Below are 280,895 nucleotides of genomic sequence, written 5' to 3' on the forward strand. Positions count from 1 at the left end.
AAGAAAATAAAAATTTTATACTTCGAGGGTAGATATAGAGAAAATACTAATTATTGTTTGATTATTTAGTGTCCGTATGACTAAATAATTCAAAACATCGAAACCGGTTATTAAATCTTACCAAATGATACCTGGTCGGCCATCTTTGTCTACAGCTAGTGTGAAAGACCTTGTCGAAAGTTATTACAGATACGAGTTTTACTTTAGTTTAAAGTGTATCTATTTGAAGGGAAAAAAAGAAGAACGTGATTACGTTTGAATTGTTATATCAATACCCCACCCCACCCCCTCTCTCATAATTATAGTTAAGAAAGCTATGCGAGTTTTCATTAGACGACCAAAAATAATAACTAATCATAAACATTTGGGAATTCCCATTGTATTTTTCATCCTATGTTGGAAAAATCAAATGTTATATTCATCTCGAAGGTACACAGACGTGAATATTTCTTTACATCAGATTTCTCTCTAGTTTGTTGGATCTCAACCGATCAGAAAGCTCGGAATTATTCAATCATTCAAATGATAACGCACGAATTTTTTTTCTCGGAAGATGGACATCTATGATTATAAGATACATTTAAATATTTGGCAATCTGTCGTTGAAAGTTAAGGAAAACAAAATACATATGCATCTGACGAATACTACTATATTGGCAAATAATTTTTTTTCTATATCTGACATGATACTTCCAAATTTTGTTCTTAGATGATATTGCTAGAAATATTTTTAATCCAACGTACATATAATCTTTATTACTTGATTTTTCATTTTTAAAAATGTTAGAAACTTTTCGACCTCTTGTACTAATACTTTGACTAGAAATATTACTTTTTCAGTTTTTGAGAATTTCGCTGGGATCTAAACAAAATAATTGCATTAGTCAAATTTTGCTAGAAATCATTTATCAACTACACAAAGCCGTACAGGTGAGCAGAAATCAGAGGGTTTTCATACTATGAATGATCGAGTTTGCTTGTATTACACTGCATTAAATCGGTCGTCAGTCGTAATATTTACATATCATTTCTCAGTCAAGATTAAAGCAAATATCACGCTGTGTGTTCAGAATTTGAATTCTCCCATTCGGGAAATAACTATATTAGGTGCGTACATCTATCAGAAAATCCCAACCAGCACTTCAAATTATTTTAGAATACTTAGCTTGAGGGAAATGTAGCGATGATGTGAATTTTAAGTATGGATTAAATTGATTGTAGCTATCTTTTTTTAAAAATAAATAAACCAGCAAAGTCAATGGAGAGTAATTTATCAACTCGGATGTCACTTACAACCCACTATTTGCTCCTTTTAGTGAGGACATGGCAGAAGAAACTGTAACTGTTTAGGAGATGTGGGTTTGCTAATTAGGTACTAGCAATTACACATCGAAATGTTTTGTACGATTGTCGTGGGGAAGTATGAATCTCTGTATGATTACCGCAAGACAATGAATCCGTAACATGACAATCCCCGGATGTTTGGTTATCTGAGGCCTCGTGGTGACACAAACTGTCTAAATTCACAGGTCTGTTGTCTGTTGGTCTGTCGTACCTGTGAGAATTACACGCGACGCTGAAATAAAAATGTGAACATGTTCAAATTCCTACGAAGGTCTACCACTGCGCTTTTAGTCATAAGGCACACCATCAACGACGGGGGGTGGGGGGTGGGGGGGGGGGGGTTACACCTGTTGCGAGATGTATATGGCACGGGCTTTAGCGAGAGAAAACAACACAAAATTATATGCTATGATAGGTATTCAAAGAAAAAGATATACACAAAATGCCGATATTTCCATGGGAAGGGGATTTCAAGATATTTACCATCACTTCCGCCCCACCCGTGGTTGAAATATAGGCATACGGAACCAAATCTGCTAGCAGTGCGTAACCAGCGCGCTAGACCAGTCCCCAAAAATGCTTTTGGGACGCTTTCACACAACTCATGTTCAGTTCAGGTAAGTTCGCTCAAACCACAAAAAAGTACATGAGGTACACAACATGATACAAACAAATAATAAAAATACAAACAAATAATAAATAATAAAAATACAAACAAATAATTAAAATACAAACAAATAATTAAAATACAAACAAATAATTAAAATACAAACAAATAATAAAAATACAAACAAATAATAAAATACAAACAAATAATCAAGATGCAAACAAATATTAGAAATACAAACAAATAATCAAGATGCAAACAAATAATCGAAATACATAGTACACGAGAAAATTCATCAGAGAAATGCAAGTTAACAAGGAGGACATGTTCGTTTATTTAGTGAATTCAGTGGAGTCAGCAGCTGACAATAACACGGAAGTAAAAATAATATTTGTCACATAACATTTATGCAAATACCTACATTTGGTAAAACTCAAACACAGTGATATTCATCAGCTAAATATGAAAGCTAGTAACAACATTGTCTTTGTAATGCTCATTATTACAACTGTATTTTAAACGAACTTGGCATTAATTCCACTTGTGGTAATCATACTTATACTCCAACTGCCCTTTCAAAAGATGAAATTCTTCAAAACCATGCTTCAGTTTTAGACACATTTAATATCCCAGTCAATGGGTCGAATGAATATGAGTTACTGTACCTATACTGGATTCCTAAACTACATGTACATATAAACCCTTACAAACAAAAATACATTGCTGGATCCAGTAAGTGCTCTACCAAGCCCCTATCTTTGCTCCTCACGAAAATATTAACAGATGTGAAGGAGAAACTTCAAACTTACTGCGCGACTACATATGTCAGAAGTGGTGTTAATCAAATGTGGATTCTAAAACTTTTTAAAGAACTTTTAGTAAACTTGAAATCGCAGAATTTTTCCCAAATCAATAACATTAAAACCTATGACTTTTCAACACTATACACGACCATTCCTCACGATAAATTAAAGACTAGACTTTTTGACATCATAGACAGTTGCTTCTTCAACAAAAACGGAAAACGGAAATATTCATATCTAGTGATCAGTCATTCAAAAACTTACTTTGTTAAACACCACTCAGATTCCACGCACAAGTACTCTGAAGTTGAAATAAAAAATATGCTAGAGTTCCTCATTGACAATATCTTCGTGGTCTTTGGTGATCAGGTCTTCCAACAGTCTGTTGGAATTCCCATGGGCACGAATTGTGCTCCTTTGTTAGTTGACTTGTGTCTATATTCATGTGAAGCAGAATTTATTCAAAAACTTCTACGCGAGAAGAAAAAATCTCTCGCTGTGGCCTTCAATTCGACATTTAGATATATCGATGACGTTTTGTCTATTAACAATAATAGCTTTCATTCATATGTCGATTTGATATATCCCTGTGAGCTCGAAATAAAGGACACCACAGAGTCGTCCACTTCTGCTTCATACTTAGATATTTTATTGAAAGTAGACATTAACGGCAAACTGACAACTCAACTGAATGACAAACGGGATGATTTCAGCTTCTCCATCGTCAACTTCCCATATTTATGTAGCAATATTCCATTATCACTTGCATATGGTGTTTATATATTTTAACTGATTCGATATGCAAGAGCTTGTTCTGCGTATAGTCAGTTTTTAAATCGAAGTAAGCTACTGACGAACAAGTTGATGGTACAGGGGTTTCAACAAACTCGATTGAAGTCAGCATTTTGCAAATTATATGGTCGTTATAACGATCTAGTTCGTCAATACAACCTCCCATTGGGTCAAATGCTGTCTGACCTGTTTCATACTGATTGTTAAGCCGTTCTTGGCACACTGATTTTGACTGCGGATAACTCCGTTTACCTGATCAAGATATAGGGCTCACGGCGGGTGTGACCGGTCAACAGGGGATGCTTACTCTTCCTAGGCACCTGATCCCACCTCTGGAGTGTCCAGGGGTCCGTGTTTGCCCAACTATCTATTTTGTATTGCTTATAGGAGTTATGAGATTGATCACTGTTCGTTATCTTCACCTTTCACAGGTTCGTTATGATAACAAAAGCACGTATGAAAATTTATTAAATCATTCAAAATTACCATCATTAAAAACCAGGAAAATGCGAACAATAGCTCTGTAGTTGAACCTTAGTATAGAGACACGTGTGACAAGTTCTCTAATTTGTTTCAGAATCGGAACATTACTCGGCCGAGTGATGTTCCGATTGATTTGTTTGGAGTGCCATACTATCTTTTAATCTCGACTGGGAGACGCTGATTTACAGTTCTAAGTTTTATAAATATTGTTTTCGCATATTTAGGAAATACTTATAGGTTATAGACTTTGTATGGGAAAATATGACGACCGAGGTTTTTGGCGCGTAGACGGACCGAGCTTGCGAGGTCCGTTCGCGACAAAAAACGAGGTCGTCATATTTCCCATACAAAGTCTATAACTTTTCATCATATACTTTCAATTTCATTTAGAAACTAACAATAATTTTATTTTCAACAATAACTTTATCGGTTTAAGTGAGTAAAAGATGAAAAACACGAAAAATTTGAAAATTAACGGCGTAGAAATTTAATTGTGACGTAATGTTTGGGGGCCAGAATGTTTCCGGGCATATATCGTGTGATATATGCCCGCAAACTTTTAAAGAAAAATGAAGAGATGGAATTGAAAGTATATAATAAAGTTAAATATTTTTCAAGTCTATGTTAAACCGGTGTGGCACGCTAAAGAACCCTCACTGCTCAATGGTCGTAAGCGCCGAGCAAAGGCCTAAATTTGAAGCCCGGTGTGAAAAACGTACGTCCGTAAGCAACAGATACAAATATGATATTGTTAATATCACAGTGGAATATCATCACGTGTTACATATGATTAGATTAACAATATAGAGAAATTGTCTCGCCATATTTCAGAATCATGTATTCTGTATTTGATGCATGTTCTCAATTCATATTTTTAAAAAAACCATATTCTTTGGAGATCTTAGTATTCCGTTGTGTGGAATTATATTCGATCAAAACTTCGTTTTATATTAATTTTTTCGTCTCTTCTTGATTAGAGTCTATCATTCCATCGAAATTCCCAGCACTTCTGAAATCTTCTCTCGGTGTTCTTAGATTAATGATAAATTGACAAAATGCAAAAGTGAACACGCGGAGGAATTTTTGATAATAATTTCCGTAAAGGACACATCTTTTTTTTCTTCTTTTTTTTAATACATGTAACGACCCGCAAAATATTTGAGCACTTCGAGTACTGAGCGAAATATTCTACTGGATATTCCAGATGCATTTTTAGAGGAATATCGAGAGCTCAAAGACCACAATGATGGAAGTTGCCTCCACGCTCTTGCGTGATACAGCTCTATATCTTCCTCCGATAAGGGAATAACACACAATGTGCGGTTCACCTGTGTTATCTAGATTAAGTCCTATTCAAAGCAAGATACACATCTACTCTATTTATTGTTTATCTCATCGACATAATAAAAACTCCAGCAAATTGACATTTGTCAAACGTTCTTGATTGCATCTTTATTAAATAGTAATAACAGTTGATTGTTCTGAACATTCTGGGAATGTAATTCAGATTATATAACATGATAAAAGAAACCTGCATCAGTCTTCATTTTCAGACATATAGATTGCAGAAATAAAATGTTTTATAAAATACAGATATATATGTAGTTGGTTCCATTTCAACAAGGTAATTTTTTTTACTAGTTTTCGAGGCCAATTGCCTTTTTAGTTTTTCACATTCAATTTATATTTCATCATTCTCATGGCAAAATATAACGTTTTCTAATGTTAAAGATATTATCACTGGGTGACATTCTTTTAATATTTTTAATATCATATTTGGTTTCCAAGTTAAAATGCTTTAAAAATAACTTTCGTCTCTGTAATGAATTATATGCATTATGGAATTGGTCTGATTTCTGCTGGAACCGATAGGAGCCATTTTGTCAAAAGTGAATAATGGCCTCTGAGGTCTCGCTGGGTAACCAAGCTATTTTGAATGAACTTCACGTCCTTTACTAATTTCAAGTTGGAAAATTCGATATCTCTACATGACAACTCCGGAGTTCTCGTATACATGAACTTTGTACAAATTTTTAATTTTCGGATTCTTAATTAATCATTTAAAAGAACACTAACTACCTTAAAAACAAAAATAGGAACACGTCAAATTAGTCAGTGAATAATATAATGTAAGACTATTCCTATCACGCGAGTGATGCTGGTTTTTGTTTTTTGGTTTTTTTTTCTTCATTTCTTACATTTATTTCATAATTAATCGATGAAAACAATTGCTGTATAAAACACTCTGTATCATGTATATTGCAAGTTAATTTTATCTAAATCAACGTCATATTCGGTTTCTTAAATAAGTGTTTCAACGCGGAACCAGTTTTAAGTAATGTTGTGATACAATACAACTTGTAGGGGATTTCTTTCGTTTGAGGTACGAATTTTAAAACAAAAACAAATTTCTACTTTATCCTATAATGAATTACATATTCGAAATTACAAGGTTTTCATTTCAATATGTATTTATATTTCCAATGCGTTTGCCTTTGATATCTTAACAAATTTTAATGATAGTAAAGTAATTTCTTCATGAATGTGTTGCAGTTGTGAACAATGTGCGTATTAATCTTTATATATATATATATATATATATATATATATATATATATATATATACACACACACACACAGTATAGTACATCTATATGTATCACAACGCCTGAGAATTCTAATAGAAATAAAGTAGAATGTATCTATAGAAAATAAATATCAGTTTTTAAAATATATGAGGGTATAATCATGAACTGCGACGCTCCACGGTGGAATACTTCCGGTTCCACGGCTGAATACTTCCGGTTCCACGGCGGCATACTTACGGTGCGAATCGTCGCAGTTTATACCCTCATGTATTTTTCAAAACTTTATTTCTTGAATTTATAGCGAGCGCAGGCTCGTACTGCGATCTCTAATGACTAGAGCGCGGGAAATAATCCGAGCTAAATCTCAACCTCTAACAAGAATTTTTTTTTGACGCCAATCCCAAAATTCCCTCGTACAAAATGGCCGATGGTTCGATTCGTAAAATAATAATTAAAAAAATATTTGAAGTATTACAAACCTTTCTTATTTGAAAGGAAAGGATGACAATCATATTCTTCACCCTTTCTTTTTAAAATATTGTCTAAAGAAATGTAAACAGTCACGTCACCAAACTCCCCGTCTAGGCCTCATTACGTCACTTACGAATAGTGAGCAAACGAACTCTGGTGGAAGTTTGTCACGTCACAACTACCAGGCTACGTCACAACAGGCTCGTTGCATTTCCCGCTAAACTGGTTCCTACATTGGCGAGAAGAGCAAGACAGTAATCCTACGTATTGACAGTGAACCAGATCAGTTTTCCTTGTTTTCAACATAATTTTTTTGAAAATGTATTCAGATATGCTGCGCTCGCCCCAACGGTCACACCGTAATCATATTATTTGCACGTTTTATTGCATGGTTCTAAAGAACCGGTTTCGGTAGCAGTGCTACATGTATATAAAGTCAGGATGGCACATAGAGCGCTCAAGTTAAATTTTCAGTTAAAAATATTCAGTTGGTCCAATTTCATGCTATGCAATTAATATGGTGTACGGTGTGACCGTTGAGACGAGCGAAGCCCATTAACATCTTGCAACACGACTTTTATCCGCCTCTTTATTTAACGCGGGAAATATAACGCGCTTGGTGTAAACAGTTACAAATTGTGACGTCATATTAGCTGCAATGTTTTTTCTTTTCTCAAACCAAGCAAAAACAAAACGTTTGAAGCTATGAGAAAGCTTGTCTGGAATTTAAAAACATTAATTGTACTTTCTAAACAAACCACGTGACTCAATTGCGTAATCATTGGAGCGAGCTCGTCGCGTCGCTTCGCGACGCGAGCTTCGCTCTCTATAATTATTTGGCATGCACTGGTAATTAAGTTGCTGTGTATCGTTGTTAATTCTTATTAGTGTTTTATTTAAAACTAATATTTTCCACGTTTTTGTCCCTAAGTATACCCATTTTCATCACTTGCCGTTTCAAAAAGAATTGGATTTTTTTTATAGTAGAGAGTAGAAAAATTCCACGTCAAAGTACTCGAAAAAAATAAAATAAACAACAAAAAACGAACATATATTCAATGCATTTTTCGACTGTAAACAAAAACTTGATAGCGTCATATCTTTATATCTGATTGTCATGGGTCTTTCGATATATTGTTTAGCAATGTCAATTTTGATAAAAATGGTTGTACTTTGGGACAAAAACGTGGGGAATGTCAGTTGTTTTGCGAGAGTTATTGAGAAGTCATACATGTTGAGAGTTATTGAGAAGTCATACATGTTGCGCTTCGACCTAATAAGCACCATATGCAATATACACTGTGAGGAAATTAGAAGCAAAGCAAATGACGCTCAACCGTAAATTTCCTTCAGACTTGAAAATTGAAAATAAAAAAGCCTATATATGTATCCACTTTCGAATATATACATGAAATATCCAATAAGATGTGCTATATATGCATACCCAATTTCCTCTAATCGTCTCGTATCCAATTGCGAAAACAGACATGGTACTTCACAGGGAAATTGGTACATAAACGTTTGGCATTATAGATAATGGCCTCTACAGTGTTTCACACCAGAATTAATTGTGCTTTTTAATATTTCTTGTTGAAAAGTGCTACCATACATGTATAAATCCTCTTTGTGTTAAATATCGAAATGCATTTTATTTTCTTGCCAATGCTAACTATTCGCATTGAATATGTGTCCTAGTTATTCAACAAGTTGCATTAAAGGAATTTTACTAAGTGGAACAATAAAAGAAATTGAATTGGTTTGCTGTGTGATTACGGCTAACTATATCGAGGTGCCGTAAAGCTAGAATAAATAGTGGGGGTGGCAGAAACAATAAAATGGAAACAAGACCTCAGTATTTAAAGCCAGTTGCCAAATAACCGTCTCCATTTCCACTCTATTGTAGCATGTTACAGTACATTTTACATTTGCCTTTCAATTGAAGCCATTTCTCAAAACAATTATAAGATAATAATTGTGAGCAATGCCTAGCTTTAAAAATACAATTTAAGTAGTCTGAGCTTTTCAGTGGAAAGCATGCGATCAATTTAATTGTCCAATCACAATACCCGAACTCAACCATTAACATACCGTATACTTTTTTCTGGTTCTTGGTTGGAAGGTATCGATATTGACACTGGGAGCAATAAAGAAAAGCAATTCGAAACAATCTGATACCGATCATTTAACCAAACGACCAAAGCAAAACTTTAGGAAAGCATAAATCATTATTTATTATAGAAACGCAAGTAGATCGATTCCGACCACTTATAATAACGCATATTTGTCTTGACAAATTACCAAATAATTATTTCGAGTGGAGTCGTAAAAACAAGAGAAATAGAGGGATCAAAGGCCGCCACCTCGGTTAAGTATGTGTCTCGCCAGCTATAATAAAGCCGGGAAAGTGGACACTACCGTAATACCGCAATTATGACGTCATCGCATTAGCGAGTTGCGCTGGCGGAGTTACATCTGATAGGGTGGCCATTTCAAATTGCTGCCGATCATTTCTGATGGCGCACTTTAAAACTGATACCTCCCGTGCACACTATGTAAACAATATTTTGAACGACTAGGATGATTCTATCGAGAATTACCTTTCGATATCAATAACCAATAAGAAATTAATAGGTTCTACACCCCACATAAACCGTCACGTGTCATCAAGCGACATGTCCAAAACAGATTATATCATCAAGTGAGAATTAAATGGTGTCTTTTAGAATTACACAATTATTTCCGGTTACACTCCCTAACATTTTTATAAGAAAATACAGCGGCTCGTAACTATCAAAACATTACTTTATTTCTTTTTTTGGTACAGATATTAATTTTGTGGAAAGAATATTCTAAAAAGACTGGGCGCGACAACAGCCAGGTTTGGCTCACCAATTTAAACATCACTCGGTTTTTATTATATTTTGAGATATATATAAACGAACATTAGGAAAAATAAGAAGACCAAAATAAGACTTGTTCCTATTTTCATATATGATGTAGAAAACGATGAAAGTTTACACTCTCCTTCAACATTGTCAACGAGAGTACTGCAAACGGTACGTCATGTATGCCCGTCGGACAGTGATGACAGAATTTCAGGGCAATATATCTATAGTAAGATACGATGTACATCCAAATTTACGATGCATCAATGAAGCTGAAATGCAAAATAAATCTGTATTTCTCTAAGAGAAAGGTTTTAACTACATTTCAGGGCAATACCTGTATGCATAACAAAAAAATCTGGAAAACTGTTTGACCTACTTTTAGCTCTAAAGTAGGTCACGGTGCACCAATCCAGCTGAAATGCAAACTGAACTAAGTCTGTTATTCCTCCAAGAGGAAATTTATGACTAAATTCCAGGGCAATATCTGTATCCGTAACGCAAAAAGTCCGAAAAACTGTTTGACCTACTTTTAACCCTAAAGGAGGTTGCGCTGCACCAACTGAGCTGAAATGCAATTTAAATCCGTATTTTTGAGAGGAAGGTTGTGATTACAATTCAGACAAGAAATGTAATCCAACTGATATGCTGGACAACTCGCCCCCAAGACAACTCGCCCTCAAGACAACTCGCCCCCTCTCAGGACAACTCGCCCCCTCTCTTGAGACAACTCGTCCCCAATATCATATATAAATATATTATCGCACTTTAATCCTATTTTGTGTGTGTGCACGTGAGTGTGTGTGTGTGTAATTGTATTTTTTTTTTAAACTTTCAATCTCTACAGATACGTCTTTTTATTTTATACTTTAACACTAATGGTGAAATTCAAGTAAAATTAAACGCAAATTAGTGCAATTGACTAGGAATTATATTTACTGATCTTTGGTGGTGGTGGTGGGGGGGGGGGGGTATCAATACGATATGCATACTACATAAGTGTAAATTTTATCTACAATTTTATCTATTTTCGTTAATACATCTCTTGGATTTAGACCAAAAATAATTATTGTAAACATGTATGGTATGAGGGGGCGAGTTGTCCTGAGAGAGGGAGAATTGTCTTGAGAGGGGGCGAGTTGTCCCGAAGAGGGGGCGAGTTGCCTTGAGGGCGAGTTGTGTTGGGGCCAGTTGTCCTGATACCTAATTTTCTTTTACGCTTCTTGAGAGAGAAATTGTGACAAAATTCCAACGCTGTACCTGCATTCGTTACGGTAAAAAGTACGGAAAACATGATTTCGGATGGACACATGGACGGATTGTCGCACGGACAGCGCCATGTAACATAATACGCCCCATCTGACGACGGGTGTATGAAAATGGCAATATTAAGGGAGTTTTCTGAATAGAACTCATAGGCATAAGCCATGTCAACCCATACGACATTTGTAATATCAGCATTGATACACGCGCTTATACTTTCCTAAGTCAAACTCCCATCTTCAATCCGTTGAAATAAAAGGGCGGAAAATTCAAATTCTCGTGACGTCATACATGGTAAAAACTCATTAGTTTTATATAGATCACCTGTCTAACAATAAATTCTTACAAATACATATGCCACAACATATACCAGAAAAGGTGTAAATCAAATATGGATTCTAAAACAATCTAAAGAACTTTCGTAAATTTGAAATTGCAAAACTTTTCTCAAATCAACAACATCAAAACATGTCACTTTTCAACACTTTACACGACCATTCCTCACGATAAATTAAAGACTAGACTTTTTGGACATCATATACAATTGCTTCTTCAACAAAAATGGAAAACGGAAATATACAAATGTACATATCTACTGATCAGTCATCCAAATATTACGTTTTTAAACACCACTCTGATTCCATGCACAAGTACTCTGAAATTAAAAAGATGATCAGATGGAATTACTCATTGACAACATCTTCGTAGTCTTTGATAATCAGGTCTTCCAATGGTATGTTGTCCCATGGGTACGAATTGTGCTCCTTTGTTAGCTGACCTGTTTTTACATTCTTATGAGGCAGAATTTATTCAAAAGCTTATCTTCTACATGTATATGAGAAGAAGACATTTTTGCTGTGGCCTCCAACTCGACATTTAGATTTATCAACGGCGTTTACATGAATCATTTTCATTCATATGTCGATTCGATATATCCCAGTGAACTAGAAATAAAAGACATCAAAGAGTCTGCTTCGTACTTCGATAGATGTTAACGGCAAACTAACAACTCAACTTTATGACAAGCGGGATGATTTCAGCTTCCCCATCGTCAACGTCTTATATTCATGTAGCAATAATCCATTATCACCTGCATCTGGTGTTTATATCAACTGAATCGATACACAAGAGCTTGTTCTGCGTATGATCGGTTTTCAAATCGAGGCAGGCTACTGACAAACAAGTTGATGTTACAGCGGTTTCAGCAGTCTCGTTTAAAGTCAGCATTTCGTAAATTATATGGTCGTTATGAAGATCTAGTTTGCCAATACAACCTGTTATTGGGTCAAATGCTGTCTGGCGTGTTTCATACTAATTGTTAGACCGTTCTTGGCACATTGATTCTGGCTACGGATTACTACCTTTACCTGATCAGAATATAGGGCTCACGATAGGTATAAACGGTCTACAAGGAATGCTTACTCCTCCTAGGGTCCTGTATATCCAGGGGTTCGTGTTTGCCCAACTCTTTATTTTCTATTCCTTTCGGGGGTTACGATATTGATCACTATTCGTTATGTTAACCTTTTCATACGTGCGTTATTCGTGTAGTGTTTATCAAAGTTAGAATTTGTGGACTTTGTAATTATTATAAGATTATTATCATGGTAATACTTATTTAATTGTTGAAAATATTATTTCAGATGTTTGAATGAAGGTCCATTCTGTGCTGTATTACCATTATCGTAATACAGAAGAACCGTGCTGTCATTACATAGGCCACATTTTCAATTAGAGGGGGGTAGCGGTCTTATAGGCCTAAATATTTTTGCGAATTCATATTGTTCAATGAATTCAATTGTGTTTCGGGGAAATGTTCCACAATCTGAACTGATAATCTTAAGATTTTATACATTATTGTTACAGTAAGGGTTTTTTCTGCTACGCAAAGGCTCTCTCCCGGCGAATAGAGATAATCTATTGATTTGACATTTTTAAACCAGCAACTACATGTATTCCTCTATCTGTATTGTTTATATTTTCTATTCTTTTGGTATTTGGGTTTTTTTTTTTAGTAACTTCGAGATTTTTTCACTCATATTGAGACGTCATCAGTCGTAGGTGACGTACCACAGATAGACCTATGCTGAGCGTTCAGACCCGTAGCAATGAGAGTTCTTTAAGTACTACTGCCTGCCGCGGCACGGGAACTCAGTTTTAAAAGTCGTACCCGAAAGACCCGTGATTCTCACTTTTAAATACTGAGTGTTTGGTGAAGAAGCAATTACGTAGTAAGTTTGACACGGCAATGACACGAGCGGAGCTAGAACTCATGAACTCGCGGTCATGAAGCGAACGCTCTACCATTGAGCTACTGCGACAAAGCAACAAAGAACACATTGGGATCTCTCTCTCTCTCTCTCTCTCTCTCTCTCTCTCTGACTTAATTTCGAAGTCCACTAAAATGTGAAAACCAGAGGTTCCTTAGCAATGCAACATGCGGAACCTGGAAGCAGATGTTCACAAGTTTATCACCAAGCTAGTCCTTGGAATATTGTACAGAGTTGGTTGTTACACAGTTCAAAGAGCATCACTAGTAAGCCAATAACCGCTGTATTAAAACATACACACTTCTTATCGAATTGTTGGAAACATTATTTCCAATTATCTCCATGTAAATAGTATCAACCTGGCATTTTATCTTACCTGGTATTGTCCATCCATTAACTGGAACAAGAGCTAGTTTTCAACGAGATTTGAATGGAGACAGAAGCTGTATGAACTTTCAAAAGATATGACCATTTGGGCCACAATTGGCTTATTTGAACTGATAACATATTCAGACATTATAATAATACAAGGGACTCGGTGTTTGCAATAACAGTGAATTCCTTGGGCACCTTAAGGCTTTGTTCAGTCTGTTAATGATGTCGATGAAACGTCAACTTTTTACAAATCACATGCTAACCGTAAGGAAAATTCTTTTGAAACCCTTTCTGATTATGTGAAACATATGGAAAGTAAATTAATTAGGATCCCCAATCCCTTAATCCCTCTGAAAAAAGAGGAAATTCTTTTATCAAAAGAAATTTCAATTATCTTTTATTTTAAGAATTTCCAAGTAAGTAGATTAGAATTGTATTCCCATCGTCTTCACCTTTAACAAGGGTTTACTAAAACTTAAAAAGTCAGCCGCAAGGCATTAATTGTCTTCTGTGTATACGTATATTGGTTTTTTGAAGTTCGAATTGACGTCAAACACATCTCCCAATCATCGGCGGATTTAAGGGGGAAGGGCGCACCCTCCCTAAAATTTTCAAATTTAAGGTAAATCGTGGTATCTTGTTTAAAAAAATGTATTATACGATATAAGAAGCAATAATTTCTTCCACTCCCGGAGAAATAAATGACAAAATCTTTTGATTTCTTGAATTACTTTGATGGGATAACTTAATTTTTTCCAAAACTTTTGCGTCATTTTATTAATTTCACCTTATAAAATATGATAGAAAATGGTACAAATGACTAAATAGGAGACATATTTCAAGCCCTATAAAATCTGTAAAATCCAGGAGCTTCCGGGGGCTTCGCCCCCTGGGGCCCCACTGGGAGCCTAAAGGCGGCCCCCATACCCCCTGCCTCATAAAGTGCCCCCCCCCCCGTAACCGCAATTCCTGGTTTCGCCCCCTGCCAATGTGTTCGTTGTTAGCTCCAGACGAAAATGGTGGAAACTGTAAAAAAAAAAAAAAAATACACGTTAGAATCTAACATATCTATAAGACCGATTTTTGTTCTATATAAAGACAGTACGATCCATTTATTTCTATATCCCGCATTCTGACATAAAGCAGTGGTGAACACTATTTCGATATTAGCAACTTTATAGACCCTAATTTTTTCCTATGGAAATTCGGAGACGTTTTTAACCCGGGACAATTAAATGTATTTAGTAATGCAGAAAATAATTTTTTTTCCTCTCACTTTAACATGAAGTCTAGACAATTTTGTTACTGACAATTATGCAAATTTTCTGATCTAATAATGTAAATTTGCTCTAATTGTTGTATCATTTCTAAAAGTGTCCATGTTTGTAATGCAATTAATATATTTCATTTGACATTTATTTATTTATTATATCTGCAGTTGTACATACATATGTATCTAACAAATGTACTATTTCATGATTTGTGTCAAAACGTTGGGAGAGTCATTACTGTTTAAGATAGAATTTCAAGTAAGAATGACAATAACACCCCCCCCCCCTTTCGTGCTTTCTACTTTAGTATTACAGAGAATAATTCAAAACGGTGAATTCTTTATACTACATGGAACGACATCGATCGTAAATCTTTCAACTTCTGTTCGTGTAATAAACATTTGTTCAACATCCTACGGAATATCATGTCGAATTCTGTCTTCATTTGTTAATTGCTCAGTTTACAAGATTTTAACAATAATGTGCAGGAATTAGTATGAAAATATGTCTGCCACGTATTGAACTGTGTAGTGTATCCTCTGTATCCTTTGACAAATTATATCAGTTTAAAAAGCAGATATAGGAATTAATCACCAATGATTTGTTACCAATAGTTATTAATCTTTACACCGTTATTTTGCCTAAAGCACTTTGGTCGATCAAAGGATAAAAGAGAAAACCGATATCAGAAATCTTCCGGATTCGTAAGCACACAAAGCTTCACGGCGATTACGAGAAAGAGGACACTTGAAACTTCTGGATTCCAATATTTGAAATTACTTTTGTTTCTGTTACTTAGAAATATCGAGTTAATACCTCTTCTACATTTTGTTAAGAACCCCTTAGATATATGAAGTACCCAATGTAATAGATCTATATCATGGGATTCAGAGCAATGAATTGATTGCTGTACTAGTATCATCTAAGATTATGATCCTCGGTAACACGAGGCTGCGGGGACACTCGAGTAAATATTTATGGTCTCTTATATTGTTACAAATCAGTTTTGCAGTTGTCGATGAAAAATCGCTGGAGAGTCAAAGCATCACATCAGTACCGCTAGAAGGCCCATTTTCCCACCACGTCTTGGATATTACTACCTTTTCTATCTTCTATATGGTATCGTGGTATTTTCTCGGTACTTGTTAAATCAAAATAGAAAATCCTATTTGAACATTTCAGGACCTCAATTCAGCAAGACTTTCTTATATATGAATGCATTGGAAGCACTTTATTTACATGTCCTTTGTTTACCAAGGCATTTTTATTTAAATTCAATTGTACCTTTGCTCTACATCACTGTTGCATTCTTCATATCGTTTCGTGATAACAAAAGAGATAGTTTCCAAACAGTAAATTTGTATGTAGGTGGACCTTTGGTAGAACAGGAAGTTAAACAAATAGTAGAGATCTCATTGGAACGTCCTACAATTTCATAAATATTCCCTGTCTCTGACATGATACGTCAATTACTCATCTTCTGTTTGATTGGACAATTACACGGAGAAAGTGGTCAAAGTACCAATCTTTTGAGATATTTGAGCCCCCTTTTACCTGAGCAGGTCCAAATATAGAAATAGTTTCGACTGGAAATGTTCGATTATTGGTCCTGTCTAATTTATGTTTAAATTATTCAAAGGTTCCGTGATTTTCCTGTAGTTACATTGTTACCTTTTTGTTTTCAGAGTCCTGACTATCAGAGAAAGCAGTGAGTGACGTCACAGACCAACGTGGGAGCGAGAAGTTGTGAATAGTATAAACTTTGGCGTGCATTGATACCAAGCATTCTGACAAACATAGGGGACTTGGGATTTTGGGATGGTTTAAACGCTATAAATAGACATTCAAATTCTTGTGCAACAGTTTGAAAAACCAGCGGAAAAGTACTTGTGTTCAACTTTTTTTTATTTCACTTACGGAAACTCTAACTCGATAGAAGACTACCTCAAAGTTCATAAAAGGTAAGCATGGATACGAAGTACAATAGAAGTACAATAGTATACTGATACTGAATGTCTATAGCATACTGATGCCTTTATTAACCAAAACCAATATTATGAATATCTGTGTTATCTGTGTTAAGGATTGTAGTCGCATGCCATTCATAAAACGATGGCTTCCTTAATGAGACTGTTGGATGTTTCTATGATACATATTATGAACATGAGCATTAGTTAAAGACACATGTTCAAATGTTTAGATAGACGATTACAGGTTTTAAACTACAAAATACAATTTCGTATACAATACATGTACACAGTTGTTGGGTTGGGTTTTTGGGGGGTTTTCTGTTGTTTTTTGTTTTTTGGTAATTATTGGACTACCTATAGGTCTACCCGACGCTACGGATCTTTTCTATTAATAACATTCTGTTAAGTATTTTAGGCACGAAATGCACCAGTCATGCACATGCCTAATACTTAAAATGTAAACAAAATGAGTGGTAATATTATACAATTGGGTATTTATCACTTATTCCAAACATTTATAGTTGGGCACTTCAATAACATGCACGTGCGGTACCTAAGGCAAATCAATCTGATGGACACAATGCTTATATATTATTATATATAATTCACACATACAGGCTTGATAAAAAAAAAAAAAAGTATCGTCCACAGAAAAATACATGTCTTATATTTGTTATTGATTACTAGTGTCAAGAATATATATTGTGGAAAGAATGCATTCACTGACATTTGTTAAAACAACGATCATCCACCAATATTCGAAATTCAATCCAGGGATATTTGGAAGCCGCAAGTGAATATAATGATTAGCCAGAAAGTACCATTTTAAAATAAATCAAAGAAAGAGCCCAACACTTCTGTTATATTATGCTAAAATTTCATTTGCAGTTGATCTTTTTTGCGGCGGTAGTTTCTACGTTGTAATTAATGAAAGATTTCGATAATCTTCTATAATCATAGTCTAGGTTCAAACGTGAAATGAAGATATGTATATAAATAATTCATGATAATATGGGTTGTATTGGTGACATTCGGCCACAATCACGTGTACAGTGAACATGTCGATTTCCCAGGAAAGCTAACACCTTTTACATAAAATACAATCTCTTCAGTTGTGTTCTTTTACATCGTTGATGGCTGTATTGACGAGGTTTCATGTTTTATTGCGTAATTAATCATCCATTATCTGTTCATCATACTGCTTCCTCTAAAATCGAAGAGTCAAATGTCTCGTCGGGTTACGAACACGAATTAGCATCTGTATGCGTGTGAGTGTTCAGGATAGGTTGAAATGCCTGATCTGAGATTTGAATTATAATTATGCACATTGCATCGGTATGAATTAGAGTCTTGTAAAGCTGTATTGGACAGACGACCGTTTCTAATGATTTATGGTCATTTAATCTAGTTTGTCAATACCCAATCTCAATAAATTGCAATTATTTGAATTCATCGGATCATCCAATAACCTTTAATTAAATTAAAGTCTTTTTCTTTAAATTGCATCCATTTGAAAACAATAAGCGCATAGAAAGAAATCAAATTTCATCCAATTAATGCATTCTTCTTTCAGTATTTGCAACACATGCCCAGTAAAATCGACAACTGTAATTGCAAAGACCCCCCAAAAATTCATTTTTGGTGCTAATTTTAGGATAATAGATACATTCAGATTATTAATCAAATCCAGTCTCATGCAGATACCTTGATAATGAATCTTCATAACGATGAAATCCAGTCTCATGCAGATACCTTGATAATGAATCTTCATAACGATGAAATCCAGTCTCATGCAGATACCTTGATAATGAATCTTCATAACGATGAAATTGATGATTAATTTCTCTACCAATAGCGAGAATTCCAAGTGCAGCAGAAGACTGGTACTTTTATTAAGAATCAATCACAGCAGTTAATCTAATACACTATGTGTAGGTACTAGATCTAACATTGTACCACTGATTGTCAGAATATTAAGCATTTCATATTCTAAAAACCACGTTATAACTAAATCTTTGAGAAATTACCAAAACTATCAAATTTACATAAAATCTAAGCATAGTTTCATTAAATGCCAAGAGTATTACTGAGGGATTATTTGAGCTTTTACATGGAAATGAAGTAGAGTCAATTTTATGTCTTAAAGAAACAGAATGTTCAATAACTTTCCCCCACATTTTCATGTAATGTCTTGCTTATTTTGAAACATGTAGTTTGAAAAAGATAAAGTTTGCTTAGTATAATATCAGCACATTCAGAATGACAAAGAATTCTACTCCTTTCAGATATAATGCAGATAGTTAAAGTAGTGATGGTCACGGTTTTACTGTCGTTGTGTGTGATAGCAGAGTCCTTACCCCACAGTCTCAGTAAGATGCGACAGAAGAGAGGCTTCCGACAGAGTATCGTGGACAGAATGGGGCACGGATTTGGAAAGAGGGCCAACTCGAATTTTTATGACACCTATCTCACAAAAACACAGTGAGTATTCAACCATTAACCCGTCATATGCCTGCCCTACACGTGATAAATCCTTTCACTTTACTGTACTAATATCCGGGGAAAAGTAATAAAACTATTGATGTATTCTGATTTTCTATGCTAAATTGAAGTATCATTTAAGTCCTGGTGAATGCTATTGGAAGAATTTCGTTAATTGGGAATTTATTGAATTAGCCATATCGAGTTTTAAATTGCAAAGAAAAACAAGAGGATTCGTCACAAAAGTGGCACGGGGAGATGGGACCTTTGCGCCCGATGTCGAGTAAAGACCATTGATTTCAAATACATAAAATTGTCATATTAAAGTTCATAACATTTTAAAAAATCAATTATTCATCCGTCGTGATTTTACAAGAGCATTAATATTTTCCACCCAAGATGAAAGCATGAAACAATGAACCGATTCTAGTAACAAAGAAACAATTTTCTCGTTATCAAGAAAATTGTTTCCGATCTATATGCTTCAACCAGACCACGCCATCCGAAACTTTAAGCAATACTTTTAATCACCATTTTAAAGAGCCACTGAGATAAGGTTTAATATACACTGTATGTCGCCATAATTGGGAGAGGAAAATTCTATGTATCGTGTAAAAACTCGTCTCGTTGTGCTGACGAATGGCCTACATTTTGATCATCTCTTTTTATTCTAGCATATTTGATTTCATTATTGAGTTGTTTGTACGCTGCGAGAATTGGGTTTCTAATAAAAAATCAAACTTGGGTCTTTTGATGTTTCCTTGTCGGAATTTCCTTTCTAGAAATATCTAGAGCATACTTTAATATTCTTAATATAGAGAAGAGTCTGATTTCCTAACAGATGAGTGTAACTTGATGTTCAATAAAAGTGACATATTGGCATACATGTATCATTTTGACATCATGGTGTTGCACAACAGTTTTCTACATTGAGTATTCAAATTTACACAATTCTGAAGATAATTCGATTTTAGTTTTAAAAGATATAACTTGAAAAACTATCTGATTTAAGGCCCATAATTGTGCACATTTGAAACTAAGAATTAGAATTTTCAATACTGGTCCGGGATTTTGTTTCATTCTTCGTATTGTCATGTAGAAGAAAGACATCTTCAAAATATTGTTCATTAAGACATTTTCGTATTCCTTCTCGGAAAATCTCAACTAACTCACTTCCTACTATCGGAATACAATGGAGAACGATCCCGAAGAATATACTTGTAGTACATACATGTATGTAATTATTCTGGGACGGTAGCTTGGGGGTGAATAAACTTGGAGGTAATCTAAGAAATAAATTTTGAGGGTTTGAACTGCGACGCTTCACGTCTACATACAGCATGAGAGGCTGCAGTTCATACTTGAAAACGTATTATAAAATATGTCGGAATTTTTGGTCGTTAGAATAGAGGCACTATTTTTATCAAGATTCATACGCTCATAACTACAGCAAGACATGGTTATTATCACATCTGTGAAGATATCAAAGGCAAAAACCTTGGAAATGTAAATATTTGATTATGTCTATATCTCAATATTATCACGTGCCTGGTCATCTTTAACGGACGCATTTTTCTAGCAATAGGATTTTTGATCATTATTGAATTGTCCCGAAGGAATCCGGGTTAGAATAGGTCCTCAGTACCCCTTGCTTGTCGTAAGAGGCGATTAAATGGGGCGGTCCTTCGATTGAGATAACAAAAAACGAGACCCTGTGTTACAGCAGGTGTGGCACGATGACGAACCTCTCTACTCAAAGGCCGTGTAATATTCCGATTTCGTTGAAAACGTTCACTTCTGCAGGTGCAAGCTGTAGTTAAACCGTTAATTGTTTCCGTTAAACCTTGCTGATATAGTTTCTGCGCGGACTTCAGGGTCAAAGCAATAAGGCATATTTCATAAATTTTAGTTTTTTATGACAAATGAGTACCTTTAAATTTCAGATTAATTCAATTTTGTTGCTTTTGTAATTCAAGTAATCAAACGCAGGAAACCAACTGTCCCACACATGATTTCTCTGTTCCTCGATCCAGACTCGTAGCGATGAATTTTTGCGTGGGTTTCTCCGCTAAATATACACGATCAAGTTATGTAGACGCCTCTTCCTAGCTACCTTTAATCTCTCACTAAATTAATAGATTCCCCAATGAGTTCTTGTTAAATACCCAATTTTAAGTTGACACCCCCAAATTGTAAGCTGCCTGCCAATCAAACATTTAACAATAGATCTCAGGTGGAGTGACATCTGCAGACACTGTGGTCTGGGGCTACCCCAGAGAGATGTTTTGATAACAATAACAGCCAGTATCTACAGGCATTCTTTAGATCTTGAGGAAGCCCAGTATACCTGAGTTTTGATAGCAATGACCTGTCCACAACTGCTATTTTCTTGTAATTCAATTGTTTTTAAAAAGGCCCCTGAACAATGCAATTTCATTATAATTGTAATTTTCCCCTTCTATATACCTGTACATGTATTATAAATTACTCAATCAGAAATCAAACAATAATTTGCACAATAATTTCTAAAACTTGTAACCTATTGAAATAATTTATGTCATCAATTTATGATACCTCTATATTTATAACAGAAATTATTCATTGAGTCAATGACAGAGAGAGAGAGAAAGAGGGGTGGGTGTAGAATGTTTGTCAGCTACCCTTAGGAATACAACCATTATTCAAACACTATGACCACAGAAACTCTGCAGAGGTCCCTGAGACAGGTCCTGTGTATATCAAAACTATAAAAAAGCATGGACAGGTAGATTTCTACTATGTTCTGTCTCAGTGTATTTCTTTGAGTGCCATGGGATTTAGCAGTTAACACCTTGGTAGACCCTGGCCACTCCAGGTAAATAACATCTGTTTAGATTAGGCTCCGCCTACATTTTCACTGACCGTACGGTCATGAGATGGGTCTAAGATCGTACAACAAATCGGTGTCGATGATTGTCAAAGGAAATCCCACGATGGTAACCGACTAAGTTTCCGAGTCTTCGAGTTCCTATCTGCGTTGACATCACCTTTGTTGCAATTAACAGTGGCGGATTTAAGGGGGGAGGAGCAGCCGGCGCACGCCCCCCTAAAATTTTCAAATTTAAGGTAAATCGTGGTATCTTGTTTAGAAAAATGCACTAAACGATAAAAGAAGCAACAATTTCTTCAACTCCCGGAGAAATAAATGACAAAATGTTTTCATTTCTTGAATAACTGTATTGGAAGAACTTATTTTTTTCAAACCCTCAAAATTTACGTCATTTTATTAATTTCACCTTATAAAACAATATAGAAAATAGTACAAATGACTAAATAGGAGACATATTTCAAGCCCGATTAAATACTCACTGGGCCTCAAGCGTCCCCCAGACCTCCTGCCTCATAAAGTGCCCCCCCCCCCCCGTAACCGCATTTCCTGGATCCGCCCCTGATCAACTCGTTTGCTGGCACCTCCATTGTTAATCTAGTTGGAGCTTTCAAATTTGTGGTACCTTCTTAATTTTTGAATATAACTGATCCGAATTCTCTCATATTTTATGTAAGCATCACACTTACTGCCTCTCCGTCATAATTCGGTTATTGAAATGTTTCAGTGTTCAGTTCTTTAAAAATGTTCCTTATACCAACAATAAAGATTTTCCGATAGAAAACAGTGGCGACACCCCCTCCCCCCTAAAATTTTCAAATTTAAGGTAAATCGCGGTATCTTGTTTCGGAAAATGTACTAAACGATAAAAGAAGCAATAATTTCATCCACTCCCGGAAAAATAAATGACAAAATTCTTTGATTTATTGAATTACTTTATTGGGAGAACTTCATTTTTTCCAAACACCCATTAAACTTTGGGTCATTTTATTAATTTCACCTTATTAAAATGATAGAAAATAGTACAAATAGGAGAAATATTTCGAGCCCCATAAAATCTGTAAAATCCAGGAACTTCCGGGGGCTTCGCACCCTGGACCCCCACTGCTTCATAAAGTGGCGCCCCCCGTAACCACAATTCTTGAATCCGCCCCGGAAAAGTTTTTCGTGAAGAACCAGCTAAAACCGGTATGGGACAGCGTATTTTGCGGTTACGCATACGCGCACGGATGAAATGTGTAATTTTTGTAAGTGAAATAATCAAATTTATCGCTTTAAGATAAATACAGTTATTGAGAATGACGATTTTGACATGCTTGAATATTCTGAAGTGCAATTCAATTTTTCCGGAATTTTGCGGTCCTTTCTTGACACCAGACTTAGTCCATAAGATAGTCCTAACGCGAGCATGCGCTCTCGGCCTTTTCATTTTCATCCTCGGGCAAGTGCAGACGAATTCTTCGAAATAACTGATTGTCAATAATTATTATACAGTAATTTAACTGTCAAAAGTATATTGGCATTCACTGTCGAAGTTTTGACATTTATTCTGTTATATTAAAGGGCGCGCAGGGAAATAATATTCAGTGGCGGAATTAGAGGCCCCCCCCCCCTCCCCTAAAATTTTCAAATTTAAGGTAAATCGCGGTATCTTGTTTCGAAAAATGTACTACTAAACGATAAAAGAAGCAATAATTTCTTCCACTACCGGAGAAATAAATGACAAAATCCTTTGATTTCGTGAATTACTTTATTGGGAGAACCTAATTTTTTCAAAAAAAACCTTAAAATCTGGGTCATTTTATTAATTTCACCTTATTAAAATGATAGAAAATAGTACAAATGACTTAATAGGAGAAATATTGCAAGCCCCATAAAATCTGTAAAATCCAAAAGATTCCGGGGGCTTCGCCCCCTGGACCCCCACCAGGGCTTCGTCCTGGACCCACTGCCTCATAAAGTGGCGCCCCCGTAACCACAATTCCTGGATCCGCCCCTGATTTTCATGTATCAATTTCATGTTCCTAACACAATCAGAATAATTTTCTTTTTTAAAAAAAAATAATGATGATTTAATGTTTCTTCTTTCAAAAGTTCTTGTGAAATCTAATGAAAAATCATACTTCAACCGAAAGTTCCTTCAAACTTCAAAACACAAAGCAGTGGTTAGCATAAATGTCGAGCTCTAAGTCTTCAATCGTTCGATTGGATTAAGTATGGCGGTCTATACAATTCTATACGTATTATATTGAGATAAATACAGTTGATATCACGCTCGCCATGCTTCAGGTGTCTGTCTCCCTATTGTTATGCAAATCTTTGATTTCCATCTATCCTACACATCAAAGGTAATGTAACAAGTTTTTTTTTAAAAGTTTTACTATTGGACGAGGACGCCGATTCAATCGGTATTTGAATTGCAAGACTGATAAAACCTTGCTCTTTCTGAGATTCAATCTGTTTAAGCTTCATATTCATTCTTTCAAGAGAAAAAGATTAAGGTTGATGAAGTACACATTTCCTTGAACTCTTTTTATCCTCTCTTTCGAAAAATTAATCCACATTTCATCGTCACGCAATGCAAGTGATTTTTGTGATTCGGCAATACGTTGAATGCTTTACTTTATACATAAACACCAATTACATGTATAATTATACATGATATAATTTGTGTCGCAAACTAATTTTATATTTACTACCACCCAAGGATTCAAAATTAGCAACATGACACTCAAAATTACGAAAGCCTATTTTAAAGGAGAAAAAATGTAGACGAGACAATGAATAAGTGAAGATAACGAAAAGTGATCAATCTCACAAACCCTATAAAGAATACAAAATTAAGAGAAGGGCGAACACGAATCCCTGGACATACCAGAGGTGGGATCAGGTGACTAGGAGGAGTAATCATCCCCTGTTGATCGGTTACACCAGTCGTGAGCCCTATATCATGATCAACCTGCTTTGATTTAAGAAATTATCATACGTATGCTTTCACTTATTGAATCAGTTGAGAGACATAAACACCAAATGCAGGTGATGATGGAATATAGTTACACAAATATGGGAAGTTGACGATGAAGAAGGTGAAGTCATCTCGTTTGTCAAAGTTGAATAGTTAATTCGCCGTTGACTTTTTTGTTTGATAAAATATCACATTATGAAGCAGATATGGAAGACTGTTGTGGGTTTTTTTTTATTTCGAGTTCACTGGGGTAAATCGAATCGACAACTGAATGAAAATGAGTATTTTTGATAGATAAAACGCCTTCGGTATATCTATATGTCGAGTTGAAGACCAAAGCAAAATATTTTTTCTCCTGTACAAGCTTTTGAATAAATTCTGCCTCATAAGAATACAAAAACAGGTCAGCTAATAATGGGACACAATATGTACCCATGAGAATCCAATGGAGGAATACTGTGAATCAAAGCCGTTATAACACGAATCAAAGACGTAATAACGGGAGTAATAGGCGGTAATAATGTGAAACAAAGGTGTCATAATGCGGAGTTATATAAGGCATCGGAACGCGAAACGGGCATAATAACTCGAAATTAAAAAGCATAATAACGCGAATGAAGGCGTAATGATGCGAAGAGAGCTAATAACATCACTACGTATCACTACAACCATAATTAGGAATTTATATATTATACTCTTTCATATTTAGAACTCGTAATGATATATTGTTCATATCAAATAAGGTGCAAATGCGCTTCATGAAGTATGACTGCTATAAGCGATGCAGTTCATACCCTCTGTATTTTCAAAAAATTTTTTTTTTTTCTTCTTAAGGCATTCAACGTATAACGATCATATTTCATAGGTAACAAATAGATGGTAAGATTTTTGTAAATATAGTATCGTTTTGAAAAGTATATTAAACAAAAATAATCCACCATAGGAATTTACTAATTTTGATGACTGCTTGATTTATTTCACTTAGAATTTTACATGTACATTTCTTTGGGAAGAGCATATCTTATTTTTAAAAGTATTTAAAAAAGAAATTGTATTTTCATACAAATATCATAGCAAAAAGTTATATAAACTTTTTTATGACAATATCAATTTAAAAAATAATCATTTATTGCACAAATTTTTAGAAAATTATGTTTTTCATAATTTTACCAAGGGTGGATAACTCTTCCCAAAAGTCTGGAGTGTAAAAAAGATCGGTTTCTAATCATTTACCAGCAATGCATCGTCTCAAGCCATGGTCCAGAGTCCGCATATAGCTGGGAGAGGATCGTACATATTGGCCGTGGTTTGCGACGATGCCAGCCATGTAAATTTGATGTACTTCAATTTAATCGTTATTTAACAAGAAACATTTATTTTTATTTAAATCATTCAAAAGTTTCCTCTCGTAAATTAAACCAAGTTGCTGTGAGCTTCTTAGATTCGCATTTCATGGGAAGGAAATGTAAATTTGTGCATTAATTGAAAATTAAAATACATGTTGTAATTATTTCTCTGCCAGACGCATATATCTGTCTGCTACCTGGATTATATTTATGAATGATTACATCATTTATTGGTGGATTGACATTAAGTAGTATGAATATCGATTTAGCTATAAAATTTTGACAAACCTTTGTTGTACAATTCCACTGGTTATGAAAACGATAAAATAAAACTTGTATTAATTATTGACAACAGAAATCTTAATCTTTTTGTCGAATTCAGAAAATATATCGAAACATATTCATTTGTTCAGAGTGAGAAATGAACATTTTCTCGTCATCTGTACGACGACTAACTGCCATACATAAGTCATCGTAAAATAATCGTCTATAAGCCAGTGACTTCATTTTTGACGATTTAGACAATTTCTAATCGTTCTGTTGAGTGTTTAGAAAGAACAGGTTCTTTAACGTGTCCATAGATACTAACCCGTTATAACGACATAATTAACTCCTTATAACGAGATAATTAATTCGTTTTACTGAGATAAATATAACTAATTTGAGTTAACGAGATACTAACTCGTTATAATGAGAAAACGAATTCGTTTTACTGAGATAACTAATTTGTGTTAACGGAAACTAACTCCTTATAACGAGATAACTAACTCGTTATAACGACATAACTAACTCGCTATAACGACATAACTAACTCGTTTTACTGAGATAACTAATTTGTTTTACTGAGATAACTAATTTGTTTTACTGAGATACTAACTCGTTATAACGACATAACTAACTCGCTATAACGACATAACTTACTCGTTTTACTGAGATAACTAATTCGTTTTACTGAGATAACTAATTTGTTTTACTGAGATACTGACTCGTTATAACGATATACCAATTCGGTATAAGGAGATTATGATCTCGTTATAACAATCAATTCTTATTTCATTTTCTCAAAAATGAGCCCATCCGGCTTCGTGTAAACTTCAGTAACATTGATAAAGAAATTGAATGCCTTTTTGGGTACAAGTAGCACTAAATCTGGACGAGCAGTAATGGGTAATAGGTGTTAATTATTTTGGTTAAAAGAATCCTTTTAGAATATGGCTACATTTTCCTATGTATATATTCGAAATCTTTTAACATACCATGAAAACACTTATTCTTATATCGGAAGGTGACCGCCCGTCAGTCATTCTGTCTCTCTTCGTTTTCCGTCCTTCTTTCTTTCTGTGTACAACTTCTTTACGAACAACTACAGATCAAGTTTGATTCTTGCAGCCCTTTCAAACAATAACTAGATTAACGGTTCTGTGATTACTTTTCTAATTGTTGCACAAACTCATTTTAATTGATAGTCCGATCACAAGATTTATACAACATTAAACCATCTCTTCTCCGCTAGGTCAGATACTTTACTGATCACTCAGCATTAGAAGGGAACCAATTTAGCTTTCATTTTCTAAAATGCAAAATACCTTTTATTCATGAAGGGTGTGCGCATAACATCCTTATTATAATGTGTTTAGGAACATTGTTGATATATAAGATAGAACGTATAACACGCTTAACTTTGTTCGTATTTCTGGAATCTTAAGGAAAAGAGCACATTCCGTATCTTTTTCATCTTCTCAAACCATTTTTTCACTACTGTGCATGTGTATTTTTCCATTGTTACATCGGTTGTGCTATCAATTTTGTTATAGAAGGAAACTATAGCACATGTCGAATGAAAGAGCATCAAAACTGCAACGGAAATGACGTTTTAGGTGGAAAAAAAATCTCGATGACATACATCATTTATGATGTCAAATGATAAGAAATGGCGCGGAAATGGAAGTAAATATCATTATGCTTTTGTCATGTAGGAAAATAAAAATCAAACTTCTTACTTCACTCAAATTTTCACGTTTTTGAAAAACCATGTAAATTTGATACTGCGGGTACCATACGTGTAGCTTTTATTCTCTGGTTCTAATCGGTGGAAGGTGAAACATTCCGAAAGCTTAGTGTTCAAACTTGCTTTCATCGTTTCAAAACTTAATTTATCTTTATATGTTTTACATGCTTTCTACCTTTAATTATTTTGTTAAGAATATGTTTGGCTCTAATGGTGGCGCTTAACAAGAACATTATATTGATATTGAAATTAATATTCCTACGGATGCGGTGTATACTGCGCTACGCTCAGCGTATAACAATTTTAGAAAACCTCAAAGTCGCCAGCAATTCAGTACAATTAGGATTCTTTATGTCTTTAGACATACACAAGTACTGACATTTTGGAAGTTAACATGAAACTATTTTCAATTTTATTACTCTCTCTGTGCCTAATTAGAAGACAATTTTCAAAGATTTACAAATGAAAACCATCCTTAGAATGGTATTCTAGATTTATGTGGATTTTGGTCATTTACAAGAATAGTAATAAAATGACTGAATATCCCTGCAAATAATTGTATGAATGGGATTTTGTATTTCAGTTTTATCATGAGATATTCTTAAACAATTCATAATCCAACAAATAGGCCCTCAAGAACGTTCTGAAGTTTCTAAATTCACAAAATGGACATTTTACGAGTGAGATTTCCCCTTACATGTGTGTGAAACGATATAAACTGAAATCATGGCTAATATTTGTCGCCCTATTTCTGGAAACACCAGTTCATTCATTCATTCAAAGAATACAAATGAGTTTGGGAAGTAGCAATTTACTCGCCAGTTCTCATTACAGGCATTTAAACATCATAAATCTTCTGGATGTTAATTTTAGAAATATATCCGCGTTTAGTGCTTTGGTAATAAAAAACAAGGAAACATAAATTCACCTTTTGGAAAGTGAAATAATTTGTTTCATCAATAAGGCTTTGTAATTTGGGTATGTTTGTTAAACGTTCATAACCTGCCATGTTGTGCATTTCAAATTTACTGGGTAGATGGGTAGATGTGAATACAGAGTTTACAACATGACATAACTTTTTATTTTTAGAAGAACAATCAGGTAAAAAAAAAACCCACATAAAGTCATACCACTGTCTTGTGTAAAATGTGTTTACGTTAAATTAACCAATTGTCCCCATGATAAATATGACGTGACCAAAATAATGAAATTTTTTTATGTCATTTTAAAATCAAATGATTAAGATCAAATAATTTGATGCAATTTATGGAGGACTTATATGGGACCACATGCAAAAACCAAAACTAAGTAGAAGCATATTAATGCTAGTATTTTACATTAGTCCGTCTGCCACGATTATTTGTCATTGGCATTCTTCTCACAATTTCTTTTTAATAAGGTTTTGGAATTTCGATGTATTCATATCAGTGTTTGTCACCAGAACCCCTCTGGATTTTAGGGATTAGAAGTGGGTGGTGCCTGCAGATGTGTAATAGGTATTCGAATGCATCAGTTAGTCTATATTTTATTGTTGAGTGACCAAGTAAAAGTTTCAGAGTCAGGGTGGGTCAATCTCAGTTAATTACTAACATATGTCCCCAAATCATGAAACTTACAAAAATGATACCTGTTACCCGATATTTCCAAATGAATGGCAAACTATACCAGTAAAATCTTAAGGCTGTATATTCTAGAATAATCAGACTTGCAAGACGATTCTTATTCAAAGATAAATATACATCAAATTTGCTTCAAAAACTGCAAATAAGGTATATTTTTTAGGTACTCAAGGTAATTTTTCAAGAGTAGGGTCGATCTTAAGTAATTAATTAAGTGTAATATTGCAGTTGAATTAGTTAATGCAATCTAGTCATAAATGTTAGATAGCATGGACATGAAAACAATAATTTAAAAATTACGTTATCGCGGGATTAATCAAGAAGCCATGAAAATCATCATGATGAATTTAAAGATGTATATAGTAACATAATGTTGAATTTGATTACATGTATCTGGTAACCTAGAACAGTAGTGTATCGCTCACTTGCAATTTATTTGATTTAAATAGTATTTTATCATAATAATTCATAATAGGATTGGACAGCATGCACTGCCTATATAATTCCTCTCCGCAATTTATTTCTAATAAGTAAGGAAGTACTTTGATTTGGTACTCAATGACATATTTGTTAGTATATATATATATATATATCACAAAGAAAGGTTGAACTCACAACACGCCTGGGGTCCCAATCTTCCATCTACGCAAGTTAGTTAAACCTTGCTTTCGACATGCTAAATCTTAATACATATATAAATTTGTTCTTATCTTAATTGTCACATGAATACGATTTGAAATTTTGAAAATATTGTTTATAATCGATGTGTTTCTTGAACTTATTAGTAAAACTAATATCAAAAACATAAATTTTGTAAGAGAGAAAAAAATCGTTTGAACTGCCTACCGACTGTGATACGATCAGAGAGACATGACATTGCAAATCATTGCGTTGTTGTTGTGTTTCTTTTTGGATTTATTATTTCATTTATAACTAGCACATCATTTTTCTTCGTAGCAATCTTTACTAGGAGGAGAATTTCTTTCATCCTTAAGGTCTAGTAATCATTTTAGAATTTGGTGCGCAAGGAATGTCTTTGTAATAGGTATAATTACCTTCAACGACTTGATTGTTTTTCCACGCCATCAAAAGATCATTAAAACTGGTCAGGTACAAACATCAGTTTGGAGTTGATGACAATAAAGATTATAGGGTGGATCAACTGATCTTTGAAGAGAGAATAGTGAGTTCTAAAATCGAGGAATTGATATTGACAAATGCATAACCTTGTCAGTTCACTTCCGTTTGATTTTGGAGACCCCGTGACGTCACTGAGATCTTTAGCTGTTATTATTTGCTTGTGCAGTATGTCTTGGAGTCTCGTTTTCGTTGTTTGTTCACTTGATTGCCATCACCGTTTGGACTTTGAGAAGAATTACATTCACAGTATCTGACGTCTGGAGTCTTTACTTTCGCTGAAAATAGATAAATTATTGTAAATCAATCTAATGCAATAAAAGGAAAAGGGGCATTATATTGTGTTACATACACGTAAGAAACAAATATCTGTCCTTTCGTAAGAAAGTGGGGAAAAAAACCTCTTGATCATTTCCTTAAAACATTTAAACCAATTGATTATAAAAATAATTCTCTATTACCAATCGTTAAATTAAATTATCAGTTTGTGAAGATATATGAATCACATACTTTTCTCTACGAAAAGACCAAGAAAATCATATATATTTATAAATTCTGCCATATCGCTTTTCGTCTGCCTGAGAACACAATACAATGTAGGCGATACAGTAAGAATATGACTGATCAAACTGACATAAAGAACCGAAGACGATATGCAAGATATTTCTTGTACTTCATTATCATACATTATGTCCAAAGTACACCCGTACATGTGTTTAGGACATGAAGTATCCACCTGGTTTGTTTTGTAATTAGCATTTAATGACATTTCTACCCATTGTTTGCAGGGATCTGATGACAGTCGAAGAATTAACGACCAATATACTACACAGTGAAGATTTAGCAGAGGCCATAGTCAGGAAATTTATAGACCTTAATGGTAAACCTTCTCTCTCTCTCTCTCTCTCTCTCTCTCTCTCTCTCTCTCTCTCTCTCCCTCTCGTTCTCTCCCTCCCTCCCCCTCCTCTCTCGCTAAATGATTTGAGAAGGCTTCCATAAGTACCATGATGCATTTTTCTTTCATTCAGGTGACGGGATAATTTCTACGGCTGAGTTACTACGAGCCACCAGCTAACGGTAAAACCTGACCATCAACCGAGGTTGCACAGCAGTAACCGGCGTAAGCAATATAGTGCAGCTAGACATTATCAGCTGACAGCAGAAACAATGCAACATGGGAAAACACATATCGAAAAAGGATTCAAATATTGAATAAGTTAACAATGGATTTAGAACTTTTTCTATGTAGTAAAACGATTGTAAATTTGATAACTTCAGTATTGTGTAATGTTTAGTTAGTACATGTAAGATATTTAGACTTCTACTAATCAGAGATGTCACCTTAGCATTTTTAAAACGATGTACATTAATTCAAAATTGTGTTGCTTTCTCTACCTTAACTATTAGATCTAGCATTTTTAAAGCAATGTGATATATATCAATTCAAAATAGTGTTGTTTTCTCTCTCTCAACTGTTAGATATGTGGTAAATTTGGTCATTTTGGTGTTTTTAAATGCACAGCTTCATATTATTGAGGTATTATCAAAGAGAGCTTCCCTTTTATTGCGATTAAACGGTCCCATGATTCACTTCGCATATCAGGGAGGGTTTCAAAAAGTTCGATTTAAATCATTATTTACTTCATTTACATTGATTAATCTCTGTTGGCTATAATGTGTAATAAAACTGCATATAAATGTACGATAGCCTTGCTTGTCATTTGTTGCGTTTAAACCTCTGAAAAAATAATTTCAAATGAATAATTTAAAGAAGCTTGTGAAAATTACGTGAAGAGTTAGTCAAATTCGAGTAAGTTTTGAACATTCTGATCTATGACCTTATGCAAATAACAAAAATTACCACAGCTACATCGTTCGAAAGTTTCTTGTCGTTTAAATGTGAGTAGGTTTTGAGTTTACTCCTAAATTAAATTGAAACAAGCATTCTGAGAGTATTGCATGAAAATACATAGTCCCCTACCGGTTGCAAAAATTACTGTGCCACAACAAAGACAAATTTATAAACAAGTCAATAAACTGTGATATGTAGGTGATCATGAATAATTTAGTTATATTGTTATATTACTATGCTAGAAGTTTTAATGAGTGTAGTTCTCTTTTATCTACAGAGATGAGAAACTTGGATGTAAACTAACAATTCATGCGATTTTTCAAAGTCCAAGGGCCATAACTTAATGAAAAATCAACCGACCGAGATGAAATTCCAACTTGATCTGTAATTTGTTATGGCAAAGCAATGTACCAAATATCAAATGAATATCTGCAAACACAACCAAACAAGTCCGGAAAATATCTGCAAGAACAGAGGGGAAAAGTGGGGGAAACTGGACCGACGGACAGACGGAGCGCAAACCTAAAGCTTCCTTCGACTTCGTCGGTAGGGGACTAAAATATGTCCTAGTAAAGTAATAAAATTAATGTATTCATAATTATTACTCATGGAAGAAGAGAAATTGTCAATACACTTGTATGAAGACTAGTGTAAGTAATGACCTTACCTTGTATATCAACCCCAAACAATAAATTCGTTAGGTTTGTGGATACAGATGGAGGTAGAATATGGCCTTGGTGCTCTTTGAACTTTGCACTAATTGTCAAGAAGAAGTGTACACTTTCACTCCTATTTTACACCCATATACAGATGATAATAAAATATTGCAACGGATAACTCCGTTTACCCGATCAAGATCTAGGGGTCACGGTGGGTGTGAATGTTCGACAGGAGATGCTTACTCCCCCTAGTCACCTGATCCCACCGTTGATATATCCAGGGGTCCATGTTTGCCCACTCTTTATTTTCTATTCCTTAAAGGACTTGTGAGATTGATCACTGTTCATTATCTTCACCTTTCATTCTCAGCATTAGTAAAACTTACAGTTTTCATTTGTCAAATTATATTACTTTAACGAAAATATTAGCAGCTGTGACGGAGAAACTTCAAACGTACTGTTCGACTACATATGCCAGAAGTGGTGTAAATCAAATGTGGATTCTAAAAAAAATTCTAAACAACTTTTAGTAAATTTGAAATCGCAAAACTTTTCTCAGATCAACAACATCAAAACGTATGACTTTTCAACACTTTACACGACCATTCCTGACGAAGAATTAAATACTAAACTTTTTGACATCATGGGCAGTTGCTTTTTCAACAAAAATGGAAAACGTAAATATTCCTACCATGTGAGCAGTCATCCAAATAATCATTTTGTTAAACGCCACTCTGATTCCACATGCAAGTACTCTGAAGTTGAAATAAAAAGTATGCTGGAGTTCCTCATTGACATTAAAACATTTCTGTTACGCAATCCTTTGTGGTTTTAGGCTTTTATATAGCAGAAAGTTCACTTGTAGTGAAAAGGTTACCTGTAGGTGACCAATGAAAGGTGAAGATAACGAACAGTGATCAATCTCATAACTCCTACAAGCAATACAAAATAGATAGTCGGGCAAACACGGACCCCTGGACACACCAGAGGTGGGATCAGGTGCCTAGGAGGAGTAAGCATCCCCTGTCAACAATTTGACAATTGCTGTCCATCATTTTTAAGAATGGACAGATACTGTCCGTTCTTAAAAATAATGGGCAGTAATTGTCAACTTATTGGACAGTGCCAGGTAACCCCAATAACTTATTAGACGTCTACAGGTAGGCTGAAAATAAGAGAAAGACAATATGTTTGTCAAAGAGATACAAATTTAATTTTAAATTCCCTACAAGTAAGAATCAACACAGATATCAGAAAAATCACTGAAATACTTAAAACGATATTTCCCCTTGGTAGAATTCTCTGCTTCACTTTTAAGATTCACATTTTTTAAAAATTCCATTGGCCATTATTATATCGCATCAAAACTTGAATTTGAAAGACGTATTTTCATACCGTATTTAAATTTCGCTGGATTCAGAGACACGTTCCGAAACTTCTTCACAACGCTTTTTTATATTTTCTTTATTAGCATAACCTAATTCTGATATATTATTTTCGCTTTCATGAATAATTTCATTTCACGAGATGGGCGTAATGGGTTCTTTTGGCTGGCGTTAACTATTTCCTCATCCAAATATTCGAAAACAATGTTTTTCAGATCAAAATTTGGCTCCATAACTTTCTCACCCCCCATATCCAGAATATAACACTCATTAAGATAATATTCGCAGTACTTTCATTAAAATCCTTAAATTTTGATTGTGATATGAAAATGCTCTCCCCATCAGAGGAGGACATGTTGATCAATATGGGTCAGTAATATAGAGCGAGTGAATATAAAACCTGCAGTACAAGACTGCTTACCTGACACTGTCCAATGAGTGAACAAAAGAAACAGATTTCTACACAAGACTGGTTATATTGTCAGACTATTCAAAACTAGCTTTATTCATAATCATCATTGTCAATGGGTTTACCTGAGCCTGTCCATTCTGCAAGAATAAATATATTTTTAATACATACATTTGAATACGATTTTTCTGCAATGTATTGATATGTATACTATTCAAAATTTGATAAGTATCACTAGGTTATATGTGTGCAATTTACCACTAACATAACAAAAGACATAAATTTGACTCAGAAACGTGTTTACTCAGGTTATGAATGAAAATCCATGAACGGCATGAACTTTTATCAATACGGAATGCTTGAAATCTGATAACAACACCAAAAGGCATTTCATTACAAAAAAGTTAACAGCAAACCAGAGAAAGAATTACACAGTTTTGGGGGATAGTCAATCATTACACTTAGTCGATAAAGTGTCAATACCGGGTATGGCCTCCCCTTGCATCAATGACGGCTTGACAACGTCGAGCCATGCTGTCAATAAGCACCCGGATGTTTCCAATGGGAAGGTTGTTCCACTCTTCCACGAGGGTGTTTCCGAGCTCTGCCAAAGTCGTGGGCTGTGCTCTACGGCGTGAAAGGGCAACCTGCAGCATGTTCCATACATGCTCAATCGGGTTCAAGTCCGGCGAGCGCGCTAGCCAGTCCATATGGACAATTGTCTCCTGCTGGAGGTACTGCTCCACCACCCTGGCGCGATGAGGACGGGCGTTACCATCCATCAGGATGAACTCAGAGCCAACAGCACCAGCGTAGGGTCTGTCGTAAACATCGAGGATCTCATCCCAGTACCGCACGCCCGTCATTGTTCCTCTCTCCAGGACATGAAGATCTGTTCTTCCATCCCTGTTGATTCCACCCCAGACCATGATGGAACCACCACCATAACGGCCATGTTCACTGATGTTGGCATCATGGAAACGTTCACGTTGTCGTCGCCACACTCAGTGCCTCCTGTCTGTAAAGTCCAAACAATACCTGGACTCATCGGTGAACAGAACTTGAACCCAATCGTTCTGTGTCCAAGTGACATGATCTTCAGCCCAGTCCAATCGCTCCCGCCGGTGTCGAACAGTCAGAGGGACTCGAACACATGCCCTTCTCGAGTTGAGACCTGCATTGTGAAGCCGATTCCGTATCGTCTGAGTGGACACATTCACCCCCGAGGCGTTCAGGAGGTCGTTACGTAGGCTGGTTGCTGTCCAGAAGGGATGGCGTCGTGCCTGAAGAGCCACAGAATGGTCTTGGCGTTGGGTGTCGACCTCTGACGACCACCCCCATGTCGGTGTACTGCTGTACCAAAAGTTTGCTGTCGGTTCCAGGCCCTGTTTACGACGCTCTGGCTGACGTTTAGTGCATTTACAACGTCACGTTGTGAATAGCCAGCGTCAAGCATTCCAATACATCTGCCCAGTTCTTCTGTCGTCAGGCGACGCCTTACACGTTGAGGGGGCATTGTGTTGATAAACATAGTGTAAACACTCAAGTGAGTTTGAAATTTTAGAAAGAATCAGACACCGATGCCTGAGTGAAAATCGTGCAATGGTAGCAAAAGGATAAAATGTGATGAGAAACGCATTTCCCATGGAATGAAATGCACGTGCAAGTTTGTTGAAGACGTTTTTGATTTCACTTGGACACAATATTGCCAGTTATGCATTTATTAAATTTTTAAACAGAAAAATATCTATGATCCTTATCAAATTTTGAGTAGTATATTTAAAGCCCGTTTCACTGAGATATATAAATTTTCACTGTTACAAGAGGTTTCAGTTAGTCTACATTTCATTTTATATTGATAAATCTTCAGTGCAATGAAAGAAATAAAAATATTAAGAGCCTCTGATAGATTTGTTTCATTATAAAAGCCTATGACGATATGTTTCCAAGAAATATCAAGATTTAGTACATTATTAATCCTTTTCCATATTCTTTTAGACGATCTGTAGGCATATATAAGGTGTTCTATGTTTTCAATTTCACCGCAGTTTTCACAATATTTTGTATATTTGGATTCCATTTGCTAACATTATGATTATTATTCAAAAGTTTATGTAACAATTTATAGTTAAACTCTGATATTTGTTTATCTGAAATTTTTGCGACTTTTAAGAGATAAATTTTCTTCCATAAAGATTTCGGAATGTCAAACTTTTCCGTCCAAAAGTTTTCTGTGATTGGTTTAATGAACTTGTTATCAACTAATATGTTATAGAAGAAAGATGATTTGATATTCAATATATTTACAAAGTTATTTCCTTTAAATAATACATGCATGTTGTCTTTAATATTAATATAGGGAGCTTTTTTGCAGTCAAATATACGAGTAAAGCGGTTGAACATTGTTTTTAAAATATAGTATTCACAGATAATATTGTTTCTATGAGAGATTAAATCTTGAAAATATTTTAAATACAAGTACTCTGAAGTTGATATTTAAAAGACCCTGGAGTTCCTCATTGACAATATCTACATACTACATCTAATAGAAAAATACGTCTTTAAACAGTTTGTTGGAATTCCCATGGGCACGAATTGTGCTCCTTTATTAGCCGACCCGTTTTATATTCTTACAATGCAAAATGTATTCAAAAGCTTCTGATCGAGAACAAAAAATATCTTGCTGTGGCCTTCAACTCGACATGTAGATATATCAACGATGTTTTATATATGTATTACCAATAATCATTTTCATTCATATGTCGATTCGATATACTCCAGTGAACTTGAAATAAAAGACACCACAGAATCATTTACATTTGCTTCGTAATTAGATATTTTATTGAAAGTAGATATTAACGGCAAACTAACAACTCAACTTTATGACAAACAGAATGATTTCAGCTTCTCCATCGTCAACTTCCCATATCTACTGTAGTAATATTCCATTATTACCTGCATATGGTGTTTATGTCTCTCAACTGATTCGATACACAAGAGCTTGTTCTGCGTAGGATCCATTTTTAAATCCAGGCAGACTACTGACAAACAAGTTGATGTCACAGAGTTTCAATAATCTCGTTTAAAGTCAGCATTTAGCAAATTCTATGATCGTTATAACGATCTAGTTTGTCAGTATAACCTATCATTGAGGTAAATGCTATCTGACGTGTTTCATACCAATTATGACCAGTTGACAGGGGATGATTACTTCTCCTAGGCACCTGATCCTATCTCTGGTATGTCCAGGTGTCTGTGTTTGCCCAACTCTTGATTTTGTATTCTTTATGAAAAGTGAAGATAACGAACAGTGATGAAAGGTGATGATAACGAACAATGGTCAATCTCATTACTCCTATAAGCAATACAAAACAGAGTTTGGAAAACACGGACCCCTGGACATACCAGAGGTGGGATCAGGTGCCTAGGAGGAGTAACCATCCCCTGTCGAGTTATGCGAGTAGTTACTGTTCGTTATCTTCACCTTTTTCATGTTCTGCACACGATTCAGGTGTGATGTCTACGTACATCGCCGCTTCAAGACCCTTATTAACAAAATATATTACGACTAAGCTGAAAAAAATAATTCTATCTGATAATCAAATTCCGACCACAAGGTCAGAAGTATGTATTCAAGTTTTATAAACCATGGATGAACTTTACATATTAATTAAGAAAGTCTACAAGAGATGAAAAGTACGAAAAATACAATGTTTGTAAATTTTGATCTTAGTCGTAAGGTATGTAAATCTGTATTAGTACCTTTGTAATAGAGCAGGCCCACGAAAATATTTCACCCTTGATATATATGGTAGAAAAAGACCTGTAACTGCTCTTACATGGTACCCAATTTCGACGATTAAGAATATCTGAAAAGACATTTTATATTGTATTATGCGACTAATATCTAAATTGTCACTAAATTTTAAAAAACAATATACAAAGCATTTTCTGAGATATTTGAAAATCAATTTAAAACTTTGATGTAAATGATAAATATTTTTACTTGAAAATTTCATACTGCGCTCTCCATTATCTCACGTGTATATAGACCGCATATTCTCATAGCATAAAAACAATCCACTTCTGGATATTGTAAGTTCTTTCCAGACTCCACCCAACGAAGGAAGTGCTTTAACGATAAATTACGACTCCAAATAAAGACCATAACATTTTGAAGTAAACATAATTCTCAACTTCATATTTAAGTAAACAAGAAATTAATCATAGGTGATATCGTTTGCTATTGATAAGCTTTCCTAAGAAATTGGCTGCTTTAAATGTTCGCACACAAAGATCTATCAGTCGCGTGCTCTATAGAATTTCAGTTAATGGTAATATTCTGTTTACTTTGTTGATTATCAATAGTTATAAAGATCATGTTAATTGCACCTTCATGTGCTGCGCAGTTTGTGAGAAAAATCTTAAGAATGAAAAGATTTTCCTTTGACCAACCAAATTTTACACAGCTTAGGAAATAGTCATATAACTATGCTGTAAGTTTTCATTTATTTCCTCCCTAAGATTAATTATGTAGACAATAATTAAGTCTCTATGTACTGTCATTGGTGTACGTTAAACATCACCGACAAGAAGAGAATAAAAGTAACTAGAAACAAGAGACAGTTAAGGTTATGTCAGGTGCGCTGGCAGTTTCACGAAGTTTTGGTATTGTACACTTCTACGAATAATGCATGTTGAGTTCAATTTGCAAATCCCACTCTTCCGAATAATAAAAAGAAGTATATTATAGTGAAACAGTGACGTGTTTTATAGACTTTCACAACTTTTTCTTCAACAATTCTAAACTATGGTATGTATAACATCAATGAAAGAAGCATAGTTTTGAATTTGATACACGGGTTTTATAGAATGTAATCCATGGTAATCAGCGTATGGTCATGTTTTAAATCAAGGTGGGCTACTGACTAATAAGTTGATGTTACAAGTGTTCAGCAGCATCGTTTAAAGTCAGCATTTCGCAAATTCTATAGTTGTTATAATGATCTAGTCTGCCCATATAACCTATCAATGGGTCAAATGCTGTCTGACTGTACGGTCGTGATAACGATCTAATTTACCAATACAACCTGTCATTGGGTAAAATGCTGTCTGACATGTTTCATACCACTTGAGGCCTGATTTTTACTACAGGTTACTCCGTTTACCCAATCGAAAGATAAGACTCACGATGGATGTGGCCGGTCAACAGGGGGTACTTACTCCTCCTAGACACCTGATCAGTGTTTGACTCTTTCTCTTATTTTTTTTCTTGGTAGAAGTTACGATATTGACCACTGTTCGTCATTCTCACCTATCCATGGTATACAAGATGTAAAATATCTTTTAAGTTAATTATCATACTACTTACTTTAAGAATAAAAGGCAAAGATAACGAACAGTGATCAATCTCATAACTCCCACAATGTAAAACTTATACGGTACCAATTTTGATGCACCAGATGCGCATTTCGACAAATTATGTCTCATCAGTGATGCTCAACCGAAATGTTTGAAATCCGAAATAACAATGAAGTTTTAGAGCTATTATAGGCAAAAACAATGTGCCAAAAAGGTGGAGTCAAATTCGTTTAAGGATAAGAGCTATGCGTGAGGGAGATAATCCTTAATTTTGAAATGAATTTCTAAATTTTATAACAGCAACTAAATATACATCCGTATTTTCAAGCTAGTAACGAAGTACTTAGCTGCTGGGCTGTAGAGACACAAGGAATACAAAATAAAGAGTAGGACTGAAGAGTAACCATCCCCTGACGACCGCAATTTAATTAAAATTAGATCCTATCATCCACTTATTTACTATCACTACACATATGCGTAGCGATAGATGGGCGGATCATAGCAAATCAAGCTCTTGCATATCGAATAAGTTGAGAGATATGAACACCATATAAAGGTAATAATGGAATATTGCACCATAGATATGGGAATTTGACGATGAAGAAGCTGAAATCATCCCATTTGTCATAAAGCTGAGTTGTTAGTTTGCTGTCAACATCGTTTTTCAATAAAATATCTAAGTAGGAAGCAAATATGGAGGACTCCGTGGTGTCTTTTATTTCGAATTGACATGGATATAGCGAATTGACATATGAATGAAAATCATTATTATTAATAGATAAACCGTAGTCGATATATTAAATTTCGAGTAGAACTGGCCGCAAGAATTTTTTTCTTCTCATGCAAAAGCTTTTGAATAAACTCTGCTTCATACGAATATAAAAAACAGGTCAGTGAACAAAGGAGCACAATTCGTCCCCATAGGAATTACAACAGACTGTTGGAAGACCTGATCACCAAAGACCACGAAGATATTGTCAATGAGGAACTCTAGCATATTTTTTATTTCAACCTCAGAGTATTTATGCGTGGAATCAGAGTGGTGTTTAACAAAGTAAGTTTTTGGATGTATAAACACATGGATAAACACCAAAAAAAATTATTTTCGTTTAACATGTTTTGTGATGACACAGATATTGAAAGTAAGTAATAAGTCAAAAAATGTCCAATATGTGAGATATCGAATGGTTCGGGTCTGTTCTGTGAAGTTTGCGACTCAAAATATTTTACCGAAATTGGTTTGTACAGTATCTGACAGTGTCAAAGAAATCAGGCCACTGTTTATAATATAGCAGGGTTTTTTTCTGTTTGTCATTCATATAGTGCATTTTGTTTTCGATTATTGCGTTTGACGAGAAGCTAGAAACGACGTGTATTCATAATTTTACCCTTGAATTGTCGTACTCGACAAAAACCACTATTACATGTATAAACACATTCGCAATACTGAGTTTCCAATTTTGAAATTAAGAACGACTGTCTTTGGTCAACTATTCGGCATGACGGAATACAATTGCATTCGTAAAATTACTACATGTATCTAATTTTCAATACGGAGAGAGATCATTTATGTTACATAATGAACATTTAATTTTGAGTTCCAAGTGAATTCCTAATAATCAAGTTTTATTTACTGTATATGATAATGCACGCAATTCTTCAAAAATTGTATTAATTTGAATTAAAGTAATCGTTCATTCGTGCGCAACAATTCAAACGCATTATAAAAAGTCCTTCCTCTATGCAGATTGCTCTGCAATTATTTAATTGTGATTTCCCGCGCTGGCGCGGGGTTTCATCTAGTATTTTTAAAAGAAATCATATTTTCCTACCAATCTCTTAGTAAAAAGTTATATACACTTTCTCTTTATGAAAATACGAAATAAAATTAATAATTTACCGCACACATTTTTTTACAAACTAGATTTTTCTTATTTTTACAAAGGGCAGATAACTCTTTAAAAAGTCTCTAGTACAAAAAGCTCAGCTTCTAATCATTTACCAGTCGTGTGAATTTGATCTACTTCACTTTATCATTACTTAACAATAAACATTTATTTTGATCTAAATCATTCAAAATTGTGCATTATCCTTTCGTTATACATTGAATATCTACTTAATAAATAAGTTACCGGTAATACACACAAGAAATTATATCACTAGTATCCTCCAACACACAATGAAAATGAGAAAACGAGCAGTGGTCCGCTTCGTAGATACCATAAAGGATACAAAAGAGGGTAGGGTAAACACAGATCAGGTGTCTAGGAGAAGTAAGCATCCCTTGTCAACCGGTCACATTCACCGTGAGTCCTATATCTTATTCAGGTAAATGGAGTAATCCGTAGTCAAAATCAGTATGTAAAGAATGGCCTAATAATTGATATAAAACACGTTGTACAGCATTCGATGTAATGCTAGGTTTTATCTGCATATTAGATCTTTATAACGAACATAGAACATTAAAAATGTTAATTAAAACGAGACTGTTTAAACCCCTCTATTGTAAGATGACTTTATTTGCCAGTAGGCTGTCTCGATTAAAAAATTGTTCATACGCAGAACATGCTGTCGCATATCGAATCGGTTGAGAAACATGTAAATACCATATTCGCTAAATCTACATATTTTTACGTTTTATATTAATTTTCTTTGTCTTCAAAGAATGAATCAATTTACTCCCAGGGCCTCTTGGAGGCCAAGCTGCTTTATGACATAGATCGTACCGACAGATGGTTTTCCTTTTCTTATTGTAATAGTACATGTATCCCTCATTGAATTACATAAATCATGTTGGTAATTCAATTTTTATATGAAATAGGGTAATTCAACAAGGTATTGGTATAGATGTAAGTATTAACTTTATAAGCACTACAATGAGATAAAATCAAGGTTTTAAGCCTTCTTCTTCTTCTTCTTCAATTCACTACACATAATTATGAAACGGGAAAAGGTGTAAATGTCTCTTCTTTTATTTTATGTATTATTACATTACACAGATCATTCGATGACTAATATTTGCAAATGAAAGATGACTTAATAGAGCAAGAGGCGTCATGCCAGCCACCGATGTAGTAAACAGCGCAATGTTCGTGATTCTTTTGTGGTTGACCTCTCGCCCAGTTTGTAAACTTCATGGTTCTCCCTGAAGAAAACCACTTCCACTCACCATGTTTAGCTAAATCAGTACCAGAGATCCATACATGTTTTTCCTTAAATCCCTTAATCCAGGCATCCTCATTGGTATTCTCAATGTTCACCAATGATGACTGTTGTGTACGACAGAACATTTCCGCCTCGAAGAAGTTTAGTTTAGTAGTTATGAGTTTGTAGCAATGTTCGTTAAACTTTTTCCACCCATCCCTACATTTGTGTTCATCTTTTTGTTTCCCTCCTCTGCAATCATCGAAAGAACACCCATTATTCGAACACCGAGTCTCAAATGTCGCGCTCTTGACCAAATTGGCTTTTCTCTGGATCGACTTGAAGAGTTGAAAATGAAGTTTTCCAATTTTTGATATCAAGATTTCGTCTTGTTTTTCTCCCAGTGTTGTACAGAGTACTAGTGTGAAGACAGCAAACCAACACAAACCCATTTCATCCATCTAACAGGTAGCAACTTTAGAATTGTTTTGTGTTGAATGTAGCAACCAAACTGTACTAAGCATATATATACTGCTACAGATGCTACCCGAGTTGCTCTAATGTTTTGTTTGCGTGATGTTCTAGATTGAAATTTTGCACGCTTGATACCTGATACATGCAATTAGTAGGATTGTGTATAATGGTGAAAACAACTATATCACTGGGATGTGATTTTGCGGAATGTACTTACCCCCCGTGTGTCTTTTATGATAATTATAATAACAATTAAATTTATATAGCGCCTTATATAAAACAAATTACTCTAATGCGATTTACACGGGTAAGATTGATTGATTGATTGAATGTTGTTTAACGTCACTCTTGAGAATATTTCACTCATATGGAGACGTCAACACTGCCGATGAAGGACTGCAAAATTTAGGACTACTCTCGATGCTTATGGCCTTTGAGCAGGGAGGGATCTTCATCGTGCCATACCTGCTGTGACACGGGACCTCAGTTTTTGCGGTCTCAGTCGAAAGGCCGCACCATTTAGTCGTCTCTTACGACAAGCAAGGGGGTACTGAGGACCTATTCTAACCTGGATTCACAAGGGAATGGAAGGGTAAGAAGAGGATTAAAACAATAAAACACAATAAAGTGTACCCGGTAATCAAAGGACATTGTAGCATAAGATTTTATATCTGTAAAATTACCAAAATAAAACACTATATAAAAAAGATTAATAACTAAAGGTGGTTTTGGTGGGGTTTTTTTTTATGTCAATCACTATGCAATAGTATTAGAAATCAACGACATAAAACATTATGAAAATTTAGAAATTTGCATTAAAACGGTCATTGACAAAGACTTGTACTGTGTAAGAAGCTTAGAAGTCAGGAAAAGCAATTTTTTTTTTTAAAAAGTGGGTTTTTAGCAGGGTTTTTTTTTTAAAATGCTAATGTTTTTGGCAGCTTTAACATGTTATGGAAGGTCATTCTACAAACTGGCTGCAGCCCAACTAAACGTGCGATCTCCAAAAGACTTTGCAAGAATTTTTGGCACAGTGAGTCTCAGTGATGTTTTTTCAGCCCTTTGTGGTCGAGATGGGGAATGCACGTAAATGAGTTCTTGTAGATATTCGGAAACGCGCAGAAAGTAAACACCAACATTTTGTATTGTGGACAATGCAGCTGCGCTAAGACTGGGGAAATATGATTCCGTGTCGTTGTCCTCGACACAAGCCTGGCTGCGGTGTTCTGTACCTTTTGTAAGCGGTCCAAGGTGGTCTTGTTGATTACAAATAGAAGATAGTTCGCATAATCAAGTTTTGATGTAACGAGTGCATTGACAACAGTCTTACACGCTTCTGTAGTTATGAAATGGCGAATTCGACCAATATTGTCAATATGAAAGTTGCATAATTTTACCATAGATGACGCATGGTTCTCAAAAGTGAGATAGGGATCGAAATGCACACAATGATTTTCGACACACGATGCAGCAGATATGTTGTTTTCTTCAACTTTAAGGTGGTGTAATCAAATTTTTGCTGCATTATGTTTTGAAGAGAAAATGATCGCCAAGCATAGGCCTACATTTTTCAGCCCTTCACCGGTAATGAGTGACAGATTCTCGAGAGGGACGTTAAACAATATATAATCAATCAATTAGACACCGTGAAGGTGCAACAAGGTACACAATCTGAGAACTGGATGTTATCGGTTTCAAACGATCAAATTGATAATAACTGCTTCTCGTGGTTCTCTATTACAAAATTATGGCCTTGAGAACTACTATACAGCTATTGCTATTTCTAATTTTTGATGGAATGAAAAATATTTTCCCAAATGACCTTCATTCAGGGTCATCACACATTACATTGTCATATAAGCGACCTAAACATGAGCTCGATTACATTGTTATAAGATATATGAGGGCTGTTCGATATGTAATGTGTTTTGTACCACAGCGCGATAACGCTTTGCACGATTTCATAGATGATGATACTCGTGAATAGCTCTATTCAATACCTTTCCAACGTTATAAACACAAGCATTCAACTCCACATAGTTTTAAAGATATAGTCATTTCAATAGAGCCAGTCGTTGACCACTGTTGTAAAAATGGTTGGGAAACGGGTTGAGAATATTCAACAAATTAGAGCTTATATAAAAGTTCGCACAAAACTCGGTCATTCGGTAATGCTGATTTTTTACTGAATTAGGGGAAGTTTATGGGTCCGATAAGGTACATGTGCATCTTATGAGACAGTTCGTAGGTGGAGAAAGAAATTTCTGACTGGCACAGAGTCCGTCAAAGATGCAGCAAACTCTGGCGTAGTTTGAAGTGTATTTTAAAAGTACGAAAGATTTTTGCCAGATGGACAGATATTGACAGATGGCCAAAATGGGTACGAGTACAAACCGCTAAGCAATTGCTCAAAATGTTTCCTAAATTCAATTAAAGACAATTTGCAAACATTGTTACTGGTGACGAAACATAGGTTCACTATTTCGAACCAGTAAGAAAATTGGAAACAAAATATGGCTACTTAAACACAGTACAAGGTCTGTAGTTGCCAAAAGAACTATAAGCACAAATAAGGTTCTTTATTGCAAATTCTTCTTATATGATGGTATTACCGTGCAAATTTCGGTGACGAAGGGCAAAAGTGTTACAGGTCGGTATTACCGAGATGTTGTACTAAAAAAGCTCAAGAAATATTATCATAAACGACGCCCTGTGTCAGGATTTAGGCATGAAAATTGTTTGTCTACTTCATGATAATACTACATCACATACATCTGAGCTTGTGAACACCCACCATACACTCCAGATCTAGCCCCATGCGACTTTTTCCTTTTTCCAAAACTTAAAAAGTTCTTATCTGGTCGTCGTTACAAGTCCCGACAAACCCTTGGCTCAGCCATCAGTCAGTCCCTCAGAGGTCTACCTAAATCAGCGTACCGTGACGAAATGGATTCAGAGATTAAAATCATGTTTCAAACCGCGAAGAATACTTTAAAGGGATGTGATGTTCATTTTACTATTTGAGTCGAACGTTTTTTAGATATCGTACAATATACATTACATATCGAACCACCCTCGTATAACCGCTTAACATCTTTTTAAAGCGCAAAGCATAGTTTCAGCACTTTCTTGTCACCAATTGGACTTCTGCTTTTGTTTCCAATTTGCGGATAACCTCCACTTATGAGTTAACTCTGAAAAGCAAGTCTACCTGTCCGCTATCTGCCGACGAGATATTAGATCGGGAACAAATCTAGCCTAATGTCTTACTGGATTAAAAGTCAATTCAGACTTAAATCTGTTGCCGTTTGCGTGTGTGTGGAACGAACTATATCCAATCTTATAGAAACCCGGACTCAAAGGAACCCCTGTGTCCGCATAAACGTACCTAATCTAGTACGTATCTCTCCTTTTCATTAAGACTGTAATGGATTGCACATTTATAACAGCTGGTAAAAAAAAAACCCCACATGTAATAGCATTGTACCTTGTTAATGTTGCCAAAATAAAGTCATATATTTCAAGTCACTGCCAGAATTCACATTCTTAGAGCTATTCGGTTGGTTTACCATTGGCCTTGGTTTATATTAGTTAGTTATTTTAACTACGGGTAATAATCTTTGTTCAAGATTATGACACAGTATCTAAGCAAGTCAACTTCGTGCCTTGTACGTGATACTAAGTTTATCACAGTGGGCTCTACTAAACATTTCATCATCGAATTTCTTTCGTCCTTGACATCATTTGATAGCTATAAAAGTTTTACTTTTATGTCTTTAATCTATTTGACGATCTGAGTGATATCGGCCCTGTTCTACTTTGTGATGATTTTGATATGGATATCAAAATAACCTAGCAGCTCAAAGACAAAACGTTTCATTGATTATTCTATATAGAGAATTTTTAGATGTTTTTAAACCGAAGGTATATTCGAATTCCACAGTAAAGACACTAAAAATCAAAATTTTGCAGGATTAAACCATTGTTTCCGATGAAAGGTTTACATTTGAAGTCAAGCATAAAATATCAAAGGCTTCGACCACGATGTATTTGATCATTTCCAGTTATTCTTAAAACTCAATGTAACGAAATGTTTAACTTTCTTCTACCCAATGCATCAATAAACGTCTCAAAATGGACGATTACAGATTCAAAGAACTTACAAGTATACGAATATCATCAGCACATATCGAAGTGAGACTGGTCCCGTTTTATGACATTGGCCAACACTTTATGCATACTGTGGAATCATTAGGATTCGTGGTGGCTCAATTTTCGTGGAATTCGTGGGTACCCTTCACCCACGAATTTACATCCTCAACGAATAAAGAAAACTTTTTTTTTTTGGCTTGAGTTATCTTTCTTACAAATATATAAATCCACGAAATTACGTCCCCACGAACCCGTATAAATTCAGCAATCCACGAAAATTGGCCCCCACGAATTTAAATTATTCTTCAGTATACTAGGAACACCATTATCTGCTCCATACGGAAATGTTCAACAATTCCTTAATAAACGCAACTGGAAAGCATAAACGATCATCATCACGCTCACTCTACAACATGGGATGCACACGGGGTGAAATCAAGTACCTAAGAGGAGTAAGTTTACTGGTCATACCTGTCGTGAGCCCTATATCTTGATCAGGTTAACGGAGTAATCTGTAATTAAAATCCAATTGTCAAAATGGCCTAACAATTGAAATGAATAACCTTAGACAGCGTTCAACCTAATGACAGGTTGTATTTGTAAATTAGATCATTATAACGACCATAGAATTAGCGAAATGCTAGCTTTAAACGAGACTATTGAAACCCCTTTAACATCACCTTAATTGTCTATAGCCTACCTCGATTTTTTTTTAAAAGCTTATCATACGCAAAGCATGCTGGTGCGTATCGAAACATCGTATGCAGGTGACATAGATGTAGGAAGTTGACGATGGAGAAGCTGAAATCTGTCATAAAGTTGAGTTGTTAGTTTGTCGTTAACACCTATTCTCAATAAAATATTCAGGTATAAAGCGATGTGGAAGACTATATGGTGTCTTTAATTTCGAGTTCATTGGGATATCGAATCGACATATAAGTAAAAATGAATAGTATTAATAGAGAAAAAGTCATTAATATATTCATTTTCATATATATTGAGTTGAAGCCACAGCAATATATCTATTTTTTCCTCATGTAGAAACTTTTGAATAAAGTCTGCCTCGCAAGAATACAGTTCAGCTAATAAAGTAGCACAATTTGTGTCCATGGGAATTCAAATAGACTGTTAGAAGACCAAATCACCAAAGACTATATTTCGTAAGTTTTCATTTCAATAAGTATCTTTTGTGACTTCAAAATTCAATTACGGGGATTAATAGTAAATAAGGGAGACCAAAGGAAACATGGCGGCGATCAGTAGAGAAAGAGATGAAGGAGTGTGGATGGACTTGGGGCCGGATTCAGAACATGGCAGCAGACAGACAGAGATGGCGATCCTCAGTGAAGGTCTTATGTGCTTCCTAGCACGAAGAGGATTAAGTAAGTAAGTAATAGTATATGATAAAATATAACCATATCATTTATGTGGTTAATCAGTGAATCCAACCGAAATATTGGACGAAGAACTTACGCGCATTGATACAGTTAAAAGTCCAGTTCTTCGATGTACACCGCAATGATAAATACGAGATATATTTTAGATGACATAACCTAAAAGCATCATGACCTGCGATTTTCAATGCCTAAGTGTGCCATGATAACTTGCAAGAAGGAAACATATAGGCTATATGTACATGTACTACTCCATACTGATCGAACAAGTACTCGTATATCAAACCACATTCTACTTTCGGTTTAGCTATGTAAATATTTGTGAAACTTGTCTAAACCTTGGCGTGTCGCAAATTTGTTTTCTTTGTTTTGTTTTTCTCACACACCTTGCATCACATGAAGGTGTGATTCACAGGATCGTTATAACTTCTGATAAGGAAGAAAGTAAACCGTTAACTTGATAATGCTCGCGACCGACAGATCATTAATATTTCTTAGAAAAGCTTATCAATGACAAACGACATTGATGAAATTCTTGTTTACTTGAATATCAAGTTAAAATTTATGTGCTATATTCTTGTTTACTTCAAAATGCTAATAGATGCACTTTATTTGGAGTCGTAATTAATCGTTAAAGCACTTCCGTCATTGGGTGGAGTCTGGAAAGGACATTCAATAGTTAGGTTAGAGTACCCAGACCTCGACTATCAGAATTTCAGTTACAACTGCAAACCTATTCCGTGTATTTCTTGCAGACCTTTTTCGATTTAAAGATAATATTATCAGATAATGGTTGTAAGATGAATTTGTACACTGTATTGCAAATTATATGATTCGCGTACACGTGAAATAACAGAGTGCTCAGTGTCTCCAGGCTACAGGAGATTTCGAGAAAAATATTTATTGCACAGGTCAAACTTTCAAATTTTTCTTGGATGTCTCAGGAATTACTTAAAATTTATTGAAACAAAAATGGTGACAATTTAGATGAGTTATATGCAAATCGAAGACTGCAGAATATAGTTTTCTTCCTCTCATCATTTACTGGGTTTGGGTATAATTATTTATCGTACACGTACGTATTTAGTTGGCGAGGAGGTATTTTCATATCAGAATATGCTTTGAAATTCCAAACCCCGTGCTTGATTTTGCCAGCTACTTCAACTTTGCAATATAAAATAGACATAAACTTTCATCCTTTTAAGTAGGTGGTTATTTAACCAGGTTGAAGCTAGCTACCACTATCCAACAGCCAATAAGCACGTAGAAGGTAGCAGCCACTAAGGAAAATCATCAAAGGACTGTCCTTTGATGATTTTCCTTAGTGGCTGCTAGCTTCTACGTGCTTATTGGCTGCTGGTTAGTGGCTGCTAGCTTCAGCCTGATGGTTATTTACTACATGTATATAGGAATATTCAATTCAAGATAGAATACATGTAAACCTGACAATGAGTTTGTACGTTCTTTTGGAGAAAACTGATAACATACGCTTATTGTTTTCAAAAAAGAACTTCGGGTTTACATTAACGAAATAATTATCAAGGGTAATATAGGAATAGGAGTATATAACAAGGAAGGATTTGAGTATCTCAATATTCAATAAATTTTTACGCTTAACGAAAGTCAGCTACTTATACGGACCTGTGGAAGGTACATTGAAATTTCAAGTTTTTCGTAAAAATGTTAAGGAGCTGTGTATTTCTATTCGATATATGATAAATTCAGGTCTATATATATGATAAATTCATACCTATACATAATAATTTAAAATTAAATTATAACAAAGAGTGATTTGGGTATATTTGTGTGCAATCAATTTTCAGATCGTTTTAAAGGAAGGTACCCTAAAATATCAAGTTTTTAGTGAAAACTTTAAAAGGAGCTGGGTATTTTAATTGAATATGTGATCGATTTACGCATATGAAAAGGGGGGCTTTGGGTATCTCAATATGCAATAAAGTTTTAGATATCATGCTTAAGCAGGTCGGCTTCTTTTACATTCCAATGAAAGGTATCCTGTATTTTCTAATTTCTCGTCAAAACTTTAAGGATCTGCGTTCTTATGACTAAATCTTTCCTCCACATGAAAATATTAACAGTTGCGACGGAGGAACGTCAAACGTACTGTGCCATAAAACATGCCAGAAGATGTGTATACATATCAAATGTGGATTCTCAAAACCTTTTAGTAAATTTGAAATCGCAAACCTGTTCTCAAATCAACATCAAAACGTATGACCTTTCAACACTTTTTGACACCATAGACAGTTGCTGTTATCCAAAGAATTACTTAAAATTTGCTAAACACCATTCTGATTCCACGCACAAACACTCTGAAGTTGAAATAAAAAACATGCAAGAGTTCCTCATTGACAATATCTTCATAGTCTTTGGTGATCAAGTCTTCCAACGGTCTGTTGGAATTACCATTGGGACGAATTGTGCTTCTTCGTTAGCTGACCTGTGTTTATATTCTTATGAAGCAAGGTTTATTCAAAAGCTTCTACATGAGAAGAAAAAATGTCGTTGCTGTGGCTTTCAACTCGACATTTAGATACATCGACGAAATTTTGTCTGTTGACAATAATCATTTCATTCACATGTCGAATCGATATATTCCTGTGATCTTCAACTACAAGACACCACAGAGTCCTATGAACTTGAACTACAAGACACCACAGAGTACTCCAAATCTGTACTTAAATATTTTATTGAAAATGGATATTAACGGCAAACTAATATCTCAATTTTATGACAAACGGGATGATTTCAGCTTCTACATCGTCAATTTCCCATATTCATGTAGTAATATTCCATTATCACCCGCATATGGTGTTTAAATCTCTCAATTGATTCGATACGCAAGAGCTTGCTCTGCGTATGATCAGTTTTTAAATCGAAGCAATCTACTGACCTACAAGTTGATGGTGCAGAGGTTTCAACAGTCTCGTTTAAAGTAAGCATTTCGCAAATTCTATGGTCGTTATAACGATCTAGTTTGCCAATAAAACCTATCATAGTGTCAAATGCTGTCTGGCGTGTTTGATACCGATTGTTAGGTCATTCTTGGCACACTGATTTAGACTACGGATAACTTCGTTTACCTGATCAAGATATAGGGCTCACGGCGGGTGTGACAGGGGATGCTTACACCTCCTAGACACCTGATCCCACTTCTGGTGTGTCCAGGGGTCCGTGTTTGCCCAACTCTCTATTTTGTATTGCTTATAGGAGTTATGAGATTGATCACTGTTCGTTATCTTCACCTTTCATCTTATACAAATACGCAGCTTCTTAAGGTTTCAAGAGAAACTTGAAATTTCAGGATACCTTCCATCGAATGGTATAAGTAGCTGATTTTCTCAAGAGTCATATCCGAAATGTGGAGAGAGAGATACAAAATGTACCCTAGTCACTCTTTCATGCGTATAGCCCTTAATGATATATATAATACATACACGCAGCTCCTTAAAGGGATTGTTTCACAATTTCCCATAAAACCTTGTTTTTCACTTTTAATGATCAAAATCCACTGTCTAATGTGATTCACAAAACATTGAGGTTATGCATTTTCACAGAAGCTCAATTTAGAGAATTTATTATTTGTTTTTTAAACAACGATTGCGGTATATTATTGTTTACGAAGTTTTCAAAATAAATGAATATCGATCTCCGTTTATTATATCTATCACATTTCAAGTATTCTTTTATAGGTAAAATGTGTCATCTAAAGGTCAAATTTCTGACTGTGCAAAATTAAGATGCTTTATATCACAAAGTTAACATCTCACTAGTTTATTTGTAAACATGAAAAGACTCGAGTCTTTGTATACATAACAAAGAGTTGAGGCTAAACTATTACTTTTGTTTTTGCATTCAGGAGGTCAAACTTTGGCTGTCAACATTAAATGAGTGATACTTTTAATGTTTAACGTCAAAAATGAAAAATATTTTTTTCAAAACTCGTGAACCAGTCCATTTAAGGTTTTCACGAAAGGCTTGACATTTAAGGGTACATTCCTTGCAATGGTATAAGTTGCTGATCTCCTTAATTGTGATATCTAAAAATTTATTTCATTTTGAGATACACAAATCATTCGTCATGTGTATTGCCCTGGATCAATGATATATCTAATACAAACACGCATCGTCTTAAGGTTTTCATGCCAACTTGAAATTTCACTGTGCTTTCATTCAAACAGTATTAAAATTACTCCTTGTCATGAAAAGGTGAAGATAACAAACACTGGTGATCAATTCCATAACTCCCACAAGGAATACAAAATCAAGAATTCGACAAACTCGGACCCCCTGGATATACGAGGTGAGATCAGGCCTGGAGGTTATAATTTTTTTTTATCGTACTCATACTCAAACTCAGCCATTTTTGTTTTGGGTATAACTCTGAGCAAGCTTCGAAACATACTCGAAAAATCTTGAGCATGTACTCCATTTGAGTGTGAGAATGATTTCATAAAATCTTTATAACCTTCACTTTTGAGTATGAGTACGATTCAGAGAACATAGTTTGAGTCTGAGTGAGAATGTGCTCAAAAAGTTTTATAACCTCCAGGCCAGGTGTTTAGGGAGAGTAAGCATCCCCTGTAGATCGGTCACACCTGCCGTGCAGCCCTATATCTTAATCAGGTAAACGGAGTAATCCGTAGTCAAAATCGGTGTATTAAGAACAGCCTAATAATTGGTATGAAACACGTCAGACAGCATTTTACCCAACCACAGGTTGTAACGACCATAGAATTTGCAAAATGCTGAATTCAAACGAAACTATTGAAACTTCTGTAACATTAAATCATTTGTCAGTATCCTGTTTCTATTTACAAATTGATCAAACGCAGAACATGCTCTCGCGTATCGAATCAGTTGAGAGAGATAAACGCCATATGCAGGTGACAATGGAATAATGCTACATAATTATGGGAAATTGACGATGGGGAAGCTAAAGTAATCCCATTTGGCCTACAGATGAGTTGTCTGTTTGCCGTTCACATCTATGTTCAATAGAATATCCAATATGAAGCAGATATGGAAGAGTCTGTGGTGTCTTTTATTTCGAGTTCACTAGGATATATCGAATCAACGTATGAATGAAAATGATTTTTTTTTTTTTTTTGATAAATAAAACGTCGTCGATGTATTTAAATGCCGAAATGAAGGCCACAGCAAGAGATTGTTTTCTCATGTAGAAGCTTTTCAATAAATTTTGCGTAATAGAATATAAAAACAAGAGGTCGGCTAATAAAAAGGAGCAAAATTCGTGCCCAAGGGAATTCCAATGGACTGTTGGAAGATTTCATCAACAAAGACCACGTAGATATTGTCAATGAGGGACTCTAGCATCTTTCTAATATCAACTCCAGAGTACTTGTGCGTAGAATAAAAGTAGTGTTTAACAAAGTATTTCAATATTTCTGTGTTCCATTTTAATAATAAAAAAAGCGCTGTCTATGATGCCAAAAATCGAAGTATTTAATTTCTCCTAAGGAATGGTCTTATAAAGTATTTTTAAAAAGTTATACGTTTTGATGCCGTAGAGTTTGGGAAAGTTTTGTGATTTCAAATGTATTAAAAGTTTGAAATTTTTAGAATCCACATTTTATTCACACCACTTCTCGCATATGTTGTGGTACAGTACGTCTGAAGTTTCTCCTTCAAAGTAGTTAATGAAGTTGAGGAACAAAGACAGTGTCTACGCAAAACATTTACTGCAGTGATCCAGAAATGTATCTCAAGGGTTTTTTTTTGGGGGGTGGGGGGGGGGGTGGAATTCAGTATATGGCAACTCATATTCACTTGTCCCATTGACAGGTATATTGAATATGTTTAAAACTGAATCATGATTTTGAAGAAATTCGTATTCTGAAAGGGAATTTGGAGTATAAGTTGGATTACCAGATGTGAAATTAATGCCAAGTTCGTTTAATAAAATACATTTGTAATAATGAGCCTTAAAAACCAAGACAATGTTGCAAGCAAGCTTTTACAGCTGGAACCAATATTTATTCCTCGTGTAACCAAATCTAATTTTTTTATCACTTCTGGTTTGCTAACACAGAAGGATAGTAAATTTTATTTAAAGTCGGCACTATGTACATTCAACATCAGGGCCGTAAAATAACCTTCAATTTGGAGGAGGCAGGAAATTAGGCGGGGGTCTGGGGGCCGCCCAGGCCCCCAGACGCTGAGCACATTTTGTGCACACTGAACACGTTTCGTGCAAAATCCTTGATTCTAGGGCCTTCTAAGATGTTACTTGACTAACTCATTCTAAAAGAAAGATTTGGAATGCTTTTTAAGGGAGGTATCATGTTCTTAGTTATTGGAAACAACATAAATTCTAATGAACTTTAAATTTTAATTTTTTTTGGCTCAAAAGTTGGAGGAGGCAGCTGCCTCCTCCGCCTCCATGTAATTTACGGCCCTGAACATAATCAAAACACAAGCTCTGTAGAGCTTTTTAACCGACTATAATAGATAGATGGTTAAGCACTTTTGTTTTAATGTGTCAAAATACTTCTCATCTTCTTTTTTTTTTTACCATTGGCCTCGGTCCGTATTAGTTAGTGATCTTGACTTTGGCTTATGACCTTGGTACAGGATGATGACAAATTATCTAAGGAATTCAACTTCGTACCTTGTATGTGATCAATTAAGTTCATCACATTTGGTTCTAATAAAAATTTCATTATCGAATTTATTTGTCCTAGACATCGTTTGAGAGATAAAGAAGTCTCGTGTTTTATGTCTTTGATCTATTTGACGAACTAAATGGCGTTGATCCTACTCTACTTTGTGGTGATCTTAATTATTACAGATATCAAAAATTACCTAGCAGTCCAAAGTCCAATGTTGATTATTGATGATTCTACAGGAGAAAAACACGTTTTTAAGGACACAATCAGGACACCAAAAAAAATCTAAACTTTGTTAGATTATACCATTGCTTAACGTTAGAAGTCCTCAACTATGATTTATCTAACATTTTTAATTAATCTTTTTCGACCTAATACACTTAAGAATATTCCAAAATGGACTATTGCAGATTCAAAGAACTTACAAGCCTACAAAACACATGTGTTAATACATGTATCATCAGCACCAATCAAGAATCCCGTGTGGATCCGGATTAGAATAGGTCCTCGGTAGGCGTAGGCCTTACTTGTAGAAGGCGACTAAATGGGGTGGTCTTTCGGATGTGTCCGCAAAAACTAAGGCCCCGTGTCGCAGCATATATGGTACGATAAAGATCCCTCCCTGCTTAAAGGCCGTAAGCGCCGAGCATAGGCCAAAATTTTGCAGTCCTTCACCGGCAATGATGACTTCTCCATATGAGTGAAATATTTTTTGACATTGACTAACATTTTATGTATATATTACCAACACCATTACCTGCCTCTGACCAACAAATTCCATACCTCGATTTTCGACAATATTCTTGAAACCCTACTAGAAATCTTAAACGATCTTCTTTACACTTGCATCGACACGAGATGCGCACGACGCCTTTGGATTAAAGGTCATATGAAACAGATTTTATAGGGCTTGAAATATGTCTCCCATGTTGTCATTTGTACTATTTTCTATCATTTTTAATAAGGTGAAATTAATAAAATGACACAAATTTTAAGGGTTTTTGGAAAAAAAATTAAGTTTTCCCAAAAAATTAATTCAAGAAATCAAAAGATTTTGTCATTTATTTTTCCGGGAGTGGAAGAAATTGCTTCTTTAATCATTTAGTACATTTTTCTAAACAAGATACATGTACCACGATTTACCCAAAATTGAAAATTTTAGGGGGGGGGGGGGCGCAACCGGCGCCCCCCCCCCCTTACACCCGCCACTGCTAAGGGCTGATCCAGATGGGGGGGGGGGGGGGGGGGGGGTCCGAACCCTGCTGGTCCCCCCCCCCCCATTTTTTTTTGCAGACCAAAAAATGAAGTTATCAATTTTAACGAGACTTTTTGAGTCAAAATGATATGAAAGGTGGATACTTACATGTAAAATTGCATCATTCAAATTATTAACCCCAGAATATCATTTAATTCTAGGATAAATAAGATGAAATACTGATATACATTTACGATACTTTCATCAGTATATGCAACTTGAAAGTTTTGTTTAAGAAGCAGACAATTAAAAAGTGAAAAAGAAGTGCCAGGAAATGCTCATAATGCAGGATTTTGTACCATCTACCCAAGAGCCTCTGAGGGCCTAAGACACCCCTCCCCCCCTCCGGCCTATTGAAAGTACATTATGTATTAGTAACTGACAGGTGAAAAGCAATATGCCCCTCTTCTTTGAAGGGGGGCATAATAAGTATGAGTGGTAAAATGAAATTGATAGATGTTTTTTCTGCTTTTAGGAGTAGGCCATTACTTTATGATGGAGAGACATTTGGCAGACAAAACATGATGATGACCAATTGGTACAAGTATCCAAAGCTAAATATCAAAACTTGAGGAGAAAAATTCTTCACTAATTGTCTACAGACAGTACTACCACAAACATCCCACCTAAAGACCAACATAAATTAAAAAACCCATAAAACTTTTTGTATACATGTATAATTCAGAACGGTAATGGCAGTCAAAATAAGGAAACCAAAATTATTTTCAGCATCATTTATATACATTTTTTTTTTTTACAATAAAATGCAATAACTCAAGTACATTTTAACAGCATATAGACTAGTTATTAGTTTGGTGGCCATGTCCATTGATTTTTAGGTGCCTCTCCCACCAAAGGTTCCCACGCTTTCCATTGTAACATGTTCCTTGTCAAAAACAGCTCCCTCTCAGCTGATTCTAACGATTCTTCAATATGCTGGTCCCCCAGCTGCTGTTCCAGCTTTTTAACATCTTCCACTGATGTAACTAAGGCGAGCTTTTGACGATACATTGGCTCTGAATGCTGACGGTACACACTCTCTGATGGAATCACAGCAAGTGTCTTTAAAATTTTCTCATATAAAAGTTTTAATCTCCTGTGAGGGTGCTCCTCTTTCAGCATTCCAGTGAGGCCTGTGCCTACTTTTCTCATATGAGGGTATGACATTTTTCTATGCAAGTCAGGCACCTGCTTCTGGTACCCTAAATACAAAAAGACACATCTTAATTTACATAGAATATACAATGTACTGTTAAATCAATTTTCCTTACCATGTTTATAATAGAGTACTAATACCGTACAATAATTTATTGCCAACTAATGGTCTTCTGTGCATAAAGAACACTTATCACAAATCTTTGTTGATTTATATATATATAAACAAGCCTGTGTCGACGCCTTGTACCAGACATAATGGGGGGGGGGGGGGGGGGGGGGGGGGGTGTAATAAACATGCATTAGTCAGAGTACAAGTGCAAACATTTAGAATTCTGGGATTTGAAGTATCAATTCAACTGTTGTAACCTATGAAAGTTGCTACATTCTTCATTTACTAATTCTTGTCTTTCAACATTAAACTTGTCCCAGCACAGCTGAAAATGCACTGTCTCACCCAGTGACACCTCCTGAGCTAGTGTACACATATCATAAGATGAACAGTTTTATTTCTGTCTACGTTTTTCAGGGATGTGGCTGAATTCCTCAGAAATCAGAGGAAAACCAGTCAAAAAGGGAGGAAAACCCTTCACCTTACTTGGAAAAATATAATTTTCTGTCACTTTAGATCAAACCTAGAGTGTTTCATTTTTTCGAAAATTGAGCCAATCAGGATTTCCTCTGAAATGAGGAAAAATCACACCCCTGAATTTTCAATACTGAACTTCTGGCAAGAAATTCTAAACCTGGTGAAACTTATCAGACTATAAGTATGAATGAATTTAGATACTTGATAGATAATTTTTTGAAAATATTTGCAGATGTTGATTGATTTTTCACAATTAATACCGAGTGAAGCAAGGCTCTAACAGTAACACGGATGTGAAAGAAAAAAAAGCCAAAATCAGCAAAAGAATAAAGAAAATTTCTACATATACGTTCACTGAAAATTTTGTGATCCACATGGGCACTGCCATTTTTTTGTTCAATAGTCGCTACAACAGTTATTCGTGTTTTAATTTTGAATGCCAAAAATACAAGACCCCAACATTCAATTTGTAATTCAAACACTAAATTTCATTAAAATAAATGGTATAATCATTATTGTAATAGTTTGTAGCAGATCATTGAATAGAAAAATAGTATTAATACCTCAGTATGAGAATTCTATGCAACGCGTAATCTGATTGGTCTAGACAGTCACGTGCTAGGGAAGACAAAACTTCATATCTCCCTCTCAAACATCATATCTCCCTATCAAATTTTCCCTTGGGCAGTTTCATGCATTTTCCATAAATTTAACGTCAAAGTAGACGAAGTGTATTATGACGTCACAATAAGTCCAAGTCATTCTACTTTCATAGTTCGTAAGGCACAAAATATGCGGGTCGTTTTAAAATCGTCTGATTTTGGTTGATATAAAATCATGCAAGTAAATCAGCATTCAAGGAAAATGGAAAAACAAAAACTGGTTATCACATCACTGTGTTTCGCTGTTTGTACCTTCTATATATACGTTGACGGCGCGATGTTACTGTTAGGGCGATCTCAGCTACATACATGTACGATGTATAGATGAGTAAACTCCAATCTCAAATACAATTTTGTGGTCTTGCTTTCTTTCGGTATAATAAACAATCTATTGCATGAATGTTCGGGAGATATGAAGATTTATTCACCCAAGAAAAATCATATTCCCCGAGGGCGTTGCCCTCGGGGAATATGATTTTTCTTGAGTGAATAAATCTTCATGTCTCCCTCACTATCATGCAATAAATGTATAATATGACTAAATAGATGAACGAGTTCATGAGTTTCTTTAAATAAAAATATAGTAACGAAATATTTACTCAAGATCACTTTTTTACATTTGTTTGTTAATTTTTATAGTTTTAGCTGTCTTTTAAATTGTTAAAGGGATGTATTTGTTGTTGTTTATAATTGCTTGATTTGAAAGAAGAAGAAAAACGGCAAGGCTAAATGTGACGTTACAATGCATGATTTATGTCATTTGGCATTATAATCCCCGCATAAAATGAATAGGCCAATCCTGTACTTATTCTCTGCTCATATATCCCCCCTTTAATATTTAGATGTTACTGGGCATTTAGCACAAGGGAATTTCAAAAATAATATATATTTTTTAATAAATTATAAATTACCATACTTAAATGAATTATGATTATCACTTGGGACATGCCAATGACCATTTCATACTTCGCTCGGTCCAACGGTCACACCATATATATACCTAATATCCCAGAAATATGCGAGAATGGCATTTTGAAAAGAGATAAACCAAGAATGATTATCAGAGGTTGGATATAAGCAACACATAGGAATCTGTAATTTGGTCTGTAATTCAGAGAGTATACCAAATTCATTTGGGTATGAATTTATTTTCTGATATTTTACTGTTATTTGTTAAGAAAATGGTTGATAAATAGTCCAATATCACAGGTAGTGTTGAAAAATCGGTAAGATTTCATAATCGATAATCAGTCATATTATCGGAAGAACTGTTTCGATCAATGATCAATATAATCGGTATTTACATGTAGTTAATAAACGTTTATTATTTTTGGGGTTATTTCTATTTAGTTTTATGGATATGTGCAGCATACACACGTCTCGATATAAAAGCAGGATTAACAGTCAGATGAATCTCGGATAAGATATTAATTAGTGTACATACAACAATCGATTATGAAAAATAGAATCGATGACAATCATTTCATCACTAATCACAGATAAATGGCAAATATAGATACTAGTATTTACATATATGTAAATGAACTGTTAGTATTTAGTTTATTGTCCATATATCTCATATTGTGTAACATGATTGTAGGCCAACATGGCCAGGTGAGTCAATAAATAAATTGAAATTGAAAAATTATTCAGTGTCACAAAATTTTGAATTTTGAATTCAATGGAAAAATTTCACTGGCATTATCATGTAATTTAGTAACAATTTAACCCTTTACTGTGACTGTGACTTTAACACAAGTTACACAGACTGTTACAGACTAAATTACAGATTTCTTGTGATGAGTTTGCTAACTAGTAAAATTCCTACACCTCGACACAAATGATTGGATGCTGTTTGCAACATATATTTTATTTCAAATGGTGTATGAGGCACTGAATACAAACTCCGACACAAACACTACTTGTTAATTTGATGCGTTAGTCTAGATTGAACTTACTTTTCGTGAAAGTCAGAACTTGGCTCAGGTATCAAGGTCAGTAATCTGAGTTATCGTTCCTGATACTAGTCTCAATGTTAGACGGAAAATGATTGGTTGTAAGGCCTATATCATCCAATCGACGAAAGCAACAAAATCGAAGGCACTGGGAAGACTAAATGTGGTTTCCTTATAAAGAAGAGCTTTACACCTTATGAAATATCGAAAGATCATATTCATACAAAATGTCCAGGAATTTATTTTCAATGGTAATATAAGAATAATAATTATGTTAATATTGTTTGTTTTACAACTTAGAAAAATGATTTGCATGATTTTCTTAAATCTTCCAGAATTTCCTCTATCCGGAGACAACTGGGTACTTATAAAATGCGAAACGAACCGAAATACAACGAAACAGAAAAAAAAAAAAAAATTACGAAGGAGGTCCATTTTATCTAATAGTAATTCAAAGTTGAAGTTCTGTCAATTCAGTTGGCTATATGTACATTATCAATGAGACTTAGGCCCCTAATCAAATATTTTCATTATGATTAAGTGATAACTTGAACCTGTAGACTAGAGGAATTAAATTTCTTTATTGATACTCCCATAAATAAATTACAGAAACCGACATAAAGCATTAATGTAGGCCATTCACTATAAGCTGAATAACTTGTTTGTAATCGTCGTTAAATTAATTAAGGTCATTGATTAGGAAACTACTGATTTTATGCCACTGAAGTTATATTTTTGTTGTTTTTTTTTTTTGTTTTTTTCTGGAGAATGATCACAATCAACAAGATGGCATTGCACCAAATATAATACAAAATATATGTAAAAACATACATTTATTTGTTCAAACATCTGCATGTCTGCTCTGAGGCAATGTTTTGACAGACATGGGCTAGTTGTTTTGGAGTTTTTCTCTCTCTCTTCTAAATAATGTACTATTCATGTGTTGGGAATAACAAATTTGAAAGGATTTTGACAATGGATTATAATAAAGTATATATTTGAAAGCAATGATATAGCTCATATCAACATATTTTGTGTATGCCAAAATCAAATGTTTTTGTTTTCCCTTGAATTAAATGTGTAATGTGCATGTTAGAGTACACACTTTGAAAATGTAAAATGATTTATCTTTGCTAGCCAAGGATACACAGGATATTATTGATGAACATTAGAGAATATCAATATTCTTGGGTTATGGCTAGTGACCTGTGGAATTCATTATGAGTATTAAGTTTTGCTTTAATATTATTTTGTGTACTATATAGGGCTTTTCTCCACATTGCCATCAATGCTGTAAAGGATGGAACAGCAGATTAGAAATAATTTTTAACCGTGTTAAATGTCAAATGAAAATTCCAAGGAGGCAGATGGCAACTCGATCTCAAATGTCCTCAAAGAAGTCACCCCCCATCAAATTCAAAACAATGTCCACACCGGAGGTCAAAACAGATGAACTTGGCACAATTTCCAAATTTATCTTGGCAGTAAGTAAAAATATAGAGCAAATTCTTCATATTGAACCTTTTCATGGTTTTAATTCAGAAGTGATAACTGGTGTAATATGTGTCTTTAGCAGTTTACCAGAATGCCAAAATATCATTGATATCAGTAAACATGTTAATTAAAAGATAAATGTCATAGAGATATTGCAAGCACACCTGTTATTGTTTGGTGAAGAACAAATGAATAAAGCATTTATTAGTCAATATTTTTTTTATAGATGTTTCCCATAACAGCTTATGGACTGGCATATTGGCAGTACGAGAGAAGAAAGTGGAAGCTGAATCTTTTAAGCATCATTGATGAGAGAGCAGGTGCAGAGCCAGTGCCCCTTGCAGATCTGTATGTTAGTTATCTTAAAGTACATGATTTAACAATTTACATCTTCAGTCTGCAAGCATATTACATATATTAATTTCTGTAGATCAGGTTTTACGAGAGTACAAACTCATGAGATAATGTTCTTTTAATATTTTCTGTTGCTTATGATATTAGTACAATGTGAAAGTGTCTTCATGCATATCAATTTACAACAATGCACCATATAGCAGAGTCTTGCAAAATTTCCGATACACCGTTTGCAGTACCTGCTTACACAAATCTTACTACTATAATTCTGACACTTTATTCTACATCTTTAGTTAATGAGTTTGAATACCGAAAGTAAAACAGAAAGATGTACAACTCATCATGTATACTTATTCTAAATGTATGTCAGATTTAGAGCAACCAGAATTTATACACAATTGAAATGAATTAGCACTTATGTCATGTACAGTAATGCATGAATAGAGAATTCCATAATGAATAGAAAATTATATATTAGCACCCTTGCTTCAACACAAAAAGCGATGAAATTTGAACCCTGCTGAAATACATGCTCATATGATATTAGTCTTATTCATGCATTTTTCACTGTCTAATATATAAAAGATTAGACACTCAATATTTTTGCAAAATAGAATGCCTTCAAAAAATTTGAAAGATTTGGAATATACCCCAGTATGGTTAGAAGGAGAATTTGACCACAAACGAGAGTCGATGGTTGGGTTTCGGCCAAATTTCCAGCCTGAACTGACTCCCGAGGGATTCAAAGCCAACCATGGTGTGTTAATTGTCACTCCATTTAAAATGAAGGACACTGGGTATGTATAGTATTATATAGTTTTATCTGACAAGCATACATTAATACCAAATGTGATAGCAAGTTAATAAGGAATAAGTACATGTATGTCCAAATGAGTATCATTGTTTGTATTATCTCATTAATAATGGTGTGATGCCTGTGATGTATTTTATTTTTTTTGTAGCCGTGAAGTATTAGTAAATCGAGGATGGGTACCAAGGGCATGGATGGATCCAGATACAAGAAAAGAAGGGCAGATAACTGGAAATGTCAGAATATCTGGGATGCTGAGAAACAAAGAAAATGTTAGTGAAGACGTATATTTTTTAATTCTTATTAAATGAGGAAAAGTTCAAGCATATTTGTTGCATTGTCTAATACATTTTATCACATGAGAGCTGAAACTCGTTAAAAGATCTTTGTACGTTTCCCATCCCAAAATCAAAGTTTAAAATAGAAATCTGATATGATTTTCTAAAATATTTGGATTCTATAGACTTCATGTATCACTGAATAAAAGAGTTTAAGGTAGTACTCTACATCGTCATAATGGCTGACTTCCTTTAAAAACATGGATGAAAAAATCTATATCAGCAATATTTGACTTTTCCTTTTCCATTTAAATACCTAGCAGAGTAGCTCAGTAGGTTAGAATACCGACTGCTGACCTGCAGGTCTCAGGTTCGAGTGCAGCAGGGGTTTTAAATTTTTTTCAGATTACCTTCTACTAAAACTGTATTTTTTGACAAAATAAAGTAAATTTGAAAACTTCAAAATATTTTTGTACATATCCTCCACTTTTCATCTACATCAAATTTCTCTGGTGTAGCACACCTCCTTGATGAAGATGTAAGAATTTAAATAAGACATTGAAATGACAAAAATTTGCAAATTTTAGGATTTGAAAAGAAAATGTAATTTTGTTGTTTTTTTATTTTAGAGAAATCCTATGGATGTAAACCCCATTCAGGATCCACACAACTCTAGATTCTTCAGTTCCAGAGATATACAAGTGATTTCCAGCTTTTTGGGAACTGATCCAGTATTTATAGATTGTGATCTAAGTAAGAAGCACCATTTTACACACTGTTTAGTTATGCAATAGAAAGTTTAGGACAAATTTTGGACAAAAACACGTCATCATTTGAATATTCTAAAATTTGTAATAAACTTTGTTAATTCTTTTTCTGCAGTATGTAGATACATTTTTATAACTTTACTTAATGTATTAGAGGCTCTCTGTTAGTTGAAACTCATGTGTGATTGTCAACATTTTACAATATACATAGACATTGTATTGTAAAACAATTGGGAACCAAGCCTTTAGGCTAATATATTAATCATGCCCCCTAGGCAGTTCAAAAGGCAAAAAGTTAGTTCCACAGGCCCTCCGAACATCTGGGTACCCTTGATATGTATGATATATACATGTACATATTAAAGGTACTCAGACTTTTGGAGAACCTGTGGTTGGCATGGTAAATAAAATGTTAAAAACATTGATCAATATAAACAATGATACTGGAATTGGATGAAAAAACAATATCATCAAACTCAGTATCGCCAAGAGGACTGAAAATTTAGGAAGCTGAAACTCGGTATATATTGATGTGTGTTGAAGTTGTTGATTTATTTTTCATCACTAGAAAGCAGTGTAGATGGTGGACCTCTGGGAGGACAGACTAATCTAAGGTTCAATAACAGACATATGGAGTACATACTTACATGGTAAGTGAATGTGGTCAATTACAATGCTGGGGACAAGAGAGTATTTAAGGAATGCATGTTCATGTTGTTTGGAGGTATAAAAAAAACGATGGAGGCAGGTGATTTGCATAATCAGTAAAGCGGATAATGCAGATACTATCTGACAGGTTCTCTGAATGTCTGGGTACACTTAATCTGGAGAGCTTTATCGTACTCAGACATTCGGAGGATGGGCCCTGAACAACCTTATGTTATCATCTGTTTTATCTCCCCCATAATAACAATCAAACTAGTCATGTATTCCTTACAAATTTAACTGTTTTATTTTTGTAGATGTAAATACAGGTTTTTATGTCTACTTACAAGGGTATCGGTCCGTGCTTTTACTAAGAAATAAAATATAAAGAAAACTGTGTAGATTTATTACCGACAAAACATTTGTGAATGTAAATATTAAAAATTGAAAACATGTCTCAAGTTTTCAGTGAATGATAAATATATTAATACATATTAATGTTACATAACAAAGCTATTGATAGAAGACATTATCTTGCCTCAACATATGGATGGACATCTGTCCATCTGATCGCTTTTTGACTTATTCTCCAGAAACATGAGACTAATTTTAAGCACTTTGATAGCACAGTGCAATTCTTTGGAGTAGGGGTTTCAAAGTTTTGCATTCACCCTCATCAAATTTGGGTTCTGTTCCTGTCATGGTGTTTAACTCAGTGTGGTACCACAAATAAGTGATTTCATATCTGATTTCTCTTTTATCAAGTCTCAATCTTAAAGCACAAGGTGACAGGGATGTTAAAGGGGCATGGACACGATTTGAGCTAAAAACAATTCAAATTTTATTGTTTACACTGCTTAACTTAAGTATTTCTAATGGTCAACCAATATTCGAACATCAGTTTTTGAGTTGCAAGTGAGATACAGCACTCACAGTTATTTGTTATGTAAAGAAGGCTTATACCATGTTTTTGTTTACATATAGAATACTTAATAGAAAATAGCATGTTTAAAACAAAATGAGATGTGCTAAACACTAGAAAGTATTTAATTGTATTACGAATTAAATATAAATTGAAAAATCTGTTTTTTTTAAACTTTTACTGGTATATTTAACCTTGTTTCATAACAAAGAATTGTGAGCTCTGTATCTCCCATTTACCTTGGCAACTAACCTTCAAATTTTTGCTGACCATTACAAATATCCTAGTTAAGCATTCTAAACATTAAAAATGGAAAAATAAAATTTATTTAAAAAATTTCAGCTCAAATCGTGTCCATGCCCCTTTAAAATTGTGACTCACGGACCTCTTGTTTTTGTGATAATTGTAGAATGTACAAAACTTTTCTTATATCTTTGCAGGCTGGCCCTGGCAATTGGTATGTCTTTCCTGTGGTACAACAGAGTTTTCCCTAGGACAATGGGGACAAGATATACTAGGAAGCGTTCCTGATGAATTGTTATATTGTGATTTATTAAATTTCATTCTGAATATCAATCCTCTTATATTCTTCCTCTTAGTGTGTACAAAGTACGTGGAACGTTTTTCAAATCCTGTCTATTTGTTAGACTCGTAATGGTAAATCTTCACATTGAAATATATATTGATATGCAGAATCTGATCTTCAATACCCACTGAAATAATAAGTGAATTCCTTGCAAGTTATTTATCACTTTTTACCGCTTTTTTTCCAAATAGCTTATAGCATTTATTGCAGTTTATGAAAGACACAAACAGTCCTGACATTAGAATAAAATACGAGAAGTTTGATAAAATTATCACTATAGTATACAGTTATAAAATGGGTAATATGGAAAGTAGCAAATTTACCCCCCCCCCCCCCCCCACCCCCCCCCCCCCCCAACCCTCACCCCCCCTACAAAAAAAGCTATCTCTCAAGTCTGCGACCTCTTTCATATGTGCATTTGTGAACAGGCAGAGGTATGAAAGGAACGATGGCAAACATAAATGTTACAACCTACTTAATGTTTTTGAAGTTTCTTTTTAACAAGGATATTTTTCCAAAAATATTATCAATTTAATATTCAACATTTCAGCGGATATACATAATGTGATTACATGCAGGCTGGTGTTGAATTTGACCGAAAGTACCAGTGTAATATTAAAGTTTTCTTAGAGTGTTGATATCCTTTTTCAAAAATGGATTTGGACTCGTATTTGCTCGACAACAATATTTTAACGTCGAGATACCAATGATTACAGCTCTATATGGGTAATACATAAAAGATTTGATTGAATATTGTTTAACGTCCCTCTCGAGAATATTCCACTCATATGGAGACGTCACCACTGCCGGTGAAGGGCTGCAAAATTTATAGGCCTATGCTTGGCGCTTGTGGCCATTGAGCAGGGAGGGATCTTTATCTTGCCACACCTGCTGTGACATGGGACCTCGGTTTTTGTGGTCTCATCAGAAGGACCGCCCTATTTAGTCGCCTCTTACGACAAGCAAGGGGGTACTGAGGACCTATTCTAACCCGGATCCCCACGGGATCATATAAGATTTGATAAATAATAATTAAATATATAGAATCTATAAATAGATATATGTTTTGGGGATTCAGAGTTTCCTATATTTCTTTTCCATAACATTTCTAAAGTTTGGTGACAACTGACATTATCCTTGATGTCAATGCACAGAAGAAATAAATTATTCAGAAGATTACTACTTCACACTCTGAAATGGAGATTTAAGGATGAATGACACACCAGAGAAATATGGTGTGGAGGATATGTACAATAATATTTTGAAATTGTGAAGTTTCAAATTTATACCACATTATTAAAGAAATTGCTGTTTTAGTGGAAAGTAATTTTTAAAAAAATAAATTAAAATCCCTGCTAGACTCGAACGCATGAACAACAGATCAGCAGCTGACACATAAACCTACTGGGCTACCCAACCTGGCCATTAAAATGGAACATGCATGTATTGCTAATAAGGAAGTTAGCCATGTGACAAAGTAGTATTCCTCCTTAATATCTTAATTTTGTTATCTCTCTTCTAAAATACATGTACTACATTCTTGCATTACTGATTTGATGTAAGATGGAGTACATGGCAGCAATAAAATTCCATAAAAGCCTGACATGAAATCTTTTATAACAAACCAATTTAAACAATCCCTCGGATACATTACAGAATACAAATGAAAAATTTAACATTACAAACGGAAAATATACAAGTGGAAAATTATACAATGTAAACACAGGCACTAGTTTCTGCAAATAACTTATGATTTCTGTACTACTAATAATTACATGATATGGAAGGTCATATATGTATAATAAAAATAAAAGAGGACCTAAAATAGAACCTTGAGGAACTCCTGCTGTGACTGATAAGATATCAAATTCATATGGAATTCAATACAAAAATACAAATAGTTATTAGCACAAACACAATTACAATAAATGGCAAAGGCCCATTGAACATCATTAAATAATATTTATATACTTTTTATGTAGTCATAAGTAATTGACTTCTGTATTCAAAACAGTCTTTAATAAATTTCATAGTAATTTTAAAGACTTTATGTATATCCCTGTTAGAATGTATTTGTAACATCAATCTTTCATTGTCCAGAGTAATATTTTTCTGTGTTATATTATAAATGTTTCTAAGGTAGGTGTTTCTTAGCTTGGAATAAGAATTACATTGAAAAAGAAAATGAATTTCATCCTCAATCACACCAGTATTGCAAGCATTACAACATCTTTCATTCATTGATGTGGAATTATATCTACCACTTTCTATTGCAAGTTTATGTGCACTCAATCTAATTCTATTAAGAGAGGATCTCTCAGATCTTTTTCTGGGGAAATCAACATATGGACTTCTTTTTCTTGTGTATAATTTTTTTTTTATATAAAATTCAAGATTTTTTACCAAAGATTTTTGATGATTGCTCCTGAGTGCACTGGTCAATGATTCTTTGTATTATGTTTGGTTAAAGGTGTTGAATTGAATCTTTATATTTTGTAATGTTTGAAAATCGCATATTATCTAGAATAGAAAATATTTTCCTAGTCCAAGTATTGTAATCACTTGTGAATTGGTAAAGTTTAAAAGCCAAACAATCAGACGTTATCAGATGATTCCAATATTTAATACTTGAGAATGAAATTTTGGACCAAAGTGGTAGTCTATTGAGTTCTGCTAGACAACCAGCATTGAATGTTTTGCAGTGCACTCCGGGGATATCTTTAATAAATTATAGGTGACATTTTTCTATATTTGAAATATCTTTGAATGAGAGAGATACTTCCCATATTTCACTACAATAAAGAAGAACTGAAAGTACAATAGCATCAACAAGTTTTTCTAAAAGTTTACATGGGTTATCAATACCAATAATTCTTTTCATTTTAAAACATGTTTTTCTGACTTTTTCAATAAGCAAAGCTGTTGCTAGGTTAAACCTCCCATTACATTTCATCATAACACCTAGATAGCAGTATTTTTGGTACAATTTGTATTGTATTGCCATTAATAGTAAATACATTCCCTTGAGGTTTGCCATTTGAGTTAAATATCAAAACTTTTGATTTATCTACATTAACTTGCAGTTTCCAGTTTGAACAATAGTTACTGAGAATATCAAGGCTGTTTTGTAAACCACCTTTGCTTTCAGAATCACATTCTCCATTTTTCAAGTCATTGACAATACTATCAATAAATACATTTAAGAGAATGGGGCTTAAGACATCCCCTTGTTTGACACCACATTCAGAATTGAATACATCACTTAAACCATCAGAAAATTTGATTCTACTCATTGTGTTGCTATACATGAAAAATAGAATATTAAACAATTTTTGGAAAATATTAGATTAATCTCTATACAGTGTCAAGTGCTTTTCTAAGATCAATAAAAGCCGCGCATATACTTTTTAGTTTTTGTAATGGTCAAATATATATATAGAGAACAAGTAGTCTGATGTTCTACAATTTTCTTTGAAACCAATTTGATGTTCGCTTATCAGTGACATAGAGTTTACAAATTCAAGTAGCCTAGTATGGATTATTCTATTGAAAAGTTTTCCTAGATTTGAGGTAATTGATATACCTCTGTAGTTGCTAGGATCAAGCCTATTACCAGATTTATAGAGCAATACTAAATAGCTCTCATTCCAGCTTCTTGGGAATACACCAGAATTAAGTATAAAGTTAAACAATTTTTCCAGAGGTTTAAACATTACAGATCCCCCATTTTTAAATTGGGATTATGTTGACAGATCCCACCTCTGGTGTGTCTAGGGGTCCGTGTTTGCCCAACTATCTATTTTATATTGCTTATGGGAGTTATGAGATTGATCACTGTTCGTTGTCCTTACCTTTCATCAAAAACTGTAGTAAAATTTCATATAAGTTTCTATCAATTTTGATAGAGTTTGTAAAATAGAAATTGGAAGATAATTATTCGGATCTGCCTTGTCACCTTTCTTATAAATATGTGTTACTTCATCGTCGGATATCCACAGCTGATCTCGTCTTCTGCTCGTTACTGATGGGACACGAGATCAGACGTGGGAATCCGACGATACTCTGATGAGTAAAAGACGAGATCAGCCGTGGGTATCCGACGATACTCTGATGAGTTAAAAGACGAGATCAGCCGTGGGTATCCGACGATACTCTGATGAGTTAAAAGACGAGATCAGCCGTGGGTATCCGACGATACTCTGATGAGTTAAAAGACGAGATCAGCCGTGGGTATCCGACGATACTCTGATGAGTTAAAAGACGAGATCAGCCGTGGGTATCCGACGATGGTGTTACTTTGGTTTGTTTTAGAACTGTTCAGGGCCGTAAATTACATGGAGGCGGAGGAGGCAGCTGCCTACTCCAACTTTTGAGCCAAAAAAAATTAAAATTTAAAGTTCATTAGAATTTATGTTGTTTCCAATAACTAAGAACATGATACCTCCCTTAAAAAGCATTCCAAATCTTTCTTTTAGAATGAGTTAGTCAAGTAACATCTTAGAAGGCCCTAGAATCAAGGATTTTGCACGAAACGTGTTCAGTGTGCACAAAATGTGCTCAGCGTCTGGGGGCCTGGGCGGCCCCCAGACCCCCGCCTAATTTCCTGCCTCCTCCAAATTGAAGGTTAATTTACGGCCCTGACTGTTGGAAACACACCGCTTAGGATGCTAGTACATATATATATATATGTAGAGACGAGATTTTCAAGAGGAAGAGAATTTAACACACTGAGAATTTCACTTTCATCAATCTGTTGAATACCCCCCCAAAAAAGCTTTCACCATCCTCAAGCTTTGACCCAATAATGTGGACCATATTGATGTTTCGGCAAATCTTGTAAAAGCTTACTTGTACATATCCACAAATTGAGAAGTAAAAGTATTCACTATGTACATTGAACGCGTGAAAGCACGGGTGAAGGAGTTATGCTGTTAGAATTTGATGACTGATTTAAATATTTCCACATTTCTTTGGGATTAGAACTTTCTTCAATTGCAGTTTTGTATTATATGATGATTTTGCGTTGTCTATAAGGTACGTTTACTTTGTTCCGATACAGAGTATAATTTTCCATATCTCCTTTTTTTTTGTGGTAAGAGTCGCTTAAGCGTCTAGTAACATTAATTTCCTGTGTTAGCTATTTTGGTCGGATTTTGCTCTTTGCCCGCTTAGTTTCAATATTTGCATGTTTGTCAAGTATTCTATTGAACAATTCATAAAATTCAGTTTTAAAAGTGTCATTTGGATCATGCATGTGGAGGAGGTTGTTAAATTCTACATGTTGTAAGTCTTGTAGAAAGTTACTTTTATTCCATTTTTTTAAAAGTTGCGATATTGAATTGCTATGATTTCCTTTTTTCTGCGTGCTGTTAGTTTTTCTAGTGGCACAGAGAGGATAAAATTAAAATCAAATGTTAGATCCGCTCACATAAACAAATAATCTAATTAAAATTAAATGTTAGATCCGCCCGCATACTCGCTACACAAACAATCTACTTAAAATTAGATGTTAGATCCGCTCTCATACTCGCTACACAAACAATCTACTTAAAATTATATGTTAGATCCGCTTGCATACTCGCCACACAAACAATCTAATTAAAATTAGATGTTAGATCCGCTCGCATACTTGCTACACAAACAATCTAATTAAAATTAGATGTTTGATCCGCTCGCATACTTGCTACACAAACTGTTTGTGTAGCGAGTATGTGAGCGGATCTAACATCTAATTTTAATTAGATTATTTGTTTATGTGAGCGGATCTAACATCTAATTTTAATTAGATTGAGATAGGGTAGTTGTCAGAGATAGCAATATAGGGTATGTTAATTTCACACATTAGTATAGAAGTTATCAATAGGGGTACTTGAGGTGCTCGTTACTCTGTTTGAGGGTTGTTGTTATTTGTGAAAAACCAAAGTCTTCTAGAGCATATGTCTACATTTATTTGGAGGGTTGGGGGGTTGTCTCTTTGAGCAAGTCAACAGTGAAATCACCAGTAATGATGATTTTTGCATCGTCAAAGTAAGGGACACCGTTTATCTCCCAAGCCAGTTCTTCTGCCCAGCAGGGGGGGGGGGGGGGGGGGGTATGCGGAACAGTAATAAATTGGTAAGGAATTTTTGATCTTTAACTCAAGCCAGATTGTTTCAATATCACTTATTTCAGAATCACTTCTACGCTTATTGCTTATATTATTAGAAATATATATAAACCACAATGCCACCACTTGTCCTTAAAGCGCGATCTTTTCTTTCAAAATCAAAACCATCAATATGCATTATTCATTCAAAAAGTTCATTCCCTCTGTTTAAAAAATGAAAGGCAAAGTAAATATTTTTCAAGTCCAGGTTTCGTTTTGAGCATAGGTACATGTATCTAGTTTACCATTTTGTGACAATCGAATAAGATTCCACTTTTGCAAGTAATATACATATACATGTATACTAGCTAATTTATTACAGTGTAACTTGTTTTACTATAAAAATACCACTATCAACATATATCATTTCTGTAATTTTCCTGAATGTTCCATACCAGGACGGTATATTGTTACTGAAATAAGTTTTACTTTGTAACTATACTGCTTTCATTAGTGGAGATGAATTGTCTAGGTTTTCTAATCTACGTGCATAATTAGAAATACTTTTAATAACTATGTGGAAAAATTGGCACTCTTTCTGTGCAATCCTAAATTATTTCTACGAAATCCCATGTGTAAATCCTCACATTAAAACTCAAAAAGTATAAAATAAAATAGGCTTTATTGTATGATCAAACACGAAGAGATGTTTTAACATTTGATTGTATTGACCAAAAAGTCTTTCTGCAGTTTAAAAATGCTTTCAAGGCTCTTTCATATAAGGTCTCCCTGCATTTATGAAAAAGTACCAGAGGCACAAAAGAAAACACCCAGACATACCTATACGTAGATGCACATTCTAACGCATAGTCAAATCATTTAATTTTTTGTTTTGTTTAAAACGACACACTTTATTAGATATGAGAACTTTGGTTTTAGCTATATTCACTTCCCTCCCAGACACCAATCATTGCAGAAGGAATATAGTTTATCTTTTAGACTGAAGACCTGCCGCTGTTTGGGATAACATTAGCAGTTTACTACCTTATCGTTCAGTATAATAAGATTAGGGATGTCTTCAAGATACTTTGACAAGCCATTGATAAATAATTTAAATAAGATGGGATTTAGATTATCGCCCTGTTTTACACCGAGTTTAATGTAAAAGTATTCAGTATGTGACTTTAAAAAAAAAAAAAAATTACCACAAGATTTGCTTTGACCGGTACTTTTGATAAGATTGTAAATCTTGGTTCCGACACATAACTTTAAAAGTTTGTAATTTAAGCCAGAGTGACGCTTTACGGGAGTTAACAAAGCAAGCAAATATAGTTCCTTCTGTTATGACAATAGGTTTCCATAATATTTCTTAATATAAACATATGATGTGAAGGTCTTTCAGACAGTCACTTATCATATTATGTTTAGAGAGAAATACATGTATATCTAACCCAGAGTTCAAAATACATGTACTATTGAAGACTTTACCCATTGTATTTGGTATTGTTATCATAAAGACACATTCACAATTTTAAAACATTTCATATTTTGTTCATGTACATGCACAATTTCGAAATTTTTAGATAAAGAGAAGAGAAAAAAACAAAACAAAAAACAATAATCCGAATAATTGAAACAACAACAATAATCCAAATTATTGAAACTATAACAATATCCGAATAATTGAAACAACAATAACCCGAATAATTGAAACAACAACATAAATCCGAATAATCGAAAACTCTGTGTTCCTTTTCGTGTTAAATTGTATAAGTAAAATCCCAAAGTAAACTGCGCTTTTTGATGTCAATTTTCACTCCCTTCATCGACAAGATTGACCCAATGTCTGGAGAGGGGACGTTATCTCGAATCGTCCAGTCACTTTCATCCGGACGTCAGGCAATAAAGGCATTATCTGTCTCCTGTCCTGTTTTCAGTTCTCAGAAAGTCACCGTGTTAAAGTTATATAACACGTCCATAGGTTCCCTGACTGGAACATATTTTCCTGCAGCATATAAATAATGTCTTTAAACTAATCATTAGTGAAATTTGGCCAAATTTTAGCATATGGTTTGTAAGATTCTGTCCATACCTGATGATTTATTACAAATTCATGAGTCCACTGATTGCATTTGATATTTATAAACAACGATATTACCCCTTATCATCTCAACGAAACAGTGTAACTGGCTATGTACAGTACTAACGGACATTTCAAACCGGCACATTTGGAGGCATTTTACTCAAGTTGTATTGAAATCAGACAGGTTCAAAATCAAAGTTATTAACATTTGCAGTCTCTAAATAACAAAACAGCATTGGATTATATAAGATTTTATCAATTTATGCATGATTTTAAACTTTTACACTAACGACAACATTTGTATCCGTTTATCAATGTAAGCTACGTTGATTTTTAAAGTCGTACAGCAGAGAGAGAGAGAGAGAGAGAGAGAGAGAGAGAGAGAGAGAATTTATAAACACTTTCAGGGCGAAACGTCCCGTTACCCTTTAAAGAGGGCACTTTCCAGAAAAATGATAGTGAAATTTGGAGATTGGGTCGATTCTGGCCAGTCTGATTAAAACCAGTCTGACTACGATAGAAGAAAGGGGACTGGTTTTACTCAGTTCTTTATTGAGATCGGGGTCGTAAATCGAACAGGATATGACGCACATTATAGTGTGAAGTAAATAAACCGAAGATTTCACGATAATTTTCTTTTGTTTAGACAATAATTATGTGTCTGTTTGTGACATTTTGAATCTGCAGCGCTAAAATCGAGTACATATTATGAGTAACTTGCGAAATTCCCCACAGAATGATTCAGACATTCGAAATAACAATGAAGAACTGGAAGACCTGATCAACAAATGCGAGAATGGAGACGGATCAGGACCCCACGCTCTCAGTTCTGCCGTCAGCTCCACTGTAGCGGCTGTCACTAGTATATTTAGATGGTCCCCCCAACAGTAAGTATGTAGAAGCGAATTTTACCGTGGTCTCCACCAGTTGTGACAAAAATGTTTTTCGGTGAACTGTGCAATGTTTTTATTTACAATTGAAGTAAAATTTCGCAATATTTAGTTTTAGTGTTTATCGTAGTTTTGGTTACTATACTCTTAGAGTACACATCAAAATAATGAGCTTTACATATATGTTTGTGTGACACTATCTAATTTATATCATTGGGTTTGACTTTGAAGTACAGTATTTGTAGAAAGGTAAGGTCTCAGGTCTGTGCTGTCTCTTCAGTTACTCTCTTTAGAGAAGTCAAGAGGCATAGCCTTCATCGACTTCTCTTCGCAAGCATTCATATTTTGATTCTGAAAAACATGTAAATGCCGGAGTTGGTGATGGTTTATGCTTCGACCGACGTTTCGACTCAGATTTGCCTGGATTTACGCAATAAACAAGTTGTTTTCAAACATTTAACAGTAATGCACAAAACCGTAAATCCTGGCACATCTGAGTCAAAATGTCGGTCAAAGCATAAACCGTCACCGACTCCGGCATTTACACGTTTTCCAGAATCAAAACATGAATGCTTGCGAAGAGAAATCGATGAAGTCGATGAAGGCTATGCCTCTCGACTTCTCTAAAGAGAATATCTTTTCAGTGTCTTCACATCACAAACTTAGGGGTTTCCTAGTTCCTATCCTTATAAGGACTTTATTGACTTATCTCGCTTAACTTAGTTTATCAATCTGAGTAATGCACCAAATGATCTATAGAAAATGATATGCATGTCTGGCAATGTCTGCACCATTTGTAAGCGGTATGGGTACTTGGCAAAGTAAAGAATACATGTTATAATATACATGCATGGCCATGAAACAGGACTGGATGCTCATTGTATTATTGCTTGAGGTTGCTGATCTGTATATCGTAGATTGAATCTAGTTGTGTTTTTTTTTTAAAGTTCGTCCTGGCAATGTCTAAGTGATTTTCAACTAAAATTACATTTTTCCACAAAGAAAGGTACATTTAGTTAATTCCATTCAAAAATATTTATATTGTTCATATCCACCAATTCCCATCCATGAATTTAAGATTTTTCTGGTTTGTTAATGCTCCTTAATGGATTAAACACACATACATATATCAACGCAAACTTATGTTTTCTCATTAAGATCAGCTCTGTTTTATTTTCCTTTCTTTTTCTTTAATATGACAATCTTATTTCATATTTAGAAGCCATATGATTTATTTGGAAAGTCTGAAACTTAAAAATTCAATCATTTACCAGGACACTCATTTCATGTTATCCTTTAATGGATTGGATATACTGATATTTTATAGAATAGGTACAACATTTATGTGTTTTAACTTTATATCCTAGACTCCTAGTCAGTCACTTAAGAAAGCTATGAAGTCATTTTTATTGGTTTCACACTGGTTTTTTCAAATTAAATGATGCTCTAGCTCTCAGTTGTAATGATTTTGTGTTGTAACAGCTGTTGTAAAGATTTGATACATGCAGTCATCATTATCACAAATGATTAAAAGCTTTCTGGGCTTGTATGAATGAGGGGGAAAACAGCTGTTGTTTAGGGGTATAGCACTGGTTAAAATTACAGGTGAATTGGTTGGCACTATAAGACACACTAGTGGTGAAAGTTGCTGGAAAAGAATATATATACAGACATTATATTCATGTTTACTGTAATCTTCTGAATGAATCTCAGCACGAAAGCTTAATATGAAAATTACAAAATGTAAGTAATGAGATCTGAAAGATAATTGCAATGAAATTATTGCAAAAAAATGACATGTTCTGTGTAATTACTATATTTATGATGTGTCATTTACTTGATAGTATGCTGTCACTACTAGTGGTATTTTTACTCTTTATAGCCCTTACACAACAGATAATTGTGTGCTAAATCACAAATACACTGTAGATTCATTTCAACATATTGTCACCTAATCTTCACCTTATAAATCAATACATGTATTGTTTATTTCAGCATCAGTAGAAAACGATCAGCTGAATCAGATCAGGACTCTTTCAGCTCAGAAAGCATGAATTCTGATTCACCAAGGTAGGTTACACGTTTACATGTAGTTAATAAAAACATTGTGGCTTGCATTTTTAATCTGAAAGTTAAATATCACAAACTTTGATGATAAATGCAGCCCTACATAGCAGATCAAGGCAAAATATATATAGATTGCAAGATCATTTGGTATCTTAAGTAAATTTAGAAATGGCAAATTTGTGAGGAGGCTGAGACATATGTGTAAAAATACTGTGAATGCATTAAATTTTGGGTGACGTTTTTAAGAAAGAAATAGTTTGATACTGAAGATAAGTCATCAAGTATTTTATCACTCATGCAGTCGAGAAGGCAAATGACGACAGGTGTATACATTGTGTAACTGTTAAAATCAAATCACAGATTTGTGCAGATTTTAGTTTCACAAATACTGTATAACAGAGGCACAATAATGAATAATAGTGTGTGTAAGAAATAAGTTCAGCTTTAAAAATAATTTCAGCAACCGATGCAGCTGTTGACAATAAATTTTTCATAGAATGCAGATCATATACTCAATTATATGCAAATATCAATTTTAGTATGCAGGCAGACCCATCCCCACCAACTGCCAAATGCAAGCTCACTCATCAGCTCCCAAAGGCAAACACATCCCCACCCAGCTCCCAAAGACAGAGCCATCCCTACCAACTCACAAAGGCAAAATCTTTCATGTGATATGGACAGATGTACACAAAATTCATGCCTTTTCAACCCCATTTATGCTGTCACACCTGTACATTAAAATTCACAAAAGGACAAAAATTGTATAGATTTTCAGGTCTAGCCATATATATATTCACTGATTCAGTCTAACAGCTGATTCACTCTAATTAAAGCCCATTGTTTTGATTTCATAACATGTCAATTTTCTCCCAGCTGGACTTCCACACTCTTGGCAGATCTCAGACAAAACTGCTGTACTGTGGTCAGAAATAGGTCAAACAGGTGTTTTGTTTAAAAAGAGTCAAAGTCATATTTGTCATTGATAATTGACGTCTTTGAATTTGATAATGGCAGTCTGTAATATATTTTGTAACTGCATGTAGGCTATGGACTTTGTAATTATGAGGATAAAAAGGTAGATTTCCAAGAAAGCATCTTTTATGACTTTGAAAATGTTTTTAAAATCTAATTTTTCAAATGTTATGTTGGAATAATTGATGAAAAATCTATGATGATTTCAACTGTAAGTTGATTGCGTTACCAAATATGATCACCCAAATTTTCTCAGTTCTTGCAAATTAAGGTCACAACAACTATCAAATAGGTAATGTTAGATACTACATGTACATGTATAATCATGAGATATTTCTGTTTTATCACCACTTATGTAATTAGTTATTCCCCAGCATAATTATGTTTAAATTTATTTATTATAGGCATATAAAACCATTTTATGATCTGATATTCTGAATACAGATATTTTCTAGTTTACATATTTTTCACTCAAAAAATCACACTTTTTAAAGCCATTGTACAGATTTTCAGCTGAAAAATTATCACATGTATTCAAAACAACCCCCACCAACTCTCTAAGACACCCCCCATTCCCACCAACCAGTTCCCAAAGGCAGACCCACCCATCAACTCCCAAAGGCAGACCCTCTCTCATCAACTGCCAAAGGCAGACCATCCCCATCAGCTCTAAAAGGCAGACACCCACCCCCCAGCTCCCAAAGCACAGCAATCCCCACCCCACAAACTCCCTAAGACACACACTCCCACCAGCTACCAAAGGCAGAGCAACCCCCACCAACTTCCTAAGAACCCCCACTAGTTCCCAAAAGTATACCCACCCATCAGCTCCCAAAGGCAAATCCACCTCCACCAGTTCTCAATTTTATCTTTGTTATAGATCAAGAATTATTATTTGATTTGTACGTGAATGTAGAATGATTATATGGACAAAATTCTAACCCTAAGGAATTTTAGGCAGTCTGGAATTCAATCTTGATACCTTTTTCAGCAAACCAGGTCTTTCCAAGTTCTCGTCTGCTCCTTATGCCCAGGCTAGCAATGAAGAGAAGAAAGGGGACACAGAGGGATCCACTGACTCACATCTGAGCACCAAAAACAGCTTCTCTAATGGCCCGGAGGTCAGGCAGCGTCACAGCTTCAACAGTAGTTATGATGCACACAGACAGCACACAGACCCCAGTACAAAAGAGGGGGAACAGAGATCAAGTAGTGACATTGTATCCTGGGGTAGAACATCTGGGGTCAGTATTGACAAGGGAGATAACAAATCGTCTAAGTCCCAAGCCCTAAGTGGAACCATGTCCAGGGGCAAGTCATTGTCTTTCAGGGAAACATCAAGTCACAACAGAACACCCACCAAATTGATTGAGAAGTCCGACTCGGGCAGCAGGAGCAGTTCTGAGTTTGTCCGTGCTCATTCAAGAGAGCGCTCCTTTGAGAAGTCGTTAGAAAACATTATGGACAAGTGCTCAGAGAAATCTGTGGATTTGAATATCAGTCTGGAATCTAAGAATGGCATGGTTAGTGATAGCAGTCGAGTGGAGGACAATGGCCTGTTATCAGCGAAGAAAAGTAGTGAGAAGAGCGACAAAAAAAAGAAAAATACTCCATGGTACACAGTAAGTATTGTTTGGGACTACTGTGACAAATCATGAAAGCTTAAACACCAACTACATCTAGGAGAGCATGCTGCGCATTTATTGATTCAAACATGAAATATGATATTTAATGCTAAAAAAAACTTCAACAGTGAATAGGAACATTTATTTACAACTTTTTTTTTATATTACAGGCATCACAAGTAATTATGATTAATCAACATTTGTTGATCATGTATCAAAGTCAAACTGATATCTTATATTTAGGCTATTATCAGTTACTCTTCATTGATTAGGGTCCCCCTGTATGGCGGGTGCCCTTTAGGAATCACTCTGTCTGTCCATCCGTTTGTCTATCCATTAGTCAGTACTTTCTATGGCACATGATAACTTAAGTTTCCTTGGAGTGATTTTCATAGATTTTATACCTAATACTTGCATTTGGCAGAGGAAGATCGACCCTTTTCATTTTTCAGAATTATCAGCTATGTTGTTACAGAGTTATGGGACTTCGAATTTTTTACTATGAAAAACATGATAGCAATCTCAATGGCACACAATAACTTGAGAGATGGTTTTCATAGAATATAAAGGTAATGCTCAGATTTAGAAGAGGGCCCTTTTGATTTTCAGATTTATGAATTTGTTGTGAAATAATGAGACCTAAAATTAAAGTTCAACAGGAAATTGACATTAAGTCTTTCTATCCTGCAGGCTTTGTGGGACTTATTGTGTTTTGCTAGACCCTAAAAAGCTATTCTAAAGATACATTCTCCCAAACGAGTATGAAAGTGTTTAGAAAATTTCGCAAAGTATTATAGTTACTATCTTCATATATGACAATATACAAATCAGAAAGAAACAAATGGAGGGTTTATGTGCAAGATTGCATTGATATTTTGACTTTTTTGCACTTGAAATTCAATATTATGTAGCTGTTCAAATATACATCTGTTAATTACCATGATTAAATCTCCATAATTATAATGTACTCTGAAATAAAGGAAAATAATCTTTTGATTTTCAGATTAATTGACATTGTCTTTACAGAGTTTTAAGACCTAGAATTTTTAAATATTTATAATGATAATAGTTTGTTCTATGGCACACGATATCTTGATAAATGATTTTCATAGAATATAAAGGTAATGCTCAGATTTGGAAGAGAAAGTCTCCTTTCGATTTTCTGATTTACGAGTTTGTTGTTACGTCGTAATGGGACCTAGGATGTTCTGTATTAAAAAAAATTCATTGTGGGACCCTTTCTGACTTGCTAGATTTAAACCATAATGATTTCATGAAAATACATGTGTTATATTCAATACCCGTGTCTAAGTTTTTATAGAGAAATATTGAAGACAAAGTTTGCATTAAACTAACCTAGTAATGTTCATAAACTCTAGGGACAATTACGTTTAATACACACAAGTACTGAATTCAGGTGACATGTCCCCTTAATGTAGAAAGATAGTTAATGAGGAATGGATCTCACATCCTGAGGACAATGATACCACTCATCTTAATCAAGGGAAAGATTTTATATAGCTGTTACTATTGTAGCATATGAGGTAGCTGAAATCCATAGATCTTCCTGCACTTTGTCATGTTAATATCATGTGATCTATAAATAGACGACAAATAACAAGACACCGACATTAAAGTGAAACTTTTGTGAAATAAAAAAATTGTGTTGGATTTAATTTCGTTGTTTTCTTCTAGTTATGAAAATGATGAAATTTAATAAGGCACAAAATTAAATACATCTAAAATATATATGAGTTGTCTTCCTTTGCCAAACAGATTTATTGATCATGGTTTATTGAACTACAAAAATTGCAAACTAAACAGCATGGTACATTTATTGTATATTAGGTCATTACACATTAGGACTATAGATATTCTTTACCATGATCCAGTATTGCAATCATTCATTGAAAGTGTTTTCTGTGAATGTGAAAGTATGTGCATCAATCATAACCATCAGTAAATTTTTTTTTAGATCAATCAGATATCAGTCCAGTTAAAACCATGTATCATGAATTTCAATACTTGTTTTATCACATGTTTTCTCCTTTATCCACTGGATATCACCCATTAATTACACTATGTTTTCCTACACCGTTTGTGACATCACAAACAAACATCAATTTTTTGTACTTTGTTTACAAGATGTCAGGAAGCAAAATTTCCTACAACACACTAACATAAAGTAAATGAATAATGGTGGTGGGGTGTTAACATGTGATAAAAAGAATCTGCCATGATTTGTGGTTTGATATGATTTATATCCAACTCATTATGTGTTTTCTATCCCCTTGCCAGGGCTCGGGGATAGAAAACACAACTCGTTGAATATAAATCATATCAAACCACAAAGCATGGGATATCCTATATATCATGAATCAGTATTAGAGGAGGATGTAACATAGTTGTTTAGATTTACTGTTTACATGTAGCACTATGAGTATAGTATTGAGGACCAGAGACATTTATATTGTGTAGAGTCTACTCATATTAACCCTTGGAGTTCTAATTCCTCCTCACATTTTGTGTATTTCTTCAAAAAGATTTTGGAAATTCTTGGAGAGATGAAGTTTAGTTGCATTTTCATGTGTATGTCTTCTTTCATGATGTCGCAAGTATTTTTGGTGTAAATTTAAATATTATTAATGTGTGGTTAGAATTTCTCTCAATTTGGAGATCTACAGTTCAGGGATAAGCAAGGCTATGAAGTAGATATATTTGGAGATCTACAGTTCAGGGATAAGCAAGGCTATGAAGTAGATATATTTGCAAATTGTAAGTTTTAGATCGAATAAAACAAACTGTGATTCTGACAAATTACGTGGATGAATAAAAAATGTATAGGTTTATATAATTATACTATAAATGAAAATTCAGAACATACTTATGTGTTTAGCAGACTGGACTCTGTGTATATGAGTACTTTTATATGTCCAATTGCTTTGTGGACATAACAATATGAAGTTGTTTTTCTTTAACAGATTGTATCTGATGTAGGTAACTTTTTGTGTTTGATAAGTCCCCCTCCCCCTAACTGTCTGTATTAGATTCTGTAGCACTTTCTTACACATTGCCAAATTGTTCTTTTCAGTACTTTATATATACTATACATGTATATCTACATATTTTACTGTGGTGGAACTTTGAGTAGGAAAACCATGGCCTATCCCATGATTAGTGCTTTGTAGTAGACCTTTTTTTCTTTGTAATTAGGAAATACATTTTAATATTGAAGTAATTTTGTGCCATTTATATAGAAATTATACATTTTAAAGAACTTGATATTTAAAAATCTTGTTTATGACTTAATGAAGTCAGGGAGAGCTTACGATCTACCCTTAGAAATGATGTTTCATGGAAAAATATGGAAAAACCTTATATATAATGCCATTTTGGAATATGACATAACAAAGTTGATGCATTATGACATTCTCACTGAAAATTGTCAGAACAATAATTGTTAAGGCAGTTTGTGTAGATAAAAATATTTTCATGTATTTGCAACATCAAAATATAAGAATAGAAAAATGTATTTCAATTTAACTTTGAAGTATCCATGCATCTTCTCTAACCAATGGCAATGCACTTCTCTTCCCTTTTCACACGGAAAGGGATAAAAGCAGATTGTCATCCTTGGCTAATGGGGTTGATGTATATGTACATGTATGCTGCAAACATTTTCTGACCAGTTTTTGGTCAGTTACAAAAATGACAAGAGATTCCTGTTTGTAACCTAGAACATATACATGTAGTAAAATCATGACACAAATATTTCAGTCTGTGGTTTATGATCATTATGGTCAGAATTCAGGCCAAATTATACTATTTTAGTGACGTAGTTCTTTATACCTTATTATGCCATTGGCCTATTGATAAATGTGATTTCTTTTCGATATAGATCACAAGTTATATGATTATGATACCTGCAATAGACAAAATCAATAAGCTACATGGAATCATATCATCTACGTGAATATTCCGCATTTTCAGGTCACCTGGGTGACTCAGGTGACCTACTGTGATATTTTGCCCATCGTTGTAAGTTAATATTTGAACATTTTTCACATCTTCTCAGATGCTACAGGGCCAATTTTTATACCAAAATTGAAAAGTGTCATGTAACATCAGGGGTCAGAGGTTGTTGTGCTGGGGGGGGGGGGGGGGGGGGGGGGGGGGACTCTTATGTATCATGTATTGAAAATGCATTTATAAAAAGAAAATCTTCTCAATTCCTGAATACCAAACTACCAAAATGAATGCATGATAAAGTCTGAGAACAGAAATATCTGCCAAATTTGTAAAATTCAAGATTCCAGGGTCAGGGTTTCCGGTGCCAGGGTGCAGCTCTACTGAGTCGTTATAGTGAAAATGTATTTTTTTTTTAGTCCTGTTCGTCACTCCTGGACATCAAACAACCATGTCTGCATAGGTCATATATTTAAAAGAAATTAAATCCTCTGCATTCTTCTCTGTACTCCTGAACGTCTAGCATATTTTTTTTAACCATCAGCATACAGTTGTTATACAATGTACTGAGTTGGAGGTCTCTACCAAAACTAAAGTTTATGGTCCCTGGGTCACAAGTTTGGTCCCCAGGTTGAGGCTGTAAGGATTGTATGGCAATGGAAAAATAGATTAAATCATGAAAAATCTTCTTATGTCTAATGTCATGTGTAAATTAAATTCAAAGTGATGGCCCCTGCAAACATAGTTTAGAAGGAATACAGGAATTCAAATGTCAATGTGTCTGTAAACCTGGCCACCTTTGATCTGTTCTTTTGTCGTATTTTGTATCTGGGTCATAACTTGTCAGCTGAAGCTCAGAGAATAACACAAACTCGAATTTACATCAGGGTCATGGATAGCTGTCAGATTTCTAGTTATACCATTATTTAGTGAATATCTAAAAATGATTTAAATCTGTAGGGGTAGTCATAAGCATTTGTTCATTTTTTTTTACTTCATGCTTTCATAAAATACACTGAATATATCTGTGATGGTGTGTACATTACTAATCATACAGAGCTGTAGATTGAGACTTCTCAATGTGGGTGAAAAAGTTTGGTAATTCTTCATGTGGGCTTTATTGGGTGACCTCCCACCCTCTAGGGATTACCTGTGTATTTGTTTTCATAGATGCACACTTTCTTACTTGCAAATCATTATGGCTTTAGTGTAGACTGGCCATTTGATAATTGCTTGTATTGCTTTTGACAATAAAATTATTTGCATATATATATTACATGCCTACCAGAAGCACACTTTTTTTAATTGCTACCGCAAATTAGAGGACAGTGCATTTAATATCATTCATTATCATATATCATTCCATGTGACAAAATGAAATCACTGACAATATACATTTATACTAAACAGTAAATATATCAAATGTAAACTGTGCTTCTCGTTCAGTCTCTTTCTTAAAAATAATATTACAATTGTAAATAAAGATTATGTGCTAAGTAATTTCCAGATAGTAGTTAGATCTGAAGTAGAACTTGTGTATGATAATAATGCAATAAGTTTCTTGTTGATATTCTAGATGTGGAATACCTCATATAAAACGAAGAGTGAAGACTTCAGGAAGATTTTTAAGGATGTCAATCGTGAGGACAGGCTCCTTGTTGGTAAGAAAGGATTAGAAAATTACTTTAAAAAGTACATTAGTAACACTGTAAATGTGAAATTTGATAATTGACTTTAAATAAAGAGGGTCTGGATTGAGTAAAAATGGAACACATTCAATTTGTTTATTCAGAATTCAGGCCTGGTACTCATGAATGTTGAATCAGCGTAATTTTGGCAGATTTTGCAAGTCACTATAAATTACCTCCCTTAAAAACGTTTGATTAATACATTGTAAATTACTGTTGAAATATTAATATAAAGTATGAACATTTTTCATTGTAGACTATTCTTGTGCCTTGCAAAAAGAGATTTTGGTTCAGGGGAGGATGTACATAACACAGAACTGGGTCTGTTTCTATGCCAACATATTCACCTGGGAAACACTGGTGAGTATTGTTACTAGGCAGTTATCAGGTTACACGGATACTGAATCAGAAATATTTACAGAGGATTTAATTTCATTGGCATCGTTTACAGTGGAGCCTTACGTATCTGGACACTTTGGTTCCCATGCAGTCAAAATTGTCTGAATACGTGAATTTTCTGTATATCTGAATTGCCTTGATTTCTGCTATAATATGTATAAAGCTTTTCATAAGTCGAATTAAGCATTATATTGATATGTTTTATTGTATTAAATACATAACACATGTTCAAATAAAATAAACGCTACTAAAACCAGAGACATAATTGTCTCTACTTGAATACTGAGGTAGAGCATATATGATGATTGACAGTGGATGCAGTGCTGTTTATAATGCCATATTAATAATTGCCCAAGCTAACACGTAAACAATCACATCTCATACTACAGTACTTTGAATTTACCTAAGTGATCTGTCAGTAGAGTATCATTTTAACATATGTACATTTTCAGTGTTTTTGCCTTCGATATCTTTACCAGTTGTAATGATCGCCATTTTTGCATTAATGCAATGCAGATGTGAACATGACTTTTGATATATACTGTAAAACAACTTTTATTCACGTGCAAGTAAATTTCGCAAGATTCACAAGAACTTCATTGTCGCAAATTTTTTTCATTGCGAACCAGTCCTTGAATATCTGTCATACTAAGGCTAAAAAAAGGCTCAATTGCAAAAATTACTTTCCATTAACCAGTTTACCACAGGTGAATCGCGAAATAAAGTAGCTGGGAATAAAAGTTGGTTTACAGTATACTATGTCTATTTTAACAGCTGGGAATTCTGAAGGAAATGAAAGTAGATTGTAAAATATAAAAAATAAGTTTCATATTTGAAAATACATTAGGGTATGAACTACAATGTTTCACACCAGCATATTTTTCATGAAGTGCTAACACACATCATGAAGTATGCTTGCATAAAGTGTTGCAGTTCATGCCCTCATGTATTTTCAAAAATGAAATTGATTTATTAATTGAATACTCATCCACACTAAATCTTGCATTAACTGCATATGCGCTAATCATTCTAATCGGATTCAGTGTAATTGCTTAAATTTGAATGTGGTTTTATAATGTCATTGAAGTACAGATTCAAGTTGATAAAATACTGATTTCTATATGAAATACTGTGCAAAGAGAACAACCGTTATATAACTCAGGATTCAAACAAACAAAAAATAAATCCCAATGAAATTATATTTTGTACTAAAACAATGAAATTTAACCCCATGAAAATATGTGCTTCTGCGGTGTATTTTAAATGTCTTATTATTCAGAAAAGAACATTTACATTGTCTTTCTTTACATTTTAAACCCCATGTGAAATTAGTTAGAGTAGGTCCTCAGTACCCCTTTTTTGTTGTAAAAGGCGACTAAATGGGGTGGTCCTTCGGATGAGAATGCAAAAACCAAGGCCCCCTGTCACAGTAGATGTGGCACAATAAAGAACCCTCCCTGTTCAATTTAGGCCTAAATTTTGCAGCCCTTCACCAGCAATGGTGATGTCTCCATATGAGCGATAAATTCTCGAGAGGGACGTTAAAGAATATATAATCAATTTACATATCGGTAAACAAAAGTTCAATACTGTAACAGAGTTTACAGCTACACAAGCTGTAACTGAGGGTAATATTTTGCTGTACTATATAAGTATTCATGAGCACCTACCCATAAAACTCAGATGATGATAAAGTTCTGATAAGAAACAAAGTAAGGCTGCTAAATTGTATTCATGCTGTCCTTTGAAATGGCCATTCCCTAATGATCTCTCTGACACAATAAAAGACACAGTAACAAGGATTTCCAAACTTAGACAGAATGCTGATAATGAAGTTATACAAAGATAGATTCAGATGTGAGTGGCTGTACATTTCCTTTGCTCATTCATGAATTTCATGTTAATAAGGTGTTAGAATGTGAATTTGTGTCTTTATCTTGAAGAATCATTTAGCATAACATGATTAGAAATGGGACATACAGTCAGAAAGAAGTAATTCAGAAATCTGCATTTTTTTTTTTATTGATTTGACAGATTAATTGCTTCAGGCTAATTCTAATTCATTGAAGTAAAAGATAAACAAACAATCACTAACTAGGTGCAGAACTGTAGATCTCCTAACAAATTGATGTGAACAGACTGCCCTGCAGCTAATCACTAACATGTTATTTTACAGATTATTTTACTCCTCGATTTTTTTTACCGTCTGTTATAGCTTGCATTGCTTTACAACTAAACTGTAGTCACTATGGAAGATGTAAAATCCACTAAAAGTGTACCCGTTTTCTGATGTGTAAATATTTACATTTGTTTTCTTTTTATATATGAAATTGAGCCTTATTGATAAAAATCCTCTATAATTTTCAGCTTGCCATTCCATGTCGTGACATCACTTCCGTCACTAAGGAGAAGACAGCCCGCGTCATCCCGAACGCTATACAAGTCACCACCGAGCGGGAGAAGTACTTCTTCACCAGTCTGGCCAACAGGGACAAAACATACATGATGCTGTTCCGAGTCTGGCAGAATGCTCTCCTCGGTCAGGTAAGAATTGAAAGAGACAGACTCTACATACAGTTGAACCTTGGTATCTCGAACACTGATATCTCGAATATCATGGATACATCGAAGTGAATAGGAAGTCCCAACCACTCATTCTTTAAGTAATTTACCCTCGATATCTGGAATCTTTGGATATCTCGAAATTTTATCCTGGTCCCATCGAGTTGCAGATAAAGGGGTTTGATTGTATCTTGACAAGTCTTAAAAATGGGCATTTTTTGCAAAAATCTTGTGACCAAGATGAAAATTTAGAATCACTGTAATTTATATCTCATCACTTGCAGATTTTCTGAATTAGTGTATAAAGTATATTTATAGTTGATGAAACTTGTATACACTGTACTTTTGACTTTGTGATGTGTATTTAATGGAAAGGCAAAAAGAAAATGTTTATCTTAGTCATACAATATTTTATGAAAAGGGCCACAGGTCATGATAATGATAGTTCATTTTAAGAGATTAACAGGAATGAAAAATCAGGATTAATAGTTTAGTAATAGTAATGAGTATGAAACTGTGGGATGAATTTTTAAACCCCTTTTAATCATGAAAATATGTTGATTTGAAACCCTTAATCCTTTTTGGATTTGAAAGATGGTAATTGCATTGGTTTTTGAATGGGTTTTCTATTGTGAAATTACAATATATAAATTGGATGACTACTGTAAATTCCTTGATATATGCAAGGAATTTATTATCGGGTAATTTCTTAAGAAGCATCATTCGCAAATTAGAATTACTAGCTTTTATTTTCATATTGCTAACACACATGTAAAAACCCTTGATCAACAGAGCACTCGCGAATTTATGTTCTCGCAATTTGACGTATTCGAGTCATTTCGCGATATTAAGTTCTCGCGTAAATTAAGGAATCTACAGTATAACGTAAGACAACTTTTCATATAGCTGTAAGTTCATAAGTTCCTAGACATCTGCCTTGTTATACGATTTTACATTGATACTATTTGTTTTATTGCCAGCCAATGCCTGCTAAGGAGATGTGGCAGTGGATTCATTGTAACTATGGGGAGGAGCTGTGTCTAGACTCCAGTGATGATGACTACGTGGCTCCCCCGTCTCTCATCGAAGAACCAGGCAGAGATGATTGTGTTTCTCTAAGTACACTCAATCAAGTAAGTTTGGATTCAACATAGGCAGTCTTACGAATATAACATACAGGTTTATATTTATTCTACAAGCATTGAAGGGATTCTATAAAGATCTTTAAAGGATTGGTTTTACATTTAGCTCATCTGAGCCAAAAGGACAAGTGAACTTTTCTGTTCAAAATTTACCCATTGTTTCATCTGTCTGTCTGTCATCTGTAAAGTTTACTTATTTGACTTCTCAAGAGCACAAGGCATTCCTGTTTCATGTAGTTTAGATTCAAGTTTAGTTTATAGATACTCAATTCAATGTAGAAAATGATTGGCCAGCAGGCTACAAGCCTATAAACATCCTCTCCAAGTTTGTTTGCACCATGGCCCATAAGACACAGGCTGGAACACAGTAGAAGATTGAAGCTTTGTGTAAGAATATGTAGAGAAATTCTTTGAAAATCTTCTCAACCACAAGGGTACCCCATGGCCCCTTGGGTTTAGGGCAGGGTCACAAAAAATCTGGGTTTAATGTTTTACATAGGAATACTGTAGAATCATTTAAATTCGTGGGGGCCAATTTTCGTGGATTGCTGAATTTTTACAGGTTCGTGGGGACGTAATTTCGTGAATTTATATATTTGTAAGAAAGATAACTTTGGAATGATTGCTTTTGTCTTTATTCGTTGAGGATGTAAATTCGTGGGTGAGGGGTACCCTCGAATTCCACGAAAATTGAGCCACCATGAATTCTAATGATTCCTAAGTAGATGGTAAACTTTGAAAAACTTTTCAAAGAACCTCGAGACTACAATATTTCAAATGAATATGCAAGAGTGCCTGCTTGTATGTAGTGTAGGTTCTATTTTGTCCACGCTATGCTCTATGTGACAATATTAGGACCATAATTGTAATTTGATGTTTTACATGAGAAAATCCTATTGCTGAAAAGAACAATGTGGCCCAAGGGCCTCTTATTAAATCTGATAAAAAAATCAACTGTTTCAAAGTTTTTTAATCATTAGAATTTTAGATATTTGTTGAATTTTAAAAAAATTCCTTTTTAAAACAATCATGCTGAAGTTTTCCGTAGAAGGTGTTGATTTTACTTGTACCATATTAACAGGCAGAAAACACAGACTCGGATTTCATCCCATCACAAAGGCTGCCTGAGGATGACCACAATGTGGACATAAGCCAAGACCAAGAGATATTTAGCCCAGCAGTGATTGATGACAATCAGTGCGAGAACGTCGCGACTGATCAGAGCGACACCACAGAGAATAGTGAAGGTAAAGTCTGATAAGGGAGGCTACTCTGGCATGAATTTTAAAAATCTGGAAGAACAATGAGACTAATTTACAGCACATGAAGTAAAAGAACTCTCTATTGCCTGAAATGCATTGATTTAACCATGGGTGTACTAAATACTAAATTGCTTGTTTCAATGGCCATCCGGATGAGCTGAAATATTTGATGAGTTGACTAGTAATCAGGATGGCATTTACACTGATATTAAAATCCAAATCACTCTATCATTTAAGGATGAATTCTTGTCATTATTCAACAAATTAGATGACATGCACCATATGTGTGTGTATTTTCTTGACATTACTCTTTCATATTTACAGTTGTAACTTTTAAGTATTATAGGGGACTATATTTTTCGTGGGATCAGTGTTGTAACATATCACTCTGTTCCCTCAATTAAAAATTTTTAAAGTTTCGATTTTTTTTTCTCAAATTGAACAAAATCACAATGAAAAAGATTTTCAGAACTCTGAAACTAAAGTCATAAATGACAAAAGTAACAGACTATAGTAAGTTGGCATCTTGAACTTGTTACCCCTCTTTGGGGCCTTTTAAATGCTCTACCTTATATTCTCTCCAAAGGAAAACTTGAAAAAATCTGTTCTCTTTCTGATATGATCTGATACCCTACTGCATGTCATTATGTACCTTATTATACCAGTGTTATTGCAGGAAAATATCAGAAAATCCAAGCAGTATAACAGAAATAACGATCAAAGTGCAGAAATCTAAATTTATTGCAAGAAATAGACATGTACCTTTCATATCTTGTTGATTTGCAAATTTTTGTCAGAACTGACAACTTTTGCATGTCAAGTTAAACTTATCATGAGTTTCTAAGACTGCTAATTACTGTGACAGAATAGTAGGAAAGGAAAGGTTAATCTTGTTAAGGAGAGATATTTTTATCCACGTGTTGTTATATTCATCTCCACCACTTCGGTTCCACCACTTCGGTTACAAAGTGTAACAAATTAACAGAATTTCGAGTCATTTGGTATACCGTATAAGTGGAATTTTTAGCGAGACACAAATTTAGCCAGTTTTCTAGCGAGACACAAATTTAGCCAGTTTTCCATATTTAGCAAGAGCTAATTTTAGCGACTTTATAATTCCAGGAAAGATAACTATTACCTCCGATATGTAATAAATTGTTAGCGATATTCAATTTAAGCAGTCTCATCACTCTTGCTAATAATGCCAAAATCAAATCCTCACTTAAAATTCTGCTTATACGGTATTTCAGGTGTTCCTCATCATACTTACATGTAATGAACTGAACTGAAATTGGCTATAACATTGAACAGGTTAAAAACTGAACAAAATTGAAACTAGTGGTGTACTGTTTAAATGTGTAAAGGGAGGTGACTCTGGATCAATGAGTCAATATACATATTGAGATCACATTGATAGAAAACAAGTGATTTAAAGAGAGTATGTTTGTAGTTGAAGTGATGCTGTGTGCTGAACACTCCCACTTTGAGAGGTCCATGTTGGATGAGGTTTTTCACATTCCCGTGGAAAAGATGTTTGAGATGTTGTTCACAGAATCAGCTTTCTACAATGAGTTTCAAACAAGAAGGGGCTCTAAAGGTTAGCCCATTTATTAAAATGTTTAGTTTCTACAGTTAATGGCAATATGTACATTGTACAATGAATATGTTTAGTGCTAAGCTTCAAACAAAACTGAAGACTTCACAAATAAATCTGAATTTCCTAATTATGCTGATACAAAGATATTGCAGTCAATTTTAATGAACCTGTTTGTACACACCAAGATATTCTTCTTTCCATCTCTTTCTCACCATGTGCAGACATTGCACACATTAAGACATTGATCGATCATCTGTCCCTCTCTTTCAGACTTTACTTTCTCACCGTGGAAGGACATTGGACATGGCAAACAAACCCGGACGGTCAGTTACATCATACCCCTCAATTACTCCATTGGGCCAAAGTCTTCTCAGGCAGTTGAGCTACAGACCTGTCACAAGAACTCCAACCCCGGTACCTACTTCACAGTGGACACGGAGTGTTCATGTCTCGGAATTCCTTACGGAAACACTTTCATTGTGAGTGTACTAACTTTGATGTTAATAGTATTTCATGATGTGCTTCTCTGTATTTTACTGTAAATTCCTTAGTTCACAAATAATTGATATTCTCATTGATAGGTGAGAAGTCTCTCTGATGAAATTAAAAACTCTCACCATTACTTATTTATCACTGTTTTGCATAGAGTAAAGTTCTTTGAAGTATAGCACTCACTAATTTACCTTCTCACAAATTGATGCTAAATAGTGTTTTTGTCAAAAAACAGAACGTGGTTAAGGTACTTCATCTCCTAGGTGACAAAAAATGAAAATAGATTTTTCCCATTGTGCAGTTTTTCTGTAGTATACCGTATAATAGGCTTTTTCGTGAAAATTCAATTTTCTCTTTGTTTGCAAGCATCTTAAGATTGCAAAGAAATAAATGCGCATAAAATTGTTGCCAATTGTCTACGGTAACTTTAAGATATGAGTATCTCCGTGAGTAGAAACTCACTACCACAGGTGTATATTTCTGATATGATGGCAAGATGTAATCACTCTGTGTTCTGAAGACCATGAGACTCAGACATGTCGATCTTGCGATACTTTTACAAGTAAAAAAGTTATGAAGAAGTATTTGGTCCAGAATATGATGTGGCCAGAGAAAGAGTGGCAAAAATCAGCGATTCACCACCCACAACACCTAACAAAAAGTGGGGATTACATGTATATGTACTGCCCTAAACAGTGCTTTGAAATTGGAAAATATGCTAAATTTAGTTCCATCCTCAACAGAAAAGATAACGAGAGTTCTGTAAGAAGTTTTAAGACAGTGTACGTCAAAGAAATTGACTCTAGAAAAAGGAAACTTGATTATTCTGGTCATGATGATTTTATAGAATTGCACTCACATAAATGTGTCAGGAAAGTTCAGCTCAGAACTGAATAAGACAATAAGCATCAAACTTTTGCTAAATTGATCCAACATCCTGGTGGAGTTATCAACACGACTATTGTGATGGCTTCGGCTGAATGAATTGTACTGGCACATCATTACAGATCATTACTTTTTGAAAATGGTGGGCATCTCAGCATTATGAAAACTTGTGCCATATCACTACTTAAGTATATGGGCATGATGAAACAGAGGACACTACTTAAAAAAAAATCATAAGGGTTGAACATTTTGAAAATGCAAAAAAAAAAAAAAAAAAAAAAAATTACGCAAATTGAAAATGATAGTGTTTTGAAATATTTTTTCAGAAATTATGATATGCAAAAAATTGAAAAATCTATTATACAGTATGTTATTGTAATAAAGAATGGATCGTTTTATACCATTGTAGCCAGCTAATCTTGATTTGATTGATCATAATCTAAACAGTGAATAATAGAAAACGAATAAGAAGTCGCCAAGATTCATCAGTTTATATTTCATACAGTGTTTGTTGACATGTTTGCTGCATAACAAAATATTCATATGTTGTTGAAAGTTTTTATTAGATCATCCAAACTACAAGCTCTAGTGAGCTTTTCTGATCACCTGTCGTCCTGCATCCATCTGTCTGTCTGTTTATCTATAAACTTTACACATTTTCAACTTCTTCTCGAGAACTACAGGGACAGTCTCAACCAAATTTGTTAACGTTATTTTATGTCATCACCTCTAACTTCACGCCACGTGCACCACAGATTTTCGCTGGTGCACCAAGACAAAAACAAATGTTTTATTTAAAACCTTGCTTAATCTAGGAAAAGTATTCAAAGTCTTGGGAAAAGTTTCATCCGAAAATGTAAATAAGACCTCGTAATAAGATGTAAAATTCTACTAAGCTCCGTCTGCTTCATGCCGCCATTAACAATATTTTTCAAATAACGTGTTTGCGTTTATGCCTCTGACTGAAGAGGCAGGGCCACACTACCATAAATCGTAACAATATACAAATGTTCTGAATTAATGTTTTATGTCATGGACCATGGGGTAAGGATGGGGTTAAAATAATGGATCAAATTTTACATATTACATGAAAACAGGGGGGAAATATTCTCCAGAACTGCAAGGTCATGTTAGTCAATAGTCATATTGATTTTGAGGCATCCCCATGTTACTTGGATTCAAGTTCAGCTAAGTCACAACCCCATGCAGATGGGTTTGGGTAAAAATGTGTCATGGGATTAAAGAAGAAAAAGATCTATTAAAAATCTTCTGATGAAGAACAGTAATGCCAAGGCGACTCAGATGAGTCTCTTGTTAAAAATTGCATTGTATTCAGTAATGGCGTAAGAGCATACAAATTTGTAGTGTATCCAGTAATATATCAAAGATATTGTATCTAAACTTCAATATCATGAGTTATTTTTCATCCAAAAATTTGGAGAAAGCAGTTATAATTGATGTTCTTTGTAATCCTTGGCTTGCCCTGAAAAGCCTCTATAAATAGATCAGATACATGTACCATCTGAACCCCATCTCTGATGTGCCAGCTGTAGGTCTTGAAGATAATATCTTCTTACACATGCTTTCAGCAAATTTTAATACTATTGTCAAGTGAAGGCATAAGAGCAAAGAAATTTTTTTTTGGAATTTAGATTTGTTTTACTACATCTAGACTGCTTTTCAAAGTAAAAGTGTATATAATATAAGATTATTGTGATGTTCAGGAAGTTTGTGAAGATATCTGTAGTCTTCTACAGCATCATGGGCACTGAAACTGCACCCAAGACTATCCTTCAATAAAATTTCTAATGAGAAGAATCCCTCCAAATTATAAAATTTATGATATGAATAGCTATTTCCAGATGCAGCATGAGTTAATGAACGTTGTTGAGGATCGGAGTCCCTTAAAACACTGTCATGTATTTACTGCATTTCCACACTACATAGCATTAACTTCCTGTACAATCGTCTATGTAAATAGGAGGTAAAAAGAATGTTAGGTGTGGACTGTCAAGTAGGTAGAGTTGTTTTTAGCAATAGCAACAAATATATATATCAGGTAATAAAGTACAGTAGAGGATGGCAGACTGGGGGGGGGGGGGGGGAGGGGGGGGGGGTACTCAGAGACTGATCAGGATTTTCTCACCATGGCAGACTGGGGGGGGGGATACTCAGAAACTGATCAGGATTTTCTCACCATGCAATCTATTCTTTATAGTTATAAAGGAAAAATTCAACTTTAGCTCATCTTTAATATGTATTGAAAAATTGTAACAATACATGTGCATGTGTAAATGCAAGAGTACAAACTCAGAAATATGTATATTAGTTCTAAAGGTGATGATGGAGAGATAATGTACGTATATTAGTTCTAAAGGTGATGATAGGGAGATAATGTACGTATATTAGTTCTAAAGGTGATGATGGGGAGATAATGTACGTATATTAGTTCTAAAGGTGATGATGGGGAGATAATGTAAGGGGAAGTTAAAAGATAAGATAATCTTTATTCAAAGTCAGGTTTTACAAACAGTTAGAATTGTAATGCTGCTTTGCGATCAAGTTGTCATTCATATTATCAGATCCTTAGTAATTTACCAAAGGATAGGTATAAATGCCCACCATTAAATGGACATGGAATAATTTTAATGAAAGGAGGAAGACATTCTGGTTTTGGTGAGATTTCCTGTCAGTATGTCTCAAATCATATCCCTGTGTAGGTTTGCAATGTCCATACACAAAAGGTGTGTCATGATCTTTGTCAAGGTCAAGATCACCTGCTAGTGAGATGTTGAAATTATGTCCAAGTTATTACTTTGCACCCACTTGCTGGAATGACTTCAAATTAAGTGAGTTGTTGTCCATGACATTGAATTGTGCCACAATCTTGAATCAAACTTTGGTATGCAAAGTCAAGGTTATAGGGAGATTTTAAAATTTATGCATGAGCAATAACTTAAATTTGCTTCTATTGCATGGTGTTATTAGAATTGTAGAGATATTGTCCAAGATCTAAGGTGCTAAAATCTTGAAGTAAGGTCATCACTATAATGTCAAGGTCACTTGGCATTGAGATGTTGAAATTGTGTCCTGGCTAATCCTTGTAAAATGTATCCAAAACTTAAATGAGTTGAAGGTATATCATGATTTAAGTCAATGTTTTGCTTTGGAGAGAATTCTTAAAATATCAAAATCTAGTGCATTTGAGGAAGGTGAGTTTGTTAGTTTCCCTCAGTTTGGAAAGTCTTTGAAAATCGTAATAAGAATGATCTACAAAATTTATTTTAACATCGACTGTAGGATTGGAAGTGTTAGCACATGTTGATGTTACTGGGAAAAAAATTGATTATCATTTACCCGTGTAATCATTGATTTTGCAAAAATGTCAGTTCTGAGTCGGTGTTCCATGTTCCACTAAACCATGTGTTATCAGTATTTTATGAGCTTTGAATAAGTTAGTTGTAAAACAAATTCCAAGATTCATAGATTCACATCTAAGATAAACATGCATGTATATACACTTTAGGCTTTCCCTTGGGTGTATGAAAAGAGAAGATGCATTTGTTTTAACTTGTTGAAATGTCAAACAGATGTTTTTGAGAAAAACTCATCATGCCTGAGTGACTTTTATAGATCAGTTGCATTGATGCACAACTTGAATAGACCCCCCCTACATCTCATTATCATAATTATGACATATTGTGTATGATATGAGGGACATGCAAATTTTACCCAGCATTCTGAATGGAAAAATAACTCAATCTATATAAAATGACTGTTCGCTTAGTAGTCTCCTTAACCACAACCACATATCTGCTGTTTTCTAGTTGCTAGTTGATAAAAACACTTCATATACAATCAGGGAAGTTGTTTGATATCGGAAGAGAGGTATAACACTGTAAGATATACATGTATATATAAGGTATGTGATTATTTTGTTTTAATCTTATCAAGTGAAAAAAGTTTCTTGTTGTTTATACAATTATGGATAGATTCTTGTTATTGTATGACATATCCATCATTTCTATGACAGAAACATTTAGATTATTTTAAAAAATTATATATTCTTACGATAGCTTTGGTAATATGAAAGTTTACTATATACCGGTAGGTATACATCTTTTTATTTGGTACAAATTTCATCTTTAGTTTTCTTTTTCCATGCTTATCTTAGAAAGGTAGATAAAATGACAGTTGTTGGTTATTTACTGGTTATTGCTCTTTTGGTTGACAGCAAAGATCTCTCTCTCTCTCTCTCTCTCTCTCTCTGAGGAATCCTGTTATGTTTGAGAGAAAATATCAGCAAGGACATGTCCCCTCACCACTTTTCCACACTAATCTAAAGTCCTGTATGTATAATAAACTTTTCACATTCTATGGGTCACATTCATGGGGACATATGTGTAAGGACTGAAATTTTGTCTTCACAGTGTATGTCTATCCTTGCAGCACATGTCAAATGGTTTAATATTGTCCTCACATTAGATATTTTATCAGCCCCCCTCCCCCTCTCTGTTTGAAAAAGAGAAAATATTCAGCAGTATAATCACAACACTTAATCCATGTCATATCCATTGTCATACTATAACTATGTGATAGAAAGGAAGTGTGGTTACAAAAATACTTCTCTTTCTGGTCTGTCCCATAATAATTAAGTGAAAATCTAGAAATGTTAGTTTGTGCAATTAGCAAAGAAATACAAATCTGTTTTTTTTTATGAATAATGGTATGTTTTGAAATATCGGAAATTCAGGAAGTATTGGTACATGTATTGGTCTACCAACTGTTCTACTAATTTTTGGGAATAGTTGATTCTTAAAATGTGGAATATGCCAACCCTGTGATAATCTACATTGGGTAATGATTTTGAACTGCCCTACATTTTTGTCTGTCAAAGATACCCAACAGAATATATGGCATATGTATGCTGTTATAAACAATAAAACAATAACCATCATAGTGGTACATGTATTTCAATGATGTTGTATCAAGTTAGCAACAATTTGATGAACTTTGTTTATGTTTTCTTGCAATTATTTCAGTTTCTGAAGTGATCCTGGACCCTTATTTTATTGTATTCTACATCAGTCCACAGCCACTTTGCCTCGATCAATGTCCAATATGATGGAGTCTTATTTCTCTGTCAAGTGGCATCAAGATTGGGCATAATGATATGTGCATATGGAACACAAAAACATGTTTATCATTCGACATTTAAAAAAAAAAAGAAGAGATAATTCCAAAACTTATATAAAAATATTGATATGCTTGAATAACTCATTATGAAATGTTTACATCACATAATCACCAGTGTGAGATCAACTTAACCCATGTGAGATTTTTCTGTCTTACACTGCTGTGACGTCATACATGTATATTTTCTATGATGTAAGTTACACGGTGAAATAAAATATTTTGCATTGTTTTCATAAAATTTCAATTTGACAATTAACTTTCTGATGAGCAACCTTGGGTTTATTTAGTTTACATTTAATGTGTAAACCATTTTCGGATATGCTCTTTCTGTCTCTCTAAGAAGTTTTTGCATTTAAGTTTAAATGAGGATTTTGATGATTTCGAATTTTCTCAAAGCGCTTGGATTTATGCACTAAACTGTGGGGTAAAATGTGAGAAAAATGATCCTTCATTATTTACTTCTTTGGGATAGGGAAATTTTACCAAGGGGAAAGGATTCGCAGTCTAGGATGAGGCTTTGTATAGAATTGTAGCCTTCGGGAGGAAATATGGGACATACCAAATTTTCTCATAGAGAAATACAGTTCTTCTACTAATCTATTTACAGAGATTTTAATTTCAAAAAGTAATCGATTGTATCTTTTGCACTGAGTGATTGCTTCCTATTATTTAGAATTGAATGAATTGCTACTTGAGCAATTTTCATTATGTTAACAATGATTCTACAAAGAATGACCTGGGTTGGCTATATTGTGCTTTTGATATTCATATTGAACAGGATCTGAGAAGATATATAACACCAGTTAATATACACCTGTTAAAGTACAAATAGAAAGTACACATGGAAAGATATATTTAAAAGTTGTACAGGATTGTTTTATTTTTCTATATACTTCAGGTTGTCAACAGATACTGCATTTCCAAGGTCAACAAGCACAAGTCCCGACTACAGGTCACGTCGGAGGTTCGCTACAAGAAGTCGGTGTGGGGGCTCGTTAAGAGTATGTAGAAATGGAACAGTTGTCAGTATCATGTGCATTTTGTTGTCAAGAACACTGGTGAAAAGAAGACTAGCTTAGTCTCAAGTTTTAGGGTGTTAGAAAAAAGTAATGGAAAGTTTTATCTTAAAATGAAGTTATGGCATGATAAACTCTGCTCCGTAAATATTCAAAATTGAAATGGCAGATGCACAGTATTAGTTTTGATGATTGAAAGACTTGAGTATTTGAAACTTTTTGAATTGGTTAGACTACCCTGTTCCTTGATACCAATGAGAAGCTGACGTGAGATGTGTGAGTCATGAATTATTTGAATGGGACTTTAGAACTTGTAATGCTGCAATGTCAAAGTGCTGGGTAATACCAGTGCAGTCACTGTTTGGGTGTGACACATAAATTTAAATCAAATCAATCATGGATTGCAAAGATTTATTGATTTTTTATTTGAATTTTGATAAAGGAAAAGTAGGTACATGTAATTGAAATTCAATTAGTTAGATGTATGGTACAATGGGTTATAAAGTGAGAAAGATAAATGACTGAATGGCAGAATATGCATGCATTGTTGGTACTGTTACTATAGATAAAGGTGTGTAGGATAGAGAGAGGACAAGATTGTGAAGTGGGAGATGAGTGGGTAATGTTTGGAAATATGGTGCCTGTCAATAATGAATCTGAAAAGTTTAACATGTCTTGCCTCTGTGGGTTATATTGATTGTATTATAAGCAAGTTTTCTACATCTGTGTAGATGATATACTTAGAGAACTTGTTAACTACCTAGAAGAAAATTACCATTGAAATATATTCATATGAATATGACACTTTACAGTATTTATGAATATTCAAGAGCTGGGTTATGATAATCTGAAAATAAAGCTATATTTAACTGCAACATTGTACATGCACATTTATATTCAAAATGACATTGATTCTACCGAGGTTAAGAATGATGATGTATATTTGATGACAGTTTTGTCTGATTTACAGGTATGATAGAAAAGAATAGTGTACAAGGTTGTATAGATCACTTCAATACCCTCAGTGTTCATCTGAAGCAGGAGTCGGACAAGTGTGAATCCACCGCACAGCAAACTCAGGCTAGCGTAAAAAGAAAAATTCGAAAGAAGAGGGTTCGAACCCAGCACTCAACTGTCCCTGATATCCACAAATTGAAACCCACCAGGCACCTGTCACTGATAGATAAACAGACAAGACAAGCTGTCGGCAGTCTAACTCCTCCCACCCCTGTCAGAAGTAGTAAGTCACTGCATTGTTAAAGATGTACATCTTTCTATTGTATTTCAAACAACCAGTCTAAACCATGCTACTCTTGCTAGAAGTAAACTAGGTCATATATTTCTACTTTATATCAATTTCTTGCAGACGAAGTCTGAGACATTACTTGTTTTATCTGTACTTTTTTACAATGTAGAACTGAATGGCAAGGTAAGGTCTACAACATTCACAAGGGTGAATTTGTATTGTCTTATCTGTAAACCATGGCCCAAATTTAAGGCCTCTTGATTTAGATTACCTTGAAGCCATGAGCAGAGGTTCAGAATCATAAAAAACATTGTTTTCAATACCCTGTGATTTTTAGCTCATCTGAGCTGAAAGTTCAAGTGATCTTTCCTGATCACCTTTTGTCTGGCATCCATCTGTCTGTTCATTTAGAAACATTCAACAGTTTCGACTTCTTCTCCAGAACCACTGGTTCAATTTCAACCAAACTTGCCATAAAGCATCCTTGGGTAAAGGGGATTAAAAATTATTCAAATGAAGGGACACACCTTTTTTAAAGGGGAGATAATTAAGATATAGTAAAAATATGGTGGCATCTTTTAAAAATCTTCTTCAGAACTTCTGGGCCAATTTCAATCAAACTTGGCACAAATACTTTTGGGGTACATGGGATTCAAATTTGTTCAAATGAAGGACCATTCTTTTTTCAAAGGGGAGATAATCAATAAAAGGCAATAATAGAGTGGAGTCATTTAAAAATCTCCTTCTCAAGAGCTAATGAGCCAGAAAAGTTGAAATCTACATGAAAGATTCATGACACAGTGTAGAATCAATTCTTTCAAATCATGTTGTGATCCTTTGGGGCTAGGTTGGAACCCAATGCAGGGTTTTAATTATTCATAGGAATAAAGATTGAAAAAAATCTTTTAAAAATCACAAAAGCTGAACAACAGCAGGGCCAAGGTAACTCAGGTGAGTGATGTGATCCATTGGCCTCTTGTATTATCTTGTTCCATAAATGACAAGGACTTGCATGTATACAAGGCTGCCTGATTCTGTTTCATGTCTGATATCTTAAAAAGTTTACTTGTATTGATTGATAGGATGACAGTAATGTTGTAGACATTATCATATACCCTGGTTATTGATAAATTTAATTTTTATGTTAACAGATGTTGCAATACATAAAGAGGATATATCCAAATTAAATGCAGATACACTGGTTAGAGTCATACTGGTTGTGTAAGTATTGGAGTATTCAGTATTGTGAATTTGTTTAAGTGTTGCTCTTGAATCCTATTGACTCTTAAGGATTACTTCTATCTGATGATCTGTCTGTCTATCATACCCTAGACCTCTGTAACTGGAAAAGATAGGCCTTTGATATATGACATGAATATGTACCATAACTGGAAATGTCATGATAGGTGAGGGCTAAAATAGACTGTGCCTGCTGCCCAATATCATTCACTTTCACTTATTTGTGAATAAGATATTGTTTAAATGAAGTCTATCTCCTCCAGCCCTCCTTTTTCTGTTCAGTTTCCATGTCCCTTCCCTCACTCTTTCTCCCTCCTTTTGTCCCCTTCTTCCCCTCCTTCCTACCTCTTTCTCTCCCTTCATGGATAGCTTGCTTCTTAATCAATTGACAGAAATTTTGTTTTGGCAAGTTACTCCTACCATTAAAAACTGTGTAATGTCCCCACACTGAACCTTTTGGTGACTGAAATAGATCTAGAATGGCAAAAAAGTTGACTGGGATTGAAGGACTTCAAAATGCATCCATTACACTACATGCATCTGCCCAGTATTTACGTGCTTCCATAACACTATCTGCCCTATAGTAAAATATGCTAACAGCAAACATGCTATAATGAATTGACATTTACAGTGAAGGGATTTTCATTCCTTATAGTTTCAAAACATTATGAACTCACTAGATATAATGAATTACATTTATAACAAATCAAAATTGTTTGTCCCCAGCACTTCACTATAAGCATGCTTTAGTGTATTCCGTTAATGTGGTGAGGGGATGCTCTGGACTGGGTTGCTCAAAGCCTTGGTTAAGTCTAACAAGTGGTCAAGTCTAACCAGTGGTCAAATTTAAACAAATTTTTGAGCAACCCAGTCCTGCTCTTCAGTGTTCCTGCTTTTCTTTCAAATCTGGAAATGCATATACTGTAATGTTTCCATTGAAAAGGCTTAAAGAAATATGAGGAATAGTGACTTGTTTAAAAGCTGATGAATTACATGCAGCATAGATTGTACATGTAATACTATGTTTTTGACTGCAATATATTCCATGTTCAGTAGCAGTATGCCATAGCAACATATCATAAATGCAAAGTACCTGTATACAACCTCATTGTGTTTTCTTTTGTCGAAAGAATTCTTATCTTTGATTGATATAAATTCCAAATTGTTATGATATACATTTATTGTACTAGGGAATTCATATACATTCTATGTGCTTTTAGCTCAAATGCCAGAGCTTATCTGATCAAAAATTGTCGAGCGTCTGTCTTTTTCTGTAGTTCTGGAATAAAATTTTAGTCAAACTAAATGCAACAAAATGCGTTTCGTTATTAGTAGGGTCTAGGACACACACAGTATATAAATGATAAAAGATCTACCAAAATTGAATTTTAAAAAGGGTATATAATAGTAATATTTCTGGTGTAACAGTTTCAAATCACCTTGGGATTTACTATTGTTATTGATAAGGGACATAAATCTTGCCAATTATGCCAAATATCTTGAATTTGAACAAACATTAGGAAATGCAAAGGAGACTATTAGTCTCACAGCAGTATCTTAGCAATATCATGCAGCTTAAAAAAAATATTTCATGCAAAAATATATACATGAGGTATGATATTTTTTTCTGGTTTTCAATTTTATTGTTATAGTATTTATGATGAAAATAATGTGGGGTAACAAATAGAGTTAAAAGTTATGATTAACCGTTGCAATCAAAATTGTCTCAAGGGATCCCTATTCACTGCACACCAGAAATAAAAAGATTTTAGCAGTTTGAGTGATTTTTCCCTGATTTATGTTTTATAGTGTTCGGTTTTTTAATAACTAGTGGGTACTCACATTGGTAGACATAGAGATGTTACCAACTAAAGATCGAATCTTAGCTGTTAGATTCAAATCCTATAAGAGATTTTCTCATTTTTTTTTTAATAAGCACAATCTGAATTTCAAAGGTATATTTCTCTGGAAAACCAGCATGGATACACTATATCTTTACTTCAGTTGTACCATTACATCATTAATTGTGTAAAATGTCAGACCTGAGTTTATAGCAAAAAGATTTTTTTTTGGTTACTGTATCAGGCCTCCCTAAATATGTTACATGAAATCCTTGTGTAAGAATATTTCCAGCTTTTGCATAATATGTACTACACTTCATAATATTTGGAAAATTAACTGCACATGATATACAGAGTTACTTCCCTGCTCAATTACAAAATTCCATCGCATTACAAGAGAATTATATTTTCATGGTGGTTACATATAAAAAATATGTCCTTTGAGAATGCAATATTTTCTTTTGCATTAAGATTAAGGTCAGTGCTAGGTTTCTGCTGTATTGACTGGATTACTCCTAGTCATCTTAACGAGAATGCTGATTCTTTGAGTGAGACTCACATCCCATTCAAAGGGAAATACATGCATTTTAAAATACCATAGATATTGCTTTATGAATATTGCTTTATCAATGATATCATGTTGCAAGATTTTAAATTCAATAATTAATATGAGAGTTGTGTTTTTTTTTTAATATATACCGTAAAATGGGTATTTTCTGTGATTGTCCATTTTTCACGGAATTTGCAGATAAGACAAATTCACAAAAATTACAATCGCAAAATATTCTAAACAAGAAAATTAAAATGTTTTCTAAGTGCATCATTATAATACTACCACAGAAATTGGAAACACAGAATATAACTTGCTACCTTTTTAGGGATCAAATTGTTAAAATTTCAAACCTCAAAAAAATACTCTTTATATGGTATGTAGTATAATATCAATTGTTCTCTGTACATTCCCTCTTATATAAATCAACAATGCCAGCAGTGTGAAAATTTTCAGTTGTCCCGTAGTGGAAAATAAGTGGGGTTATTTATATTTCTTTTCTAAATCCATTGGTCCAGAAATAAATCTTAACTGAAAGCTTCCTCCAGTAAAAATTCAAATCATGACCCCTGGGGCCAGTTAGGGATCCACAATTTTACATAGGTTTAAAGAACACCAACCCTGTAATTTTTCAAAGTACACTGTGTAGGTTGAAGTTTGTTCAAATCATTGTCACTAGGGCCAGGGTGGGACCACTCCTTTCTCAGTAATACATGGTGATACAAGTGAGCACTGTGACCTATTGACCTTCTGTTTGTAGATTGGTCCTGATGGTTATCTTCAATGCAATACTGTTCTATAAACTGTGGTCTTTGGAGACCTACACTAATATACTGTACTTCCCTAGACAGCACACAATGACTGATGAACTGAAGTAAGTTTAAGCTTTTAAAGCTAATGTACAATGGTTTTATCATTATTTTATGAACACTGTTTTAATGTTGAATTTTCTGTTTTTTGTTGAGAAGACAGCTAAATCAAGTGATCAATAAAATGGGTTTTTATTCTTTAAAAAGGAAAGTATAAAGGGTTGTTTTGAATTCTTGATCAACAAAACTGTTATCATTGGCAAAATAATAAAACACAATCTTTTTTCAATGATATATCCATTTGACAGTATGCTTGATGTTGTCAAAACTTAACATGTGACTTAGCAGTGGCAGTATACATGTACATGCAAGGATGACAGGGATTTACGGAACGCCTTCTGATTTTGTTTTGTTATCTAGTCATGTGTGTACATCATTATGTGATATGCTAAGAACTCTCATTATGTCATGTGCTTCTCTCATTATGCGATGTGTTTCTCTATGTCATGTGCATTCATCATTTTGTCATGTGCACTAATCATTTTGTCATGTGCACTAATCATTTTGTCATGTGCACTAATCATTTTGTCATGTACACTAATCATTTTGTCATGTGCACTAATCATTTTGTCATGTACACTAATCATTTTGTCATGTACACTAATCATTTTGTCATGTGCATTTATTACATGTATTATATCATTATGTCTTGTGCATTCATGTGATGTGTTTCTCTCTTTATATCATGTGTACTCATCATTATGTCATGTATGTTTTTAATATAATTATGTGATATGCTTTTCTCATTATTTGATGTGCATTTATGATTTTGTGATGCGCTTTTATCATTATGTGTTTAGCTTATTAAATATGGTGTGGTGTGCTTTTATCATTATGTGTTTAGCTTATTAAATATGGTGTGGTGTGCTTTTGTCATTATGTGTTTAGCGTATTAAATATGGTGTGGTGCGCTTTTATCATTATGTGTTTAGCTTATTAAATATGGTGTGGTGCGCTTTTATCATTATGTGTTTAGCTTATTAAATATGGTGTGGTGTGCTTTTGTCATTATGTGTTTAGCGTATTAAATATGGTGTGGTGTGCTTTTATCATTATGTGTTTAGCGTATTAAATATGGTGTGGTGTGCTTTTATCATTATGTGTTTAGCATATTAAATATGGTGTGGTGTGCTTTTATCATTATGTGTTTAGCTTATTAAATATGGTGTGGTGTGCTTTTGTCATTATGTGTTTAGCTTATTAAATATGGTGTGGTGTGCTTTTATCATTATGTGTTTAGCTTATTAAATATGGTGTGGTGTGCTTTTATCATTATGTGTTTAGCGTATTAAATATGGTGTGGTGTGCTTTTGTCATTATGTGATGTTATGTTGTCATTAGGTTCTGTTGAAGTTATCATTTAATTCTTGCTTGTTCATCTGAAAACTAAATTGGAAGAAGTTTGGGGAAATTAGAACTATCAAATCTATGTGTGTGTATTATTGAAGAGAAAATTACACCCAACGGTTAGTAGTAATTCTCAATTTGAGATCGTTAATGTTTGCGTCAATAAATTCTACTGAACACTTCATTTAGTTGCTGGATGAGAGTACTGCCGATTCTCTGTGGCATGAAAATATATTCCTAGATTAGCAGCACCCTTACCAGGATGTATAGAAAATTTCCCAGTAATATGTTTGTACAGCAATTGCATTGGTCTGCGTCCATTGTCCGTCTTGCGTACAATTGAATATTTTTGACTTCTTGATAATTACCTTTCCAATTCTTTTCAAATTTGGTATGAAGCATCTTTGGGACAAAGGAGACATAAATTATAAATTTCAGGAATTTTACACCCCTAGGTGCAGGGCAAAATTTGCCAAAAATATACAAATTTTCAAAAATCTTTCTCAACAACTGTACATGTGTAAGAAAAATATTAATAAATGCATAGTGATGTAAAGCAGGAAAGCCTCTACCAAAATTGTAAATTTCATGATTCCCAGGGTAGAGCTTTCAACTCCAGGGTGGGGCCAAGCTTGATATATATAGTAAAAATGTGTAAATCATTTAAATGATACATTGTATCTTCTTTAATGCTATTTGAAAGGAGTAGGTAGTTCTTTACCAAAATTGTAAACGTGATCCTTGAGGATAAATGTTTGGTTCCAGGATGGAACTAAAATTATCATAATGATCATTGTATTTATCATTTGAAAGACTTCTTTAAGTTTGCTGATACAGTATAAAACTAAATGCGGGAAAAGCAGAAAAAGATGTACTGGTACCAAAATTTTGAATTTCACCCAGGGTATTGACTGTAGGATGGGTCCAAATTAGTCATGTTGTGTTAATTTTGCCTATATTATGTAAAGTTTTTCAACAGTATAGGCACTTTTGAGGACATTTAAGTATTAGGAAGACATCTTGTTGTTTTATACTGTTGCTGAATATTAGAAATTAGCTTAGATATGCAGAACAGGAATTTTTTTCTAGATTTAACACAGCCCTCAGGACTAGTGATACTTTAAACTAATACTCAGGTGACAGATAAGGCATGTAAGCCTCTTGTTTTTATATGCCCTTCAAAGATGGGACGTTTTATGGTATAGCGTCATCCATGTGTCTCTCCGGACCTTGTAGGCAAAATGAACAGTAAGCTCCAAGATCTACAACTTGGTACATTTGATCACCATGATGAGAGGAAGATGCCTATTGTTTTTCAAGGTCAAGGTCATAGTATCAGTTAAAAGGAAAACCTTGTAGGCAGAATACAGAACTATTGTGGCTAGGATCTTACAACTAGGTACATTTAATCACCATGATGAGAGAAAGATGCCTTTTGTATTTCAAGGTCAGGAGTCAAAGGTCAAGGTTGTAGTATAACGTTAATAGAAAAACCTTGTAGGCAGAATACAGACCGAGCTATTGGGGTTATAACCATCAAACTTAGTACACATACGCTTCATGCCAAGTGGAGGATGCCTTTTGTTCTTCAAGGTCAAGGTTATAGTATTACATATTAGGAAAACCTTTCATTTAGGATACAGACCAAACTTTTGGGACTAGAACTGTCAAACACATACACCTTATGCCACGCGGAGGATGCCTATTGTTTGTCAACAGGTCAAGGTCATAGTTTCACTTATTAAAAAATCCAGATTTTTTTCATTATGAATACAGGTATTGCCCTGAAGTTTTATCACAGCCTCCCTCTCAGAGATATACACAATCAGTTCACATTTCAATTTGATTGGTGCACCTTGACCTACTTTAGGGCTAATAGTAGGTCAAATAGTTTTCAGGACTATTTCTCACATGGATACAGTTATTGCACTGAAGGTCTAATGGGCGTATGTTGTACTGTTTGCGGTACTTTTGTTATTGACTGAGGAAGCACCAAACTGGAAAGTTTACCAATGATCAAAAGTTCAGGGATTGTAACAAAATCCTATGGTACTGTTTAAGGCACATCTGTTGAGGTCACCTGAATCATTCAGGTGACCTATTACCGCTGGTCGTCATCTGTTGTCGTACATCATCCATCGCCTGTTAACAATTTTACATTTTTAACTTTTTGAAAACTACAAGGCCAATTGTTAACATTTTTGGTGTGAAGCATATCTAGCACGAGGATTATGAATTGTAAAATTTATGATCTTACCACCCTAGAGCCTCATGGACAAGGCCAAATATGCTTTAAGAAAGGGCCATATTTTCAGAAATCTTCTTCTCTACTCCCACACATGTGGGAGAAAAACTAGATGTTTGGTTATGATGTCAATGAAGCCCTTTATCACAATTGTAAAATACAATGCCCCTGGGTCAGGGGTTCGGGTCCAAGGGTAGGGCTAATATGGCAAAATGATGAAAATATATTAAATCTCTACTCCCATATATATTATTTTGAGAAAAACTAAATGCATAATTATGTCCATGAAGTTTTCTTCCTAAATTGTGAAATTCATGGCTCTTAGGTCAGGGCCTGCTGGGGTTCAGGCCCTTGGGCAAGGCCAATATGATCATATAGTGAAAGTATATTAAATCTTAGAAAATCCATATACATGTATATAATGGTGAAAATGAATTAAATCTTAGAAAATCTGCTTTTCTACTCTCATATATATTTGAGAAAAACTACATGCATGATTATGATGTCCATGAAGCTCTCTACCTAAATTGTGAAACTCATAGCTCCAAAGTCAGGGGTTCAGGCTCTAGAGCAGGGCTTATATGGCCATATAGTGAACATGTATTAAATCTTAGAAAACCTTCTCTACTCCCATATATATTTTAGAAAAACTAAATGCATCATTATGATGTCCATGAAGCTCTCTACTTAAATTGTGAAATTCATGACTACAGGGGCGACTTCGGTTCATACCCGAGTTAGTAAGGTAAATATTCCAATGTTCTTTCTTACTCTCATGTATAATACTCCAACCGATCACATCCATCATTTGAAAACTGACACATGCACAGTATTATTCCAAGACCAACATATTGCTACCACACTAACCCTCATAGAAGGCAGGGTTAGTTGAGTAGAGTTCAAATGTCAAAATACACCATATAAGAGTTGAAACTCTCTCCGTTCGGTTGCACTTGGGTAGCCTGAGTTTGTAAACGGGTATGAACCGAAGTCGCCCCAGGGGTTGGGATTCAGGCCCTAGGGCAGGGCCAATATGGCCATACATTGAAAATGGATTAAATCTTAGAAAATCTTCTGTTACAGTTCTGTACTCCCATATATATCTGAGAAAAACTAGATGCATCCTTATGATGGTCGTGAAACTCTTGATCTGCTTAAATTGTGAAATTCAAGGCTCCTGGGTCAGGGGTTTAGGCCCTAGGGCTAATATGGCAAAATGGTGAAAATGTATTAGATCTTAGAAAATCTTTTCCTCTACTCCCATATATATTTGAGAAAAATTAAATGCATGATTATGACATACATGAAGCTCTCTACCTAAATTGTGAAAGGCTCCTGGGTCAGGGGTTCAGGTCCTTGGGCAGGGCAAATGTGACCTCATAGTGAAAATGTATTAAGTCTTAGAAATCTTCTCTCCTCCCATATATATTTAAAAAAAACTAAATGCATCATTATGATGTCTATGAAGCTCTGCACCTAAATTGTGTAATTCATGGTCCTTTGGGTCAGGGGTTCAGGCCCTTGGGCAGGGCCAATGTGACCATATAGTGAACATGCATATATCAAATCTTTTTCTCTACTCCCATATATATATCTAAGGAAAACTAAACCAAAAGCATGATTATGATATCCAAGAAACTCTGCAGAGTTATGAAATTCATGGCTCTTGAGTAAGCCTTAGGGCAGGGCCTATATGGCCATATATTGAAAATGGATTAAATCTTAGAAAATCTTCTTCTCAACTCCCATATATATATTTTAGAAAAACTAATTGCATGATTATGATGTCCATGAAGCTCTCTACTTAAATTGTGTAATTCATGGTTCCTGGGTCGGGTTCAGATCGTAGAGTGAGGGCAATGTAACCATATAGTGAAAATGTATTCGTCTAAGATCTTAGAAAATCTTCTCTACCCCCATATGTATCTGAGAAAAACTAAATACATGATTATGATGTCCATGAATCTCTACCTAAATTGTGAAATTCATGGTTCTTTTGTTAGGGGTTCAGGCTCTAGGGCATGGCCAATATGGCCATATAGTGAAATTGTATCAGATCTTAGAGCATCTTCTCTACTCCCATATATATTTGAGGAAAAATTAAATGCATGGTTATGATGTCCTTGAAGCTCTCTACCAGTAAGTTGTGAAATTCATGACTCCTTTATCTGGGGTTCAGGCCCTAGGGTGGGGCGAATATGGGGCTACATAATAAAAATGTATAAAAAATTTATTTGTCTTCTCTACTTTCAAAGTCATGGGAGATAAAGTAGACGTGTGGTTATCATGTCTGCAATGTCCTCTTCTTATATTGTGAAATATACGACCTATGGGTCAGGGGTTCAGGGAGGGGGGGGGGATGTCAAAATGATTTATATGCTTCAAACTTCCATTTTTTCTTCTTCTGTAAATAAATAGGAATTGTATGTATACTACACTGCAAATGTAATCTGTGACCTTGAACTAGTTTGACAGTTTGATATGATGTGATCTTTACTTATATATCTACATTGATGAACTTTTGTGAAAATTAACACTGTCATTGTTTTCCAACCACATGTGAAGCAAGGCATGAATTATACTATACAAATAATTATAAGGCCAATTTAAGATGTTTGAGAGTTCAAATAGTCGAGAATGAACCGAAAAATTTGACCTATTTCTTTCATCTGAGATGAAATCAAATAGTTTATGCTGCACCAGTTATTATTTATTGCCATTATAGACACATTAACCATGTTACATGTAGTTTAGAAACAGTAATTAATTATCAGTACGTATGTACCTTTAAAGGGGCATGGACACGATTTGAGCTGAACTTTTTTTTATTTTATTTTTCCATTTTTATTGTTTACAGTGCCTAACTAAAGTATTTCCAATGGTCGACCAAAATTTGAATGTCAGTTTTTGAGTTATAAGTGAGATACAGCACTCACAATTTTTTGCAATATAAACAAGGCTGGTGCCATGTTTTTTGTTTACATATAGATTGCTTAATAGAAAATGGCATGTTTAAGATTAAATGAGATTTGCTAAACACTAGAACTATTTAATTGTGTTCAGAATTAACTTGTAAATTTGAAAAATCTGCTTTAAACGAACTTTTACTAGTATATTTAATATATGTAAACAAAAACATGGCATATGAGCATTAATACAAGCTCCGATCTCAGGTAAGTACCAACAAGTGTCACATTTCTGTGATTGAACAGATACAAATGAATTATCAATTTACTCTGTCAATTCAGAATCACTTTAATTGAACTGGTTAATGTGGAAAACCTTAATTCATAATAGTCAATAAATGTACAGAACATCAATTTGAATTTTACAAATAAAAACATGTGGTAATTAAATGAATGCAATGTTGATACTCTTTGAATCATTAGATCTTTAATGATTTCTTAATTAATAAGGGTTAGAACAAGTTTACATGAGAAAGAATTGTGAGCTCTGTACAATGTATCTCCCATGTACCTCAACAACTGACATTCAAATTTTTGCTGACCATTAGAAAGACCTTAGTTAAGCATTGTAAACATTAAAAATGGAAAAATAAAATTTGAAAATGTTCAGCTCAAATTGTGTCCATTAAGGACATAAAGAGATGTACCAAAATTGTTAATTTTGCAACCCCAGGGTTCTGACTCTAGGGTGGGTCCAAAATAGTCATATTGTGTTAACATATGTTATGTAAACTCTTAAGCTTTCATCAATATGGGCACTTCCAGGATCATTTGTATTTTAAGAACACATCTTGTTTTATACTGCTGCTGAAATTATCAGACTTTAGCTTAGATATTCAGAACAGAAGCATTATTATAGAATCTGCAGCCCTTCAGGCTTGTGATATTTTGATTTAATACCCAGGACCCAGTTGTACAAAGGTTAGTTTAACTTTAACTAACAGTTATTTTGTCATTAACTCTTATATTTATATATTAGTGATAACTATATGTTAACTGTCAGTTAAACTTAACTAACTTTTGTGCAATGGGGTCCAGGTGACCAATAAGGCCTGTGGGCCTCTTTTTTAGCTGAGGGAAGTAAAATCCAGAGGAATTGTCCAACTGCTTACATTTCAAAAAGCATTTTTTCTTATATTTTACAGAAATTACCCTAAGTCTCAAGAACAATGGATACAGCTACTTCAACAACAGAGAGAGCTGCATGAAAGTGAAATTGATAAATGGAAGGAAATCATTGGCTCCTCAATAGACCTTGTAGATCAAGTGAGGACTTCCCTAATTCTTTATCAAATTGTGTCATATGATGAAAACAAGTATAACGAGCAAAAACAATAAGTCTCCAAACTTCGATTTGGAGACTTTAAAATAATAAGATGTAAAATAATATGTAGGTCCCTGATTTTAATTAAAGTATATTATATGTCTCTCAAATTTCCAATCTAATTCAAATTAGATGTTAGATCTTCCTGCATACTCCCTGTTTGTGTTGTGAGTATATCCAACAAATTCTAATTTCAACAAGAGCTCCGGAAGGCGAGGCATAATCCCCTCACAATGAGTGGCTACAAGTTTTTTGTATGAAGTCCCATAGTGACCTTGACTTTTTTATCCTAAACTGGGTAGGGTTCTTCCTCTATTGATTACAAAGCTACATATGAAATATCAAATCAATTGAGCGTTAAATGTGGTCTGTAAGAGCTAGTGTCTACAAGCTTTTTCTTTGAAGTCCCATAGTGACCTTGAACTTCGATCTTTTTGACCCCAAAATCGATAGGGTTCTTTCTCTCTTGATAGCAAAGCTATCTGAAGTGTCAACTGAAATCAAATGAGTAAAAAATGTAGCCTTTAGAGTGTCTATAAGCTCAGTTTTACTCGCACTCTTGCCTACAAGCTCAGTTTTACTCGCACACTCGCCAACACTTGTCTACAAGCTCAGTTTTACTCACACACTCACCAACACTTGTCTACAAGCTCAGTTTTACTCGCACACTCGCCAACACTTGTCTACAAGCTCAGTTTTACTCGCACACTCGCCAACACTTAAATTGTCTACAAGCTCAGTTTTACTTGCACACTTGCCAACACTTAAATTGTCTACAAGCTCAGTTTTACAGACAAACCACCCCGTTACTATATTCCCTCTCACAATGAATTGTGCGTGGATATTTAGACTGGCATACATGTAACTAAGTAAAATTATGGATAAGTTATATCTTGATTTTGTTTTTAATTTACAGATAAAAAAGACATTAAAAAATGTGAAAGATAGTTTAGAGGGCAGACTCCAAAATTCTAACGTTTTTAGTGGAGATGATACGTAACAGAAAGGAATGAATTGTACAGGAAGACTGCAACAGCAGGTGACTGGCTACTGCTACAGGGCATTGTGAAAGAAATAGTCTATATATTTATTAGCTATACTAATTTAAGATAGATTGTTTATTTTTAAAGGAAAGAGTCCATTTTCTGTGATTGATAGGATATAAATTAGATTTACATTTATTGTCGTATGATGTGACTCTCAGTCATTATTATGTGCTGGATTTATCGTAAGATTGTCATATAATGTGGCTCACAATTGTTGTTATTGTAAGATTGTCATACTCTGATGTCAAGGGAATTGGCTGCCTTGATGTATCGCTCACAATTAGCAAGAAGCTTTAATGATGATGAGCTTTGCTGATCAAATTATTGTCTGTATGTCTTTGAACATGTTAAATATACACTAGCTGTTTTATTATTAAATGTTCCCACTTTAGATTGCTGTCAGAACCATAAAGCCATTTTCACCCAAATTTGACACAAAGCAAATGTAACGCCAATCAATATAGAGAATGTTTGGTGTACGTGTAGTTTACATTGATTAATCTAAGAAGGAAAATTTGATGACAATGTCTTTAGAGATGGGGACTACATGTACGTTATGTGATAGGTGGTGCTCCGTAAATCACATTATTTACTGGTAATTTCACAAGATTAGTCATTTGCAAAAACTTAGTTTTCATGAATAAACACGTATATATAGAAGATTTCCCCAGTGGGCAAGAATGATTCATGAAAGTAATGTCTTGTAAATAAATACATCATTGAATCCTTGCAAATATAAAATCTCATGAAATAATTAAAAGTGACCTTCAGTAATTATGAATGTCATCTGTTAAAGCAAGAGGATTAAGGTGAGCATTGTGGCTCATTAATGGAGAGGGGGTATTTGTGATAAGTGGAGAGTAAACTCCATCATTTCCACCAAATTTCTGTTTAATCTGCTGTATGTGTGTCTAATCTGATAAAATTGAATCAATTTCCCTTTTCATCCATTTGCATAAATTTCATTCCATTAAATATTTTGTGTACAAGTAAGTTGGAAAATTCATCTGCCAGTGCACTATACATGCTTATATATATTATGGGAGTATGAAGAGTGATAAAAATTTCTGAAACTAGTAAAGTGAGAAAATATTGGGAAGCTGTTGATATCAGATTTTACCCACATATTCATGTATTTTTTTCACATGAAGAAAATTTAAATTTGTTGAAAAATGTATAGGGGAAAACAAAATAATATCCTGCAAATAATCAGGGATTTGTGGACCAGGTGCCTGAGTCAGTGAAGGGCTACCATAAAACACTATGTCATTGTATGCCAAATTTTCTATGGACCAGAGTTTGCAGAAAATTGAAAACTACACATTGGGTACAAATATATAAATTTGTAAAATACTGTAGGTCTTTGATATGTTGAGAGTGTTCATATCTGACATTTTCTGGCACCAGAAGTCAATTGACATTCTAGTTAATGACACTTTTATTAAAAAATATCAAATTATGATCCGAGTTTGCGCTGGGTCTCCACACATTGATGGACAAAAGTGACGATAGCTGAAATTTTCTGCTCAAATCCAATTTTGTCCTCCTATTTTCATAATTATAGCTGATTTCAGGTACATTTTTATTATAAAATTAGTTTTAAGGTGCTAGTTTCAGAATTTTTTGATTATTCCCTAATATTATGTTTTTACTGCAGAAACATGCAGTTTGATTCAGGGGTGATTGAATAAAGTTTGACGTTTAGCAAATGTGCCTTGCTATTGATGTAACAGGCATACTGTATTATAGTGTTTCATATAGACACACACACACGTTTTATCGAACTCAATTGGGGCTGGTAAAAAACTTCAAGATATCGAAGAGTTAGAGAATTTTAGATTAAAATACCGGTAAGTAAAGAAAATATAGTTGGAATTTCCAACACACTTCAACATATCTATGGTATTCACAATATTGATGGTCAAGATACTGAAATTCATTTGTGTGTGTGTGTGTGTGAAAAAAATTATATATGTAATTATATTCATAGAAGTTGAAAATTATTTAAATAAGTAAATTCACTGAGTCATTCATTGCCTCTTCAGAGCATACATTTTATCAGTTAAATTTTACATGTAATCCTGCTGTAAATTTTCCCAATTACCACTTGGGATGAAAAAACCGTGGTGAAAATATCCCAATATAGTTTTCCAAAATGGGTTCATTATAAGTGCAATAAGTGTAGATTACCAAATGAATGAAATTCATCATGTATAATTCCGTGATGTAGGTTTGACTGAAAATGTTTAGGTTTGCATGCTGTTTCAATGATTTTTATCATTGCCAACTAATGTTAGAAGCCTATAAGAATTTATATAATTTGTAAATCGGTCTTTGTAAAAGATCATGGGTATAGTATGTTGTGTGGTTTTTCTGTGCAATGTTTGTGTTAACCTGTATGTTTCTGATCTCATCATTGTATTTTGTGAAAAAAATTTTTACAAAACAACCTAATATGTTGATAACATGTAAAATATTAAATACTATTCCATTAGAGCTTGAAAAGTAACGTCTTGTATGCATCATTGAAGAATAAATCTTGATGTGTGATTCTATTATAATTTATACAGTTGGACTGTAGAAAGTATAATTATTACTATTTACAAAGTTTGTACTTGCATTATAAGTTGTACTAAGGATATACATGCTACCAACAAACTTTTTTCTGATATATTGAATATATAATAACCTTCCATCATGACCTTTTGATCAAAATGTAGTATTTGTATATATGTTATTTATATACAGGTACTTCAATTGCATAATGTCAAATTGTAAAGGTATTTTTAAAATTGAAATTGAAATTATTTCTTAAATCTAAAACCTTCCCATTTTTTTCAGATAACATTTAGAAATGAGTAAAATAAGCAGCTCCCATACAAATAATCATATTGATGTGAATGGAACAAAAGACATTCGACTAGAGAATTATATATGTTTTAAGTTTTGTCCTACAAAAATCATTATATGGTTATCAAAATTGCATATCCTTTGCAGAGAAATAAACATTTATTGATGTGCAAATTCTTGTTCAGCTATATTTTTGTCCAATCAAAACAATTGTAATAAATAGCATTGGAATTTTTTCAAAATCAGCTAAATCATCATGATACCCATTCACACATCAGAATATTTTCTGTTTGTAGCATGTATCCTTAGGAGAGTCATCCACAAATTATAGAATACTTTTATTGTCTGTTAAATCATAATCAATAAAATTTGGAGGTAATGCCTCAATATTTCTGTTTAAGAGTACTCACCAAATGCTTCAATACTCACTGTTTGGGAGCACATTTGTTGTATATGTTTTGTTAATTTTCAGTGGCATCAAATTTTGTGGTTTTGCCAAAGAATTAGCTTCATTGATTCCTGTAAATAAATTCATTGACAAGAAGCCTGAATTCTTTCCTCTCTAGTAAATCCCATACTCTAGCTGTTAATAATTTGAATTTATATTTTGGTCTTGTTTAATAGTGAAAATTGATGGTTACTTATGATGATAAAACGTCTGGCTCATACATATATTTGAATGTCCACATTTTGTCTACAGCAAGTTTTTTTGTGAAAATTTTACCTTAATTGCAGGGCAGATTCCATTTGTTTGAGATCGCTGTATGACCGACGTAAGGACAAATGAAATAATTAAACCAGCGAAAAAAGTATTGTGGAACGTGTTGTTATTGTTCTTGCCACTGTTATGATAGATTGAAATCTTCCAAATCCTTGACATAACTCACGAAAATTCCTTAAAAACATTTTACCATGTGTACATACAAAATCAACTTGGGTTCTGTTTTGGCACAATAGAAAATCCTGATCATTCACACTTTTTATTGCATGTACGTTATCTTTTGACATTATCAAATATTTGCATAGTAATGATATTTGCATCTCTACATACTGAAAATTGCATTTATTTGTGTTCCATTTTTCATAAAGCGGCAAGAAACTTGCCAGTCTTCTAAAACTTGCGCATTCAGCATGTACGCCAGTGGGCCAAAAACAAGTAAAAGATTTGCCACACACCAATTGGCGTATGCAGGTTTGACAATTAAAGAAAATACCACCACTGGTTTTTTGATCCACCAAGTTTTTGTAATATTATATAAGTTAGATTGCTGCATTTTGGATTTAACATTCAACAACTTCAAATTCACCCTACATGCACCTGCAACATTTCTCACTCAAAAACTGTACCTGTTGAAACAGTCACCCACAATATAACATTCTTACTCTCAAATTGTAGCCAAATACAACCAATCAGTATTGCTAAACACTTAAGCATAAGTGAATCATGATCAGTTGAATTGTATTAGCAAAATTTATTCCATTGTACTGGTACATTGTGCAATCTACCAAAAATTTTCCATTAAAGAATTTTGTGTATCCCCTATAATACCGTTAAATTTAGAACCAAAAACAGTGAACCCTGTTGTCTGTCTGCAGTTATTTTTGTCACTTTGATCTATGTTTAGTTCACCTTTACTCCTGAGGATTAAAATTGTATAATATGCAAGTGCTCACATTGTTTTCCATAAATAAAAGAGTTATATATTTAAGAATGATGACAAACATAAATTAGAGAATTATGTATCATTTACATTGTAGTCTGTGAACTCAACAAAATTAAACATGTTTATTATTTAAATTTACATGTATTACCTAATCTAGGAAAGAAATTGATATTACATATTTTTCTCTCCGTTTTACAACTTTAATCAGCAGAGAAAGGTACACAAAATAAGCAGGGGTGAAACAGTTCAGGTGACCTACTATTACCTGATCACGTGACGAACTGTTTCTCGGTCACATGATAAACGATTGCCTGATTAGCAGATTAGGTAATAAAACAATTATTTCATGCCTACTCGGACACAGTCAAAACTATTGCCCCTCAGCCTATGGCCTCTGACAAGTTTCCCGGGCCTTCGCCACTACCTCGGGACAATAATTTTGACTGTGTCCCGAGTAGGCTTGAAATAATTGTATATTGTTGAGTTTTGGCATGTCCATCCAAAGTGTTAATGTTTAAAATGTGTGTTTTTATGTACAAGATAGATCATTTAATAAAGTTTTCAAAAGATTGTTGTCTTGTTTCATTTAATACTTGACATATGCACTAATTCCTGTAAACCTTTATATCAATACACAACACCCTCACAAAACCAGTCATTAGGACTGGATGCCATACAGTAATGACCCCGGTCCATCTGACAGCACTTTCTATGGCAAGTGATAATGTAAGTTTTCTTCAGAAGATTTTCATAAATTTTACACGCAACACTTGGATTAGGCAGAAGAAAAAACCCCTTTTGATTTTCAGATTTATTGGTTTTGTCGTTACTGAATTATGGGACTTGGGGAAGATTTTTTTTAAATAATAAGATAATAGCACTTTTGATGTCATGCAATAACTCAAGATTTCCATAGAATTTAAAGGTACTGCTCAGATTCCTATAGTAATTGCTCTGTATGCCTATCCCTAGTACGTCAACACGGAGGAAAACCCGTGTCGATTCATCACACAGGTCTTTCTGGTTTGTCAGTTTTCTAGTCTATAAGGAATAAATCTGTATAAGTGGTAAGCCAGTTACACAGATATTACCCCCTTTTCCATCATTTTTTTTAATATCCCCCAACCTTCACTTTTTTTTTCTTTTTTTTTACACTAAATAGGATTTTATAATATTAAGTTTGAAAGGTTACTTGCAAGTCAGTGTTTCTATTGAGAAATAAAGTACAAAACAGTAAAGGTTTATTCCTCGCAACACATCGATGAATGTTACCGGTAATACATGTATTAATGCAGAGGGTGTGTATGGTCGCCCACTTACAAGTATTACTTTTCTTGAATACAATGTTTCCTTTAAGAATTTCATGAATAAAAGTTTAGTTTACAGTTAAGTTAGCTAAATATGAAAAGGCAAAGTTATTGTTTAGTTAAAACTGTCTATTCCTTGGTAACTGACTGAAAAATGAAGCTTATATAGATATAAAGCATATATTTAAGTGACAACTTGGAACACTAGACTAAGTCTTGGATGTATGTAAGCATTATTCACAAGATAGTTTAGACAATTGGACAACCGTGTACATGTACGTGAAGAGAATGAAGTGCAAGTATATTTACCTATGAACAAGAAGAGTATACAACTAGGAAGTATTGTTTTAGCTAAAACTTGTGTCTCCTCTTCTATTTTCCATAGTTTTTAAAAACATTTTTTAGGGATCGTCTTTAAAGTGGAAAATCAAAAGTTGCGGTACATAACAGTCGCCTATATGTACAATGTAGGCCTATACATGCTTCAACCGAGAAACGGTGTTGTGAACATATGATATCATAGTAAATTAAACTTACCAACATACCAAATATCAAAGGCCTATGTCGTTAAACAACAAAGTTATGGTCCATACCAAAAAAGATGCACCAAAAATTCAATTATTTAGAAGAAGAATTCACACTAAAACAATATGTCCCCATTCTAGGAAGGAGAGACATAATAAATGGTCTGCACTTGATAAGTTTTCACTCCAATCAAAATGACTGAAATACATGTTACAGAATTATTTATTAGAACCTGTAAATATCATGAGACATCATTACTTTATCTGGTCTTCCATTATCATGGAAAACATCACAATATACAAGTACATAAGGCAAATACAAGCTGGGGTATTCCATAGCTCTGCTGCTAATAGTTATCCAACTAAAAGTATTGATGATAATTCATGGAAATCTTTCTCAGTCTTGTCAGATAGTCTCTGTTAAATCCCTGTCTTTGAAAATCACAAAATTTCAAATAACATTGCATTTCAAATCTCATTCATTATCCAGCATCGTCCCCAGAATCACGTTCATCTAACATGTCTGTGTCCAATTCATCATCATTAGTGTCACTCTCATCATCATCCTCTCCCTCATCATCATCCTCATCTTCATCATCGTCTTCTACATGCTGTAAACATTTGAAATTCACAGAATTCATGAAGTTATCACACTACAAAGATTGTAGACTTAACTGTGTTTACCACAATGAGAACCACATAGCTAATAGGCAGCAATGAGATGAAAATAAAAATGTGATTCATTATTTTTGTCTATTATGGAGATATTTCTAAGGTCTAAAATATGTCTGCACTCTGCAGATAAGTTCCCTCACCTATATATAAACATAGGAAAGGGCAGGTCTACATATATTTTAGTAAAATTATTGTTTATCTTTAATGCCTTTGGTACTGTACCAAGAGTCATTGAAGAGTGCTTACTTACAGTTGTGCTAAATATGAAATACTCTATCTAATATTATACATTATGCAAAAATTTCGAATGCACTATGGGCTATGAATGCCCAATCTAGGTATAACCTACAGTCACTTGGGAACAAAATGATTTGATTGATAACTTTTAAAGCCAAGGAAACTGTCATGTTAACATGTTTTGGTCTCATAAAGTTTTAGGGTAGATGTGCATTTATGTGTAAAATCACGGTAAATATTGGATATGAAGCTCAAGAATTTAAAGAAAAATCATCAAGCTATTACCTCTGATGCCGTCTTCCCAATGGGCACTACATTATTGTCTTTCTTTGCTATGCTTTCCAGCTGTAATGATAAGTCAAGTATGATGAACAGATATGTCGTGATAAGTTCCATAATTCTATCTTCAAAATAAACAAGTGCTATTACGTTCTCTTAGTTTTCTTTGCCACTATATAAGCATAAAGAATAATTGTGTAGTTCCAGTTTCCCAAATATCTCTATTTAAAGTAATTTTGGTACCAAAAGATGTAGGCCTTGTCACAAGGAATACACATGAAATCGATAGCACTTAACCGTTTATGACCAAGGTTAAAGCTTTAGTGGACAAACAGACAGACAAACTCAAAACTTATATGCCCCGAATCTCGGATTACAGGGTCATTAAAAAAATAAATCCAACTTACCTACCCTATTCTGAAAAGTATGCAATACGAACCACAAAAGGGGGGGGGGGCAGGGGTTATCAAAACACAAACACCCTTGCCCCATAGGGCTCGACAACAGCACTGTATTAACTTATTGCTATTAACTGATTAACAAAATTAAATCACAGGGACTTACCACATCTGTATGACAAACTTTCTGCTATTAAATGTTATCTAGTTAATGTTTAATCCGAGATTCCTCTGACTCTTACCCCGCTTTTATATCGTGACATGTGTGTGTGTGGGGGGGGGGGGGGGGACACAATATAAACGTAGGGGTAAGAGTCAAAGGAATCTCGGATTAGTTAATGTTTTTATTTGGTGCATTTAAAATGTTTAATTTGTACTGTATCAAGAAAAATGAAATTTACCCAAAGATCGTGCTCCTTCTCCAGTTGTTCTAATTCATTTTCGTCATCACATGGACGATCTACTGTAAACCATAAAGGGTCTATAGCACCAGGAACAAGGCTGGGAAAACGAAATGACATATTTTTTCAAAAATTTGTTGTTGACAATGCAGCTGGAAATACTTAATGCTACGTAAAAGTAAAACCCTTACACTGACTTTTGTAATTCCGGATTGAGGAAGGAGCTTACAAAATATAGATAAATAAATCACCGATTTCCTTTGCAAATTCCTTTAGATGTCTTAGAAAAGCTCATTCAGAGGTGGGGCGCGTAATATCAGGTACGGATCCAGGATCGCAGTTTTAAGGGGGTGGAGCAGATATGACTCCAAACTTTGTCTCTGCCTTTTCATAATACGGGTTGGCAGTGGCGGATTTAGGGGCGTACGGACACCCCCCACCCCCACCCCCCGCTCTTCTTTTCTTAACACACTCGAACCTACAGAAGTGTATAAAGGATGTGGTGACTATAAATGAACGGAAGAAGGAACAAGAATTTCAGTCGAAAATGCATTAAAATGCACCATTTTAAAATCAATCTTTCTAAAATTTTGGAAATTCCTCCTATGCCCTCACCCCCGCCCCCGTAAGGTCTAGATCCCCCCGGGGGCATTAGATGGATGTGAAAGGGCTACACCGTTCAACCTGAGAACGCAAAGCTTGTATTGATCAAGTATTTTTAATTATAAGCATATCACGCTTTGTGCCATATTTGACTTAAAAATATATACTTCTTCCCCGATTAATTCGTCATTTGAGCAATTCTGAAGTCCCCCCCCCCCCCCCCCCCATTCCTTAAAATTGTCAAATTTAAGGTAAAGTGTGGTCTCTTGTTTAAAAAAATGTAAACGATAAAAGAAGCAATAATTTTTTCCACTCTCGGAGGTATAAATGACAAAATATTTTGATTTCTTGAATTACTTTTATTGGGAGAACTTGTATTTTTTCCAAAAACCCTTAAAATTTGCTTCATTTTATTAATTTCACCTTGTTAGAAATGACAGAAAATAGTAAAAATTACTACGTAGGAGACATATTTCATCTGTAAAATCCAGGAGCTTCCAGGAGCCCCCCTCTCCATCCCCACCGGGGCTTTTCCCTGGACCCACTGGGGGCCTCAAGGCGGCCCCCAGCCTCATAAAAAGTTGCACCCCCCCCCCCTAACCGCAATTCCTGGATCCGCCCTTGCTAAGTCAGTTATGGGGCGAAATTTGATATAAGTGATGGAGAATCGAAATTTAATATGATACATGTATCACAGTTTTTCCAGAGGGGGGGGGTGTGTTACTTGAAGAAAATAGCATGTTAAAAACAAAATGAGATGTGCCAGCCGCTAGAAATGATTTAATTGTGTTCAGAATGAACGTTTACTAGCATATTTAAACCTATTAACCTATGTGAACAAAAATATGGCACGAGCCTTGTCTACATAACAAAGAATTGTTAAACTAACGCTGTTATCTCTCATGTACCTTGACTACTGACATTCAAATTTTTGCTGATCATTAAAAATACCTTAGTTAAGGATTTGATTGTTTTGAAAATGGAATTAATCTTTTAAACGGGGCAACAATTCAATCAAAGAGATAATCAATTTAACTGTGAACATGTTGAATTCGAGATATAATTTATAAATAACTGCTTTCTCTGAAAGAATTATTTATATAATTAATTCAATTGAAGAGGGCAATAATTCAATTTATATTGCGCATATTAATATTGAATTAATGCGTGCATGGAATGAATTGATGCATGCAATACTTCAATTATTGCACGCATTAAATGAATTGATGTGCGCATTATATTGAATTATTGCCCTCTTCAATTATGTCTATGATTGAATTATAGCGCGCATCATTTCAATTGTTTATGAAAATTGAAAAAGTTATATTTGATAAATCTGCAGCTACAATCTTTAAAAAAAAAATTGTCAATAAAAAAATGTGTTCTAAAAAGAAATTGAATTGAAATGGCCAAAATTCAGAAATAGTACGATTTTTCAAACTTGAATCAAACCGGATCGGAATTATATACAAGAAGCCCAGGGTTCACATCGCTCCGACACCCGAGTCACTTGGCAATGCCGTTGTTCAGCAGTTGTGCCTTTTAAAAGATTTTTTATCAATCTTTATTCCCGTGAAAAAACATTAGTATGGCTGTTCTTGTTAAGACCAAGGTCAAAGATCATGGCATGAAATGAAAAGTTCTTGAACCATACATTAAAATATTTGCAGCATGAAGGTTATGTGGTAAACACAGGCACTGGACGTTTATAATTAAAATTGTCTTTTAAACATAAATATCTATTGTAAAAAAAAAATTGTCTTCCTATAAACATAATATTATACAGGAAGACAGTTTTTTTTATTAGGGCCTATATAGATATTTAAAACGTCGAGTGCCTGTGGTGGTAAATCATTCCGAAATAGATTTTCAGTAAATCATTCTGATTTATGATGTTATAAAGTGATATACTGCAATTTAGCATGGAAATAAATGTTTAACAAATTATGTTTTAGAAACATATATAAAATATAAAACATATAAAATGTTCATTTTATTATACCGGTAGAAGGCCAATCTCTAAAGCTTACAAAAAGCATGAAACGATTACATGAATCGAAAGAGGGGTGAGATAGACTGGGAATTCACAAATATCAGAGAAATTATTGCCACTAAAAAAAAAAATCCCTCCCCAAAAGGGGGGGGGGGGGTTGTTAGTAATATCTATACTTCAGGTGCCTGTGTTTTTGGTGTGAAGCTTCTTTAGAATAAAAGGAATGTAAATATCCTAGCTAGCTCCATCAGGGCCTCATGGGTAGGGCCAAAACTGCAAAATTTTGAAAAATCTTCTCTACTCTCACAAGTGGGAGAAGAAAAATCAAATGCATGGTTATAATGTCGATGAAGCCCTTTACTAAAATTATGAAATTCATGGTTCAGACCGTAGGACAGAGCCAATCAATATGGCCATAGAGTAGACATGTATTAAATCTTTGCTCCCATATATATTTAAGAAAAACTAAAGAAGTTTTGCATGATGATTATGATGTCCATGAACCGCTCTACCTAAATTGTGAAATTCATGGTTCCTTTGTCAGGGATTCAGGCCCTTGGGCGGGGCCAATATGACCATATAGTGAACATGTATTAAATCTCAGATAATCGTCTCTACTCCCATATATACTGGAGAAAAACTAAATGCATGATGATGATGATGTCCATGAAGGCCACATTACAATTCTGAAATTCATGGCCTCTGGGTCAGGCCCAAAGGCGGAGCTAATATGGCTATATAGTGAAAAAGTATTAAATCTTAGAAAATCTTCTTCTCTACTCCCATATATATATTTGAGAAAAACAAAATGCATGATTATGATGTATGTGAAGCTTTCTATGTAAATTATTAAATTCATGGTTCCTTTGTCAGGGGTTCAGGCCCCTGGGCGGGGCCAATATGCCTACATCATGAAAATGTGTAAACAAAATTATTTTATCTCTTTAACTTTCACAGTCATGGGAGATAAACTAAATGCATGGTTATAATGTCTGTAATCTCCTCTTCTGAATATTGTAAAATACACATGAATAATGCATAATGAATGGAAAATACAATGCGCTTGGGTCTGTGGATCAGGTTTTCAGGACTGGAGGAGAGAAGTTGAGAATGTCAAAACGATATATATGCTTCAAACTTCCATTTTTCCTTTTTCTGTAATTGAATAGGAATTGTTTAGTTATTTTGGAAGATCATAAAACATGTGCAGAAAAGACTCAACATTGAGGCTTAAATGCAAATATGAGACTCCCTGTATGGGATATGACACTCAGGTTACCATTAAGGCCTGTGGGTCTCTTGTTTAGAATGTTTGTAGTGATCACAAAAGAAATGGGTTATCTACAAGTCAGGGGCAACACGAATAAGTTTGATCTATCAAGCAAAGGGTTTTAAAAATATTGAGCAGAAAATGTGTTAACTGTGTCCAGTTTGATCTCGACCTTGTAAACTAAAAATCAAAAAGGGTCATCTACGAAGTCAGCGTACCAATGTTTATGTATGTCAAGCAAATGGTTCTCAAGATATTGAGTAGAAAATATTTTTATCATGTCCAGTTTGACCTTGTGGTCTCAAAATTGAGAGGGGTCATTTACTCCTTAGGTAGAACCAGTGTCCAAAGTTTAATGTCTGTCAAGCAAAGCATTCTCAAGATATTGAGCAGACAATACCATAACAGTGGAATTTTAGCGAGACACAAATTTAGCCATTTTCCTATAAAAATGGGTAAATGTATTTAGGGATAGCTAATTTTAGCGACCTAAGTCTTGTCTATTCAATTTCTAAAGAACCTTTTGCTTCACAGTTGCCAAACTTGGTACAGTGGTTGCTCCTTGAGAGTAGATGACCCCTATGGATTTTCAGGTCATAAGGTCAAGGATCAAACTACATATAGTATGATACATACCTTGTAAGCAAAATTTTCTAGCAAGTAGTGATCTCAACACTCGCTTATAATACCAAAATTACACGGTATCTTACTAAATCCAGTTTGATCCTTGACCTCAAGATCATACACTGAGAATAGAATTAACAGTCTAAATTGTAAATCCACCTAACTTTTGAAATAATTTTCATAAACAAATAAAATTTTCAGTATATTTTTGTATTTGATTTTTTTAATAAACCACAAGATTTTTTAAACCTCTGTGCTAGATAAATCTTAAGATATAAATGATCAAAATTTTTACTTAAGTCTATCCTCAGTTTATGATTTTGGGGCCTGAAAATCCATAGGGGTCATCTACTCTCGAGGAGCAACCACTGTACCAAGTTTGGTAACTTTCAAGCAAAGGGTTCTAATTGAATAGACAAGACTTGGTCTACACTGACAGACCAACAAATGCAAAAGAATATGTCCCTTCTCTTTCAACGGGGAAGGGGGTGCATAATTATTAAGGTATGATTGATTGATTGTATCTTGCTTAACGTCTCGCTCGAGAATTTTTCACTCATGGAGACGTCACCAAGACCGGTGAAGGGCTTCAAATTTAGGCCTATGCTCGGCGCTTATGGCCATTGAGCAGTGAGGGTTCTTTAGCGTGCCACACCTACTGTGACACGGGTCATCCGTTTTTAAGGTCATCTCCGAGGACCCGTGACATTCACAACTGATGCCGAACGTTTGGCGATGGAACTGTCACTACCTGTTTTAACGACTTCGGTCTGTCGCGGCCGGGATTCGAACCACGGCCTCCCGAATGCGGTGCGAACGCTTATTAAGGTATGAATTTAATTTCAATTTCCTAACATCTATAATTCATGCATTATGATATTGAAAAAAAGACATTGATGCCCCCAAAATGCATTTTCTCCTATTTTTAGCTCACCTGAGCCGAATGCTCAAGTGAGCTTTTCTGATTAAAATTTGTCCGTTGTCTGTCGGTGTCATTGTAAACTTTTCACATTTTCATCTTCTTCTCAAGAACCACTGGGCCAATTATAACCAAACTTGGCCAAAAGCATCCTTGGGTAAAGGGCTTTCAAGTTTGTTCAAATGAAGGGCCATGCCCCCTTCAAAGGGGAGATAATCACAAAAATAGAGTGGGGTCATTTAAAAATCTTCTCAAGAACCACTGGGCCAGAGGAGCTGAAATTTTCATGAAAGCTTCCAGACATAGTGCAGATTCCAGTTTGTTGAAATCATGGCCCCAGGGGGTAGGTTGGGGTCACAATAGGGGATCAAAGTTTTACATAGAAATTTATAGGGAGAATCTTTAAAAATCTTCTCAAGAGCCAATGAGCCAGAAGAGCTGAGATTTACATGAAAGCTTCCTGACATAGTGCAGATTCAAGTTTGTTGAAATCATGGCCCCGTGGGTAGATTGAGGCCACAATAGGGGATCAAAGTTTTACATAGAAATATTTAGGGAAAATCTTTAAAAATCTTCTTCTCAAGAGCCAATGAGCCAGAAGAGCTAAGATTTACATGAAAGCTTCCTGATATAGTGTAGGTTAAAGTTTGTTCAAATTATGGCCCACGGGGGTAGTTTGAGGCCACAATAGGGGATCAATGTTTTACATGGGAAATTGTGAATAAACAGAAAAAACCTTTAAAAATCATCCTCTCAAGAACCAATGGGCCAGAGGAGCTGAGATTTACATGAAAGCTTCCTGACATAGTGCAGATTCAAGTTTGTAAAATTCATGGCCTCCAGGGGTAGGTTGGGGTCACAATACGGACTAAGGTTTTAGATGCAAATATATATGGAAAGTCTTCAGATATGGGCAAAGGTAACTCAGGTGAGCAATATGGCCCTTGGGCCTCTTGGTAGTATCTGCAATAAACTCAACCCACCTGCACAGAGGTAAGGTTACCAATGCAGGCTTTCACACAGTGACACATGAGCAACACACATTCCACCAGTTTTGTTACCACCCATTGCAGCAGCAAGAAAATTCCTACCATTGTTGCCAGCATAATTTAAAAATAAGAAACTGGAAATCTGGCATTAATCTACAATTTCTGCTGGTACAATTGTAGAACTTGTTGCAAACCCCCTTTTCTAAACAAGAAGCAGAAGAAAGATACTCATGCCAAAGATTTTAATATACTGATTCTTTCATTTGTCAGAAATGTCCTAATTAACTTTTCCACCGGTTCTTCACTGCGGCCGACCTGTTTGACCATTGTCTGTTTGAAATCTTCCTTCACTCCTTTGTTGACACCCCTGGTCACTGTTCTCTGTCTGAAAAACAAACCAATCACCACAGGTACAGTGTATATATATTTGTATGCAGAGGTTTCAACCAGCCTGGGAGATCATAAACGGGAAACAGATTCCAGTTAAATTTTCTCTTTAGTATATTTTAAATCTTTAAGGCTTTCATGCATACAAATTTAATTGGAAAGACTATATCAAACCAAATATATCAAAGCACCATGGGTATTGTTTGCATATGTTAAAAGTTTGAAATAACATGAATTTGACCTGAGTAATTTTAAGTTTGTGGTCACTAAGACCAATTCTAGCATTATGATACACATCTGTAAAATGTGTAAGTAAATAAATCTGTAAAATACAACTTACTGAGCAATAACTTTAGTGCTTGTTGTGTATGTATATAAATCTGTATACAACTTACTGAGCAATAACTTTAGTGCTTGTTGTGTATGTATATAAATCTGTATACAACTTACTGAGCAATAACTTTAGTGCTTGTTGTGTAAGTATATAAATCTGTAAAATACAACTTACTGAGCAATAACTTTAGTGCTTGTTGTGTAAGTATATAAATCTGTAAAATACAACTTACTGAGCAATAACTTTAGTGCTTGTTGGCAGAATATCAAGATTCACCTTCCCCCCTTCTTGAGTTTTCAAAAAAGCAAATTCTTCCAAAATATCAACATCTTTGGCAGTATTAAGGTACATGCATTGAAAGAATGTATGAATATCAATAAGGCATACACATATATATCATTTTCTTCAAGAATATGATCAAAACTTGTCACAGCAATCCAACTTGTAGTCCAAATATCACCCAAAATTCTACCTTGTATCATCAAAACAAGCACATATTAGGATGTCTTTATACAGGGTATATATACAATTCAGGCCCTATGATGAGGTCAATACAAGGATATATCAGCTGAAAAAGTGTATCTACTAAGGAAGGTTGACATGGTTTTTTCAACTCAATATATCCTCATACCTGGCATTGTGCCAAATCAAAAGGCAACAAGTGTTATATGATTTAATCATTTGAAGTTGACTTTAAAGTATTCCTCTGATAATTAAGTGAGAAAATTTCATTTTTTAGACTTGTGACTATTTGCTGCTTTTGACATTAAACCACGTAATCCTCATGGACTAATGGCATTTTTCCGAAATGTTTGTTTTAAAAATGCTCATACTGTGTGATATAAACCATTTGTTATCTTGATTTGCAACGGGTTTCTTCATAAAATGATGCAGAACAAAATCAAAAGGATACTTATAACATAATTAAAGAATATGTTGTAAGTAAGACTGTTTTGCTGTTTGATTTTCTTCAAAACTTCAAAGAACAATGCCTCTGATTTTGGCCAATCATACTGAAGTAACACCACCATGTGACCCAGCAATGTGTCATCACCCTTTGATGAGAAGGCTTTAGACTACAAAGAAATATCAACAGATTTACTACATTATTTCTTTCATGAAACAATTTCATACTTTTTATGCTCCATATTCTATAATCATTGCTTAGTTAAGAAAGCTATGTAGGAAAGTGTATATATCTTGTACTATCAATAAATGTGAATAAACTGTTTGTATACTTATTTCAACTTTAACTTATCACTATGATTGCTGACATAATGCCCTAAAGCACTATCGAGAATGTAAAATAGCATTTTAGCATTTGTGTTTTAATACTTGCACTAATCAAAATGTCACCAATTTACAGTGTAATAATCATTCTGGCAAGTCTGATATTTAAGAATATTTATGTGATTCAAATTCAACATCAAATCAAAGCAAGAAGCAGTTTTAATTCAGTATTTGAAAAGAACAGAAAAAAACCCCAACCTTAAGAGCAGCTCGAAGTAACTGTATGCAGTATGGTAGGATTTCCGATTCTGTACATTTTGTTAGCCAGAGTTGCCTTCCTTTGTTTCCTGAAGGGTCTGGTGAATTACAGGCTGGTATTCTGTCATGTGTGTAGGGCAAATCTTTTATTACATTCAACACCAACTCACAAGCTTTCTGCAAAACATGAAACACTTTAATGTAATTTATTGTTCATTAAATCATAAGATATTTTCATAATTACTTGCATTGAATGCTGTGTCTTTATTACAAGCTATCATTTTATATTTTCCCTTCAGTTTACTCACTGAGTACTTCTGCAAACAGTAAAAGCAGCAAGCCATCTGCAGATTACTTCTAAGCTGCATGTTTTCTTTTATGGTTGATGAAAAATTCTGGAGATGTGCAATAGCATCTGCAAATGCACCCTGCCATGGAAGATTTAAAAGAGCTTAAATAAGTGCACCCGAGTCCCAATTGTAGACAACAACTCAGCAAGGCGGGACATATTCCCTTGTAATAAGTGTCTACAAGCTTTTTCTATGAAGTCTCATAGTGACCTTGACCTTTTGATCCTAAAACCAATAAGGTTCTTCCTCTCTTGATAACAAAGGTACATGTGAAGTATCAAAACAATTTAGCATAAAATGTGGCCTGTAAAGTTTCTTAAAGCATTTCCTACAAAATGCCATAGTGACCCTGACCTTTGAACCCAAAAATCAATAGGGTTCTTCCTCTCTTGATAACAAAGCTACCTCTTAAGTATCAAGTAAATCGAGCAAATAATAAGGCCTACAAGTGTAGTGATACACATACACTCGCACACATACTCATCCACACACAAATGGTTCAGTCACTATATTCTCTCTCCCAATGAATTGCACTCTTTCAACGAATATTTTTTGTTAAGTTACTAAACATTTAGTTTTCTAAGGGCCATGTTTTCTGAGAACCATTTTATATGTACCTGATAAATAAGCATGTCTGTCTGGAAATGCCCCATCCAGGTCCACGTTTCCATGTGCCATATCTCACAAAGCTTCATAAATTCTAAAAATGTACAAATCTTAATTAATATCATATTCAAATACATACGTATAATAATTATCAATTAAATCAGTTAAAACTTTTTTTTTCACATCTCCAGTCTGACATTACTGTAATGTCACAAGTATCCCATTTGTTGAACAGAACATGCCTATAACATGCTAAGGCTACTTGTACAAGCAATCAATTCATGAAATGATACAAATGTTGAGTTAATTTACATGAACCTCTGAGTTTATACAGGAGTGTACCCATCTGTAGCTCTATGGTTGAGTTAATTTACATGAACTTCTGAGTTTATACAGGAGTGTACCCATCTGTAGCTCTGTGGTTGAGTTAATTTACATGAACTTCTGAGTTTATACAGGAGTGTACCCATCTGTAGTTCTGTGGTTGAGTTAATTTACATGAACTTCTGAGTTTATACAGCAGTGTGTACCTGTCTGTAGCTCTGTGGTGGAGTGCATTAGCTCGTAGCATTTGAATGCTGTGGTGAAACTGTTGATGATTCTGCTGGCACTACTAAGACACTCAGCTCCTACTATTGTGGGAACACTGTCTGGTTGTACTTTTGCTTTCTTGGCTCTATTAATTAAACAAACATTTTCATCACCCGATTCTTTCCTTCACTCCAATTTCTGACAAGTGTAACAAAAAGCTATTTTTTAAAACTTAAATTCACTATCATAATTCTTGTAATTTTCATACAAATTAATTGCGTGATAGATTAAAACTTTGATTCTAGTTTGCTACAACCTATATCATTAACCCAATGAATCTTCCATTAAACAGAATAAAATTGCCTTAGATCTATAATAAAATGGTGTACTGTCTTGAATATATTAACTTACTGAGGTTCATCGTCTGAACTTTCATTTTCAAACTTCTCCATGAGAACTAATGGGGTGTGGCTGGCACTGGGACCGAGAAAGGACTGGGGGTCCACACTGCTGACATACATGTACAGACACTCCAAAAACAAGACTACTGTAGTGTACAATACTTGGCGAGTCTGCTCAGCTGAGCGAGATTGACGAGCTCTGTTGTACAGACTATAGATGTTCTTGTACTGGATTTCTCTGTAAGCGTACATTTCAGATTGACTACCAGGACATGCAGAAATAAAATTTGCTTATCTTACATTCTATAACAATGATGTGTGTTTAACACAGTGGTTTAATCCATCCCTTTACAATGTTTTTCTAAGCATATTTTAGATTTGTCTCCCTTCTCTTGCAAGCGTTGCATACTAAACTAAATCAGACTTGGTAGTAGCTGCAACATTCAGCAATTATAAAATAGTCTTGTCTCCCACACTAGAGTAGTCATGACTATTAAAGTCCATAGAATATTCAAGGAAAGTTACCTTGGTTCACTGAACAGATCTTGAGGAACATCCCAATCCATGAGCTGGCCCAGCAGAACGATGAGCTTGAGTAGGCTTCCCCAGGGATCACTAACTTGACATTCCTTGTCAAACAGACCAGGTATACTGACTCTATTACTCAACTTTGTAGGAGACAGTAACTCTGAAAAGAAAACCATATAATATCCAGTGGATGTTACATTGTTCATGTAACAATACGCAATCAACTCAGACTTATTTGTTTGCACAAAGTTTCAAACTGAAAATGAAATAGAAAACAGTCATTTTACCTGAAGAAGTGCTGGTGCTTCCATTGAAACTCGGTGACTGAGTGACATACATGATGTAGAACTCTACAGACATTTGTAGCCAGCGGTAGACCTGAGCTGTTGGCAGATCGAGTTTCTTCACTTTCTGAAGAACTAGGGGGAGGACATCACACACTGAAATAAGTATGGTATATATACTGATGATGCAATTCAATTTTTATCATAAATTTATGAGATGACACATTTTCTTGGTGCATTGTATACCTACTTAAATAACAATCACAAATCTTTCTTCATTGAAGATCATTGCAAAACGGCATATTAATCAACATCTGTCGGTAGGTATGATCAGTGGATAAACAGTTTGTTGTCCAACCAATAACTAGAGAACCCTTCGTCCAGTCACTCTAGTTGACATTAAATTTATAGGAAGATAGATCATGACTGGTAGATGACCCCTATTGAACTTCAGTTCAAACCTCACAGTTCTGTTTTAACATGCATACACCTATAACAGGGTATTATTTCAATACACAATTTCCGAGTTGCCCAATAGTTCTTTCCCTTTGTGGAACTCTTATGCATAGTGAGACGCAAAACATACTTTTGTCCACACGCTGTGGGTACAAATGCTTATTGCTGCCATCATATTGGTATTTCATGTATGAATCAGAATTTTCAATAAATTATGTATGATTGGGAGTCCCAAAAGATGTAAAATATATTAAGGAGGTACTCTACATCATCATAATGGCTGATTTCCTTTTAAAACATGAATGAAAATATAAATATCAGCAATATTTGCCTATTTATTTCAAATATCATTGCCTAGCTGAGTAGCTCAGAAGATTAGCACATTGACTGCTGAACTGTAGATCACGGGTTCGAGTCCAGCAGGGGTTTTAAATTTTTTTCAGATTGCTTTCTACTAATACTGCATTTTTTGACTAAATTGAGTTAATTTGAAAGTTTTTCAATTTCAAAATATTGTTGTACATATCCTCCACTTTTCATCCACATCAAATTTCTCTGGTGTAGCATTCCTCCTTAAACAGAAATTATCTACGGCTGGCTTCCACTATATGTACTAAAACTTAAGTTTCTGTAGTGAAGAGATCTTCGACAATTCATTTTCACATGTATATCACCTAGGGGTTAAACGATGCATTGCGATGCGGCTGAATCGCGATGTAGTGGTCTCGATTCGATCTTCAATTTATTTGGGGTCTGTTTCGGTTCGATACAGTTCTAAAATCATAGCACACATTGCTTTTGATAACACAGTTTCTGATTAGCCAATGGAAGTGAAAATTACCCAATCAACATACGAGTAAACTTTGCTGTATCAAAATGGATGCAGTCAAATTGAAAAATGCACCCCAAGTGTATAAATCCTGGGTATGGCGACATTTCGGTTTTAGGACAAGTGATAAGAGTGTTGCTTTATGTTAAACGTTTTTACATTATGTAGAATTTATTTGCAGAGAGCAATAAATACAATGAAACATAAAAAATCTTAGCATTACAAAGAATTTGGTACATGCTATTGTATCGAATCGAAAATCATCGAATCGAGACTAAAGTATCGAAAATTGAATCAAATCGAGAAGGTATTGTATCGTTTTACCCCTAATATCATCATGGACACACTCAGACATTGTAGACAACTGGGCTACTCTAACAGTAGAAGCACATGTGACAATGAAGAAATGGTATGAAAAATAAGTTTTAAAGCTCCTACCAAACAGTTTTCTGTAACAGTTCACAGGGTACTTGACTTTGGCCTCTAACTCTGCTTGCTGCAGGGTTTCAAGTAATTTAAGCTGTAAAAAAAATATAACTTTTTCAGTTCACATCAATGCAAAAAGAAAATATACAGAATACTTTATTTCTCATTCAGACTCCAAAATAGACAAACAAGAGATAAATTTTACAATAATCAAGAGAGGAGATAATACATAATTTTATGACAATATCGAGGATACATACACCATGCTCAAACACAAGGTTAGGGAACTTCCTCATGGCTAAGAGGAGGAGTCTGCACTGTTCAAGTGTGTTGCTGATCTTCTGGGCCACACTTAATAACATCTGGCACTGTGTTGGTGTGGAGACAGCAGCAAATATTTCTATAAAAGTTCAAAGCATATGTGCATCATAATGAATATCAATTAAGCCAATCAGTATCTATACCAACACATGTCAATGCTTATACTAACCTGTTAAAAAGTTCTTATGGCTATTTGCTGACATTTCAGTCTGAAGAATCTCCAGTATCTCTTGTATTTCCTCCCAAAGCTGTGGTTCACTTGGAAATGAAACAAACCTAGGAGAAATATATTTAAACCATAACTGTACTTCTATAACAAATCATTTATTGAAATCAAATCAGGCAAAATAATTTTTACAGTAACTGTTTCAAAAGAGCAATTCAATAGCTCAGGGGATCTAAATATCACCTTATATTTGCACTACATTGTCACATCCTACAGTCAACCACCTGAATGGGTGTAATGTATGACACAATCACAAATTCTATGTCGGGGGTGGGGGGGGGGGGGGATTTTATTTTTATATCAGAAACCATGGTATGATTCACCAAACTCGATCTGTCTGGTATAATTTCAATATGCTAGAAGAACTTATATTAAAGTTTTTAACTTGTTGCCGGTAAATTTGTATACACAACTGTATTTGTATCAACAAGTTATTTCCCTTGCCCGCCATCTCCTGGTTAAAAATCATATTTCCCTACGTTGGCCTTTGTAATTTTCTAATCTGTAGCTTTGACATTTATTATTTTTTCATCATTGCAGTCAATTACAATAATGCCCCAGGGTGGGGCAACCTATTAAGTTAAATTATATAAAAGCTTGATAACTAGCTAAAATTCAGTAGTAACGTCTTTACATTTGATAAGTAAAGAAGAAAAATTTGGTTTTTCACAAATCGACCTTTGGCTGACCCCACAAAGAAACGTAACTTGCGGTGAAGTGTTGATACATGTATTGATTATATATACAATAGAATATGTTTCAATTTCAATATGTTCAAAGAGCCAATACATCCATTCAAATAACTTACATTTCTTCTAATAACTTTGCTGCCTCCTTCACATTCTTCCCAGTTTTTTCCAAAGAATAAGCTTCAAACTGAATGATACACAAAACAATGCATTACTGTACATTAAACATAGCATGCTGTTAATTAAACTTACTTAGTACTTGTTATTTTTACTAACATGTAATCTCAGCGAGATTCGTTGAGGCTGGGTATTTGGATTGACGCCTCTTCCTAAAGAAGCGTCAGTCCAAATATCCGGCCTCCACGACTCTCACCGAGATTAACCAGGTCCAGTCCAAAGACTATTTCTACCTACGTAGCTATTAATAGCTAACTAGGTATTTAAACCTACTTAAAGTAGCTACTTCTACCTACTTTTACCTGTTTTTGAAAATATAAATAAATAATAATCAAGGTACATCTTTTAAACAGGTCAGTTGTTTCATGTATCATGTGTGCATGTGCACGGCAAAATTCGGAGTGTAAATTTGAATACTTTACGAGGGTGGAGAATGCACAGGAAATGCATGAAATTTCATCCCCAAAACCTTTAATGTCAAAATGCATGAAGGTAAACTTTAAAATTAATACAGATTTGTAAGACATTCTAGACTTTATATCATGTAGCTTTGATCCTAAGCTCCCAGAAAATGGAACTGGGTGCAGTTATTGATGCAAATTTGAAAGGTTAGAAAGTAATCCTTTTTTGTCCAATATATTTGTGGTATTCATCGTCAGTGTAAGTGAATCAAGAAATTTGGTACACACTATATTGCGCCGTTCCTGCGTTTGGCCACGAAATGCAAGTAAAGGGAAAAGTAGGTAAAAATAGCTACCTGGAGTACGTTTAAATACCTACGTAGCTATAAGTAGCTACGTAGGTAGAAATAGTCTTTGGACTGGACCTGTTAACTGACAGTTGATTAACTGATGTATAAATATTGTCATATATTGTACTGGACCTGTTCATTCCAGATGAACACACCTATGCTTTTCTTGACTAAAGTGCATGTAATTCTTTAAATGCACCAAACAACTGGTTATGTGCAGCTGTCATTTCTAAACCCAGCATAAGATAGTGATAGAGAATTGTTGTTATAATTATAGCTTAGAATATAATAAGTGTACCGATGTGACGCTCTTACCTGTATGGAGAAGTTGTTCGGAAACAACGACCTTGCTGTTATCATCCAGGCTTTTGCTGCAAATGGATCACCTTTATTAGGTTTCATACATGCTCTAGCACGAGATATGAGCCAAACTTCATCGCTCATCGTTTTCTCCGACATAGTTGCTGCCATGTTTGCTTCACCAGAATGCCGATCTCGATGTTACTCACATGATTAGAATCTTTTTCGTGCGATTATTGGAATTCAAAGGATTATCCTATTCACTATTCATTAGATATTTTTGTCGAATATTTAAATCTATGTAATGAATATATCATACAACTAGAACTTCTATTTGCATTTATTTTTAAATCGGGATCGATATCCACAACTAGGTACGGGGGAAAAATGAAAGAGGCAGACGATTGTGAGAGACTGTGATGCCAACAAGAAACTTAATAAACATACATTACTGTAAGCTTTCAAAGTCATTTCCTTTGGTTCTGGGGTGGCAAATAATACTGCAAAAACTCAGACACTGGAAGTATGTTGACCAACTACTGCAGCTGTACTGCTACCAAGCAGTGACCAGGTCCAGCACAAGCTCTTGAATTAGCTATATATCTTTATTAAGCTACATAGTTTTATAAAGCTATTTGAAATAGTTATTCTTTAGTGCATGTAAAGTTGGTTGATCTAGATCTATAGTTTGAATATCCTCGTGTACATCTGTCATTTGCATATATATTGATATTGTGTAAACATTCTATTTACAGCATACAGTCTGGAATCGGATGCAAACGTTACCATTGGATAATGGATGCATACATTTATGTAGATGGAGCCCAGACACAAAATGCTATTTCACTCAAAGTTGTTGAATCGGATGATTTTGAACAATATAATACTAGGTACATGTATTGTGTAACTCCAGTTTATACTGAAGACAAAACTAAATATTTCAAAGGGGAAAAAAATCATAAAATTACATGTGTTTTAACAGTAGGTGATTTTATTTTTTGGAGAATTTTTTTCCTTGATTAACTGAATGTGGAAATGAACATTAACCTGTCCAATTCTTAAACTTCTCAGTTACATTAATGATTATTCTACCAGAATTTAATTGAAAAATGATTGAATTATCATATAATGGTAATGATAAAGGTGACCTGCTATGATTGAATTATCATGTAATGGTAATGATAAAGGTGACCTGCTATGATTGAATTATCATATAATGGTAATGATAAAGGTGACCTGCTATGATTGAATTATCATATAATGGTAATGATAAAGGTGACCTGCTATGATTGAATTATCATATGTAATGGTAATGATAAAGGTGACCTGCTATGATTGAAATATCATATAATGGTAATGATAAAGGTGACCTGCAGCTGCTATGATTGAATTATTATGTAATGGTAATGATAAAGGTGACCTGAATTATCATGTAATGATAAAGGTGACCTACTATATGGCAAGTAAATGAAGACATTGAAAAATGTATTTCAGATCATAAAATGATAAATAGTTTATCTTTACAGACATTGTAGAGGTGCATGAATGTGGCATATAAAGTATACAAGGAAAATAATATGTTCCTCTACCTGTACAAGCAGCTGCATATAAATGCATGCAGAACTTGCCAATATATTGTCTAGTACCAAAAGCCATGCATTATATGCAACTCGAATTATGATACTGCAATTTTCTATCATTTGCATCAATATCGTATCATAGGTGGCCTAATCAGGGATAGGACCTCTCACTCCCCACTAGTCTGTAAAATCTCCATTTAAAGATTTGACCTATTATTCAATTAAAGTTAGCAAATAATACAAAAAAGAGGGAGGTAAATCTAATTAATTGAACAGTCAGGTAGTAAATGCTTACACACATAAGATTCCTTGCATTTGGTAATAATCACATACCCGTTACCATTCCTGATGCCAACTAGACAACAAGAATATTATAGTTTATTATGTTTATTAAAGACTAATCGAAAGGGTACAATGTATGTTCCAAACTGTGATGGACATTTAAGGAAATTGGCATTAAAACGGCCGCATTGTGTGGATATACAATGAAAAACTGGGTCCAGAAGGGATAACTGGTATACCGACTAATAAGCACCGGGCAAAACCAGTGGCCCTGCGTTGGGCGCAGGTACCAAGGATCCCAAATTTAGGTACTAGACATTAATGGGTCCGGGATAGTTGAGAGCACATCTGTATACCCTGTTTCCCGGTGATTGCTTCTGGTCAGTAGTACTTCTCTACCCAAGTACTCCAGTACTAAGTCTCCCCTCCTGTTACGAGAGGTGGAGAGGGCCCCAAGCCTGCAGGCTTTGCTATGACCCCAATCGAAAACTTTTTACTTTATAACATTGTTCTACATGGCATACATTTGTAGACAACCTGTCTACCCAACATTGCGCCCACCATCATGCATGATGGCTGGGCAGGGAAACAACCAGCCAGATATGCTCACAACCCTCCCATTTATCTCTACAGACCCGCCCCCCTTTAATACAATGTGACAAGCGTTTTGATGTATTTATGCTAAAATGGCAGTACTATATACATCTTAATAAAATTCATAAAACCAGCACTGTCTCTGATTTTAGTTTAACAGTCCAAGAATACTGCAGCTTGGATTGGCTCCTTCTTTCTTCGTGGTTTGACTATCGTCCAGTCATTTGGTTGGTGCTTGTTCTATGTCTGGAAAAAACAAAAACTGACAGCAGATTACTGTAATAAGGGGAGTGGTGGGTGGGGAAATTCTTAGAGAGCGTCTGCTATGTTTAAGTGCTAATCTGCTCGTGTCTGGGACGGAAAAGGAAGTGCTATCTGCACATTAACTCGTACTATGATGGCTTTGGGTTTTGATTAATTTGTTCTATTTTTAGATCGTCCAACATTGGAAAACAGTTGTTCCGTCAATTAAATGAGATTAATTTGGCATGAAGGCAAATTAATCTGTATTAAAATTAAATCCCTTAATCTGCCCACTGAGCATATTTGCCTTATATATATTATATTGCTCATGCAGTGGGCTGCAGATCAGGGAATTTGATTATTAGATGTGGACTTTTTCTTTTCGCTTTTCTAATGAAGGAGATTTTAATACATTTTGTATGTATTTAAACTATATACATTTAAGTAATATAAAAGGCAAAAAGATCTCGGAGTTTGACCCAAAATTTGAAACCTTAACCAAAACTTTAACCTTGCTCACAACTTATGAATGGGGAGTGATCAGGCTCTCTTATTTTATATGTGCATTTCTTGTGACAAGACCTTTCTGTGGTACTAAAGTATTTAACTTTGTGATCTTGACCTTGGAATTTTACTTTCTTTGAAGAAAACCTAACCATGACAATATCAAATCCTGAACTATTGAATTAATAGGTAGGACGTGTATGGATGCCTTATGGCAAGAATTTCATTTGATGCCATGATGTTTGACTTTGTGACCTTGACCTTGTAGTTTGACCCAAATTGCTAATAACTTGTATGGTGAGTGATATCTCTTTCATATTTTATGTATGTATTCAAGTGACAAAACCTTTTGGTACCAAAGTTTTTGACTGTGTAAACCTGACCTTGGATTTTGACCTTCTTTTTAGAAAACTAATTTATGCAATATCTCCTAAACTGTTTAAGGTAGCTAGGGCATTCATATTTTGTACATGTATATTCCATGTGGCAAAACCTTACATTTCATGCCTTGATTTTTTTACCCTGTGAACTTTTATCATGGTTATGTCTTGAGCCTTTGGGGGCTAGGTTGGGGCCACAATATGGGGTCAAAAGTTTTTTCTGAGAATAAAGGTTGAAAAAATCTTTTAAAAATCCCAACAGCTACACAACAGCAGGGTGAAGATGACTCAAATAAGCAATGTGGCCCTTGAGGCTCTAGTTATGAGAATTTAGGAAACTGTATGTATTAAAGTAAATAAATGTGTTATGATGTATGAAATGAATTTTTCTGATGTATTGGATGAATTTTTCTGATACTGTATATGATATGCATTTTTATAAAAGAAAAAAAAAATAATAATTACGTCTTCTGATGTAAGTTTATTGTTATGTGATACTTGAGTGGCTGTTAAGGCTCATGGGTCTCTTGTTAGAAATATAGCAATCTTGCTTTAGTGTCTTAATTTGTGTCAATGACATTAAATGTATTAAAATGGTAATCTGTGCTTTTAATTGGGTGATATTGGCTGGGTTGGCATTTATAATTAAGATTTCATAAGATAGGGGATAATTAAGGATGTCCTATACTACGTTTATTGACATGAAATATTCATAGGTGATTTACTTTCTTTTTTTCTTTCTAGATCTGTTTCAGAAGTTTTTGCAGAACATTCCAAACAATCCAATGAAATGCAAGATCACTGTCTTATCAGAAAATCAGCATTTAATAGGGGTAAGTCAGGATTGAACAATGAATTTCAGGACCTATGAGTGGTGATAAAATGTTTGCGAACTATTATCTCTATATATCTACATATTAACCTGTGACAGTTCAGAATGCATGTTGGCACACATATAGTCAAAAATGTGCGAGATGTAGTATGAGTTACATAATAGTTTACATTACATTTGTGATATCACATTGTAAAAATGGCATCAATTTGTAGATCTATTGTTCTCTGCTTGAGTACGACTGAATCATCCATTTTTGTATGTATAAGTTGGAAAACCCTTTATGGAAATATACAATGATCTACATAAAGTTTAGGGCAATAAAGGACTTGCCAAATGTTCAATAAGTAAGAGCATTTATTGACGGAAAGACGGTTAAAGATGATGTTTTTTCTGGGTGTCAAGTGAACGTTAGTACGAAGAGGAATAGCTGTCTGGGGTTGAACACTTTGTAATGAGAGATCAATGAGTCACTATTAGAGAAATAGCTGATGATCTTAACATGTCTTATGGAACTGTCCAGGAGATTTATAAGCTTGGAATGCAGCTAGTTGTGCAAGGTGGGTTCTTTGTTTCCTTCTACCAGAGCAAATGAGCATGTGGGTAAATGTTTACCAGTTTTACATCAGTAGATATGCAAAACAAAGAAATTTGTTTATGAATAGAATTATAACATGTGACAAAACATTGTTACATTTCTATGAACCAGAGAGTAAACAACAAAGTTCAGTTTGGAAGCACTCATCCTCTCCATCACCATTGAAAGCATGTGTAACAAATTCTTGGGTGACCGTGAAGGGTAAGGCTCATTGTTTTCTGTACGTGACATCAATGGAATTATTGTTAATCACATGGTTCCCCCTAAAACTTTAGTTACTGAAGACTGCTATGCACATGTATAATCAAATCAGATTTGATGAGAGTCATAATGAGATATAATGATCCAAACTGGATTCATTCTACACAAGGACAACACACCTAGCCACAAGAGTCGGGTTGTGATGAACACACGGAGTGTAAAAATCCTAACCCACCCCCCTTACAGTCCAGATTTGGCGATTTGTCACTTTTGGCTATTTCCAGTTTTGAAAGATAACCTGCAGGGAAAGAAATATGAGACTCGGAAAGATCTTGGTACAGTAACTGCTGTGAACAGTGCGCTAAGGGTCATGTCACGTGATGGCTAGGATCACATGTTTCAGCCATGGGCAAATCAATGGTAGAAGTGCATCAAAGCTGAAAGGGTTTACTTTGATAAAAAAACCACCATGAAATTAGATTTTTACCCACTTTGATTTGAATTATGTAAGCTATTCAAAAAGTTAGCAAACTTCTTATCACCCCATGTATAGTTATAATGTATATTGAAATACTATAGTGGGTCTTTGAGAACATGTGCATTTTTCATGCAGTGTTTTTTATCTCATCTGTTGTCTGGCATCTGTAAACTTTTCATTTTAGAACTGACATAGTGCAAATTCAAGTTTCCTCAAATCATGGCCTCCGGGGTTAGGGGATCAAAGTTTTACAATTGCTAATATAATGGGAAAATGTTTAAAAATCTTCTCAAGAAGCACTGGGCTCTAGGAAAGTAGAAATTTACATGAAAGCTTTCTTACATAGTGCAGATTTTCAAGTTTGTTGAAATCATGAACCCTGGGGGTAGGATGGAGCCACAATAGGGGATACATACAAATATATAGGGAAAATCATTAAAAATCTTTTGAAGAATCACTAGACCAGAAAAGTTTATATTTGAATGAAAGCTTCCTGACAGTGCAGATTTAAGTTTGAAAAAATCATAGACCCCGAGGGTAGGTTGGTACCACAATAGGCATAAAAGTTTTACAAGCGAATATATATAGGGAAAATCTTTAAATATGTGCCAAGGTGACTCAGGTGAGAGATGTGGCCCATGGGCCTCTTGTCTAGATTTGTGAGTGAGTGCAAATTGTCTAGTACTAGCCTTAATATCATGCCCCAGTTTTTATCATTAAAATATTCCAATGCCTTAAGAGACAGACATGAATTGTTATCACTTTACAGCATTTGTTCATTTCATACGAATCAAAATCTTCTGGATTTAATTTGCTAAGCTTTCTCACATTGTAAGACTTTTCTATTTTATTTAAAAATGTTTTATTAATTGATTGAATTAAAATGATTTGAATAATAAAAAATATAATTTCAAGCTCAGCTGGACATATGTGAGTTAATTTCATTATACTTGTAGATTAGTGTGTGTGTGTGTGTGTGTGTGTGTGTGTGTGTTTGTAAGCCCTGTCAATTGAACCAGTGAATAAGAAGGCACACGTGTAAATCAACACGGGGTCGGCCAAAGGAACACGGAAATGGTGGTGTTCAGTTGGATTTTTATAAAAATCAGCATAAAATCATTAAATAGGTCATCTACCATCAAAATCCTGAAGTGTTTACTTAACAGGATTTATGAGATGTGTGTAACAGGTGTGTAAAGATTTAGCACTCGTCCATCTTTTTTCCTTGCGAGCATGGCTTACACACTTTCGAAGTGCGCATGCTCTGTTTTAAATGACGTCATTTGTGATATCATCATAATGGAGTTTTCCAGGGAAAGAAGTTGGCCCATCTGAGGTAAGTAAACACGGTTGAAAGAATTTTTTTTGGATGTTATCAATGGGTTTTTTATTACATAGACTGATTAAATGGTGTTTCATACCGATCGTGTTATGTACAAGCGACAGAGTACCCGAGTTACTGAAAATTTCGATGATAAAAGTGATAAATCTGCGTGAACTGTTTGGGTTTTTTTTCTTTTGAAATATAATCTTTGCAGTTAATGTACTCTGTATACTAAGAATTCATATTGATTTTGGATAGAATTTCACAAAAAGAAATGCGCCAGGTCCTTAGGAATCAACCCCCCTACCCCACCCTCCACACGGCACATTTTTTGGATGATTGGAACGTATACCCCTTTACATCTGTCTCCCTACTTTGAAGTTTTTTCCAACGCCATGACATAAATAATAAATAGAAAAATAAATAAAAATGCAAAAATAAAAAAGAAAGATGTATATGTATTGGGATTGGCATGTTCCACTTTGTCCGGGTTGAAATCCCTGAGGATGCAAATGTACATTACGCCGCACTGCTTGCAGTACGTACAGGCGTACCGCATAGGTATGTAACTACTAAGACTATAAACCAAACAGAATATGATATGTAAAACTATTACTCTGAATGCATTTTACTTGTTTACAATGTAGCCTGTCGGGCTGTGGTGTCACACGCGTGGTTTACACGTGGACTTTAGGTGGCAGTGGAGGAAATTCGAACGATGTATGGATTATTGTCTCCTGGTAACTTTGGCAGTTACCTTTTGCTTTCAATCTACTTTTTAAGAATAATTCAACCCTCGCTAATCATTTCCAAGCTGCATTTCGATCTTGGAAGAATGATCTTCAGCTACAATACAAAATTAAAGGATGATGTTGTGTACTGAGTTTTTCTTGATTGTTTACATCTGTGATTGTTTATGTGATGTATAAACTGATCAAGCTGTACAGTGTCATGACATATAGTGGCATAGCTTCCATTTATATGCTTGCGCATCATTTTGTCAGAAGAAGAAATTTCTAAAATTAAGATTTTTAACATGTATATGATTATATGTGTTTGTTTGATTTTAGTATAATACCTGTAGAGAATATTTCAGTAATATGAAGTGCGACACATTTAGACGCATGCATGTGGTGTTTGAAGGTCTCATCTGAAAGACCAGCAACTTTCTCTTTTGAATGCTAAATATGACGATGGAGCATTCACCTCACTACGTACATTTACACCCTAAATAAAGTACATTAGCATGGCTCGAAACCATGATTTCTTCATCATGAAGCAAATGCTCTGTTACCACTGAGGGTATCGGGTTCGTTCGCCCTCTCTACATGTTCGCGTCCGTCCGTTCGCCCAGAGTCCGTTCGCCATAATTCTCGTTCGCCCTTTTCCTCATTCGCCCTATATCCCGTTCGCCATATATATATAGTATATAGTATATATTAAGCTTTTTTTTTATTTTTTAAGACATTTATTACGTATCGATTTTTTTTTTTTTTGCAATTAACAATTTTAAGTTTCTTAAATAAATAGACTGGTATTTTAATTCTGATTGTAGTGTTTATAAAAGACATAATTAGTTTAAATGTATGTTATTTTTAATACTGTAATTTGGGGAATCAGCTCCTTTGTTTTCTTAACGATTCGCGATGTTTTGAAAGCAATATTGAAGACATTGAGACGTTAATAGGCCCATTATGGATATGAGCACCGGTTTTATCTTTGAAGAATTTTTTGATTTTCAACTACAAACCAGTCCTTTGATCTCAAGAATGATTTATAAGGAGATATATAAAACCTTCAAATGTCGTAAATTTCTGTTAGTCAGGTATTTGGTATGACAGGTCATTAGTAAGACCCGTTGCATACGTGAAAAATATTTTTTTTTGGTTCATCTATAGAAAAATATGTATAGAAAAATGAAGAATTCCTATGTTTCAGACATTCAACTTAATAAGAGGGCGAACGGACCATGGGCGAACAAGTTTTAGGGCGATCGGACTCTGGGCGAACGGGAATAAGGGCGAACGGCGTCATGGGCGAACGCGTTTTAGGGCGAACGAACATACATTCACCACTGAGCTACCAATTTTTTAACATGAATTCATAGCTAAAAATTTAAAAAATTTATAACTAATTTTTTGGTTAATTCCATAAATATTATTCCTCTCTCTAGACACAATTCAGGGTAACCCCCTGCCTTTGGGGATATAAGCACATCATTTCTTTCAGAATGGGACAATGTCAGGAGAGCTTTTGTTATTTGTTATACTCTTGGTGTTGATGGCATCTATGAACAACAGGATAATGTTTTTAGATTATTATTTCTGATATCATATTTGTAAATTGTTTATGAGGGGTTGTTAAAGTTTGTGGACAAAAGGACACACTTATTAAAAATTCAAAGTTATGATAAGTAAAAAATATAGGAGATGTGTAACAAGATTGTAGATTTGAACATTTTAATTTTAATTAATTTTTATAAGTATTGATTTCAGATACATGTATGACATTGCATGCTTGATCGGGGAGGGGGGCTACAGTTAGATAATATTCTGGTCAGCACATTCGATAAACTACAGTTGTACATGGAACTCATTAAATCACTTCTTTTTCTTTCAGTGGTCTTCAACTTTTAATCTCCAAGAAGGAAATGTAATTAAAAGATGAATAAAGTATCCCTAAGAATACCAGAAGAAAGGCTGTGTTGAGAAAAACAGCCCTTCCTCAGTACCTCAGAACTAGATGATAGGCCGTGTTACTTTATGCTGAATATGACACAGTATAGAAGATCTGATCATGAAGAAGTTACACCATTGATACACTTGCCAACTGCCAAAACTACTTTCTGATAGTATGACGAGATTAGAAGATATCATGGTGTAGTCATGACACAAACTGCAAATCAAAGATTGTCTTCCCCAGAGGATGAACAGAGTGCTTCACATGGATAACATTTCCTTTTCAAGTTTTGAAATTAGTAAGTATACAAAATATTTTAGGCCACATAGTCATAAAATTATTTTTTAGATTTCCATCCTTGCTTGGACAAAAATGGGGCAGGTGGTGTATTTTTTATTTTTCAGAATATATATTTCCCGTTCATTATACTCACATGTTGCTGTAGAGTGTAGATTACTTCATATTTTTTTTTACATTGTTTTCTTTGGACAGAAAATTTTCATACAGCAATATTATAATTGTTTTTAAGTGATTTTGAAGTACATTTTCATGTAACACTGAAGTTGAACATTCTTTTGCGCTTTTTTGAATAATAGTAATTTTTAGCTCACCTGAGCTGAAAGTTTAAATGAGCTTTTCCAATCCCCTGTTGTCCGTCTGTCTGTAAACTTTCACATTTCTGACTTCTTCTCAAGAACCACTGGGCCAATTTCAACCAAACTTGACAAAAAGCATCCTTTGTGAAGGGCTTTCAAGTTTGTTCAAATAAAGGGCCACACCCTCTTTCAAAGGGAAAATATAATTACAAAATTGCAAAAATAGGGTTGGGTCATTTTAAAAATTTTCTCCTAAAGAACCACTGGGCCAGAAGAGCTGAAATTTACATGAAAGCTTTCTGACATAGTGTAGATTGAAGTTTGTTCAAATCATGACCCCCATAGGTAGGATGGGGCCACAATAGGGGATCAAATATTTTACATACAAATATAAAGGGAAAATCTTTAAAAATCATCTTCTCAAGAAACACTGGGCTAGGAAAGTACAAATTTACATAAAAACTTCCTGACATAGTGCAGATTCAGGTTTGTTAAAATCATGACCCCCTGGGGTAGAATGGGGCCATAAAAATCTTCTTCTCAAGAACCATTAGGCCAGAGTAGTTTACATAATTTACATGATGAAAGCTTCCTGACATACAGCTCTGTAGTGCAGATTCAAGTTTGTAAAAATAAAATTTCGAAAAGGTGTCGCTGTGTTTGGTGTAATTTTTGTTCGTTCTGCACAAACTTGCTCACTCAGCTTGACACAGCCTAGGTGTTCATATGTGAATTTTTTATTTTTCGTAACTTAACATGTTGTGTAGCAATGGTGGCCAGATCAAATTTTCCTTCCAATGTTATAATAGGACTAGACATGGGTATTATTTTGCATACAATTTAAAGTATGTTTTTGCATATACACATTTTTCTAATGCCTGTACACATTGAATTATTAAACACCAGGCACGTCCTCCTATCCCCTTTACAAGCTATGTTTGTGTGGGGTTTTTTGGAGTTAGATTTTAGGTAGGAGAAATCATGGCCCGTGAGTAGGTTGTGCCACAATACTTAAATAGGGATCAAAGTTTTAGAAGCGAATATGTAGAACAAATCTTTAAATATGGGCCAAGGTGAATCAGGTGAGCAATGTGGCCCATGGGCCTCTTGTTTGAATATGCAGTTTATGCAGGATCAGGATATGCCATTGCCGTATCCGCTAATTAATGAGTCATAATTACCATCATTGTACCACAAAGCAACAGTCACTGTACTGTAGTTCTTTTGCTTAACATTATTCAATTCAGTTTGCCATCATCTTCTTCTAGTCTAAGACACGCACACTCAATAATAAAAGTTCCAAACACAGAATTGGGAAATGGCATGGTATCGCATACTTTCACATTCAATAGCATCTCCATTAATCAATTTTAACAAGGCATACATGTGCAGTCACTTGACCAAATGCATATCACACTGCAACAGTCCTTCACAACTACCACATCTTTGGGTACCCTTATAATAGAAACATGTCAAATATAACCACAACATGCCAAAATGTTAGGGTCAGTCATTGAAATGCTCTAAATGTTTGATATACAAGCCAAATATTTGTTCTCAACTTCTTTTTTTTAAAAAAAAGGTAGAATAAAAAACAATGGGGTGGATAATTTTGAGAGGGGTGGGCGTGGATGATAATCTGTAAATATGAAATTCTATGTGGCCTTAATGGTCATAGGAGACGGTTTTTAACAATACGTTTTCTCTCCATAATTATCAACTTTGTTTCATAGACTCCTCATAAAAATACTTTTTAAAGATTAAAAACAATATTAACTCGAAGAAATTGAAGTGCAAAGGTAGTCGGAATAGAAAATTGTTACACGATTATCGTTCCTGATTTCCTGAATTTGTGACATCATAAGAGACCACACTCAGATTTGCGAATCAAAACAAAAGCACATCCATAGATGATTTATTCGCAACTGGAGGAGTTTTTGAATGGGGAACCATAGTTTGTTATACAAGGATATCACTTTGAACTCATAATTAATGTAAATGCCAGCCACATCGACGATTTTTCATCGGAGGACGAAGAAGAAGATCGATCAAGATCCTATTTATTCCGAATCGGTTGAAACAATACTGACTGGTTAATGATAAATGTATGATAATTCCAGAGTACATTCTCTGATGACAATAAGAGAAATATAGATAGTTATTACTTGCGCTTTCTAATCCCATGCAGACACAGCGACGCAGCATCGGTTTTTCCCCAAAGGGGGGGGGGGGTGAAGGTTGACTGACAAAAAAGGTGGGCACCCCCTCATCCCCCTTTGGTTTTATGCGCCCAAGTTCCACCCTGACTCGGATATATTTTATAGCCAGATCGAAATTTCCTTTACACACATCGTGAGCGCCGTTTTTTAAATTTATTTTCATAGGATTTTTACAAGTATCGTGTACAGCTATTTTAGTTTAACAGGTGAATCTAATAAATATAAATGGCTGTAACATTCTTTTACAATAAAATTTGCGACATTGGGGCCTACATGTATATGAAAAAATAATTTACCATAACATTAGACACTATAAGGGCTCTTTCTTGCGTATAATGGTTGGAACTGGAAGCCAGAGAAAAAACGAATTCTTCGTCTGGACCAGTTATTGAAGGAACTGTCGAAAAATCCGAATGTCCTCACTGTTTTTGTAGGCCATGCGTTATGGACGAGTCACACAGACAACTTTAGGTAGCCAAAGAATTCTGGAATATATTGAGTCATCGTGGGGTGTGGGACGATGATCGGTTCATAAGCTGTACATAGCTAGAAAATCTGCACAGTATGCAGGAACTCAGGTCGGAAACTGTATATGTTTGGCTGTCATACATCGTCGGATACTGGGTATCCGACGAAGGCAGTCAAATGGATACAAGAAAACGTAGAAAAAAGAATAATCTGCCTAATTTATCAATGGCTAACGTTCTCATTTATACAAAATAAATTTATCGAGCTTTAATTCTTACATGTTGATTCATTCAACTGACCGGTTGTTCAAAACCCTCGGCCTTTAACGTTATTATTTGTTTAATTTTTTTACCCTAACAAGGAAACCAACGTGTAAAGTGCTTCATTTAAAGGGGAAAAAAATCATCCCCCAACTCTTGCATGACTGTAAAAATTGGTTTATTTCACCCGATATAAAAACTTGTAATTTCAATATGTTCCACCATTTGCTTTGAACATTCTTTTTCAAACAGAAAAGAGGGGGGGGGGGGGGGGGGGGGGGGTCTGATAATGCAACTTTCAACATATAAAGTTAGACCTATTCATCTTCATTTTATTTACTTATGTATTCAGAGAGAAAAATTCTGATCAGAAGAGCTTCATATAACTATTTCATAGTCAGATTTCATTTCTAAACTAATCAGATCGTGCATGTTTATACTAAATTATGAATATCTGTACTACATGTAGTCTACCGTCATTATATACAGTCAACGTTTTGCAGGATTTTCTCGTCTTCGCCGTGCTTGCCGTTGGTTTGTAGCCTAGTCGAAAATAGTTAGAACTGCATCTGGTCGAAGATTTAATTTCATAAACCCATTAGTTTTTGCCAAAGTAGAGTGAATACAATAACGAAACTGATCCTCATCAACCCCCGTAATCGCGTAAAATGATCATTGTCAAACAACTTCGAGTTCTGTGTTCTCGGTGTAGATTTCACACCCAAGTCTTTCTGAACGTTGGATCATTTAGGCAAAAGTATATAGAAATACCTGACTTGCTAAATTACAGTTGAATGTAAGCACATTGAACATTTTGACGGCTAAAACCCGCAGTTATTAGTATAAACAAATACACATTTGCGTCAGGCTGGTCTCTTTTGACGTCATCAAGCAAGGGAGATAAGTCATCTTACTATTTTGATACTTCACACCACGGCAACATTTGACGGTCTGTAGCGCCTGTTACTTTACGATTTTTTCTGAATGACTTCTTTACATATGTTAAGTAATTAAAGAAGAACACATTTTCGTGCAAAACAAATATTTTTTGAAAATCGTCTCCTATGACCTTTAAGTATAGTAAATATGAAAGCAGATCTTAGTATTTAACAATTTTGTTGATCCATAATTTATTTACAGATTTTATATGATCTTATTTTGTATAATTAAAATCTTAGATGATATGTGTAGAATAATTATATCATTTAGCAAAATGTAATGATTTGTAAACTATAGATACATATACATGTAGTAAATTTGTGTAACAGTTAATACATTCAACCCAAAAATGAATTTGCATATTTTAATTGATTTTTAGCTCACCTGAACCAAAGGTTCAAGTGAGCTTTTCTGATCACATTTTGTCTGTCGTCTGTCTGTCTGTCCGTCTGTAAACTTTTCACATTTTCGACTTCTTCTCCAGAACCACTGGGCCAATTTCAACCAAACTTGGCCAAAAGCATCCTTGGGTGAAGGGCTTTCAAGTTTGTTCAAACAAGAGGTACTGTGAGCAATGCTCACTAAGAATATCCCCCGCTTACCCCAATCTCCCAAAGGGTGTTGGTAATAGGTATAAACTACCTCTTTTCTGAGTGTAAAAAACAAATGGCATGACAAACCGAACCATATTGCTACTTCGATGTCCAGTGCGCGTGATCTTTGACCTTTTGACCCCAAAATCGATAGGGAACATCTTCATCCCATGGGTAGTCCATATGTATGATATGGTGACTGTAGGTGTAAAGGATAACGCTTTAGAGCCCGGAAACCATATTGCTACTTCGCTGTCCAGTGCACTTGACCTTTGACCTTTTGACCCCAAAATCGATAGAGAACATCTTCATCCCATGGGTAGTCCATATGTATGATATGGTGACGGTAGGTGGAAAGGATAACGCTTTAGAGCCCGGAAACCATATTGCTACTTCGATGTCCAGTGCGCTTGACCTTTGACCCCAAAATCAATAGGGAACATCTTCATCCCATGGGTAGTCCATATGTATGATATGGTGACTGTAGGTGTAAAGGATAACGCTTTAGAGCCCGGAAACCATATTGCTACTTCGCTGTCCAGTGCACTTGACCTTTGACCTTTTGACCCCAAAATCGATAGAGAACATCTTCATCCCATGGGTAGTCCATATGTATGATATGGTGACGGTAGGTGGAAAGGATAATGCTTTAGAGTCCGGAAACCATTGCGTCTACAGACGGACGGACGGACAGACGGACAACCCGATTCCAGTATAACCAACCCACCCACCCCACAACTTGTTGCGGGGGGTATAATGAAGGGCCATGTCCCTTTCAAAGGGGAGATAATCACAAAAATAGGGTGGGGTCATTCAAAAATCTTCTTCTCAAGAACCACTGGGCCAGAAGAGCTGAAATTTACCTGAAAGCTTCCTGACATATTGCAGATTCAAGTTTGTTCAAATCATGGCCCCCGGGGGTAGGATGGGGCCACAAGGGGGGATCAAAGTTTTACATACAAATATATAGGGAAAAACTTTAAAAATCTTCTTCTCAAGAACCACTAAGCCAGAAAAGCTGAGGCCAAAAATAAACATTGATTTGTTTGATGTACTCCGACCGACCAATCAAATTTGCTCCTACCCGACCATTTTTTTCCAGCAATTTAAAACTTTTTTTTGGGGGGGGGGGGGGGGGGGGGGGGTCCCTTGAAAAATAGAAAATTCTCCTTATTCTAAAAGAAAATATTACAAATTTGCATGACGTTAAAAAAAAACCAAAAAAAAAAAAAAAACCTAAAATGTGAGTCAGAGTACATCAAACAAAAATATTTTTAATGATGGCCTGAGATTTACATGAAAGCTTCCTGACATAATGCAGATTCAAGTTTGTTCAAATCATGGACCCCGGGGGTTGGATGGGGCCACAATAGGGAATCAAAGTTTTACATACAAATATATATGAAAAATCTTTAAACATCTTCTTCTCAAGAACCACTGAGCCAGAAAAACTGATTTTTACATGAAAACTTTCTGACATAGTGCAGATTCAAGTTTGTTCAAATCATGACCCCCGGGGGTAGGATGGGGCCACAATTGGGGGGGGGGGGGGACCCCATCAGTAAGCACGCCCCCTACTTCCGGTGTAATGGCAGTAACTGCAAAAATGAAGGCCATTGTGTACAATACTTCATTATCATTTAATGTTGTTCACGTTCTTCTGACCCAGGGATCGAATATTTTCCTACAATTTACAGTGGATCAAAGAGAATTGTTTTATAGTTTTTTTCTTCTTTATGCATATATGACCCAGTATGTCTCTGCAGAGCACAGATCTACATCTACATCTGGCATTTTCTAATTACTTAATGTTCACTATTTTTAGCGATCAATTAAGTTTTTTAAAATTAGTTTTTCAGTCAAAATTAGCATAAATATAAATATATAGCTAACCAGGGGTATGATGCATGTGACCCAAATTTGTCATTATGCAGGGACCTATATCTATTCTACGAAGTATATTTGATGCGCATTAAAGTTTGAAAATTTTAATTCAAAATATGCATTAAAACCGCTGTTTGAACAAGGCATAAGTATCATTTTAAAGTTACATATGTACGTAAGTATCTTTGCTAGATATGATGTTCAAAAAGATTAATCAGTTTTTTTAATTACTGATTAGATCACCTGAGTGGGTATAAGGATTGATAAACTAAGATTTTGAATTTTTAAAAAAGCTAACAGACAGATGAAAGAGCTTGATAAATACCATAATACAGTCCATCATAACATGGGTGCATGAAAATCAGGTTCTAGAGCAGATATTAATATATTAGGTAGAACATTAATGATACGTCTTATCTGGTATATGTAAGTTGTAACACCCTCTTCATTAATACTGTGCATTTTGACAAAATAGTATATGAAGTCCAGTGGTTCCATTGAATTTGAACATATGTTGAATAAATATATAGTTAGTAGTGGTAGGGAACAGGTATTGCTTGAATGTGTCTACTAGATTTCTTGTTAAATAACCTTCACTTTAATTTCAGTCAAACATAATTTTGCATCAAAGAGAAAAAGTGGCTTTGACATAACCTAGAAAATACAATATTCATTAAAAAGAGCATGGCACCAGGATAGCTAGATGCCCATATTCCCAGCAAAATGAGCCAGTCCTAAAGAGAGTCCACTAGAGATGAAATAAAACGCATTAAAATGTATTGAGAAAAGGTATATATATACAAGTTTTGATTTGCACCTTAAGAGTATATTGATAATTTGTATTTTGACAGCCTCCAACTGAAATACAGTGAAAATATTGCTGCAGTACTGTAATTATGTCTCCCCTCTTTCAGGGGAGACATATTGTTTTTGTACTTTCTGTCCGTCTGCCACAAAATCTTGTGAACACTTCTCCTATATGGCTTATCGGATAGACTTTAAACTTTGTACAATGCTTCATTGCCATTTGTAGATGTGTATATTCGTGGGACGGAAGGATGCAATTATTTTCCTAAAAGTTAATAGTAGATCTTAGAGGGGTGGAGGATGTAAAATACCTTGTCAACACTTCTCCTCCTACATGGCTTATTGGATAGATTTGAAACTTTGTACAATGCTTCATTGCCATTTGTAGATGTGCATATTGTCGGGACAGGAGTGTCCAATTATTTTTCTAAAAGTTAATAGTAGATCTAAGAGGTGTGGAGGATGTTAAAATAGCTTGTGAATACTTCTCCTATACGGCTTATCCGATAGACTTGAAATTTTGTAGAATACTTCAATGCCATTTGCGATGTGCATATTGCAGGGACAGATCAAAGATCCAAATGTTGTCCCTAATATAGTGGATTGTAGGGGTGGAGGGTGTAAAATAGTTTGTGAACCCTTCTCCTATGTGGCTTAATTATTGGAGTTCATAATGTCTATGTTCCTGCTCATGCTTTATCTTCCATACCATGCAGTGCATTAATGGGTTGGAGGTTTCATTTGGAGCACTTCCAATTTGGGGAGCTGGGGATACATTTGTTTTTCATAAAAACAATCTGAAGTTATGATATATTTGTCATAAAATGTTTTTGATATCTGTATCACTTTGAATCTTTAAAAATGATAATTGATGTGTGAATTAATATTTACAGCTGATCATTTGATAAACACTTACTTTGTAGAAATAGAAATTATGATTTTTATCTAATTGTACATTTCTTGCTACCTTTTACGAAGACCTTTTACTAATCACTTCTCTAAATATTTTTGCAGATTTGTCAGAATGTTATGCATCATGATCAACAGAAAAGAACTTCACAGGTAGACCAAAGCTGACATGGGATGAGATCCTAAAACGAGACCTAGAGTTTAGAGGATTGGATAGGATCAATCCACTGGGTCGCCAAGTGTGGAAGTACAAACTTCAACCTCGACAGGACAGCCAGGCCTCACCCTTGCAAAAATATTAATTTGGCCTGGATAGTCAAAATGAGTGATGATGATGATATCAAGGTCTGACACTGTAAGCTCAGTAAGGGTAGATGCTGGCAATGGAGCTGTTAAGCAATACAACAAACAGGTTTAACATTGAACATGTTTATATACTTTTTTAGCTCACCTGAGCCAAAGGCTCAAATGAGCTTTTCTGATCACCTTTGCCTGTCGTCTGTCTCTCTGTAAACTTTTCACATTTTCATTTTCTTCTCCAGAGTGAACCACTGGGCCAGTTTCAATCAAACTTGGTATGCATCATCAATAGATAAAGGGTATGCAAAAATAGGGTGGGGTCATTTAAAAAACCTTTTCAAGAACCACTGGACCAGGAAAGTTGAATTCACATAAAAGGTTCCTGTTTTGTGCAAATCATGGTATCCGGGGGTAGGGTGAGATCACAATCGAGGATCAAAGTTTTACATTCATATATAGTACAGATTCAAGTTTGTTAAAGGTCATGGCTCACAGGGGTAGAGTGGGGTCACAATAGGGGATCTAAGTTTTATATGTGAAATATATACAAGGAAAATCTTTTAAAATCTTCTCCTAAAAAACTAGATGCAGAACTAAACCCAAAATCGTAGCTCTTTGAGAAGATATTGGGGCAAGTCAGAGCGCTAGAGCTTCAGATGAGCCCTTATTAAAAATCTTCAATTTACGGCACAGAAAAAAAGTGCATGGTTAAGTCCCTCTATCACTGCATTCCTGCATCGCTGTCTCATGAATTTAATATTAAATAATTCCTAACATATTTTCCCACTATACTTGTTTCCAAGCATACTTTCAAATATTCCTTAAACCCACATATAACCTAAAAACTCACAGCTTCAAGTGATTTTCTTTGTTGATGTAGCCATGTTAGGTATACGTAGCCAGTCAATTTGAACCCCAGTTCATTTCCATACTCGTACTCATTTTGAAACATAATGTCTGTGTGAACTAATATCCCCACAAATATTTTTAGTGAAATATTTTGGATGAAATCATCCCAGTTGGGTTAAATACTTATTATTCAAAAACTGTAGGTTTGAATATTGAACTAATATCACAGCTTTCTTAAGTTTGGTCCCCATCCACTCCAGTCTGTTTTTACGCTTAACTATTGAAATGGAGTGTAAGGGGTCAGACTAGGCTTTAATAGCATTATCAATTTTCAAAAGCTTTAGAAAAATTATACAATTTTAGGTCACTTGAGTAAACTCAGATGACATATTGCTATTGGTCTGCGTCCGTTGTAGTCCGTCGATGTTAACAATTGAATATTTTTAACTAAATTCTATAACTGAAAGGTGAAGATAACGAACAGCGATCAATCTACGATTCGAATAACTGAATTCTTTTCAAATTTAGTATGAAGCACACAAATTTACATTAAACCTTCCTGACATAGTGCATATTCAAGTTTGTTAAAATCATTTCCCGGGAGGTATGGTGTGGTAACAATAGGGGATCAATGTTTTATATGCTGATATATTTAAAGGAAAATTTTTTAAAGATATCTCTTGAACTATTTAAGCTAGAGCTTTCATATCTTGTATATACAATTTTTATGGCAAAACAAATCTGACCTATTCAGTGTGTCCTGAACTACATTGTGTTTAAGGTAAAACTTATACGATACCAATTTTGATGCACCAGATGCGCATTTCGACAAATAATGTCTCTTCAGTGGTTGGCGTGGGTTCGGATCCTGCTTGCACCGGTAAGTGAGAAAGTTTCCCAGTTTACTCTCGGAAGGTCAGTGGTCTCTTCCCAGGTACATTGTATCTGGGTTCTCTCTTCCACCAATAAAAACTGGGCACCACCAGATAACTGAAAAATTGTTGAGTGTGGCGGAAAACAGCTAAAACAATCAATCATATTATGTTCTTTGACCTTGTGACCCTGAACTCTGAGTTTGACCTACTTTTAAGAAAGTATAACTTATTAAGTATATCCAGGACTATTTTAGATAGGGCTTTCATGTATTGTATATAGATTACTTATGGCTAAGTCTTTCATATCATACCAAGACCTATGACTTCATACCTTGGTCTTATCCAGAACAGCAATATCATGCTTGTCATATCTTTGTGTTATATGATTTCATTTTAGTAATGTTGTGTTCTTTAGAGGTAGGTTTGGGTCACATTATTCATGAGAATAAAGATTGATAAAATAGCATTTAAAAATCAAAACAGCAGGGCCAAGGTGACTCAGGTGAGCGATGTGGCCCCTGGGCCTCTTGTTGATTTTGATATTTGTACAGATATCATTTGTATGAGAAATGGAACTCTTTTTTCTTCTTTTACAAATACATGTATTATCATATGGATCCATCTGTGTTGATTATTTAATCAAAGGACTACATTCAATGTATTAAATGCAAATTTATTGATATGTCTGTGGTTGAATTACTCATGTATGTATATATTTTTTTGGCACATGCAATTACATGTATAATGTATATATATATATATATATACTAATTGTACATATAACATCTCCTGTAATATAATAAAATATATGACTGAGAATAAAAGACCTGCTGTTTTCATTGCTACCATGGAATATTAAAAGATTAGAATAATTCAAATATCTTAATGAATTCTGTAATATATGAATTTGATATTTGTATACAATTGCCTCACTGGTGTTCAATGTGAACTTTGGTTTATCATTTCAGTTTGCTCTTTATATCAAATCAAAATTTAAGACAAATAAGGAATTATTTCCGAAATTGGTTAATATGGTACATTGTAGTAAAATAATCAAAAGTTTATTCATATGAGATAGCTAAATTCCACATGGATGACCAGTGACTGATTCTTAATTGTCAACATTTTCACCAAACAGTTTAGAAATTACCCCGGTACATACTATTGGGGGATTATAAAATTCCTTGAAAAGTGACATATTTTTAAATATCACCTTTTCAAGGAGAAAAATCCCTTTAAGTATATGAATCCTATGAAGAAATTAAAAGAGAGGTGGCTATAGGTATATGCGACCCACCTGATCTTTATTTTTCTGCAACATATTCAAGTGTGTTTTTATCACTTGTATGGTGAGATTCATTTGTGGCAAGAGCTGTTATGATGTCTCGAGTCAGAAAGCACCAGAATCCACTAGGAATAGTTTTAGATCTATGGAGCGCCAAATTAACAAACTCAAATATTTGAAGATATCTTTAATTATTTGAAGATATTATCAATTCATTTCATGCACGCAACATTGCAATCAAAGATCTCTTCAAATAATTAATATCTTCAATTCTGCATTATATATATATATTGCGAGCATGAATTGAATTATTGATATCATTATTTATTCTGCTGAATTGATGCACGCAATAATTTAATTGTTGCTCTCCTCAAATGAATTATAATTTAATGATACCAACAATAGAATTAATGCATGCTACAATTCAATTGAAGAGAGCAATAATTCATTAATGCTAACATCACTTAATGTGCACAATAATTGAATTATTGCTCTCTTCTATTGAATTAATGATATCATTAATTAAATTGATGCGTGGAATAATTATTTTAGAGAGATTATCTAATTGAGATATAATCTTCAATTCAAGATATCCACAATTGAATGATTTCTTTAATTGAATTGTTGCTCTTTTAAAAAAAAATGATGCGCGAATTAATTGCTTATGAAATAGCCTTGTATATATAATTAAAAAGATCCTCCATTGAATTAAAAGAGATAATCAAGTCATTCATACAGAGCTCTAAATTAATTTTTGCGAGCAATATTTCCACCACATGGATGTGCGCATCAATTGAATTAATGAGAGCGATAATTGATTTGATGTGCGTATATTATTGGACTTTAATTTGAGCTTATGTAAAACATTAATAAGATTTTAAAAATCAACCTGGTGAATTTGTATTATAAAGGTCATGAGAGGACACGTCCAGTTTTTGAACAAAAACAGAAGGTAATATATTCCCTTGAATTTGCAATTGGTCATCTCTGTCCTCAGATCGGCAGGGAAAGGAGTGGGGGTCCAAATCACTTTTATGAGGGAGATTATTTCTCATTCGAAGGCGCGAATTGCCGATGTTCAGGGAATGTTTTAAATCTCTACTTGCCTTTCGAGACTGGTTCATCAATAAAACTTACAAATATGTAACTTGAATTTTACCTTCCGTTATAATAGTTCAATTTATGCGCAATGTACCAGGTTCAATTGTCGGTGTGTTTCAGACGTTGTTAATGGGGGGGGGGGGGGGGGGGGGGTGTCCAACACGTAACACGTTTAGGGAAGGGCGTAATGAGTGCCAAAGGCACGAAATCTCTAAACAAAAATATCTAAGATGAAGCAAAATCGTGATTTTTGGGGGTTCTCTATTACAATTTTGTCCTCATATTTCAAGGTGAGATGATAGTCAAAATTGACATAATGTGCATGTACATATCATAAACATGTAGATATTTTTGTAACAGTATATAAAGGAACCGGGAACAAATCCTGATTCTGAAGTTATGTTATATAAACTGGTGTTATAAACCGGATTTTCAAAGAATTTATGGTTTTTGCAACGTTTGATTAAAGTTTTCTGTAAGGTCACATCTATGTAGTTACATATATAAACAGAATGTTCATGAAAATGTTCCCTTTTAGAGTGGAATTAAGATATCGCTTAACATTTCTTTACAAAGATATCTAATTTTTATTCATGTCAAAAGTCAACAAAAAACTTAAAGTGATACAAAAAATGTATATAATTATGAATACTTGTTTTAGATCCTTTAGGCACTGTATTACAGAATTTTGATTTTATTTATCATACTTTTTGGTCGAATTACTACAGAGTCTGGCCCGTACAGCATGCATTGGCAAACGAGGGAGTCTATAATCATAGAAGTATATATATATATATATATATATATATATATATAATAATGATGATTATCATAAGTTATTATTACATTAAAAGTCATCATTATGGACACTACTACCCCTCCCCCCGACCGGTCGCGGTAGCTCAATGGTAGAGCGTTCGCTTCGTAACCGGGAGGTCGTGAGTTCAAGCATCGTTCATGCGTCAAACCTAAGACGTTAAAATTGGTAGTGTTAATTGCTCCTTCGCCAAACGCTCGACATTTAGAAGTGAGAATCACGGATCTTTTGGATGTGGCCTTATAAACGTATATCCCTTGTCGTACATGTAGTAGGTGTTGGCACGATATTTCAAAGAACCCTCACTGCTACGACCCTGAACCCTATGGATACATTGGATAGGTCTAAATTCGTGGTACTCCGCTTAAAGCTGGTTACGTCTCAATATGAATAAAATATTCTCGACGGGACGTAAAATATATAATCAATCATCCAATCAATACTACCCCCCCCCCCTTTTTTTATTTTCTTGCGGCGATAATTTCAACGAAATGTGTGGATTCCCTGTCTATCCCATCCCAATTTCGATTTATATCATCGTTTCACGCTTTTTTGTAAGCTTTAGAGATTTGGCCTTATTTATTTAGCGTGGTGAGAATGATTGTTTGTATGTTTCAGAGTGTTTGATTGCCCGTGTGTATCAGAGTGTTTAACTGGCTGCGTGTATCAGAGTATTTAATTGGCCATGTGCGTCAGAGTGTTCAATTACACGTGTGTGTCAGAGTGTTCATTTGCACGTGTGTGTCAGAGTGTTCAATTGCCTGTGTGTAAAGGAAAGTGTTCAATTGCCCGTGTGTAAAGGAAAGTGTTCAATTGCCCGTGTGTAAAGGAAAGTGTTCAATTGCCCGTGTGTAAAGGAAAGTGTTCAATTGCCCGTGTGTAAAGGAAAGTGTTCAATTGACCGTGTGTAAAGGAAAGTGTTCAATTGACCGTGTGTAAAGGAAAGTGTTCACTTGATAAGCAAAAATTCAAGGAGTGAAAAAAACGATATTTCACAAATTTCGACCGCAGCAATGTCTTCTATGTTGTTTTTAGTACCAAATAGTAAATTTTCGTACTAAAATACCAATAACTGTAGAAGTGTTCAGTTGCAGGTGGGAAGTTAAGGTGTTCATTTGACACGCGTTACACGTATGTGTGTGTGTGTGTGTGTGTGTGTGTGTGTGTGTGTGTGTGTGTGTGTATATCCATCAATATAATTCAAATAAACTGACAACTTCATCATATCTGACTTTGGAGTCTTGCTGAACTCAGGGAAATCATAACCCTTGACACCATGATCCAGCAGGGCAGAACCTCTATGGTTTCAAAGTTTCACATTGATCATATATCTGAATCAGAATTAAAATCTTTTCAAAATATACAAGTTTACATCATTCTTAAATTGATATGCAATTAACCACATGAAGCCTAAACTAGCTGACATATTTGTTAGCTCAAGATCTCTTGGTGCTCTGGTGAACAATTATGGCCCATTATTATGAGCTGCTTGTTCAATTTATTAATTTACATTTGTATGTCTGTATATTACAGAAAATTCAAAGCCAGCTATCATACCATCATCTGCTGTTCATTTTTCAAAAACTGTCAGAAATACAAGTGTAATGAAGGATAAAGGGCCACATAATGTAAGGTAAAGTTATGATGCTAGTGTCTCTTGAAATGAGGCACTGCCTAATGATAGAGGTGGCACATCAGTGCACACCAATTTCTTTGTTCAGTCCTGAAATTCCATTGGTTACCATGTGTTTCAACAATTGTTACAAGTGTATTAATTGTAATATACAGTAGACTTTGCCTATTTTTTAATTTTCAAAAACATCAAGGGCATATTGTTTTGGTATATTTCATTGTCTGTCTGCTGTCTAACTTTGGTTAAAACTTGAAAGTTATATACAAGTGAGATTTCATACCTGTTGAACTGGAAAGTCAAATTCTAGTCAACAGTATGACTAATCAGGATCATTTTCTGAGGTCAAGGCTTTGATTGATCAAATTCATTTGTTGAGGTCAAGATCATATTAGCCACATTTGAGTGTGGGCACACTCAGGAGCATAGTATTTCACAAGCACGTTTTGTAAATGCATGTAGTCAGTAGACAGATGACTAATGGACAAACAGCTTCCTGTTCAGATTCCAACATATTCAGTATCAAATATATATATTGTTCATGTTTTCAGTGAAAACAGACAAAGACTTGATGTTGCTAATGGCATACAACAGTTAAGGAATGGAGTAGCATCAGAACTGCTGGATTACTCAAACAAAAAGAGGACAAAAAGTTGTACTTTTGCTGAAAGACACACATTTTCCTCAATATCATCTGCACAAATAACAAGGTTAGTGTTGAAATCCAAAGAGCACTTACTGCCTTTGTTAGCATGATGATGTCTCACTTTCGTCCATTAGCTTTGCATTAGATAATGATTTGTCTGTAAAAGCTCGCACAATATCTGTTGCCCTCAATACCAGTAAACAGTTGTTGATTTGTTTTCTACATATAGGTCAATGTCCAAGTACTTCTCTATTCCTTAAAAGTAATCGTAGTAATATGCAAGCTTCCTGACATAGTACAGATTCAAGTTTGTTCAAATTGTGGCCCAGGGGTGTAGGTCGGGGTCTTAAAATGGGATCAAAGGTTTATATGCAGATACATGTATATAGGAAATATATTTTAAAATGTTCATCTCAACAACAGTGGGGCCATGATATCTAAGAATTTTGAGGTAGTTCAAATTCAAGTTTGTACTCTTCAGAGGTCCTTGGAGGTAGGGTGGGTCACAAAAGGAGGTAAAAGTTTTATATGGGAATATAAAGGAAATTAATTAAAAACTAGTTCTTTTTAAGAGTACCAGGGCAACACTAAATCATATCAAAATGCAAATATTCCTAAATATTGTGGAGTTTAGTTTTTTAAAATTAAAAATTATTAACTCTGTGTGGACCAAATTTTACATGCATGTATACAGGAAAGAAAATCTTTATAAAAGTCTTCTCCAGAAAAGAAAGGTCATGTTATAGTTATACTGGTATCGAGGCATCCTCATGATTGTGAATTCAAGTACTCTTATATTATGAATAAAACTGGGGTAGAATTTTTCATTGGAATAAAGATTGAATTTTTTTTTCTTTTTCAAAAATCACATCATCTGAACAACAGCAGGGCTAATTGGAGCAATGTGGCCTATGGGCTTCATTTTGTCTTAAAGTTTAGAACCCTATGGCATCAAACCTGACTATAATAGAGAAGATTACCCTTATTTTTCACTATCATTTAAAGTAGACCCTCATAGGATGCATATATATATATCCAAGGCCAAAAATAAAAAATTGATTTGTTTGATGTACTCCGACCGACCCGTCAAATTTGCTCCTACCCAATAATTTTTTTCAGTAATTTTAAATTTCATTTTTTTTTTTTGGTTCCCTTGAAAAATAGAAAATTCTCCTTACTTTAAAACTAAATGTTAAAAAATTTCATGATATTAAAAAACAAACAAACAAAAACACCTACCTACCGACCCACCTTGAAAAATGTGGGTCGGAGTACATCAAACAAAAATATTTTTAATGATGGCCCAAAACATTTTTTAATATCTTTTAACCAAGGCTTATGATATTTGGAATGTGGATGCACCATTATCAGACAATGCATTATATATACATGTAAATGAACAATGTACTACCATGACACACTTATAATCTTGACTTGAAGGTCAAATATTTATTATTTTTGACATGTTTGTGTTCCTTTTGTGTACATGATTCACTATTGGATTGAAGTCATGCTTACCTCCATGACACAATGACTTGACATAAAGTTTAAATTCTTTTATTTTGTGTATACATCTTTGAATAAGGTTTATATGTGTTTCTCATTTGACACAGACTTGTGATTTACACATGATGCACATATATGTATATATCGACACCATATATGATATTGAGCTGTGTCACATATTTATGACCTTGGCATTTCACAGGTATCAACAAATAACTATTTTGAAACTAAATAGATCAAAACTTCAGATTTGCATATATGAAAGGTCAAGGTCAAATCTCATGTAATTTAAGGTATTGTTTATCACAGTAGATTTAGGACATTTGGATCCATATTCTTTCACATTCACAACTTGTTCACTGCATATTACTACTCATCTTTCATATGATGAATGGGAAACAGGTGATATAACACAAGTACAAGGTAGTTGTTATAAATAGATGGTGAAAGCAAATAATGGATATGAAAAACAAACCAAAGACACTAAATTTCTATCCCATAAACAAATCGGTTATTTCAACGACCTTGAAATTTCATTGAACAAGTTTTACTTAATTGTGATCCAATCAAGATACTTGTAGTTGGTAAGTGCATGGATACATATTAGTTGGCACTCAAGAATCAATTAATTATTACAGCTCAGACAGTAGCTTTGGAGAAGCCAGTAATAGATTATTTACCAACGGAAGGAATATTCCCATGAATTTTAGTGAGAGAAGTACCCCAAGCACAAGTGACCTGAATCCAAGTGGAGGTACATCACAAACAAATGAGATGAACTGTAGAAGCAGTGCGGGTACAAGTGGATACAACTGTGGAGCAGATACCAGTTCTAGTGACTGGTCCATAGGGTCCATAGGGAAGACGAAAAGGTTGTACATGTCAGAAACTCCTCTTCCAGGAGTGACCAGGACTCTGCAAGCAAATTTTCCTTCAGGTACTGATTACTGGTGTTCAGAAATATTACTTTGTCAATGTATTGTTACCTTCAAGATATAGGATTGTTTTGATATCATAATGGTGTTCAGTCATAACAGTATCAAACACTAGTTATTTGTTGTAGGGTCCAGTAGCTTTAAGACACCTGTGAATGTGAAAAGAAAGGGTACAAGCTCATCAAGTAAAGGAATGACATCATTTTTTATGGGAAGTTCATCCGGAAAATCTATGCAAGTTATTTTGCAAATACTATAGTGACAGTAGCACAAGTAAAACACTTTTTAATCTTGAATTTGAATTCAAGTGAAATTTGAATTACAAATGGTTCATTTATTTTTATAATTGTACTTTAGTAGCTCCACCTCTATGCTTGGATCTGCTCGCCATAGATCATGTGAGCCAAAGTCTACACCACACAGCAGGTCAGCTGCCATCAACCCTAACTCAGCAATCATTGTGGGTTAGTGTTATACACATTTCTTTACCTGGTATGGAATAGCAATTACATGTACCAGATACACCTTATATATAGAGACCCAAATGAAATGGGACATTGGATTTTCCTTGCATTTTTTTGTACAGTAGAATGTTTAAAGCTTGGATGTGGATTGGATTTTAATTTTTAGTTAGCTTTTCTGATCACCTTTTGTCTGGCATCCGTCCATATTTTTTTAACATTTTAGAATTCTTCTCCAGAACCACTGGGCTAATTTCAACCAAACTTGCCACAAAGCATGCTTATATAAAGAGAATCGAAGTTTGTTCAAATGAAGTGCCACGCCCAATTCGAAGTGAAGATTATTAAGAATTAGTGAAAATTTTGTGGCATCTTTTAAAAATCTCCATCTCAAGAACCACTTAGCCAGTTTCAATTCAACTCTGCACAAATTATTCTTTGGTAAAGGGATTCATGTTTCTTCAAATAAAGGGTCATGCTCCTTCCAAAGGGGAGATAATCAAGAAAAGACAAAAATTGGGTGATGTCATACATCTTCTTAAGAACCTCTGGGGTAGAAAAGTTGAAATTTAAATGAAAGCTTCCTGACATAGTGTAGATCCAAGTTTATCGAAATCATGGTCCCCGGGGGTGGTCAAATCATGGTCCCTGAGGGTAGGTGAGGCCATAATAGGGAATCAAAGTTATACATGAGGATATCATAAGAAAAATCCTCTCAAGAACAACATGATAATCATATTGATATGCAAGTATCCTCAGATAGTGCAGATTCAAGATTGTTCAAATCATGACCCCTGGGGTAGGATGGGGCCACAATAGAGGATTGAACTTTTACATGGGTATGTATAGGGGAAATCTATAAAAATATTTATTTCATTAACAGCAGAGCCATGATTAGTCATATCAATATGCAAGCATTCTCAGGGAGTGTAGATTCAAGTTTGTTCAAACCATGACCCCCAGGGGTAGGATGGGTTCACAATAGAGGATGAAAATGTACGTAAGATATATAGGGAAAAAATCTTCTCAAGAACAACATGACCATTATTAGTCATACTGATATGCAAGCATCCTCAGGGAATTCAAATTCAAATTTGTTCAATTCAGGGGCCTCAGAATAGGTTGGGGCCACAATAGGACATCATAGTTTTATGTAGGAATATACAGGATATTAATAAATGTGCATAATTTGTCTGCCCTACTCCTCCCACAGTTTTCAAGTGAGAGCCTTATTATGCCCCCCCTTTAAAGAAGAGGGGCATATTGGTTTGCACCTGTTGGTCGGTCAGTAGACCACATGTTGTCCGCTCAATATCTTGAGAACCATTCACTTGATGATAATGATATTTCATATGTGGGTTGGTTATGAGTAGAAGAGGACCCCTATTGTTTTTCAGGTCAAAGGTCAAGGGTCAGTCTACTCTGGACATAGGGATATAATGTCCGCTCAATATCTTGAGAACCCTTTGCTTGAAAAACATCAAACTTAGCACACTGGTACATCCTAAGGAGTAGATGACCCCTATTGATTTTGAGGTCATATGGTCAAAGGTCAAACTGGGCATAGGAATATACTGACCATTCAATGTCTAGAGAACCCTTTGTTTGACAGACATCAAACTTGGTACACCAGTACATCTTCAGAAGAAAATGACCCCTATTGATTTTGAGGTCAAAGGTCAAGGGTCAAACTGGACATAGGAATATACTGTCCGTTCAATATCTTGAGAACCCTTTGCTTGATAGACATGAAACTTAGTACACTGGTACAACTTCAAGAGAAGATTACCCCTATTCATTTTGAGGTCACATGGTCAAAGGTCAAGGGTCAAACAGGACATTAGAATATACTTTCAATATCTTGAGAACCCATTGCTTGATAGACATGAAACTTGGTACACTGGTACAACTTCAGGCGAAGATGACCCCTATTCATTTTGAGATCACATGGTCAAAGGTCAAGGGTCAAACAGGACATTAGAATATACTGTCCGCTCAATATCTTGAGAACCCTTTGCTTGACAGACATCAGACTCCTATTGATTTTGAGGTCACATGATCAAAGGTCAAGGGTCAAACTAGACATGGAAATATACTGTCTGCTCAGTATCTTGAGAACCTTTTCTTGACAGACATCAATCTTGGTATCTTTTCAGGAGAAAATGACCCCTATTGATTTTGAGGTCACATGTTTAAAGGTCAAGGGTCAAACTGGACATGGAAATATACTGTATGCTCAATATCTTGAGAACCCTTTGCTTGACAGACATCAAACTTAGTACAGTGGTGTATATTCAGGAGGAGATGACTCCTGTTGATTTTGAGGTCACATGGTCAAAGGTCAAACTGGACATAGTAATATACTGTCCACTCAATATCTTGATAACCCTTTTGCTTAACAGACATCAAACTTAGTACTCTGGTACATCTTCAGGAGAAGATGACCCATATTGATTTTGAGGTCTACAGTCAATTGTTGAACTGGACATAGTAATATATTGTCTCCTATATTTTAAGAATTATTTGCTTAATTGTCACCAAACTTGGTACACTGGTACAGCATAAGGAGTAGATGACCCCCTATTGATTTTTAGGTCACATGGTCAATTCACTCTTGACATAGGAATATATTGTCTGCTCAATATTTTGAATTGATGATACTACTATCAATTAAATGATGTGTGTGTATAACCCTTTTCAATTTTGCACCATGGAGGCATATGTGTTTTACAAACATCTCTTGTTTTGTGGAGTGTTTCTATGGGTATTGAAGATGTGCATGTCAGATGGATTTTGATTTTCTACAATTTTTGAGAAAATTACAGGTTGTTGAACTTAGTCTATTTGGAAATTAATATTCTATGGAGGGTACATAATTTGTCCGCCCAACTCCTCCCACAGTTTTCAAGTGAGGACCTTCTTATTTTGTGGAGTGTTTGTATAGGTACTGAAGATGTGCATGTGGGATGGATTTTGATTTTCTACAATTTTTGAGAAAATTACAGGTTGTTGAACTTAGTCTATTTGGAAATTAATATTCTATGGAGGGTACATAATTTGTCCGCCCAACTCCTCCCACAGTTTTCAAGTGAGGATCATCTTATTTTGTGGAGTGTTTGTATGGGTATTGAAGATGTGCATTTGGGAAGGATTTTGATTTTCTTCCATTTTTGAAAAAATCGCAGGTTGTTGAACTTGGTCCATTTTGAGGAAATCTCGATTTTTAAGCTAAGACCCTTTGTTCATATGAAAGTTTGTCACAGCCTCATGATGACTGACAATACCTGAAGCAAAGTTATACATTTTATAGCACAAGAAAAACACCCTATGTAAGCATTTCACGGGCGTATTATGTACCGTTTGCAGTACTCTTGTTAATCTCAAATCACTGAAAATGGAAATCTTACTGAAAATTGAATGTCAAATTTTACTGGGAAATGTCAGTAAAATATTGAGTGATCAGAAAATGGATTTATTAGAGATCGACATAATTATTGCAAACATGGACTTAGTTAATTGCTTTTTCAAATTTTAATGGACAAGAACCTTGTCTTTGGTAAGTTTTTGAATTTACACGAAAGCAAATTTTTTTTGTATTAAGAGATAGAAATACAAACATGAAACATCAATAAGCAGTCCAGAAAGCAGTTCAGATATTTTGTTTACTGCTGTTGAAATTGAGTGCAAACAAATGACACTCATATTGGTTTGATATACATTTTAGTGTAATTTACACCACCTGAACACATTCTTAGCAATCACATATCGATAGAATGAAGCTTTCATACCTGTTCTCTTTTTAGCAATTGTAGAGGGACGTGGCATGGCAAGAGGAGAGATAGGAATGGCCAGCATTGATTTAAGGTCCCCAACACTTAATTTATCTCAGTTTTCAGACACACAGACATATGTACAGACTATGACCAAGCTACACAGATATCAGCCTATGGAGGTAAAATTCAATTACACAAGTCTATTAGTTGGACCTAAAATTCTAGTCTATGTGCCCTTTCAAAATTCCACATATCACGTACACTCTGTAAAAACTTTCTGACACTAACTTTCATAGAAAGTATTCATTATAAATTTACTTTTACCATGTATAGATAATAATGCCCAGTACTGCCTTTGACAATGGTGCCATGACTAAGCTATTCAAACTTGTGACACACCAATTCCAGAATTCTAATATTGCCACAGTCCAAAGAAAATATTTCAATGAAACGAAAGGTAAACCATCCATCCATCTACGTGATATAGTCTTTGGTCACCTGAGTGACTCGGGTGACCTAGCAATTACAATTGGTCTATGTCTGTCATCATCTGATGTTTGTTGACAAGTGAACATTTTTAACTTCTTCTTTATATCTTTTCAAATTTGGTATAAAACATGTTTGAGACAAGGGGGGCATAAATTGAAAATTTCAGGACTCCTTCACCCCATGGACCTCAATTGGGACAGGGCAAAAACTGCCAAAAACTTACCGATTTTCAAAAATCTTCTCTACAACTGTGCATTTGTAGGAAAACTAAATGCATAGTCATGTAGAGCAGGAAGGTCTCTCCGAAAACTGTAAATGTCATGATTCCCAGGGGAGAGGTTTTGACTTCAGAGCAGGGCCAAACTTGGTAAATAGTGTTTATGTGAAAAATATTTCACTAACATCTTCTGTAATGCTATTGATACTACATTGAAAGTAAATGGATATTTAGAAGGAGCAGGTAGTACTTTACCAATATAATAAATTTCATGATTCCAAGGCTAGGGGTTTGGTTCAAAGATGGGGCTAAAATTATCATAGTGATTATTGTCTTTAACATTTGAAAGACTTCTTCTTTAGTTTTGCTGATACTGTATAATAACTAAATGCATATTTAGGTAAAGCAGAAAGGGATGTACCCCAAAATTGTGATGAATTTCACAACCCCAGGTTTATGATTCTAGAGTGGGTCCAAAATAATAGCATATATATACATACATGTATATTATGTAAAGTCTTTCATCGATATGGGCACTTTTGGGAGCACTTGTGTTTTAAGAACACTTTTTTTTTTATATTTCGATCTGCTCAATATTAGAATTTAGCTTAGATATGCAGAACAGGAAAATTATTGTAGATTTCATAGCCCTTGGGGCTATTGTGATACTTTTAACTAATACTCAGTTGACGGATAAAGTCTCATTTTTTAGCTCACCTGAACCGAAGGTTCAAGTGAGCTTTTCTGATCGCTTTTTGTCCGTTGTCTGTCTGTCCGTCTGTCTGTCTGTCTGTTAAACTTTTCACATTTTCGACTTATTCTCCAGAACCACTGGGCCAATTTCAACCAAACATGGCCAAAAGCATCCTTGGGTGAAGGGCTTTCAAGTTTGTTCAAATGAAGGGCCATGTCCCTTTCAAAGGGGAGATAATAACAAAAATGCAAAAATAGGGTGGGGTCATTTAAAAATCTTCTTCTCAAGAACCACTGGGCCAGAAGAGCTGAAATTTACCTGAAAGCTTTCTGACATATTGCAGATTCAAGTTTGTTCAAATCATGGCCCCCGGTGGTAGGATGGGGCCACAAGGGGGGATCAAAGTTTTACATACAAATATATAGGGAAAAACTTTTAAAAATCTTCTTCTCAAGAACCACTAGGCCAGAAAAGCTGAGATTTACATGAAAGCTTCCTGACATAATGCAGATTCAAGTTTGTTCAAATCATGGGCCCCTGGGGTTGGATGGGGCCACAATAGGGGATCAAAGTTTTACATACAAATATATAGGAAAAATCTTTAAAAATCTTCTTCTCAAGAACCACTGAGTCAGAAAAGCTGATTTTTACATGAAAACTTTCTGACATAATGCAAATTCAAGTTTGTTCAAATCATGGCCCCCGGGGGTAGGATGGGGCCACAAGGGGGGATCAAAGTTTTACATACAAATATATAGGGAAAAACTTTAAAAAAGTTCTTCTCAAGAACCACTAGGCCAGAAAAGCTGAGATTTACATGAAAGCTTCCTGACATAATGCAGATTCAAGTTTGTTCAAATCATGGGCTCCAGGGGTTGGATGGGGCCACAATAGGGGATCAAAGTTTTACATACAAATATATAGAAAAAATCTTCTTCTCAAGAACCACTGAGTCAGAAAAGCTGATTTTTACATGAAAACTTTCTGACATAGTGCAGATTCAAGTTTGTTCAAATCATGGCCCCCGGGGGTAGGATGGGGCCACAAGGGGGGATCAAAGTTTTACATACAAATATATAGTTAAAATCTTTTTCTCAATAACCACTGAGTCAGAAAAGCTGATATTTACAAGAAAACTTTCTGACATAGTGCAGATTCAAGTTTGTTCAAATCATGGCCCCCGGGGGGTAGGATGGGGCCACAAGTGGGGGGGGGGGGGGGGGGGGGGGGTTCAAAGTTTTACATACAAATATAGGAAAAATCTTTAAAAATCTTCTTCTCAAGAACCATTGGGCCAAAGAAGTTGACATTTACATGAAAGCTTTCTGACATAGTGTAGATTCAAGTTTGCAAAGGGTAGTTTGGGCCATAATAGGGACTAAGGTTTTACATGCAAATATATATGGAAAGTCTTCAGATATGGGCCAAGGTGACTCAGGTGAGCGATGTGGCCCATGGGCCTCTTGTTTAAATTTGTGTCTGTTCATCTGTCTCTATTATAAAAGGATAGTCACTATTGCTATTTTATATTTAAAGGTCAAGGTCAACAATATAATCTGTGGGTGATGTATCTAGTATTGTACTGGTTTAGCACGGAAACTTGGCAAGAAGTCTTCTTCTAATGTTACGTACGCCTTTTAAAAAGCACAGAAATTTAATTTTCTTATTAATGATACATGTATATATTGTTATATCCATATGTACATTAGATAACTTTTGGATTTCAAATAATTAACATACATATCAGATAGTTAGTGCACCACTTTGAATGTATGTATATTACTTTCAGGTTTACAATGTGTGAAACAGCTTTGTGTTTCTGATTTTAATTCAGTTGTTATGGAGCTAACAAACAAGTAAGCACTGACTGACATTCTGTTTAGAAATATTGGTAATGTTGATATTTAGGATACTTGTATGAAAAGCCGCCCTCTTTGTTTTAACACAGGTACTATTGCTTGGCAGCGGTAGCTGCTCTTGTGAAGTATGTGGAATTTACTCAGAATATGATACTAGCACCAACATCAATCAATGTCACTTTCAGTGGATGTGAAAATACAACCATGATTGGTAATTTCCATTGTGCAATAATTGTGTACACCTAAAAATACATTGAAGTGTAAAAGTGTTAGCTATAAATTGGATTCATATATTTTTAGTATATATATATTAGTTTTTGCAAGGAATGGTGTATTCTAATCAAAAGTTCAGCTTTTGAAATGTGAATAAAACCAAGAAAAGGTGTTTCATTATAACCATGGTTAAATTAATATTCAAAGCAATAAAGAACCTGCAGATGTATTACTGTAGTACATGACTACATGTACTTTTCTCTCTTTTTATTTATTTATTTATTTTGATTTAAGATGCCACTACAGCTGTGAACCTTGAACTCTTACAGAACATACGAGATTCTAAGAGTGAGCACACATTATATGGAGTGTTGAACTACACCAAGACGGTTGGTGGCGCCCGGTTACTGAGAGCTAACATATTACAGCCTCCCTGTGACCATGGAACCATATCCATGAGACACGAGGTGGTCTCTGAACTAACAGGTTTTAACTGGTCACCATGTCAAATTCACTGTGTGAGGCAGTGTCAATCACAAATATATATACATTGGTCATGTAATTTGCATTGTATCCTTTACAAATCATTTCAGTTAAAGTGTCATTTAATATGAATTGATAAAGTTAAAGAATAGTAATATTCAAGTTGTATTTTTCTTTGTTGTAGGAAAAATAGTGAAATAGTAACCTATACATTATAATGTGCAATAGTTTATTATGGTTAATCTCTTCAGAGAAGGAAGATGTGTTTGACAACATTCAGACAGTGATTGCGCGGTTTCTAGACATTGACCATGTCCTGTCTATGTGTGTACAAATCCCCAAACAAGAAACCTTGAAAACTGCTGAGGCTAACATCAACAACATAATTTTCCTCAAACACATTCTAGAGCTAGTTGACCCACTTAGGAATGCTCTCTCTAACTGTGAAAATCGTTTGATGAAACACTATTACAAGGTACATTCTATTCTTGTGTTTATATTGCATGTGGAAATCCATAGTTTTTGGAGGGAGGTGTGAATTTTCATTGAAAGAAATGTGCACTCATTCATACATTGTTGCATCATTTCAAATCTTTGTGCTTGGCTCCTAGCCTCCTATGGTATATGGTAAATTTCAGGAAGCATTTTTATTAGGGCCCTGCAATAAGCGGGTGCCCTGGTATAGTGATTAGCCTGTGTGTGCATTCATGCATCCATTCATACATCCCTGCAAATGCTTTTCTGGGGTTTTTTTTTTTTTTGGCTATCCCTGCAGCTATTGAATTGAACATTTATGCATGAACTTAAATTCTATCAGTGTGTTGAGTTACCGACCCAGAACTTAGCAAATTTCAGTGATTTGACAATTTTCCGAACTTTTTTAATTTTGCTGTCCTTGCAGCTATTGAATTGAAAATGTTTAGATATCATATCAATGACTTATAGAACAAGTTTGAGTCTCCTATAAATGATGCCTCAGATCAGAGCCCTTTTATGATGCTTAAAATTACAGTGATATCTACTTAGCTTGGATGATAGTTTTCATCTATATCAATACATGTACATGTACTTATCTTAATACACCTTACTATAACATGTTTCACAATATGTAATAGAAAGGCGAAGATAATGAACAGTGATCAATCTCATAACTCCTATAAGCAATACAAAACAGAGAGTTGGGCAAACATGGATCCCTGGATATACTAGAGGTGGGATCAGGTGCCTAGGAGGAGTAAGCATCCCCTGTTGACCGGTCACACCCACCGTGAGCCCTATATCTTGATCAGATAAACATAGTTATCCATAGTCAAAATCAGTGTGCCAAGAACGGCCTAACAATCGGCATGAAACACGTCAGACAGCATTTGACCCAATGATAGGTTGTATTGGCAAACTAGATCGTTATTACGACCATAGAATTTGCGAAGAATCTCCTTATTACAGCAACATATTTCCAGCAATTTTGATCATGATCTATACATATTAAACAATTATAGCAAGTACAATATTCTATCTGTTTGGCTGAATTTACTACATAGATAAAATTAGATCTTGAAACTTGTTGCTAGATGTAACTTGATTACTTTAGATTGGACTTTCACCCTCCATTAAGTGTTCTGAGTATGTCATCCCACCCTATATTTGATATACATGTATACATGTGCAATTAACATTAGATTCAATTAGTGTCTCAATATCTTTTAGTCATTAGATGATGGACGATATGCCCTGATGAAAGCCAAGATATGTAGTGTGATTCATGATGACACCAAATATCAGAAAGGAATGCTGCACATGCGCACTCAAAAGTGTTTTGCAGTGAAGGTGAGAGATCATAAATTCACACATTATCACCAGTGTGAGACAGCCATGTGAGATTTTTCTGTCTCACACTGCTGCGACACCATTTGATTGTGACGTCATATATTTTCTATGATATATGTTACACGGTGAAGTAAAATATTTTGTAGTGTTTTCTTTAAATTTCAATTTGATATAGCTTTCTTGTGGGTAGCCTTGGGTGTTTTAGTTTACACTTTTAGTGTAAACCAACTTTGGGTATGCTCTTTCTGGCTGCCTAATAAGTTTTTGCATTGAAATTGAAATGAAGATTTTGATAATTTGAATGTTCTCGAAACTTTTAAATTTATGCACTAAACTGTGGGTAAAATGTGAGAAAAATAATCCTTCATTATTTACTCGTGTGGGATAGGGAAAGCCTCTTCCTAGACTGTGAATCTTGTCCCCTCGATGGAATTTCCCTATAATCCCACACTCGTACTAATGAAGGATTCCATTAGTATCACCTTGGTACTGTGTATTGCCACCCATTATATCACCACCCCCTCATACCGACATCTAAATGGGTAGAATGGACTTTAATACACACTTTAAGAAACCTGATATGATGGTAAACTCACCTATTGCCATTCACCACCTGTTTTGCGGTACAAAAGGTCAAATTACCTTTTACATACCCTGATAACAAGGCCAACAACCAGGGATCTGAAGCCATAATTATACATACAGGTGACTCTCGATGGCTCGAACTTCTCAATCTCTCAAAGTGAAATCATGGTCCTGATTTTTTTCTCCATATAACTAAGCAAATTTACTATCGATCTCTAGAACGTTCGATCTCTTGAACGTTCTCAATCTCTCGAAGTTAGTTGGGTCCCGTAAAACATTTTTCATTGTTTTTCACTCATGATCTCTCGAAGTGGTGGTAGCGTATACCCACCGTTACCCTTGTGTAAAATTATTTCCGCTTGGACTAACCTGGATTTTGTTAAAGGGACTGATTCACGATTTTCTCCAAAATTTTCTTTTTCACTTTTAATGATCAAAATCTACTGTCTAATGTGTTTAAAAGATTTCACATAAAAATTAAGGTTATATATTAATTATCACAGAAGCTCATTTTAGAGAGTTTATTACTTGTTTTGTAAACAAAGATTGTCGTATGTTACATTGTTTACAAAATTTTCATAAGAAATGGATGTCGGTCTAAACTTATTATATCTTTCACATTTCAAGCATTTTGGGGTAAAATGTTAAAATTTGTGACTATGCAAAATTAAGATGCTTTATATTACAAAATCAATATTTCACTTGTTTTTGTTTGTATACATAAAAAGACTCTCAAGTTTTTGTTTACATAACACATATTTAAGGCTAAAATATTGCTTTAATTCTTGCATTCAGAAGGTCAAATCTTTGACTGTCAACATTAAATGAGTTATATTTTTAATATTTACCATCAAAAATGAAAAATAATTTTATAAAAAATCGTGAACCAGTCCCTTTAAATGCCAGAGGCTAGCGTGGGTGGTCTTGGCAGTTAGAGGTGTTTGTGTAGGTGATACATCCCCTGTGCTTCATTGTGGAGGTGGACACTTGATTATTCAATTGGTTAATTGGTCAGTTTTCACTCCACACAGGGGTCTATATGGTGATAATTAAATGTATGTACTTCAACTTTGAATAAAATCTATACCTGGCAATTTGTTTTGACTTGACAATGAGAGAGTAAGTTTGTTTTTTGTGTAAAGTTACTCTAAAACATCATTTTAATTATTTATTAAAATTTTTGCTTTTTGTAAAGTGATAAAAAATTGTGCTCTGTGTAGTTAGTGACAGTAAAGCTTTATCGGAAATTAATATTGTACGCCTATCTTAACATGAGAAAAGAACAAATAAATATATAAAATTAAATTATTTTTCAAACTCCTGATCTCTTGAAGTTTTATCTAGGTTTCTTGAACTTCGAGTTATCGAGAGTCACCTGTAATTTGTTTGTCCAGTGAATTGTACCAAATCTAAATTTAGCATGTGTATGAAAACGTGTAAGTAATTAGGTAATTGCAATAATGGCTTAAATTTATCTATTTAAAAATTGTCTCTGAAATCATCCAGTAGAATTGCTCCATGTGTAAACAACAAAGAAACTAAACTACTATCAGCTGTTGTAAATTTTGTGTGCCATGTCACTTTTGTGTGTATTAATGTTTGTGACTACATATTTCTGTGTTCCAGAAAAAAGTTGTGGCCATTACATGTGTTTGTCAACTGTTAAACATATTCATGCATCATAGAACCTACCTTGACACAGATGAAATGGTTGTACATATACATTTTACAAATGCATAAGCACAGAACTTCCCCACTATTTAACAAAGATTTGATAATTAACTTAAAGCAGAATGATTTCTTGCATTTACATATCTTGTAGTATGTGGCGACAACAAAAGGACAAAAATTTATTAATTGATCAACCACTGAAATATTCCAACTCTTTAAAATGCCATCCTTACTATAATGCCAAAATAGACTGGGACAAAAGCTGGCTACGTGTATATACACCGAGGTGACACTGTATTTCAACCAATTAATTTTTAATGTTTTCAAATCATAGGCATTGAAAGAAAGCAATAAAACAAGTCATTTTTTCTTCATTTCAGGGAAGCATCAATGGTAAGGTTTGTTTGGTATGAATGAATTTGGCAAATTAAAAAAAATTTCAGCAGACATGATATACATTTAGGATATAATACTGGTAATGATGTTGCATGTAAACAATATTTAAAGGATTGCTAGACATTGGAAGAGGAACATACGCTGGTATTATAGAGGATATCAACAGTAAGTTCATGTCAATGTTTACACTCAGTCTATTATGAAACATTTAATGATAAAATAGATAGCTGATTCCCAATCTGAATAAACTTAAGGTATTCCATGTATAATGAAAGGATAATGAACAATTTTGAAGGGTTTAGATCAACATAAATGTTTATTGTTAAATAATGATGAAAGTGAAGCAGATGAAATTCACATGACTCGTAAATGATTAGAAGCTGTCCTTTTTGCACTTAAAACGTTTTGGAAGAGTTATCTGCCCTTTGTAAAAATAAGGAAAAACTTATTTTCTAAAAATGTGTGTGGTCAATGATTAATTTTATTTCATATTTTCATTAAGAGAAAGTGTTTGTAATTTTCTACCAAGAGATTTGTATGAAAATATAATTTCATTTTAAAATATTGTAATAAAACATGCTTTTCCCTTATACTTCAATGTTAAATTCTAGGTGAAATAAATCAAGCAGTAAACAAAATTTTGAAAATTCCTATGGTGGATTATTTTTATTGGATAAACCTTTCAAAATGATACCATTATTACAAAAATTCCACCATCCATTTATTAGATATGAAATATGGTCATTATACATTGAATACCTTAAAAGAAAAGTTTTATTATAAAGCTTGAGACCTTTCCATCTCTACCAACTTCTATATAGTTTCACTTATATTTTGCTGTTTAGACTTGGCTAACCAGTTGGCAGAGGAATACAGTTTACCAATAGTGACTTCCTACAACTCGACGAGAGGCTTCTTCCTTCAGCTGAACTGTGGACCAAAAAGCCAGTACAGCAGGGATAGCCTTCCTGGGATATTTATCAAAGTCACTAAAGCCAAGAACACACTGTGCTTCACCACCGTAGATCTGGTACATAGTCTGTAGACAAGCAGCCATTTCTGTCTCTCTTCTGTCTTCTCTCTGTCTGTCACATCCTGTCATAAGTAGCTGCTTCCTAGAGAAACTAGTGGTAGTCCTTTCATATAATTTACACCCTGAGTGACACAGTTTGGAATGAGCATTTGTTGGGCATTAAATCATATGACTGTTTTAGATGCTGCATTTATTGACTCAGTTAGAAAGTTTCAGTCTTTAATAGTCAAAGTAGAAATGTGAAATGAGCACTAAACTTACACTGTGATGCATCTTATAATGACAATTTGACTTCATGTTGCTGATGCTGACTGTGATTCAGATAATATTCTCAAGAAGGCTGCATTGGGTAATAAGATTTAGACAAACCAAACATGATATATAAAGCAAGCTAGCACACACAGATGGTACATCTTATGATGAGGGGTTGCATATATGTTTCAGATGATGAATGTGTCTTAGAAAGTACAGTAAGGTTCATATAGCTGTTATAATGTGCACAAATGTGGTTCAAAATAGACATCTAAGCTTAGTCAATAAAATGGAAATGACTACATGTAGGTGGTACTAATGGCATCTGCAGCACGTAAGTAAATCAGTAAGATGCACTTCTGGTGTATAAAAAAAAAAAAAAAAAGAAGGTCCACATAGCATTTTCACTCTGTCTACATCTGACCCACACAAACTTCCTAAATCAATCAAGTGGAAATTATAGGTCACACTCAGCATTCTCAACTTGTGGGCAACTTGTCATTCTGAAATGATTACTGGTGTAATTTTTTCTATGGTACATACATTACAAGTCAAGTTATAGTTTTAAGTAAATTAAACCTATCTTTTCCAGTGTTGCATTTTGTGTGAATTCAAGTTCAGTTATGTTGTAATCATTTGGGGCCACAATATGGGGTCAAAATTTTTCATGGGAATAAAAATTAAAACAAAATCTCTTAAAACTCACAACAGCTGAACAACAGGGCCAATGTAACTCAGATGAGTGATGTGACCCATGGGCCTCTTGTTCATATGGTGTAATTCAATAAATATTTATTTAAGAAATAATTCATTCTATGTGTATACATTCTTTTCCAAAACAACTGCACCCTTTGGTGAGGCATTTCTGACCAGACTAATGGAAATCAGTATTAATTTTTACTTTCTAATGTACCTCTATAATGTTATCATGAAACATACAGATTAATTGTTATAAAAATCACAAATTCAGAATAGAAATTAATTCCCTATAATGATTATTGATACCCATTTTACAATGTTCTCTTCAATTTTTTGTAGATTCGTTTAAACAGTAAGACTTTTATATTCAAAATTCATAGTTAATGCATGTGTTGTATTTTGAGTTTATTTCTTTATTTTATATTGTTGCCAGAATTACAGTTGTGAAGAAGAAACCTATTTGTGATATTCTTTTCTGCTAATTGCATACTTATATAGCAAAATAAATGTGATTAGAATAAGATGAGTGCAGTAACATGCAGCAAAAAACAGGTGTGTGTGTGTGAAATACCTTAGATTCTTTAACTTCTTAAGAATTTAGGACAATTATCGATAATGGGCTAAGGGAAGGGTTAGCATTATATGATCAGGGGTTGGAAAGCTCACCATGGGCCAAGGTTGTTTAACCTGGAATCATAGCTTTCAGATGTTTAATTAATATGTCTATATAAACAGGCAGGGCAAGAGAGGCTTTGGATGAAATTTACCTGGTGACCAACATGTGAGTTTGAATATGGAGTTTACTTTTTTGAAGAAATGAATGTTAAATTTGAGAGTTTATCAATTTCCTGTTCCTTAATTCATCCTTTATTGGTGATTTACAGAGTGGTGACAGAGCTTTTGGGTGACCTGAGGAACCACTTTGGCTGTCTGTATAAACTGTCTGAAGCTGTGTCTATGGTTGACATGTTACAGAGCTTTGCTAATGCCTGTACTTTGTCCAATTATGGTAATTGATCCAAATAGGAAACATTTTATTGTAACATATATTTTTAAAACTTTAAATTGGATCATTAAAGAATTAAATTACCCACCAAGGTTCTTAATTTCAGTGAAGCCTGAGTTTACCAAAGATACTCTTGCCATTAAGCAAGGAAGGCATCCCATCCTTGAAAGGATTAGTGCTGACATGCCAGTTCCCAATAACACTGTAAGGAGACGAATTGATTAAAATCCACATAATGGATATATCTGAATAAGTTCTTTTTTAATACTGAAATTCACATTTTTTTTATTTCACTGACAGTATGCTACTGAAGACAGCAACTTCAATATTATCACTGGGGCAAACATGGTAAGTGGAACTAAAAGAATTTTCTCATAGTACATTGCCACAAAGAGTCTTTGCTGAGAATTGGGTCCAATTTTCATGGCTAGTTTTTCTTTGTATGGGCATGCAAATTCACTTCCTCTTTTTAGAGCAGCAATCTTTGGATCAATTGTTATATCATGTTTCCTGCAAATTTGCATTACCTTTCCACAAGAAAATATTGTGATTCTGCAAAATATTTTTACTATTCTCCAAAAAATGGGATTTTTTTTCTGAAATTAGTCACCTGGTAACTTACTAGCACAGGTAGAAAACACAGGCACCTGAAGTATGGATATTACTACCCCCCCCCCCCCCCCCTTTTTCATAATTTTATTTTTGGTGGCAATAATTTCTCTGAAATGTATGAATTCCCAGTCTATCTCATCCCTCTTTCGATTCATGAAATCGTTTCACGCTTTTTGTAAGCTTCTACCGTTATAATAAAATGAACAAATTTATAACGTGCCGTGTGATTGGTCCGCGAATAATCCCGAGACCCTTCGGATGATCCTGAGACTAAGCAATGTCTTTGCGAACCAATCATACGGCGTGTACAACAAATTCGTACTCTGTGACCTCCTTTTTGGTTGCCAGTGGAAGAGATGAAGCCCTGTCCGATCAATGCACACAAGATTGTGTCAAATAAAAGAGATGAGATGGGTTTTGAGTTGAAGAGACTTGTAGTATGACATCTCCCCGACCTGCTGCTCACCAAAATTTCTTAGGTAATGCTGTAATTACTTGGAAAATGTGCCCTGAAACGGGGACCCCCTGTTTGTTTACGAATTTTTGTTTCTTACCTTGTTCATTTTATTACACCAGTAGAAGGCCAATCTCTAAAGCTTACAAAAAGCGTGAAATGATTACATGAATCGAAAGAGGGATGAGATAGACTGGGAATTCATACATTTCAGAGAAATTATTGCCACCAAAAAAAAAATTATGAAAAAGGGGGGGGGGGGTAGTAATAATCCATACTTCAGGTGCCTGTGGTAGAAAATGTAGATACATATGTATATCAAAATACATTTATTATTCCAAAAAAATAACACAATACAACATACATGATATAACATCGATTGTGAAAATTAGCTCCCATTTGCACCATCTAATTTTGCATACTGATAAAAAAAAAAAAATAACACTGTAGCACTACATACATGTAGAAATGTATGATTGCATATAAGTTGCTGATACCACCGTAACACATGTGCTTACATATTTTACATGTTCTGGCACCAAATTTGTATTTGACAGTCCTTAAAAATTCTCTCCTGGCAACTTCATTGCTGGTGTATTTTTTCATACTTTTCTGAGAGAAATTTAAGTCAAGTTTGTTGTTTTCATTCTTTCTTTATACTGGTGGTGTTGCTGTCAAGGACCAGATTTTGATGTACATTGTTGTTTTCAGTTTCTACAAAACATCAGAATCCATAAAAATAAATATGTGGGGTATGGTGCACAGAACTGAGAATTGATTGATTGTATACTGTTTAACGTCCTTCTTGAGAATATTTCACTCATATGGAGATGTCACCATTGCTGGTGAAGGGCTGCAAAATTTAGACCTATGCTCGGTGCTCACTGCCTTTAAGCAGGGAGCTAGGGATCTTTATCGTGCCACTCCTGCTGTGACACGGGACCTCAGTTTTTGCGGTCTCATCCAAAGGGTAAGGGGTACTGAGGACCTATTCTAACCCGGATCCCCACAGATCTGAGAATTGAAGTGTAAGTGAAACGCTTCTGGTCCATTAGTGTAAGTGAAACGCTTCTGGTCCATTAGTTGTTCTTTTTGTTGTGATGTTTGGAGTTTTTGCCCCATTTTATGGTGGACACTTTAATTCGGTGGCAAAATATATATTTGAAATGACGTAGTCTGCAAAAGCAATGCATCTATCATTCTGTGGTATTTCTCCTATGATATCTTCAGTGAAACTTCTTTTGGTGCTAAGAATGCCAATCCAAAGAACTTTGTTAGCCATTTACGAATCCTGGATATATTTAGTCTTATTGTGTGAATATTCTACCACTAGTTCTGTCCAAGATGGAATATATATACAGCTGGAAATGTAGCATGGATGGCAGTAAAGATGGACTGCTCAAAGTCATTGTGAATGAATTGAGTGGATAAAACTAGATTTCTCTGTTGGTAGGATGAAATAAGCAGATTCCACTTCTCTAAATAACATTCTGTAGATTTTGCAGGGAAGAATGTGAACACAAGTGGAATATAAATGCCACTTCAGCAACTGTGAATGGTTTGCAGTTGATTAAAAAATTGGGACAACACTTAAAAAGTTCCATCATTGAAGATCAACCATGTTATTTCCAAGACACTGTAGATTTGTATTACTGGTGAGGATGACAATACTTGCGTCTTGGTCATTCACTAATACCAGCATTTCTGATTTATCAGCTCACCTGAGCTGAAGGCTCAAGTGAGCTTTTCTGATCAAAACTTTCTGTTGTCTGTCGTTGGCATCGTTGTCGTCCTTGTCGTAAACTTTTCACATTCTCATCTTCTCCTCCAGAATCACTATGCCGATTTCAACCAAATTTGGCACAAAGCACCCTTGAGTAAAGGGGATTAAAGTTTGTTCAAATGAAGGGCCATGCCCCCTTCAAAGGGGATATAATCACCAAAATTCAAAACTAGAGTGGGGTCATTTAAAAATCTTCTGGGCCAGAAATGCTGAAATTTACATGAAAGCTTCCTGACATAATGGAAATTCAAGTTTGTTAAAATCATGACCCCCAGGGGTATGTTGGGGCCACAATAGGGGATCAAAGTTAAAAATGTGAATATATAAAGATAATCTTAAAAAATCTTATTCTCAAGAACTACTTGGCCAGAAGAGTGAAGATTTACCTGAAAGCTTTCTAATATAAAGTAGATTCAAATTTGTTTAGATCATGACCCTGGGGGGTAGGGTGGGGCCACAATAGGGGATCGAAGTTTTACATGCAGAAAATCTTCTTCTCCAGAACCACTGGGCCAATTTCAATCAAACTTGATACAAATCATCCTTAGGTGAAAGCAATTCAAGTTTGTTCAAATGAAGGGCCATGCCTTCTTCAAAGTGGAGATAATTATAAAAATGCAAAAATTGGGTGGGATCACTTAAAAATCTTCTAAAGACCCACTTGGCCAGAAATGCTGAAATTTACATGAAAGCTTCCTGACACAGTGGAGATTTAAATTTGTTAAAATCACGATCCTTAGGGGTATGTTGGGGCCACAATAGGGGATCAGAGTTATACATATGAATATATATTAGGGAAAATGTTGTAATCAAGAAGCACCTAGCTATAAGTGAAAGATTCATATTTGTTCAGACCATGGCCCCCAAGTGGGGCCACAAATATGGATCAAAATTTTACATGCTCATATATAGGAATAACTTCTTCTCCAGAACCACTGGGCCAATTTCAATCAAACTTGGTACAAATCATCCTTAGGTGAAGGGGATTCAGATTTGGTCAAATGATGGGCCATGCCTCCTTGAAAGGGGAGAAAATCACAAAAATAGGGTGGGGTCATTTAAGAATCTTCTCAAGAACCACAGGCCCAGAAGAGCTGAAATTTACATGAAAGCTTCCAGACAAAGTGAAAATTTAAGTTTGTAAAAATTACGACCTCTGGTGTTAGGGTGGGGCCAAAATAGGGAATCAAAGTTTTACATGTGAAGGAAACCAAACTAAATGCCACAAAGCATCCTTAGATGAAATTTGTTAATATGAAAGGCCATACCCATCTACAAGTGCATGCATGTGATATTTAATGAATTTGTAGTCAAGTTTAATAATTAAGTTTGCTAATTAATGAGATTTTAGTCAAACAACCTTTGAAAAGTTTTTTCTGAACCAAGCTGCTTGCATAATGATAGTTTTGCTCAAGCTTGTTTATTGCTAGGAACTGCTGCTCAGGTGATCGATGTGGCCCATGGGCCTCTTGTTAGATTTGCATCCATTTTTCTCAGAACTTCTTGAAATTCGTCCTTGACTTTGGTAATGTTGGCATGTATTCGCGTCATTCTCTATAGATTGCCATTGCAATACTTTCTAGATCTTTTAGACTTTTTAGACTTAGACATTTATTATTGTCTGACAATTTCACTCTGGATAACCTTGGAAGGATGCTGAGAAACAACATTAGAATTCTTACAGCAGCTGTTGTGTCTTGATCTGTCTTGTGTTCAGTCAAACTATGTATGTGGTGATATTTGCTTCTTACAATGGCAAATCCCTAGAGGTCTGTAGTTACTGATGCTTTGCATTGTTTTGCAGCACTACATCTATAAAGTAAATACCAATAGATTTAGCGAATAATGAATTCTTGAAAACCAATTTACATCACTAATTTTGAATTCAAACATAAAATTTACATTTATACCTGTATTCAACATCACCATTTTTCAAAGTACTGTATTCTATAATCTGAAGGAATATCTGTCAAATACTGTACATTTGTAAATCTCATTTTATAGGCGATATACTATTATTTACATGTTTTTTCATTGGACTAGCCTTCACGAAAATTTAGTTCTAGTGAATAAACTTGACCATATAGAAGACTTAGCAATAGATAATGATTACCGGTAGTGAAAGTTTTGTCTTGTAAAAAAAAAAATACATCTGATCGTATCCACGCAAAAATGAGGTTTCACAAAATAAAAGGGATCTATAGTAATGTGCATGGTTTCTGCCTATTGGTTTCTACATATTGTAAAAACATATAACTGATTACATGTATATCTACAAGAGATAATTTCCATATAAGTTGGAGATTTAAATCAATGAGATTTAAACTCATTGCCACTGGTAACACACAGGTAATGTAGTGCTATAGTTACAATAGCTGAAGGGTGTGTTTTGAGGAAATGTAATAAAACTTGTGGAAAAGTAAAAATGAAAATTTTCAAAATTTGTGGAACTGTAATACAGCTGGATTAATAATACATGTACCTATAATTTCATTACAGAGTGGCAAGAGTACCTACCTGAGGCAGGTGGTGTTATTACAAATTATGGCTCAGATTGGCTGCTTCGTTTCTGCAGAGTACGCCTCTTTCAGAATCACAGACCAAATTTTCTCCAGAATTGGAAGTGATGATGACATAGAATCCAACTCTTCCACGTTCATGTTAGAGGTAAGCGGGTACCTATACACATTCATGTTAGAGGTAAGCGGGTACCTATATACATTCATGTTAGAGGTAAGCGGGTACCTATACACACTCATGTTAGAGGTAAGCGGGTACCTATACACATTCATGTTAGAGGTAAGCGGGTACCTATATACATTCATGTTAGAGGTAAGCGGGTACATATACACATTCATGTTAGAGGTAAGCGGGTACCTATACACATTCATGTTAGAGGTAAGCGGGTACCTATATACATTCATGTTAGAGGTAAGCGGGTACCTATATACATTCATGTTAGAGGTAAGCGGGTACCTATACACATTCATGTTAGAGGTAAGCGGGTACATATACACATTCATGTTAGAGGTAAGCGGGTACCTATATACATTCATGTTAGAGGTAAGCGGGTACTTATACTAAATTTCAAGTATAGCTGAAAGTTAAATTGGATGCTGTCCCTACAATATTATTCTTGACAAACTGCTTGCACAATCAGGATGCATGCACGATCCTGAACAATGCAAAAGCATTCATTAACAGAATGATTATACATGATCATGAAGACTAATATTATAAATGAACAATCACACAAGATTTTAACGAGAAAACCTGCAAAAAATATTTAAGAATGAAAGTAATGTAATGAAATTTCCTGAGAAATTAAAGAAATCTTTGACCATAGTAATACTTAAGCCAATAATGAATAAGATATACATCAGTATACATGTAAGGCACAAGAAACAAAAATAAAATTGGATGTAGATATTAATCTTAAAATTAAGAGAATTATCAGTCAGGAAAACATTCTTTAAACAGAATGCTAATTGCTGGTATAAGTTCAGACTGACATTCAAAGTTTTTAGATAAAATTTAGAATAATTATATATTTATATAGGAATCACAATAAAGTATTTACACGCTAACCATGTTGAATTTAGATTAAATTACAATGAAATTTTGATAACTTCTGATAATTCCTTAATCATAATACAGCGAGGTGAAACAAGATGGTGTGAACTTCGATCTCTTGAAGTTCTCAATCTATCAAAGTAATCTCCTGGGGATCAATTTATTTCCATATATTGATAAGCGCTTTCAAAGTCTCGATCTTTTGAAACTCTTTTGAAGTAAACTTTTAGTCCCATTATGTATAATTCTATAAGATAAACTTGATACCTTAGTAGATTTTGACACTTTGAATTAATCGATTGATTAAAAGAAACAAATGTATTGGTATTAACATGTACCATATAACTATCGCAGAGAGTAACATTCTGAACTTGTTCATTTGGAATTAATTTCACTGTTTTGAAAGTTTCTTAATACTTGTAGTTTTTGACAAAATCTAGGTAAAAAAGAAATTCAGTTGCATTTTTATGCTTTGTTATATATGTTAAATGTATGACACTCGGTGTAATAAAACAATGCATGTTGTTGAGGCTGCATCTCGAATGACAATGGTTTTCTTTGCGTAAAAATTTTCATTGTTACCCTCACCTGAACTACATGCACTATTTATATACCCCCTCCCCCCTCCCCTTTCCCTATATCTGTGATTAGGTTGCAAACTATGTGGACATATGGTACACTTTATGATAAACATGATATATCATTATTGTTGTCTGGTCAATGTAGCATGAATGATGCATGAACAATACAGGGGATCTTGATGAAAACTATGTAAAATTAGTTTTTTGTTCGACACTGAACTTTTATCTGGCATTACAAATGAATCATTTTTATTGAGATTCATTGCAAGTGTATGACTTGGTTATTCATTTCAAAAACATTGAGAGCTGCATGTAGAACAATTGATTTATTTTTCTATTTTTTCTTTCTTTTCCTATATCTAAAAATGTATTCTAAAACCATTGAATATTGTGATATACCTTTGTAGATGAAAGAAGTAAACTACATCATACAGAATGTCGGTCATAGATCTCTTATCATCATGGACGAATTGGGAAGAGGTTTGTACAGTTTTGTACTGTATGCAAGTAGTATTGGTAAAATAAATCAGTTTTTTTGGTTTTAATGACGTCATGCATGCAGGTGCACGTGATATATGAGGTGGATTGGTACAGTGCCTGATCTGTTTTATTTTAACCGACGTGTGATAAAAAAATAAGTGAATTTTTCATAAATTCATTTTATAAAAAAGTTCATGTCCAAAAAAATGAAAATGTGATTGGCATATTTGTATCTAATCTTTCATTAGTAACTTTAACGAAGATGAACTGCATACAATTTCTTCTATGATGTCAGTTTAAAATCTTTCATTAGTAACTTTAACGAAGATGAACTGCATACAATTTCTTCTATGATGTCAGTTTAAAAGTTCGAGTAATGATTGATTATGTAGGGTTCTTCATCTCTTCATGTATTAATTATGTCACCAGCCATATAGATAAAGTGACACAAATTTGACCATTCAGCAGTAAGGCATCTTGTTTTTGAATTAAGTTCTCATTTATAAAGACCCATATCACTTAGTTATAATACCAATTAAGTGTTTAGGACCTATTAATTAAATTCAAGCAAGATGTTAACAGTGGTGTAAGTATAGGACATACAAATAATTTGTTTATTTTGTTCGCTGGATATTCTAGCTATCTAGGTGTGCTAAACTTACTGTATCAAGCACTCAAACATTATCTCATGTGCTCAATTCATTATCTCAAATATCTCAAGAGCTCGACATATTATTTCTAGCGCAGGACTTACAATCTATCATTTTATCAAGACGGTTACTCTTATTATTGATAGAATTATTACTCTGCAATGGATTGTAATTGCATAAGTGCTATTTTTCTGCTTATGGAATTAATAAAGCATGTTGCAGCATACAAATATATTTAATGGGAATGCTCTGGTTTATATGCATTATCATTATTAAGCAATCAATACGCTGTAATGCATTAGATATTGCATAGAAAGAGTGACGTAAAATTAGGAATATAGCACAATGACTGTTTCTCTCTCCATCTTAGTTTAAAAGTTGACATGCAGTTACTGATGGATTTGTTGATCGCTCAACTTATCACTTGTGATAATAAGTAGAATGTTCAAGATAATATTTTGAGTGCCGAAAATATGTTGAGTGTTCAAGATGATATGTCAAGTGTATGAGATAATATGTCAAGTGTATGAGATAATATGTCGCGTAGACAATATACTGGTATAGGACAATGTATGAGATGCAAAGTCAAGTGCACAAGATAGTGGGTCAAGTGCATGAGATAGAAATGTGTGACCTAAATAAGCAAAATGGGAGAGGGCCTACATAGGCTATGCCTGTTGCCTGATCCTATTGAGTTTCTCAATAGAATATGTTTAAACTAAACTATAAGCAGAATTATGCAGCTTTTTTTGAAGTTAGTAATACTGAACAAAATTTGATCTTGATGAAATTAATCAACTATCTCTTCCAGGGACCAGTCAAGAGGAAGGTGTAGGGATTTGTCATTCGGTCTGTGAATACCTTCTCGGATATAAAGTATGTTTTCCTACCTTTTGCCATACAATTTTATGTTGTACTATATGTTACCCTCACTCTAAATACAATACACACTTTGTCTTGTACCTGGATACTTTAAATTGTTATTGTAGTCGTATGTTGACCTTGATCATGTATCGAACAAACTAAAATAAACAACTACAGTGTATATATAAAGTTTTGCTCATTTTGCTTTCCATCCTTGAAGCAAAATGTACTACCATATATCAGGTTTTTTCCGTGTCATGTTTTTTCTGCGAATCAGAAACTAAAGCAGTATATTAAATTTACGTGAATCAAATTTTCACTATTTCAAAGTCATAGCGAAAATATAATTCACGATTATTTTAACTTATGAAGGAATTGAGGGAAAAGGCCAGTATTTGTGTGTATAACTCTTAATTTTTTATGCAAAAATGCAGTCAATAAAACGATTTACAGAATTTCTGAGTTATTGTCGCAATTATAATCAAATCTCAATATGGATTATATTCCTGCTTCTCTGAATCCATCTCTGACGATTTCGGGTTTTGTTCGCATGTAATCATAAACCTTTGTCTGCCATTTCGCTCCAAGTGGCTTCATCCGGGTGAGAGATAAACCGAATTTCACCTCGTCAATTTTGGAAGACGCGCTCAGCTGATCACACACCTGTGCTGCGTACCAGTTTTCAAAAGCAATTTTGCACTTTTGTTTACACTCAAGTATATTGTAAATATGTATTGGTGGTATAGTGATGTAAATCAATGTTCGTTAGCTATAATGGTACTACATGTACTTCCAAAAATTTTGGATAATATTTATCGATAATTATTTTCGTTTAAAACAGCCATCAACTATGTACCGTTACATGTATGAGTAGCTCAGGTATAATTATACATTGATTGAATCAAAGAACGTGGGCCATTTAATTAGATTGTCCTTTATTAAAGAAACACAGAGGCCTACATACCTGCTACATGGCGCTTATCAGATATAGGGGGAGACAAAACACCCTGAACACATAACTTTCATTGTACTATTACCTGCATGATATATAACTCTATTACAAAAACAAAACTTTGTATCAAATTTACCCGGATTTATTTTCCGCGATTCGGAAATCATTGTGAACAAAGCAGAAATTAGATACATGCTGAAAAAACCTGACATACGGTCTATTTTTATGAAGGGTGTATGCACAGGTTTCTTGTGTATGTTATTTATAGAAATATTCTGGTGATTGAAGATGGAAAAAAGTGCACCTTTGTGTTATTTTCCACCCACATTAACACCAATTTCATTGCAGAACATGATTTGTATTGTTTCTACAAATTTATCTCTCAGAATCTGTCAACAATGTCAATATTCAAGAAATTAGTCATTTTTGCATGTTCTCCAATTTGTTTATAATATTTTAGAAAAAGATATGGGAACTTTTCATTGAAAAACAAGGGCAGGCAATAAAATGCTGTGTTTCTTACATCAAATTAGAAGAAATAGTGTGGATTATATGTCTTAATTAGATATCAGTGTTTCGGTTCTTGATGATTTAACTTGAATTTTCCCATGTTTTTAAGGGAATGTACATGTTTATACTCTTTTTATTATTTGTAATAAATGAACAGCACTTTTAACACTGTGACATAATCTTTTTCAAAAGAAAAGTGATGGATGGTTTACTTTTTATTTGAAAGAAAGATTGCCTAATTGAACTTAAAACATGATAATAAATGATATATTATTTGTTTTCCTGCTAGGCATTTGTATTCTTTGCAACTCATTTCATGGATCTTAGTCAACTGGATAGCTTGTATCCAAATGTGCAAAAGTAAGTTGAATTGAGAATGTATAATTCATGGAAGGAAAATTATGAAGTAATACTTACTCCTTTCCCTCAAATATCACTAAATACTAGTAATAAATATAAACACTACTAAATAGTGTGTACCAACTTCTATTTCATGTTTAGGAGAATGTCATATTGAAAACCTATTTTTATTTTTATTGCCCCCCCCCTCCCCCCCCCCCGGAACGAAGATATTGCTTTACACTTATCTAACAGACTTCATACTTAAAAGACTGTTGTACACATCAATGTGCATTGTCGCTGGTCATGGTTACCTCAAACGTAGTGTAAATGGAGACAATAGGCATGGCTTGCGATGATCAAAGTGCAGATGCCACTACCAGACCAGACAGGTTTTGTCTTGTGCAGTTGCAGGGATGTGATTTTTCCTCTTTTCAGAGGAAATCCTCTGATTTGCTCGATTTTTTGAAAAAATGAAACACTCTGGATTTGATCTAAAGTGGCAGAAAATGATATTTTTCCAGGTAGGGTGAGGTGTTTTCCTCCCTTTTTGACCAGTTTTCCTCTGATTTCTGAGGAATTCAGTCACATCCCTGAGTTGGGAATCTGAGAATCTTTTGTATCACAGACTTCATACTTGAAGTGTTGATATACATCAATTAATGTGCACATGATTGCTTTTGCTCAGCAGGTCAGTATGTCCAAGGTCAAGGTCACTACCTGTATAGTACCAAGTCAGACAGGTTTTATGGAATGTAGAATGGATCTTGTGTAATACTGGATAATGCTTTATCGCAGATTTCAGACTTGTTAGACTGATACATATCAATGTCCACATGTTCCCTATTGCTTGACAGGTCTGTATGTCCCAAATTAAGATCATTACCAACTTATATCACAACAGTGTCTCCTACACCTTGTGTAATGTGTAACTGGAGAACACGTGCTTTGCCTCTTTGATTTCATACTTGGTAGGCTTATTAGCTTTTCTGAGCCGAAGGCTCAAAGAGCTAATCATATGGCCATATGTCTGGCGTGCAGTGTGCGTCAACTTTTTGGGAAAAGGGCTATATCTCAAGAACCCCTTGGCCAATTTTTGTCAAAGGATATCCTTGGTCCAAGGGCTTTCATTTGTACTAAAACTAGGGTTGTGACCCTTTAACAAGGGGAGATAATTAGGAAAATGCAAACAAAAGTAGTGGTTGCTAAAAATCATGTTCTCAAGAACCACTGGGCAAATTATCACCAAACTTATTCATAAGGATGAAGATAGGTTATAGATAAAGAATTGTTCAAGGCATCATCCTGGGGCAAAGGGTGTGGTCTCAAGGTCACTTCAAAGTTGACCTTAAATTTTGTTTTGTTAAAACTTTGATATTTTGCTTAGTATAAGGACTAGGATCATTAAATTTTGTCAGTTGATGCATCTTAGGACCTAATATCATATTGTCTCCAAAGTAGGTCATGGTGACCTACTTTTTGAATTTCGCAGGTAATTATTATTATTAAATGGATTTTGATGCATATCTTGGACACTTTTGAGCCTATTATCTTAAAAAGTTGTCAGTTGATGGAGCATGGGACCTTGAACTGCGTCATGTAAAAAGTATGTCACCATGACCTACTTTCTGAATTTTATGGCTAATCATTTATGAATACATTTTAGGTTGTCATTTCAGATACCGAGAGGTTTAGAATCATCAAACCTTGTAAGTTGATGCATCTAGAGGCCTCAAAACATATTTATAAAAAAAAGTAGGTCACAGTGACCTACTTTTTGAATTTTGCAGACATTCAAATTTCACATTTTCAATTTTAGATGCATATTTTGAACACTATGAAAACTAGAATCATCAAACTCTGTCAGTTGATGCATCTTGAGTCTTCATGGTTTGTTGACCAAAAAGTAGGTCACCATGACCTACTTTTGGAATTTGACAGCTATATTTTAATATTTCAGATACTATTTGACTTACAATCATCAAACTTTGTCAGTTGATGGGTCTTGAGTCTTCAGAGTGTGTCGACCAAAAAGTAGGTCACTGTGACCTATTTTTGGAATTTGACGTTTATATCTGAATATTTCAGATACTATTTGACTTCAATTATCAAACTTTGTCAGTTGATGCATCTTGAGTCTTTGGAGTGTGTCGACCAAAAAGTAGGTCACTGTGGCCTTCTTTTGGAATTTGACGACTATATTTGAATACTATTTGACTTGTCAGTTGATGCATCGTGAGTCTTCAGTGTGTCAACCAAAAGTAGGTCACCGTGACCTACTTTTGGACAGTTACATTTATATTTTCAGGCACTATTTGACTTAACATCATCAAACTTTGTTAATTGATGATCGAATCTTGGTTAGTGAGAAATTTTGCCTCTTCTACAATGTATCAGAAGAGCAATTCTAGGCCCATGGGCCTCTTGTACATTTATACACTAGACCTATAAAAAAAACTTGCTTAAGGTTCCATGTCATGGTAGGCAGTGGTCTCTAGCTCATGGATTAGAGGATAAATTCTATGATAATTTTTATGATATGAATAATTTATCCATCAAACTCTTTTTAATTGACTGTAAGTGAAATCAGCATAAAAATAAACGTGAAACTGTATATTTTTTTCAGTTATTGTTTCATGATTCATAAATCATTTAATGAGGAGGATCAGACTGAGAAAGTGGTGTATACCCATGTACTTACAAAGGGGCAGAACAAGGAGGAGCACTATGGTAAATCATTAATGGAGTAGACTGAACCCAGCATATCTTACCAAGTCAATGTCTGTAGTGTTAAAAAAAAGGTTAGGAAGAAATGTTCATACCATAACTCTCCTATCAAAGGATGTTGGAGGCTCATACTTGGCACAAAGATTAACCGTATTATGTACAATAGTATTAGGGAGAGGGCAGTCTTGAGTTTTTAGCACTTGTGTCCAATCCCTTTGTAATTGTATAACAATAAGTTATATTCAAACCAAACCCAAAGCTCAAATAATTTAGGGTCTGGGGCCAGTAAATTTTAGATTTGGGCTAGTGCTTTGTGAAGAGCATGTGTCCTTTGGGCGAATTAATTGAAATACCTATTAAAATTCCTAAATGATTGAGCTAATAAATATTATATGTATGTGCGTCTAGGTTTTCAGCACATGCAAAACAATTTCTTGATTTCGCATTTGTTAAGTTGACCTATGAAGTAACACAATGTAGATATTCTAAGAACAAGGTATATAATATTGGCAACCCACTTAACATGATGTGTCTGTGAAACACTGATACCCCCCCATATGGCAGCAAAGTAATTTTAGTACAAAAAGAAAGGTCTTGTCACAATTAAGGAATACACATGTGAAATATGAAAAACTTGGCACTAAGGATCCAAAAGTTATAGCCAAGGATAATTTTTTTTTTCCAAAAATAGGTCAAAGTTCAAGGTGAAGGTCATGATATCAAAGGAGTACACATGTGAAATATGAAAGTACTAACACTTAGCATTCAAAACTTTTTGCAGACAAACAGACAGACCAAAAACTATATGCCCCTGAATCTCTGATTATGGGGGCATAAAAATGATTAACAGATTTTCATTCTTAAAGATATTTGCACCTGAGATTTGGAGTAATGTAAATTTTTTAGGAAGTGTATTTTTGATTTCTACATTGAAGGAGAATTAGAAAATAAAAAAAAAAATACTGGGGTCACAATGCTTGTTATTGAGCTACAGTGTTCTAAACATGACCTTTTTAGCTCACCTGAGTTGAAAGCTCAAGTGAGCTTTTCTGATCGCTTTTTGTCCGTCTGTCTGTCTGTCTGTCCGTCTGTCAAACTTTTCACATTTTCGACTTCTTCTCCAGAACTACTGGGCCAATTTCAACCAAACATGGCCAAAAGCATCCTTGGGTAAAGGGCTTTCAAGTTTGTTCAAATGAAGGGCCATGTCCCTTTCAAAGGGGAGATAATCACAAAAATGCAAAAATAGGGTGGAGTCATTTAAAAATCTAATCAAGAACCACTGGGCCAGAAGAGCTGAAATTTACCTGAAAGCTTCCTGACATATTGCAGATTCAAGTTTGTTCAAATCATGGCCCCCGGTGGTAGGATGGGACCACAAGGGGGGGATCAAAGTTTTACATAGAAATATATAGGGAAAAACTTTAAAAATCTTCTTCTCAAGAACCACTAAGCCAGAAAAGCTGAGATTTACATGAAAGCTTCCTGACATAATGCAGATTCAAGTTTGTTCAAATCATGGGCCCCTGGGGTTGGATGGGGCCACAATAGGGGATCAAAGTTTTACATACAAATATATAGGGAAAATCTTTAAAAATCTTCTTCTCAAGAACCACTGAGCCAGAAAAGCTGATTTTTACATGAAAACTTTCTGACATAATGCAGATTCAAGTTTGTTCAAATCATGGCCCCCGGGGGTAGGATGGGGCCACAAGGGGGGATCAAAGTTTTACATACAAATATATAGGGAAAAACTTTAAAAATCTTCTTCTCAAGATCCACTAAGCCAGAAAAGCTGAGATTTACATGAAAGCTTCCTGACATAATGCAGATTCAAGTTTGTTCAAATCATGGCCCCCGGGGGTAGGATGGGGCCACAAGGGAGATCAAAGTTTTACATACAAATATATAGTTAAAATCTTTTTCTCAAGAACCACTGAGTCAGAAAAGCTGATATTTACAAGAAAACTTTCTGACATAGTGCAGATTCAAGTTTGTTCAAATCATGGCCCCTGGGGGGTAGGATGGGGCCACAAGTGGGGGGGGGTTCAAAGTTTTACATACAAATATAGGAAAAAGCTTTAAAAATCTTCTTCTCAAGAACCATTGGGCCAAAGAAGTTGACATTTACATGAAAGCTTTCTGACAAAGTGTAGATTCAAGTTTGCAAAGGGTAGTTTGGGCCATAATAGGGACTAAGGTTTTACATGCAAATATATATGGAAAGTCTTCAGATATGGGCCAAGGTGACTCAGGTGAGTGATGTGGCCCATGGGCCTCTTGTTGCACTTAAAATTGACTCCAGATTTACTTGATTTGTAAATTGGTGTCAACACAACATAAGCAACACAAATCAATCATTACATAAAATAAATATGTAATCATGTCTCCTAATAATACAGATTTAAAGTTTAATACTTGTAATGGGAATGAATAATGACCTTTTTGCATTTGATGTACGAAAAAATTCATTATATCAAAGAGGTATAGCGCACTTGGTATGCAATTTTGCCTACATATATACTTTTTTCTTGAATATCATTCTGCTATACAATGTTAGTTTATACTAGTGTTTACCCAAATTACTCAAAGATATCTATATCTTGATAGTATCTTATTTGATAGGCATAAACATCATCATGATTAGATAGAGTATATAATAGATGTAACATAATTGACCTAAAGAATTGCATACTGTTGCAAAAGTCCACCCTAAACCAGAAATAGACATTAAAATTGTTTTATTTGAGTATGAATACATAAGCCAATTTGAGAAATTTTGGTTTAAGATAATTCCACCCCTCTAGAATTATAGGTTCAATCTTATGTTTGATTGTTGATTCTTCAAATATTATATCTTAGAAACAAATAAAAAGGATAAAATAAGTATGTTGTGGTATCAATAAATTTTTTATCAATTAGCACAATATGCCTGTTATCAACGTCAGAAAATTGCAATTTTCCTTACACAGCATTATCAAAATTTAACAAAAACGGGTTGTAATGATATAATAGTATTCATTACAATTTCATGAAACTGTTTCTTTAAAAAATATACAAAATGTTTGTGAAAAATAAAGAAAATCTGTTGCATAATGGACTTGATAAATACATGTAATTTAATGAAAACAGAGTTATTGCCCTTGGATTCATTATTTTGAAACATATAATTGATAATTCATGTATAACTTAGACTTTTGAAATATTTTATTGTTAACAAGATTTTTTACAATAACTATTGAAAAAAATCCAATAAAATTTATGTTCCTGTCGTGCATAAATATTATTAATCATTGACTTTGCAAAATCTTATGATGTCACAGGAGGGTGGAAATACCTTAAGGTTAAACTCGGGTGACATATTCTAATTGGTTGTTGTCCTGCGTTGTGCGTTAACAATTGAACATTTTTAACTTCTTCTTGATAACTATCAGTCCAATTCTTCTCAAATTTGGTATGAAGCATCTTTGGGACAAGGGGGACACAAATTGTAAATTTCAGGACTCAACTCCCTAGGGGTGGGGCAAAAATTGACCAATTTTCAAAAGTTTTCTTCTCTACAACCGCATACGTGTAAGAAAAATTAAATGCATAGTGATGTAGAACAGGTAGTCCTTTACCAAAATTGTAAATTTGATGATCCCAGGGGTAAGGGTTTTGGTATCAGGGTGGGGCCAAAATGGTCAGTTATTAAATGTGTGAACAGTAGACATTTTTAACTATCATTCCAATTCTATTCAAATTTGGTATGAAGCATCTTTGGAACAAGGGGGACATAAATTGTAAATTTGAGGATTCCTGCACCCCTGGGGCCTTAGGGGTGGGGAAAAACTGCCCAAAATTGACCATTTTTGAAAAGTCTTATTCTCTAGAACTGCACATGTTTACGAAAAAACTAAATGCATAGTGATGTAGAGCAGGAAGGCCTCTATCAAAATTGTAATTTTGATGATCCCCGGGGTAGGGGTTCTGACGTCAGGGCGGAGGCCCAACTTACTATATAGTGTTTATGTGTAAAACACTTAAATAACATCTTCTTTAGTGTTATTGATACTAAATTGAAACTAAAAGTATATTTAGAAAGAGCAGGTAGTCTTTTACCAAAATTGTTAATTTGTTGATCCCCAGAGTAGGGGTTCTGACCCCCAGGGTGGGGCCAAACTTAGTATATAGTATTTAAATTTATGTGTAAGTTTGCTGATACTGTATAAAATCTATATGCATACTTAGGAATAGCAGAAAAGGATGTACAAAAAAATTGTGAATTTCACAACCTAGGGTTTTAACTCTAGGATGGGTCCAAATTAGTAATATCTTTTGATGTTTTAATGTTAATACATCTATCATATTTAATATGTAAAGCCTTTCATCAGTGTATGCACTTTTGTGGACTGAAAGTTTTAAGAACACGTACTGTTTTATACTGTTGATGAACTTTAGAATTTAGCTTAAGGTAGGTCCTTAGTCCTGGATTTTTGGGGTTTAGGTAGCATTTTTTTGTTTGGAATCAATAAATTAACATTCAGAGTAATGAAAAAAGGCAAAACAGTTAAGGGTTTCCATATTAATTTTCATTACATACACCACTAAAGTCATATACCCCGATGTAGATTTTTATGAAATTCATTGGAAACAGTTATTTGTTGTTATTTTAATATAAAAACAACAAAATATTTTTTGAATTGCATTTATTTATCGGGAAACATGTCAATAACTAAAACACATGTCATTTTCAATATGTTCATCAAGTTTTAGAATAATATGTGGAAAATTATTGAATTAGCGTTATTCCCCAAAATGTTAAAAAACAAACAAATGTGGACGCATTTTCCTTATAGCAATGGTTTACATATCATTTTTTCTGTTTATATTAGTAGAGTTACATCTGTTATAGTTATTCATGGGAAAAAATCCATACCTTTCCTTAATAATTTCAAATCTATAGCTTCCAGATTATGTATACCCCCATCAAAAACTGAAGTCTGGCACCATACAGCTGAGCTATTTAAATCACTCGGGATTAAAATTGTATGTAATTTCATGAAAAAACACAGATAATGATTCCTTATCACCTTGGTAAAATGTTTGTCAAAAATAAAGGAAATATATCACATTATGGACTTGATAAATAATTGAATGAAAACAGAGTTATTGTCCTTGGATTCAATATTTTGAAACATATAATTGACTATTCAAATATAACTAAGAATTTTGAAATATTTTATGGCTAACAAGATTTTTTACAATAACTATTGAAAAAGATTCCAACAAAATTTATGTTCCTATCATTAAATTATTGACTTTGCAAAATCCTATGACGTCACACGAGTGTGGAACTACGTTAAATATTCAGAACAGGGATTTTTTTTTCTAGATTTCATAGCCCTTGGGAGTTGTGATACTTTTTCACTAGTACTCAGGTGACCAATAAGGCTTGTGGGCGTCTTGTTGAAAATGACTAAAATATGAGGGGAGAATAAATCATTCTCAAAATTTTACCTTGAGATTTAGCAACCTGTCAAACGTGAAACATTAAAATTTACATGTCTCAGGTTGGCTTAGTGGTTTAGGTGCTCAGTAATATCATACACTTGAAGCATAGATTCCGAGTTCGAGTCCTATATTTTTCCAATCTATTTTTCTTTCTTTTCTTTTGGGGGGGGGGGGGGGGGTCTATTTTTAGGGGATTTATAAATGACACTGATACATATATTTTAACAAATATTAGTTATTTTCACAATAACCTCCAATATTTGCAAGTTTTGACTTTAAAAAAGGAATTTATTCTGAGATGACTGTTAAGTTCCGAATTAATAGTTTATTTTCACTAACCGGTTCCTAAATGTGCAAAGGACTTTCAACCCATAATGTGGCTAACGAAAAGCTAAATGAATACTACAAGAAAAGGGGCACAAATGCACAGCATGTTGAAGATAAAAATAGGTCATGGGAGGAAAATAACTTTTCTACAGTTTGACTCCTTCAAAAGTAGATATAAAACTCATGTAGCAACTGTCATATGACATTTAGGCAAAGCTAAACACTCTAATTACCAACCAAAGGCAAATGAACTGATGAAATATATTAAAAGTGCTGCAGCCATGTCAGAAAAAGACAGTGAGCTTGAATTAAAGTAATGCCATATGTAAAATGGTTGTTTTGTGATATGAATGCACCTATGAAAATATTGTAAATTTCATTCCAAGTAGGAACATGGTTTATTGATTAAAGAATGATTTATATAAATGTCAGTAATACTAAACTGCAACAGTTATTCATCTTGGTTAACAAAACATTAAAAACGTTGGCCTTATATTTAAAAATAACATGCCAGTCTATTATTGGAAGCTGGTATTTTCCCTTTGAATTTCTGAGTTGGCCATTTCATTTCTTCAGCAAGAGCGCTACAAAATATACATCTATGAGAGTTTAAAAGGACATATTAGGAGTTATGTTAATTTCTAGAATTTCACATAATTTTCTTAAAATTTCAAATGGAACTAAAAATAAAGTGGGAGTTTTTAAATTATTGGTGTAAATACTGAATTTTTATACAAAATTTTGAGTAAATTAATTTAAACTTGTTTAAGAATCAGTGTCCGTTTGGAAAAATATATCAACCAAATAAATAAATTACAACATTTGATCTAGTTCCAAGTTTCAACTACTTGACTGTATAATAAAATATTATATAAAACTGAAATACATGTGTAGGAGTATAAAAATAACAAGAGGCCCATGGGCCTAGAATCGCTCTTCTGATACATTGTAGAACAGGCAAAAATTCTCACTAACCAAGATTCATCAATTAACAAGGTTTTAAAGACCTATCACATGATAGTGTATGAAGGGGATATCATACAGTACACTATTAGATTAGGCAATCAAAATAATTACAAATGAAGTTACTTAATCTACGTGCATATCTGGGTAGTACATATTTCTCTTCTACTTGAATTTTTTCAAGGGACAAAGAGATGGTTGGGGTGCTAAATACCGAATTTACTATGCATACTCACGGTGACCTACTTTTGGTCGACACACTGAAGACTCAAGATGGATCAACTGACAAGTCAAATAGTATTCAAATATAACTGTCAAATTCCAAAAGAAGGTCACAGTGACCTACTTTTTGGTCGACACACTCCAAAGACTCAAGATGCATCAATTGACAAAGTTTGATAATTGAAGTCAAATAGTATCTGAAATATTCAGATATAAACGTCAAATTCCAAAAGTAGGTCACAGTGACCTATTTTTTGGTCAACACACTCTGAAGACTCAAGACCCATCAACTGACAAAGTTTGATGATTGTAAGTCAAATAGTATCTGAAATATTCAAATATAGCCGTCAAAATCCAAAAATTGGTCACGGTGACCTACTTTTTAGTCAACACACTTTGAAGACTCAACATGCATCAACTGACAAAGTTTGATAATTGTAAGTCAAAGTATCTGAAAAATTAAACTATAGCCGTCGAATTCCAAAAGTAGGTCATGGTGACCTACTTTTTGGTCAACAAACTATGAAGACTCAGGATGCATCAACTGACCAAGTTTGATGATCCTAGCTTTCATAGTGTCCAAAATATGCATCTAAAATTGAAAATGTGAAATTTTAATGTCTGCAAAATTCAAAAAGTAGGTCACTGTGACCTACTTTGTTTTATAAATATGTTTTGAGGCCTCTAGACGCATCAACTTACAAGGTTTGATGAATCTAAACCTCTCGGTATCTGAAATAACAACCTAAAATGTATTCATAAATGATTAGCCATAAAATTCAGAAAGTAGGTCATGGTGACATACTTTTCACATGACTCACTTTAAGATCCCATGATCCATCAACTGACAACTTTAGATGATCATAGGCTCAAAAGTGTCCAAGATATGCATCAAAATCCATTTAATAATAATTACCTGCGAAATTCAAAAAGTAGTATGTAAATTTTGTTTAAAAACAAAAGATATTCTTTGTATTGAAAATTAAGCCTACTTTATCGAATATTGTGATGTGTATAATGATCTTAGAAAAAGCTGTCAAATATCAAAACATCTCTTCTTTTTGGGAAATACTGAAAGCTTATTTCAATATGGAGGAACAAATACCTTAAATGCTTTGGCAAAGTATGTTTTTCTTGCTTTTAAAAGAAGAGACATTTGTTATGATAAAAAGAAGATGAAATATGCAGATGAATTAAATCAATTCAGTACTGTAAATAGCACTTGGAAAAATATTATTTTTTCTGGGCCGGATCGACTAGGGGACGTATTAACTAGGGGACGGATCGGTAATGGGACGAATCGACTAAGGGACGGATTAATTATGGTACGGAACGTCTAGAAAGCGTTGGCAACATATTGATCTCTACCACCATCCACCCATCCTTCTATTGTTACATTTTATGAATTTACCTTATGTTTAATCATACCCATTTTGTCTATCTCTGAGAAACTTTAAAACTGTATATATGACTGAAAGATAGGGTGTATAATTGTTATTATAACAATGCACAATGGCATGCATGAAAATCTACAGCTTCTCTCATTCAAGGTAGCTCCATTCTCATGGGAATTATCAGTTTTAATTAATTCATTAATTTTTTTTTATTAATGGTTGAAAGTGGAAAAACTGTATTTTAAAATTTCCACTTAACATACTTTAATTTCATCAATAACCAAAGAAAATGCGTATGTTGCCACTATATTTAAAGATGTCAGACATACATAAATTATAGTATATGTCAACATCAGAAAATCGCTCAATTTCATTAAAAAGAATGATAAAGATATATAAAAACTTTTAAACAAATGACCAATTTCTAATGTCAACAGTTTTTAAAAAAATGCTACTTTATAAATGTGCATAGATTAATTGTGGATATTGGGGGAAATCATTTTATAATAGACATACTGTGGAGAACATAACAGCATAGGAGTTATTGGCTTTGAGAATTTTTTTTAAATGAATGATTATTTATGGAAAATATAAGCTTTTTCAGTATCAATATTTTACCAAATTCATTATTTTATTCAGTGAATAAATTTTTTCCAAAAGATATATTTCTATCATGCACAAAGTTTAATTAAAGATTTTGCAAAAACCTATGACATCACATGAGGATGGAGCTACCTTAGTCATACATTGTAAAGTCTGTAGCAATGAAATAAATGATGTATATATTTTACTTGATATTGACCAGTATTGAAGATCTAAGATACATTTATACCCCACACAAACGAAGTTTAGGCGCAGGGTAGGGAGGGAATATACTGGAATCACCTTGTCTGTCTGTCCATAGACATAGTTTGTCCAGAGCATATCTTCCCGTGGGGATCCGGGTTAGAATAGGTCCTCAGTACCCTCTTGCTTGTCGTTAGAGGCGACTAAATCCTTCGGATGAGACCGCAAAAACCGAGGTCCCGTGTCACAGCAGGTGTGGCACGATAAAGATCCCTCCCTGCTCAAAGGCCATAAGCGCCGAACATAGGCCTAAATTTTGCAGCCCTTCACCGGCAGTGGTGACGTCTCCACATGAGTGAAATATTCTCGAGAGGGACATTAAACAACATTCAATCAATCAATCAATCCAGAGTATATCCAACAGATTTGAAACTACATGTACATCTTCTATGAATAATGAAGCTGTGCACCTGCTATTTTGATCGAATTTTTCAACATTCAAGAAAGTTGAAGATATTTTTTTCCATTTTGAGAGGAGAGGGGGAAGGTGTTTGACATTGTCCAGAGTATATCTTAAAATACATGAACATTTATTTTTCAATGAGCACAAATTCATCATATCCCACCATCCAATGTGCCCTGCAGGGGTATTGATCCCATTAGGACGGTTCTAGTTCTTGCAGGCATATACTTTATATATGTGTCCAATTGCATTTCCATTTTATATTAATAGTACAAGTATTCTGTTTTGCATTGATAGGCATAAGACTAGCAGAATTGTCAACACTTTCAAGGGAAGTCATAGAAAAAGCCAAGACCTTGGCTATTTCAATATCTGCAAAGAAAGGGGTAATTTAAGTTTCATGAATATTCATTACTGTTTCAATTGCCTTTTGATGCAATAGTTAAAGATGTATTCCTGTATGAACTTTTAGAGACAGAATGAAGTGGACAAGGAAATGAAAGAAAAGAGAATAATATTCAAGCTTTCAGCACGTTTAATTCAGCTGTCTCGCAACTCCAAACTCAATAAGGAGGACTTGAAATCTTACTTGAAAAGTTTAAAAACACAGTATATGATTGACTCAAAATCCTTAGAAGAATGAATTTAGCTGTAGTAAATTGATCATATACTGGCATTGTTCATTATCATGATAATTATATAAATACTGAAACAAGCTTTCTGTTGTCTGGAATTTTTAATGTAACAGTAATTTTTTATTTAAATTACAATGAATCACAAGTTCTATGTTTCATGCATATGAATGTTATCAATGCTCAGTGCCCAGGGAAGTCTAGATCGAACAGATTCTTATTCTTTGGTTGATGCTGGTTTCTGCCGTTTTTAGTCTGTGGATGATCACCATTTTGTGTGAGTATCGGGGTACCTGTTGGACGGAATGAAAAGGGCACATCTGTTTGAAAACAAAAGTAATGGAACAATGATTAGTTTTTTTAAACAATAAAATATCCTATTATGTAATACATAATGTAATAAAAGCAATGCTTTATTTTGAAGAAGGTAACTCAATTAATGCATTGCATTATTCTTCCCCGAGGCCTTCTGTCACTTGAAATCAAGTTCAATGACCTTATGGATAAAAGCAACTCAAACCAGAGTTGTTATACACCCATGTAGAGTTTTTGAACTTTGCTCTAAACAGGAATTCACAGATTATATGAGGTTGTGAACCCCATCTTTTAAAGCACAAATCATTTATATAAAATAGGGCTCACGAAATAGAAAACTTTATACAGTCAAACCAGATGGGGCAAGAAGAAAAATTCGAGATATCCAAGGGTTTAAGATATTGAGGTTATAATACATTTTTAACAATGTACTTGGGACTTCCATCTCACATCAAAATGTCCATGGTTTTTAAGATATCAAAGTTCAACTGTATAATAAAAGGTTAGTGTTAAATCTAGGATCTAGAGAGGGCACACATCATATGTTCAAAAGGGCACTTTTCGTCGCGGCAAGACAATTTCGGGGCACTTTCATTGTATCATACTATGATAGAAAGAGAATGATCATTTAGCCTCTTTTAAAGTTAATACCTGCTGCCTTGATTTTAAACTTTTCAATCAACCTTGTGAAATAAAGAACAATTGTTTATATTAACAAATATTTTTTAAAAATCTAGAGAAAAAAAGGGCATGGTGCAGTTAAAAAGGGCATGGCGTGGTACCATGCTAGTTGCTGTAGATTTAACACTAAAAGTATTTGTATAACCAACAGGACTTGATTAAAAACAATGAGCCATCTAATGTGTACAGATAGTTAATATTTCATAATGTGAAGCAATAGTTTATATACTGATGGAGTTTTAAAATGCAACACATCTTTTTTTTTTTCCTTCTTTTTTTGGTTGATACTTTTATCATGTTTATTGCAAACTTCATTCCCCATACATCATGTTGGCTTTTAAGTCACCAGGTACTCAGGTGACCTTTTGCTATTTGTTTTTGTCCATTTGTCGTACTTCATGTGTTTTCAGATCATTCTTTGGAACGGCTTCACCAATGTCAACCAAATTTGGTATATAACATCTATGGGTTGGGAGTTGGGGAATTGTGAATTTTATGGACCCTTCCTCCCAGTGTGGCCAAAACTATCAAAATTCATGTGAGCTTTAGAAATCTTCTTTACTCCTGGACATCAAGCAATCAAATTATTATCGTTATTCTAATAAACAATGAACTCTTTACTGAAACTGTAAAATTCATCATCCCACAGTTCAAAGTTCATGCCCCAGGGTTGGGTTAAAATAATCATATATCTAAAAGTTTAGAAAATCTTCACTTCTGGACATTTTGCATGATTATAATGAACATTGAACCCTCTACCAAAACTGAAATTTATGACCAGTGGGTTCAGGCTCCAGGGATAGAGTAAGTTTTTTTTTTTTTTTTTTTTTTTTTTTTTTTTTTTTCAAGTTTCAAGATTTTTATTTATGAAACAAGACAAAAACATATACAAATATACAAAACAAATGAAATACATGTATAAGATACAATGTGTATAAGATATGGTTATTATTTTATCATGGAATCAAAATAGATACAGTATATGTCAAACAATTGTAGTTATTAATTTACATCAACATAATTTCAAGTGACGGAATAATACTGCGTAAGAAACATATTTGGCAGTGTGTGTATAATAAAGATAAGTTTTTGGTTGTTGTTTTTCAAAAACGCCCCGCTGCCACAATGAGTCCACACATATCACGACAGTTCATATCCGACTCATTGGGCAGCTCTATTAGAGGACTGACCCTCTGAATAGTGGCTTCAGATATAACACAAGTATATATAATACACAGATATACACATGTATACATACATGTGCGTGCATAGATATAATAGCAGTAGTAAAATGTATGATAAAATGTATGATAAAAAAGCAAAAGGAGCTCAAATTAGGTCACGCGCTAAGTGGATCGACAAAGGAGAAAAAAACACCAAGTATTTTTTAAGTCTAGAAAAAAAGCATCAATCACAGAATGTTCTTAATGAACTACAGAACGAACGAAAAGAAACTTTAACTACTGATGAAGATATTTTGAGTGAAATGTGTAATTTTTATGAAAATCTGTATGATACTAAAAATATAAATTCTTCTGACATTCAGAATTATTTAAATAATAGCAATATTAAATGTTTATCTGAGAGTGCGAGAAATAATTGTGACCAATTTCCAACTTTAGATGAATGTCGAGAAGCTGTTATGAGTATGAAACACAATAAATCGCCAGGTCTAGACGGTTTACCAACTGAATTTTATCAATGCTTTTGGGATCAGTTATCGGAACTTTTTTTTGGAATGCTTAAAGAAATTTTTTTATCAAATGAAATGTCTTTTTCCCAACGACTTGCTGTCATATCATTAATTCACAAAAAAGGAGAGAAATCCCTATTAAAAAATTACAGACCTATTAGCCTTACAAATACAGACTACAAGATAATTGCATTCATATTTGCTCGTCGTTTACAAAAAGTTGTCGATGATTACATAAGTAACGAACAGACAGCATATATAAAAGGAAGATTTATAGGAAGCAACGCACGATTAATATTAGATATTTTTGATTACTGGGAAAACAATAATCAAGAGGGCTTATTATTATTTCTCGACTTTGAGAAAGCATTCGATTCAGTTGAGTGGAATTTTCTGTTCAAAACTCTAGAAACATTTAATTTTGGAATTAATTTTATTAAATGGATTAAAATACTTTATAAAAATCCTATCTTCCGTTTAAAAAATAATGGCTGGATCTCTAGAACATGCCAGATGCACAGGGGAATTAGGCAAGGCTGTCCAATTTCTGCGATTTTATACCTATTTGTTGCAGAAATTCTATCAGATAAAATCAAATCAAATAATTCGATTCACGGTTTTAAAAATAAAAACTTAGAAAATGAAATTAAAAATATTCAACATGCAGACGACATGACACTGGCTTTAAGTGATACCGATTCTCTAAAACATGCAATAAACACCATTAAAAGTTTCTGTGAATTAGCAGGGTCAAAAATAAATTTCACAAAAACAGAATGTATTTTACTCGGAAACCTGAGAAACCAGCTTGAAACAGTAGAGGGAATAAAGGTAACTAAGAAAGCCGTAAAATGTTTAGGTATTCATATAGGTCAAGATAAGATTGAATGTTACAATAAAAACTGGATGAAAATATATCACGAAATTGAAATGTTATTTGAATCATGGAAGAGAAGAAAACTATCATTATTTGGAAAATGTACAATCATTAACTCATTGGCTTTATCAAAATTGACTTATGTTGCAAGCATTTTAGAATTACCCGATCCTAAGTTTATAAAAGATATCAATAGGTTGATATTTAATTTTTTATGGAATAAAAAAGATAGAATCAAAAGGAACACATTGATAGGGGATATTAAAGATGGAGGGATAGGTGTAGTCGATATAGAGTCTAAACTTAAAGCCCTAAAGGCCATGTGGATTCCACGCCTTATTACAAGTAATCATATCATTAAAAAATATGCAGAAAGTTTCAGCAAAACTTTAAATCTTGACATTGATTATTTAGTTAAGACTTCTGAAACATCAACTAACAATTATGGCATTCTTAAAAATTTTCCAGTGTTTTATAAACAGGTGTTTTCTTGCTTCAACCTTTGTCAAGACAACACAAACCAAACTCTTAACTCCACTGAAAAATTCCTTCTTCAGCCAATATGGTCAAATGCAAATTTTCTCTTCAAAGGTAAATCAATATGTTTTGATGATTGGATAAAAAGTGGAATTTTATATGTTAAAGACATTTTTAATGAGGATGGGCTATTAAAATCAGGTAAACAAATTTATGATTGTCTTACTAAGAAAACGAACTGGCTATGCGAGTATAAGATGATAAGACATATTTTCAAAAAATTTGAACTCGGATATGATTTTTCTAAAATTCCCTACATTAAAACCAAAAATATTGATAAAAATTTATGTTTACAACATAAAACTAAAATTTTCTATTCTACTTTGATAAAGCATAAATTCCAAAAACCCTCGCTTACAAGGTTAAGTAGAGAGTTCCAAATAACAGATAAAAAGGAATGGGAATCAATATTTTTATTGAAAGTTAAATACATTGAAGACAAATCTTTAGCAGAGTTTAATTATAAACTAATACACAACTTATTGAGTAATAATCTCCTTATTAGCAAATGGAACAACACTGTAACAAATAAGTGTAAACTGTGTAGAAATGAAATCGAAAACACAAAACACCTTATTTTTGATTGTATTAATGTACGACATATATGGAAGGTCGCAAGTACCTGTATTAATTTCACAATTACTTGGAAACATATTGCTGTTGGGTTTTATTTGGATAATACTGAGTTGATAAAGATATATAACTATTTTCTTTCTTTTATTGCATTTAGAATTTATAAATGTAAGATGTATTGTAGAGTTGTGCAGGTTGATGAGACGAGTGATTTTGTTATTCGTTCCATCAAGGAATACTTGAGATCGCACTGTCAAGTTCTCAGGTTTTTATATAAAACAAAAGAACAGAAGTTTTTTCAAAATTTTGTATCCAATCTATAGATATTCTTTATATCAAAATTTTTGGGATAGAGTAAGTTGATCAAATATAGAAAATACCTTGTACATGTATTTTAGAAAACTGTTGAAATGTTTATTTCTGGACAACAAGCAGTGATTACAAAGGACAACGCCTTATACCAAAACCTGAAAACTGTGAAATTCATGACACCTGCATTCAGAGCTTAGGGTGGGACTAAGCTGGTCAAATATCGAAAATGCATTATGTCTTAGAAAATCTTTTTTTGTGCATGACTATAATTAGCATTGGGCCCTCTATGAAAAGTGTGAAATTTATGAAATCTGAGTTCAGAATCTAGGGTGGGACTAAGATGGTCATATATCGAAAATGCATTATATCTTAGAAAATCTTATTTATTTTTGGACATCAAGGCAAAAATGTTTACATGATTATAAAGGACATGGAGCCCTCTACCAAAATTTTGAAACTCACGACCCCAGGGTTGAGGCAACCTAATAGGATTAGATTGGTCATATATGTTATGTATTCAAAATGCAATAGAAAATCCTCGTTTGTGACAAAACCACGTCAACAAGCATACGTATGGCAACATCACTTGTTGGATAGGTCTACGGCTGCTGCGATTACGGCTAAGCAAACGATTGGATGGACCATTCATCTTAGAACAGTACACAGAATGTTGAAAGCAATGGGATCTGCTCACAAGACCTTACAAAGAGTTGCAACTAACCGCAACACCGATTGCAGAGTTTAGTGAGCCAGACAGAGGCGGAAGACGCGGTCCTGTTCTCCGAAGAGTCCAGACCCAAAGTTAGTGATGCTGACGGCAGAGTCTAAATGTAAGGTTGTGTACATGAAAGTTATGTAGACATTTTTCCATGAACATGACAGATTCGGCAGAAATAGCATCATGGTGTGATTTGCTGAATCTGTCATGTTCAAGGAAGCAGTTATCTACATAACTTTCATATCCACAACAATAAACTTGATATCTGCAGAACATTCACCAAAGGACCATTCGGAGTGTTTTTCAGTCAATGCCACATCGCCTACGCACCGTTACCAACGCTAATGGTAAGCATACCTGGTATTTGACGCACCCCTAATAACTTCTATTCCGTCTATGTAGGCTATCAGGAAATAGCAATGCCGTTTAAAATCAATAAATATTAGAATTTTATCATTGAAATGATAAATAACACAGAAAATGATCCCTATTGCGTTTTGCATGAAGGGTGAGATACTGGCACTAAAGTCATACACTTACCACTAGCAGCTTCTGGTGACCCTTTCCTGCTGTTAGGAATGCTTCCTGGACAGGAAATACCTTTAAACGATAATAAAAATTATTTTTTTTATTATTTATGTAGATATTTTGTATCTGATAATACATGTATAATTTCATTGAGACTTGCCATGATCAGATCCTATTGGTATCATAAAGTTGGACAAAGCATTCCTGGCTCTGTCGTTGTTTACAGCGTCTCCACCTTCAAAGGTCGATGGTGTGATACACTTCCTTTTCAGCGCGTCGTACATTGCCTATAACAAATATTCAGTCTGTATGGAGTAATGTAAAATTTGAAACTGCAATATTATTAATGACCAGATTCTAAGAATGGAACTCGTAATTTTTCTTCTATCTTAAACGCAGGGACTAAGCCCGTTTTGGGCCCGAACTCTGTGATACCATAAATATAGAAAGGGGTCCAACTCTGACCCAGATAAAAATATCACAGAGTTCAGGCCCAAAACAGGCTTAGCCCCTGTGATTTTAAACAACGGTCAAACCGTTTATTTCAAATTCGATGGGACCAGGGAAAAACTTCGAGATATCGGAGGATTCAAGATATGGAGGTTAAAATGCATAAAGATAATGAACTCCCTTTGACATATCCATGGTATTCGAAATACCGAAGTTTAACGGCAAAACAGCGTTACAATATTGGGAAAGTAGCATAATTACCTACAACGTTCTTTGAAAAGTACAAGTTTTTAAACAATAAATTATTCATATTGAATGAAAATACAATGACATGTCGCTCAGTCATATCAGTAAATGACAAAGTTAAAAAAAAAATTGATTATGTTCACTTCTCGGCATGAATAAGAGGCTCACCAGAGCCTTAATTTATCACCTAAGTAACATACAATAACTCTTTAATGGTCAGCTCAATCATACAAGATGTTCATGTGTTAATTATTTTTCGAAAAGGAAAAGATAAATTGTCCATTGCTTTCCAGCAAAAATTGACCTTAGCTTTCCAGATGCAATTTTTAACAAATATTTCACGTACTGTATTTTCACTTTATGATTGCCACTCCCCCAAACTTAAGTAACTAGTCCAGGGGTCACGAGTTCCACAGTATTGGTAGCGAGTTTTCTTACACTTTGTAACCATACAAGTAGTATTTTGTCACAATGCACGAAAGTTGAGAGGATGAAATTTATCATATACCGGTCGTGGTAGCTCGGTGGTAGAGCGTTCGCTTCGTAACCGGGAGGTCGTGATTTCGAGCCCCATTCGTGCCATGGTGGCCACGTTAACAGTCCTTCGCCAAACACTCGACATTAAAAGCGAGAATCACGGGTCTTAAAAACGGAGGTCCCGTTTCGCGGCAGGCGTTGACACTTAAAAGAACCTTCACTGCTACGGCCGTAAGCGCTAAGCATACGTCTAAATTTGTGGTACTTCACCTACAGCTGGTGACGTCTCAATATGAGTGAAAAATACTGACGGCACGTAAAACAAAGGAACAATCAATAAATGCCGCATAAAATGCATCGTCATTCTTTAGAAGAAGGGTTGGGAATTTCAAAACGATGGTAAAGATTCGCGTTAGTATTCGTGAATTTTAAGAAACAGCCATTGTCTATGTTAATTGTTATAGAGTTAATTGGCACCAGGTTTGAGAAAAGAACGCGGGCCTTTCGGGTGCGAAGCGAGCACTCTAACCAATAAGATATCAGATTGGTAGAGACACCCTTGCTCTTGATGACTATACACAGATTTTGTATGTTGAATATTCCAGAGTAGAGACTTTTACAGCGAATTACAAAAGACCGGTTGAGTTTTCAATTGCCTGCTGGATTGATAAACAGACTCTACAATTTGGTCAGCAAAGTATCACATTTGGTCTGAATTTAGGTAAAAAAGTTACTCAGGTATGACAAAGAATTGACAACTTTTTTTTCTCAGTCTGAGTGACAACCCCATAAATAAGATAATTTAACACTTCAGTTTTACTGATTATTTCAGGAAAAATAATTTCTCTAATTGTATAAGTTATAATTTCTTTGTTAAAATATCTCTCCATCTTATTTTTTTCATGGTTACAAGCTGAATAGGTGTTGTAAAATTCCCAAAGGTAGATGTGCACTAACCAACCCTAAAAACTATAAATAGAATAAAAAGACTGAACTTAAATGGTTATCTATAATAACAAGAATTCTATTGGTCAGAAACAGTAACAATAGAAGAGTTTTCTGGAAGTTTTCTTTGTGTGATATGAATGGAGTGACCTCAAATATAGATTGACAAACAGATGAATGGTACATGTACATGTGGACACTGTGAGATGTCTAATGAAATATTTTTAAAAGTGAAATTGATAAGAGTTTAGTAAAGTTCAATTTAATCAATAAAAAAATTGTATTTGAGAGAGAGAGAGAGAGAGAGAATGCACCCTTTTCTTTACTTAAAGTAATCATAAGTATTTTTGAAAGAAAAATATTATCAAATTTGATTTTATTCCAAATTTATTGATTTAAAAACACTTGAAATAATGTTTCAAATTAGAGAGAGAAAGAGAGAGAGAGAGTGTGTGTGTACCTTTAATTAAACATGTTAAAGTAATCAAATGTATATCTGAGAGAGAAATGTATTCAATTTGATTTAATTGATGTTCACTTTGAAATAAAAAATCCTAGGGAAATAGCTGCAAAAGACACTGAAATCAACTCAGATTTACCTGTAAAAGCAATCTACGCTTGAGTAACTTTGTGACCTAAATTCAGACCAAATGTGATTCTTGGCTGACCAAATTGTAAAGTCTATTGATCAATCCAGCAGGGAATTGAAAACTCAACCGGTCTTTTGTAATTCGCTGTAAAGCAGCATCATTTTTGAAGGTTTGTATCATAAATCAAAATGCCTGCAACGAATTTTTGGGTTTTTGAATTTTTGGTTTTTATTAATTTTGGTTTGTTTTTCTGGATACTAGAAATGTGAACTTAACGAACAGTGATCAATCTCATAGTAAAAAGATTTAGGCAAACTGTTGAAACACGGACCCCTGGATATACCAGAGGTGGGAGTAAGCATTCTCTGTCGACCGGTCACACCCACCGGGAGTAATTCAAAGTCAAAATCAGTGTCCCAAGAGACCTTTACCCACTACAGGCAACATGTATTACATGTAAAGTTAATGGTTTAAACAAATTGGGGGAAAAAACATTCGCTTTGAATAGTATGCCGTGTGTGAACGTTATAGATAGCAGTGTTTGGGGTTTACTGTTTCTATGCTGCAGATATACACAATATGCGCAATCGGTACATTGATAGACTGTTATTCATTCCAAATGGTATTACCAGAAGTTGGAAATTACCAAAATGGAGTCACGAACGCGCTTTCCTTTCTAGCCTCATTGTCCAAACTGATTTTTCAACAACCTTGTGTGTGGTATATCTTATCCAAGTACTTTGTTCCCCGATTCTATCAATAATATCGTCAATCTGAGAGTTTGACTCTGAATCAAATTGAGTTACCTGATTGAATTTTCGACAATTCACGCAGAACCTTATCGTCTTGACTTTCTTAGGAATGATGACTACTGAAATACGTAATTGCCAAAGATTCCACAATACCAGGTTCTAACATCACCGACAAAATCTCTCTTTAATTCATTTCGCAAAGCATGTGGGATTTCATTGGGGGTTTGGTGCACTAGAATATCGGTGGTAGCAATGCAATGTTTCAATTCTGACGCTCTGCCAGGATAATTGTTCAACACCTTGCTGTATTCTTGTAAACAGTCCAAGTGTTCCGTTTTCTGTTCAGGCTATCGTGGCCTTCTTTGAATCAAGAGATTACCAATCCAGTCATCATCCTCTTCCGATTGATCTGCAATACAGACTGCTTCCATAACTCGCTTCTCTTTCTCTTCGTCTCTATCGGAGCAGTGCTTTAGCATACTGACGTGGTATACTTTGGTACACTGTACCTCTATTGCCATACCGCACTCTGTAGTCCGTCTACCAGACTTATTTTCTCCAGTACAGGAAAAGATGCTTTCCACTTTGCCATAATTTCCTTTGTACTTGTCAGTAACAACACCGTTGTCTCCGACTTGAAATGACCGCTTTCCGCATAACGGTCGTAATACCTTTTCTGGTCCATTTTATTGTCCTGTTCTTTCTCTGATATGAGATATGCCTTCTTTGCCAGTTTCTCGGGCATTTCGATGATATGACCGAGTACTGCAACTAAAGACTCGTCTTCCTCACTATCAATGTTTTCTCCATTTACCTGATCAAGATATAGGGCTCATGGCGGATGTGACCGGTCGACAGGGATGCTTACTCCTCCTAGGCACCTGATCCCACCTGTGGTATATCCAGGGGTTCGTGTTTGCCCAACTCTTAATTTTGTATTCTTTGTAAGGGTTCTGAGATTGATCACTAATCGTTATCTTCACTTCTTCATACTTCAGCTCAAATGATGCATATCCTGTTGATTCCTGTGGGACTTCCCAATAAGCAAACAGGAAATATGGCAAAACCTGATTTCACTTCCTTCACTCATCCTGTACATAGATTTCGAGCATCCTCTTTAAAATCCCATTAAAACGCGTGTTAATACCATTTGCTTGGGGATGATTCAACGGATATATTTAGTAGCCAACATAACTCCGACCAAAGGGATGACATAAAATTGGTACCTTAATCTGCCGGACAGACAAAATCTCATTTGGCACACCTACCCTTGAGAAAACCTCAACCATCGCCTCCGTCACGACTTTTGCTACCTGACTCTTTAAAAAAGACAGGTTTCTGTAGAAAAGCCACAGATAAACAATATGTACAAGTGCATGAGTAGCTGAAATATGCCACCAGTTTTAAATATTCCTACACGAGGATGCATCGATAGCATTTTGGTATAAAACCTTAGCCTTGTTCTTAGATGTTAGCAATGTCCTAAGTATATAACATCGAAACCCTACTGTTTTATACTGATCCCGAAGGTCATGATTTAAACAAAGATTTAATTAAAGTACTAGTATATAATGATGCTTGCAAATTAATTTTGTAAATTATGTTGTTTGGAGTTGTGCGTTCCATCAAGAATCGTTCTATAATAGTTGCTGACGTCACATTCAAAATATTTCCTAAAGACGTACTTGTGAAAAACAAGCCAGTACGATTAGCATATTAACTCAATATTCGATTCAATGATTACGGATTTAAATCCAGATGTTATCCCTCTTGATTCCGGCTACATCCTGTTGGAAAGGACAAGCCCTTATCAAGTTAACCGACTCAGTGATCCTCTACTTTCCCTGCTAAGTGTATGGCGAAATATTAAAGGTCGTTAGATATTTTTAACAACTCGAATCTGTAGTGGTCGGGGCTCGAACCTACTACCTATGTTCCGATGGTCAATCTATAATTATCAATTATTTCATTCGAACAATTTGGCGATCAGTATAAATAGTGTGTGTTTCGGTATTGCGACGTTCGTTACAAGACTGTTGTAGCTGTAGTAGAACATACTGTTAAGTTATAGTGTATGGTGCATTTCAGATATGTGTGATTTGCACTAAAATGATTTACAAAATACTGGTTGTAGTTCCACCCAATTTAAAGCCACAGACGCAGTTCCATCTTTTTAACCACCGCATGGAGTCCGCACTAGAAAAACGTTTGTGGTCATAGCATCGTTTCCAAGATGCACGACTTCCAGCTCTAATTCCTGCGATCTGCGAGGCGAAAGTAACAAAATTCAATTTACACTTAGCGAGACTGCGAAGTCTGGAATGGATAACAAAGATAGATACCACACTACATTACTGATAGCATTTATACGAACAGCCATGGACATTAAAGTGAGAAGGAAAAGAATATTGGGAGGACTGCGCTCCCGAAGTTTCTTCTGTTGTGGACTGTGTATCACTACGTGGGGAGGATTGTAATATGTTTTGGTTGTATATACATGTATGTCACGTTAGCTTTGATTCGTTTCTATTCTCGTATATTTACAGATACCGCACAATTGTCAAGGCCTCTAGTGTGATGTACTTACATTTAAACAAGACGCTTGTGTTATGGTGGAATTTTTACCTCATGTTATCAAGTCTGCAAAATCGGATGATGCAAATCAAAAATATTATTTTTCACATATTTTATCGGTGCATACTATCTATTCAAGTCACACACACACACACACATACTACGTTGGAGAAAGTCCCATTTATGATTAGCAGAAGCAATACTATATTCCCTCTCAATGAATTGCGAGGGGACAAGAATATTTTCACCTGTATATATCCTATCGATTTCGAATTCCACTTTATCTCCAGCCTGACCCTGGAAACTATGAAATGAGCTTTGAATTAATTCAAACTTCATAAAAATGATGGATTTTTTCTTTCTTTTTCAAAAAGTTCTTTGAGATTTGTCAATATAATTAACATTTTAAATTAGTTATTCGAATAGAAATCATAGACACCCAAATGCAACAGTACATTTATAAATTTATATATATATAAAGATTATTAACGTAATTTGTTAAATTTGTGATTGACGCACGTGCTCCACATTTTCTGAAGTCAAACGTTGCAAAAGGCGATTTTTTTTTTGGTCTTCATTTTATGTGTTTCTGATGTCATGCATCTCAAAAATCAAAGCTAATATCATTAATTTCATATAGGTTACCTAGTTTACTACAAATGAATATACAGTGCAAAGAGCTTTTTGTCTACGTAGTGAAAGGTGAAGATAACGAACAGTGATCAATCCCACAACTCCTACAGTGTATAAACAATACAAAATAGTATTAGACCGACAGAAGACTTTTATGAACCTCGTTCTTTGTGCGCACTTTACAAAAAATATAAACTGTAATGACTGAATTTTGTCAAATTATACGCAAGCAGAAAAATTCACGAGGGAGCAAAGAGTATCTGGTTCTACATATAGGAAATACATGTATAAGGAACATGAAACAATCAAGAAAACTATGTTTGATATTCTTTAATGTTTTTGCGAGTTTGCATACTCTCTTACAAAATACTTGTTATTTAAAATAAACTGGATCTGCAGTTTATAGCAAAATCAAGCTAAATCTCTTGACTATATATATTGTATCAAAAGAAGGATGGACTCATATATATTACGATGTCACCAGCTGCGAGTGAAGTATAACAAATTCAGACAATCACGACTTTTTACAGTATTAGTTTGATGCGGACATGGCAAGGCTCGAACTCATCAAGAAACAATCGCTCCAACCACTGACCGCGACCGGTGACCCAAACATGAGTTGGGATGAAATGAAAGAAAATTAGATGAGAGAAAAAGATTGAAATTCGGATAATTCCATGCAGACTCTAAATGCATGGCAAGTGTGGAGCGCCAAATTAACATAATTTCAAATCTTTAATTATATGAAGATATCATCAATTCATTTGATGCGAACAATTCAACAATTATAAATCTTCAAATAATTAACATTATCTTCAATTCTGAATTATTGCGCGCATTACTGTAATTGAATTGTTGATAGCATTAATTACATGTGTGCTACTGAACTGATGCATACAATAATTGAATTGTTGCTGTCTACAAACAAATCATTGATGATTTGAAGAGAGCAACAATTCAAATAAAGAGCACATAAATTTAATTAAAGCACACATTGATTCAATTATTGCTCTCTTCAATTGAATTTATAATATCATATTTTTAAAGTGCAATTTATGCGCACAGTAAGTCTTTTGAAGACAGCAATTATTTCCATAGAGGTATCTTCACTTCAACATATCCACAATTGAAATAATTTCTTTAATTGAATTATTGTACGCATCAAATCAATCGTGCGCATCAATTTAATAGATTAATGCAATTGATTTGATGTGCAAAACAATTGAATTATTGCACACAATAATTGCAAAAATGATAGCTTCAAATAATAAATGATATCTTCAATTATTGGAATATATGTGAATTTGACGCTCCATGGGTAGGTAATATTTATATTACCTGTAGTTTCTGATATTTTCTATATTTATCTGCAACTTTTTCACTGGCATCTTGATACTTTTTCTTGAAACTCTCTAATTCTTTCTTGGTAGCTGAAATATAATGTATCACATTAATCTACATGTATTGGCATTTAGGCTCATGAGACACAAGCATTTCCCAATGTAGAACAATAGACCCTATGGGGATTTAAAAAAACAAACGGAATTCACAAAATTATTTTCTAAGGTGATTCATAATGCCTATTCGCTGTGAGTACTTGGACTGGCTTAGCATTCGTTTTACGAATTGTGTTGTCCACTATTTTTCGTTGTTTTTGACTGGTATATATGGTAAATGTCACTGATAACAAAGAACATCTTAAAACCGTCTACTACATATACATAAACGATGTAGTACATAAAAATGATATTCGACATGAGGAATCTACAAATTCGATTGAATGGACATAATGATGTTGATGAAATTATAATATATATAAATTTTATATTTTAGCAAATGATGTGTGCGCATCTCGAGATGCATTTGTTTTTTATTAACATGTATTCTGATGAAGCATGCCTTTAATATTTCTGTTCTTTTTACGGGTTAGTACAAATTTTCATAATGGCACTGATCTAGTAAAAATGTCAAATTGATTAAATAGTGTGACTAGTGTCTCAGAAAAATTTCAAAAAACTTGTGCACGCGCGCGTTTAATAGACATGTTTCAGAAGTTGTAAAAATAATTTTTATCTGAATATTGAATAAAGCAAGATTAAGTTCTGTATTTGTTATTTGTAAACTGTTTTTAAAATATCGTAAAAGATAAGGCTCCATGTAAGCTTGTCAGGTTTTATCAATATATAATTGCTATTATTCCGTCTTTAAAAACTATAGTTCATGTCCATTACTTACAGAGGGTTTAAGCAAAGCACAATTTTTTTCTCTTTCAAATATTACGTATTGCTTTATTCTTGTTAAAATTGCAAATACCTAGGTTTTTTTTTAATGTAATGAAATACATTCTACCTATGAGTTGTTTTCATTTCTCAAGAGACAAAATCCAAAGGGGCGTGGGGAGGGGCGCACCTCACACCCTAATTTTTTTTTCTTCAAAATCGAATGTATCTATTATCAAAATGCAATTTCATTCAGAATTTTTAACAAGTACGTTTATATGAATTAAGATAAATACTGTAAATATATTCATAGAAATATCACTTTTTTTCATCAAACACGTGTTACTTATTAAATCGGAATTTTTTTAATTTCACTGTTTACATGTCTGTTTAGGTTTCATTCGGACGTGTCCGGTTAAGAATGTAGCCGAGCAAGAAAAAATATTTTAAAAGCATAGCAGGTGAGCTCCAAGATATCTTAAACTTACTTAAACATGTACATCGAGGGAGCTAAACACTAAACCTGTCTGACCAGAGAAGATTTTAATAATGTGCGATAGAATTTTTAGGGCATTTGATTATGGTTTGTCAGGCGTGTGGCCAGAAAGAAAATGGAAGTGTACGCAAAGTATGGCTGGGGCCGCCATGATAAGGTTTTATCAATGAAATCACCTATTTTTGTGCATAGAAATAAGATTCATAACACCTGACTGTGTGTACTTGGACTGACTTTATATTCGTTTTCGAATTGTGTTGTCCACTAATTTTTGTTGTTTTCGACTAGATCTAGTAATACAGTGTATATATACTCGTATATGCCATGGTAAATGTTATGGATAACAAAGACTATCTCTTGTCCCGTGGGGAATAGGTTCTCAGTAGCCTACCCCTTGCTTGTCGTAAGAGGCGACTAAATGGGGACATTCCTTCGGACGAGACCGCAAAAACCGAGGTCCCATGTCATACCAGGTGTGGCACGATAAAGATACCTCCCTGGTCAAAGGTCGCAAGCGCCGAGCATACGTCTAAATTTTTATAGCCCTTCACCGGCAATGGTGACGTCTCCATACGAGTGAAATATTCTCGAGAGGAACGTTAAACAATATGCAATCAATAAAAGACTATCTTAAAGCCGTCTACTACATGTACATAAATGATGTGCATTAGAGTGATATTCAACTTTATGTTGACGATTTGAAATTCAAAGGACTCTATTTGATTGATAGTAAACAAAATTATAATGGCATTGATCTAGTAAACCTATCAAATTGGTTAGCTAGTACGGTTAGTGTCTCAGAAAGTTTCCGAAACAGAAAATACCGTTATTGGCCTAGTTTAAAGCATATACGAATGAATCATTATGGAAATCGGTTATTAAAATACATTCCTCTATAGATCTAGTTCATTTCCACCTCAGTTTGTTAATTTTAAGGACTCAAGGGATTTTTTTTTATTTTCGCAAACAACTTGAATTATAGCCCTATGAAAATAATTACCATAATAATCGTATAGCACTACAGGGTGAGATTAAAACACCTAACTTACACTTCTGCGTACTAAAAATATTACTACTTTTACGCCATTCCGCTATCCAAATACAGTTAAACACGGGAGCTTCGCCCCCATCTGTCTCAGTCTGATTTTTTTTCACGCCTCCCCACTAAACTTGAATCTTGGATCCATCCATAAAAGCTACACAATGGAATATTATCTAATGCAATGGAATATCATATAAATAACAAGAGGCCCATCGCTCACCTGAGTCACCTTGGCCCATATTTAAAGCTGTATGACCCGATGTTCATGTATTATTTTTGTACATAATTACTTTAAAGCAGATTAATTACTTTATTACAAGCTTGAAAACATCTACATGTTAAAGAAAACAGTGAGACTATTATATAGACAGTAAATATGGGGTGGTACATAAATAAATCATCCGGAAAACCTCGGGCCTTTCACCCAAAGCAGGTGTTTTCGGTGAAAAGCCCAATATGTTCCGGATAATGCATAACTTATACAGTGTTAGACGTCTATAAATAGACCCACGCGCTCAGGGAAATATTAAGGCTGAAAGAGCATTAAACAACGAATTACTAAAAAGTATTTGATACTTTTATTTCTATTAAACTTATGGCACGGTACTGTTGTAACAAAATACACAGCTTTACACAGATAAGACCACCAATGATCTGAAAGTTTGAACCGGTCATATGACTGTCACTTGAAATGACAGTGTGACGCGTTTGTTTGTAAACATCGATTTAAAATCAAATAATTATGGTTAAAACAAGTGAAACAAGAGATGTTTGTAAAACACATATGCCCCCCATGGTGCAAAATTGAAAAGGGTTATACACACACATCATTTAATTGAGAGTAGTATCATCAATTCAAAATATTGAGCAGACAATATCTTCCTATGTCAAGAGTGGATTGACCATGTGACCTAAAAATCAATAGGGGTCATCAACTCCTGAAGATGTACCAAGTCTGATGTCTGTCAAGCAAAGGGTTCTCAAGATATTGAACGGACAGTATATTCCTGTGTCCAGTTTGACCTTTGACCTCAAAATCAATAGGGGTCATATACTCCTTAAGATGTACCAGTGTACCAAGTTTGATGTCTGTCAAGCAAAGGGTTCTCAAGATATTGAGCGGACAGTATATTCCTATGTCCAAAGTAGATTGACCCTTGACCTTTAAATCTGAAAAACAATAGGGGTCCTCTTCTTTTCATAACCAATCCACATATGAAATATCATTACGATTAAGTTAATGGTTTGTCAAGATATTGAGCGGACAACATGTGGTCGACCGACCGACCGACCGACAGGTGCAAACTGATATGCCCCTCTTCTTTGAAGGGGGGCATAATAATGTATGACATGTCATACAGCCTCATAACTACATACGTGAGATGACTTAATAGCGTTTTTACGAGATGGGAAAATGTTGTAATTCGGACCATACAGCTTTAAAGATTTTCCCTATATATTCGCATGTAAAACTTTGATCCCAATTGTGGCCCAAACCTACACCCATGACTGTGTTGTCCATGATTTTAACAGACTTGAATCTGCACTATGTAAGGAAGCTTTCACGTAAACTACTTTCCTACCCAGTGTTTCTGGAGAAGAAGAATTTTTAAAGACTTTCCACATATATTTGTATGTAAAACTCTGATCCCCTATTGTGGCCCCATCCTACCCCCGGGGGCCATGATTTTAACAAAATTGAGTCTGAACTGTCAGGAAGCTTTCGTGTGAATTTGTACTTTCCTAGCCCAGTGGTTCTTGAGAAGATTTTCAAAGATTTTACCTTATATTCGCATGTAAAACTTTGATCCCCTATTGTCGCCACATCCTACCCCTGGGTGACATAATTTGAACAAACTTGAATCTGCACTGTCAGGAAGCTTTCATGTAAATTTCAGCTTTTCTGGTGCAGTGGTTCTTGAGAAGACTTTTAAATGACCCCACCCTATTTTTGCGATTATCTCCCCTTTGAAGGGGACATGGTCCTTCATTTGAACAAACTTTAAAGTTCTTCACCCAAGGCTAGTTTTGGTCAAATTTGGTTGAAATTGGCCCTGTGTTTCTGGAAGTCGAAAATGTGAAAAGTTTACAGACGACGGACAACAGGCGATCAGAAAAGCTTACTTGAGCTTTCAGCTCAGGTGAGCTAATAAAATGTTAATAATACCCTTAACCTATCAGAATGAACTGTTGTGAAGGACTGGATGCAGGGAAGAAAATAAGCTTCGATATCAAACATGACGGTTTCCAAATGGTTCGCTTAACAGTTGAATCTGACGTTTGCTCCAATACGTTTTATTATCAGTACTGTTTTCCCTTCACGATTACCCATGAAGGTATATATGAGCTTGTGGGGATAAAGCCTCTTCTCACCATGGGAAATGTGTGCACCAAGTTTGATTATCCCAGCCTTATGGGTTCTCTCTTTTTTTTTTTTCTTTTTCTTCATCCAACAAGGTGCTCATGGATAAACAGACAAAACACAGAAAGAACACTACACCGTTATACAACCCGCCTGTGATGGTTGAATACGATTCTAGCCTCATTTGTATCATTTCGATCTTGTTTTATCCATGTAAATTTGTCCTTGACCTTCCTCTTTTCATTGGGATTATTCGTACCAAGCCTGGTATCTGCCCCACAAAGTGCTGATAGACAAGCACACGCACTGGGCCATTCCATAATTCGACCCGTCTATGACAGGTATATAGAAGTACATACATTTTCTTGATCAGTGCATATTTTCCTTATTATTGTGTTGATAGTTTGCATGGTACGTGTATATAATTTGAGAAAAGAAAGGTTGGATGATCATAGAGTAAATGCACATTAGAGGTTAAAAAATATATTTCTAAATTATGGCACTTCAGTAAAAGTATACTCTCAAAACATCCGAACGGTGACACACTTTCACCGTACAATTACACGAAAAGTTGGTAAATTTATAGATAAAACTTTATGCTTAAAAAATTCTTCCAAATCACATTACCTAACAACCATTTCATCTTTACATTTAAATGAACTTACCTGTTAACTGTGATTTTAACGCTGAAAATTAATGTCAAGGAAAAATATATACAATGGGGAAAAAATACATCATGTCGTATTATTTATTTCCTACATCACATATCACTATATGGGTAGATTACAGTTACATACAATGCACATCTCGCGAGACACATAAAAAAATCGATACTAGTTGAACATATTGATCAAGACAGCTATGTGATAAAGTATGATGACTTTCGTCACAACGACGGAAGGTACAATGAAATGTCGTGTGTCCAACACAGGTAGACTTGTGATAATCTATCGTCTGCCCCTGGGCTTTAAACGCTCCGCATAAATACACATACGCTGTTTTATATCTATATTTAGCCCATCGACCTCTCGCTGCCACAGTGCAATGTACACAGAGCGATTCAGCTTGTCAACTTATCACATTTCCCATAGCTGACAGACCATGTGACTCAGTGCTGAAACAGGGGCCCACAAAAGGAAATCAAAAATAGGATCACATTAAAAGTAGCAAATCACTCCTTTAATCAACGTCATATTGTTCATAGTTCTTTATTTCAACGATATAAAATTGCTTTTGAGTATGCAATACGAATAAAGTACTGTGATTTCCCGTGTGTTTACCAATTAAATAAGATTGTAATTGTCACACCCCAACAAAACCCCGGTTCGGCACACATTATCGCTGTAAGCCTGTGTGCTTGTACAACCTGTGTGACCAGTTGGTGTCAGACATGTATCCTACATCTTTTCTCTCTTTAGAAATTAGCAAAATTTTAAGCGTTTGTTAAATCTTCGATCAACTAAAGTAAAGGTGACAAATTACAGGTGTGTTGCGGTATCATCACCTGTGTGAAATTACCTTGACTCCAGGTAAGACGATTGATTCTTTGTTGGACAACAAACAGGTGTCCTGTATGTGAACAATTTTCCTTGTCGTTTAGTTATACAGTGTACTATGCACATGTGTTTAAAAAAAGATTGGAATTCTGAGATAGTGATTGTATGACATTCTATCATGTATTAAATGTTTAATGTGACCAGCAATTTAAGAAATGATCACATTGATGAATAATTCAATATACTTGGGCGACCTGTATTAAATATATACAAAGCTTACGTAATATATGTTCAACACCCTAAGGGGGTTTATATGCAGTACTTGTGTATATTATGATATATATATATATATATATATTTAGTTTGTTAAAAAGAATCCAGTATTTGATACAGTAAATATATCCAATAATAAAAGTCAAGAAACACAAAACTCGAATAACATTTCACTGTTAGTGCTTTTGACTTTAATGCCTCTTCAGACATACAATACATTTCTTGACTTTTTTTATTGGGCACACACACACACACACACACATATATATATAAGCTTATCTATTTATTAATAATGACTCACAAGTTTATTTGAAATTTTAGAAGGCGATGACTGGGAATGGATAGCAGTGCTTCTAAAACACTACGGACCCTTTTGGAACAAATGCAGTCAGAACCCTTGGTTTCCATAATGGCTAACAAGACACCACCCAAGTCATCAGCTGATATTTATCCCACATTTTTATACAAGATTTCCCCTGTCCTTTCTGTTCAACAATCCCCCTCAATGGTTCAGGCTTCTTCCTCCCCCCAAAACATCAATCCCTCTATAATGTGTAGCATGCCTTCTAATGTTACCAGTGCAAGTGGTTCCCTAGCTCTAGAGGATATGGGACTAAGAAGGACAAGAACTGTGATCCCTAATTCTGTTAAAGTTCAGATTGCTAAGGTAGCCAATCAGATTCCGAGAATGACACAGGGTGAAATTGCCCAAATGTTTGGAATTGATAGAACCACAGTGTCAAAGATACTGAAGCGACGGAGGGAATATTTATGCCCAGAAAATGATTCACCAAAAGCAAAGTATTCTTGTCGTAAGTATATTTGGGAATTTAATTCCCTCCCTTTCTCTCTCTCTTGATTAGATTCTAAAGATACAGTTCAGTTCTGCAGAAGTTTGAGAAATAACTTGTTCGTAATACTGCTCCAGCTGTGTTGCCCTCTCCTTGGCTTTAGAGCAAACATATTCTTGGTAAACTCTTTCTTGATGGATCTAAAATGGATATTAACGAATTTGAAGCAGCATGATGCTTGTTGAGAAAGGTTATTGATTTAATTTAAAATGTTAAAAAAGAGGATTTTATTTCTTCTATTTCATTTCCTCAAATACATCTTTCCAATGTAGATTTCGGCTGTTTCATATTCAATATGTATACATTTGTATGATATAAGATACAATTGCAAGGACACCTTTTCTTTTCTGATGTCAGAGTGGATTCCATATATAGTATCAATCATAAGTTTCATGAAGGTCATGATTTATAGAACAAAAACAAAATTTTGGTCAAGAAGTAACCTCATGTCTAGTTTTTAGGGGCTTGAGATGATATCATGATACATGTACTTAGGCTGAGCATGTAAATGCAAACTAGATCACTATATATACACATATCCTCATGCCTAAGGGGGTACAGTGTAGGTTCACAAATGACAGAATCCTGCCCTGTAAACTCAAAGTAGCGATCCCTTATTACGACTTATTTTATGACTTGGTAATTTGTATCATTTAACAGTCTTCACGAAAACTCAGTGGTCCGAAGACAGAGGCCAGTGAATTTTACGGTCGGGTCAGTGAAAATTAAAAATCAGAAAGTCCGATGGGCTAGTAGACTTTTTGTAAGTCACATTAAACATAATGTTGGATTTAGATATTCTAAACGTCTTATTTGCTTAAATTTACCATCAAAATAAAAATAAATAAAAAAAATACCACATTAAGTAAATGTTTGGACATCGTGGTTTGTTTATTTCATGAAAAACGGTAACTATACTTGTAATTGTCAAGATAATTAACTTATTAAATGAACAACTTGTTGAAACACTAACAAAAATGGCCGCGTTCTGTATCGCACTGCACACCAGTAATTGCTGCTTTATTGCATTGTCCAATTAAAATGAACTTCGACAATTGCAGTTATCTCTGATTTTATGCAATTTCTATAGTTTGTAGAATTAATCAATCGTTTCCATTCAATGTTGGTAGAGAAGGCTACTTCCTGAAGTGCACTCGGGCTGTTTTCATGTTTGTGAAAAATATGTGAATTTGTAGTCTTGTTGTTTGAGGGCGAAGAGAGAGAAAATACCGTGTACGGTGTTGTTTTTCTGGAATCGACAGAAAGGATGTCTTAGGGTGGATATGAATACGAGTAATAACCATAATTTCAGTAAATTAATTGCACGATATTATAATGCATTCCATAATGTATGTGATAAACATATGGAAATTTAGAGGGCCAGTAAATTTCACCATGGGCCAGTAAATTCAGACATTTTTTGGTCCGACTGGCCAGCAAGTTTTAAATGTTTTCGTGAAGACTGTCATTATTAATAAATTCCTGAAATTGTGTGCCAACTTTTTATGTATTTGAATAAAAGATTAAAACACTTGTTTTTAACAAATCCTAAAGATGCCTTTCATGCCTGTAAATTAACTCACTGGATAAAATTTTTGGTATGTATCAATATGCCATTTCTGGACTTCTTTCTTACATAGATATATTACAATATGACCACATTATTTACCTGATAAGACCAAAATGACATCGCTCGAGAACAGATCTCCATGATCATCTCAGGTCGCTTTCCTGCCAATACCATCTGAAGATATTCGATGATAATATTTCATGTGCTCTTAAACTTTTAAGTATTTGAAGTTTATGTACAATTTATTGCAAACCAGTTGCTCATTCTCATCATAAAATATGAGAGAAATTTACACGATTAGTAGTATATAATAAATTCTTCAATCTTGCAATTATTTTTTGTAAATACTTGCTCTGGAGTGTAACATACAGACTTATACTTCTCAGATGGGTTGACTTCAATCCTGATAATATCCAGTTTGTCCGACAAATCTGTTGAGCCTAAAAGGACATTCATATAAGATGATGAGAAGAATTCTTTGAGCAAAATCTGTGAAACTAGGTGCATATAATTATGTAATAAGGCATACAATTATAAAGGACATGTATACAAAGATATTTTAAGAATTGGAATTAGTTGTTTCTGACATTATCAAATAGTTTTCTATCAGAACTGTCAAACTTACATGCTGGACATGAATTGTTGTTCTTAAATTCTCGAACTCCATCTTCATCACAGAATATATCTGTTTAGTCCATTAAGAATATTGAGTGTGTGAAAAGATTTCTAATTTGTCTAGTTTCAATATATTTCAGCAAGATCTATAAACATACTTGAAAAGGACTTTTGGAGGTTTATTAAGAATAGTTAAGGACACTTGATACAAATTTTAAAAAATAGTTGCATTGATTGATATATAATTTTTGGCATAATTTGGTAATAATAAGAGCAAAATTTAATATAAAATTCCTTTAACAAAATAAGGGATTTGTAAATTTTCTATGACGTTTAAAAGTTGAAATATTATTACCCCTACCTATATAACTCTCTACACACACACACCCCCACCCCCGGTATTTTGGACTTCATTGAGAAATCATGAGAATATATTACATTCCATATATGGTAAATCGTTTTCAATTTACTGATGAAAACAAAAATTTAGTTTCCATTTACATCATTATGATAAGGTTGTTTGTAACAAGTGTTGTTAAAGCAGTAACTCATTGAATATATAAGGATACGTGAGCAGGAAGTTATCTGGAGAAAGAAAAAGAAGTTTCAATACATGACTAGCACATTTATAAAAGTGATCTCCCTTTTTTCAGCATAAAGCTTCACTTTTCTCAATGTCCTGAATATTCAACACCATCTAACATTTTTTTGCAGTTTTTTTTTTAACTATTTTTTCTATTGCCTGCATGGGCAACATCTTTTTTGGATGATCAATTGAAAATACACTAAAATGTTTTTATTTGCCAAACTTAAACCTTGTCAGATGATAAGTTATGTAGGGAAACAGTGAATTATGCTGAAAGATGCCAATTTGACCCAGCAAAGGAAATAACTTCTGAATGTTTGATTCAACTATATTCAATTTTGAAAAGTTTAAGCTCTTCGAAAATAACAAATATGCCATGGGTACATGTATCTATAGCAAATCAATAATTCTTGATACAAAATATCATTAGGTAATGGAATGATTCTCGATGCAGTTCTTAGAATTTGATGTTCAATATTAAATACATTTATCAAAAAATAATTTCATTGAAGTGCATATCCAGGGGCCGGGTAGGGACACTAAGTATGTTAATTACAGGTTCATGTGAATGCATCTGCATATTTCAAAATAGAAAATTTTCACAATTCTCATTCGATCTAGCCAGTAGTAAATATCGTTCCCTCTCTCCCTACCCAGAGTACATACCCATGCATAGTCTTCTACCCTCTTTCTACATTTTTTGTGATTGCAAACCAACTCGGATTCCATATCACGTATCTTTTCAAACCTTTTAAGAGATTTGATCTGCTAATTAGGCATATGATATAAGTGAACAACAGTTCAAAAACTGTGTCGGCATTCTACAGAAAAATAGCATAAGACACCCTTCGAAATCTTCTGCCAAACGTAAATGTCTGGGTCAATTAGACTCTTTGATGTTTTATTTTGTTTACGTCGACTAAAGAGTTTATGAGATTGTTTATGAAATGTAAGCAGCCTACGTGGAAAAGATGTCGGGTTGGAGTGGATTTTCGGATGCAGAGTTGAAAGAATTGAAGGGACATAAACAATGTTATCGCGAAAAATCACACAAAGGTCCTCTTTAATAATATATGCATCGTTTAAAGGGTTTTTTTCTATTTTTGGCAATGTTTGTGCAAGTTTAGGTTTTTCGTTCGAATTTGCTCGATTATGTAGCTGCGACATATATGAGGTTATCTTACAAATTATAGCACCCAAAGATTACGTTGATGTTCCACGTCACGAGACATCGTCTGGGAAAAGAGTACCAAACATTTTGTCAGCATCCAAAGTCAGAATACAGAGGGAGACGGTTAATCACGATAGTCCAGCAGGTAAATGTAGATTTCAAGTTTTAAAAGATATGTCATGATGGTCACGAAAGGCTAGGCCTAATTAACTGCATGAGTAAAATATTAGAAATTAATAGTGTGATGTAAACCATGCATACATGTTTCATATAACTTCGTAATCAATATGGTGCCTTTTGTGGGATACACAGGAGGAAACAAAATTCCAAAACAACAGAATCAAGCACCATCTTCAAAACCTGAAGGACAAACAGTCACTGAGATCAAAGAAGAGGTGATGGAGATTGAGGATTCAGAGGCTTTATCGTAAGTTGCAGTAATAAAGTAAACTCCCTCAGTTCTATTGAGCAGTATATATATATATATATATATATATATAGAAAGCACTAAATAATCACAACTAGGTACTGAAAATTTTCGCCCCAGCCCGGGGTCGAACCAGCGAAGTCGTTGTGGCCGAGTGGACTTACGCACTGGTTTGACAATCTTGCTAGGCGGTGGGTGCCGTACATTGCTGGTTCGACCCCGGGCTGGGGCGAAAATTTTCAGTACCTAGTTGTGATTATTTAGTGCTTTATATATTAATTAATTGATTATCACATGTATCGTTTAGATCCTAGGGGTAAACGTAAGGTTGGGTGTTATAATTGTTTGTTTGTGCTATATATATATATAAAATATATATATGTGTGTGTGTGTGTGTGTGTGTGTGTGTGTGTGTGTGTGTGTGTGTGTACATAGTAGAGAGAACTAGACTGGAGATTCTGTGGCTAGGATTCAAATTCTTGTCTCATCCATAATATTGTCTCCCTTTCTCCAAGAACCGATTCTTTTTCGTACCAAATGAACCTCAACCACAGTCATCAAGCATAATATAGTATTGCAGAGTTGTGGAAAACATTTTTAGATAGCCAGTCATTCAGACTGACAAGAAGGCAACATAAGCCAGTCCGAAATAATTTAAGCCAGTCCGAAATCTAAAGTCACAAAATTAAAAAAACAAAACAAAAAGTACACAACATTTATTTCCTTTATTAAACATTGATATACTTCATAATTACATTTACTCAGTCTCCATTTCTATGCTTGTGAAATCCCCACAGCTCCTCAGTTAAGGACAGAATTTTCATTATCTCTTATAGAAGAGTACCTGTATTTTAATGAGGCGACGATAAAATTTTGTAAGCGGTTATTTGGTACGCAGCCGGCAGTCTGTCAATGCAAATATTGCATGCCATTTTAACACCATCGAATTTCAAGCATTCCCGCCCCTCTGTCCAATTGTGTTTGAATTCTCTTTGTCGAGATCTTTCGTATTTAACCTTGTCTTCATCTGTTAGTTTACATTTTTTACCTGGTTTCGCTCCAGCTGTAAATTTAATGGGCCACGCGGCCATGCTTGTTTCGCTTTCATCAGCCTCAAGCTCGTTTAAGGAAAAAAGTATTACGCAATCACATTTTAGTTTTACAAGATAATTGCGCTGAAAAATGCGCCGATGCTTGCAGGAAACAAAACAAAAACAAAAAACCAGGCCGGTCATGTCGACCGACATCAATGGCGTTTATATCGGTCGCAAGCATTTTTAATCGGTTTTGCCGGCATGACCGGCAGTTTTCCACAACTCTGATAGTATTGCCATTTACAACTAAATACTTAATTCCACCATCAAATATGTTCCCATAAAATTACTCAACAATGTCATGTGTCTGTCCCTGAAATCATACTCGGACCAAAAGGTCAGTGTCTGTTCAATTTAGCTGAGACTTCATAATCCAGCAGTCTATAAGTTACAATGTGCAAGTTTTGAGATGCATCCAAGTAATTTCCCTTTAAAGAACATTTGTACACAGTAAGGAGTGAAGTACAAGAGTTCTTTAAAGGGAGTTTCTCATGCAGTTTTATAACCAAAATTTAAATGATACAGTCAATCCTTATGAGTTGTGATTGAAACTCTGAAAACAGGTGGGTTTTTTTTCAAAATATGCGATGGTAACTCTTGGGTCTACTAATGCCTTGGAAAGAACTTGTGTAGACTTGTCAAATTTGCTTACCATTTTTTATTTATATATATATATTTATATACATTTGTTCAATGTATAATTCAATTTTTTTTCTTGAGGATTTTTTTTATCTATCATAGATTACATAGCAGAGAGAAATGTAATTAAAAGTAAACACCTGAGATTTGTCATACAGAGGTTTTTCAAAATGATTGGTGATGTCAGTTAAGAACATACTTTTGAGTATTTGCATTTGTACATGTACTCCTAAACTTCAATTATGTTTTTAGACGCGAGATGAATAATTTGGACAAATTTCGTGACCAACAGAAAATGATAGAAGAGGCCAACAAACAACGAAAAGCTTTACTGTCTAAAACTTTGACGGAAAGGTAAATTTAACAACTCGCTGTTAGCGCAGTAAATAATTTGTTTGGTCAGGTACTTTTTACGATTATTTAGGAAAAAAGTTAAAATTTATCCTATATTTACAGTGTGCATTTTTTAATTTTGTAAAAGTTATGGAGAAGAAAATCTTTATACTGTTTTTTAGACAAAGAAAAGCTCGTGAGGAGGCTCAGAAATTGTCCCATATCCAAAAAGAGGTTCAGTTACTTGACAATCGTCTGTCAGCAGATGTTTCTCTCATCAGGAGTCGTATTGAATCAGCCAGCAAAGACTACATGGAAGCACAGTAAGAGTGGCATACAATGATCTCGAAACAAAATACTGGTGTCAATGGGCTAAATAACTTATTACTGTTATGCTGAGTGTCGAACTATCAGATTAAATAACTTATTACTGTTATGCTGAGTGTCGACCTATCAGATTAAACTTATTACTGTTATGCTGATTGTCGACCTATCAGATAAAATAACTTATTACTGTTATGCTGAGTGTTGACCTATCAGATAAAATAACTTATTACTGTTATGCTGAGTGTTGACCTATCAGATTAAATAACTTATTACTGTTAAGCTGAGTGTTGACCTATCAGAATAGATAACTTATTACTGTTATGCTGAGTGTCAACCTATCAGATAAAATAACTTATTACTGTTATGCTGAGTGTTGACCTCTCAGATAAAATAACTTATTATTGTTATGCTGATTGTCGACCTATCAGATAAAATAACTTATTACTGTTATGCTGATTGTCGACCTATCAGATAAAATAACTTATTACTGTTATGCTAAGTGTTGACCTATCAGAATAGATAACTTATTACTGTTATGCTGAGTGTTGACCTCTCAGATAAAATAACTTATTACTGTTATGCTGAGTGTCGACCTATCAGATTAAATAACTTATTACTGTTATGCTGATTGTCGACCTATCAGATTAAACTTATTACTGTTATGCTGATTGTCGACGTATCAGATAAAATAACTTATTACTGTTATGCTGAGTGTTGACCTATCAGATAAAATAACTTATTACTGTTATGCTGAGTGTTGACCTATCAGATAAAATAACTTATTACTGTTATGCTGAGTGTTGACCTATCAGATAAAATAACTTATTACTGTTATGCTGAGTGTTGACCTATCAGATAAAATAACTTATTACTGTTATGCTAAGTGTTGACCTATCAGAATAGATAACTTATTACTGTTATGCTGAGTGTCGACCTATCAGATTAAATAACTTATTACTGTTAAGCTGAGTGTTGACCTATCAGAATAGATAACTTATTACTGTTATGCTGAGTGTTGACCTATCAGATTAAATAAGTTATTACTGTTATGCTGAGTGTTGACCTATCAGAATAGATAACTTATTACTGTTATGCTGAGTGTCGACCTATCAGATTAAATAACTTATTACTGTTAAGCTGAGTGTTGACCTATCAGAATAGATAACTTATTACTGTTATGCTGAGTGTTGACCTATCAGATTAAATAAGTTATTACTGTTATGCTGAGTGTTGACCTATCAGATAAAATAACTTATTACTGTTATGCTAAGTGTCGACCTATCAGATTAAATAAGTTATTACTGTTATGCTGAGTGTTGACCTATCAGATTTTTAGGTAGCCAAAGGCTCAAGTGAGCTGTTCTTATCAAAATTTATTTGTTTTGTGGTATTGTCTTTGTAAACTTTTCATATTTTTGACCTCTTCTCAGGAGCCACTTGACCAATTTCAACCAAACTTGTCACAAATCATAAATTTTCTTCTAGAAAACATGGAGCACAGGAGTAGACAAATTCCATGTTTATACTACAGATTTATTTTTTCAATACACATATTAGTAATTATAATAGTTTTAAAAAAATGTCCAATGTCCGAAGCTCTGCTCTTTGTTTTCTGAATGAAATTTTTTTTTTTATAGAATAGCATTTTGGCTGATTTTCAGTAAAATTGAGAAATTGTGTCACTTTGGATGTTTGTACTCCAAGTATGTATGTATGTGAAATTGTATTGGACACAATTTCTTTAAAGAAATGAAAGAAGATTTAGTCTTTCTTTAAAGCTTTAGAATTGTTTAGTATTATGGGGCCCAGAAAGGCTGTTATTATACAATATACACGGTTCTTTATGAAAAATCTTTAAGATCCATTTGGGACCCATGACCTTTGAACTTGTGGGAGAGTATTTTTCAATGAAAAGGAATCAAAATTTTATTCTAGTTTTTATTCAAATTGTTACTTTTCAATTTGCATTGCTATGCTTGTCCTAGGAATATACCTCCACGTTACTGATGATTTACAATGTGACTTTCATATATACTAAAAATGGAGAGGGTACAAGGCAGCAGAGATACTAGGAGTCTGATAGTTATGGAAATTAATACAAATTTATTTTTGAAAAATATGGTTCATTATTTTACATTCACCATATAGGCAACTGCAAATATAATCTTTGAACACAGCAGATTGACATTTGTTGCAAATATGAGTGTGTAACCTCTTTTTACAGTCCTGTTTTTCATAGATCTCTGAGGGTAGCTAGTCATTACGAAGTGTTGACCTCTAAAACTTAATTATACCCCCCGCAACAAGTTGTGGGGGGGGGGGGGGGTATACTGGAATCGGGTTGTCCGTCCGTCTGTAGACGCAATGGTTTCCGGACTCTAAAGCATTATCCTTTCCACCTACCGTCACCATATCATACATATGGACTACCCATGGGATGAAGATGTTCCCTATCGATTTTGGGGTCCAAAGGTCAAGCGCACTGGACATCGAAGTAGCAATATGGTTTCCGGGCTCTAAAGCGTTATCCTTTCCACCTACAGTCACCATATCATACATATGGACTACCCATGGGATGAAGATGTTCCCTATTGATTTTGGGGTCAAAAGGTCAACGGTCAAGCGCACTGGACATCGAAGTAGCAATATGGTTTCCGGGCTCTAAAGCGTTATCCTTTCCACCTACAGTCACCATATCATACATATGGACTACCCATGGGATGAAGATGTTCCCTATCGATTTTGGGGTCAAAAGGTCAAAGGTCACACGCACTGGACATCGAAGTAGCAATATGGTTCGGTTTGTCATGCCATTTGTTTTTTACACTCAGAAAAGAGGTAGTTTATACCTATTACCAACACCCTTTGGGAGATTGGGGTAAGCGGGGGGTATTCTTAGTGAGCATTGCTCACAGTACCTCTTGTTTTATGTGCAATGTCTTGCATCTGATGAAGCTTCATTTTTTCAAATTTGTCCAATTCTTATCAACAGGAGACGTTATGACAGAGCAGAAAGAGAATTCATTGAGGCAAAGATGGATTTACAGAAGAGATCTGAATTGAAGGAGCAACTGACTGAACATTTGTATACAATCATACACCAAAATGAATTACGCAAGGCGGAGAAGCTTTCTCAGCTGATGAATGAACTTCATGTGGAAATGGAGACCGAGGAAAATGGACTAAAGCTTACATATCTTCCTCCTGCATTTAATGTAGGTGATTTTCCATCTTTGCTTAGGACTAAATCACATGATGCAAATCAGTCTGGATCTTCATCTTCCAAAAATAATAGTGAGAAATCTACAGACACAAATAAGTCCGAAAATTCTGCTGGAAGTTCTGAATCCACTTGTCAACCGGAGGTAGCCAAAGATGACACTGTTAGTTGTATGAACACAGAATCTCCTAATGCTGCAGACAAGTTAGTGAAAGACTGTGTTACAGTAGCACAAACTACAACACAAAGCCCTGTTGTGAAAAGGCATGAAGACAGCGTGCAACAAGGAAATGCAGAGACGAAATCTAGTGGTACAAATGTAGAAAAACTTGTGCCAACATCATGGACGTTAGATGTAGTCATTAAAAAAGAGCCTGAAGAGAGTGTATAGGATGTAGTATTTCATGTAATCATAAATTCATCATTATACCCTGCAAAACAAGTATTATATATTGTAATCACCATGTCCATCCATTCATAATTAAGTTTACCTTAGGTGGCTCACTACACCCAGAAATAGTTTCTCAAATCAGTACGAATTGATTTAATTATAAAAGATATGATGATATACAATAAGTATATATGCCAAAAAGGCAAAAAATATACAAATTTGGATAAAGACATGATTTTCAAAAAAAATCATTTCAATACATATGAACAAAAGACTCTCGTGGATTTGAACTCGAGATATGCGGTTCACCAGCCCAATGCTCTAACCACTGAGCTACGATGATAGACAAACAAGTCGATCGATACAAATAATTTCACAAAACATTAAATCGCCATCTTGTGACGTGATGTCATACAGAGTATAAGCTTTAGTGTAGTGAGCTACCCTAATAGAGGTTTTTTACATCAACTTCTTTTCCATGTTCAGTGATCAATAAATTTATTCAAGATATTACATCTGCATAAACTGTTCTCCCAAACTGCAGTGCCTCATCCATCATTTGGTGTAGCTGCAGAACTGTAGCTCTCGTGGGAAAATTGGAATTTATCAGAGAGCTACGGATCCATCCCAAATGATGAACAGTTCATTTTTTTCTCTGTGTGGTTGAGGTTTTGTTTCGCTGAGTTTTTGCCATACTGTCTTACAATTTAGGTCACCAATCAATTCAAACCATCGTTGATTATTGTACATTTATTCATAATCCCAAGATGTACTACCAATTTTTTTTTCATGTTATGATAAACACAAATAATTATTATTATCAAATGAAAAGTAAACAGTCCCTCAAAATGCAGAATAAGCTCCTATATGTTGAAAACTTGAATTTGATTCATTTCTCAAAGCTGTTCAAACAGTACTTCATTTCATAGCTGAACTGGAATGATTTTATCCAGAATATATTTAACTGAAGAACATTTGTGAGAATAGTAGTTAACTTAGACAGGATTTTTTCTTTATGTAGAGCGAATATCAAAAACAAAATTATTTTCCGTTGACATGGGACTTGTAATGAATGTTTGAAGCTGTGTCTTGAAAATCATATTGGTGTAGTGTGAAAATGCATAAGGAATTTTTTTGAAATGGTGCTGATGCAAGAATACAGTAGTATTGGACCTCAATCACACACAGAAATAGTTGCACTGGAAAAGGAGATATTTTGATAAGGGGGAGGATCTGTAGCTCTCGGGTACATTTGTATATCCCAGTTGTTTTCCAGAGAGGTGTTTTTACAGAGTTGCAATTCAGTTTAGTGATAAGTGGTCAGTCAGGTAAATTGTGTGTATACAGGGAAATCCTGCACGCCTGGTATCATTTTATTTTTGAAAAAAATTATTCTGTTCATACTATGCACAGAGGTTCCTCATGACATGGTGTTGTGTTCCAATGAAAGTTCATGGACAATTGAACAATGTTTTATATTTTTTTTTTTTTTTTTTTTGGTTATGTTTTACATTTTATTTGAAAATGTTTCTTACAGAGACATCACCAGATTTAGGTGAATTAAGTGCTACAAATGTTGAAATATGCATGATGCTCAAGGCTGTTGCAGTGAAGATTCTTTATGATGTCATTGCCTACTGTGACGGGACCTCCGTTTTTATACGCCTGTTGTCAGACGGGATGTATTATGGTACAGCTCTATTGGTCTGTACCTCCATCCTTTCGTTTGTCTATTTAGGGTTTTCTGTAGACTGATACCAAAGGCTTTATACATGTATCATATATTAAATCACATTAACATTTGAAATCTGATGACCTTCTCTTGAAATATATATCATATACATATGTATTTCAACACAAGGTTATCGAATTCAAATGATGCAAAGGACAATACATTGATTGAAGAAGTTATGGATATTTACATTTAAAATTTTTGTTGCATTTAGCTAGGAAAATACATTTTCTTTAGTGGTTTTAAATTCAGCCTTTTCACCTGTGTATTGTGCAGGTATAGTTTCTCACATAAGGGGCAGATAATTCTGCTTATTTGAGTGTGACATTATCTTTTCTCCCACAAAATGGCTACATATATTTATATTTTCAATATTTTGTTCTAGAGAACTAGATTAACACATATTCACCTGTGATTTCAAATGTGACCCTTTTTAGTCCGATATATTCAGCAATTTTATTATATAAAAGGCAGAGAGATATGTAGTTCATAACAAAATTTACGAAACTTGAACATTCAGATATGCTAGTATATTTAATATTATTGTGCATTTCCTGATACAAACTTATTCAAGTTATTGAACTTTGTATATATTAAGGAGATACTCTACATTGTCATAATGGCTAACTTCCTTTCAAAACATGGATGAAAATATAAATATCAGCAATATTTGTCTATTCATTTAAAAAATGCTCACCTAGCTGAGTAGCTCAGTAGGTTAGCATATCGACTGCTGAACTGCAGATTGAATGTTCGAGTCCAGCAGGGGTTTTAAATTTTTCTTAGATTGTTTTCTACTACATCTGCATTTTTTGACTAAATAAATTAAATTTGAAAATTTTCAATTTCGAAATGTTGTTGTACATATCCTTCACTTTTCATCCATATCAAATTTCTCTGGTGTAGCATACCTCCTTAACTGTAATTTTAGAGAGAAAAAATTGAGGGCAATAATCTCTTGGCGAAATTGCATGATTTAGTGTATGTACTAGAGAATAAAGGTATTTTTAAATACAATGCAAATAAGGCATGCGGGGAGTGTTAGTCCCATTATATTCTACACATGTATATCGTTATAATAATAAAATAAAACCAGTGATCAAACTCCAGATTTTCTTCTTTTTTTTCTTCTGAGGTACATGTACTAGTATCTGTTGCACCTTAAATCGTTTCCCCATCCCATTTGGGATGGCATTTCACCTGCCAATATTTCATTGACGTTTTTAGGATGGATTACACAGAATATATTTCATTGTGCCCCCTCTTATATGCGGGAAGGGTGGTACACAGGTTTCACTTGGTCTGTTTGTTTGTCTGTCGACGATTTAGGGTGTAACAGTATTATGTACCTAAATTCCATAATTTGTGACCTTTGTCATAGTTAATCTCAATTAAATTGTACACAAACATATTTAGTAGTGAAATACAGGAGCGGATCAAAGGACGAGGTTGAATTATCCCCTCACAATTCATTGCAAGAGGGGACATGCATAGCAACGGGACAATTTTTGTGGGAGTGAGAATGTGCTGTGTATAAAATTGACCGTGACCTTCTACACTCTGCAACCCACATTTTTTTGCTTGATTTGATTTCGTGTGTGTGTGTAACACTTAGCTTGTAGACACTCCACAGTCACATTTTTTTGTTACTCGATTGATTTTATACTTCACATGTAAGTTATAACTTTGTTATCAAGAGAGGAAGAATCCTATTAATAGATTTTAGTGTCTGAAAGTCAAGGTCACTATGGAACTACATAGAAAAAGCTTGTAGACACTCTACAAGCCAATTTTTGATAGCTTTGTTATGGAGAAGAAAAATCCTATCGATCTTGGGGGTCCAAAGGTCAAACGTTTTCTCAACATAGAACTTATATATTTTAAACATGTTTGGTGATTAAAGAAAGACATCTATGACTTGTAGACTTAAGGTCACAACAGACCTTTAATTCAAGTTTAATACACTTGTGGCACAATTGAAAACTTTTCTATGTACAGCTTCCATTTTTCATGACCCAAGAATCAATTTTAAAAGTTGTCAGAAAGACATTTGCTTATTAAAAGTAAGACATTTTCAGATTTGTGTGTTTGTCCGACATCACTTTCATTGGGGCTCAATATCTTGGAACTGATTTGGACAATTCGAAGGATTGATGCCACCAGTTTATCTTGATGAGTTTGGGCCACATTTATGTGGTGATAGTTGTCGAGGAAAGCATTTCCTTATCAAAAGTAACTTTCCATTCATGAATTATACCTCTTTGATAACGTATGTTGTTCTTCTCAGAGTTTTGCACCAGTTATGTCTAGGGAGAAGTCCAGTCGCCATATGGGGATTTGTCAGTAACACAGAAGGCTACGATATGCTGACTGGGGCACATCATTAAGGTAGTAGGAGTATATGTGATGATTGATGCTTGTAACTGTCACCTTCTAAAGAACACTTGAAAGGGACGAGTTTGAACCTGTCTATAATTCCGCAATACATCTAGGCCCTGTCCTAATTTTTTTGAGTGAACGTACAATGTCTCGTAGTGATTTATTTACAATATTAGTGATCTAAAGAGTTTTGTTTGGATGGGATCCATTTCATACAATTTGGGAGAAGCTGTCAGGATATCGATGATTTCACGTATTTGTGGTTGAGAATACTGAACTGTTCTCTAGCAAACTAAACATCAGCATGGAGAGGGTCAACTTCCTTCCCGATCTAAGTGAGCGGATCTCAGGATCTGGTTTTAATCAGATTGCTTCCTTCCGGTAGTACGTCTGCTGTTGATACATATAGGTTTTTTTCTAATAGTTCTAAGGTTTTCCAAGAAAGTTTTAAATTCATTGTGTTGGTTTGTTTTGGTTTTTTTCACATTGATGAGCAGGTAAAACGGTGTCGGTTTTCTTCCCTGTGAATTTGTTAAAGAAGACTTTAATTCTACTAAGAATCATGATTTAGTTCGTCAATTTTGTTTGAGTTTTAATTCTTCTTGCACTTGGAAAGAAGTAAGAGTGATGTACCACAGTCATGAAGATTTACTCACAAGTCTCTCAGCATCCTGCTTTCACGTTTATCTACACGTTTATTAAGTCTCAAAATGATCTCTTGGTTTAACGGTGTCGCTTACTTTTCAGAGTAGTGAGAAGTTTTGCGTTTTAGGTATTAATGAACTCTTAATCAGGTCTACTGTCATTATCAGTATGCGTTCAAAAGTGGCAGCTTTGTCGCCATTAAAACCAATGACGTCAATCTGACGGGACTTTCGATAATTGACGACTTTTCGCACAACGGGTGCTAATGATGAATAGGAACAAAATTATTTTCTATTCAAGGCCCATCAAATACACACAAATACTGTATATACTTATATAAGTACATGTAAAGAAAGAAGTGATTACGTAACACATGTAGTTAAATATGATGTCATATTGTTCAAAATAATTTTTTTCAGCTGTATTTAGAATACATGTACCCGGTAGATGGCTCTTCAGAACACAATGAATTGCCGGTTCCATGGTGATCACAGGGGCTCGGTTGTCAGATATTGAAGTTTTGGATTATTTGTTCCCGAATAATAAATTGAAGTTTTGCATTATTCGTGTCATAATAATAGATTATATAAATAAAATCCACCACCAAAATCAGCTTTTTTCGAGGTTTTAAAAAAGGTGTATCATGTGTACATTATGATTTTAATTGATACATCTTTTTTAAAACCTCGAAAAAAGCGGATTTTGGTGGTGGATTTTATTTAGATGTATATGATTTATTATTCGGATACAAATAATGCAAACCGTCAATATCTGACAACCGAGCCCCTGCGATTTCACATGGTGACGGTTCGTTTTGTATCGTTCTGCAAAGTTGACCGTTTCATTTTGTATTTGAATCTATCGTTTTATTTTAGCTGTGGCTAGACTCCGTGTTCGTACAAAAACAAATATTTGGGACAGACGTTTGGACGCAACTGCAACTGGACCTTAGGATAGGGTCTATTTCATATGATTCGGGAGAAGCTGTCAGGATGATTTCACGTACTTATGGTCGAGAATACTGAACTGTTCTCCAGCAAACTAAACATCAGCACGGAGAGGGTCAACTTCCTTCCGGTAGTACGTCTGCTGTTGATACATATAGGTTTTTTCTAATAGTTCTAAGGTTTTCCAAGAAAGTTTTAAATTCATTGTGGGGTTGTGTTTTTTTTTTGTTTTTTTTTTTTACATTGATGAGCAGGTAAAACGGTGTCGGTTGTCTCTCCTGTGAATCTATTAAAGAGGACGGTAATTCTGCTTTGAATCATGACTTATTTCGTCAATTTTGTTTGAGTTTTAATTCTTCTTGCACTTGGAAAGAAGTAAGAGTGATGTACCACAATCATGAAGGTGTCCTCACAAGTCTCGCAGCATCCTGCTTTCACGTTTATCTACACGTTTATTAAGTCTCAAAATGATCTCTTGGTTTAACGGTGTCGCTTACTTTTCAGAGTGGTGAGAAGTTTTGCGTTTTAGGTATTAATGAACTCTTGATCAGGTCTACCGTCATTATCAGTATGCGTTCAAATGTGGCAGCTTTGTCGCCATTAAAACCAGTGACGTCAATCTGACGGGTCTATCGATAAGTAACGGCTTTTCGCACAACAGGTGCTTGGTGATGAACATGGAACAAATTTATTTTCCAATCAACGGCCATCAAATACATACAAATACTGCATTTACATATATAAGTAAAGAAAGTGATTACATAACACATACAGTTGAATACAATGTCATTTTGTTCAAAATAAATTTTTCCAATTATATTTAGAATACACGTGGATGGCTCTTCAGAACACAATGAATTGTTCAATGGTGATGTGAAGGTCTGTACCAATCAAAAGCGAATCGTCATGGGGTTTATGCCAAATTGTTAGTCCGTTTTATCTGCATGGGTAGAATGGTCCGTTTATTTGTGCTAATTATCATTGGGCCGGATGTTTGGATACCGAAGTAAACTTACACGCTGCCTTGGACATCCCACATGGTGATCGTTCGTTTTGTATCGTTCTGCAAAGGTGACCGTTTCATTTTGTATTTGAACCTATCGTTTTATTCTAGCTGTGGCTAGACCTCGTGTTCGTACATAAACACATATGGGGGACAACTGCAACTGGACTTTTGTTTAGTGGAACTGTCAATTAAGAAAACTCTAAAAAAAAAAAAAAAAAAAAAAAAAAAAAAGTCACCTATATTTTAAAGAAAGCTTATTTAATGACATTTTACAAGCAATAAATGATAATAATTATGCTTTATTTAAAGAAAGTACATTGTAACTTAATTATTGCATAACACTATTCTCTTTTGAGTCTTCTCTCAAAATGTCAATGATTGTACAATAACTGAGCCCAATATAATGCACAGTAGTAGTAATATGATGAATAATATTCAACGAAATATTAGGCACATCGTACAATGATTTTTATTATATGATGTTAAAAGCCGATGGTCTTATAGATAATGGTAATTCGTTCCAGAATTGTACACCCCAAGTAATGAAGAGACTTTTTGAAGAAGAAAAAAATAGTTTTGAACACAGGCATACACCGATCATTATTGGATTGAGATCGTATGTCATATCTTTTAGAAGAAATAACCAAGGACCGTGCAATTTTGTATAACAAAGTGTTTTTGTAAAATTGTACTTTTTCAAAAACAATCTAAGTTGTTCATATAGTGTTGATTACGGTGCATCGTCAGTAACATCGAGTGTAATCCTAGCTGCTCGCTTTTGAAGTTTATGAATACAAGTTATCTGTTTCCAAGAAGCAATACCCCCGAACAACAAGGACATAGTAAATACATGGAAATATGTAAGCAATGTAAAAGAGTTTTCTTGTATGATAAGTAAGATATTTTCTAATTCTACGCAAAAGATATAATTTGCTAACAAGTATATTGGAGTATACTGTCATGTTAACTCCAAGTAGTTTTTCTTTCAGTGCTAGCATATTCTAAAAGATGAGCAGAAACTTGGAGATCTAAAGATGTATACCGCATATATTTATGTCTTTGATGGCTTTCGGGAGGTACTCTGCATCGTCATAATGGATGACTTCCTTTCAAAACATGGATGAAAATATAAATATCAGCAATATTTGTCTATTCATTTAAAAATATATCGCCTAGCTGAGTTGCTCAGTTGGTTAGCAAGCCGACTCTGTGTATGTGTGTATCATACGTGTACAGTCCTTACCGAGAAGTTAGTGTCTGCTGAAGTGATGAAAATGAAAGTGAAGTGATGAAAATGAAAGCTGAAGTGATGAAAATGAATATTATATTCATATACAGTGCCAAATTAACATAAACTCAAATAATTGAAGATATCTTCAATTATTTGAAGATATCATCAATTCAATCATTGCTCTCTTTAATTGAATTAATGCGCGCATTAAATCAATTATTGCTCTCATCAAATGAATTAATGCGCGCTTCAATTCAATTATTGCTCTCATCAATTGAATTAATGCCCGCATCAATTGAATTGAAGAGAGCAATAATTGAATTAATGCGCGCATCAAATCTATTATTTCCCTCTTCAATTCAATTGATGCGCGCATTAATTGAATTAATGAGAGCAATGATAGATTTGATGCGCGCATTAATTCAATTATTGCTCTCTTCAATTCAATTGATGAGAACATCAATTTAGTAGAATCTATTGCTCGCAATAATTAATTTAGAGCTCGGTGTAAATAATTTGATGATCTCTTTAATTCAATTGAAGATATCTTTAAATCATTTACAATGCTTTTGTATAAGAAATTAATGCGCGCATCATTTCTTTTAAAGAGAGCAACAATTCAATTAAAAATATCATTAATTCAATTGTGGATATGTTGAATTGAAGATACCTTTAATTTTGTAGTTGCTCTCTCTAAAAGAATTATTGCTCTCTTAAAGTGAACTAAAGATATCATTAATTCAATTGAAGAGAGCAATAATTGAATTAATGCGCGCATTAAATTAATTATTGCTCTCTTCAAATGAATTGTAGAGCGCCTCAATTCAATTGTTGGTATTATTAATTCATTTGAAGAGATCATTAATTCAATTAAAGCGCGCATCAATTCAGCTGAAGAATTAATGCTATCATCAATTCAATTAATGCGCGCAATAATTTAGAATTTAAGATATCATTAATTATTTGAAGAGATCTTTAATTCAATTGTTGCGCGCATCAAATGCATTGATGATATCTTCAAATAATTGAAGATATCCTCAATTATTTGAGTTTATGTTAATTTGGCGCTCCATATATTCAGCGTTACTGACATTCAAAAATAAATATAAATCTCTTCATATACATCTGAACTGAACAAAAATTTTGTTTTTCAAAACGAAATGGTAAAACTGTCTCTGTTCAAGAAAAATACATTACCATATGTTTAGGTTACTAGTATACCACGGGATTGTAAACTATTGAAGGTTACTAGTATATCACGGGGTTGTAAACTAGTGAAGGTCACTAGTATACCACGGGGTTGTAAACTAGTGAAGGTTACTAGTATATCACGGGGTTGTAAACTATTGAAGGTTAGTAGTATATCATGGGGTTGTAAACTATTGAAGGTCACTAGTATATCATGGGGTTGTAAACTATTGGAGGTTACTAGTATACCACGTGGTTGTAAACTATTGAATGTTACCACGGGGTTGTAAACTAGTGAAGGTCACTAGTATACCACGGGGTTGTAAACTATTGAAGGTTACTAGTATACCACGGGGTTGTAAACTATTGAAGGTCACTAGTATACCACGGGGTTGTAAACTAGTGAAGGTCACTAGTATACCACGGGGTTGTAAACTATTGAAGGTCACTAGTATATCATGGGATTGTAAACTATTGAAGGTCACTAGTATATCACGGGGTTGTAAACTATTGAAGGTCACTAGTATACCACGGGGTTGTAAACTAGTGAAGGTCACTAGTATACTACGGGGTTGTAAACTATTGGATGTCACTAGTATATCATGGGGTTGTAAACTATTGAAGGTCACTAGTATATCATGGGTTGTAGACTAGTGAAGGTTATTAGTATACCACGTGGTTGTAAACTAGTGAAGGTCACTAGTATATCACGGGGTTGTAAACTATTGAAGGTCACTAGTATACCATGGGGTTGTAAACTAGTGAAGGTTATTAGCATATCATAGGATTGTAAACTATTGAAGGTCACTAGTATACCACGGGGTTGTAAACTATTGAAGGTTACTAGTATATCATGGGGTTGTTCAGCAGTCTTGTTAACTAGTTGAGTGATTTCCTTACTAAAACAAAGTTTGTGTACATCCTTAATGAAGACATTACTAATACAAGGTTTATGAACATCTTGAATGGAGACATTTTAAGACACCATTTATACAACCCAATAGTTTGAAGATGTACATGTACTCCATCGTGATTAGAAATCTCAATTATATTTATGAATATGCTGCAACAGATATATGTAATCTTTATAAAACGCGATTTACTCGCATTTTGTAATCAGTTCGTTGGCGAGCATAATGTCCCTATTATTTATCTGGTCCTTCAGATATTCCATGAAATAATCTTACGGGGAAAATTGAGTGATAATTGGTCGTCGTTTACATTGGTGTACTTCCTCTGTTTTGCATTGCTGATTATGTCGTTCGGTAAACTTTGTTCAATATCAAAAGTGCTCACAACATACATTTATATATGTCTGCCTCACACCCATAGAAAATAAGATAATCAGAGAGTTGAATGTCATTTATTTTCCATGTAAGAATATTGCAAATGGGCAGAAGAAAATAAATGACATGGAAAAAATACACAAATAGAAATAGCACCTCCATGTTTAAAACAATGATAAATACAAAACACACGGTATGGTACATGAAGGTGTAAAACAATGTTATAACATAACCAGAAAAAACATACACAAAGGAGCACATAACGCAAATATACCTATGTCAAAATACACAGGTTTAGCTACCTACAGTTCTATGGCAAAAATGTAACTGGACATCCTCAAAAAGCAAAAGATGCATTATACTGTATATCATCAAACTTGTTTGACTAGCATACCATACTGCAAGACTAGAAATAGATGAGTAATGTTACATACAGCTATATCACAGTCAGTACCCGTGATAAATACCTTTCAATACGGAAGTTACAGTGGAACATTTTTCAGTGCGTGCCGCAATATTTTGGTCGTTACAGAGAATTGCTCTTAACAAATAACATTGTTGCACATGTGATACAATGACATGCTGATTCTCTGTGTTATAGTTCATCATCTGTAGAGGTCACCTAACCTATTGCTATCCGTTTCTGTCCGTTATGGTGCGATATTCGTCGTTAACTTGTGCGTCTGTCGTAAACTTTTAAACGTTTTCAGCCTCTTCTCTGAATTTCAACCAACGTTTTAGTATATAACATCTATGGGTCAAGGGTAACAAAATTGTACATTTCATGAAATTCCTGGGTCCTAAGGGAAGTGACCAAAACCTTCAAAATTAATGGAACATTTATATTATTTCTTCTTTTCTCCTGGACATCAAGCAGTTAAACTATTGGCATGATTATAATAAGCAATGAACCCTTTACCTAAACTTTGATATTCGTTACCCCTGGGTTCAGGGTTCATGCCCCAAGGTTGAGCTAAGTAGGTCGCATACTGGTATTAAAATGCATTATATCTTAGAAAATCTTCATTATTTCTAAACATCAGGGAGGCAAAATGTTTGCATGATTATACTTAGCATTGAACCATATACCAAAAACTGTGAAAGTCATAACTCCTGAGTTATGGGTTCATGCCTAGGGTGATGCTAAGTTGGTCATAGATATGTTGAAAATGCATTAGATCTATATCTTAGAAAATCCTCTTTACTTCTGGACATCAAGCAGTCAAATTGTTGGCATGATTATGATGAGCTATGAGCCCCATGCCAACACTTTGAAATTCGTGACCCTCACTCTTTTAAAACTCTAGTTAGAAAATGGTATGTCGCTGTTATTTGATAAAAATCATTCTCCTATAATGAAAGATTCTATACATTATCAGTTTGCATGATACATGTAATTATACCAATATATTTATTATCTAGTACAAAGTATAAAAATGGAGGCGTATAAAAAGCACATAATTACACACAATGCTTTCGAACGACCAAAATATGTGCATGTGCTTAATTTAGGTAACCATTAATTAAGCCCCATGGGTCTTTTGTCTGTGTCTGATTCTTAAACAGTTGATTTTGAATTAAAACGACCCACTGGCTCAAATAATATGGATAAAGAGACGAGCAAGAATATCATGAGACCATACGTTATTTTGCTCCATTAATAATAACATGGGCGTTCTCAGAGTGAAATACGCGTGGTCTCGTTTTTTTCCCACGTCTTCTAATAATCTGTTGATGAGAAATGACAATAAAAAGCAAAATCTATACAAACATGACCGAATGCAGTTTCGTTAAGATGTAATTTAGTAAACATTAATATTGTTTCTGTTCATCGAAACACTGTATAAATTGTGTATTTTGTTGTGGTTTGAAATTTGTGAAATTGGCGTGCCCACGAAAACTTTGTTCCCACGAAATTTGATAAATCTATTTTGGTCATCTGTCAATATATGCGGTGTCCATCTGGCAGAAATCTTTCGTACTTTCAAAATACGCTTCAAAATGAAATGCACCCGCGATAGCGATATGCCAACAGTTTTGGCAATATCACGAATCGTGTATCTGCCATCACTTTCAATTATTTCCCTGACTTTTGAGACATTTGCCTTGCCTGTTACAGTCACAGGTCGGCCAGATTTTGCTGCATTTTTGACGGACTCTGTGCCAGTCAGAAATTTCTTTTTCCACCTACGAACTGTCTCATAAGATACCTTATCAGATCCATAAATTTCCCCCTATTCAGTAAAAATCTGCATTACCGAATGACCGAGTTTTGTGCGAACATTCATATAAGCTCTAATTTCTTCAATATTCTCAACCCGTTTCCCAACAAACTTTGCAACAGTGGTCAACGACTGACTCTGCTGAAATGACTATAAGTTTAAAACTATGTGTAGCTGAAGGCTCGTGTTTATACCGTTGGAAAGGTATTGAATAGACCTATTCAAGAGTATTCTCTGCAACCTAAAACGTTTCTCGCCATATTCCTTTTAATGCCTTTTCTATCAGTATCGCCCCTGCCTCAAGAGTCCATAGGGCCCAAAGAGGATATGTATGTATGTATGTATCTGTATCGCCAGCTAGGTCGTTTACTTCACAACGAGAACATAAAATAACGAATCAAATATCTCTAAATTTTGTGTCCAGACATTGGGGTAGAATTCTTTTGGTAGTCACTTTATTATTATTCTACGACTTACTAATATATCATGGCCGACTTGATTAATTTACATTTAAATTAGATATGATGGAATCTTCTGTACACAGTGAACTATAGCAAACGTGGGAACTGTACAGTTTTCTTTCTTCTGTTCTTTTTCTCAAAACATACACTTTTAACAGATTTAATGAAATTAACAATTTTTATCAGCATTTCATCTTTAATCGATTGAATGCTAAGCTTTATTTGATGTAAAATGTTTAACACAGGAAGACTCAGTAATTATTTGATGAAGTTTAAGACTAGCTAAATAATAAATCTCCCGAGCGAGTTTAATATTCTTTGCCTTCGTTTCGCGAAACCTTTGTCTTGATCGATATAGAATGTCTGTAAAGTGGGAACCAGCATCATACAGTTCCACGTGAGGATAAACTGATGTTGTTTAATCTTCTCACAGGTAAATAAAGGAGGAAATCCAACGGGTAAGTCAAAATATTTTAGACACAAAACAATTCTAAAATATATGGTGATTTAGCAATAAAATACTATGGTTTATTGAACGAAAGTCCGGTACTAAATTACTATATTTTGTATCATAAGCCACAAAGGTTTAATATAAAATTATGATTATATGAAATATAAATTCTATATTATAAATTTTTATCATAATTAAAAAATGAAAGTAGTAAATAAGAAATATAAATATATGCATGAACTGATATTTAAAAAAAAATGTTTAAAGAAATAGGTCCGATGATAGCCATTTCTGACCCTGAAATTCAAACACTCTTTGCAAAGTTACTTCTCTTAATTAAATTCAGCCATTTCCAAGTTGAAATGGCCAAAAACTAAAATTAGAATAATATTTTTTCAAAAGCGATTCTGTAACGTGTAGCGGTCACTCAGTCAAGTGGTGATCACGCTTGCTGTTGCTTAACTTGCGTGATCATGAGAGAGTCTCTACCACATCACTAGAAAAAGCTAGCTCACTAGCGAGGTAGTATACTGACCGCTACAATTCCATTTTGAAACACGACGTCAAATAATAACGTCGATTATCTTAAAGTAGTTATTCCATGTTAAACTCAAACTAAACATGAAAGAAACTTTTTAGTTGGCAAATTTAATATTGGGGTCAGTAGGAACCTGCACACAAAGTTTCATGAAAATCTGGGAGATAGCTTGTGCCAACCCCTGCCTGATTTCAAAATGGACACCCTCTTTATTTAATTTGCCTTTTTCTCGAAAAATGTGAATATTGCAGTCAGACATTCGAATAAAAATCAGGGGCCACGTATGTTGATGAAATCTAGATTTATGTCTTTGCAACTGTGAGGTACAAACGTGTAAATCTTAATTGATGCGTGTATACCATACTTTCTGAAGTCAAACGTGTTGGAAAATAGCTATGTTTTGTCATTTCACAGAAAATTTCAAGAATTTCACGTGTTTGTGATATCATACGTCGTAAATTCTTTCACTGCTTAAATTCAAAATCAATTTTGTTTATCTTACTTATGTAACTTTATGCAGACAGTTTTTGGTATTTATTTATGTACATGTAGTTTCAAATTATAGTCGGAATTGGACTTTTCGCGAATCTTGAATCTTTGCGAATGAATTCTTCATTCTTCTTACATTTCTTTTAGGTGTCATAGATTTATCAAAAAGTGCTTACATGCAATCGATATTATTTTCGTGCCATTTCCAAGGTTATCATCTTTATCATGTCAGGAATTTTTGAAATCGTTTAAAAAAAATATGTTTCAAAACTGAAGAAAGCAGTAAGCACATATAATGCATAGATTTTGATTTTTCAAATTGTTATTAGTTAAAATTTATAAAATATTTGCGTCTCTTAAGAATTTTTGTACATGTATCTGGATTTTTTTTTCAAGTCGGAGCTTTGCACAATATTTGACAATGCAGCTCCTATGATGTAAAGAATGTTGTTTGTACTAAATATTGGTGTAAAATGGTATCATTTTAAAATTTCCATATCAAAAACAGAACCTCATGTATTTTTTCTGCTAAACCATCATATAAGGGGTTGCTAAATCCATAGTTTTACAAAATGATTATTTTTAACACCAATACTTGTTGAAGTATTATAATTATAAAAACCTTTGCTATATTTATAGTTCTATTAGATAATCTGCGAAAATCCTTACTTGTAAAAGCATTCAGAGTCACGTTTTTGCACCAACCGTGATGTTACTATAGAAACAATGCGTAAAAGCCGAACACCATGGTTTTCATCATATACTTGAAAATATCTGTACGCAATCTCCAGTTACACAATGGATAGATGTAGTGCATAATTGTTGGTGGTAATTTTTATTCTTATATTGATTTCAGAGTCTTCTTTTGCTAGACTTGAAGGCATGCAGTAGTGCAAATTCTTCTACATGGTTGGGGTAATTTTCAAGATGTGGAATGGAGACATGGCGGAAAACGCCACCCTACATCATTTGGAAAGTCCATTATTTTTTGTTTTCTCAGTTTCCTATTTGGTGGCTGCCCTGGGTAATGTGTTGGGCTTCTTCGTGTTGATAAAATGTAAAAAGCTTCCCTTACAAATCAAAGTCTTATCCATAAACATGACGGTTCCTGATTTTCTTTTGGGGAGTGCTACAGGCATCGCGTATGGCGTCCAATACGTCTATCCCATTTCAAAAGAAGGCGAGAGTATTTGCCACGTCATCTTTGATACCTTAACAACCTTGTCCATTCTGAACATAACAGCTTTTGGAATAGACCGCTTTCTAAGCTTACAGTTTGCGTTAAAATACCAAATTTATACAACTACAGAACGCATGATAACGATATGTGTGGGACTATGGATTTTCAGCATTATTTCCGCTGTTGTAATTCAGATTTTCAAGTCTGAATCGCTTTTATTCAAAATCATTCTGCGTAGTGTGTTTCTAACCATGTACGTTTGTTCGTATTTGAAGATACTGTCCATTTATCGAAAACACAACAGAGAAATAAACGATCTGCAGTCTCTATCCGCATCAAGAATAATCCACGACCAAATGGTATTCAGCAGGAAAGTCGTTCTCATAACAGGACCACATTTCGTTTTGTACCTCTTAGCGATCATCGTCCATGTTGTTATGTATTTTAAACAAGACGTGGCGATATGGAAGATGGAATTGATAACTTTGAGTGTTACCCTTGTCACGATCTTCATCAACCCAATGCTGTATATATGGCGATTTCGAGAGTGTAGAATTCAGCTTCTGTTGATGCTGTGTGTATGCGATAGATCACGACATGAGAATCTTTTAAAAGAAAGAAACATTCTCTATCAACCATTTTTGGAGGTTCAACCAAAGGAAATAACTGACAAAACACACATGGCATCAACCCACATGTAAAACCGGAAGTGAAGATTCTGTGTATTCAACCATCTTAAAATTATATATATATATATATATATATATATAAAGCACTAAATAATCACAACTAGGTACTGAAAATTTTCGCCCCAGCCCGGGGTCGAACCAGCGACGTACGGCACCCACCGCCTAGCAAGATTGTCAAACCAGTGCGTAAGTCCACTCGGCCACACGGGGTCGAACCAGCGACGTACGGTACCCACCGCCTAGCAAGATTGTCAAACCAGTGCGTAAGTCCACTCGGCCACAGTCGTTGTGGCCGAGTGGACTTACGCACTGGTTGTTGTGGCCGAGTGGACTTACGCACTGGTTTGACAATCTTGCTAGGCGGTGGGTGCCGTACGTCGCTGGTTCGACCCCGGGCTGGGGCGAAAATTTTCAGTACCTAGTTGTGATTATTTAGTGCTTTATATATTAATTAATTGATTATCACATGCATCTTTTAGATCCTAGGGGTAAACGTAAGGTTGGGTGTTATAATTGTTTGTTTGTGCTTTATATATATATATATTTATTTATTTATAATACTAGATAACAAGCTGTACAATTATCCAGCAGAATGCAGAATCCATAAACACAAATTCGACATCTAATATCATTAAAAAATGTGCTTGAAATCTCATCATCGGTTCCTTTACATATCATACACTGTACATGTATGTCGAGAAAATTATAGCCTGTTTACAACGTTTAATCAAATTTTGTTCAGGAATCAATATATATGTTGTGCAGTATTCTTTATTTCAATATATGTACAGGGTTTATTAGTTAGTTAACAGAATGAAAGAGTATGATGAATACGTATTAAATTCCCGTGTGTCGAACACAATGAAGTGCCTCTTACGATCTTTTTATTTTCTATATATATTTATTAAATATGAGAATAAATCACCTTGTTAAAAATCTCTTGTTATCTTATTATATTGGATGTTAACGTTTGGATTTTTGGACTCGTGCACCATGTGTCAAATTTTGGCATATTATATGCAAAACATGAGTAGATCAACGCAACTAAATGTAACGAAGCAGAACGGGGTTAGAGTATCAATGACCAAACGCACCAGTGATGTCACATATGCTCTATCCAATCGGATCACGCGCTCGTCCTTTTCCGTAATGGGTATGCGGTTACAGAAATAGCCCAGTAATTACAATTGATGCGCCATCGTGATGCGATCGACGCACTCCAACATATATTCGTTTTTTTTAATATATCCCCGGCTTCCCCAAATCACATTATAAAAGAAAAGCAGAATTAGTGAGTGTATTGCTGCAGCAATACACATAATATACAACATGTGGGAGTGGGAAACACATAAAACCCGTCTGGCCTGGTTTTGACCTTGGACATACTGATCTGCCGAGCAATATGGATAATCTGCAAACCAATGTGTATCAGCCCACAGGGGCTAAGTCCGTTAAGTGCCCTAACTCTGTGATACCATAAATATGGAAAGGGGTCTAACTCTCACCCAGATGGAAAAAAAAACCAACTACCCACTTGCTTCAAATGCCTAAAACGTCAGAAACTAGGTGCTATATGCGTAATTTTCCGGTCTTCTTGCTTAGATTAATGTTTTAACCACATGCATGCCAAATTTCAAGCCACAGATTCTTAAGATAATAGAGACAAACGTCATCGATCTCTCGATTTCACATGTTTATTTTTACTAGGACATTTACCGGTCCAGGAAGTTTTTCGTCTATGACAGACGCGAGATTCAGACTAGAGTGAAACTTTTCGGACCTATCAATTAAATTTTTACATCAAATGTACGCTACTTACTTCCTCATAATTTAATATATGAAATGGTTTATTCCTTCTTGAAAGCAAAGCTACCTGTGAATTCGAAGTATTGAATGAATCGAGCAACAAATGTAGTCAGTAAGGCGTCTACAAGCTATGAAAACCCGTAGTGACCTTGACTTTTGACCCTAAATCAATAGGACTCTTCCTCCTTTGATAGCAAAGCTACACGTGAAATATCAAATCAATCGAGCAAAAATGTGGTCTGTAGAGTGTCTACAAGCTCTAATGACCTTGACTTTTGACCCTAAATCAATAGGATTTTTCCTTTTTTGATACCAAAACTACGTGGGAATTATCAAATCAATCAAGCAGAAAATGTGGCCCGTAGAGTGTTCACAAGCTACACTCACATACTCGCCTACACACGAACGGTCGCGTCATTATATCCCCACTCGCAATGACTTGCGAGGGGATAAGTCCAACCTGAGTAGGGATATTCTATTATTCTGCAATAATGTTATATTGAACTAGTAAACATTTCCATGGTAAAGCATTACTTCTTTTCGAACAATGTGAGGCTTACAAATATATGCAAAAATGCATATGAAATACTTAATTAGTTTTGAATGTATAAAATACCGCACGCGTTTTATTGCAAATGATTGTCACTCTAATTATCATTTTTCTGTGTCAATTATAGAATTCGACGAAAACAAAATGATGTCAAAGGATATAATGGTAATATTACTATCAATAGAGTCCTTCATTTGTACGAGCGTTGGATTGCGATGTCGAGGGAAGAAGACTCGCGGTCTAGGATGAGACTTTGTCGATGTTGATGGACCTTTAATGCCCTTATATTAATATTGACAGTCGCTTCTTAGATATGCGTTTCATGTCTTTCTCTAGTAGCAAAATGTAAAAAGTTTTCAAAAATCGTTTGTTTACATATGATACCATGTGTGAAATTGAAGCAGTAATTTTTCGAATAAAACGTTTTAATCCACCACACCTGTATTTACTTACTGTATAAAACGGAACCATATTAAGATATCTAGCATTGAAAACCGTTGTATTCTGGGGCCTACATAAAAGGTTTTTTTCTCAATTTGACGGAAAAGGCCAAGCAAAGATCCGATTGACTCGAAATTCTGGTATTAGACTATCAGAAAGAGGATGTCTAAATGTGTCAACCAAACTATTGCTAAAGGAAAAGTCCAGTCACCCCTTGCGCTTGCGGACATATGGACTGAGAAAATCCAGCCACAACGCCATGCAGACACACGGACAGGGTTATTTCAGTCACGACATACGGACAGGGTTATTTCAGTCACGACATACGGACAGGGCTATTTCAGTCACGACATACGGACAGGGTTATTTCAGTCACGACATACGGACAGGGTTATTTCAGTCACGACATACGGACAGGGTTATTTCAGTCACGACTTGCACTTGCAGATGTATGGAAAGGTTAAGTCCAGTCATGACTTATACACACTGAACAATTTTCAGGTTCTCGAAAAGGGTTGAACAAATTTCAACTAATTTTGGTATGTAACAACTATGGATCACTGGGAACAAAACAAACTGTGAATTTCATGATCTCTTCCTCCCTGGGGCATAAGGAAAAGGTTATAAAATTTTCTTGAGCACGTTTTCATAATCAAAGTCGAACTCCGTGCTCGACATCGTACTCATACTCAAACATGAAGTTATAAAACTTTTATAAAATCACCCTCATACTCAAATGGAGTACATTCTCAAGATTTTTCGAGTATGCTTCGGAACTTGCTCAGAGTTGTACTCAAAACAAACATGGCTGAGTTTGAGTATGAGTACGGTAAAAAAAAAATTATAACCTTCAAGCCTTTTATAACCTTTTGGACATAAGCGATCCAAGAGAAATTTCATATACAATTACAGTACATGCTATAATTGTTGATGATATTCAAAGTACATTTTGTATATATATATATATATAACACACATTAAGACCTCATCAAAAATAGAAATGTTAAACACAAGTTCAGACAGTGGTTACTAATCCAAATAAGAAATTCATCAGTAAAGCATTTAGTTAAACCCCGATATTCTTGAAATAGTATTACGAGGGTTTAATACCTCCAAATATAGAAAACATTATCACATTATCAAAATACATAACTATCAATTTGATGGCACCACCATACTTTTTGATGGAGTGTTAATGGTAATTACACTTGGTCTTGTGTTTATTGGACACAGTCATTATGAAAATGACTAATGGAGCACTGGCGTATGAACGCAAAGGGACGCTATAAATTTGAAGTTCGGGTTGAACAACGTAAATTGTCTCCTATAATTATGCCCCTATATAAAATTGTAAAGGCTTGTATTAATGCACTTATTTTGATGAATTTTTGATTTTTCAAAACTTATGATAAAAAAAGATACATTTTTCATTTCAACAAGCCCTAAGAGCTGATTAGTATCAAGGCAACAAAAACAATCTAGTTACTACGATAAAAAAAAAAAAAGCTTGGTAAATACGAGATACTATTGGGTTGAGAGATCAAAAATATCATACTAAGTATGATGACAATTTGTGAGTTTATTGAATATTTTGTTATCTCGTAATTACGAGATCTTTTCTTTTAAATAACGAGATGATGACGTCGTGTTTTCGAGATTTTATCTCGCCATTGTATTATAACAAACACGCAATCATAAAAAGACACCCCCCCCTTACAAATCAGTAAAGCACGACTTCACAATTGACTCTTCATCCTCAAGAGATGTACAAAATGTATATCTTCAGTGTGGGACAATCTTGAAAAATAATGATTTAAAAAAAAAGAATGATTTGTTTCATCTTCAGCGGCCTGATACGCGTATCTTTGACGCTTGCGTCAGGTTGATTTGTTTCGTGTCTCTATGACTTTACGGTTTATGAGAAGCAACTTTATTGTGGCTTTTTAGGACATCCTTTCAACACAGGGGTTGTAGTTTCAAGAAAGGTCAAAATTCAAAATCATTAGTATACGGTATTAAGATTATCTGAATAATCAATATGCGTGCAAGGTATATCTATCAATATCCCATGGAATAAAGTGATCATAACAAAAGCAAAATTCTGAAATTTATAGATGACCTTTGACGTAGTTTCCATGTTCGTCTCATGTCTCTTGGACTATAATGTATATCTAATCGTTTTGAAGTTTTATACTTTTAAATAGACATCTTAAATATTTGGGGATAATAGCTCACCATAGGGTCAACGAATTTTTAAGTCAAGTAGCGCACGGAGCGGAAGTTGTTACGGTTTTGTGTCTATAAGAAACAAATCATTGTAGAGGAGTCTGTCTAGACATGAAGAGATCGCATGCTGCGCTCTTTACAAAACTTTAAAAATAAACATATCATATTTGTGGCTATTTTGAGTGAAAATTTAAAAAAAAAAACCACGAATATAATATACTGTATAAACTACATTGAAAATTATTTCACAATATTTTTTTTACCAGATTATACTTTCTACATAATTTCATACCGGAAGTTTGAAAATTCACATGACCTTATGTGTACCTTGTACTTTGTTAAACTTATATTGCTATATTTGTAAAATAATCTCCGCCAATCTCAACAACGACGAAAGTAATCCGGAATTTTTAGCTCTATACAGACACCTGCGTCTGAACAGGTACGAAGATGTGGTTGCTATAGCAACTCATCATCGTACTTTAATAAATATACCTTGTTTAGCACAGCGGGATTCTGTTTTTATCCTGTGAAATGTAAATTGGAATATTTCAGCTTGGAACGATACAACATAAAGCATCACCCCTCAGGAAACAGAACAATCGGCTTACTTTATGCATTAAACGAATCTGTTAGTAATTGTAACTAGTTCTATGATAAATTTATGAACTTTTGACATGCTCTCAGAAATATCATATACCTTAAATTTTTTTATATATTGATTTGCTTCTTCAAAGATTACCTTACTGAGTATCATATATCAATGTTCAAGCAAAATCCTTGTTTAGGAAATGAATTAAGTTCGCAATCATTAATAATGAGAAACAGTGTTTCGTTATCTTCTTCTGTATCCGGTTCCTTCTAAACAATGTGTCATGGAGAACACTTTTGATCAACAATACAATTTATCTGTAGATTGATATACTATTATGTTATTTCAAGAAAAAGATATGGGTATCATATGTAGATGTCTTTGCTTTGAAATTCCTCCAATTAGTTTCATACTATACGCATAATTAAAAAAGCAAGAGGCCCACAGGCCTTATCGGTCACCTGAGTATTAGTTAAAAGTATTACTAGCCCCAAGGGTTATGCAATCTAAAATAAGTTTCCTGTTTTGCATATCTAAGCTTAATTCAAATATTCAGCAGCAGTATCAAACAAGATGTGTTCTTAAAGCGCAAATGCCCCCGAAAGTATCCATACTGATGAAAGATATGTTACATAATATGATATGTTATAATTAAGACGATTTGGCTATTTTGGAACTGCCCTAAAGTCAAAACCTGGAGTTGCAAAATTCAAAATTTAGGTACATCCTTTTCTGCTTTTTCTAAATATACATTTACTTTTCTACAGTGTCAGCAAATTTAAAGAAGAAGTCTTTCAGAAGATAAAGACAATAATCACCATGATAAATTTGGCGCCACCCTGGAACCAGATTCTCTGGACTCAAAACCACTACCTAGGGGATAATGAAATTTACAATTTTTCCTGTTCTACGGTACATGACTATGTGTTTAGGTTTTCTTACAGACGTGCAGTTGTAGAATAGAAAAAACTTAGAAAATTTGACAAATTTTGCCCTTTCCCTTAAGTCCCCAGAGTGCAAAAAGTTCTAAAATTTACAATTTATGTCCCCTTGTTCCAAAAACGCTTCATACCAAATTTGAAAAGAATTTGAAAGGTAGTTATCAAAAAGTTAAAAATATTAACGCACGACGGATGACGACTGACGCAGACCAATGACAATGGTTCACCTGAGACTCAGGTGACCTAAAACTCCCAGATTTGTGATACAAATATGAATTTTATATCTTTGATCCCTACTTTACAATGTAAGAAGGACAATGGTATTGTTATTTCCAGTAAACCTAACCTACATGTATATACATATGACAGTATGATTCATTTCAAAGATGAATTACATGTATATAAACTACTTTAAATCAGCTGTAAAAACATGAATTACATATTTTATACCATTGCATGGACTGCACACTAACAAATATACAGATATATACTGACACTACCCTGTACATTAGGACCGTGACACTAGTATCACAGAGAAACATCCTCTGTCTTAGCTAATGATTTTACATTACATTTCCTAATTAACTACAGTATACATAGACGTTACTGTCGGTTGTAAAACACTCAACATTTGCAAAGAAAGAAATGATAAATGCATTGCAAATCTGACTTTTTCATTTATACATCACACTCAATCTATACATATACAAGTGTAATCCTGAGAAAAGATTTATTATACAACGTTTATTGAATATAAAAACACGAATCAGGCTTAATGACATGCAAAAAAAAAAAAAAAATGATGATGATGATGATGATAAAAGAAAAGCGAACATAAATCGTTAAAGTGCATTGCATTTGCATAATGAAAAATCTACAGTTCTTTATGAAATATCATTTCAAAACCCCACCTACATTGAAGTAGGTAATGAGGGAGATGACGTTAATTAAAGTACACTGTACCACGGGGCCTACAAATGCATGTGCATATTGTGGCATGTATTTATTCTACATCAATCAGATTTTTGTAAAAGATGGTGGATGCTTATTCTCACACTAGAGCTTGGTTTAGAGGTATTTCAGCAGTTGGTATGCATTTTAACCTATATCTATTGTCCGGCACACTCCTCATCACGAAAACTAGGTAAGTATACTTCTTACGTATTCTTTATTGATTGGTTGTATATTGTTTTAACGCCCCGCTCGAAAAAAATTCACTCATATGGGGACGTCACCAATGCCGGTGAAGGGCTGTAAAATTTAGGCATATGCTCGGTGCTTCCGGCCTTTGAGCAGGGAGGGATCTTTATCGTGCCACACCTGCTGTGACTCAGAACCTCATTTTTAGCGGTCTCATCCGAAAGACTGTCCCATTTAGTCGCCTCTTGCGACAATATTCTTCATTGAAAAACATTTTGTAAAAAAAAAAATTAAAAAATTGCAGTTTATTATATATAATGGAATTCTCTCTCTCTCTCTCTCTCTCTCTCTCTCTCTCTCTCTCTCTCTCTCTCTCTCTCTCGTGTTTTCGACTTTCCTTAAGAGAATTAAGAAATAATAAGAATATCAACAAAAAAATAATCACTCAAATCATACAATATACATTGCAGCAGTTTCCGCGGGTGGATTTAAGACAGTATCGTTACCACTACATATGAACAAGACAATATCGTTACCGTTAGGATATAAACACCATTAAGATATGTAAGAGACAATATCGTTTCCATTAAGATATGTAAGAGACAATATCGTTTCCATTAAGATATGTAAGAGACAATATCGTTTCCATTAAGATATGTAAGAGACAATATCGTTTCCATTAAGATATGTACAAGCACGAAGTAATGTTGTCAACCTGGAATAAGAGATCTACCTTTTCAGAAATATTTTAAAAATCTATTGTACATTTGAAATAAAGAATTGGTTGCATAGAAATGAAGAACAAAAAAAAAAAGAAAAAGAAATTTAGAGTATCATGTAATTCTATGCCAGTCGTGAAAGTGTGATAGTTACACTGTGAAAATGAAATATGTGGTATTAGTATTAAAAAACCGCACGTCTAGATTAAGAACATTGACTAAATGGGAGTGTTAATTACTGCTGTCAGTTAAGATAATGATTCTGTTAATTATCACATAATGTGCTAATTACCGGTAATCTATGATGAGGTTTCCCACAATTTGATTCTTAAATCTCGAAGGTTAATTTTAATGAAATGGAGAGATAGCGGGTGATTTCTTCCGAATCTTTTAAGTTTAATTTGTATGAACATCACGATTTCAAACTATTTAAGCAGGATCGCTTCTTGGAGAGACTTTCAATCAAACTGAAGCATCAAAATGGTAAGTACATTTAGCGTTCCTATATGGATTTTAAATGCTCGCTTAGGACATGACCAATTCTCATTTATATCAAACTGTATATTGATATTTTTAAATTTTCTTTTTGCCTCCTAAAAGTTTTCTATATCAACAAAGTACCATTTTTTTTAAAATAGACCACAATAAATCCAAATAAACAAAAAGTATTGTAAACCAACTGTTTGTAAAAGTATTTACGCGTATATGTAATGTTTGAAAGGAGAATTTTGAAATCATTTTTAGTTCCAATATTGAACGCCATTTAACTTTTTTTAAATGAAATATTTCATATCTACCGAATACTGTATATACAAGTACTTTAAAATATCGCAAAATGACTCTGTATACATCAAATCGCAAGAACATAAATTCGCGAGTGCTCTGTTAATCAAGAATCTTTACATGTATTTTAGCAATATAGAAATAAAAGCGAGTGATTTTAATTCGCGAGTGACGCTTCTCGTGAAATTACACAATGATGAATTTTTTGCGTATATCTAGGAATTTATAGTAAAATGTAATTTTGAAGTGTGTTGGAACGGATGAAATATACCAGTTTCTCCTCACAAAGTGCAGTAAAGTTCAGCAAGCAATAATTCTTTTTGGAGCATACAAGGTGATACGGCAGTTGAACTTATGATAATTTTCATAATTAACAGCGCTCTATCTAGTTCCTTTATTTCTCTCAAAACATATATCATGTTACATGATGTACAGGACGTACAGAATTATATAAATCACAAAACCTATATCATGTAAATTAGATATAAATAAAAAAACAATATCAAGAGGAAAAGGAGGATTGTTACAAATTAGTGAAATATCTTTATCAGAATCATTTTACCACGGTTATTACAGAGAGGTGACTGTTCCGCAATCCTACCTGCTGCTTTTTCACTTCATAATTTGCTAATAAAACAATAAAGTCAATATCTGATAATTTTATTTCATAATCTTCAAAAATAATATATATTTCAAAGCAGATTTGTAAATTGACTGAATGATATCAAATTTTTAATCCCGTGGGTATCCGGGTTAGAATAGGTCCTCAGTACCCCTTGCTTGTAGAAGGCAACTTAATGGGTCGGTCCTTCGGATGAAACTGCAAAAACCGAGGTTTCGTGTCACAGCAGGTGTGGCACGATAAAGATCTTTCTCTGCTCAAAGGCCATAAGCGCCGAGCATAGGCCTAAATTTTGCAGCTCTTCACCGGCAGTGGTGACGTCCCCATATGAGTGAAATATTGATTATTCTCGAGAGGGACGTTAAACAATATTCAGTCAATCAACTTTTTATATTCAACAAAAATCAATCGTCTGCGCTCCGAAATTGATACACATGTCTAGCAAGGCGATACTCAGAAAATATGTTCTTCTTCCACGTGTGTGTAGTTTGATGGACTATGCATGAAAAAATCAGCATTGAGAGCGGTTAAATACATCACATTAATATACGGTAACTCATCAACATCAAACTAAATACTTGAACTAGCTTTCAAAATGGTAGAACCTACCATTTCACCTATTTTTGTCAGCAAACAACTTGTATTCCGTTTCCGAAGCTGCTAATGACGTCACAAAGTGACATAATTCCTGGCTGTTTAGAGAATATTTTTGAACCATAGTAGAATAGAAATATTAAAGTTCTTGTTTTCGCAGATGACGCAGGATAACTTCCTAGGACTCAAAATGTTGATTGAAATATTTTCGACCTCGGAGGTTATCCTACAATATTCAGGAAAACGCGTAGTTTATTTCTTAAATGACATCCTCCAATGCTGAAAATAAGTTTTTTCTCGTAATTAGATTTAGAACATATTCTTGTTTCGATCCCAGCATCTGTGAAATATGTGATGAAATAGGTATATTAAGAGATACATATCCGTAAAACGTAAACTTTTTTGTTTAGGACATACGGGTCTTTGTAAAGAATCTGCTCCTTGTTGTCATTTTCCAATTGTCATGCGTACTGCCGATAAAAGGATGCGTGTGCCCACGTATTACCAGGGAGGACAGATTTTGTGCTTCTGACTACGGTAAGCGATACTGCGAATTTTCTCGATAGGTAGAAACAAAGGATGACAGGAAATGCATCTTGGTAAAGTCTTGAACAGAAATACCCCACTTACTATATACACAAAGTAAATTTTTCTAAACGAAATAGAAATGAAATTATTTTCTTTAACTACCAGAAGTAAATGTTTATAGTCATCACTAGCATGTAATTAATTATCTCGACTTTACATATGCACCACTTGTTATTTAAAACTTCTTGAACTTTCAGCCGTCATTGGACGATTGATAGGTCGCTTTGTTACACCTGGAATAAAAAAGAACATATTTGTTGTTCAAGTGCAGTTCCATATTAAGGTCAGATATCATACAGGAAATCCTTTTGTCACGTGATCAAAATGTTACGTGTGATTACTATAGCATAAGGTAAAGACTAATACCATATAATTGTTTTCTTAGGGTTCTGGTCCAAAGTACATTGAGCTAGAGAGTCCAATGGGTTTAGCTGAATGTGGAACTTTACTGGACGTCGGACAAAATTACATTATTGCAGGTACTTATACGATGTGTTCAATTTCAAACGCTGAAATAAACAAATGTATCATCTTTTTCATATGGCACAGAGAGTGAGATTGTCCACATAGGTGGATAGACCAGATGTACGAATAATATTTACTTTCACCGATGTTTCTCAGTAATAAATCTGCTGACACGCAAGAGACCTTTCATCTTGAAAAAAAAAATCCCAAGTCAATATAAGGATTATTACTGGAGATATATAAGCAATGCAAGCATATAGAATGTATATAGGATAGCATATTTCTAGCTCTAGAGCAGTTTACAATCCTCGTGCAATAAATAAAACATTAAATCAAGCATATAGAAAACGCCCGAAATATACAAATATATCATTTTCATACAGCACAAAGTGAGGTCGATTATATGGGTAGAGATATATCAGTTGTACTAATAATGTTCTACACATATATACATGTTCTTTGATTAGGTAAAATCATAAGCGGAATAAGAGGAGCGCTGAACGCATGCTCTTGGAAGGAAAAATGGAAAGAAGTTCCTTTCCTCACCAGATGGCAACTTTTACAAAAGCAAATTACATGCAATGAAGACGTTAAAGAAGATTTAGACGAACATGAACAAATGATGCACCAAAATAGAATTACATTATATCACAATGTTAACCAAAAGCTTCAATATCCTCGACCACCATACACATCAAACCAAGTACACCCAATGCCACATCCAGATAAAGCATTGAATCAAGTATACCAAATATCACATCCAAGTAAACCATTGAATCAAGTGCACCCAATGTCACATCCAGGTAAACCATTGAATCAAGTGCACCCAATGTCACATCCAGGTAAACCATTGAATCAAGTGCACCCAATGTCACATCCAGGTAAACCATTGAATCAAGTGAACCCAATGTCACACTCGCTGAACAAGATGGAAGGCTTGCATCGCATGGTAAAAATGTACTTGCGAAAGCAAAGAAACATGGAGGATCCTCCAGAGAATACAGATCATATTGGAAGACAAATGGGAGTAACAATGCTCGGTGGATATCGAAACAGAAATATGTCACATCTGTACAGACAGTACCAAGAAGCCATGGATAAATAGCGAGGCATGTGATTATACCATATCCTTGTTTCATTGTACTTTCTAAATTGTGTACAATTTTCTTTTTATTTATTAGTTTATAACACTGATGAGATTGATCTAATATCATTTGTAAATTTAAACAAGAAGCCGTCCATGCATGGGTAACGATGCTCACCTAAGGAGCATTGACCCTTCTGTTCTTCATCGGAAGATCTTTAAAAGATCCCCGATTCTAGCCCCACCCTTCAACCCAGGGTCCATAATTTCAAGAAGAGGAAGGAAAAAAACCCAAACAAACAAAAACTTGAGTCCACACAACTTGGGAATATTAATATGATTTAGTGTGGTCCTGCGGCTTTTGTAAAAATGTTTTAAAATTTCTTATATATATTCTCATGTAAAACTTTACACCCATATTTTAGCCCCACCATAGCCTCAAGGGTCATGATTTGATCTTTTTGATTTCCTACATATATGTATATTCTCATGTAAAACTCTGAATCTGTATTTTAGTCCAATCTTTGTCCCAGGGAACATGGATTAATAAAGCATTAATCTGCACTACATAGGAATGCATGCATATTGATATGAATAATCATGGTCAATCGCTCTTGAGATTTTTAAAGAGTGTTCTATGTAATGAATATATTCCCTTGTAAAATGACGATCCCTATTGTGGCCCCAATGTACCTCCCAGGATCATATCCATGGTTCATACAAACTTGAATCTGCACTACATGAGGGTGGTTGCATACTACACATCATCCTTTTGTTGTTGAGAAGATTTTCACTTTTTCTCCATTATTTCAATTTGAAAAATTTAAAATCCATATTGTAACCCAAACCTAGCCATGGTGGCATTGATTTCTTTACTACCTAGAGATGACTAATTCTGGTTCTGCTGCTTCTGAAAATAAGATTTTAAAAGACTTCCTTCTGTGTATTGTTATGTAAAACTTTCATCCCTTATTAAGACCTCATCCGAACCTCCCCCCTCTCCGGTCATGATTTGAAGGGACTTGAATCTGTTGTACCTGAGGATGCTTGCATGTTAATATGACTAATCATGGTCTTACTATTCTTGAGAAGATTTTATTTCTATATATCCCATGTGAACATGTAAATCCCTAATGCAGCCCCGCCCTATTCCCGGGGGTCATGATCGAATCTTCATTATGTAAACATGTAAATCCCTAATGCAGCCCCGCCCTATTCCCGGGGGCGATGATCGAATCTTCATTATGTAAACATGTAAATCCCTAATGCAGCCCCGCCCTATTCCCGGGGGTCATGATCGAATCTTCATTATGTAAGAAAGTTTCACAACTGTTAAATCTTATCTGGACCAGTGCTATTTAATAAAACGACCCCACCCTATTTTTGTCTTTTCGTAATTATCTTCCCTTGGCATGGAAGACATCATCGCAAGCTACGGCTTAAATATACGCTCCTCTCCCTTCTGAATATTTTATATGAATGAATATTTCCGAGCTTTCTGTTTGATTGGTTCATTGTATGTTGTTTAACGTCCCTCTCGAGAATTTTGCACTCACATGGAGACGTCACCAAGACCGGTGAAGGGCTTCACCTATGCTCGGCGCTTACGGTCATTGAGCAGTGAGGGTTCATTAGCATGCCACACCTACTGTGACACGGGACATCCGTTTTTAAGGTCATCTCCAAGGACACGTGTCATTTTTTTGTTTGAAACTATAAAAATATAGAACGTTTTTATTATACCTCAATATTTCTATATAACGCGTTAACTGGTTGACCTAGATAGTCGTGTGCAGAGAAGAGTGAAACTTCACTTTTCCCGAAAACGTCATATTTTCTCATCAACTTCAACTCCTTCGGGAGCCTTGTGCATTACTGTACTTCAATATTTAAACGCGGTATATAATGACGTCCGTATTTAGCGCAAAAAGATTTTGTTTACACGCTGGGTAAGACTATAAGTTTCAAGATGCACGGTTTAATTAAACGATTTTAATTGATTGATTCGCAAACCTAGTAAGTAATCAGCACTCAGGGAGGAAGGGAACATGATAAATGGTTATTATAATAGGTTATTTCGTTTTTCGTAGTTTCTAATACGTTGACGTTACTACCACTAGGAGCTCAGGTCATATTTGCCTTCTCCTGATCGACTGACTAAAACACCAGCCTGACTGAAATATTGTTTAGCTCCCGAAAAACGATTATTTTTTTCTTTAAAATTTCGGAATCTTCTCACGCCATCGTTACCAATTTCAATTTTACATCTGCAACTACTTGAGGATTTTAAAATACGCTTAATTTATATGATTCCACAAAATGAGAAGCGTCTTGGTGACCGAGACTAAATTCAAAATGGTTGATAAAAGCGCTTTTTTGTGAAATTTCATACTGTAAACTCAGTACATTGAGCCAAGATATAAATAAGTTTTGGTTGGAATTACTGAGAAGTTTGTCAGTCGGCTAGCAATCTGAGACCTGGCACTGAGAACTCTGTCAGTCGGCTAACAATCTGAGACCTGGTACTGAGAACTCTGTCAGTCGGCTAACAATCTGAGACCTGGTACTGAGAACTCTGTCAGTCGGCTAACAATCTGAGACCTGGTACTGAGAACTATGTCAGTCGGCTAACAATCTGAGACCTGGTACTGAGAACTCTGTCAGTCGGCTAACACTCTGAGACCTGGTACTGAGAACTCTGTCAGTCGGCTAACACTCTGAGACCTGGTACTGAGAACTCTGTCAGTCGGCTAACACTCTGAGACCTGGTACTGAGAACTCTGTCAGTCGGCTAACACTCTGAGACCTGGTACTGAGAACTCTGTCAGTCGGCTAACACTCTGAGACCTGGTACTGAGAACTCTGTCAGTCGGCTAACAATCTGAGACCTGGTACTGAGAACTCTGTCAGTCGGCTAACAATCTGAGACCTGGTACTGAGAACTCTGTCAGTCGGCTAACAATCTGAGACCTGGTACTGAGAACTCTGTCAGTCGGCTAACAATCTGAGACCTGGTACTGAGAACTCTGTCAGTCAGCTAACAATCTGAGACCTGGTACTGAGAACTCTGTCGGTCGGCTAAAAACAAGCCATGTGCCAGCAAACCAACGTTATGCTTGATAACTTAAATAGTTTAGCAAGAATTTCTTTATAAAAAATTCCCTATTACCTACATGTACCTACCTACCCATATTTTAAATGCTGGGTCGGGAGAGGACGAGCATTTTTTTTAAAGGTGGCCTCAGCTACATATGCATGCACCGATTAAAGATTTTTTATTTTGCAATTTCAATAGGAATTTAGTAGTCTTGCTTTGTTTCGGAATACCGGCAATTGTGACGTCTCCATATGAGTGAAATATTCTCGAGTGGGACGTTATACAATATTCAATCAATCAATAAGCATTTATTGGATGAATGTTCGGGAGATATGAAGATCTATTTCCTAAGAAAAATAATATTCCTACAAAAAATGTAGAGGGCGACGCCTCCCTATCATGCAATAAATGAATAATATTCACCTCCACGTGCCTTTAAAGCGAATATAACATTTGATTTTTCCAACATCGGACTGAAAATGAATTAGGAATTCTGAAATTGATACGATTGGTTATCTTTTTTTTTTTTTTGGTTGTCCAATGAAAAGTCATGCCTCTAATTACTTTCTACTTGGTCTTACAGTCTAGCTGGCCGACACAGGCACTTGTTTCATACATGAGTGCCCCATCCTTAATAATACCACAAGGTACCTAACTAGATTTCGGACACCTCTCGCTTCAAGTATCATTTTACGATTAGTTCGCTATTCATTCTCACTTTTGTGATATAAGTCGCTTTAATAGACATTGTCCTTGCTGGTATATCGTTTTCAGCACCTTACAGGAAGCCCCATGTCTATAAACTACTTGTTTATTCATAATGAAACACTTGTAATGTTATGCTATTTGTAAATGATAGAAATTATTTTCATTAGTTCAATGTCGATAAAAAAGTGTATATTGTACTTAAATATATTCAAGCCATGTCCTCACATTCGTTATCAAGCTGTTTAGATTCATTGAAGGTGATCACTGTCCTTAAAGCTGACATGAATTAATAAATATAGTATAATTCTATATGTCCGCCATATTTCTTTGCTAATCCGGCATATTAGTTGGATATTCTATTGTTATATGTATCAGGGTTCGCATGGTATATAAGGGGACGAGTTTTGCTACGCTTCACATCACATCAGTGTCTTCGATTTACCTGTGCGGGTAGCTTCGACAGGTAACACGTACATCTCCGATACTAATTTATAGGACATCAAGAAAAAATGAAATCACGTTTTGAAACACCACGCAGTGCTCAAAATTACAATAAACATATCGTATAGTAGTAAATCATTCTAAAAGCTTTGGATAAATAAATATAGAATCCCCTTTCTTTACGTGAATGTGCATACATTTGCAATAAATATGTCAAAACCATACAAAAACGCGGAGAAATATTTCATCTATTATCTAGATCTATTGATGAAATGGAATAAGCAAAGGGCATAAAATCTATAACATTCACACTTACTTCAAGCAAAATGCAAATACATAATGCTACTGTACGTATAAAGAAGACATGGTCATGTATGCTCGTCATGAAAAAGCATCGAATGCGGATGACTATTTACCTGGTTCTACTCGTAATATTTGTAAAGGACCGAAGATGTACGTGTACACTTGTCGAAAATACTCAAAGTAGTAGTAAAACTCCCTTTATTAGCATAATCCATGAAACAAAACGATACACTCCATTTGTATTCCAACAGTAAACAACATTGTCCATTGTACAGACTGCGACACACTTAGCCCGCGCCGATCAGCTATCTTCAATCAGGGGAAGTAACAGAGTAGTATTAGTTACCTAGTCATTTAGTGACCTGGTACGGGATGACACCAGGTCACTAAGTTTTATACCATTTTAAAACTTAGTGACCTGGTGTCATCCCGTGCCAGGTCACTAAATGACTAGGTAACGAATTTACTCCACCGATGACCTATTTTGATAATATGCATGAGGCTATTGCATACCAGAACTACAGACAACACCATACCATAAATATTCCTTATTCAAAGACGACTGTATTTAAACGAGCTTTTGTGGTCAGACAAAATCATACCATAATTTTTTCCCTGCATTGCACATGTTGCATGGAGAGCTGGGTTTGATTCCAGGCTATTGAGAGGAAATACAATCCTATAACCTAGCCAATTCATTTATGTGCTTCATGTCACATCCTTTTTGAAGGAAGAATACAAAATTCAAATATAATAATTTAATAAGAACACTAACAGATATAAATATAACATCATTAAACAGATATCACAGTCTATTCAAATTGATATGAACGTGATGAACACAGAACTGGCAAAACATGGCACAAATCACTAGAATTTTCAGTTATTATTTTGATATGTTTATGCTGAAGTTGATTGTCCCTATTGTGTATCCGTGGAGAGCTGGCATAATTTGCCTGGTCTGGACACTCGAAAACCTGGTTTCTGTTTGAGATTGTAGAGTATGATCACAGTTAAAGTCACCAAAGAGATCCGAAATGTTGATTCCCTGCAATTCGGCAACCGCTTCATGATCACCATGTTCCTGAGGTAATGTCACCTGGCTAGTGTCTCCAACAGATTCGGGTGGAGGTAGAGCAAGTGTTGCAGTGCTCGGTAAAGCAGCGACAGTTTTAAAACTCTGCGGTGCAAGACTCTGCCCCATTGCCTGTCCCATGGCGATTTTTTCCTCGGTATGGGTTCGTTGGTAGACTGTTAGAGACTGCACTGATTTATGTCCAGTCACGGCCATTATTTGTGATGGACTAAACAAACATTTGGTTAAAATTGTAGCACCAGTGGCCCTTATTGAATGGTTGGTATAGATTTGTGACAGATTTGTGTCCTGGCTTAGTTTTGACATGAATGATGCTAGTTTTTTCTCACCCAATCGCACGTTACAGTACCAAGTTTCATCATTATCGTCAAACGAATCCCTTGGTCTTTGCCATAAACTTGAGCAACTGGGGTGGAGTTTGCCAATATACTTTTCAAAAGATCTTACCGGACAGAATGGAGATCCCGGGGATTCTGGCATCACACCGGAGGTGGTTTCCCTGTCGTTACCTCTATGGTTTTTAGTTAATTCGTCTGTACATTTCGCCACATATTTCAGTCCTGATTTTGGTTCCTGCATGACCTCAAACGTTGATTTTGACATAATATGCATGTTCTCTACATATCTCCGGCAAAAGTATAGCCTTACATCAAATTGAACTTTATTAAAAAGTCCGTACGGGGTTTGGGGATTCATTTGTTTCGACTCGTACATTTTTTGACGGTCACTCTCGTTAATAACAGGATGATGTTGTACACTCCCTTTCCCTATCCGTTTTAATTTAGCCAGGGCAGCCTTGAATGACACATTTGCATCGCGAAATTCGTCATCTTTTATAATATCAAATTTCCTATTATATGGGGGGTCCCGCAAGTACCTGTTGATCGCATGCCTCATGTTTTCAAACGTTGTGGCCTTGTAAAATTCACCATCCTGTTTTCGTGCATTCATGTAGAAATGGCAAAGCACTCCCGTTCAAGCGAACGGCATCGAATTCTTCGAAATTTTGATTTTGATTGAGTTCTCCTAAGTAGGCCTTTAACAAACGAGCTGCCTTCTGATTGATTCGAATAGTTTCTTTGGAGTTAATCAGTAATTTCTTTTTTTCGATCTCGTCTGCTGCCAAACTTGCAAACCGTTTGGCCGCCATTGTTGTTGACAAATGCAACAAGAAAGATAACTCGCAAGGAGGCCTGGTATAAATTTTGACGGTGACGTGAGATAGAATATCCCACGTCTTCACGTGACCGTAATGAGCCAATCACTATTCAGGATCCCCCTGCTAACTTGTCAGAGGTGGGGTAAAATATTTACCCTGTATTGTGCATGAATCCTTATACCGTATGATTTACTTGTCAGAGTATTGCAGATTTATAAATCAGGAAATCATTTAGGTACATAAATTGTTTGTGCATAGATAATTTGCATATACAACACTGCACGAGTGTATGGGATGAGAGAGAGATTTTCAAACGATGATCTTGTAATAATCGCGCTCTTAATAAGACAAATGATATCGTTAATTCAATATAAGAGAACAGTAACTCAATATTGCTCTCATTCATTGATAATACAGATTTATTTGATTCATTTAAAGCACGCAATAATTAAAAATTAAACATATCTTTAAATAATGTTATTTTCAATTACTTTATTTTATGCTAATTCGGCGCTCAATAGATCTTATATATCTATGCCATTTTGCTTTATTACATTCTGCGTTGAACTCGACGCAAATTGTAGTAATGCAAAATGTAATAATTGAGTTTATCATATGCGTAGTTATCAAGCACATGAAATTTTATTTTTTATTTAAACATATTTTATTGAGAAACTCAACAGGATTGGGCAACTATGTAGGCCCTCTCCCAAATACAAAGGTCAAGTACAAAGATACATAGAATCATGGGGAGGGAACAAGAGTGTCTGTCCCCCACCTTTGATAACAATATCCATTTTTTTGGTTATTTTGTTGTTGTTTTTTTATGTTTTCCGCCACACTCAACAATTTTTCAGTTATCTGGTGGCACCCAGTTTTTGTTGGTGGAAGAGAGAAACCAGATACAATGTACCTGGGAAGAGACCACCGACCTTCCGAAAGTAAACTGGGAAACTTTCTCACTTACCGGCGCGAGCGGGTTTCGAACCCGCGCCGACAGAAGTGAGAGGCCGTTATTTTGTAATGCAAGTAAAAAATATATTGGGTGACAACCCCCCCCCCCCCCCAAACTTGACCCCAGCTTGAAAGTTCTGATATGATAGTAGAAGACACACACCACCACCAATTAAGAAAATGAAGATATGAGGCACTCATAGTAGAGGACTCTAACCACTCCATCCCACCCCCAACGATGGAAGAAAATGAAGTGTAGGGGGAAATTATTGAGGCAGTCAAAGTAAAAGACTCTTTTAACCCTTCATCCCCACATTAGGACTTTGAACATCGGATAAAACATCTTGGTTTGTTTGGGTTTTTTGTTTTATTTATTGCTGTTTTCGTTCATCTTTTTTAATTATTAATTTGAATGGCAAGAAGTTTTGAAGAATCCAATTTTTCATTTTTTTCTTCCTGTTGTAACCCCCCCCCCCCCCATGAAAAATGACGATACATGTCTGGTTATTACATGTACATTTTGCTTTTCAACACATGCATGCATACTAATTGTATGGTGTAGAATTGCACCCTTTACCAAGTTTTCCTTCATTTACACAGTGTAAGGGATGGTAAATCAAAATCACAAAACAAAATGCATAAAGGCCAAGATAGTTTTAAGCGTAGGAACTTCATTCACGAATACATAAATACATGTATTCCGAAAAATCGCATGCATGCATTGCAGGACTATAGCATATGTGTGTTTTAACGTTTCTGTAACATGCCATAATGATTATTTTCATTTCGTAGATCTGACGCAATGGATATATTCTGAAAATAGACATACCGCTGTACGTCGAAATTTCATATCCAAATGTATTCGATAAGATGTTAGTATTCATAAATCAGTAAAATTCGTGTTGAGGTTTTATTTGATATGATGCAGTGTCAATCTACTGTAATGCATTAGTAGGATATGCAAAAGGCAAGAGTATAAACATTTTCTAGTATCGATATCTATATGATCACGAAAAAACATCATATAATTTGTATCCGGATTCATATGCCGATTTAGATATCAATAAAAACAAAGCTGCATAGTTTGGGGGAGGGGGTTCTAACGAGTCTGATGAAATTAAAAGGAAACCCACATTTGCATTCAAACTAGATGTACTTCAAAATGAATTCATTTCTGCTCTAACTGAAAGCATGATTCTAAATTCGGGAACGAATCTTGAATACAAAATAATTAATAGGGGAACACATAAATTCGAGCTCCTTTCGAATTTAATGAAATGCAGATATGCACCTTTCTTTCAACACGAATTGATATTATGTTGTTTCAGGCACGTATACAGGGGGTTGGGGTGGGCAGGGAGCCTGGGCTGGTCTGCTCTCCCCACTTTTTTGACAATTTACTTTTTTCCGTTATTCTAACATACAAAGTCAGTATTTTCTATATGCACAGTTTAAACTGATATTTATTTATTTTTTAAATTTGTAATGAATTCAATTATAAGCATCAACTCCTGTAAGTTTTTAATATATTGTCAATAACAAATTTTTAAATAGCTGGAATTTTTTAATGCTTGTAAGCTTACCATTATATCAGTGATCAATTTTCTTTCCTTCTGTGAAATGATATATTGTGCATCGAAGTAGGACAGTCTCTCTCTCTCTCTCTCTCTCTCCCTCCTGTTCAATCAATGAATATGGACACACAGAGACCGTAAATAAATAAGTGGTTCTCAAAGAAACAATAAAACTATATTTTCGTTTATACATTTCCTTTTATATGTGTCTTTGTGTAATCAACTGTTTATTATGGATTGCAAATGTAATACGCGCATTTTTAAACAGATGTATATTTTCGATCATTATTCCCTTATTTGTATATCCAAATTTTTATATGATCATCGATAAATTTTGAATTGAGCACGCAATATATCCAACCAGATGTTCAATGTATATGATTAGATTCCCGATTTCTATAAACTGCAAAACCTCGACCAGACAAGCATTCAATACTGGAAACATTTTCGACTCTGACATCTCCCCTGATTGAAGACACCCTATTTGGCACGGGTGAAGTGTGTCGCAGTCTGTATAATGGAATGACAACGTGTTGTAAAGTTCTAACGAGATACAAATGGAGTTTATCATTTTGTTTCGTGGATTTATTAGAATAAAGAGAATCTAATATTTTCGGTAATTGTGCACATCTCCGATACCTGTTGAATAGACGTCCGTATTTGTTACGGGGTTTTTTTGTGTGGCGAATATGCCATGTGCATTACATATTATGCATATGACATGGACCTGTATTTTGCAAGAATTGATATAAATAATATATTTTATGCTCTTTGCTTATTCCATTCTATCAGTATGTAATTGGCAAATGATTTCTCCGCATTTATTTCATAAGAAACTGCAAATACTTGAATGCACTTGCAAGTATGCAAGAAAAGCTTTTTGTTTGCATTTTTTCTAAATTATCTAAACTTTCGGAATGTTGCATTGGTATACAATAAATATTTTGTAATTTTGAGCAAAGCATAATGTTTTAAAATGTGATTTTATTTGTTTCGCATTCCCTATATATTACTATCGGAGATGTGCACTGGTCGAGTCCACCTAGAAAAATCACTCAGGTGTGACAATCATATTTGGGTTATATACGGGTAGAGTACATTAGGCTACCTGAGAGAAATATGGCGGATAAGATGAGAAAGTGTACGTATTTATTAATTCATGTCAGCTTTAAGGTTGTATCTGTTGATGAACCGCAATGGTCATGCTGTCGATTCTTTCTGACGGCCCCGGCCGCGACAAACCTAAGTCGTTAAAACAGGTAGTGACAGTTCCATCGCCAAACGCTCGGCATAAGGTGTGAATGTCACGGGTCCTCGGAGATGACCTTATAAACGGATGTCCCGTGTCACAGTAGGTGTGGCACGCTAAAGAACCTTCACTGCTCAATGACCGTTATTAAGCGCCGAGCATAGGCTTAAATCTTGAGCCCTTCACCGGTCTTGGTGACGTCTCCATATGAGTGAAAACTTCTCGAGCGAGAAGTTAAGCAAGATACAAGCAATCTTTCTGACGGCATCAGAATGGCATTATGACTTATCTTACGGATTCTATTAGCTATTTGAAAAAACCACAAAACGGCTATTCTTGACTCTTGGACGGATTCTGTAGTTGTGGAACCCACATCGCGGCTAGCAGCACCTTTGGATCGAACCTTGGACGGATTCCATTCGTTATGAGAACCATAATGCTACGGAGCGCCAAACTAATAAACGCAAGAAGATATCAATTCAATTCCTGCGCACAATAATTCAATAGATGCGCGCATCAAATCAATCATTTCTCTCATCAATTGAATTATTGATGCGCACATCAAATTAATTATTGAAATGATGCACACATCAAATTAATTGGAGCTCAGTT

At 34.6% G+C, this 280,895-nt stretch overlaps 10 protein-coding genes, 1 long non-coding RNA gene and 1 pseudogene across 14 annotated transcripts; 6 read left to right on the forward strand and 6 right to left on the reverse strand.

Moving 5' to 3' along the window:
• The first annotated feature begins 16,699 nt into the window (after nt 1–16,699).
• On the forward strand, nt 16,700–33,246 carry LOC125680672 (allatotropins-like). Its single transcript, XM_048920369.2, has 4 exons — nt 16,700–17,113; nt 19,408–19,603; nt 32,333–32,424; nt 32,573–33,246. The coding sequence occupies exons 2-4, from the start codon at nt 19,413–19,415 to the stop codon at nt 32,617–32,619; spliced, it is 330 nt and encodes a 109-aa protein (XP_048776326.1). The 5' UTR covers nt 16,700–17,113; nt 19,408–19,412; the 3' UTR covers nt 32,620–33,246.
• Nucleotides 33,247–44,166: 10,920 nt separating this feature from the next.
• LOC125680671 (collectin-12-like) lies at nt 44,167–44,849 on the reverse strand. The gene has a single exon (XM_048920368.1). It carries the CDS (start codon nt 44,813–44,815, stop codon nt 44,222–44,224), a length of 594 nt encoding a protein of 197 aa, XP_048776325.1. The 5' UTR covers nt 44,816–44,849; the 3' UTR covers nt 44,167–44,221.
• Nucleotides 44,850–58,998: 14,149 nt separating this feature from the next.
• Nucleotides 58,999–62,765, reverse strand: LOC125679892 (uncharacterized). Its single transcript, XR_008799909.1, has 2 exons — nt 62,644–62,765; nt 58,999–59,481 (listed from the first exon to the last, which is right to left on the reverse strand). It is a non-coding gene; the product is annotated as an uncharacterized LOC125679892 (long non-coding RNA).
• Nucleotides 62,766–62,773: 8 nt separating this feature from the next.
• On the forward strand, nt 62,774–68,487 carry LOC125680670 (surfeit locus protein 1-like). Its single transcript, XM_048920367.2, has 8 exons — nt 62,774–62,891; nt 63,906–64,124; nt 64,361–64,482; nt 65,103–65,285; nt 65,451–65,571; nt 66,207–66,330; nt 66,913–66,994; nt 68,352–68,487. Exons 1-8 carry the CDS (start codon nt 62,868–62,870, stop codon nt 68,440–68,442), a joined length of 966 nt encoding a protein of 321 aa, XP_048776324.1. The 5' UTR covers nt 62,774–62,867; the 3' UTR covers nt 68,443–68,487.
• A 1,984-nt stretch (nt 68,488–70,471) lies between these two features.
• LOC125679893 (uncharacterized) lies at nt 70,472–71,790 on the reverse strand (annotated as a pseudogene).
• Nucleotides 71,791–77,213: 5,423 nt separating this feature from the next.
• On the forward strand, nt 77,214–122,184 carry LOC125679134 (protein Aster-B-like). The gene is made up of 16 exons (XM_048918094.2): nt 77,214–77,552; nt 79,551–79,625; nt 81,589–82,219; nt 87,765–87,849; nt 88,133–88,236; nt 90,643–90,819; nt 91,818–91,970; nt 93,061–93,226; nt 94,692–94,838; nt 95,109–95,317; nt 102,310–102,412; nt 103,398–103,667; nt 104,825–104,894; nt 108,064–108,177; nt 115,876–115,996; nt 116,971–122,184. The coding sequence occupies exons 1-16, from the start codon at nt 77,374–77,376 to the stop codon at nt 117,052–117,054; spliced, it is 2,688 nt and encodes an 895-aa protein (XP_048774051.2). The 5' UTR covers nt 77,214–77,373; the 3' UTR covers nt 117,055–122,184.
• A 1,466-nt stretch (nt 122,185–123,650) lies between these two features.
• On the reverse strand, nt 123,651–125,628 carry LOC125679135 (anaphase-promoting complex subunit 15-like). The gene is made up of 3 exons (XM_048918095.2): nt 125,436–125,628; nt 124,643–124,702; nt 123,651–124,056 (listed from the first exon to the last, which is right to left on the reverse strand). The coding sequence occupies exons 1-3, from the start codon at nt 125,553–125,555 to the stop codon at nt 123,928–123,930; spliced, it is 309 nt and encodes a 102-aa protein (XP_048774052.1). The 5' UTR covers nt 125,556–125,628; the 3' UTR covers nt 123,651–123,927.
• Nucleotides 125,629–132,060: 6,432 nt separating this feature from the next.
• Nucleotides 132,061–143,728, reverse strand: LOC125681952 (integrator complex subunit 10-like). The gene is made up of 15 exons (XM_048922247.2): nt 140,933–143,728; nt 139,809–139,876; nt 138,944–139,050; nt 138,714–138,853; nt 138,466–138,547; nt 136,746–136,898; nt 136,456–136,618; nt 135,941–136,168; nt 135,529–135,674; nt 135,010–135,092; nt 134,351–134,470; nt 134,043–134,219; nt 133,468–133,630; nt 132,787–132,883; nt 132,061–132,218 (listed from the first exon to the last, which is right to left on the reverse strand). The coding sequence occupies exons 1-15, from the start codon at nt 141,086–141,088 to the stop codon at nt 132,062–132,064; spliced, it is 2,040 nt and encodes a 679-aa protein (XP_048778204.1). The 5' UTR covers nt 141,089–143,728; the 3' UTR covers nt 132,061.
• LOC125679417 (mutS protein homolog 4-like) lies at nt 141,679–208,778 on the forward strand. Of its 3 annotated transcripts, XM_056153881.1 has the most exons (29): nt 141,679–141,807; nt 145,245–145,333; nt 166,048–166,147; nt 166,696–166,854; nt 168,935–169,233; nt 169,360–169,465; nt 169,589–169,695; nt 173,496–173,644; nt 173,799–173,922; nt 176,655–176,721; nt 176,814–176,935; nt 177,232–177,423; nt 177,672–177,895; nt 179,128–179,247; nt 181,884–181,896; nt 182,011–182,064; nt 182,745–182,929; nt 184,223–184,235; nt 184,619–184,664; nt 184,768–184,892; nt 184,996–185,093; nt 185,190–185,237; nt 190,238–190,405; nt 192,300–192,372; nt 193,834–193,898; nt 195,638–195,708; nt 198,314–198,417; nt 208,360–208,448; nt 208,535–208,778. In XM_056153881.1, the coding sequence occupies exons 1-29, from the start codon at nt 141,713–141,715 to the stop codon at nt 208,703–208,705; spliced, it is 3,276 nt and encodes a 1,091-aa protein (XP_056009856.1). In that variant the 5' UTR covers nt 141,679–141,712; the 3' UTR covers nt 208,706–208,778. The 3 variants fall into 3 exon arrangements, 2 of the variants coding, with proteins under 2 accessions (XP_056009856.1, XP_056009857.1); XM_056153882.1 differs by lacking the exon at nt 198,314–198,417; XR_008799910.1 differs by lacking the exons at nt 195,638–195,708; nt 198,314–198,417; nt 208,360–208,448; nt 208,535–208,778 and adding an exon at nt 191,735–191,751 and having other exon boundaries at nt 193,834–193,890.
• Nucleotide 208,779: 1 nt separating this feature from the next.
• Nucleotides 208,780–233,883, reverse strand: LOC125679416 (E3 ubiquitin-protein ligase CCNB1IP1-like). Its single transcript, XM_048918633.2, has 11 exons — nt 233,772–233,883; nt 233,089–233,104; nt 232,530–232,589; nt 232,274–232,344; nt 232,004–232,078; nt 230,360–230,474; nt 228,380–228,400; nt 222,934–223,025; nt 215,089–215,215; nt 214,941–215,000; nt 208,780–209,014 (listed from the first exon to the last, which is right to left on the reverse strand). The coding sequence occupies exons 1-11, from the start codon at nt 233,832–233,834 to the stop codon at nt 208,878–208,880; spliced, it is 837 nt and encodes a 278-aa protein (XP_048774590.2). The 5' UTR covers nt 233,835–233,883; the 3' UTR covers nt 208,780–208,877.
• LOC125679415 (RAB6-interacting golgin-like) lies at nt 229,045–243,548 on the forward strand. 2 transcript variants are annotated; one of them, XM_048918630.2, is made up of 7 exons: nt 229,045–229,243; nt 229,805–230,295; nt 234,299–234,421; nt 234,589–234,703; nt 236,689–236,790; nt 236,952–237,092; nt 240,089–243,548. In XM_048918630.2, the coding sequence occupies exons 2-7, from the start codon at nt 229,821–229,823 to the stop codon at nt 240,705–240,707; spliced, it is 1,575 nt and encodes a 524-aa protein (XP_048774587.2). In that variant the 5' UTR covers nt 229,045–229,243; nt 229,805–229,820; the 3' UTR covers nt 240,708–243,548. The 2 variants fall into 2 exon arrangements, with proteins under 2 accessions (XP_048774587.2, XP_048774588.2); XM_048918631.2 differs by lacking the exons at nt 229,045–229,243; nt 229,805–230,295 and adding an exon at nt 233,924–234,161.
• Nucleotides 243,549–256,209: 12,661 nt separating this feature from the next.
• LOC125679894 (melanocortin receptor 5-like) lies at nt 256,210–257,163 on the forward strand. The gene has a single exon (XM_048919346.2). The coding sequence runs from the start codon at nt 256,210–256,212 to the stop codon at nt 257,161–257,163; it is 954 nt and encodes a 317-aa protein (XP_048775303.2).
• Nucleotides 257,164–280,895: the final 23,732 nt, after the last annotated feature.

Source organism: Ostrea edulis, chromosome 2 (genome assembly GCF_947568905.1).
Source record: "Ostrea edulis chromosome 2, xbOstEdul1.1, whole genome shotgun sequence".
Taxonomy (NCBI): Eukaryota; Metazoa; Mollusca; class Bivalvia; order Ostreida; family Ostreidae; genus Ostrea; species Ostrea edulis.

What these genes read in the sequence shown, in the direction of transcription:
- LOC125679417 (XM_056153881.1), top strand. Translation starts at nt 141,713, where the DNA reads ATGGATGCATACATTTATGTAGATGGAGCCCAGACACAAAATGCTATT. An exon ending in TTTGAACAATATAATACTAG is followed by an intron (nt 141,808 to 145,244) that starts GTACATGTATTG and finishes TTTTCTTTCTAG; the next exon opens with ATCTGTTTCAGAAGTTTTTG. An exon ending in TTGTATCCAAATGTGCAAAA is followed by an intron (nt 195,709 to 198,313) that starts GTAAGTTGAATT and finishes TATTTTTTTCAG; the next exon opens with TTATTGTTTCATGATTCATA.
- LOC125679135 (XM_048918095.2), bottom strand. Translation starts at nt 125,555, where the DNA reads ATGTCATTTCGTTTTCCCAGCCTTGTTCCTGGTGCTATAGACCCTTTA. An exon ending in AGAAGGAGCACGATCTTTGG is followed by an intron (nt 124,703 to 125,435) that starts GTAAATTTCATT and finishes TTATCATTACAG; the next exon opens with CTGGAAAGCATAGCAAAGAA. An exon ending in TTGGGAAGACGGCATCAGAG is followed by an intron (nt 124,057 to 124,642) that starts GTAATAGCTTGA and finishes AAATGTTTACAG; the next exon opens with CATGTAGAAGACGATGATGA.
- LOC125679894 (XM_048919346.2), top strand. Translation starts at nt 256,210, where the DNA reads ATGTGGAATGGAGACATGGCGGAAAACGCCACCCTACATCATTTGGAA.
- LOC125680671 (XM_048920368.1), bottom strand. Translation starts at nt 44,815, where the DNA reads ATGGATGAAATGGGTTTGTGTTGGTTTGCTGTCTTCACACTAGTACTC.
- LOC125681952 (XM_048922247.2), bottom strand. Translation starts at nt 141,088, where the DNA reads ATGGCAGCAACTATGTCGGAGAAAACGATGAGCGATGAAGTTTGGCTC. An exon ending in AGTTCAGACGATGAACCTCA is followed by an intron (nt 135,675 to 135,940) that starts GTAAGTTAATAT and finishes TTTAATTAATAG; the next exon opens with AGCCAAGAAAGCAAAAGTAC. An exon ending in AGCACTAAAGTTATTGCTCA is followed by an intron (nt 132,219 to 132,786) that starts GTAAGTTGTATT and finishes TTTGTTTTTCAG; the next exon opens with ACAGAGAACAGTGACCAGGG.
- LOC125679415 (XM_048918630.2), top strand. Translation starts at nt 229,821, where the DNA reads ATGGATAGCAGTGCTTCTAAAACACTACGGACCCTTTTGGAACAAATG. An exon ending in AAAAGCAAAGTATTCTTGTC is followed by an intron (nt 230,296 to 234,298) that starts GTAAGTATATTT and finishes TACAAATTATAG; the next exon opens with CACCCAAAGATTACGTTGAT. An exon ending in TAATCACGATAGTCCAGCAG is followed by an intron (nt 234,422 to 234,588) that starts GTAAATGTAGAT and finishes TGGGATACACAG; the next exon opens with GAGGAAACAAAATTCCAAAA.
- LOC125679134 (XM_048918094.2), top strand. Translation starts at nt 77,374, where the DNA reads ATGAGTAACTTGCGAAATTCCCCACAGAATGATTCAGACATTCGAAAT. An exon ending in TGAGGACAGGCTCCTTGTTG is followed by an intron (nt 87,850 to 88,132) that starts GTAAGAAAGGAT and finishes TTTTCATTGTAG; the next exon opens with ACTATTCTTGTGCCTTGCAA. An exon ending in ACAATGACTGATGAACTGAA is followed by an intron (nt 108,178 to 115,875) that starts GTAAGTTTAAGC and finishes TATATTTTACAG; the next exon opens with AAATTACCCTAAGTCTCAAG.
- LOC125680672 (XM_048920369.2), top strand. Translation starts at nt 19,413, where the DNA reads ATGCAGATAGTTAAAGTAGTGATGGTCACGGTTTTACTGTCGTTGTGT. An exon ending in ACCTATCTCACAAAAACACA is followed by an intron (nt 19,604 to 32,332) that starts GTGAGTATTCAA and finishes CATTGTTTGCAG; the next exon opens with GGATCTGATGACAGTCGAAG. An exon ending in GAAATTTATAGACCTTAATG is followed by an intron (nt 32,425 to 32,572) that starts GTAAACCTTCTC and finishes TCTTTCATTCAG; the next exon opens with GTGACGGGATAATTTCTACG.
- LOC125679416 (XM_048918633.2), bottom strand. Translation starts at nt 233,834, where the DNA reads ATGGAATCCGAGTTGGTTTGCAATCACAAAAAATGTAGAAAGAGGGTA. An exon ending in GTTAAAATCACAGTTAACAG is followed by an intron (nt 223,026 to 228,379) that starts GTAAGTTCATTT and finishes ATTATATTTCAG; the next exon opens with CTACCAAGAAAGAATTAGAG. An exon ending in GTCACCAGAAGCTGCTAGTG is followed by an intron (nt 209,015 to 214,940) that starts GTAAGTGTATGA and finishes GTTTTCAAACAG; the next exon opens with ATGTGCCCTTTTCATTCCGT.
- LOC125680670 (XM_048920367.2), top strand. Translation starts at nt 62,868, where the DNA reads ATGTCCAGGAATTTATTTTCAATG. An exon ending in TTTCCAAATTTATCTTGGCA is followed by an intron (nt 64,125 to 64,360) that starts GTAAGTAAAAAT and finishes TTTTTTTTATAG; the next exon opens with ATGTTTCCCATAACAGCTTA. An exon ending in ATGGAGTACATACTTACATG is followed by an intron (nt 66,995 to 68,351) that starts GTAAGTGAATGT and finishes ATATCTTTGCAG; the next exon opens with GCTGGCCCTGGCAATTGGTA.